General features: G+C 42.1%; 3 protein-coding genes across 4 annotated transcripts; 2 read left to right on the forward strand and 1 right to left on the reverse strand.

The window, feature by feature from the left end:
• The first annotated feature begins 30,478 nt into the window (after nucleotides 1–30,478).
• TXNDC5 (thioredoxin domain containing 5) lies at nucleotides 30,479–57,356 on the forward strand. Of its 2 annotated transcripts, XM_037842749.1 has the most exons (10): nucleotides 30,479–30,780; nucleotides 35,603–35,752; nucleotides 39,918–40,023; nucleotides 45,488–45,584; nucleotides 48,609–48,724; nucleotides 50,922–51,008; nucleotides 51,706–51,849; nucleotides 54,742–54,824; nucleotides 55,769–55,898; nucleotides 57,020–57,356. In XM_037842749.1, exons 1-10 carry the CDS (start codon nucleotides 30,536–30,538, stop codon nucleotides 57,140–57,142), a joined length of 1,281 nt encoding a protein of 426 aa, XP_037698677.1. In that variant the 5' UTR covers nucleotides 30,479–30,535; the 3' UTR covers nucleotides 57,143–57,356. The 2 variants fall into 2 exon arrangements, 1 of the variants encoding a protein (XP_037698677.1); XR_005217841.1 differs by lacking the exon at nucleotides 57,020–57,356 and having other exon boundaries at nucleotides 54,742–55,559; nucleotides 55,769–55,901.
• A 1,162-nt stretch (nucleotides 57,357–58,518) lies between these two features.
• Nucleotides 58,519–228,838, reverse strand: BMP6 (bone morphogenetic protein 6). The gene is made up of 7 exons (XM_037842748.1): nucleotides 227,399–228,838; nucleotides 93,208–93,400; nucleotides 77,579–77,727; nucleotides 76,628–76,825; nucleotides 61,119–61,195; nucleotides 60,148–60,258; nucleotides 58,519–60,050 (listed from the first exon to the last, which is right to left on the reverse strand). Exons 1-7 carry the CDS (start codon nucleotides 228,114–228,116, stop codon nucleotides 59,901–59,903), a joined length of 1,596 nt encoding a protein of 531 aa, XP_037698676.1. The 5' UTR covers nucleotides 228,117–228,838; the 3' UTR covers nucleotides 58,519–59,900.
• On the forward strand, nucleotides 204,859–205,296 carry LOC119539316 (NADH dehydrogenase [ubiquinone] 1 beta subcomplex subunit 4-like). Its single transcript, XM_037842750.1, has one exon. The coding sequence runs from the start codon at nucleotides 204,859–204,861 to the stop codon at nucleotides 205,243–205,245; it is 387 nt and encodes a 128-aa protein (XP_037698678.1). The 3' UTR covers nucleotides 205,246–205,296.
• Nucleotides 228,839–288,358: the final 59,520 nt, after the last annotated feature.

The following is a 288,358-nucleotide window of genomic DNA, read 5'->3' on the forward strand; positions in this document are numbered from 1 at the left end:
ATCTCTGCTTTTTGATTGAAGAGTTTAGCCTTTGTAAGTCATATCATTTTTGTCCCTTACTTCCATTAATGCCTACTTTTATATTTATTTGATTTTTTTGTGTTGTACCATATTGAGTGTCTTCTCATTTCTATCTGAGTATATTTTTTATCTGTTTTCCATTTGGTTATTATGGGGTTAAAATTTAACATCCTAGATATATAACAATCATATTTGGTTTGAAACCAATTTAACTTTAATAGCATACATATATACTTCTCCTATATCCCTCTGTCCCTCATCTTTTTTTTTGTACTTGTTACCACTCATATTATTGTGCATTATATGTCCAAAAACATAGATTGATCATTACTTTTTATGCACTTGAATTTAGCATGTGTAAGAAGGAAGAAGTGGAGTTATATAATGAACAATACACTACCATTATTCTGGCATTTATAATTACCCAAATGGTTACCTTAACCATAGGTCTTTATTTCTTTATGCTGCTTTGAATCACAGTCTTGTGTCCTTTACTTTCAGTCTGAAGAACTACCTTTTGCATTTCTTATAGGTCCAGTCTAGTAATGATGAAATCCCTCCACTTTTGTTAATCTGAGAATGTCTTAACCTCTCCCCTCACTTTTTTTAAAATTCAATTTTATTGAGATATATCCACATACCAAACAGTCATCCAAAGTGTACAATCAGTTGTTCACAGTACCAAAAAGGGATATCTATATAATGCATAAGAATAACCTCCTGACTGTCCTCTCAACTCCATTTGAAATCTCTCAGCCACTGAAACTTTATTTTGTTTCATTTCTCTTGCCCCTTTTTGTCAAGAAGGCTTTCTCAATCCCTTGATGCAGGGTCCAGTTTCATCTCCAGGAGTCATGTTCCACATTGCCAGGGAGATTTACACCCCCTGGAGTCATGTCCCATGTAGGAGGGAGGGCAGAGAGTTTACCTGCAGAGTTGGCTTAGAGAGAGAAGCCATATCTGAACAACAAAAGAGGTTCTCTGGTGGTGACTCCTAGGCACAATTATGAGTAGGCTTATCCTCTCCTTTGCAGTAACAAGCTTCATAAGGGCAAGCCCCAAAATCAAGGGCTCAGCCTTCTAAATTGATTGTCCCCAATGCTTGTGAGAATATTAGCAATTCCCGGGTGGGGAAGTTTAATATTTCCACATTTTTCCCCAGTCCCTCAAGGGGGGCTTTGCAAATACATTTTTAGTCTCTGCCCAAATTACTCTGTCTCCCTTCACTTTTGAAACAAAGTCTTGCCAGATAGAAATTTCTTGGTTTGCAGTTGTTTTCTTTCAATGCTTTAAGAATTTCAACCCACTGCCTTCTTGCCTCCACATTTCTGATAAGAAATCAGCACTTATTCTAATTGGGACTCCCTTGTATGTAACATGATTCTTTTTTCTTTTAGCTTTCAGAACTCTCTCCTTGTCCTTTGCATTTGATAATGTGATCATTATATGATGGGGTGTATTTTTCTTTATGTTTATCTTGTTTGGTGTTCTCTGGGCTTCTTGGATGTGCATATTTGAGTCTTTTGCAAGTTTGGGAAGTTCTTTGTCATTATTTCTTTGAATATTCCTTCTGCCCTTTTCTCTCTTCCTTCTCCCTCTGAGTCCCGTAATGCATATATTGACACATTTCGTGGTTACCCAGAGATGTCTTAGGCTATTTTCACTTTTATAATTCCTTTTTCTTTCTGTTCCTCAGCCTGACTTATTTCAAGTATCTTGTCTTTGGTTTATTTACTCTTTCTTCTGCCAGTTCAAATCTACTCTTGAAACCCTCCTGGGTATTTTTTATTTCAGTTATTGTGGTCTTCAACTCCAATAGTTCTGTTTAGTTCCTTTTTCAAAATTCTGTCTCTTTACTAAAACTCATGTTTCTTCATTCATTTTTTTCCCTGATATCCTTTAGTTCTTTCTCTGTATTTTCCTTCATCTTCTTGAGCATTTTTATGATCATTTTTTTTAAAAGGCTTTATTCACTATGTCCACATTCTTGTATTTTTCATTGGTGTTTTCTGGATTTTTATGCTCTTCCTTTGTGTGGGCCATCATTTCCTGTTTCTGCTTTTGTCTTGTACTCTTTTGTTGCACACTCTAGAATTGTTTCTCTGAGATGTCTGTTTCTGGGTTTTATAACCAGCTGGTGATAGGACAGAGATCTTCTTGAGCTTCAGCCCTCATATCAGGAAGGTCTGCCCAAAGTGTGCAGGGTTTTCCCTGTTTTTCTGGGCTTTTGTCTTTTCCTGGCTTTTGCTTGTTGGTTGTTTTGGAGTTCCTATTTATCAGGAGACAGACTTCCCTTTCCCGGCTGTTTGAAGCCCGCAGGCCTTTGCCCCAGACTGCCTGCCTTCATAGTTTTTTATACTCCTTTTGTTGTCTCAAGGTGCTTTTGCCTGGAGCACAAATTTTGGGAGGAAGGGCATGCCTGAGATGACTTTCCCAAGTTAGTCTTTCCCAGCCAAAACAGGGGCAAGGACCAATGAAGGGGGCACAGAACAGCTCCAAAGTGGCCTGGGGAAGGGTTCAGAAAGGGCACCAAGAGCTTCTCTGATGGCTACCCAAAACTGAGTTTTCCTGGCCTGCCCAGCAAATGCAGCCCTTCAATTACCTGTCCCCCGGAACCCTGAAAAGTATAGTATCTTTACGTCACCTTCTCGCTGCTGCCCCTATCTGGTGTGGTTTGAAACAACAGCAGATGTTGCCCTTTTCCATGTGCATTGAAACAGTGGTCACCCTCAGAGCTGGGCCCCCAGTGATCCACAGTTGCTAATCAAACTCCATGATCATTGATTGGCCATGCCCATGCCTGGTCTTGGGGAGGAGGATTTTTTTTTTTTATCTTCATTTTATTGAGATATATTCACATACCATGCAGTCATACAAAACAAATCGTACTTTCGATTGTTCACAGTACCATTACATAGTTGTACATTCATCACCTAAATCAATCCCTGACACCTTCATTAGCACACACACAAAAATAACAAGAATAATAATTGGAGTGAAAAAGAGCAATTGAAGTAAAAAAGAACACTGGGTACCTTTGTCTGTTTGTTTCCTTCCCCTATTTTTCTACTCATCCATCCATAAACTAGACAAAGTGGAGTGTGGTCCTTATGGCTTTCCCAATCCCATTGTCACCCCTCATAAGCTACATTTTTATACAACTGTCTTCGAGATTCATGGGTTCTGGGTTGTAGTTTGATAGTTTCAGGTATCCACCACCAGCTACCCCAATTCTTTAGAACCTAAAAAGGGTTGTCTAAAGTGTGCGTAAGAGTGCCCACCAGAGTGACCTCTCGGCTCCTTTTGGAATCTCTCTGCTACTGAAGCTTATTTCATTTCCTTTCACATCCCCCTTTAGGTCAAGAAGATGTTCTCCGTCCCACGATGCCGGGTCTACATTCCTCCCCGGGAGTCATATTCCACGTTGCCAGGGAGATTCACTCCCCTGGGTGTCTGATCCCATGTAGGGGGGAGGGCAGTGATTTCACCTTTCAAGTTGGCTAAGCCAGAGAGAGAGGGCCACATCTGAGCAACAAAGAGGCATTCGGGAGGAGGCTCTTAGGCACAACCATAGGGAGGCCTAGCCTCTCCTTTGCAGCAACCGTCTGGGGAAGAGGATTTTTATGTCCCTTTCTGTCATCAGCAAGCTAGCCAGGGGCTGGACCCCATGGTGGCCACTGAGAGAGTGGGAGATGGGCATTGGGAGCTGCTGTACAAAGAGAGCTATTTACTGTTCTGTACTCTAATGTAGCAGCCTCTTCCTCCTGCTCCTCCCTGGATGCTGTACAGTGTTCTTCTGGTCTCCAGAGTTTCAAAAAAAATTGTTTCAGACAGTTCCTGCCTGTTTAATTTTTATTTTGGTGGAAGGACTGGGTCCTGGAGCTCCCTATTCCGCCATCTTCCCACAGTTCCCCCTTGATCAGATTTTAGCAAAGTCATGATGCAATGAAATTTGCATTTAATTTAAAGGACTGGAAGTGGGCAAGACTAAATATTGGCAGTGAGCATGCCAGGCAAGAGAGGAGGAAGTTCTTAACCAAGTTAATGGGTAGAGATGGTGGAGAGGAGGGGAAGAGATGAGAACTAATGAGATGGCTGAACGGATGGGCTCCAGCTGATTGGCTGAGGCAGACAGTTCATTGTGCTCTCTGGATGTGAAATAGTAGTGATGCTCTCAGAGTCAGAAAGCCCTGTCCCACCTCCCTAGCTCAAGCCTCACAAACAACTCTCAGCTCCCTCTCAGCCTTTCTCCCTCTCTCCCTTTCCCAAATCCCAGGATAAAGTGAGGTTATTCTTTTTTTTTAAATAGTTCAATTTTATTGAGATATATTCACATACCATACAGTCATGCAAAGCATACAGTCAGTTGTTCACAGTACCACCATATAGTTGTGCGTCCATCACCAAAATCAATTTTTGCACATTTTCATTACCACACACACAAAAGTAATAAGGGTAAAGATTAAAGTGAAAAAGAACAGTTAAGGTAAAAAAAGATCACTGGGTGCTTTCCTCCCCCCCTTTTTTCTACTCATCCATCCATACACTGGACAAAGGGGAGTGTGGTCCACATGGCTTTCCCAATCACATTGTCACCCATCATGAGCTACATTTTTGTACAACCGTCTTCAAGATTCATGGGTTCTGGGTTGTAGTTTGATAGTTTCAGGTATTCACTGCTAGCTATTCCAATTCATTAGAACCTAAAAAGGGTTATCTATATTATGCGTAAGAATGCCCACCAGAGTGACCTCTCAGCTCCTTTTGGAAACTCTCAGCCACTGAAACTTATTTCATTTCCTTTCACATCCCCCTTTTGGTCAAGAAGATGTTCTCCATCCCACAATGCTGGGTCCAGATTCCTCCCCGGGAGTCCTATTCCATGTTGCCAGGGAGATTCACTCCCCTGTGTGTCTGATCCCATGTAGGGGAGAGGGCAGTGATTTCACCTGCCAAGTTGGCTTAGCTGGAGAGAGAGGGCCACATCTGAGCAACAAAGAGGCATTCGGTAGGAGGCTCTTAGGCACAATTATAAGCAGGCCTAGCCTCTCCTTTGCAGCAACAGTCTTCCCAAGGGCAAGTCCCATGACTGAGGGCTCAACCCATCAAACCACCAGTCCCCAATGTCTGTGAGCATATCAGCAACCATTGAAGTGGGGAAGCCAAACACCCCATGCATTCTCCCCAACACTGTGCACGTTAATGATAGCATATAATATTTCTCTTTTTGTGCCTGGCTTATTTCACTTAGCATTATGTCTTCAAGGTTCATCCAAGTTGTCATATATTTCACAACATCATTCCTTCTTACTGCTAAATAGTATTCCATTGTGTGTATATACAGCATTTTATTTATCCACTCATCTGTTGAAGGACATTTGGGTTGTTTCCATCTCTTGGCAATTGTGAATAATGCTGCTGTGAACATTGGGGTACAGATATCTGTTCGTGTTGCTGCTTTCAGATCTTTTGGGTATATATCAAGAAGTGCAATTGCTGGATCAAAGGGTAACTCTATATCTAGTTTTCTCAGGAACTGCCAGACTGTCTTCCAGAGTGGCTCAACCATTATACAGTCCCACCAACAATGAATAAGAGTTCCAATTTCTCCACATCCTCTCTAGCATTTGTAGTTTCCTGTTTGTTTAATGGCAGCCATTCTAATTGGTGTGAGATGGTATCTCATTGTGGTCTTAATTTGCATCTCTCTAATAGCTAGTGAAGCTGAACATTTTTTCATGTGTTTCTTGGCCATTTGTATTTCCCCTTCAGAGAACGTTCTCTTCATATCTTTTGCCCATTTTATAATTGGGCTGTCTGTACTATTGTCACTGAGTTGTAGGATGTCTTTATATATGCAAGATATCAGTCTTTTGTCAGATAAATGGTTTCCAAAAATTTTTTCCCATTCAGATGGCTGCCTCTTCACCTTTTTGACCAATTCCTTTGAGGTACAGAAACTTCTAAGCTTGAGGAGTTCCCATTTATCTATTTTTTCCTTTCTTGCTTGTGCTTTGGGTGTAAGGTCTAGGAAGTGACCTCCTAATACAAGGTCTTGAAGATGTTTCCCTACATTATCTTCTAGGAGTTTTATGGTACTGTTTTTTATATTGAGGTCTTTGATCCACTTCGAGTTAATTTTTGTGTAGGGTGTGAGGTAGGGGTCCTCTTTCATTCCTTTGGATATGGATATCCAACACTGCCAACCCCATTTGTTGAAAAGACTGTGATGTTCCAGTTCAGTGGCTTTGGGGGCTTATCAAAGATCAGTTGGCCATAAATCTGGGGATCTATCTCCTGAATTCTCAATTTGTTCCATTGATCGATATAGTTATCTTGTGCCAGTACCATGCTTGTTTTGACTACTGTGGCTTATAGTAAGCTTCAAAGTCAGGGAGTGTAAGCCCTCCCACTTCGTTTTTCTTTTTTTCGAGTGTTTTAGCAATTCAAGGCATCTTCCCTTCCAAATAAATTTGATAACTAGCTTTTCCAAGTCTGCAAAGTAGGTTGTTGGAATTTGATTGGGATTGTGGTTGAATCTGTAGATGGCAGTTGGGTAGAATTGACATCTTAACGACATTTAGCCTTCCTATCCATGAACATGGAATATTTTTCCACCTTTTAAAGTCCCAAGGTTATTCTTTTAGAGTGGCTTCCAATCTAGAAAATTCAGAATCCCATTTTAACTCCCTCCTCTCCTGGTCACCAAATGTTACGGAGGCTACTAGCAATTTTCCCCAATCTCGCTCCTTTCTCTCAAACCGCTGCTTACTCCTATGACTCAAAACTTCATTTATCTTTTCATACCTCCCTTATTCCTATGCCTGCCATTTAATCCTTATTAGCTGTGATTGGCCACTTGGAGTGATTAGAGATGGAAGAAAGTAAAAACTCTTTTCCTTCTGGCCAAATTTCAGTTCTTTTGAAGACTTGATTTAAGCAATAACCTAAAGAACTTTGGGAAAGAATTTGTTAAATAACATTTAATTTACATTTTTCTTTAGAAGAGCTGATCAAGGAGCAGAATTATAACTTTTTCCAGAACACACTGAATAAACATGTCTTCCCATATGTATAACAATGTAGCTTACGAGGGGTGACAGTGTGACTGTGAAAGCCTTGTGGATCACAGTCCCCTTTATCCAGCATATGGATGGATGAGTAGAAAAATGGGGATAAAAAACTAAAGGAAAAATAGAGTAGGGGTGGGGGGACAATGTTGGTGTTCTTTTTTTTACTCTTATTTTTTCCTATTCTTATCTTCACTTTTTCAGGGTACAAGGAAAATGTTCAAAAAAATAGATGGGGGTGATGAATGAACAACTATATGATGGTACTGTGAACAGTTGATTGTACACTTTGGATGATTGTATGTTACATGAATATATCTCAATAAAATTAAATTTAAAAAAAACAACAGCAGTGTCTTCCTCTAAAATTACCAATGAAAAAGCTACCTACTGCCTCACCCCCCTCTCAGAAAAAGTTATAAGAATTCAATGAGGAACAAAAGACGGTTTGAAAATCACTCTTGATCATAATTCAAATACTCTACACCATTTCATTATTCTAAAACACAGATGATTAAAATGAGAAAATTTGCCAAGAAGACTATGGCTAATCCTACTCTTCCATTGTCTGTGTAAGTAGGACAAGTTCCTTGGCTTTGGCTCTTGCCAAATTACGTGGTCTATTTAGGGCAGCCACTGCTACCAAATTCAGTTAATAAGCTCTAATCTCTTTTTTACAGGCTATATTTGATATCGGATTAATAATGTAAGTGCTTGTCTTTCCTGCTAACCCTTTCTTCCTGAGAACATTCTTTACTTGCCTCAAGGATGTTATGTTTGAAGATTTTTATGCTTAAGAATCTCTCTAGAAAACTTCTCCCTTGAATGGGAAAGGTTTTCTCTACTGCTAAACAGAGTGGAAAGCACAGATTCTAAGTTCCCACCCAAAAAAGAAGAATAAGGGTGCCTATCCTTTCTCATAGAGTTCAGCTTAAAGAAAAAAAAAAAGGAAAATAAGTGAAGTTATTTGCACTCTTTGTTGAACATCATAATAGTAACATAACAATGGGAAAAGTGATTTGTGATTTTAGAGAACCAAAATCAGTCAATTGCACAAATTTGTAGACATACAACGGTAATTTTAGAGCAAATAAAATGGTCCATTACAGAGTGTTTTTAGGATAGGATAGAATGTTATAGAAACCTGGCAGATCTTTGGGGAAGTGTCTCTGAACTCCCAGGAGTTCACGAGGCTCCCAGGCTAAACCAGGGCAACTTGACCTTCTTGGATCCAAGGAGATTTCATTTTAGATGCAGCACGTCTCTGCACTAATGACCCCTGGCCTTAGGTGTGGTGTCGAGAATCTGCAGGATGGTGGAATCTGTGATGACAGAAAACACAAGGAATGTTGGGAGTCAGAACCTTTGGGTTCAAGTCCCATCTTTTCCATTTCTTGGCTTTATATCATACACAAGCAAGACTCTTAATGACCATGACTCTGATTTCTCATTTCTCGACATTAGGGATAACACCATTTTCTCATGTACCTCTCAGGATGTTGTAAGGAAGGGTCAGAGAAGAAGGTGGTCCTGAAGGTGCCCTGTGAGAGGACTTCCTAAATCTAAAGCATAGCTCTGCGTTTTGGTAGGTGCCCATGGAGCATCAAAAAGCTTACGGGTTCCTCTGAAAGGAAAACTGAAGTGAGAAAGGGGGTTGTCTCGAGGGACTTTTGCTTTATCTTTATTATTGGAATTTTAAATAATGACAGTGAATAAGTATATCCCTTGTAAAAATGTAAAAACTGAATGAGTACAGAAATAAAATTATGGTATTTTTAGAAGAATATTTTATTAGTTACGGAATTGTAATATAAAAGAAGCAGCCCATTTGTTTTTCTTTTTGAATGTAAGTCCACAATCCTTCATTATTTTGAAATCCTAAAAGCTCTGAAAACAAAACTTTTCCCCCTAAGTTTGCAGTAAACTTATTTGATGGTAAAACATAACCTGAACCAATGTAAGGTTATCTATAGCCCTTATTTATTCCTTTATTTATACTTAAAAAAAAATCTGGACACAGATGACATGTTATATAATACAAAGGCTATGCTAATTTTTGAAAATTTGAAAGATTCTGATTTCCAAACAGATCTTGACCCCAGGGGGTTCATATAAGGAATGAGGTACCCAAGTATGTATATGAAATTCATGAATACACCCACAAAATACTCCAGTGGCTCTTTGTAGAGACTGTGTGAGTAAATCCAAGAATCTCAGATTTAGTGGCCTTTTTGAGGGTATAATTCAATATAATAAACATTTACTGACTAGGTACTTTGTACGATTGATAGAGGGAATATAAAATTTAACAGGACTTGATTGCTGCCCCCAAGGAGTTCTCAGTAATGAGGAATACACTTCCACCTAAATTTAATAAAATGACACTGAGATCGGTGCTGAAAAGGGACTATAATTAGGGAACAAAAATGGGTGATAGGAGGAGGGGGAAAGAGAAGACTATTTAAAGTCCTGATATTTTAGATTCTTTTTCTTTCTAAGAAATACATTGTGTTATTGACACCTTTTTCTGTGAGAACCAAGAGGACTATGGAATCAGGGTTCCAAAAACATTTCCCAGGGTTATTCAGAATTACCCGGTATTCAGAATCATGAGGGACTAGTCACCGAGGTTCTTTCCTACCAGAGGGGGTGCTGTGGGAGAGGGATTATCCCACCCAGAGTTGGGTTGGGAAATTATGGTTATCCCTGAAAGGGTAATGTGAAAGCCCCACCTTTTTGGTGGTTGATATTAAAACACATTGGTTGTAAAGCCACCAAAAGAATCGTGGGCACTGAAGAAAGAAGCTGATAATTAAAACATACTTAAAACCAGGTTTTCCACTAAATCATGTGGGCTAGACCAAGCCCTGAAATTGGGTAAAGAGAGCACATAGGGATTTTTTGTTGTTGTTTCCCAAAGCTTCACTTGTGTCCAGGGTGCCTTATGATTTTGGTGCTATTTGTTCCTTTCCAAAATTGCCCCTTTTTCTGTAATTTCCACATTTATGGTTACTAGCAAACTAGCTCCATAATATGCATATAAAAACATATCCAGAATGAGGGTAATTCTAGAGCCATAGGTGGGAGCAGCTCCGGGCCACGTAAAGAAGGTGTATGCCCTTTAATGGAAGAGAATTTGATCAGAGAAAAATATGTCTAGCATTCCAGCAAACACAGGACGGCAGCCACAAAATCAGCAGGCAGGAAACACTCTCTTTATCATACATAACAACCTCAATATGTATGTGGTACGTATGAGCTCTCATGGCCTAACTGAAAAGCCCAAGTGATTAGTATTTGTGGCAGATTGAATTCTGAACCCCAGTTTAGACATGGTCTTAATCCAATCTGCATTCCTGTGGGTGTGAACCTGTTGTAAATAGGCTCTCTTTAAGCTCCTTATTTTGGTTAAGGTATGGCCCAACTGAAAGAGCTTGGGTCTTACTCTGGATTCCTGGAGGCCTTTATGAGCAGAAGAAATTCAGACAGAGAGAGAAAGCCATGGAACCCAAGGATCCATGGCCAGCCAGAATGCTACTGATCCCGGGAGAAAGCAGACTTTTTAGCCTCTAAAACCATGAGCCAATAAATTCCTGTTGTTTAGGACAACCCATTGTGTGGTTTTTAACATAGCAACCAGGAATCCAAGCACAGGAAATTGCAGAAGGACTAACATCACAATAGCATTTGTCCTCTATTAATATTAATCTCAGCCTCCAGAGCTCCCAAGTTGTGAAAGCGCTCCCGAGAAAGGGCTCTAAAACTTCTGTAATTCACACAGAGGGAGCTTTTGCTCAAGGCTCTGGAAGTTAATGGCTCATTTTCATGATCATAATTTCATTGGAGTGGCAACTGCCAAACCAAAACAGAAAATGGAGAAAAGAATAACTTTCATGAAAATATTTCCTCCCAAGCACACGAAAACTGCCAGCTTAGGTGGAGTTGTAGTCCTTCGTGTGTATGCCATCCTCTGGGCTGTCAAACCCATAACATTTGTGGGTGGCAAGATGATGTCATTTGTAATCAGCAGCTTGTAGTAATTTCCACTCCCAGCCCTGCTCAGAAGGTTGAAGTTATTGCAGTAAGTGGGACCTAAGCTTAGAGATGAAAGCATCACTTTTCTTTTCCATTGAGAACCCAATACTCTTCTCTTTAGCAGGATGACAATTGTGCTGTCACCAGCATTACATCATGCTATCTCCCTTGAAATGGCATCATTTGAGTGTGTAAGCACAGCTGTGAAAACAACATATTTTACTGTGAGCCCTGCAGAGCCTCACAGCACATACTAATAAGTTTGCCTTTTTTAAGTAATATCAAAAATGTGATGTAAGAGGTGTCACCACTACTAGTGAGTCAGGAGCAAGATTCAGGAGCTCAAGAAGGACTAAGAGGTCAGGCCTGGGTTGGAGGAATCAACCCAAAGCCTCTACCCACTGGTGGCTGGGCATGGCCCTGGGGGTGACTGTCATGGGTCTTTCTTCTGCCTGGAATCACGGATCCCACCACAAGTTTGGGTGTGAGTATGAGTATAAGCTTTCCTGAATTAGCCACACTAATTCACCCTTGGTCCAGAAGATTGGGGGCTACTTATCATAGCTGATAACCAGAAAGGGGATCAAATGATTATTTTATATTCTGGAGACCACACTTACCATCACTGCTATCAAGATCTGAAAGGTCGAGTACCTTTTACAATTTGTGATCCCAAATCTAGACAGGCATCAAGAAATATAGCAAACATACAGATACTGTCAGGTAGTGGTGGAAACTAGAAAAGATTCCTGATGTAGGATAGAAGATTCACCCGATAGTGTTTACTAAGCTTTTAGGTACAAGATGTCGTATTATGCACAGGAGATTAGAAAGGACTTGAAACTGAAACATAAACCAAAGGAAGGTTTGCTTCCTTTATTCTACAAATGGCAAAAACCGTGTAACTAACAGAAAAGGCCTACTTTGTGCTTGCCAGAAATGACTTCACCTGTAATTTCTGTAAAGAGTGCCCCTGTGGCCCAACCCCTGCCCAGTCCCAGACAGCGTGGGCTCTGAACTGCGTAGGGGCTTCCGGGAGCCCCTCTTCTCAAACAGCCAGAACAGCTGCCAAAGCCCTTGTCGCCACTGGGTTTGCTCTCTTGCTCGCTGTCTCATCATCTTCTGCTGTCTTTGGTGCAGAGGGGCAAAATAAGAAAAGGAAGTGCACCATGATTTCAGAGATGTGCCACTTCACGGAGCTGGGTTTCAATAGGCAGGAGTCATATTGTCATCAGTCACTGGATCCTGGGATCCACACTGCCTTCCGAAATGGAAGGACGTCCCGTGACTCAGTGTGATGGTTCATTTTATGTGTCAATTTGGCGAGCTTTTGGCTTCCAGTCGTTTGGTCAAACACCAGCCTGGTTGTTACTATGGAGGTATTTCGTAGATGGGATTAGCATCTACAACTGCTGACCTTAAATAAACTGGACAACCCTCCATCATGTGGGTGGGCCTTATCTCATCAGTCGGAGGTCTTAGCAGCAAGAACTGAGGGGGGCAGAGGTCAGAACAACTTCTGCCCCATCATCGACTTTTACCAGAATTTCCAGCCTGCCAGTTTCCCCTAAGGAATTGGAACCAAGACTTCAGTATCACTTTTTTTGGAGTTTCCAACCTGTTGGCCTGCCCCTATGAAATTTGAACTTGCCAACCCCCACAACTGCATGAGCCAATTGCTTCTAAAAAATCTCTTCATGTATATATATATATATATATATATGGTGTAACTGTGAAGGAAAACAAGAATCTCAAGTATGGTACCATTTGCATTTGGCTTTAGATCTCCAATGTAAACTTTTATCACTAGCCTTTTTGCATTTACAAAAATGGCTCTTATTGTATAAACATAAGGTACAAAGTTTGGAACTGCTTCAAAAACATTTTTGCTTTACGCAAATAGCATGAAACCTGTATGCTGTACATCATTTCAAACTAATACAGGCCAAACTCCTGTTTAGAAAAACCCCAGGTTACCCAGGGATGGTGACCGTGTTACTTAGAAGATAATGTTTCACATATATTTCTATTTTTATTTAGACATCATTAACAAATTTCTGTAACAAAAATTCAATAACCTTTGGGCAAAATATTATTAACACTGTTTTATTTTACCTAAGGAAAATGTTTAAAAGAATAATGCAAAAAATATTCAGTGGAATGTTTTTCCTTCCCTTAGGACAGCAGAATCCTTAAAGAATAAGAGCTCACAATAGCTCTTGAAGATGAATTAGAGTAATAGTAGAATGTTTCTATGAACCCTGAGGAATTTGACTTTGCCATCGCCATCCACCAGTCTCATCTTGTGATCCGCTCCTGGAAGGACATAATTCTTCAGAGAATCATCCAGAAAGGGCTGTGAGGGGAACGGAGGGGCCACTTTGCTCCAGTTCTCCAATACCTTCCAGATACAAGGGAAGAGAGGATTTCTTCCTTTGCTTCTTCCAGAAGTTTCCAGGGTGTAGGGCATTTCTCAAACTCCATATGAGGACCTCATTATTGTGTCTGTTTTGCAGACAAAAAAACCTTTGCCAGCAAGTCTTTGGCAGTGACAGCCCTGCACTCAGAAATTCCAGATTTCTCAAGCCTCGGTGACAGAGATGTAAGCAACTACCACTGCTGACACACAGCTCTCCCTGGGGGGGATCCCCAACAGCTGCTTGACAGCTACATAGCAACACAACACATGCCAGTCGGCCAGGGCTCCCCTCCTTTGATACGAAAGGGAAGATGCTGCTGGGGTGTGGGGATTTGGCTGGGATATCGGGAATAACACAACTTGTTTATGAAAAAGGCAAAGAGATTTTTAATTGAGCAGAGAAGTTACAGTTACATCACTGAGGTTTGTCCATCGTTAAATGCAGTTGGTTTGTTTTATACAATGTCTTGCCAGTGTGTGTGAGGCTGTCGATTCTCCCACATCTAGTAAAACTCTGAGCAAGGAGGCACAACTGACTAAGGACTTGATGTTCAGGACCAAATAATGTTGGTCAAAAGGTACATGCCTTCACAGTTCTCACATTATATGAAGACAATAAGACCCAATTTTGCTATCTTTGTGTAATCAGTTCTTTTTTTTATTTGCATTTTTTTAATATTCATTTTATTGAGATGTATTCACATACCACGCAGTCATACAAAACAAATCGTACATTCGATTGTTCACAGTACCATTACATAGTTGTACATTCATCACCAAAATCAATCCCTGACACCTTCATTACCACACACACAAAAATAACAAGAATAATAATTAAGGTGAAAAAGAGCAATTAAAGTAAAAAAGAATACTGGGTGCCTTTGTCTGTTTGTTTGTTTGTTTGTTTGTTTCCTTCCCCTATTTTTCTACTTGTCCATCCACAAACTAGACAAAGGGGAGTGTGGTCCTTATGGCTTTCCCAATCCCATTGTCACCCCTCATAAGCTACATTTTTATACAATTGTCTTCAAGATTCATGGATTCTGGGTTGTAGTTTGATAGTTTCAGGTATCCACCACCAGCTACCCCAATTCATTAGAACCTAAAAAGGGTTGTCTAAATTGTGCGTAAGCGTGCCCACCAGAGTGACCTCTCGGCTCCTTTTGGAATGTCTCTGCCACTGAAGTTTATTTCATTTCCATTCACATCCCCCTTTTGGTCAAGAAGATGTTCTCCATCCCACGATGCCAGGTCTACATTCCTCCCTGGGAGTCATATTCCACGTTGCCAGGGAGATTCACTCCCCTGGGTGTCTGACCCCACGTAGGGGGGAGGGCAGTGATATGTAATCAGTTCTTATAGTGTCTTAACCTTTAGCCATCTTTTCATATATGGGGGGAAAAAAGAAGACAAAGAGAAATTAATGACACCCCCAGAGGAGATTAAATTTGGACCAAAATTCTTTAAAGCAGATTTTTATTTCTATGGTAATATATTCTGACTAAAAGTTTAAAAAGAGAAGTAGACATAATGTACTTTTCAGACTTTACACAAGGGCCTCCATGTAGAATGACTTTAAAATTTACTCCATTGCCTTAGGTGCCAGAAAGTTTGAATAAAACAAAAGTTATTTGGATATGCTCATTAAATGAAACAGTTACATTGAATGAGGCATTGTTCTTTGGAAGTGAAGAGGAATAAAGTGATTCTTTTTCAGAATGTACTGGCATTGAGAAGGTTTCTCTTCAGAGTCAATAATTGATTCTGAATTGGTATACATATTAATAAGTGTTACAATATTTCTAAATTGGCTGTTTATAAAGTAAAATACAATATAGGCTGAGGAGTCCTTCATTGGATAGTGAGGGCAGTAGCTTTCACTCAAACTTCTCAATTCAAAGCAAGCAAATTTGCAAGCAGATTCTCTTTCATCACAAGGTCAATGTCTAATCTACAGTCCATTTAACCTACAATACAAAATGAATGAAAGTTCTAATTTTTCACGTATAGAATGGCCTATTTAGGAAGCACCATTTTATCTAAAAGAAAAGGAAGGATAAAAACCTGCTTAATACCTAAGAAAAGCATGCTCTCATTTAAAATATATATATATATATATCCTGGGACTTCCAGGTAAAGAAAGTTGGTTTTTTTGGATGCACATTGATTTCTAAATACCCATTCCCCACTAATTCTTAAATAACCTAAGAAGTATGAAATTAGGAAAAGCATCCATTTACACAGAAAGTGAAGGAAACAAACCATCACAATGGCAGAGGTAAACACACACACATGCACACACACCCCTGAAAGCACGGTGTGGCCTCCTGGAAAGGAAATGGGGAAAATTCTGCTCCCCCCCACAGATTCTCCTGGGCTTGGAGGACTGCTTCTGGAGAAAAGGGTGGGCTGCGAGGCTCACACAGAAAGCTCCTTGTGAAGTCTGGGTGTGTGCCTTGTTAACAGGGTCAGTGCAGGACCCAGAGAGTCACACGCTGCGAGGAGTGCAGATGTGTGGTTGCCGTAGCCACGGAGAGAAGTTTCCCAGAGTGGAATGGGGATCCTGGTTGTGGCCACAAGGAATCTGGAGAAACTGGACTGGAGACCAGGGGGAGCAGGGACCACTTCACTGGACATCAGGCTGCTGGTGGCAGAAGTAGCATCCCTGGAAGGAGGTTTCACAAGAATGAGCCATGTAGAAAAACTGGTCTGAAGAGGCAGGTACGTGTGTGCCAGGTGGGAAGGCTGGCCACAGTAAGTCTGATGCCAGGCAGAGCAGCTTTGCTATCAGCAGAAGAGACAAGTTCCCTGTGGTTCAAACTCTCCCTTTGCTACCCTCGAACTGTTGGGTTACTGGATTAGCAGCAATCGGTAAACAAGGATAAAACTAATATGGGGCCCATAAAAAGATTCTTTATCATAAAATCCCATGTTTAGGGCAAAAAAAATGAACTTCAGTGACATATTTTTTTCTCAATAACATTCAAGAAAATATGATCTCCATAAAATTAGGTGGACTATAAGTTACTCAGCAAAAGAGGGGAATATATGAGGTATTGGAGAGATATTTTAGAACTAAACAGAAGACATCAGAGTTTCAAAATGTATTAGATGTATTAGAAGCAGTAAAGAGCAAAACCAACCCTCCCCAAAATTATTTCAGTAATACAGAAGACTAAAAAAATACATAAGATAATGTTTAACAAAAAGAAGAGGCAAAAAGAAGATAGGAGATTTCATTATTTTACCAAAAAAAAAAATTCTATATATGGATAACGTATTCCTGAAGAAGGAGCCAGAAAAAAATGAGTAAAAAATATTCAAATACATGGAAAACTTCCTAAACACTTAAATCTCCCAAATAAAGTAGTCCACTAGACACTAGGCAAAATGAACAAATTCCAACATTTAGCATATCTTGGTGCATGTTCAGAAATTCATAGAAAAATGAAGTACTCTATATGTTCTGAAAGATGTTTACAGGAAAAAAAAAAAAGCAATGTCTGTAGTTTCGAGGGAGAAATTTTATGATCCCCAATACCTTATGCTGCCAAGTGTCTTTCACTTGTGAAGAACAGAAAAACATTTTCAGAGATTCAAGGGCTCATAAATATGTGATCCATTTACTCTTCCTGGGGAGTCAAGAGAAGTAGCCTCTGGTTACTTAAAGTGTGGCTCACAGACCAGCTGTATCACATCACCTGGGATCTTGTTAGAAATGCAGAACCCCAGGCCCCTTCTCAGACCTCCTGAATCAGAATCTGCATTTTAATGAGACCGCCATGTGGTTTATGTGCACATCACAATTTGGGAAGGACTGCTCTAGTAAACCAAGAAATTAATCAAAATGTAAAATTCTCCAAATGGTGAAGTTACAGTTGAGGACTGCAGTGAACTTTTAAATTATAAAAACATAAATGTATATTGAAAGTCTACGTAGACATTTATCTAATATAAAAATAATAATTTGAAAATAAATGATGTCTAAAATCTAACATAAATAGAGGGGAAGAAGGATTTGGTGGCAGGAAATAAAATGAGCTCATTTCATCATTTTTTTCAGAGACATTCAGTAGAAGTCTTAATTTTGGTATGTTTTATTTTTTGGAATTGGTAGACAAATATATATATATTCAAATATGTTCTTGAAAATTTTAAAGACAAATGAAACCCAAATTATAAATTAGCAATATAGCTAACTATGGAGACCCAAGGCCCGGGCTCCCCCTCCATAATGTAGAATGAAGCCCCACAGCATGTAGCAGCCTGTGTGTCCCGGACAGAAGTTGAAGGTCATCAGATCTCAAGGAAGAAAGTATGTACAGAAGGCATCATAAACAGAGCATTGAAATTCCCCTCCCCTTATCACTCTGGGTAACAAATCTCCAGACCCCTGTGACATGAGACCCTGCTAAAACTCTGCTCTCATACCCTATGGAATGTCTTTGTCCTAAGCCCTTATAAGCTGTTCCTTCTCACCCCCACCCTTGCAGAACACTAATTCCATTTTCCTTGGACAGCTACCACCAAGGACCCTCCTGTTTGTAAGTCCTAATAAACCCATGTCTCAGTCTTTGCTTAGTGTGTTCTTTGGTCTTAGGCCCTCCAAGAGCTGGGTTGGAACACTAACAAACACTTTGAGACAGGAAGAAGTTCCAAAATGAAAAGAGGAAAAAGAAATCTATATAGGAGGAAGAATGAATCAGAACTCATTGAAATTAAATGTAAATGGGATAAACTCCTCCATTCAAAGAAGTAGGCAGATTTTTTTTTTAAATGAAAATAGCTTTATTGATTGTCTTCAAAGAAGAAAGTACAAAGCAGAAACAAAAACTCTCCTAAGGTTCCATTATATAGAAATAATCATAATAAATGTTCTGATGATCATCTTTCCAATCAAATCATTTCAGTTTTTATAAATGGGACCATACTATACAAGCAGTTTTAAAACCTAACCAATTGACTATGATATACCTAGATGTGGAATTTTTGTTGTTGTTTGTTTACTATTTTCCTCTTTAGGGCTCTCTGAACTTCTCGAATCTGTGGTTTAATGTATTTCATTAATTTTGAAAAATTCACTTTAAATATTTCTCCTTCCTAGTTCTCTCTCTCTTCTCCTTCTGGGATTCTAATTACCCACTGTAGGCGTTTGAAATTATCCCACAGCTCTTGCATGCTCTGTTTGTTTGTTTTGTTTGCTTTCATCCTTTTTTCTCCTTATGTTTCAGTTTGGGTAATTTCTGTCAACCTGTTTTCAGGTTCATTTATTCTTTTCTCAGCTCTGTCAAGTCTACTGAAGATCTTTTTGAAGGCATTATTCATCTAAGTTGCCATGGTGTTTTTTTCCTCCCTGATATTTGTTTGTATTTTTCTTATAGTTTTCCTCTATCTGCTGAAATTTCCCATGCCTTGTCCACCTTTTCCCTAGAATATCTACTATATTACTCATAGTTATTTTAAATTCCTTATCTGATCATTCCAATATCTGGGTCATCCCTGAGCCTTGTTGTGTTGATTGCTTTTTCTGTTAACCTTGGTTGTTTTTAATCTTGTTTGTGTGTGTTTGTGTGTATGTCTTGTAATTTTTAATTTAACATTTGACATCATATATAGAACAGTAGACACTGGGGTAAATAGCATTTATTCCTGTAAATGGGCATGTTTTTTCTGCTAGGCTGAGTAAGTCTAGTCAGGGGTTGAGCTGCGTTCATGTCTTGTTGCTATCGGTACCTTCCATGCACCACCAGCATTGAACTCCTCTAGCATTACCCTGTACTTAGGATTCCTGGGGGTCCCTGAGGGTTTTTCAATGTTCCTACTCCACCCTTAACTGCCAGTCTTCCAAGTGTGCCTGAGCCGAAGAGGGTCAGATCTGTCCCCATGCTCTTGCCTCTTCCCCAGCAGCAGACTGTGCTTGTTTGTTATTTGGTGCTTGCTAACCTAGTGACAGGGAAAGGGAAGGGGAGTATCTTTGTTTCCCCAGCTGCTCAACAGCCCATCCAATGGGTTGACTTAACAACAGGATTTATTGGCTCATGATTTCAAAAGCTAGGAGATTTGCTTCCTCCTGGGGTCAGTATCTTCTGGCTGGTCAACAATCTCTGGGGTTCCTTGGTTTTTCCATCACATGGCAATGGGCAGGGTGGCATCTTCTCCTTCCTCCTCTAGGTTCTGTTGACTTCCAGCCTCTGGCTGCTCCCCATGGCTTCTCTCTCTGTGGCCAATTTCCTTTGTTTGTAAGGACTTCAGCCACATTGTATTCAGGTCCAAGCTCATCCAGTTTGGGCACCTTAACTACTAACATCTTCAAAGGTCCTATTTACAAATGAGGTTCACACCCACAGGACCAGGGTTTGGGACCTGACATGCCTTTCATGGGGGGCATGAGTCAGTCCTCAGTGGGTAGGTTCTCTTTGTCCTGGACCAGCTTTAGACTTCAGCCCCGTCTGCCTGGTCTTGGGTGGGATTTTCTCAGAGATCCTGCTCCTCTTCCCCATGACAGCCAAACTGTCCTGTATCTGTGATGGGTCTAGAGTGGGTAGCTCCCTGCTCCTCCCCTGCCACCCCAGCAGTAGGAGTTCATATTGGTATATGATCCTGGGCCCAAAACATTTTCCTGCCCATTCTTCAGGGGTAGAGCGTGGTGTTTGCTTGTTCATTTCTTTTACCCTTCCCCCAACTGCAATGGATCTTCACTAGTGCCCTGAAGCTTAAGGCTTTTTCATCTAGAAGAGGCAGGTCCGGAAGGGTTTTGTGCCTTTCCCACAACAGCAACCACTCCCCTCTCCCAGGCCCACACCATGCGAGGAGGTTCTCTGTGATCTCCTGCTCTTCTCCCAGTCTTTCTCAGGAGCACGCAGTGGGGATCATGTAGAAGAGCCTGTATGTGGGTGTGAACTCCTGTATCTGCAGCTCTCAGAGTTTCTATGTGCTCACACTAGCCCATACTTGAATTTTGGAATTTGTTATAAAATGTTGCTGGATTCTTCTTACCCAGCATCTCTTCCTCCAGTGCTCTGCCACAGATGAGTCAGTGCTCATGACCCATCTTTCCTTGGAGAGGTCAGACTTTCCTTGGATTTAAGGATACTTAGTTGCCACTTGGCCTCAGAAATCTGATGAGTTCATGAAAATTTATGACGTCCTTTATCTGGCATTTTTCTATTATTAGAGTGGAAGAATGCTTCCCCCTGCTTTCTACATCCTAGATGGAACCGAGAATGTTTTTAAACTATTTATATGTAATAACTCATCTCTTCCTTACAACAAATCTATGAGATAGATACTAATATGATCCCCATTTAACTGATGAAGAAACCAAAGAGGATTTTATAGCTAGAAGGGATAGAGCTGGGATTCAAATTTAAGTAGGCTGACTGCAGAGGTTGCACCATAAACCACTGAAATACATTGGCATGCACTGCATGCATGGCCTGAATATACCAGTTTTTATTTACCCTGTCCACTCCAAAGGGATTTTGGGATGCTTCCAATGGTTTGCTATTATAAACAATGCTTCAATGAACTTAGGAAGCTGTCTCCCAAAGATAAGGTTCTGCACCTATTGCTGGACCAAAGGGGATACTTATTTAAATTTAAAATACCTAATGCCAAATTGCAACTAGGAAACCTTCTTTGAAATTACACAGGTGATGTGAAGACATACTTATTGCAAAAGATTCTGGTGGCAAACGGTAGCTATAGATGTGTGTTTGTGTGTGTGTATGTGTGTGTGTGTGTGTGTATGTTTGTGTGTACATTTGTATATTTAAATGAAAATTACTCTATCCATGGCCTACTCCAATCCCAGTCCTCAACTTGTAACAACAACTATTGCAGTTTACTCGGTTTAGCAGGTAGAATCTTGAAAAACAAGGAGATTCCAAGCAGATAGCATAGCATGAGTGAGAGAGGAAAGTTGAAAATGAAGACATCATCTGGCAGGGGCAATAAGGAAATCAGCAGGTCTGTGAGAGACAAGTTTGTATAAGTAGAAGGGGCCATGAAAGGCAGGCAGAAGATGTGATGACATGAAGATATAGAGCTATTCTCTATTTTTGGTATAACTCACTTGACTGTACCACACAGCTGAACACACCAGGAGAAAATCCAGGTATGTTACATCGACTGGTCTTACTTTAAATTATTAATTGCTAATGTCAAGAGGCCCCTCCAGACCACGAGGCAATAACAACAAACTGCCCTGGTCCATTCATTCTCCCATTCTTTCCTAGACCTCAATTTCATCTTCCTTCCCCAAACCTCCAATACCTCTTCCCCATCTGCAGTCTTATTTGCTGATATAGTTTCCCATTAGGGGAAAAAATTTGAAGCAACCAGGAGAGAACTGGAGCAAGCTCCCAGCAGCAGCCACATCTGCCCAGCTCCTTGGATCTGTGCTTATCTGTTGTACCCGCTGTCCTGTCCTTCCAGACAGTGGTCTGAGCTCCCAGGGGAGGCCAAACTCCTCCAACTCAGCAGGTGGAAGTGCCTTCTACTCACTCCAGGATGTCATTCCAGCCATTCTCCTTCTCTCTCCTCCAGCCCCAGTATTTCCCTCTTTTTCTGGATCATCCGAATCAGCCTAGAGGTGTGCTGATTTTTTTCTTTTATGTTAAAGACAAGAAAAGGGGAAAAAAATTCCTTGGCCCCACTCTCCCCTCTAGTTTCTATTCCATTCCTTTCCTTTCCTTTACAAGGGAAGCTCCTGAAAAGAAGCTCGTTGTCTCCAATTCCTCTCTTTCCATCCCTTCTTGAAGCCTGGCCAATGATATTTTTGCTGCCATCTCTACTGCCACCACTATTATCAAGGTCACCAGTGACCTACACATTGTTAAATCCAGAAGTAAATGTTTAGCCCTCATCCTACTTGACATATCAGTAGGATGTGACCAAATCAAGACACATTTAAGAGTGAATGGGTGCTAGTAATGATTAAACCAAGCTGTGGTATGGAGCTAAGTACCCCAGTAAAAACATGTTATTAAACTTAATCCATTCCCGGGGGTACAAACTCTTGTAAATAGGACTTTTTGATGAGGTTTCTTCAGATAAGGTGTAGCCCATGATGAGACTTAGTCCTATTACTGAAGGCCTTATAAGGGAAGACGACAGAGAGAGCAGCTCATATCTGCTCAGTCGGCAAATCCTGTTGGTATTTACATCAAAATACATCCAGAGTAGGACTACTCTCATCAACCTATGAATACGGAACAAAAGTGGGGTTCTCTGACCAATGCACACAGCAGCCAATCCATGACACCAGGGTTTCAAAGAGAGAAAGAGTTTATTTCTAAGCATGAAGCAGGAGATCTGATGGCCTAAAAATCTGTCTCCTTGAGTCTAAGGAGTTCAGGGGTTTTATGGATTCAAACAAGGGGAGATGGAGTTTTTACCATTACAATATCAAGTGTAAACAAGACTGAGACTAGTTTCAGTAATCTAAGGTATTAACTTTCAGCTATTCTACAATATACTAGAAGGAAGATAAAGAAAATCCATATAATGATTCAGTAATCGTAATCATTTGTTAATTCTTAATTTCTCAGTTACACTACTGCCTCCACCCTGGTGTGAGTCTCCATCATCTCTTGCTGTGATTATTATGTATCACATATTATGTTACATTTTATTATACTAATGTTATATATTGTCCATCATTATATTATGTAACTTCCTACATTGTCTCCTGACTTCTGCCTTTATTTCCTTTCACATTCCTTAATGGAGCTCTGAGTGATGCCGTTGAACTAGAAGTCAGTTGGTGGTGTATCTCTGCTGAAAACCCTCCAATGTCTTCCCTTCTCATTCGAGTTAAAGCCAGAGTTCTCACTCTGAACTGCCTCCTTCTGTGCCCACTGCCCCTGCCCTCCTCTCCTGACTGTCCTCCCCTCACTCACTCCTTTCCAGCCACTCTGACCTTCTGGCTCTTCCTCAAATATGCCAAGCACACACCCACTCTGAGTACTTTGCAGTTCTATCCCCTCTGCTGGGATGCTTGTCCTCCAAATATCCACATGTGCTGCTCCCTCAATTCTTTTCAAGTTTTGCCCAAACGTTCTTCCCAGTGAACCCTTCTCTGGATACTCTAGCTGAAGATTCAGTCCCATCAAAACCCTGATGCTTCATATCTGCCTTCAGCTTTGCTTTCTCCTTAGCACTTAGCACTAACATAGCATATATTTTACTTATCTTTTTTAATATTTTTAATTGTAGAATATAACATATGTACATAGGAGTGGTAACTTTCCAAGTGCAACTTAACAAGTAGTTAGTAAATTTCAAAGAATGTTATGGGTTACAGTTCCACAGTTTCACTTATTTCCTTACTGTGGAATATAACATATATACAAAAAGGTAATATCTTTCAAAGTATGATTTAACAAGTAGTTATATAGGAAATTTCCAAAACCGTTATGAGTTGTAGTAGCATAGTTTCAGTTATTTCCTTATTGTGAAATATAACAGATATACAAAAAGGAGATGACTTTCATATTACCATTTAACAAGTAGCTATAGAACCAATTTCAAAAGATGCTATGGGTTACAGTTCCACCATTTCAATTCTTTTCTTCTAGCTATTGTAATACCCTAGCAACTAAGAAGAAAATTGTATAGAGATTCAGTATTTATAATCCTTTGTTAAATTCCATCTTGTCTGTTGCTACCCCTTCCTCTAGTTTAATCATTTTCCAAATCTTCAGGGATGTCTAGGTAGTGACCACCCTAACTTGTTCATGTTGATAAGGGGTGTCAACTTTATGGGAAAAGGGGACATATCTGGTTGATGTTCTTAAAGAGGATATTGCCTCTGGGGTTTGGGTCTAAGCTGGCATAGAAGTACTCTGGAGGATTTAAGTTTCTGAAAAATAAACTTAGTGAATGAACCTTTTATAGAATCTCAGATAGGGATATATTTTACTTATCTTGTTTACTTATTTATCTTATTTATCTGTCCCCCCAACTAGAATTGAAGTTCCATCAGAGCAGGGATTTTTGTCCGTTTGCCCTAGAGCAGTGCTTGACACAAACTAGACATCATCAATATTTTGTTGAGTGAATTAACTTGCAACTCAGAACCGGAAATGGAGGAGGAGATGTTGTAGCAATAGCAAGTAAATGAGAGCAGACATTTCTTCTTCCGTGGGAAATAGTATCCAACTTTAATACAGCATTTCCCGAAGTGTTCTTCAGAGCAGTGGTGGTATAAGATTCACCATGAAAGAGAAAGGAGCCTATGATCAAATAAGTTTGGAAAACACCACATTCAATACTTCTAGAGATTCAAGGTCCAATTCACAGATTAGAAACTCTAAGTCCTTTGGTATTTATTAAACTTGTGTCTTTTTCTTTCTTCCCCCTCCAGCCTTCATGTGGATGATTTCTATGTATTCTTTGAGACTCTATGTGCAAACATTTGACTCTTTTTCACTGTCCAGCTTCTTTGAACACCTTCCCTGTGTTTGTGGAGTTTCCCACTGTTCTGGTTTGAAGCTGATTGTACTCCAGAAAATGCCATGTTTTTTCAATCCATTCCAGTGGGTGCAGATTTATAGTGGGTGGGACATTTTGATTAGGTTCATTCAATTGAGATGTGACCCAATTCAAGGTGAGTCTTAATCCTTTACGAGGATAAAAGACAGAAAAATCCCAGAGAGCTCAGAGAGAAACGCCCAGGGAGAGCTGAGAGAGAAAAACCCTGGAGATGCTAAAAGAGGACCCACAGAAGCTCAGAGAGGAAGGCACTGGAACCAGGAGCCGAAAGCAACGAAATCCGGGAGTGAAGGACCAGCAGACACCGATCACATGCCTTGCTGTCTGACATGGAACACCAGATGGCAGCAACTTTTCTTCAGAGAAAGTATCGTCCCGTTGATGGCTTAATTGGGACATTTTCATGGCCTTAGAACTGTAAATTTGTAAACTAATAACTCCCCATTGAAAAAGCCAACCCAATTCTGGTATATTGCATTCTGGCAGCTTTAGCAAACTGAAACACCCACCAACCATCCCAGCGTTAGAGTGGGAGTGTAGATGCTTCAGACCAAATGCAGTAATGCAATGGGGTTCCATTTGGAAGCTAGTTTGGGGAAGAAGCAGGTGTCGTGCTGGATCCATTCCTGCAATGTTTGTGGCAGTGGTGGGGGTTCCAGTGGCCATGTTCTGTTTCCTGCACCTGAAGCAGGACCTGCTGAGTTTGCACCCAGTGGCTCATTCCAGGAAGTATTTGCAGTATAATTTGGGCATTGTTCCTGGTTGTTCTGAGTCTGTTTAAAATCCAGTGTTCCTCAAACATACTCAAGTGCAAACCCTTTTCTTAAGAACACATCTGTTAACTTCTGCCACACCCCAGCATTTCTTTGGTGGTCTGCTCCCCATTTGTGCTTTCAGGACCATGCTCTAGCCCTCTCCAGGAGCATCAGGGGCACAGACCCTGGCTGTGAACCCTCAAATCCAGGTGCTGCTCAAGCTATGCAGTTGGGCCAGGCATCAAGACCCAGGTGATTTCTACATGCAGCCAGGGTTGGGAACCACTGGGTTAGGTAAACCCTTTTCCTGGATTCTGGATTTGGAATAGTGTTCTGGGATTTCTGTGGCCATTAGGAGCTTACTCCTAGCCACCACAAGAAGAGTGTGACGGTTCCCATGGGAAACATGGCAGATCCACAGCCAAGACCATGAATGCTGTTAGTGAGGTCAAGAGAAGAGTAGGATTGCTTAGTGAGCTGCCTTCACCCTTGGTGGGAAGATGGTTCTCTGGTTCCAAAACCTGGTGCTGATGGCAGCTTCTACATAAGGCTGTGGCCCCTGCACCCAGGGGGGGTCAGTAGGAAAAAGGCAGAAGAGGTACCAGAGTAATATCCAGCAAAGGAAGAGATAGGCAGAATAACAGGGGCTGAGAGGGACAGAAAGAGACAGCATCTGACACGGAGTAAAGGAGCCACAGTGGAGAGCCAGAGCAGGATTTCGGTTCTTTAAGCCTGGAGACCCAACCCATTCAATGAGGAACTCTTTTTATATTTTCCCTTGCATGGATCCCACATGGATTTTGGAAGACTTTGTCTCCCAAACATTATTAAGTTATAATGTGTTTTCTTGTGCTTATTAATCATTGAGGAGGAGGTAAGCAGTGATGCCCCAAGAAGTTTAGGTGGGTAGTGGGTAAATATCAAATTACCTACCATATACCATTTTGAAACACTGATGCTAGCCATACTTCCCTGGGTGGCTCCAGGCTGGGAAGATTGCATTGGTCTTTTTCTTTAGACTTTCTCTGATGAGAGCAACCCTCCAACTTTGCCCCCTTTTCTCAACAATTGCATTTAGACAGCTCATCAAGAAAAACATAGTTTCTCATCTTCTTTAGATGCACCTTCCAGAATATTCTGACCAAGCAGTTAGAACAACAGGATGCAAATGCTTTTGGTACCTGCCTAAAAGTAGCATTTTCAGCCCAAGAATAACTCAGGATGCACCTGTGAAAGTGGTCCAAATGGTGGCATTTCAGTTTCTGTATTAAGAAAATGTTCTGTGGTGTCTCTCTCCATAGTGACAACATATTGGGTGTTCATTTCACCCTCAGGAAGTGGGAAGCTAAGACTGCAGCTTTCCCAGTTGTGAGCAGTTACTCCCACTTCAGTTCTCATTGTGCTCACCGGGATGAGATCAGCTTTATGACGACCAAGGCTTGCTGTGAAGGGAAACTAAGGAATTGGTCAGTATCTGGGAGGATGTGAAATCAAAGGATTTTTGGGAGATATGGAAGCATGTTTGTTCACTGATGGAAATGATCCAGCAGAGAGGTAGTGATTAGTATATAGAAGAGAAAGAAAGGGTAAGTGAAAAGCACAATCCTCAAGAAGGTGAGCTGGGAGGATGTATTAGTTTCCTATGGCTGCTGTAAAAAAACTACCACAAACTTGATAGCTTATAGCAACCAACATTTATTCTCTTACAGTTCTGGGGGCCAGAGTCCAAAATCTGTTCCACTGGACTAAAGTCAAGGGGTTGGCAGAGTCACACTCCCTCCAGAGGTTCTAGGGGAGAATCCTTTTCCTTGTCTTTTCCAGCTTCTAGAACTGCATTCCTTGCATTCTTTGGCTCATCTCCACCTCCAAAGCCAGCAACATGGCATCTTCAAATCCCTCTCTGGTCTGTCGCATTGCCTACTCCTCCATGGTCAAAACTCCCCCTTCCTTATAAGGACATGGTGATGGCATTTAGGATCCACCCAAGTAATCCAGGATAAGCCCCCATCTCAAGATCCTCAACTTAATAACACCTGCAAAGTCTCTTTTGCCATAAAAGCCAACATTCACAAGTTCTATGGACAAGGCCTATCTTTTGGGGCCATTATTCAGCCTATTGCATGTGGGCTCTAGGGCACCTGGAAAGTGTCTCCCTTGTAGCCAGAGGGAAGACGGTGAAGGGTACTGTGCAGATGTGTGTAGATCTGGTGGTGGGAAGATGAGGGAGTTCATGCTTTGGGCTTCAGTTCTGTGAGAGAAGTGTGAGGTGAAGTGCACAGCTGAGAGGGAGGGCGACTCAAGGGGGGGCAGGCGGGAGGGTTGGAGCAGGGCTGTCAGTGGAAGTATGGAAACTATCTCAGAGAGTGGGAAATCAAACTATGAAGGGAAATGTCAGCAGTTTCAGGGCAGGGTTGAAGACTGATCTAAGGTCTATCTTTATGAGTTTAAAGCAAAACCACTACTTGAATGAGTGATTTTTCTCCAGCAGTTTGGCTACATGGATAAAGGCAGAGGGAGAGCAGAGAGAGGGAGCTGACCAGAGCTGAGGATTTGCTAGCATCACTGGGGGTGGGGGGGTGGGGGGAGTGGCAAGGCAGTAAGTGCAAGGATGGAAATCCGTGGAGTCGACTTTGATCGAGAAAGCAAGGGAAGGCAGTAGCAGTCTGGTGGATGGGGTGGAGATTGTGTGGAGACAGTGCGATCAAAAGCTAGGAGCGTCTGCTGTGGTGCAAGCATTGCAGGAGTGGGTTTCTTGAGCAAGTGTAAGATGCCTTTAATTCCCATTTTGCAGATGGTGCCATTTGTGCTGATGACAAATTCTAGAGTTTCCCTTTGGGAGGGAGTCACTGAGGGAGAGACAGCTGGATCATCCACGTAGAAGCTGAAGAGACCAGGAATGAAGACAGGAGAGAAGTGGCAGGGGATACCGTGAGCGGGAACCAAGGTCTTCCTTATTGAGGGGAGTGACTGGGAAGAAGTGAGATGATGGAAGTGGGCAGGTGACAAGAACTGGGTGGGTAGAGGGTGCCATAACCCAATGACATCATCTCAACCAGAGCTGGGGCGGGGGGGGGGGCAGTTGGCAGGAGGAAGGAGGAGAAATGGTTTGGAAGGAGGACTGGGAAAGGGAGGCAATTACCTTACTTCCTGGCTCTAAGAATAAAGAGCTAACACTTGAGAAGGATCCTGAGCTGTGTTTCTGTGAAGCTAAGATTGTGTGCTACTGCTTTGTTGGAATTTACTGATGGCCCAAGGGAAGGGTTTGGGAGGCATGAGGTGTTGGGGAGCATGACTGTTGGAGAGGATCCCTGGACTGCTAATGGTGAGTGACTTCTACAAGGACACAAAGCATGAAGGCACCGTACCATGGAGGGCCTTGAATGGCAGACGAAGGAAATATTAGTCTTGCCCTACACCCAAAGGTTGTGGTAGTAGTCCAAGTTTGAGTTTCCAGCCATGTGAACGAAGGAGGCCCCTGAAAAGCTACCACAATCATTCAGGCTTCAGGTCAGGGTGTGCATGAACTCTGAGCCTGGTGAAAAGAAATGAAGGCTGCAAGACAGATGGTGGAGGCAGGACCAGTGAAAATATGCTGGGTTGAAATTAAGGGAGATAAGGGAAACGAGGGTGCTGGAGATGCTGCCCGTGTTTGAAGCTGAAGTGGCTGGGAGAAGAGGTTTGGGAAGGAAATTGATGGGTTTGATGTTTGGCAAAACTGGGAGGAAAGTTCAAAAGTGGCTGAACCTGGTGTGGGGCACTGCTTCTGTTGCCAGGCAAGACTGAGGATAATCAAGCATTAAGCAGGATCTGCTGTAGCAACCCAGTCCTCCCTAATTTAACCAGGGCCCGAGCCTTCAATTATCATGGGTGTGTGTGCAGGTGTGACTTGTGAGGTGCCCTGCCCAAGCCCAGGGGGTGCCTTTCAGCCATCCCACAAGATGCTGAGCACAGCCAGAGTAAGGGTGTTGTCATTCACCCTTGTAACCCGAAAGCACAGGACAAAGCCAGGACACCAGCTAGCCAGCAAGGGGAGCCTTCCTGGGCAGATCCAGAAGAACCCGCTTTGAACTTTTCCCCTCTTCACCCCCAGGCAAAGGCAGGACAGCGAAACCCGGTCAGGGTTTCACGTGGAACGCGAGTTTCAACACACCTGTAAGCTCGGGCCCACAGCCTGACTCATTCAGGTGCAAACCGTACTCCCTTTTACCCAGTTTCCCACATTCTGCTGACTGCAGCTCTTTCCTCCCTTTTGCCTGAAATCCTGTGGTCCTTATGTGCGCTGAGATGAACCCAGGCCGACGTCTCCCCGGGGGGCTTCCCTGCCGGACTCGGTTCCCGGGGTTCATTTCACAACTGTTCATCGCCCTGGCTGGGGGCCGGGGTTTAGAGGGGCGCAGCGCCTTGCAGGATCAATCTGAACAGTCCCAGGAAGTGGGGGAGCCCTGCCAAGTGGGATCTGCCCGGGCCAGCGCCGGCCTCGTCCTCTCCTTCCCCCGGGGCCGGGCGCCCCGAAGGGCCAGGACCCGGATCCTTGGGGAGAGGGGTTTGGGGGACGGCTCTGGAGCGCTCCCCGCCAGGCCGGGGATAGGGTGCGGGAGGGGGAAGGGTGCCGGGGCGGGGCGGGCGGAGGAAGTGGCGCGGCCTCTCCGGGGCGGGGCGCGGGGCGCGGGGCGGGCGGCCGAGCGGCGCCGGCGAGGGGACCGGCGGAGCCCGGCGAGAGCGCGCCCAGCCCCGCCGCGATGCCCGCGCGCCCAGGTCGCCTCCTGCCCCGGCGCCTGCCCCTGGCCGCGCTGCTGCTGCTGCTCGGCGGCGGTGGCGGGCGCTGGGGCCTGCGCTGCGGGGCCCGGGCCCAGGAGCCCGGGGAGGCGGACGAGCCCCCCGCGGCCCCCGAGCAGGACCCGCACGCCAAGCACCTGTACACGGCCGACATGTTCGAGCACGGCGTCCGGAGCGCCGCGCACTTCGTCATGTTCTTCGCGCCCTGGTAACGGCCCCCGCCCGCCTCCCGCACAGCCCCCGCGCCCCGGGATCGGTCCCCGCCCCGCGGGCCCCCCATCTGGGGAGAGTGTGTGTGGGAGGGGTGGGGGGCGGCGGCGGCGATCCGTGGCCCGGACGCCGACCCCGGGGACCCCGCCACGCGGCCACCCCTGCGGGACCGCGGGGGGCGCGGGCGCGGCGCTCGGGCGCTCCAGGCTGACGTGGCGGGGGGCGGCCCGGGCGGCGCGAGGGGAGGAGGCGGGGGCGGATCCGCGCCCCGAGGAGAGCGCCGCGAAGGGCCGTTCACTCCCGGGTCCAGCGAGGGGGACCGGAGGCCTTTTAGGACTGGGCAGCCCAGGCGTCACCCCGCCTGTCCCCGGACTCCCTTCCCCCGGTTATGCGGGGACCCTCGGCCAGGGCTCGGCGGGCCGGACTCGCTGGCCACCGGGGGTCCGCACCGACGGGAGGGTTTAATCGAAGGAAACGCACCGGGGAGTGGTTTCCCACTTTGTGTGTGTGTTGTCGGGTGGGAAGGGGGGGTTCCCAGGCCAGCCTGGGAGGCCGAGGGCAGGTAGCCTTTGAAGACAGAGAACAGCCCGAGTTTGGGCACTTGGGATAGAGCAAATTTCTTTTTCATTGTATGGGGTTTATAGAAGTTGTTGGAGCGGATATGAGTTTTGTGTTTGGTGACAGGAGCCCATTGGCCTTCAACTCAGCGCTGTCCCCTGGCATCCTCTCTATTCTCTTGGGGTCAGGTCATTTGGAAAGTGTCGGATGGGAAAAATCACCCGGACTTGGTAGCTCCTGCCTTCACGTTTGGGTGGGGGCTTTGGTGGGGGTCCTTGCTGCTAATCTGAGTGACCCCTGACCTAGGGATTGTCTTGCTAAAGGTCTGTCTGTCATAGGCTTAAGCCCTGCCTTGTTCCAGGGCCTAGACTCAGCACGTGCTTCTGGGCAGAGCAGAGGGCCACGGTTTTAAGGTGTACAAGCCCCTGAGATGTCAGGTTGGCTGGGTATGCTTATTGCAGAATTTGGCTTTCTTACCTGGAGCTGGGGAGGCTCTTTGAGAAGTGGGAAAGGGAGGTAGGGAGCAATAAGGAGGCATTAGGGAGGTAACAGAAGGTATCTGAGGAAAACTGCCCATTGGAAAATTGTGCCAACTCCATGCCCTTGAAAGTGGAGGGAAACTTTTTTCTCTCAACCTTGTATCCATCCAGCAGAAGGTCTTGCTCCTGGGGCTCAGCCCAGAATTCAGGCTGTCACTATATTCTAGCAATGTTGGAGTTAAATCAACTTTAGAGGGCCTGTCTGGGACATAGCCATCATTTATTAACAATTTATCAGAAAATATGTTTCAAGTTCCCAAGAACCAACTGACATGAATTTTTAGAACTGTCAGTGGTATAGAAAATACTGTGTAGTATAAAATAATCAGTCATATTTAATGGTTTCTCTGAGCAGGAGTAATTTCCCAGTAACTATTGCAATTAAGCAGACCACTTAATTGGAGCCCATTATGGTGGAAAAAAAACTATCTATGGGTTTTCTTTTTCTTCTTCAGGAAAAATTGACATGTGGACACAGCTAAGGCCTTGCAGTGCCCAGGGTGTTTAATTTTGGGGTGTCTGCCATAATTGTCAACTAGCCTTGGGTGCTTGGTATTAAGTGGCTTCCTTTTTTATTGTACGTGGCATATAGAAGTGGATGGTTGCTCCCCAGACACTTACCTTTTAAGCTTTTGTGTGTTTGCTTTTTTATCGCCTACTGCTTTTTTATCACCTACTGCACATTTCCTAGGATGGCATTTAAAAGCTATGCAGGAGAGAGCAGGTTGGGACTCGGGGTGAGCTGTGGGCTGCCTCCGTCTTCCCTTCAGTGATAACTCTCCAGCTGCAGTTGCTGTGGCATGTTGGAAGACCAGGTGTGATTTGGGATTCAGGGCATAATGTCATGAAGACACCGATCTGTGGGTTTTGGGGTTTGAACTTGGCAGATTTAAGGGTGTCCTTCTGCTGTATGTTTTGTGCCAACGTCATATTGTAGCTTCCCTCGGGCCAGTTTGGCGGCCACACTGAACTGGGTTCCAATGAGGTCAAGGTCAGGGCTGCCTCCTGGGGAGGAGCAGGAGACCTTGCTCTATTACATGGCCACAAACTGCCTTCTGGATGCAGCTGGCTGTCTCAGAGCAGCGAGATGGAGCCACAGGGTCCCGTACTTGGAAGTGCCACTTGGATGGTACTTGGGGTGGGGGGCGGGAGGGGCACACAGGCTTGGTGATGAGCCAGGGTAGTCAGTTCCATTTTAGTGCACCGTAAACCCACTGTTTATTCTCATTCTTAATCTGGCGTTGTGTTGACTTTTTAACAATGCATTGGAACAGTGCAAACAGTGCATAGCTTCCTGGATTTAGTGCTTTAGACAGCTAAAGAGTGTCTTTAGAAAGCATCACACTCAACGTGGTAAGATGCTTGCACCAGCTGCAGGAGCCTGCTGGCGGCCATCCCAGCTGAGGAGCAAGTGCTCAGCTCCACTCCATGGTGCTGTGGAACTTGGCATTTTTTTTTTTTTTCTCTTGTAATCTTTTTGCCCCTTGCCAGTCTCACTTTGTTGCATCTCAAGAAGTTAAGTCCACATCTGGTGCAGTTTCACTGTGCTTTTTCTCATTCATTCATCTCATAAATTGCCAGGCACTTAGTACACCTCAAGCACAGGCGAAGTGTTAGAATACAGTAGTGAGAAGGACACAGTGCTTGCCTTCTTGGAACTTGTATCATATACACTTAAAATATAACACTGAGTTTGCTCTAAAAATTATCCTCCAGAAGAGAGGGAATCCTATTGTATTTGAGTCTCTTGTAAAACAGGGAATCTTCTAGCTTTGCCCAGAAAAGGGCTGCTTAGGGGAGACATAGTAGCTGGGACCAGACTTAATTGATTCAAGTTTAGATGCTTATTATTGAGGTCACCTGTCAGAAAAGAGGCAAAGAGATTTAACACAGGTTTTTTTTGGAAATTATTTGGAGAAAGAACACATAGTTATAATTATTGGATGTCCTGGTAAGCAACCCTTTTAAAGATCACTTTGCAAACAATACAATAAGTAGTTACATTGTAGACAGCATGAAAACACACTTACTAGATGAGTGAAAAAAGCCAGTTGCCCTAAGGCTGCTTGAATATGTACTTGAGGCTTGGGATAAAGTTTCCAGTGTTGGCTCAGACACAGTTCAAATGTGGCTTGCACACAGCAGAGACAGTTAAAGGAGATGATCAAAGAAAGAATGTAACTCAGAAAAGTAGCTCTAGTGATGGGAAAGATGCTGATGCTTTCGTGAAATGTGGCGAGTGGAAAAAAGCAAGGATTCTAAATTATTCTAAGTGGTAGGGAATTTAAAAATATTTATGTATAACTAATTTTTTTTTTTAAATTCAGTTTTATTGAGATATATTCACATACCATATGGTCATCCATGGTGTACAATCAACTGTTTACAGTACCATCGCATGGTTGTGCATTCATCACCTCAATCCATCTTTGAACATTTTCCCTACACCAGAAAGAATCAGAATAAGAATAAAAAATAAAAGTAAAAAGAACACCCAAATCATACCCCCCATCCCACCCTATTTTTCATTTAGTTTTTGTCCCTATTTTTCTACTCATCCATCTATACACTGGATAAGGGGAATGTGATCCACAAGGTTTTCACAGTCACACTGTCATCCCTTGTAATCTACATTGTTATGCAATTGTCTTCAAGAGTCAAGGCTACTGGATTGGAGTTTGGTAGTTTCAGGTATTTACTTCTAGCTCTTCCAGTACATTAAAACCTAAAAAGTGTTATCTATATAGTGAGTAAGAATGTCCACCACAGTGACCTCTCGACTCCATTTGAAATCTCTCAGCCACTGAAGCTTTATTTTGTTTCATTTTGTATCCCCGTTTTGGTCATCAAGATGTTCTCAGTCCCATGATGCTGGGTCCAGATTCATTCCCAGCAGTCATATCCTGCGTTGCCAGGGAGATTTACACCCCTGGGAGTCAGGTCCCATATACGGGGGAGGGCAGTGATTTCACCTGCCGAGGTGGCTTAGCTAGAGAGAGAAAGGGCCACATCTGAGCAACAAAGAGGCACTCGGGGAGACTCTTAGGCACAATGTACAACTAAATTTTGACAATAAAATAATATAAATTGACATTGGATTATATCAGCCTTAGAAGTTGGGGTGGCCATAAACTTTTTTTTAAGGACCTTCTCATTGGAGAGAATACAGAATTGATCTTAAGTTTGAGGTGGCCTTGCATTTGGGGATATTTGGTTAATTAGTAGAGGAGACCTGACTAAATAAAGGAGCAATCACAGTGAGAAGTGCTAAGCTGCTGTAGCAGAGGAGGAGCAAGAGAGCCTTCCAGAAGAGGAGGAGAAGGGGACAGATACCAAACTTAGCCTGGGGAGTCAGGGCAGACTTCCTGGAGGAAGCGACACCCACGCTGAACCTGTGCTACAAATCAGAATTGGCCAGGGGGAGGCTAAGGAGAAAGAGTGTGTACAGAGGCCAGATATGGCCTTTTGAGAAACTTGTAAATACTGCAATATGGCCCAGGGCGGACTGCAGAGAGGAGAAGCGTGGGCTCCTGGGTGAAGTAGGAGGTCTGCAGTGCCCAGATCGAGGTGGCTCTGGAACAGTATTTTGCTGAGTTTGACTTTCAAGCTGAGAAGGGTACAGGACTCGCTGGCGAGTTGAAGTGGGGGAGGGGTGGGTCCTGTAGCCATCCTCTGTAAATCGACTCTGCACTCAGCATGCTTGTCATGCACCTCTTGTTTCAGGTGTGGCCACTGCCAACGGCTGCAGCCCACGTGGAATGTCCTGGGGGACAAGTACAACAGCATGGAGGATGCCAGAGTCTACGTGGCGAAGGTGGACTGCACAGCCGACTCGGAGGTGTGCTCTGCCCAGGGGGTTCGAGGATACCCCACGTAAGTGGGGAGGGGGGCACGCTTCCCACCCTTTACAGATTTTTCCACTTCTATTTGCCAGCTACACTGGGCCAACAAAAAAAGTCCAAGTGAAACTTTTTGGTAACTTCCTTTGTAGCTCTGAGGAGTTAGGAGATGCTAAATTTAAGCAGGCAGTCTGTGTTTCAAAGGAAAGGTTATATTTAACACCATCTCTATTTTCGATGCCTTTTTGTGCTCTGTGTGGGAAAGACCTTTGATTAATCCATGTTGTCTGAAACACCTTTTCCTGTTTATAGAGTGTGTGTTTACCAGACAAAAGTGGTGGTCACATTTCTCCTTCACAAATAACCTTTTCAGCAGTGAACCCAGATGTTGAAATCAATTTCGGTTTGAATTTTCAGTGACTTTTTTTCTTAAACATCCCTCCTAGAGTAATTCCCTGTGTGTCTGTCAGAGAGACAAATCAGTGCAGCAGTTCTGACAAGCACTGCTAGCCACTCCCTTGACAGGGAGTAGTTCTTTGATTGTCAGACATGGCGATTGAGACTGGCTCATTAAAGAAAAGGGGAGATTAATGAGAAGCCTGCTGGGGAAGCATGGAAACTCGGACCCAGGACTTTGGGGACCTGTGCTGCCCATGAGGTGCCCTCACAGCTTGTAGGCTCTGTGTCCCTCAGTTCCTGGAAAAGCACTTGGGCCCCCACTGATGGGTCCAGCTTGGGGGGGGGGGTTCCTTCTAGAACATTCTGTGTGCCCAGGGAGGCAGGGTCTTGTAGGAAAGCATCAGATCACATGGCAAGCCCTGGAGGGGAGCGTTCTCTACAAAAGGGAAGGTGCTGTTTGCAGAAGGGGGAGGCTTTGTTCCTGAAAATCCCTCAGTGTCTGTGCAGGTTGACGAAGCCAATTCTACATCATTCATTATGTGATTGAGTGACACAGAGAACCACCAGTTATATATAAAACCAGAGCTTACCTTCCACCCTGAGAGGCAGTACTGGAAAATGGGAAGGGCTGTGGGCCTGAACCTAATTTGAACCCTGGCCCTACCACTAATTCCCCACCATTGAACCCTAGCTCTACCATTAATTCGCCACGTGGCTCTGGCCGCATTCTTTAACCTCTGAGTCCAAACTAGGGATGGTGAGAACCCCCAGAGAACATTGTTATGAGCGTTAAATGAGGTAAGGTGTTTGCAAACAGTGGTCTAAGCACACCCATTAATTGTCAGGGTTTCCCCCAGCCTCCTCCTTTCAAACTTGGCATTTCCATGAAAGCTCTGGAACTCTTGGTCTTTGCTTGGCCACTAACACAAGTGCCATACTGTCAAGTTTGCATCAAGTCAGATCGATAGGGATCAAATTCCCTGCTCTGTGTACTTCCTAAAGGCATCGAGTTTTCTGTGCCTCATAGCATTGCATTAAATAAACTCTGCTTGGATCAAGGGTGTCCTAAATAAGTCATGGGGGCCAGGATGATGGGATAAATGGTGACATCACGAACCTGTCATTTTCAAGGCAAAGGCAGCAGAGGTGGGCTGGCCGTGGTGTTCCCTCTCGAGCAGCCGACCATCTGGGGCTGTGTGACTGTGTACACCTCAGACCTTACTGCAGGGAAGAGGAAACAGGAGCTGCTGTAGGACTAAGAAGGGCAAACGTTAAGGAAGTTCAGAGAGAGAGAGTGTTCCCCTTGGACCTGGTTGTAGGGTTGTGTGGCTGCAACATCAGCTACTGCAGATCCATGTTGGATTACGTGCCCTGAGTTTTATTTAGGAGATCTGCTTTCCCCACGTAAACCATGTGCTGACTTCAAGTTGCTAGAAGGAACTAAAACGAGCTCACGCTATACAGACACGGTTTGGGAAGGAACTGCCATGTCCGCACAGAAGTGCTGTGGACAGCTTCTTTTTTGCAGAGTGCACGAGACAGGGCATGCTGCGTAAACGTAGCCAGCACACATGGGTTTACCTGTGTGAGCTTTTACTTCCTCTAAACAAAGACCCATCTCATAGAGTTATCGTGAGGCCTGAATCAGATGATGCACGTAAGTGTCTAAGCTCAGGATCTGTGACGGTATAGCAGCTTTCGTATGGTATTCTCCCCACCAGCACTTTTGTCAGAAGGATTGGAGAGGCAGGGAGTTTGGGTTCCCAGAGCCCTGTGAGATGGCTGGCTGTGCTCAGGAAACCGTTGTGAGGTCTTCCTGTTGAGCCTGTAAAGAATCATTACGTCTAGGGCATCAGGGGAGCAGGCCTGAAGGACTTCCCAGCCATCTATTTCGTGTGTTTTGTTTTTTTTTTTCCAACATCTGCAACATATGTAGGAATTTTGTCCCCTGCAGTCCCCTTGAAAGAGAGAAACAAATCACTAAGGGGGAAAAATGCTCGTGCAGAGGTGGGGTCATAGCAGAAAAGTTTGGAGCTTGTACCCGATGGCCCAGTCTCCACCACCACCGTCATCTCTGACTGTAGTGAGAATTGAGGTCAGAGGGCTGGACAGGTGGAAGCCCTCAGCCATTGCAGGCGGAGCTCCAGCTCTGTCCCTGGGCTCTGGACTTCTTAGGGAAGACTCTTGGTCTTGGGCAGGTTAGAAAGATTTTCACTCCAACACCAAGAAGAGATATCTATTTAATTGTTTATTTTTGTTTTGCTCAGTAGAAACTCATGGGTTAGGTTCTACAGTATTTTAACCTTAGCAAAGAAATGGGGAATTCATCTTACCATCCCCGATCCTTTCTGATATTTTCACCATCCACCTGTTTGCCACTCTGAAGCCCTTTGGTGGGGGAGTGAGACTTGAGAGAGCTAGAAGGGAGGTGGAGAAGGGCAGTGGCATCTTCTAATTCCCGAAGGGGAGAACACACATTTCAAGAGCTTCAGGACGTCCCTGGGATGGGTGAGGGAGGTCCTAATGGTTACATCTTACTTTGAGGTTCCTTAAAATGTTAAGAAACATTGATGCAGTATGGGGTATTGATTAGACTTTGGGTTTTTGTTGTGGTTATAAGGTATAAGCTACTGAGGAAACGAGGTATGTTTTCTTTCTTGGAGACACATTAGGGATGTTATTTGAGCCCCATCATACCACTTCATGTTCTGTGTAAGGCCAGGAACACCCATTTCTGTTTAAATGCCCACTGTAGCCAGTGTCTTGGTGTTCTCGTGTAGCTATGAGACTTCATTTTGAAGCCACTGGGGAGTTAGCTGTTCAAACCTGAAGTTCTGATTTCTGCATATCTTGGCTTTTCACAGTTCTGATACTGTGCATTTGGCATCTACCAGCAAAATCCACATGAGTGCCGTTAAAGTGTTAGGAGTTTTAGATGAGTAAACTTGCCAAGAAATGCTAGTTTGTATTTTTTTTTTTTTCCGTCAAGAGCCACATTCTGCACCGGCCAACTCCCACCCCCCCACAATCCTTGACACCTCTATTAGGTTTTATTTTGTGCATATTTTTTGCATTCCCAGTGGAATGATCCAGAAAGTGGCAGTATTAATTTTGTCCCCTGGAGATGTCTTTTGCTCACCACTAAAGGAAATGCTCCTGTCTCCTATTTGCATTTTCCTTCAGAGGCCAATACATCTAGAGAAAATCAGGTTCCCTCTCTGTGAGGAAGTAAATGAACCACATCACCAGTGTCAGAAATTTCTTATAGTTGGAAACTTGAATTCTCTCAGTAACTGGATATTCATACACTGGTAGGGTCTGCTACCCGAGAGGTAGCCTGAAGTTAAATTTATTGCAAAAGGATGGTGTATCTACTACAGTTTAAATTATTAAAAACAAAAGTATTGACATCTGAGAAGGATAACAAATATCTGGCGGTGGGGAAAGCTTGTAAGTTCTGCATATATGAGAAATGAATACTTGCAGCTTGGGATTTAATTCACAGCATCAGTTTTGAAGTTTTCACCTCAGTTTTATTTTTCTTGAATAAAATCAGAAACCTATAAAGGTTCAGGATTAAATGGATCTATTCTCTCCCTAGACCACGATGTTGGTTTCCTCTTCGAGTTTTATCAGAGAGTGGCAGATCTTGTGTGTAGCTACCGCCCATTCATAACTCGTTCCCAATCATTGCTTCAGTAAACACTGTGTTTGCTCCCTGAGAGGATAATGCTGTCAGCTCAAAGTGGTTTGAAGTGCTTTAAAAGTTGGCTCTGCCTAATCCTTTGTTACCCTTTCAGCTTAAAGTTTTTCAAACCTGGCCAAGAAGCTGTGAAGTACCAGGGTCCCCGGGACTTTGAGACCCTGGAAAAGTGGATGCTTCAGATGCTGAACGAGGAACCCGCTGTAAGTACACAGAAAACCTGCTTCCTGTCCGCCTGCCCTCCTGCACGTTTGGGGTAAGAACGTAACTAGACAGAGACGAGTCTAAGTGCGTAATGAAGGCTGCCATTTCCAAAGCAACTCTTTACTAATTTAGAACTCATTGCTCCTCTACATGCAAATTAATAACTGTTTAACTTTTTATTATGGAAAGATCTGAACGTGCAAGGAAGATGAGAGGAAGAGTTTAATGAATCCTCATAGACCTATCACGTGGCTTCAGCAGACGTCACTATCTCCCCAAGCTTGTTTGGCCCACCCCTCCCACATGCCACATCCCACATCCCCTCAGTACTGGTGGCTTGTCATCATGAACATTTCAGTACATGTCTCACTGAGAAGCACATTTTATTTTTTTAACATCACATCTGTGCCACTGTCACATGGAATCCAGTGGACTCTAGTTCCATAGCATCAGAGTTTGACTCTTGGGCTCAGAGTGACCTGTCCAGGCTCATTTTGGCTCTTCCTGCCCACAATTCCCGAGGGAGGACAGGGGCCCTCCACCCCCTGGCCCCCATGGCCACCAAACACAGACTTTCCCACCAGCTCTGCCCAGGTTTTGAGTCTACCCATTTCTTCTCAATCCTCAGTCCTCAAAGCCCTAAGTGGTTTTGCTGGAAGCCTAATTTAATACCCTTAACTAAGTCTTAGTGTCTGAATGCCCCTCCCTGTACTAAGGATAAGTGATTTTTCCCACCCCATCCCCCAATTAATGTTGGGAGTCTTACATTTTGTCACAAATCATTATCATCATAAGCAGTTCATTAAGTTCCTTTGTGTGTGCTCCTTTTTGATTAATGCTCAGAGTTGGAAAAAGCCCGTGGAGCCTCAGTGGCCTGTGGATGTTCTGTAGGGGGGTATTGGAGAGGGACTGGGAAGATGGCCAGCTTTGCCAGGCCATATGTTCTCCTGAAACATAGCATTTGAGGACTTTGAATGCAATTCCAGTTGAAGCAGTGAGTGAAGACTCATATGGCGTCAAGTGGGGTGCATAGAAAGGAATACTATCTGGGGTTGGGCACAATGGCAGCTGTAAATGGGTACTGACAGGGGTTGTTTTCTGGGGTACAAGCAGCTCTTCCCCTCTATTCCGGTTTGCTAATGCTGCCCTCATGCAAAACACCAGAAATGGGTTGGCTTTTATAAAGGGGGTTTATTTGGTTACACAGTTACAGTCTTAAGGCCATAAAGTGTCCAAGGTAACACATCAACAATTGGGTACCTTCACTGGAGGATGGCCAGTGGCATCTGGAAAACCTCTGTTAGCTGGGAATGCATGTGGTTGACGTCTGCTCCAGAGTTCTGGCTTCAAAATGGTTTTCTCCCAGAATGTTCCTCTCTCAGCTCCTGCGCATTCTTCAAAGTGTCCCTCTTGGCTGTAGCAAGCTCACTCCTTCTGTCTGAACTTACATAGTGCTCCAGTAAACTAATCAAGGCCCATGCTGAATGGGCAGGGCCACACCTCCATGGAAATTATCCAATCAGAGTTATCACCCATAGTTGGGTGGGTCACATCTCCATGGAAACACTCAATTAAAGAATTACAATCTAATCAACACTAATATGTCTGCCCACACAAGATTGCATCAAAGATAATGGCATTTTGGGGGATGTAATACATTCAAACTGACACACCCTCCCTCTAGCGTTTTCTGTAGACGCCACAGCCAGTCAGAAACCCAGTGCTGCATACGTGCCTCAGTACCTTATATTTTAAAAACGATAGCTGCCATATGGAGAAGGTTGCTGTGACCAGAGACAGATCCAATTTTAGGTAACAGGGAAAACCACGAACCTCTCAGAGAGTAAATTTGCATCTCGGTCATGGCCAGAAAGCTGGATGAGCAGGTGTAACTTTCACGTCGAGTCAACCTTCAGCTCATTTCCTTTGTGAAAACTAGTCTCTCTTTTTTTGTGAGGAGAGGGTTTGGATTTTAAACCAACTTTAAAGAGGAAGCAGTGGCCTCAAATAAACCTTTTAAATGAACTTTTCATATTTGTCATAGATGAATTCATCAAAAAAAAAAAAAAAACAACACACACACACACACACAAGAAACTTGTCTCCTACATTAACTCTATATTCAGGAATCCAGCAGCCTGTGTCAGGATGGCAGAAAGAGTTTGTCTCAGGGGCACCTTCCATTCAGGGATGTCAGACAATTGCCGGAAACAATGACTATAAAAATCAGAAGCACAGTTGGTGCTTTCCATTGCAAGTCTTCTTTTTTAGCTGAAGTAATATGCCTTACTGTGGAGGAAATTCAAATTATGCACCCTTTATATTGCATACTGAAAATTCTCTGTGGGTTGAACCTAGCTTTTTATTTTAAGCAACAGCTATATTGGAAGTTCTTCATCTGTTTTTGTACCATAATAGCTAATATTAGGCTGTTAAGTAGCTTAATATATCCATTTTTATATTTAGGCAGGATAAATTTAGATCTCATTCGCCTAGTGTTAATAGCAACATTGAAGAACTTAATGAAAAGAAAACCTGCTGTTTTCTTTCCTTCTACCCCAATTTTTATATTTCCATGTTTGAATCTGTATTTTGTTTTCCTTAAACACTTACAATCATTAAACACATTCCATTCATGATTTTCTTTATTAGTGTATAGTCTTTCTACTGATCATATTTTATATTCATCATATGGGTTTGCCATAATTCAGCTATTCAGTCAATGGATATTTAGGTCATGTATAATTTTTCAGACATCTTTTTTCCTTCTTTTGAATGATTTCTTCAGAATCTATCCCTAGACATAAAATTGCAAGGCGAAAGAGCAAGACCATTTTTATGGCTCTTGATGAATCTCGCCAGGTTGCTTTCCTGAGAACCGTAGCAGTGGACCCTGCCTTCAGCAGGATGTGATGTCCCTGTTTCTGCAATGCACTGAGCTGTGGTCTCCCTAGGACGGAGGGGCGTGCTCTTGTAGCCACCCAGCAGCACAGGAACGGACAGTACCCCAAGAGGTTCCGTAAATGAACATTTTAGTACTTAAAGCCCTGTGCGCATCTTTGAGAGCTAAATAGAGCATCCTGTTTCACCTTACTTGGACTCACTGACTCTTCACTTAGTCATCATTCTCCTGGGCATTCTTTACTGTGGATCATCAGCCTTTTTCTTTTGTTTGTTACTTTTATTCATTCAATTATTGAGTGTCGACTACGTGTCAGAAACTTAACTACCAAACAAATATGGAGCAGAAAATATGCATGGTGGCATGTGATACCTTTATTTTTTTAGTTGTGCATTCATCACCCCAATCTGTTTTTGAACATTTTCCCTACATCAGAAAGAATCAGAATGAGAATAAAAAATAAAAGCAAAAAAGAACACCCAAATCATCCCCCCCTCCATCCCACCCTACTTTTCATTTAGTTTTTGTCCGCATTTTTCTACTCATCCATTCATACACTGGATAAAGGGAGTGTGATCCATAGGGTTTTCACAATCACACTGTCACCCCTCGTAAGCTACATTGTTACACAGTCTTCTTCAAGAGTCCAGACTACTGGGTTGGAGTTTGGTAGTTTCAGGTATTTACTTCTAGCTAATCCAATACATTAAAACCTAAGAGGTGTTATCTATATAGTGGATCATCAGCATTTTGAAAGTTGTGACAAGCCAGCAGCAGAAAGGAAAATTTCGTGGTGCTCTGTGATTACAACTTCGCGTGGCTTTGAGCCCTCAGCACTTTTGAAGCTTTTCCAGACTCGACTAGGATTTTGAACCAACAGATGAAAACTGAGTAGTAAATACCTGTGGGTCTGCAACAAAATGGCAGTTCAGTTCCCGTTTCTTTTCTGGTTACTTCAGTTGGAGGCCACAGCGGTACTGGATGCAAAAATTGAGAAATCTGAAGGCAGGCAGATTAGCCTAAGGCTAAGAGTGGGAGTTAGAACACCGGGAGGGGCAGAGGTAATTGAGCATTGAAAGAGCAAATGTGTGAAACAAATGTGGTCAGGTGTGGAAACAGTCTTGAGAGATTGGGAGCTGTGACAGGATTAGATACCTTCTAAAGCAGAGTGCCTTGAGTTCACAATCAAAGAAATAATTTGATATAAATGGAAGGTCTACAGTGTGTCCTTGCTTTGCAGAATTATCCAAACGCAACTCTCTTGTCAGTGTCAGAACTTAATTCTGCAACCTGTTCCCCTACAGGTCCAGAATTGTAAGCTCTGAATGCAGAGCGTGTAGTTTACTGGTCATCTTCCACTTAACTTGTGAAAGCGGTTTGAGGACAAATCATTACAAGCTCAGACAAGTATAATCGACTTGAGAAATACATGGGATTTTGAAAGCACCAGCACCTTCACGTGGTCATCGAAACCTAATGCGATGGCTAGATGTGTGATAAAGCAAATATAACAAAACGTCAACTGTAGAACCCCTGTGGTAGGAATATGGGTGTTTAGCATAGAATTCTTTCACATTTTCTGTCTGAAAAATTTCATAATAAAATGTTGGGAAGTAAAAGCAAAAACAAAGGGAGAGTAGTGTTTAAAAGATCCTGTTGTTGACTAGGAACTTTACCCAGATGGCACTGGAGCCACCATAGGTAGATCAGATGGCCCGGACAAATAGCCCCATAGATTTCCTTTGCTGGAACCCTGCAAAGCTGTGGTTCAAACAGAGGAACATGTTTTTAATCATGCAATGATAACATCATCATCTTCATCATATATATGTGTATATATATATAAATATATGTTTTGTTTAAGGTAAAAAAAAAAAAAATTTAGACTTGGATAGAGGTGATCCTATAGCTGCCCACACATTGATTCGTCATGCTCAGGGAGTGGCAAAAGCATTTTAAAAAGCCACTTGCCCCTGCATTGCATGTTCCTATGCCAAATATGGTCATGCAAATTACATTCTGTCTTGAAAGTACTGGTTATACTTGCCCTGTGGGTTCTCATTGTCACCCTCCACTCACCTGAATTTTCTTCCTCTCCTACTTTTCTCTTGGATCATGCTTCTCTTATCTTTCCCTGTTTCCTGTTCCCTGATGGTTTTGCATTCTGTTCTGTCCATTTTGTTGCCTCCGTGTCTTTACGTTCTAATCCCTTCTGAGTGAGTGTACCAGGAATTTTATTCTGTATTCTATGGGAGATGGCAAATAACGTTCCAAAGAAGGGGACAGAGTCCTCACTTGGGATGGGACTGTCCTTTGGTTTGTTAGCTTTGCTTGGCTTGGGGTCAGCAAGCGGGAGGTTGGGGTGGGGAGGGCGGTCACCCCATAGCGCCTGGACTTCACTAAATTGACTCCTGGCCCAGCCTCCTTCCAGAGTGCAGCATCGCACAGAGAGGGGGGGAGTCCTCACGCGTCTTTAGGCAGACAAGAGTCATCTCCTCAGTGGACTTCCCTGTCTGCAGAGACGCACTTGGTGACTGTTTTGTTTGGTTTCTTCCTATAAGACGCCAGCGCCAGAAGCGGAGCCTCCCCAAGCCCCTGAGCCCAAGCAGGGGCTCTATGAGCTCTCAGCCGGCAACTTCGAGCTGCACATAGCACAAGGTAGGGGGCAATTCTCGTGGGCATGCCCGCTGGGACGCACATTCTAGAACCACCAACTACCACTCCTTGACCTCTCACTTTGCTTTCTTGCCACTTAGGGGCTCATCCCAGTTGCAAGGTTTCTCTCTTCAGAATGATTCCCCCTTTTACCTTCTGCCCTCATGGAAACACCTGTTTTAATGCCAAACCAAAGCCTGAGGTGTGGAAATTCAGAGCTCACAAATCAGCAATTTGTGACTTAATTCATACACTAGATGGACAGGGCAGCCTCGAGAATGTTGCTCGTTTATAGTAATGACAATCGTATGCTTTTTCAGCCTGAGGCAAAAAACAAAAGCTTCTGATACTTTGTTTTAAAAAAATTTAGGGCACCATTATATGTGTCAAATTAGAGAGTCTTTACACCTGAAATAGTGTCTGATAAATAGCAGAACAATTCAGTTGCCATTTCTGACATCAGTAACATATGTCTTCCTCCCTTCTCACATAGATCTGTTTCAGAGAAGTTGGCTCAGCAACAAATGGCTTGAAAGCACATTGAGCCAGCTTGCTGACTTCCATTATCAAATGCTACCATGGAGAGAAATCCTTCTTTAAGACCAGGTTGAAAATGTTGTGAGAAAGTGCTTAAAATTGTATCTGGCTTTGAAACCTAAGCCTGCTGGGGTTGAAGCCCTTTCCCCACCACATTTAACATCTGAAATAACAGGCGATGTCCTCAGCCTTTTCCCTTTTTTTGGAAGGTTATTATTTAATCTGTAACGGTGGTGGCAGCGGAACCTCGGGGTGCTTTCCCATGGGGGTGTTGGGTCTGCTGTAAGTTGGGAGTGGCTTGGGTTCTGTGCAGGCTGTGCTACCCAGATCACCTTGTTCAGGGACCATCTAAGCCAAGTCCTAAACAAAGGGCAGGGCTCTACAGGTGCTATTTTGTACAGCTCTCAGAGGGTCTGAGGTCACATCTTTCTTCAGAAAGCTACAGTCGCTTCCTGCCCTCAGTGGTGTTCCCCCATGGATGCGCTGACAGATTTCTACCTCCCAGCACAAGGTGATATAAACCATCTGCAGAGGCACGTTTTCAGCCTCACAGATAAAGTCACTAATTCTTTTGTGTAAGTCTTTTCACCATTTCTCTCCAGCTCACTATTGCCGGATTGGAGAGGCTCAGATGTAGCAAAATCATTCTGCTTCGAGGCTGTCACGTTTAAACCCCCATTAATTCTGCATTTTGCTCTCAGCCTGATTTCATTTGAAGTCTCAGCCTGTAGAACAGCCTAGATAAAAATCTTCAGTGTCCAAATAATGATTTGGGGAAGTTCCCTCCCCCCGACCCCAGCCAACGGGGTGATATTCAATTGTTTAGATTGTCTATATTATTATAAAATATAACACAGAGATATATGTGTTAGATATATGTGTAGAAAACAAATGTAAAGCAATTACCCTTGTAATCATGCCTGATTTAAGAAGTAAACCTCCTCCTCTGCCCCATCCAACTCACAGACCGCTTTCCCCAAGGAAGCAGTATCCGAACTTCCATGGAAACCACTTCTTCGCCTTTCTGGTTTCATCACCCAGATGTTCATTCCAGAGCACTAGAGTTGTTGAATTTGACTGCTTTTTAAAAATATCTCTTACGTTTCTCTCTTTTTTTTTTTTGGAATAAGTTAGAAAAAACTGAGTAAATTGCTGATGATAACAAGCCAGTAAGTGGCAGAGCTGGAATTTAAATCCATGAATCTTGATTTATATCACACTTTAATTTAAAAAAAAAATTTTTTTAAATATATGGTTAGAGCAGTTGTAGGTTTACAGAAAAGTCATGCAGAAAGAGTTCTCATATTTTCCTTTATACACACTCAGTTTTCTTTCTTATTAACATTTTGCATTAGTGTGGTTCCTTTGTTACAACTGATTAACCAATATTATTTATCTGATTAACATTAGGGTTCACTGTGTTGTACAGTTCTGTTTTTTGTTCATTTTTAAAATTTCTTTTCTGATAACATATCAAACATTTTCCATTTTCACCACTTTCACATATTCAATTCAGAGGTGGTAATGACACCACAATTTTGTGCTACCATCCGTACCACCCAGGTTCCCCCAAACCTCTTTTTCTCTGTTGCATTTTATTTGTTGAGGATCCAGGTGACTTGACCTTTCAAGTTCCCGCCACACAGTCCTGACTCTGCTGATTATGTCCCTGTGACACAGTTTAACACGTTTCCCTGATCTCTCTATTTCCTGTAAATTGGTAGCTGGATCTAGGGATGTGATCAGTTTTGGTTTGATCTTCTGGGCAGTGGGGGCAAGACTCATAGCTGGTGCTGGCACAAAGCTGACGTCTTTGTGACGTCAGCAGCCATTGACTGTCACTGCCTATCCTCATTCATTCATTTGAGCTGCAAAGTGCTGATGTTCTGATTCAGGTGTTCCTGTTTCATTTTTTTAGCAAAGGAAACTTGCCACCATCTATCACTTGGCTATTCTGTGGAATATTCACCTATGACTGGCAGGAGAAATGCCTGATTCTTTTCCCCCATTGACAGTTTTCAAAATGATGCATTGGTTCCTCATTGTTCGCCAAAGATGACACATTAGTCTCTTTTTCTTTTTCTTTTTTTTTACTTCTTTATTTAGCATATTGTCTCAATCAGAGAAAAAAATAAACATAGGTTGTTTTAACATATTGTAGCAATGGTTTCTTGGTAGGTGATTTGATCAGTGGAGTTATGAATACAAAATGGGAAAGGGGCTACCAGAAATCAGACATTATTTGTAACAGAGCTTCAGGAAAATTTACAAATTAGACTTTGTTGTTGTGTTTTAAGTATCATTGCAAACTCATCGATATAAACTTATCATTTGCATCGAGTCACTCTATCAGTTAAAGGATTCATACAGAACTGACACTTGCTAGACAAGAGGATAGAGGGTCTACTTCTTCGATTAAGTCTCTAGTTAGGTCCGACGTAAATTAACAGTGTCTCTCACCCCCGCTTCCCCCATGGCTCTCCATTAAAGGCAACCACTTTATCAAGTTCTTCGCTCCATGGTGTGGCCACTGCAAAGCCCTGGCTCCAGCCTGGGAGCAGCTGGCTCTGGGCCTCGAACATTCCGAAGCCGTCAAGATTGGCAAGGTAAGTGAAAGCTCTTATTAGACTGGAAATAGACCTCCTTCGGCTGGAGTAATTAGCAGAAGAGCCCATTATTCATTCTGTGTGCAAAATCGCAAACTTGATTTATTAATTCCATTTAGCATGCCACTTGATAATTCATTTCCCCTTCGCAGATGGCAGCCCGGTTTTGGGTTTGCTGGCGTTTCCACGGCATAGAGATAAATTACAGCCTCGGCCACTTTGTTTATTTTGAAGAGACGGCCAATTCTGAATTGGCAGCCCCGGAGCCCTTTCTGCAAAGATACGGGGCAGGGCCTTAGAGACTGTTCGCTTGAGGTTCTTAGAGATCTTCCACCTCTGAGCTCCTCCACTAGTGCTTTCCTGCCATAGGCGCCTCAGCTTTGTTCTCTCTGATGGGGAGCCCCGATTTGCACTGCTGCCTGGAACTCTTTCCAACTTTCCAGCTTTACGTCATGAAGCCAGAAGTGATACCTAGCCACTTCTGTGTAACTGGATATTCTGGAATTCTCTCAGGCAGGCTACAGAGCAGCTCTGGGGGTCTTCAAGCATTCTTGATCTCATCCATCCTCTGGACTCACCAGGCGCCCCATTGTGGATTTTCTTTTATGAAAATCTCTGTGTTCTACTCTGCCACCTGGCTGATTTGTACAGAGGTGATGATGTGGCAATGTGGCATGCCCAGGAACTGTAGTTAATAAGATGCTACCCAGTACAGGAGATGGTTAAAACCATATGGTGGGGAAAAAAGCAAAAAAAAAAAAAAAAAGAGTTTTTTAAATAGAAAAAGAAAAAAGCATATGGTGGTGGAGGTTGGAAAGACCCAGCCAGGTTCAAGCCCTCACTGTGCCCGTGCTGGCTGGCCATTGGGCAACCTCTCCACGCCTCCTGCTGATGTCTACTTGGTAGTGGTATTAAGAATGAAAGAAGTAAAGGCTGAGAACAGTGCTTGGCACAGAGCAAACACTTAGTAAATTGCAATGGTTATTACTGCTGATAGTTAGATGGGTTTTCACTGTTGCCTGTTAAATGCTTTCAATCACGGGTTGTAATTATATGTTATAACTATGACTTTTTATTTATTGAACAGTTCATGTGTGTAACTATAAAATAATCTTCCTGTCTTGCATCTTCCCCATTCCTGCATCCTTACCCTAGATTATTTTATGAACTTTTATAGGAGATTGTTTGAGTTTATACCAACAGAGGCTGTAAGCAGAACCAGGCCTGAGCAAACAGAAGCCTAACTATGTTTAGGTGGCTGGACAAAAGTGGACCCTTAAAAATGCTTGTCACCCTCCGCTCCTTGGGTTAAAGCTTCCTGTGCTTCTGTTTAATGCCCTAACCATTTTCTGGTTACTTATCTGCTAAAATAGCGTTTTTATCCTACTTTGTTGATGTAGGAAAAAAACAACTCAGTCCTGCTTAGCTGATTTTGCTATCACTAGAAACTCAAAAAGAAAGAAGCTGCTTAGAATAAAACGTCTCATGAGAATGTTGGACAAGCAGAATCTTTATAAAATTTAATTTTTAAATAAAAAATTTGAAGGGCTGTGATAGTTAAGTTTATAGATTATAGATTGAACAAGTTATAATCTTAATTAAGTTTTAATTTTATAGATTGAACAAGTTATAATCTTAATTTGACATCTTTTCAGGGTTATCTTAATTTGACATCTTTTCAGGGCTTTTTTTTTCCCCCTTATATGCCACAAGTAAAATTTTTTTCCCTTTATTATACGCCTCATAGTTAAAATTGACTACTTGTTCCTCCTTGACTTTAAAACTCTATTGTGTTCAAATTTATGGAAAGCTTCCAAGCTAGTAGCATCCTGAGCTGATGGAGGGCAACCTCTGTAGCCAGGCCAGCCCCTCACTCCCCTCAAATGTCAGGCCAGGGCTCACGTCTTCCTAACCCGCTCAGGTTAAAATGTTTACCCCCTAAAAATTGGCATTTTCAGCAGAGCTAAAATAAATCATGTCCCCAGATTAAATCCCATCCTCCTGCTCCTTGGCTTAGGTGTATTTAGACTTAGCCTTTAGGGAACATCTCTCTGCAAACCACATTGTGCCGGCAGAGATGCTACAGAATCTGGATTTTTTACAAATGCCCACTCATAAGTATCAAATGTCTAGGAGTCCATTTTGCATGAAAGCTCCTGAGGTCACCGACCGCGAGCCTCGTCTTCCTCTGTGTTAGGTTGATTGCACGCAGCACCACGAACTGTGCTCGGGACACCAGGTGCGCGGCTATCCCACCCTCCTCTGGTTCAGAGACGGTAAAAAGGTAAGTCTTCCATTCTTAGTATTGAGACAGAAATTGCTCTTCACCAAAGTGAGGTGAGCAGTTGTCTGGTTTACCAGCTGCAGCATCTGCTGGGACTGTTGGTTTGGGCTCTGGTTTGGAGGAATAACGTCTACGAGACAAAAATGTCTTTCTTTTAATTGATAAATGTCTTTTTGTTGAGAGGTCAAACCTGTCAGTTGTTGTACCATCTTAAAACGTTTCGGGTGGCTCAGGTTATCGCTGGAATAACTAAAATCTTGCAGACATGGGGTAACCGTGCTCTGATAACCAACGCAGATCTCCGGACCTTTGAGTAGGATTAACTCCTGGTCTGGGTTAGGGGCCCTTTCTCTCCCTCCTATGAGGTTTCCTCTGTCCCTGGCTGACATTCCATTCTTCAGAACAGTCTGGTCAGCAAGAAGGCTCTCTGGCAGGCTCTCACCCTACACTTTTAGGACTCCAAGTCTGCAGGAGGGGAAAGCAGTAACATTCTCTCACCAAAGCCAGATTTATAATTTATAAACATGAGATTTATAATTTATACTCTCCTGTTTAAACGTGAGCATGCACAGCACAGCGAGGACAAATGACGGGGAGTCTCGGATGGGTGAGAGCAGGTGGGGGGGGAGGCTGGAGGGGTTCAGAGCTCCGAGACGCACTAACTCACGGCCTGCTTGTCGGCTTGTACCTCTGACAGATCGATCAGTACAAGGGGAAGAGGGACTTGGAGGCGCTGAGAGAGTACGTGGGATCGCAGCTGCAGAGTAGAGACGGGGGGACCCCAGAGACCGTCGAGCCCTCAGAGGCCCCCGCGCAGGCTGCTGAGCCTGCTGCTGACCAGGTGGGTGCCAGTGACGTCCGCGGGCTGCCCGCCCACCCGCTTCTCAAGTGCTTTGGACAGAAAGACCATTTGGGGACATAAAGAGTGATTCTGACATACAGAGCTGGCTATATTGGCATTTCAATATGAAACCCTTTCTTCTTTGACTTTTTCACATGCTGGTTAGGGGTAAGCGTAAACAAAAGCTTCCCTTGGAAAGATCTGAAACAGACACGAGATAAATCTCCGAGACAGTATTTGGTGTCAGGCTCTCTAGAGAATTCTTCCTTTTTGACCCAGTAACTTTGGGGGATGACTATATTTGCCAATGTGTGCTGTGACATCTTGGCTGCCACCTCTTGTTCTCCTTCTGTGTGTTGCCATGACTTCCTTTGATCATTCTTTCACGCTGTGGCAAGGCCCCCTGAAAGACTTGGAGCAGAAAGGTTTTCTGCAGTGAAATTGAGAGGCACAGAATTGTGGGATATTTAGTTTGCTTCGGCTCTCTCTGACATGTTAGAGGTTTTAGACTTACTCATTCAGCTCTTGTGAAGGTTTTAGATTCACTTGTTCTGCACTTATCAAGCCCTTAGGTTCCATTTTGGGCACTGGGCTAGGCTGTCAGGAAACAAAAGCAAACAAGACCATGCTTCTGCCCGAGGAGTGTGCCCGTGCTGGCAGGCAGACGGATGTGAACACATACCGGTGATGTTCTGGGGCTAGGAGCAAAGCGTGTGCAGGGCTAAGCATGGTGGTTTTGAGAGAGATGGGGGACAAATATGGCACAAGTGACCCTACAGAGGTGGAAGATGAGTCAGTGTTGCAGATGGAAGGGCCAGGGCAGCTGGGCACGCTCAGGCAGTGCCAGCAGTCGAGGCTGGGGGGCTGGGGTGCAAGGAGGACAGGGAAGAGGGGGTGCAGGGCAGGCTGCCAGAGGAGTGGGAGGTGGAAGCTGAACTGTAGAGGATTTTGTCAGGCAGCCAAGGATTCGGAACCTTACCCTATATTTATAGGGAGTCAATGATGGGTGTCGAGCAGATTTGAATTTTAGAGAGATGACTGGTGACAGGTGTAGGAAAGAGACGTAAAACCGCTCTATTAGGCCATGAAAGATGGCGAGACCCCAAACTAAGGCTGTGGCTGTGGTGAGGGGAGAAAGGAAAGGGGTCTGAGGCCATGAGCAGATGCCAGTCATGTCTGGGAGATGGTGCTGCTGGGCACCAGGGCAGGTGCGTTCAGTCTTCAGATGTTGGTTCTGAGGGCTGTGAGGTGGGGGACACTGAGGTGGAGAAGCCCTGTGGGTGATTAGCCAGCCAAGGCTGCAGGGCAGGCAGGTGTCTGCAAGTTCATGGGCCATCACCTACAGACAGACGCTGACCCTGAAGCCACAGCTGAAAACGAGACTGCTCAAGGGGAGTCCAAGTGTGTCTTCCTGGGGAAACAATGCCCAGATTTTCCAGCTGATAACCCACAGGGCCTGTGTCGACACCTTTCCAGAGCAGAATGCTTGCACTGCTGTGTCACTCCACACAGCTGCACTTCACAGCACGGCCGGTTCGTACTTGGGACGCTGGGGACATTTGGGGCCGAGGGAGGAGTGGTGAGGGGCAGGGAGCCAGGTGTGCATGAAAGCTCGTTCCTGGGCCCCAGTTTATTTAGAATCAGAAAAACCGACTGAGCCACCTACCCAGTTCCCCCAGGCCAACCCCCCCCCCCACCATGGCCCAGTCCCAGGTGGACACTCGTAGGTTGGGAACTGCCCAGGTGTCAACAGTTGACGTTTTGGTTGAAGAAGCAAACAGCTGAGTCTGTCGTCGTCACCACCACGTACGTTCGAGGAGCCGACGTGTCCCGGTGGTTATAAAGGTCATCCCAAATGGAGCATAATTATATACTAGGAATGTTTTCATGCAACACAGAACCATGTCTATTTATAATAAAAGTTTTCCACCGTTAAGTGGGTCTTTCAGCGAGGGCAGCGTAACTTTCCTGGATGTAAAGAAAAGAAAGGTGGTAGTGTTCCACAATGGCCCCGCCTGGCAGGGCCTCGTCTCGGAATCAGTGGCTGACATCACTCGATGCCAAACCCAAGTGGGTATCTCCAGCCACACAATAAATCACCCAGGGGCTTGCTCCCATGAGAGAACCACCCATCCGTTTTGGAGACACGCATAGACGTAATTCTGCAAATAACTGTTGCAATAGAATCTTGAAGCAGCTTTCCCCTTGACTCTCCAGCCAGAGCTTTGGATAATCTGCATTCAAGAAGAAACTTTCCATGGGGGATTGAGCAGGGAGTAAGGCTTCTCTCTCATGCAAAGGCCTGTGTGTGTTCTCATGTCAGTTCTTAGATTCGCATTTTCTACCTTTATTTTGGGAACTTGAAAAGAATTCTGCTACACGTGAATTAGCGTTGCCCATGCTTTTGTGACTTGGTTCTTTTTACCTAGAAAAAGTAAAATTTTTTGACAAAATATGGGCGTGGTACACTCGGGGAGAAGAGCAGCAGACAGACAGACTTCAGGGGGAGCCAGCAAGTTGGTGATACTGACTGTTCTGTTGGTGCTCCCACACCAAAAAGGGCAGACACAGGCCTGGGTGGCGTCCCCAGCCCCTGACCCCATCCCGGCTGGGAGATCCACCCTGGACTTACCAGCCTGTCATATCCCTTTATGACAGCACCTGGTGTCCTGCCACTCCTCCTGTCCTGAGTTCAGGCCCCTCTGCCCCCACCCCCTTTGTGTAGCTTGTGACAGACAAGTTGTATGGGGATTTTTGTGTGGCCTTGCAGCACTGATTACAGCAATTTTTAAAGATGATTGATGCAGATTTCTGCTCCCCCTCCCCATCATAGCACAGCCCTGTTCTACTTTATGGTGTGTGTTTGAACTGTGGCTTTTCCCTCCCCTGCAGAGCACAGTATTGGCACTGACCGAAAGCAACTTCGATGACACTGTGGCAGAAGGAATAACCTTCATCAAGTTTTTTGCTCCCTGGTGAGTGGCCGTTTCGTTCGAAATGGTTTTGTCCTCATGCACTTAAGTCACAGGATGTTTTTCATCAGCTCATTAATCAACCCGCCAGACTCCGTGTTGGGCAGATAAGTGCATTTACACGTCAGTGGGAACGGTGCAGGCTCATGGGCTGAGGTCATGTTGCTAGAAATCAGGAAATGCTATCATGAGGCTCACATACTCAGATTGAGTGCCAAACCTTCTCAAATTTGATCACCAGCATCTCAGAATTTCAAAACAACTTCAAAGCTTCCTTTTATGCAGCAGCAAGTTGGTGGAGCTCTGAGGCCACTGTTTGGTTTCGTTCACACCCTCCCTTCTCCCGTTACTTTATTCCCTTTTCTTTTCTGACCCTCCCCCCACTATATGAACCTCCCACCTTCAGTTAAAGGGGGCCTTTGTACATCATACTTGATCTATATAGCTTTAGGGTTTTGTTTTTTTTTTAATAGAAGATACTCGTTTTAAAGACACTAATCTTTATTCCTTAAGCAAAATTGCACAGCTCTTATGAGTTATGGGCCGATTAATTTTTTGTCTTTGCTATTATCTCATGAATACTTGGAGAGCAACAGATTGAAGAGCAAAGTGGTGTGTGTTTCCTGCTCCTTTTCTTTTGTTCATGATGTGTTCGTCAACCAGTTAGCTTAGTTGACCATATCACGGCAGTAGTCTGCAAAATCTAAACGTGCTTTCAGATCAGCTTACTTCCAGCAGGTAAGCTCAGTCTGCTTTGGTTTGCCTTTGGAGTCCTTATTTGGGAGGAGGGGAGAAGTGAGGGTGCAACCATCAGGAGCATTTGATGTGTTATACATTTCTAGGCAAAGGCTGACTGCCTTGTACAGAGGAAGACAAGGCTTGGTGGGAAAATGCAGGTGCGTGAGCTGACCCAAGACTTCACCAGAGCTCTTGTCGTTCTGTCCCAGGTGTGGCCATTGTAAGAACCTGGCTCCGACTTGGGAGGAACTCGCAAAAAAGGAATTCCCTGGTTTGGCAGAGGTCAAGATAGCTGAAGTAGACTGTACAGCTGAACGCGCTATTTGCAGCAAATACTCAGTAGGTATACGCCGTGGTTTCAAGGGAACTCCGGATGTTGGCAGCAGCCAATCCCAAGCAGAATGTCATTTGGTATCGTGGCATCAACCAAGTCAAGTCACTCTGTCCTCATCCTTTCTACAAAGCATGTTTTGCATCCTTTTGAGATTGGTTTTTATGGAAAGGCTAACAGAGATGCTCTCGGAGGGAAAGGCTTTTCTGAGCTACGTCCCCTTTCCAGTGGGGGGGTTTAGGCCTTGTCCGGGTAGAAGACTGGACAGGATCTGAGATGCCAGTTATTGAAAATGTGCAGACACCTCCGTGGCCAGCACTGGGTGAGCGATACTCTGCTGGCTTATAGCCTTCGTTGTAGGTATCTGAGTAAAGGTTTGTTTTTTTCAGACATAAGCTGGCATTCTTAAGTACATTGGCCAAATAAAGGCAACATCAGAATGTATGCTTCCTAGAGACAAGCCAGCAAGCCATTCTTGTGCAGGGACTATCAGTTTAACTGCTGCCTCCTTTTGGGGTTGGTTAGCGCCAACTGACAGCATACAGGCTCGTCTGGAAGAACTGCAATGTCCACTTTTCTTTTTGCAGTGTTTTCTGAACATGTTTGAGGCCTCTGAAGCTATTGCCTCATTAGATTGAGAATAGATGTGGCACAGATACAGTTTACTCACTCTTAATAGATGCCAGTAGAAAAGTTACCCAACGTCAAAGACGTAGGATGCAGCAGAAAACACGTATCCTTTGGGATCTTACAAAGTGCTATCCTCATAGCAGCTTGCGTGTCACCTGGGAGCTTGTCAGAAATGCCCCCCACCCCCAGACCCACAGTTTAACAAGCTCCACCAGGAGACTGAGCAGCTTTCCACTCCAGATGGAGAAGCTCTACTTTCATTCCTTTGATGCTAATCTCAAACGGAGCCTTGGATTCAAAGTGAATAAACAGCATCCAAGGCTTGGCCTTTTAAATATCTGGTGCTTTTTAAATGGTTTATAACCTCTTTAAAACTTAAGCCTAGAATCTCTTCAGCCCCAACTGTAGGAGGTTATCTGGTTTTATTTAAGAAGCGCTCAGTGTCTGTATCAGACCACTGACATTCAAACATTTCAATTTTTTTTTCTTTTTTTTAAAGGTACGAGGCTATCCCACGTTGCTGCTTTTCCGGGCAGGAAAAAAAGTCAGCGAGCACAGTGGCAGCAGAGACCTGGAGTCCTTACACCACTTTGTTTTGCGTCAGGCAAAAGATGAACTGTAAAATCCGGTGGGAGCCCCCTCTCCTGCCTGGCCGCCTGTATCCACCGAGAGGAAGGAATCGCATCTCAGTGATGTTCCCAAGTTTCGAGTGGTGGTTGCGCAGAAAGCCAGATGTACTAAATTTGCAGTATTGCCAACACGCGATACAGATTCTCTGACTCTAAGTTAATGTGTAACTCACGGTCACTCTGCAAACTAAATGTTTTCAATGGCAATATGTTCCCCGTAACTTTTTCTTGATGAAATTTAAATGATTTCCTTTGAGACTGAAATAGAAGGGAGGAAAATCAAATTGCTGGGCTATTTCTGGCTTCCAAGTGATTTTGATGAAAGCCTCATTATCAAAGCAGAGTTTTATGAATTGCCCACGAGTCCTGGAACGGTGGCTTGGGGTAGTATTGATACCTTTCTGATCTGAAAGTCACAACTGACTTATTACTAGAGCGGTTGGTCGGTAGCTTGGAGTACATTGAAAAACAAAAACCTGCCCCTCTGGAAGATATCCTCAGGGCCACCACGGGGTTTTCTGTTTCTTCCTTTCCTCAGCATGAGAGGTTAGCCATAATGAAAGCAGTGGTATGTTGGTCGTGTGCCCGACTAAGATAGTGCTGATGCCATAATTTTATGTGTCGACATTTGTCAAATCAGTTGTTCAAGGATCCTTTCGTTTGTCTCTCATGGGTTGAAAGATGGCACCAATTCGTGATGTTCACATGAAGCCACAGTCCACATAAACTTTAAAATCCAATGTCTCTTGTAGAAAATGTGGACACAGAAACTTCCACAAGGCTCATCTTGACTCCTCTGTTAACTCCTAAGAAAGTTTCTGGTTGTAGTTGTCCCTGGGATTCAGGGAGGCCCTGCTGTAAGGGTACAACTGGAAGCAGTTCCAGATTCTGTTCCTTGAGAAAGACGCAGTCCTTTTAGAGACTTTGCTGGAGGGTGACTTTGTAGTACCTCAAGAGTGGGAGTTCATTTGACTTCAAGACCAAAGAAAGACCAAACTGCCTGGGCTGATTTCTGGCAATGCATGGGGTCTCCCCCGTCTATACAGGGTCTCGCCAGCGTGCATGGGCACAGATCTTGGCTGCCCACATTTGCGTCCTAAATCATGCCATGCTAGTCAATCAATATTTTTAGTATCATTCTTGGAAATAAGCAGCTTAGAAACTGAAATCCCTTTAGACCTGTATGTCCCTCACTCTCTGAATTACGTCTCAAAGTAACCACTTTGTGTTTAAAACCCTTTATCCCACACCCCAACCCAACCCCACTCACAGAGGTGCCCACATTTGGCACCAAGTACAACCAGTGGCAGGAATCTCAGAAACAAGACCACGTGTTGTATCTGAGGCAGAAGATAAAACAGCATCTCTATTGGCCTCTAAGTAAAAGAAATCTTTATTAATCATATATGGTTCACAGATGTTAAAAACCCAACTTTCTGGAAAAAGCACAATCTTCACGAGTGGCTTCAGCTTTGCATCATGAGTCTTGTTTAAAAGAAAATCAAAGTGGTACAATTTGTTTACACTATGATACTTTCTAAATAAACTCTTTTTTAAAAAAAAAAAGTCTAGTCTTTCCTTAAATGTTCCAGCACAACAGGTATAAAATAGACAATAAATTATAGTTTATATTTACAAGAAAGCTGTAAGTGCAAACAGTTATAGATTATAAATGTATTATTAAGTTTAGTATGAAATTGGTTTCCTAGTAAATGACTGAAAAAGACCTTTTAAAAATACTCTAATATTTCATCTGTCTTTCTACAAGAGATAAGTGTGATCTTGGTTCACAAACGGCACACTCACCCAAATCCATTCTTACCAATAGGCGCCCCTTCCTCATTTTATTTCCTTTGTTGGTTCTAACCCTGGGATATGGTTTGCCATATAGTAAAAGGCAAAGAACTATTTCACTGAAATAGATGGGATATTAGAGCCAGCATCCAGAAGTTAGTGTGCTTTGTAGAGAGCCATTCAATAAAAAAAAGAAGGGGTGCAGAGTTGCTTTCACATGTTATATGGTTAAAATGATGGCTGTTAGAAATGCTTCTCATCCCTTACGGCCTCATCTCAAAGTATGGTTGGTCTACTTTTGGTACTTCAAATTCAGCAGTGGACAGAGCAAATGGGAGGGCCAAGGTGTGGAAATGATATGGTTGGCTTTGACGAGCAACATGCATATTCTCATACCAACAAAACTCCAGCACAAACACACAACAGCCAACGACTCAGACCAAAGGCACTTCCAAATGGTCCCAGTTACAGCGTGGTCTGTTGATCCTATCTGAAACTGGCTTTCCTGAGAATGAAAGCTATGAAGAGATGAATTTTCCCCCAATTTCCATTATCTGTAAAATCTGTGTTTGATAGACAATTGAACTGGCACTTAAGCCAAGGATACTTTTATTCCTTCAAGATTACTTTCCCATCCACCCTAATAGCTTGGTCTAAAGCTAAAACTAATTTTGGTGGGCTTTTCTTGGGAAAGCCCAATTTATCTTTCTGCAGTTAACAGACTTCATACTACAGACATTCAGACAGAACTTCCTACAAGACAGTCACCACTCACGTTATTTACCAAGTGAACATGTTATTAACAAACTCCTTTCTGAGCTTCCTTGCGCAGTAAGGCACCAGGTGTGATGCGATGGCTTCACCGTCTTACCCTTCCATTTTCACCGGACTTCCATAAGGCAGGTGTGAAATAGCCATCCAAGGCGGGATGGCGTGTCCCCAGCAACGAGCGTCAAGTCAGTGGCATCCGCAAGCTCTTACAACCATGTTCCTGTACTTTTTCAAGATGACGTTGGAGTTGTCGTCAAAGTAAAGGACCGAGATGGCGTTCAGTTTAGTTGGCGCACAGCATGGTTTGGGGACATATTCAGGATTCATAAGGTGAACCTGTTCCAACCGAAACAGAAGGTGGGAATAACCCCATTATAAACCACATCTGGTCTTAGCTTCCCCCTGGCTCAAAGTGAAAAGCCTGCGTGCTCACCAGCGTCTGCACGATCGCGTGATTTGTGGCGTTCATGTGTGCGTTCAGGGGGAAGGTGCATTCTCCATCACAGTAATTGGCAGCGTAGCCCTTGGGTGCAATTATCCAGTCCTGCATTTAAAGCAAAAGGAAGCAAACAACAACAAAAATTGATTTACACACATGCCTCCCATCCTCTCGATTCCTGCCAATAACCCAGTGAGAAGGTATTATCCGCGATGGACTGGGAAGGAAATGGGAGGACTAGGTATCTGTCCAAGGTCACGTTCAAGTGGCCGAGCTGGGATTTGAGCCTGGTCTGCCTGGCTCCAGAGCCCTCACGCCATCAGAGGCCTGCTGGTAAGGCCTGAAAGCACATGGGGGGTCTCCTTTATGCCCTGGGACCCAATGGAGCCTACCCAGGAGGCCACAGGACATCCTCATTGCAATGCCATCTGCATGTGGACATCTGCATCTTCTATTGCTCATCACCTCTAATTCAATTTGCTTCTTTCCTTACAAACTAGTGGTATCACTCAGGCATGGAGCAAAGCATCTGTGCTCTTCTGGATAGTTTGGGTGAGCAGATTCACAGCCCCAGAAGAATTTAATCATTGGATCAGTTTTTCCAACTGTGTTTCAAAACACAATTAAAATGTGCTTAAATGCACCAATAAATATGCTCCTGTGGGCTTTTAAAGAATGGGGAAAGAGTTGTCAACTCTGGCTATTGCTTCTGGGGGCTGCCAGGGTGTGGGATCCCCTGACCTGGCTTGGCCAAGCTCCCTGGAAAGATGTCAGGTGGGGTCATTGCACAGGTAGCCAGGCCAGCCTGTGTTTTACTCCAGGAATCTGAGCATTTGTCAGGGCTCATAAGAACTGTCGCATAAGGAGCCAGTTCAGCCCTGGGGCTCTCAATCTTTGAGGACAGCTGTTTCCATTATGATGAGAAGAGGTCCTTCTTGGTTCTCCTTGCTGTCCAGAGAACTTACCTGCCACCCCAGGTCTTGGAAGCTCACATAAAGCTCGTGCTTTTTGCAGGCTGCTTTTAGTTCACTGTTGTTGTAATCTGTTGGGGGAGAGCAAAAGATGCATCTATTCATTCACTCATTCCTTCACTTCAAGGTTTACAAGGAACATGTGCATGTGCTGGGCCCCGTACCAGGCTCTGTACCCTGCTAGACACAAATTGGGTCCCTAGGCAGCACAGCCTGATTCCCGATCACTTGGGTGTGTTGTGCACCCCACGCTGTCCACTCCGGTGTCAGCACTGGGCACACTGGTGCACAATGAGTAGTTGACTTGGACAGATTCCTTTAAGCAACATGTGTATAGCAAGTCCCGGTTGTGTGCCAGACAGCGACCTGGGCTCATGGAAGGGAAGTGCCAAGACACTCAACTCCCCTAACCCCTAGGCCAGGCCGCCTGCCTTGGAAGATGCCATGTTCACTTGAAACAGGCAGGGGTACCAGACAGGACTGGTCTTGAAGCTGCACAGGTGCTTTGAAGATGGCTACTGGGCCAAGAGAGTGCCCTGAAGGCAGGTAATGAAAGTGGGAGCCACCCAGGAGAGCCAGGGACAGAGGAGAGACAAGGCACAGCAGGCAGGAACCACAGTCTCCTGCACTTTTCTTTTCACAGCCTCACTGCCAGCATGGAGTCTTTTTTCCCTGCAATGACTTCTAAACCAGGAGCTCCCTTGGAGAGTCTACTGAAGCTTTACTGGTGCAATACAGGATCCAGTAACCTGGCTAACCTAATCTCTGTGGCAGGAAATGGAGTGCACTGATTTATTTACACCAATCAGAGCAGCTATTGCATTCCAAGCCCTATGCCATCACCTTGGGAAATGGGACAAGGAATTAGACATGGCTCTCATCCTCCAAAAGCTTAAGGAATCACAGGGGTGGTGTATACAAATGACTCACATACCAATAGAGCCTAAATGCCACGGATGAGGCCATAGGTAAAGGCGACTGGATATCAGTAAAGTGATGGTTCAGGGTGGGAGCTGGAGGGAAGGGAGTAGTTCTGTTGGAAAAGATTTAACAGAATGGATTTAAGGTTATGTAAAGAGAAGTCAGGTGAGAGAAAGGTGGAGAAATGAATGGTGTAGAATGCCAACCAAAACGGTGTGGACTTCCTACCAGAGGTACCAGGTCAGGAGGCCTTGGATGGTTTTTGAGCTGGGGAGTGATACGTTCAGAGCAGTGATGCTAACGGATTAATCTGGTGGTGATGTTTGAGAGTTCTGGAAAGAGGAGAGAGACAAAAGATGAGGGGATCCCTTTGGAGAAAGGTTTTTAATCTACAAAGGACACAGCGGAGGCAAGAACCCTGACACCACGTACACGTGACCTCCACACTTTTCAATTACATGAGCCGATAAATGGCCTAATTGTTTAGCGCCTGTTTGATTTGGCCTTTCTGTTACTGGCAATCCTGAATCTCCTGGCCCTGAAGCCTCAGGAGAGAGCATGGCAGATTTCAAGATTCTGTAAAGGAAAGTGACAAATCGTACTGATTCAGCCCAGTGGGAAGAGATTATACTGGGAGGAGATAACTGGCCAGATTTCTGGGGCAATTTGCTAATTCTAAAGTTATTCATTATTTCCACCTGTTGTCCTCCCCTCACAGAACCACCCTTGCTGTAACTTCAAGGATCCTAGAAGCAGCACATGATAAACTATACTGTAGGGAAATTTTTAGAGCCCTAAGTCCTTTTAGTAAAAACAAACATGCTGCCCCACACCACAAAACAAGTCAAAAATCTCCTACCTCACAACAAAAAAAGAAACAGCAACACAAATAAGCTGTCCTGAGCAGAGAGTTGAGTTGCAATAGACTAGAGACAGGACCCCAGGGACTAGGTAAGAATAGTCTCTGAATGAGGCTGTGAAATAAGAGTATCTAGAATAATGGAAGAGATAAAAGAAGGAAAAGAAACTGTAAAAGAAGAGGATTACAGAAAAGTAACATGAAAAAAAAGAACAGGTAGATCAGAAAGAGAACCAAATGGGCTTTATTAAAAACTATCATCATTGAAAATCAAAGTTAAATGGATGAGTTAAACATCAGATTAGACCTCACTGAGGAGAGAATTAAAGAACCAAATAGCATATTTGAAGAAACCTCCCACAATATAGCATAGTCAAGTGGCTAGAAAATGTTCTCTCTTTGAAGACATATGGAAGATAGAATGAAAAAAAATCCAACATATTTCTAATGGGAATTTCAGAAGAGTGATGGGGGGAGAAGTAATATTTGAAGACATAGTAGCTGGGAATGTTCTAGAACTGAAGAAAGGCAAACATCTTTACAATGGAAATGCACAATGAGTGCTAAGCAGAATAAATAAATTCACACGTAGACACGTGGTGAAGCCATGGTATATCAAACACATAGAGAAATTGTTAAAATTAAAAATGATTAAAAGAAAATGACCTACAGAGGAACACAACGTACATTGGAAGCAAAGTTCTCAGTAATAAAAATATACAACATAAAAAAAGTAGATGATATCACAAAAGAGATGCTATCAACCTAAAATTCCATACCCAGCTGTAATGGACATTTACTGCTGTGGCCACACAGCATCCAGGATAGCTTCTCATTTGGGGGAATTCCCACATAGGTTCTATTCCCCATGACAGATAGTTTTCCCCCTTTGTCTCCCAGCAGCTAGAGTGCAGACACATGACTTAAGTCAATCAAATGCTCCCACTCTAGAATGTCTAACTTGAGGGAGTGATCCAAAAGGGAAATCAAGAATAGGTACCAAAGCAGCAAGAATCTAGGGTGACAGCAGCCAAAGCAGATCCTAGCTGGGCCCTGATTCCCTGAGCTGGGTTCTCCAGCCTTCTTGTTTATTCTGTGAGCAACCTGATACCCTCAGAATGGATTATTTTCCTCCTTAGTGTCTGTGTCTACATTATGTAATCAAGAACCCTGACTGGCTTATTTATTATTCCAGAATTATGTCACTATTTCTTCGGGGTTGACGAGCCTGTCTGTTTAGATGTCATTAAGTAAATACCTGAAGAAAATTTGGGAGTGGGACATGAGGCAAACTGGGGGAGGAATACACCTTACAGCAGCAATGACAAAGACCCCAGGAAGCAGCCTGCTTGGCATACACAAGGAAAGACCACCATGTGCTTATTAAAATTTATTTCCTATCTACCTCCTGGGCACCCAGCCGGCCAACACTTTCCACTGCAGTTAGGTGTGGCCCACGTGCCTGAGTGTTTCCCACAGAAGGACCCACCCTCAAAAATTCTCCTCCACCCTCCACACAATCTCCTTTCTCTTTTGTTAGCTGGGCACTGAGGATACAAGAAAAGATTCCAGGATCCTGGACTCTCTTGAAGTTGTCCTGGGTGGGATGATCAATTATATGATCACCCTACTTCTAGTCTCAGAATTTTCCCTGCTTGATATCATGCTACCAGTATTTTCCCCAAGAATAAGCTTCCTCCAAAATACCTTTTCTGTGCTGGAGATCAAATCCTTCCAAAGTCAAGCTTGGAAACACTGGCCACCTGAGAGGCAACGATTCCTATAAACGACCCTCCCTCCAAGGCCAGGTGGACACAAGCAGCAGGGACCATCCACTAAGGCCTGGATTTCCAGTTTCTCTTTCTGCTGGATGCCACCAAGATGACGTAGTCTCTGGGACTGCTTCTATCTTCACCAACAGTTCTATTTATGAACTTGCTGCGAATTTGACTCTCATTGCTCAACAAAGAGAACCTTCTCTGTAAGAACAGCTATTTCTTTTAGAGCTCGACACTAGCATTTTTGTCGTTAAGGATTGGGGCGAGAGAGAGAAAGGGAGGAATTTAACTCTCCTGTTTTTCTTCCTACAGATACTCTCAGGCCATGCTTAAGTTTCCTTGTAACTCTGTGTTAAGTGCTGGCAAAGAATATATAAATATTTGTGGAGGTCAGTGCTTCTAAGAATACTTGTGTCTGCCTCTCAGGTGTCACTCTTCATGCTCTGCAAGATTATTGCACTGCCACACTTTTTTTCTTTGAGGGATTGACAGATTTCAGAAAAATATCCCGTCCCGTCCCCCACCTTTGTATTTATTTAGGGGAATGGTCTGGAGAGGGTCAGTAAAAATGGAAGGAGTTAATTATTTAACAGGAACATACCCACTCCCGTGGTTCAAAAGAAGATAACATAGCTTTGCCCAAATGGGTTCACCGGTCAGGGGCAGGCAGAGAGAATAAGTCAGAGTTACAGAGAGTGAGGGGATGGGAGGGATACAACAAACCAGATCTAAAGCTGATGAAATAATCCCAAGAGCAGCAATCTGCAGTCTGGCCTGTGGAGTGCTTGGCCCAAACCAGGAGAATCATCAAAGTGCTTATCGAAAGCACAGTGTCCTGGGTCCATCGGAGACCTGCCCCATTGGAAACCAGGGGACCAGGTCTCCTGCTGCTCCAGCTGAGTCTGAACACTACAATTTGAGACACTGTCCTCTCTACTAGAGGCTCACGCATTCAGACATGAAGTCTGTCTTCAGGCGCCAGGACTCCCTGAGCATCCCCAGGATGTAGCTGCAGTCAAGGCCCAGTCTTGATCCTAAGAGAAATTTGAGGGATGCAGCTTCTGCCAATTTGAACATGGAAAGTGAAATCTGGTCCTCCAGTCATTCCAGGTGATTCTTTGGCATAAGTGTGGAGAGCAGGGCAAGCACCCAGCAACCCAAGCAGGGTCTGGTATAACAAGACAAGGCCCTCGTTGCTTTTCCAGGGTGATGTGGACAAGCAGGGCCCAGCCACAGGCAGGTTTGAGCAAGAAAAAAGAAAAAAAAACTATTAGGTAATCAGGTGGCAAAATCTAAAACTCATAAAAGCCCCCAGGACTAATTTCTTCTATAACCAGAAGACCGTAATTTCCTAATTTACTGATAAACAGGAGAGAAACTCCCCTCACCATGGATTTTTGAGCTTAGAATAGATCAGAAAGATATGGATTGCCTTCAGCTGCATTGCTTTCTATCTTCTGGTGGAGGAACCTTCAGATACAATTGGTTTTAAAAACCCCAAATCCATCGTTCCTTCTCTAAAGGAACATGACAAACACTTGAATGTGGGTTTTCAATGGAAATTTAAATTGATTTCATCTCAGGGCTGGGGACATACAGGGAGCTCCAGGCAGGAAGTTTCAGAGGCGCTGTGCTAGGAGCAAGAACTTTCAAGATCCAGGACAGACTGGCTGTTTCCCTCTATGTGATGATCCTTCAGCCAGAGCCTCCACGCTCTGTAGTGGGAGGAGGTAAAGCAATCAACAAGCAGAGACAGGCACAAGTCCCTCTCAGGAAGACGAGGGAGCAGAGAGGTCCAGGCTGCATTTTTTTCTTATATTCATTTTATTGAGATATATTCACATACCACGCAGTCATACAAAACAAATCATACATTCGATTGTTCACAGTACCGTTACATAGTCGTACATTCATCACCTAAATCAATCCCTGACACCTTCATTACCACACACACAAAAATAACAAGAATAATAATTAAAGTGAAAAAGAGCAATTAAAGTAAAAAAGAACACTGGGTGCCTTTGTTTGTCTGTTTGTTTGTTTCCTTCCCCCATTTTTCTACTCATCCATCCATAAACTAGACAAAGGGGAGTATGGTCCTTATGCCTTTCCCAATCCCACTGTCACCCCTCATAAGCTACATTTTTATACAATTGTCTTCAAGATTCATGGGTTCTGGGTTGTAGTTTGATAGTTTCAGGTATCTACCGCCAGCTACCCCAATTCATTAGGACCTAAAAAGTGTTGTCTATATTGTGCGTAAGAGTGCCCACCAGAGTGACCTCTCGGCTCCTTTTGGAATCTCTCTGCCACTGAAGCTTATTTCATTTCCTTTCATTTCCCCCTTTTGGTCAAGAAGATGTTCTCCATCCCATGATGCCGGGTCTACATTCCTCCCCGGAAGTCATATTCCACTTTGCCAGGGAGATTCACTCCCCTGGGTGTCTGCTCCCACGTAGGGGGGAGGGCAGTCATTTCACCTTTCAAGTTGGCTTAGCCAGAGAGACAGGGCCGCATCTGAGCAACAAAGAGGCATTCGGGAGGAGGCTCTTAGGCACAATTATAGGGAGGCCTAGCCTCTCCTTTGAAGCAACAGTCTTCCCAAGGGCAAGTTCCAGGCTGCATTTTATAGTTGATTATTTCTGGTGGCTGTGCAGCATTGGTGGTGTCCAAAGCGTGTTCTTTAAACCTTTATTCTGGTATTCAGGCCTTCTAGAAGACTAAACCAGAGGTGCAGAAATATCCAGGAGTATCCTGTCCATTTCCAAAGGCCACTGATGAGCAGCACCTTCCACCATGGCTAGGGACAAGAGAGGTCACGGGAATTCCAATAAATAATTCATCTTGGAAAATGCCTCAGCTCCCTCTGTGGCCCTGGGAACACTCTGCCAAGACTCCAGTGTGTCTTTGATTGTGTGTCGTCCTTCTGGATTATTGGGGAGCCAGGTACACTTGGGAAGTGCTGGGAGACCAAAGTTAGATGAGCTATATGGGAGATAGGTTGGCCAAGTGGGGTAGGTTAAATTATGGAAGCCCAGAGAAGATGTATCCTACCCATTCCTGTGGGTGTGAACCCATTGTAGACAAGACCTTTTGGAGGTGTTATTTTTGATAAGCTGTGGCCCAAATGAATGAGGTTGGCCTTTAATCCTACACTGCAGGTTATAGGAAGACAAAGACAGACAGAGAAGACACTGGAGGTCAAGGGAACCTGAACACAAAGAAGACGCCACCATGATGGAAGAGCCAAGGACCAAGGATCACTGGCAGCCAGTCATAGAATCCTATGCTCTTCTAGGAGAAAGCATCATCTTGCTGATGCCTCAATTTGGGACTTCTCCTGGCGTCAAAACCACAAGTCAATAAATTTCCGTTGTTTAAGCCAACATATGGCATGGTATTTCTGATTGCAGCCTGGAAACTAAGACACCAGCTAGGAGATGGTGATCAAGCACCTGATCTTTGCACTATGGACATGCAGCCCAACTTTTATACCTGAGAATTCTGCTTGGAAGGAGTGGGGGTGGGCCTACAAGGGGCATGAGGGTCGGGCTGTGATCCCACTGGCCACACCTCTCCTGACTCCCCTATTTCATCCTCGGTCCCATCTTTGTCCCTGCTCCCCTGCCTTCCTGCCTGTTCTGGTTTGCTAATGCTGCCGGAATGCAAAACACCAGAAATGGATTGGCTTTTATAAAGGGGGTTTATTTGGTTACACAGTTACAGTCTTAAGGCCATAAGTGTCCAAGGTAACACATCAACAATCGAGTACCTTCACTGGAGGATGGCCAAGGGTGTCCAGAAAACCTCTGTTAGCTAGGAAGGCACGTGGCTGGTGTCTGCTCCAGAGTTCTGGTTTCAAAATGGCTTTCTCCTGGGACATTCCTCTCTAGGCTTCAGCTCCTCTTCAAAATGTCACTCTCAGTTGCTCTTGGGGCATTTGTCCACTCTTATCTTCTCCAGAGCAAGAGTCTGCTTTCAAAGGCTGTCTCCAAAATGTCTCTGTAAGCTGAAGCTCCTCTCTCAGTTCCAGTGCATTCTTCACAGTGTCCCTCTTGCTGTAGCTCCTCTTCAAAATGTCACTCTCAGCTATAATAAGTTCCTTCTGTTTGTCAGCTCATTTATACGGCTCCACTGATCAAGGCCCACCATGAATGGGTGAGGCCACACCTCCATGGAAATTATCTCATCAGAGTTATCACCTACAGTTAGGTGGAGCACATTTCCATGCCAACAACCTAATCCACACATTCCAACTTAATCCCCACTAATATGTCTGCCCCACAAGATTGCATCAAAGAATATGGCTTTCTCTGGGGGACATAATACATTCAAACCAGCACACTGCCCCTTCCCATCGCCCTCTTCTCTTTGGCCTATTTCATGTCGTCTCTGTGCCTGGTCATGGGCTCAACTCTGCAGTTTGCACGGCACTGGCTGGGAGCTCCTTTCTCTTGTTCCCGGGCTTGGCCCAACACTCCTCTTTGTGGGTGACAGCCTCTATTTCCTAACATGACATCCTGCTCTTCCTCTGTGATGACAGAGGAGCGTCCATCCTTAGAAGAGCACAAATGGGAGGCAGGCTGCACTGATTTGACAGAGGGAGACCCCTGCAGCACAACTCCCCACAGGCGAACTGGAGAGCACAGGAGAGCAAGACAGGACAGGGCAATGGGGCCGGAGCTGCCACCTCTTACTCTGTCTTCATCCAAGGTGGCTGTGACACGCTTTGCACACTTGCGGTAGCCTGAACGTGGGGTCGGACTCCCACACCCTCCAGTCCAGCATTCTTTGTGTCCGGTCCTCCTGAGAAGCTGCACACCCAGTCAAGGGCCCAGGAACCATCTGATAGGAGAGCTTTGGCCCCACTGTTAATTGCAGAAACCAAATGGCCGCTGGAGTGAAAGCCACCAGCAGGCAGGCTGCCCTTGCACAGAGGCTGTGGGAGTCTTGGGGTAAGGAGCCCTGGGAGAAAACGGAAGGGCAGAGAACTAATCTTGGGTGGCCAGTTTGAGGGACCCCATGCTCCTTGAGGTTGCAAGCCTGACCCGAACTGAGCAACACAGCCAGACTCCAAGCCTCGGGTGCAGGCAGGATGGGGGATGGCAGCCAAGTTCCAGTCCAGGTCCCGGGGCTCCAGGACACCTGCCCACCGTCCTTTCCAACACCAAGAAAGGAAAATGAGAGGGAAACAAAGGGAAAGAAATTGCAATAGGGAGAGAGGCAAAAAAGAGACCAAGTCAGAAGAAACAATAAGCAACTAGGAGACAGGGAAGGAAAGTCAGAAGAGTGGGGCAGCTGGCCCCTTCCACAGCCAGGGCTCCCCTCCTGACAGCCTCTAGCACGCACAGCTAGGAAAACACCAGAGCAGCAGGGGCTCAGGGGCTCGGGGGCAAACTGTTCCTAGCTTTTCCATGCTCAGGCTATAGATGCTTCCCAAAGAACACTTTTTTTTTTTTTTTTAAAGAGGGAACAATTAATTACTCTTATTTCCCTTCTCTCCTAGAATGACAAGGGCAAGGGCCAAATAGTGGCTGCTAAAATGGCATCTCTGTCTTCAGTTGGCCCAGCCCTTCAGCCTGTATCCCTGGGCCTTATCAGCCCAATCTTATCCCAGACAAGTCTCTGCTTCCCATTTGCTCCACAGAATCAATACGGCAATTGAGGAGCAGACTGGGTGGGCACCCCAGCTCCTTGTGGCGCTGAGGCAAGGGAACTAAGCTGTGATTTTGATTTTGGGTATCCACAATCTTATAAAGTGTTAGGGGAAGGATGGCTTGATTTTCAGAGTCTGGATTCTGTTTACAACCTGGACGGTTTAGCAGGAGAGTTAAGAGTGAGGGGCTAGTCTTTCGCTCTTTCAGGATTTGTAGATCTCACAGGCTCCCTTTAAAATGGGTGGGACTTCGGTCTCTTCTCAGCCTTTTTCAATACAAAAGATTATGAGCTAATTATTTTAAAATAGACACAGGCTGCCTTTGCAGACTGAGCTCAGACTTCCCGTGCTCTGAACACCCTCTATTTCCCCTCCATTTCCTAGACTGAGCCTCACAGTGCCCATGCCCTCCTGGGAGCTGGTAATGGGTGAGTTATTCAAGCATGTTGTATTACACCCCTTATTACTGCCTCAAAGCTCTGCTGGCCTTTAGCACGTTCACAAGGCATGAACCTGGGAACAGAGCAGAAGGCAACTCTCTAGGATGCTTTCCCCAGTGGTAACTATCATCCTGAAGGGGCTTCATGGTGAGTAAGAGTCAAGGATTATGAAAACAGGGTTTGAAAGGATTCTAACTTTTGGAATCACCAATGCCATTCCTGTCCTCCAAAGCTGTGGGGAAATAAGATGTTATTTCATTTAGAAAGCCCTGAAACAAGCTTCAACTTCTTAATAACTGAGACATCGAAAACCAAGCTGCAGGCCCTAACATTTTAATTTAAGATCAAAATTATAAGCTCCTTTGAAGAATTCTAAACTGGTAGTTGACAGTCCTTATCCATGTCTATTCTTCCCAAGTTTTGGCTGTCTCGGCGGTCAACCCAGACAGCATTAGCCCAGCCCACGGAAGTGAATGAAGAGCTAGCATGAACACTGGCCAGGAACTAAAAGGCCAAACAAACACTGATCAACAATAGTGAGATCCCCTATTCTATAAACTGGAGCTCCTTGAAAACTTTAGCAAATGATTTCATAGTCATAATAAAGTACCCAAATGGTTGTTTTGCACAAGATGAATTCTAGTTACTTTTCTTATGCTGTATGCATAGCGAATGGTCCCAAATGAGAAGTTCTAAGGATAGAAGGTAGGAACTTTCAATGAGAAGGTCAATAATATATCTAAATGCACCAGAACCACATTTTTCCTGAGACCTTAAAGATGCAAGCTTTGATGGGTTGGCAAGAGATGAGAGGAGTACTTAATTCTAAGAAATGCTAACAATAGCGTTTGAAGCCATGATGAACTTATCCCAAAGTACAGACAGGGTCTTGAAGGGTTGCTGCTTCCTAAAAGGTTGGTGGAGCTGCATGGGGGCAACACGATATCAAGGCTGAAAGAAACCTTAAAGGCCATCGAATCAAATTTTACATAAATTGTTAAAAGTGGCAGAAAATGTTTCCAAACTATCAACTGCCAAAACAAAGAACAATTCTAAATCAGTGTGGGCAGCCGTCAGTTGACATGGCAGAAAGCCCTGGGCTCACCAGCCAACTGGAAATCACGCTTACAGCCCCCTCCTCAAAGACGCCTTGGGAAGATCCTGGAAAATTAGCCACATAGATCAGTATCTAGAATCACTGCCAGGAAACCATCCTTCAAGGCCTTTTGTTTATGGTCCTCTTAATGGAGAGTCCCACAGAAGACAAAAAAAAAAAAAAAATGAACCCTAAGAGAAAGAGATATGAAGAAGATAAATGTGTGGTAGTTTGAAGCTGTATGCACCCCATAAAAGATCATGTTCATTTAAACCATTCCTGTGGGTGTAGACCTATTGCACATGGGACCTTTTGATTATTTCAATTGAGATGTGACCCACTTCATTCAAGGTAGGTCTTAATCCTTTTAATAGAGTCCTTTTTAAGAGGGTAAAAGACAGAAGAAGCCCAGAGAAGGTTGGAGAAAAAGCCACCCCCACCCCACCCCCAGGAGCTGAGAGAGGTCTCACAGAGAACAAAGAGGAAGCCACTGCAGCCAGAAGGTGCAATCAATGAAAGCCAGAAGCAAAGGACCAGCAGAGGCTTGGCCATGTGCCTTCCCATGTGACAGAGGTATCCCGGATGCTGGCAGCCTGTCTGCAGGAAAGGGATCGTTCTGTTGATGCCCCGAGTTGGACATTTTCACAGCCTAAGAAATGTAAATTGTAAGTTAATAAATCCCCACTGTGAAAGCCAACCCATTTCTGGTATATTACATTCTGGCAGCTTTAGCAAACCAAAATAAATGGCAACTAGCAGGATGAGACGACCAGGTCAGAGTTAAAGAACTCAGGGCAGGTGGTCAAGATCAACAGGCGGTGAGAAGTGGAGGCTAAAAAAGAATGACCAGGCCCACTCAAATCCCTGAGGAGCTACACAGACTGGCTTGGGCCAGGTCTAGCGAAATGTGTAAAAATGATAAAGGAAAGTGTTCGGATCCTCTCCACGCCCTCTGGAGAAGTGCAACCCAGCCAACATCAACCGTTCATCTGGAACCGACAGCTGCAGAGGAGCAACAAGCAAAAACCATCCAAGGAAACTCTGATCCAAGCCCACTGTCCATTGCATTTGTTTTGGAAAGTCCACTTAAAAGCAAAGTCCAGATGTGAGAGCAAACTTTGGTGGGAAGTAGGGAGGAGGTGGATGGGGAGCTCTTGGCCTTTCCCCCTCCTTGTGGACTCGGCCTAAACAGCTAATTCCAAAAATAGCTACATAATTCTCTGCCCTGTTTCACCCTGAAGACAGGCAATTTGATGAATTATGTTCACTTCTTTACCCAGATGTGGTACAATCTCCGGTGGGCTTCTTTGGGTGGTGGTTGTTTCAGTGGAGAACTATTAAGTCCTTGGGAGCACACTGTGAAAGAGCGGGGCAGCAGGGGAAAATTATCTCTTCCTTTCACCTTCCCAAAGATTTACAAGGGGAAAGTCCTGCCTGGAGCCACACCAGAAGCCATGACTTCTCTGTCCCCACAAGTCTACCTGGTTTCCTAAGGTTCAGCAATATCTGATCCTCACCCCCAAAAGGCCAGGAGAGAGAACATCAACCAGTTGGCCCATTTTTAGGGTAGCAGTCCAGCCTTCTGGATATCCCTTCTTGGGTCCTCTAAGGTCCACTCTCACTAACAGCAACAATAAATAAGGAAGAAAGGGCCGGATATTTAAAAATAGCTCTTCAGTGAGCAACTGTTCAGACCAGCTTGATAGGGTCTTTGGAGATAACTGAGAAGAAGAGGAGGATCCTTTGTAATAATTGCTTAGCGGTCTGGGCCTTTAAATATGTAAGGCCAGAGGTTTTCATTATGAACCCTTTTGCTGAGGACTGCTGAGAGGAACAAAGTAAATTTGGAAGTACTGGGTTAGGAGGTGGATCGGGAATGGCTAGAGCAAGAAAAAAAGATACAGTTGCATCTTATCAAAAATTAGATCAACTTACTCACATTTCATTTAAACTCATCAAATTGCAAAAAATAGTTGAAAGGAACTTGGAAAAGAATGATTGGGTGACACTATTAAAACCAAATACTGGAGCAATTTGTTTTCTCAATTAAAAAATTGGTTCAGGGACAGGGTGAGTGGAGTCTTGTGGAACAAACCAAGAGAAATTTTAATTTTAAAAGGCAATCAGCATTTTAAAAGATGCTTCTATGTCTGAGGTTCCAGTACCAAACTGATCACAGCTTATTAACAAATTGAAGCCTATAACTGGCTCACGCCATCATCGTACCCTAAAGGAAAGCACTGGGTTTATTAACTCTATTCAGCAGACTTTCTCTGAAGTAAATAAAGGTGGGCAGACATCTCTCCTCCTTTTAAAAAAGAAACAACTCCAGTCCTGACTGTTTCTCATGGAAAACACCAGAACACCCATGCTGAGCAAGGCTTCCAGGAAACACCAAAGATGACAAAAAGCAAGATGTCACATCACACTGGGTGGTGGATCCTCAAGTTCCCCATCCAAATTATTGGTAAAAGAAGTGGTTGCTTAAGTCAGACCCTAAACTGAAGACACTTTTCCCCAAACAGAGATGAGGTACTTTGGAAAGTTGCATTAAGTCTTTTTGGCCACTTGAAGATGAAATACATATAAACAGTCACCCGGAAGAATTAATGCATTTTCTGGAAGTACTGCACTTGCTTTCCAGGGATCCTGACTTACGTCCTGAGAACCTGCTTCCTCCAACTGGATGCAACTAATCTCTGAGTGCTATTATGAGTGCTACTGAATGTTTTTCATTTAATCCCAACCAATCCATAAGGTATTATCTCCCCTTTACAGATGAATAAGATGAGACTGAAACAGATTAGGTGATTTGTCCAAGATCATGCAGCTAATGACAGGGGAAGCATGTTCTCTGGCTGCAAATCCCACTCCCTTCAACTTCATGCTTGATTCCCGGGCGAGTTAAACAAGCAAAGGGAACCCAGGACTTTCAAGCACTGGCTTTCAAGTAAGCCAGATCTGGGTTTGAGTCCAATACGTAACTAATAACAAGCTGGCCATGAGAAGGAAACACTTTCCCCCACCCCCACCACCACTTCATGTTTCCATGAGTGGACTTCACCGCTACCTCCGAACAGGGAACAGACTTGGAGAGGACGTTTCTGAAGGACGCTGAACTGCCTGCCACTCAGCAGTGGGACCCACTTCTCTTTTGCCCTTTTGAGCCTGCCTGTTTCCAGGTCTGGGATCCCTTGACCCATCCTTCATTCCATAAGCAGACCATGCTGGGGTGGAGCCTGGAGTCTGCTCCTTTGCATCCTGTGACTGGTTGAGTAAGTCAGGACTCAGGCTTCCCAAAATCCAAGCCAGTGCTTCTCTACCCACTCCCAGGTTCTTCTTCAGACCAACAGAAGCAGAAGTGCAGGGCTGGGGTGAGAACTGAAGGCACTGGAGGGGAAGGAAGGAGGGAGAAGGGAGGCCCCTCAGCATTTCCCAAACCACCTTTACCAGTAACAAAGCTGACCCTGTATTTTGATTTTATTTGCCTCTGAGAGTCTACTTGCAATTGATTAAGAACCTGGAGAGGACAAGAGGTGATTGACTATATCATTCCAAACCTCCCCCATGGGTAAATTACCTAACCCCTCTGAACCTCAATTTTTTCATCTATCAAAAGGTGATATTTAGATTGTAAGAGTGATGGAATTAGATACCTGATATAGAGCTCAATTACACTCAAGTGGTAAATATTAAAAATAAACACCAGCTCTCCAAAACAGCCCCCACTGAACATCAGAACATATTCCCATAAGATCTCTGACTCAAAACAAATTATAAGATAAGCCACACACACTCCTCAAGAAAAAAATTTACTGTGACTGCATGCTGAAAATAAGCAAATCGGCATGTGCCTAAAGATAAAGGGTACAGATAATACAGGCCTTTTATAATACTAATTTCTTTCATGGACATATTTTGTTTTGTCTTGCCTTGAACATCTCTCCTCTTCCTTTGGTAACAGAATATCTACTTCCCCTTGAGGAACCTCCCGCCATCCCCCAAGCCTATTTAGGTAGCAGGGGCTAACCCCATTCTCTAGCTACAGGGTTGAGCACATGACTTAGGACTGGCCAATCAGAGTGTTCCACATCCAGTCACATGCTTCAGATTGGGCACATGACCCAAGGCAAGCCAATGAGAATCAGGCTCTGGGTTTTGCTGAAGCTACTGTGAAAGAGGCACTCTCTTTCTGAGGCTGACATTGCTACGGGTGATAAAATCCTGGAACTCTTCACAGACTTCCTTACCACCATCTGGAGGTAATCTTTCTGTGATTGCAACCAACAAAGGAACACAGAAGGAGAGAAAGAGATTCTTGATATCATCTGAGCACATGCATCCAACCATGCCTAAAGCTAGAAGTCTGGCACTTCCAGGAGAGTGAGCCCATAAAATCGATTATAGGAGGTTGTTTGAGTGGACTTCCCATGGCTTCTCCCAAGAACACGTGACAAACACAAGCCCGTCTTAGCAATGGACATAGCTGGCTTTTGTACATCACAACCTCCCAGGCACAATGCAGGTAGAAAAAACTCTAGGTGCCCTCAGTATCTTTACCTGAACAAATGGAGGGTTGGAGAAACATAACCAAACGGAAAGACACTTTACTGCACCAACAGATACCCAGGCCGTTTTATTTGCTGTGCAGAAGCAGTTCATTGGGTGGAGTCACCAGCATGTCATCTGTCCTCGGGGAAGCCAGGAAGCCAGCCAGGCCCCTTGGAAGAATGGGCCCCACCCAGACACCTACCTGAAGCGCTGGAGACCCGGGACACTTCCTGGGCTGGAGGGGAGCGGTTGCGGCTCTGCTGCCGGCGCCGGCTGGGGACTGACCTGGCCGCCCGGACGTGCACCTCGCTCACTTTGAAGAAGGCCACCATGAACGGCTGCTTGTCGTACGGGCCATCTCTGCCCACCAGGCCTGCGGCTCGTGGGTTGATGCTGAGCCCTTGAACGCAAACCAAATCAGGCCTCTGTTTATTCCACTGAACTTTATCCTGGAAGTCACACAGCTGGGCGATACTTCCTAGCCTCCCAGGTGCTAATAAAAAAGGAGAATTTAAGAGATTCTGCATATCAGATCTCAAGAAGGCTTCCTTTGGATGGACATCAAAATGTGACTTAAGAAGTTACAGGAGTCCAAGCCAGGAGTGGTCTGAAGTTACATGAATACCCCATTTCTGATATTCTCATTCATCTGTATTCCCTCTTTCAGATACATGTTTTTCCTAACAAGTGAGGCTGCTCCACAAGCAGAGTTTGCAGGGTCTGAGGGCCCCTGTTGGGCAATGACTGGCAGAAGGAACTCTAGCTGCAAAGCTCTGATGCCCCAAGAGGGAGAAGCATCCTGGAAGGTTCCTTGAGACAAACTCAAGAGCCAGAATTTACACCTGTGTCCCTGTCTTTTGTCTTGACATCCTTCCACCTGCTTCTGCCTAGGAAAGTTATAATTCCTTGCTACTGATGGAACCTCAACCAACCTCAGTGGTGGACATGACCCAACCCTGACCTCAGGACCTTCCTAAGAGACCTTGGGGAAAAGATTCTGGTTTGCAATAAAGTCATAAGGGAATAATGACTTAGGTCATCTTGGATCTAAGGGAATGGCCATAAGCCATGGCTCCACCACAGACTACTATAAGCAAAATGAATGAAAACAACGCTGTGTCAGACGTTGGTAAGCTTCAGGGTCATCACTTACCATCCCTTGTTACCACGCTCAGCTGGAGCCCCAAGTTGTGCTGGGGGGTCACAACCCACAGATTGCTAGTGGCTGTGATGTCGAACTCTAGCCAGCCTTCCTCTGAGGCCCACACCATGCGGGTGTCCAGCAGAAACAAGTCTGAGTCTCTGGAAGGAAAAAAGGGGACATGGTGAAGAACATACCATCACTCAGAACCCTTCCCATCGCCTCCTAGAGGGGAAAAAGCTCCCAAATGCCAATATCATGTCACATTCACCCATGAAGCATCATGCAGAGACCCCCACCTCCACCCCAGGGCTCTGAGCAGACACTAGTATGAGACCATATAGGACCCATGGGAAAGGCAATTGGGAGAGTAATGAGCACTCAAAAATTCTCTGTAGAAACCCACTTTATCCTGAACTTGAAAGGAGTCCTCACCTTGCCCCAAGACCTTGCTTTTGTTGCTCTGTGGATTCTTTTTGGGAAGTAGGGCAAATTACAGATGAATAAATAATACCTTCCTGTTGCTTGCTTTAGACTAATTAAAATCCGGATCAATGGGAGCATTTAGCAAAGTTATGCTTTGCTCCTTTTTTCTTCTTTTTCCTTTTAGGATCTGAAGGTATTCCCTCTTTAGTCCTTCAGAAATAAGGAGAAACAAGGTGCCATATCACAATGCTGAGTAATCACTCGTTCTCTTAAGGAAGGCCTTTGAATGGTCTATGGCGACTTTTGAGTCTGGGGATGTATGTTGGGTGATTTTAAAGTTTATCCCAGTACAGCTGTGAATCACGGGTAGGGTTTTCTGAGGCAAACTCATGGAGGCCATTCTTTCCATTGGGAATATTTTTACATTTTGTTCACGGTTTTCCACAAACACAACCCTAGGGGGTGTGGAAAGATGGTGTGAAGATTCCTTTCTGCTCACCCACATGCTATGTTAGACCAGCGATAGGAGATGGCTGCCTTCTGTGTGTTTCAAAGCCTCTGGGAATCTGAGCTTATATTTCTGGGGCCACTAGCACGAAGTGGCCTGAGATTCCCACAACAGGGAGGGGGGACTTTCTCATCCTGTAAAGATTCAAATCCCCTGGTGCTGGAAGGATTTTGCTGGAATATCTCAAAGGAACAAACCACTGGAAATGCTCACTCAATTTAAAACAGGGATCACAATACCAAGAGTGCACATTTAAATAAGATATGAAGCATTTTCACATACTTTGCTGAAAGAATCTAAAAATTTTGTAACAATTCTTGAAACTAAGTAGAAGCACCATTATTCCCCATTTTACAGGCATGTGACCAAGATCAAAAGCTAATAAGTGAAGCAGGACGTGATTTGGGACTCAAAGCATTTTCCATTATGACACACTGCCTTTTAAGAGTATTATGAAAGACAACCTGTGAAAAATGAGTAAAGAATAAAATGCATCTCTAGTCCATCAAATATTTGTGAGGTCAGTGAAATATACCGGTTAAACATTTCAGACTCTTCAGAGAGAAGCCAAACTGTTTTTCCTGTTTACATGGCTGCTTAAAATTAGAAAGGAACTCTACTGACATCTTTTCCGAGCTTAAAACACTAGGTACAGCTAAAAGTCGTTTACTCAGCTGCTTAGCAGAGGCTGCAGGGGGGCTGCCATCTCTGAGGCTCCCCCCACATGTATGTATCACACCCCCCATTGGCAAACGACCCCCCAGGACTGAGGTAACTGTGGACGGGGAGATGGGGGTGGGGGTGGGGGGTGGGGTTTCATGGAAAACAGCAAGAGGGGATTGCACGTCCAAAGCTTTGAAGTTAAGATGTAACGAGACACAAATTCTGTTCTGGAAGGTGGTAGACAACCCTCATCCAGAAATAACACAGACGTTACGGACAGCACCGTGGGAAAAGTAGCCCAGGTCCCGAAGCAGCAGAAGACGTATTCACTTGCCAGGGATGGAGAATCAGGACACCGTGAGAATTTCAGGGTGCTAAGAGCTGTCCCTGAGGTGAAGAGGAGTCTTCGAAGGAGCTTTTGCCGATTGTCAACTGTTCTAAAGGACTTTCAAGATGCTACTGGAAGTCAAGAATAACTGGAGGTTATTCTTACGCATTATATAGATATTCCTTTTTAGTTTCTAGTGTGTTAGAATAGATAGAAGGAAATACTTGAATCTGTTGAACTGTAATCCAGTAGACTTGATTCTTGATGATTGTATAACTATATAGCTTTTATCGTGTGACTGTGTGATTGTGAAAACCTTGTGTCTGACAGTCCCTTTATCCCTGTTTAGGCAGATAAGTAATAAAATAAAGAAAAAAAAAATATATATATATATAAATAATAGGGGGTAGTGTATGGGGTATGGGATGTTTGGGGTGTTTTTTATTTTTTTCTTTATTTTGGAGTAATAAAATGTTCTAAATTGTAGTGATGAATACACAACTATATGATGACACTGTGAGCCACTGATTGTATACTTGGGATGGATTATATGGGGTGTGACTATATCTCAATAAAATTGCATTAAAAAAAAGATGCCACTGGCACATAATAACCAGATCCATATTTTTAAGGGCACGTGACATGGAGTCAGATAAACACAGCCCAAAATCTGAGAGAGCTACAGCCAGTAGAAAGACCTAAAATGAACTTTTAGTTTTTTTAAAAATGGAGTTTATAAAAAAGGAAAAGGAGCTTATCACAAAGGAGGTGGGAGTGGGACAAAGGCCACCATCCAAAAATGGAAGGACAAAACGGAAAGCACAGAAAAGGAGAAAAGAGGAGAAGGCCGTGAATTCAATAGGGAGAATGTGAATCAAAAATTCAACTCTGGGCAAAGATGAAAGCACAGTGATAAGAAGGATTAATAACCATGAAATGGAAGAATAAATTAAATTTATGGGGCTGTAGATACACCTACAGGGTTAGTGGGGGTTGGTGGGCACGGGCAACCCCTGGTTTCCATCCCGACTCTGCTCCTGAATCACTTTGAGCCCTAAGTAACGCAAGTTGTTTCTCTGCTGCACTTTTCTGACTGTGCACTGAGGAAAATGCCAGTGCTCACTGCTTGAGAGACCTGTGAGAAAAATAAATGTGGTCCAACAGTGGAGCCTTGAGGAATGAAAAACTCTCGGTGGTCGGATGCAGTAGGCGATCTTGCATTTAGATGTGTTGAGCAGGGATGCTCGGGTTTTTCGGAAGGAAAGAGAGATATAGTACAGACTGCAAGTGACTTAAGGATAAGGGTCTGCTTTGTGCTTTCAGTCCCTCAGGCTGATGCCATGTGCCTCTCCCTGACCTCTCAAGACGGTCCTAAGAGGTGGGGGTCCTCTTAGGATACCTCTTCTACAGCTGAGGAAATGGAGCGCCAGAGAGGTTAAGCAAGTATCGCAAGGTCACACAGGTGACCAGCACTTAAAATCAGAGCCCAAGCTCTTAGCACATCTAAAAGGCAGAGTCCAGAAGAGCAGAAGAGAGCATCGTTGACACATGGAGCGAGAATAAGGGAAGGGACCCAAATCTGCTGCATATAAATGCCAGAGTTGGCTGGGTACAGAAAATCTATTAAGAGGATCCAGGGCAGATATGAAATTAGGCTACGAAGGGGTGAAAGAGGCGAGCTGGAAGGGACCTGGATCTTCAATGTATGCTCAGTATCGTATTATTGCGGACCTCCGGGGAACTTCCCAATCTCGTCATCCTGTTTCTCCCAGGAAGAAGGCGATCTGTGTCCACGATGAGGACACAATTAACATGTGTTGGCACAGCCAGGGTGAGGGTGAGGGCCTTTTAAAGAAGAATTACAGCCACAAGTAGCAATTTTTTTTTTTCTGACTCACCCTCAAAGCTCCCAATAGCTCAGGTATTTAATAGACACTATTTATGGCAAGTCACTAAAACAGTTTTGGTCTGACCCACATCTATTTACTTTTCTTCAATGACACATGGCCTTAAGAGTCCTTGGACACTGTAAAACCAAAGCCTCAAGAAGATGCATCTGATTTTGCCATGTAAAAGGGGGTGCCTTCTAAATCTCACTTTCAAATGTGTCTTAGCCTGATCAAGAATACTAGGGCCTGGACAAAATTAAGACCACCACTGGATATTCAGACTTTCGTATTTGAGATGACATGCATGTAAGTGAGCAGATTATGAAAGAAAATCTTGAAACAAGAGAAATACGATTTTGAAGGTACTCGTGGCCCACTTTGTCCTCAACTAACTCAGAGGCCCCGTGTTTCATGACAAACATTCGTTTCATCTTCAAGGGCGTGGCGATGCTATTCTCAACATCGCCCCAACTCGAAAGCATGATGTTCCTCATGGTGTGATCATCCCAGGAAAATGAAGTCATTAACAATCAATACATCTAACGAGAGATTTCTAGAAATTTCCAAAACGTCACCCTGGCGTCAGAGTTGACTGACCAGCAAGCCACTCAAAAAGACTTGTGGAATTGGTGTTTGTGGGTAAGATTGCCCCTGTGTGCTACCTGCCATCTCACAGCTTTTAAGGCACCTGTCCAGGTAGGTAATATTCTCTCATGGCCCGTGAGGCAGAAAGCACTACTGATGAAACATGGTGGGGTCTCCTTCTGTTTGGAGATGGCCTGGAGGCATCCTCAGTCCCTAGTGGTCAGACTCTGACCCTTCCTTACAAACTGCACCCATTGACATCACTACCAATCTTTTTTTTTAGAAAAAAATGTCTTGGTAAGGGGAAATTTATAAGATTTATGAAAAATTTGATAAGGTGGCTCTGTGATCTCATTTCCTTATTTCTTCATAACACATTCCTTTGGCCATTTATGTGTTGGGACTTAATGGTAAATGAAGATGCAAAATCACATTCGTGCCCGGATGAACTGATTTTGTGCAATAAGGAAAATTCAATTTTCAAGGGGAACACAAGAGAGACATCGGTCGTTTTAGAACACCAGATGGCAAAGCAAGGATTTGTATGTTTTTCTTATGTAATTATATGGTATAAAGTAGGTAATATCTAAACTTTACCACTATAAAGATATAAAAGGAACGGGATATTTGAAACGAGAGCATAAAAACCCAGGGCAAACTGCTATGGATATTTATGTTAGCATGGATTTTAGTAACAAGAATGAAGGAACATTATTATAGTTTAAACGGCTAAGCTTGTATAAATTTTATACCACTTAAAACTACCCAATTTTCACCTCAGTGACTATCTTGGGTATAAAAAGTCATCTTAACTCTGTAGGATATGTAATCTTTAACCAACGGCTCCAAATTGCTTTGCTTTCAATATATTAACATAGCAAACACTTATGTAGTATTTCTACATGACTATTCTAAGTGTTTTTACATATTTTAATTCCTCACAACCACCATAAGAGCCAAGTACTATGGATATCACGACAGGTTTACAGATGGGGAAACTGAGGCACAAGGAGGTTAAGTAGCTTGCTGATGGTCACAGAGCAGAGCTGGGATTTGCACCTGGAGATTTGGCTCTAGTTGCACATACAGAACCATAACAGTGGTTCTCAAACCTTAGCTTGCATCAGAGTCCCCTGGTGGGCTTGTTAATGCACAGATGGCTGAGCCAGCCCCCCCCCCCCCCCACCCAGAGCTTCTGATTCAGCAGGGCTGGGTGGCTCCTGAGAATGTACATGTCTCATGAGTTCCTGGTGATACTGATCTTTCTGGTGTGGGGACCTCACTTTGAGAGCCAGCATGCTACAACATACTCTCTCCCTTAAATATGAGTGGTGATACCCTCACTTAAGTGTCAAAGCGATTTGCTCTCAAGATTTCTTGCTCAGTCCCTAAAAAAGTGCAAACTAAAGGTGGGCTGCACAACCAGTGAATTGCTTGACTGTCACTGGGACGCACTTAACCTTCAGGGAGTTATCGAGTTAGGCAAATAATAAGAACCCCAGGAAAGATCAAGTCCAAAGTAGCAGTATTATTAGAAGGCTTGCTTTTGTGTGTCCAAAGACATGGCGAGAGAGGGAAGGGGGACGATTATTTGTACAGATTCAGGGCTACCTGATCCGTCCCTCTCTTGCCACAGAAACCAAATAATGTTCCCAAATGCCGGAGTATAATTCAACCTACCCCAGTGATAGAGCACTAATGAAATGAAGAGTTCTGCCACCTTCTAAATGTGTTATATGCAAATCTTATGTTTCAGTTCCCCCTCTTAGATTTCCACATCCTTGTACAATGTGGAGAAAGTTCTATTAATTTCCAACTTAAAAAGGAAAAGATGTTTCATAAAATAATCTTATTGCCACCATGGCCCACCTGCCAAAAAGCTGGACATGCTGGTAAAGAGATGTACATAACCTCAAAGCAATCCATTTCTGGGAATAATTTATATATTACATCAGGCATTATTTCCAGAAGTAAAAATCCTATTTTCTTTTCTCTTCAATGTTTCCCAAGTGGGTGAGCAGATCCCAAAGAAGGGTACCCCTTACCACCACCCCTTGATATTTCCCCAGGGAAAATTTAGCATTTTTTGAGTGCATGTGATTCTTTATAACTTTCATCCCTCTCTTCACATTCTCTTGTACATGGTGCCTTACAAAGAACAGAACACAGATAAGCTGAGGAACAAGGCTTGGTAGCATCCCAAGTGTCTGTCTGTCTGTCTCTTTAATTTCAGGTAGATCATTCTAGGTATAAAGCATATGCACTTGACTGGGAAGCTGAAACCAGTTACATAACCTGAGCTGTTGTATTCTCTTTTCAGGGGCAAAGGAACAAATACTGAAATGTTCAGTGCTTGCCAGAGGCCCAAATCGAGTGAGCCAGAGATTATCAGGCCACAGTCAGATTTCAGGAGTCCCTGAGGATCCTACCTGTGAAAGCCAGACAGAAAAAGAGAACAGGTGTGGCTGGACACAGCAATAAAAGTCTTTGATTTTCCTCAGCCCCAACCAATCCTGGCTTTCTCAAATTTGCCTCTCTCTTCGCAAAAGAGATCAGTCTCAGGTATCTACAAAGGTTGAACTCTCTATCATCACTTCAATGGGGAGCAATGAAAATCCAACAGAATTCGCAGAGCAGTCAGTCCATAAATTCTGCTTTTCTAAAGAAACCACTCTCCTAGATGCTGGCACTGGATCTAGGTCTTCTTTTCACAACTATACCATTTCTTGATTGTGTCAAATATCAACATTTGTGGGGGCTCATTATGAAGCTTATCAAATAAAAATATTTAAAATTCTACACTTTGGACTTATACTTCTGGCCATGATGTATCTAACTAACACTCCAACCAACTTCAAGTTTAGAACTAAAAAAACTGGATAACAAAAAATAAGGTTCAAAGTCATCTTAGAGCAACCAAGGCAGATAGGACTTGATGTGTCAAGATCTACAAGAGAAGGGAAATGCACTGAGATGCACCCTGTGTTTGCTCCTGCCTTTTAAACTCAAAGCATCTGTCAATTCCTAGCAGGGAGCATAAATACCAAATAGAAAGCAGCATCTTGGAGCTTGGTGCAACATAATTGGTGGAGGATGAAAATTGGAGTTTACAGCAGCTAGGGAAGGGAGGGCTGAAGTCCCAGAGGAAAGGGGCTGCGTAGAAGTGAGCTCATAAAAGTGATCTCAGAGATGTTTGGGTTCGTGTCTGTGCCCTTTCACTCCTTTCCTCTATGACCTTGACTCCTCAAGTCCTGGCTGCCTTGAACTCCGGTATTTCCATTTGAGGTATTTGCCAAATATTAAGCTGTGTGTACATGGGGTGAGAAGCTGAGAAAACAAGTGGAAAGAAACTGCTTAGAGGCTAAAAGGCAAAGCAGAGTTTTTGGCAGTCTCACAATGCTGGGGAATTACAGATTAGAGTTCAGGGCCCACCAAGGAAGAGGAGCCCTGGTAAACACCCTAGACTTTCAGCTGAGAATCTGGAAAGGCTCAACTCTAGGAGAAAGGGAAAACCAAACAGATAAGCCTTAATAAATCCCCAAACCCAGCCTCAACTGGGAAAAAAAAGAACGAGACGATCTGCCCAAATTTTGTCTGCCTTCCAGAAGAAAATTAAATCCAGTCAGGAAGGGGATAATAGTATCTATAACTGTTTTTAATAAATAATGCCCAGAATTTAATAATTTAAAAAAAGACATGCCAGGAAATAAAACCAAATGAAGAAAAATCAAAGGAACAAATAGATGACAGAAACAGACCCTTGGGGCAATCCAGATAGAAGAGTGATCAGACATGGCCTTTGAATCCAGCCTTCTGTAAAAAGGATACTAAATCACAAATTGGGCTTATTCCAGAAATGTGAGGTTTGCTTAACATTTGAAAATCATTTGATGTAGTATATACAAAGGAGAAAAACCACATGTTCATCCCAGCAGATTCAGAAAAAGCATTTGATAAATTCCACACCAATTATTAACTAAAAAAAAAAACAACAACAAATCTCAGCAAACTAGAAATAGAGAATTTCCTTAATCTGACAATGAATATCTATAAGAAAATTTATATCAAACATCATCGTTAATGGTGAAATATTGAAATCTTCTCCGAGATTAGAAATCTGAGAGGGATTGGAACTGAATTCAACATTTTACTGTATGTGCTAGGCAGTACAATAAAACGAGAAAAAGGGAGACAAAAAGTATAAGAATTGGAAAGGAAGAAATAAGACTGAAATTATGTGTAGATAACATGATTAGACTGATAGAAAATCCAAAGTAATCTACCGGTAAATTATTAGAATAATATGTGAATTTACAAGACTGCTAGATACAAGATCAATGTACAAAAATCCATTGTATTTCTATATGTGAGCAAACAATTGGACACTGACAACTTTTAAAAACTAATAATACCATTTAAACAGCATCAAAAGACTTCACTGCCTAGAAATAAAACTAGTAACAATGTTCAAGATACAAAACCCCATGTGCTGGTTTGAATCTATTATGTACCCCACAAAAGCCATGTTCCTTTAATCCAATCTTGTAAGGGCAGACCTATTGTGGGCGGAACCTTTTGATTAGGTTGTTTCCATGGAGATGTGACCCACCCACGCCTTTTGATTATTTCCATGGAGATTAGACCCGCCCACTCAAGGTGGGTCTCAATTAGTTTACTGACATCCTCTATGAGAAGACAAAGAGCAGAGACATTTTGAAGATAGCTCAGTGACACTTAGAGAGGAAACACCCAGAGACATTTTACAGACAGCCATTGAAACCAGAACCAGGAGAGAAGCCAAGAGACAAAGCCCAGAGTTTGCCCTGGAGGAGCTAAGAGAGGACCCTTGGATGCTTAGAGAGAAACGCCCTGGGAGAAACAAGCAAGGATGCACAGGAACTGAGAGAGAGAAGCTAAGACAGAAGCCCTGAGACATTTTGGAGAATAACAGAAACAGAAGCTAACACCGGGAGAGGCCCAGCTGACTCTGGCCATGTGCCTTCCCATGTGACAGAGGGAACCCCAGATGCCAGTCTTTCTTCAGAGAAAGTATTGTCCTATTGATGCCTAAATTGGGACACTTTCATGGCCTTAGAACGGTAAACTTGTAACTTAATAACCCCCCTTTGTAAAAGCCAATCCATTTCTGGCATTTTGCATTCTGGCAGCTTTAGCAAACCAGAACACCCCACAAAATATTATTGTAAAGAAACTAAACAAATCAAGGTATATACCATGCTCATGGATTGGAACCCTCAATAGATGAGATATCAATTCTTCCCAAATTGATATCCAGATTTAATGCAACTCCAGTCAGGAGCCCAGCAAGTTTCTTTTGTGGAAATTGAAAGCCAATTTTACAATTTATATGAGAATGCAAAGGGCTATGAAACAGCTGAGAGAATCCTGAAGAACAAATTTGGAGAACTTAAACACCAACATCAGTCCTCATTATTAAAGTAAAGTAATTACAACGGAGTCGTTTGGTGCAAGAATAGAAAAAGCAAACAATGGAACAGAATAAAGAGGCCAGAAACAGACCCACATATATATTGATTTTTTACAAAGGTGCCACTGAAGTGAATGGAAAAAGGATATTTTCAATAAATGGAATTGGGATCAATCAGGTTTTTCTTTTCTTATAACCTCTGGGCCATCTAATCTACTTAAGTGGCTTTCCTCATGGTTCAAAAATCTCCTGCTGTAGTCTAGCTCATCTGCTGAGCTCACACTTCTCCATCTCACTGCCTCTTGGGTATTCCTATTATGACTCAAACATGCCCAAACCTGGGCTCATCCCCATAGCTCCTTCCCCAAATTATTCCTATGTTTCCTAACTCTGTGAATTGTGCAGAGTATCAAACTAAAAATTCTGGGAAAGCGTATTCTGCCCTTCAATGGTTATTGTCTTTCCCAGAAGTGTTATAGGCTATCTGTAAAATAGGTCGTAATTTGTGAATTCTGTCAAAAGTTTGCCTTAAGCAATATTTCGGTCTGGGATTGTTCCTGGAGACTCCACCTGCATGATTTTTGCATTGCTTTGAGGAAATCTTCCTGGATTTTGAAAACCAACTCTAAAGCAGCATTGCCCTGTTTCTTTGATTTTAGATGCATTTCTTCATATTCTAAGTATTCTGAAGTTAGGATGAAAGATATGAACCAAATTTATAAAGCAAACAAGCAAAAAACCTTACCCTGTTTCCAGAAAGAAGAGGACTGAATTTTTAATGTGGTAATTAATTCTTCCTTTAAGCATCTTCCAAAAAGACTGTACCAGGTTAGAACACTGAAAATAAACATTACCTCTTACACAAAAGATGGGCCATCACTGCTGGGCAAGGCAATTGCCTAAACATTTAGAGTAGAACATGGAATTTCAAAACTAGCACAGGCAGGTGCAGCCAATTCATGCACCAAACAAGGCCATCACTCAGATACACAACATGCCTGTCTGTCTGTCTGTTAACATTCCTGGCTGGCTTTCAAGAAATGCTCTTTAACTGCCAGGTATATGAAATTCAATTAAGAACAGCAAAAGTATGTCTTTTACCAAATAAGAAATGTAGATGAAATTGATATTCTTTAAAAACTTCAAAAGTGTACTATTAATTGTACTATTAATCTAAAGGTGCTTTATAGAAGTAAAGATCCTGAATACATGGCATGAAAAGACATGTGCCTTCACGATACTACTAGCCATTAATATGAATGGCCAAAGATTATTCAAAGCCGTCTTTACACCCCAAATACGGAGATGGCTTAGTGTGTATGTGATATTGTAAGCGGAAGCACGTATGCTACTATGAAAATAAAACAACTTTTACCTAAATTTATCCTAATCTTTCTCCCCTTCCACTCCCCTCCTCTGGAAAAGCTACTAACAGATCAATGATGTACCTTATAATTGATTTTAGAATTATGGACAGATAGTATTTCTTGTCATTGAATAGATAAGCGTTGAAACAGGCGAAACCTTTTAGCCTTTCTTTACATCACAGGAGATTTAAAACAGGATTTTCTTCTACGACCAAAAAGCTTTGGAGGTCTTGTCCTTCCAATGAGTCACCGGGATTATGGAATGTCCCAAGTGTTCCTGGGGCTGTGGGAGGGTGGGGGTAGGGGCCCTGCCTTTGAGTGGACGCCCAACACGGTGGGGATGTCCTTCTGCTTTAGCACAGGCTCGCATCTCTTTTCCCTTCTCCTCCAGTTTGCTCACATCAGAGATCTGGGCCCGCACCAGTACAGTGAGGCTGGGAACCAATCTGACTTGGGGGGTTCTTCTTTCTGGGCTCAACACTCCCCCAGGCCCAGGGTTAGAGTCACCCCTGTTCTAGAACTCAGAGTGGGGGTGAGGGGGTGGGGCACATTTATCCTCTCCAGAGAAGTCTCAGAAGGAAATGGGTTCCCTGAGACATCTCTGGTGGGGTCACAGAACAGAGTAGAATGTGGGATCTCACCTCTGGTTCAAGTCCTGCCTGATGACGACACTGAGATAAAGGTAAACAAGCCGAAAGATTCTGGAGAAGCCACTGAACCACTTAAATTTCAGCTGTAAAAAACAGAGTGATGATAGTTCCATCTACTCTCTTGGGTTCTGCTGACCGGGCCATATAAATGTTATTTTTCTCTCTCTTAATTCTGAAAGAAATCCCAAACTAAATTACTCTCTGGGATTAGAAGAGCAGGCTACAGTGATATTTATACTTTATGTTTTCATTGTATTTTATTAATTAAAAAGCCCCTTGGTATATGTGATTTATTTGATCCTTATAAAAACCCATAAGGCAGACAGGATGGGCATTGTGACTCTCAATTTACAGATGAGAAACAAATTCCCTTGTGCGGCATACAGATCAGTAGCAAACCCATTTATCTAGTACATCTGGTTAAAAAGGCACTAGGTGTCGCTACTACTGGTTTAAAAACGTTAGTGCTCCACTAAGAGAAAGCATTTCTGCAATAGCCAATGTGATTTTCTTCATTCCTATTCTAATGTTTAGAGGGCTCAAAGGTATGTGCAAAGGTTTTCCGCAGACAGGCTTGAAAGCCAAAGTATCAGGGCCTGTATTCTAAAAGACACTTATTTTCACCACCACCAGAACTGTCGCATTTCCTTCCAAACAGAAGCAATCTTTAGATGTTGGCATCACAGCCAAGGGGACAAGCCCATGGGAGGCTTCTTATCTCTTCCAGAACTTCACCTTTACCCGTAGACCGTCCCCGTGGCATTGAGCTGACTTTGGGGAAGCACAGCAGACTACACTTGAGGCATTATCTAGACTGGGCAAAAATTCATACGTGCCACGTTTCATCCTCTAAAACGTAACCTCTATCTGCCCTGTCGATCTGATGGGGTCATGGTTGAATCCTAAAGAGACAGAATATACGCGAAGATATTGTCCAAACTGTAAGTGCTTTACACATGTAAATTTTTACCAGTGTCATCATAAAGACATCATGATTTGTAGCACCAAACATTTTAAAATATAAAAGCCACACAATACCATAAAGAATAGATTTTAAAAGTTAAATGCAAAGGGCATTCCACGCTACTACGCCTTGACTGCCAACTCCTGGCAGTCCTTCAACCTACAGGTTGTTTCACATCTTTTTATGACTTAGATTTGTTTTAACGGCTTGTGCTTGAGAGCCGAATAAATATCGAATTCTTCCCCCTTCCTAACGAAGCACCATCTACTCAAGTAGCAGCTTCTTTTGAGCTTATCTTCTCCAGTGCTTTCTTATCATTCAAAGTAGTATGTGTCTGCTGTGTTCACGGTGCAGCCCTAACCTTCCAGAACCTTCTCTGACCCTCCCTGTTCAGGCTTCCTAGCTGGAGGCTCAATACATAACTCCTGCCTCAGCTGAGCATATGACTCAGCATTTAATAACCTGACTTTTTATTTTTCTTTCTCAAGGCTGCCAACTCTTTTGCAATACAAACATTTGTTAAATTAAGTGAATCCATCAAACACTACAAATTCTACTTAAACACAGATTGGACAAATAAAATTCTTTAGGCTTGCGAAGAAAGGTTTGCAGGCAAGACGTCCAAAGACGGTACAGATGGGGAAATCCAACTCTTGCCCCAGAGGGAGCCATGCAGTTCAATCTGGAGGCCTTTTGGGAGAACATTAGTTGACGGCAGGAGGCCCAGGCTCCTGGCCTGCAGATAAGAAAAGAAAATCTCCTCCCTGACGATCTGGAACCTTTCAAAAGCATGAAAATCTCCCCGCTCTCCCAGTATTTCCCCTCTCCCATGCACAAAATTTAAACACCTCCAGTCGCCAAATATTCTCATCCTAGAAGGCAGAGAAACTACAACTGTCTGCTTTGACCGAGTCATCAAAGGCTGGGACACTTTGGGATTTTGTTTTCCAAACTCACTTCTGGCCTCAAGAAGTATGACACCACCATCTTAGGCACGAGACAGCTGTTTCTTTTTGGCTGGAATTCAGTATAAACCTTACAAATGTTCTGCTCGTTTCTTATTAAACTCCAGTCACAAAACTCCCAACCTAGTATTTTTGCTATAAGGATTTTCCTACAGGCTTGAGGAAACCATGTATTTCAAAGAAATTTCTGAGGGAAAAAAAAGTCACCAGTGGGTTATTTCTGCCAGAGAAATATAATGGAATAAATAATTCAGCAGACTGAAAATCAATGGCTAAGGCATTTCCAGAGAATTATTGAATACCCATTCTCTCTGAAGTATCGTATTGAAAGAAGAAAATCTAGGAATGAATAATTTTGTTGGGGTTTTGAGAGATGTTTTCAACTGTCAAGCCATTAAATATACTTTTATTTAGGAGTGAAAATCAGACATCAGAAGACTTCCATTTCAAAATTTAATCTATCATAAAGATTCCACAATGGCTAGATTCTACTTATTAACTTCCCAGCTAAAAATTTGCAGACAACCCTCAGTGTGTATGTAAAACACCACAACATAGTGGGGGGTGGGAGGAAACATAGTAGATAAAAAACATACATCATATAAGATAAAGGAAACATTAAAAAAAAAAATACCATAACGTGTCTCCAAAGCCTAACACTGTCCTTCCTTCTTCTGTTTGCCCCATTACAGACTTGAATATACACAAGGGCTGAATGCTGACAATTCTCTCAAACTGAAACAAATCTTTCATTGGGCAATGGTGTTCATTATTGTTTTAGTGTGCTTATTTGTGAAAGACCCATACATAGGTCCATTAAGTTCAGGAGAAACCAAAGTCATTGCTAAACCATTGGAAATTGTTGGAAGTCAGACTTTCAAGACCAGAAGCAAGAATCCTGACTTTGGTTTATAAAACCAAAGCTAGCAAATCCCTTGTCAAGTATGCAAATATGGGGTCCCTGCCCCCTCTGTATTTTGTTCCTTTGATTTTTATCCTCATACCTACCATAAATTTTTATACCATCATATCACATGCTGAATTTCTACCTTGTGCATATCCAGAACGATACAGCAATGCTAATCTACGCTGCATCTTTTTTTTTGATTCTTGTGAACTACTAAACTGACCCCCAAATACTAAGGAAAATTCAAGATCATTTGGCTTATTTTTTGTGTACTACAGGTTTGAACTAACTGCTGCAATACTTCAGCTCTCAGGCTCTCATATCCTCCATGGATATCAGTCCATGGATACTTTCCTTTTTGCTAGGCAGCCTGTCTATATACCTCATTTCAGCTCTTTTGTAAAAAGGACTGGCCTCATTTCAGGAAACAATAATAATATAAGTATATAGAAAAAAATTGATTGTTCCCTTGTATCTAAATGATAAAAAAAAAGTTTGAGACATCTGTTATATGCACACACTCAAAGATAAATGTGTGTTATATGTACAAATACACAGCATTGCATTTGCTTGCATAATTAACATCCGTAAGCATCCTTATACACTCTTCAGATGTGTATTTATTTTGGCCAGCCTCCCCCGTCATTTGAATGTGGGGACTCAACGATAGAGGGAAACTTATTGCCAGTACGTTACACGGTTCTCTGATCACAAAGGATGCTCAGTAAATACCGTTCACTGGCTTGCTAAGGAAAAGAAAAGTATTTGGAAAATCTGCAACTTCATAGCAAAAAAGTCTTCTTGCCAGCTAAACACTCCCATTCGGAACCAACACCCCATCATCTTTACAGGCTGCCCGACCTCCAAATCACCTTCCACCGACATGCTTGATTTTATGTGACGACAGGTGAGCGATGGGGACTTCCATGAGCCCACCTACCTGTGCTTGTGCTCCTGTATGACTTGATAAATGCTGATGAGAAACGTTTGGTTTTTAAAGCTCCCCACAACGCAGTCCTTGTAGATTCGGAACTCTGCAGCCGTCACCGCCTCGCCCTCAGGAATCTGGGACAAGTTGAACTTGAACTCCTTGTGGTGTCGCTGGTGAGGGGAGAACTCCTTGTCGTGCTCCACTACAAGATTAAATGGAGAAAGAGTGACAACTATTGTTACTTGACTAGGTGCCAAGGGCTCACCTCCTGAAAGTTTCCCGGTTTTACTCTGCAAGTGGATTACCGGTTTCCAAGGCTTATTAGAGGGTTTAGGGACAGCAAAAAGGACACCGGCTCTGCTGTCAGGCAGGCTTAGGGGAAAATCCTTATTTGATCCAAGGATTAAAGAAAATCAAGAGATTTTAGTTAGTTTAAATACTTTAGTTTAAATGCATAGAGGCCACTTAGATAAAACCCTTGGCTTCAGGGTTCTGTGTCTGCAAAAACAGGAATAAGATGACTTCCCAGGGATGCTGTATGAATTAATGAAAGAATGAACATGAATGCATCTGACAACCCTGGTCCCGATGATTCCCTGGCAGTCATCCCTGTGGCTTTTCCTTTCTTCTGGTCCATCTCTCACCATCAACAGTTGACGGGACCAGGGGTTGCCCTGAGTGGATGTTTATTTGGTAGGAGCCTGTAGTGGTGGCAGAGAGCATTTCGCCTGGTCTGAAGCTTGAAGGGTCTCAAATTTTGACTGCTGTGTAGTGGAAATTTTTGCTGAGGGGTTAAGACCAAAGCATCAGAAAAGGTGTCATTTTGATGGAAGTCCACTGCCCCCCCTCTATTAGCGGAATCCCAGGGTTGAAAAGAATCTGAGGGAAGATACCTCAGTTCTTGAATCTTTTTGAACCTCCCTTTAATCTAATTGTACAACCCAAGGACAAGAAAAGAGATCTGGAAGTTAATCACCAATGGCACAATTATGCCATTTTGTATTAGTTTAAATTGGAGGAAAAAAGAGAAAAGGATTGAGTCTAATTTTTTTTTATAAAGTTCTCTTCCTGCACAAAGATAAGTTATGGGAAACTGCAATTATTAATGATCATTTTTCAGAGGCAAATTTGAGGTGTCTCCATAAAGTCCTTTGTGAGAGAAATGATATCAAACCTCACATGCTTAACTCATAATCTCTGTAAAAGAAAAACAGGAATGCTCTCTTTCCCACCAGAAATCCTTGATTGTTTTCCCCGAGTTAGGAAATATTTCCGCCCCGTTGCTGCTGCTAGTTTTTTCCTGATGGCAACCACAATGAAATCTCACGAACAAATTAATCCTTTATGGCGGAAGCTTCCCAGGGTTTGTGGATAGAGAAAATACCAAATTATGTGCCACCTCCAACTTCCCAGTTTCTCCCACATGGATTGTTTCCCATAATCACCAGAGAAAAGTGTCAGAGATTTCAGCTTCACTAAAAAAAAAAAAAAAAAAAAAAAAAAAAGAGCCAGTAACTTTTTAGAAGAATCTAAGTCCTCAATGACATTTGCAGAAACTAAGGAAAATTAAGTCATCTTCAGATATGAGGTTTTACACATAAGAAATTTCTGAAACTGCCTCATGACTCTGTAACCAATCTTTTAGATTGACGTGATCTCTCTTTGTATTTGGGGGATTAAAAAAAACAAACAAGCTTTGGCTTGAATATAAAATGAGGTCCAACTAGAAAGTAAATCATGGTTCAGTCCCAACAAGGGAGCAGGTTTTCTAATTAATGGCTAAGCCTGAAAAGCAATATTGTTGGGGAGTTCACGCAAGGACACCCACACACGACGGTATCACTTTCCCCTAAAACTGATCTGCCTTTTGAGTTTGATATGTTATCATTCTTGGTTAAAAAGTGAATCAAATCTGATTTCCCAAAGAGCCTTTCTAAAAAGTAGTCGCACAGCCTTTCCAGTGGGTCCTTTGGGAGCTTAATTTTAATTTGGCTAAATGAAAAGGAATTCTTAAGATTCACTTGAGATTCACTCTCTATCTATTAATATAAACAACAGTCAGAAAGAAAAAAAACATGGACATGAAGCAAGATGTAAGACAGTAACTTGAAGATATTTCTGTCATAGTCATAGAGTAAAGGACAGAAATGTTAATAAGTGAAATGTATGGTAACTAGAATTTAAAGAGGATCCCCCAGCCACAGTAAGCCCTTGGGGAGCCCTTCACCCAGTCGGCTCTGGGCTGACTCAGTGACTTAACAGAGACCAACAGAATGTAGAAGTTATAGTGCGTCACTTCTGAGGCTAGGTGAGAAGCAGCTTGGGACTTCCTTCTGCTTTTGGTATCTTGGAATAGTTGTCTGGGGAAAGAAAATCACCAAGTGAGAAGTCTGACTCCTGGAAACCTCCATGCTGGGAGGAAGCTCAAGCTGGCCAGAGGAGCTGCCTGGAGAGAGAGCTGATGCACCAGGCATGCTTTAAAGAAGCTGTCTTAGATGTGGAACCCAACGAAGGCTTTGGGTGATGCCACCTGCAGCTACCATTGGACTGCAACTGCACAAGAGACGGGGAGCAAGAAGCCCTCAGCTGAGCCTGGTCAACTCACTTTATGCCACCGTGTTCTGGGAGATTTGTTACACGGTAACACAACTAACACGAGAAAAGAGAGGACAGATGGGGAAAGGAAAGGAGAGAATAAGAGAGATAAGTGAAAAGCTTGACCATGCTAGGATGGGGAGAAATTACATTCAATAAGGATTGTGCAGTGCTGGGAGGTAATAGGTGGTAAGACAGAGATGTGACAGGAGAAAGAATCCAGAAATGATCAAATTGAAGCACAGTTTAAAGGATTCATTTTATCACAATGTACATTAGAAATCATTGTCTTTTTTTAAAAAAGTTTTATTGAGATATATTCACACACCCAGTCACCCACAGTGCACAATCAATTGTTCACAGCACCATCATACATTTGTGCATTCATCACCAGAATCAATTTTTGAACTTTTCCTTACTCCAAAATAAAAATAAAAGCAAGAAAGAACACCTAAGTCTTTCCATCCCCTCCATCCCACCCTATTCTTCATCTGAAGAAATTGCCCTCCAAGTACATTTTCCTATTTCTCCTCTACCAAGACATCATCTTGAGGGACTCTGAACTTTCTTCTGCTTTTCTTTTATCTTCCTCCAAGAAAATTAATGGTTACCTTAGCCCCAAGAGTCTCTGGCTGCTCCTCACCACCTTTTATACTCTTTCACTCAACTCTTTTACTTTCTAGTCATCTGAGCCTCTCCCTCTGCCTCTTAGCTCAAAGCTGTACCACCATCCTCACTCTCTCCATGAAACTTTAGTCATGGATCATTAAAGACTGCCTGAAACTCCTTTCTTCCACACTCATTAGCCTACAGTTGAAGTTACACAGTATATTTGGTAACTTCTCACAAAAGGGTATAGGAGATAAATTAAGTCATTGTCTACATTTGCATTTGAAGACCACTACGACAAAATAGTAATGATTCCAATGAGCTCAGCAATTCCCTCTTCAATTCTAACTGAATTTGATTCTGGAATCCCTAATATCAGACAGTTCAGAGAATATGAGAGGGAGGGAAAGAGCAAAGATGTGTACAATTAAGTAGCAGCCAAGAATACTAATGAAGTGTCAAACTGTGGAACTGGTTTTGAATTCCAGTCCATCTTTCTGTTACCTGTGTGACGCAGAGCAAGATATTAGTCAGTGTTCAATAATAATTAAATGGGAATAACATTTCTGATGATTAAGTAAGGCAATCTATGCAAAATACTGAATGGTAGTAAGAGCTCACTAAATGTTAGTTATGATCATTGTTAGCTATTATTTGAGAATCTAGCTCCTCTGAGTTTAGAGTATATCTTCACTGAGTAGCTCAGATTTTCTCTTGAGTCTATCTATAGGGCTGATTAATGCTTCCTCTAAATTGCTTTTTTTTTTTTTTTTGGTTCTCTCTAGGTGATTTTTAATATTTTCATGTATGTTTGTCTGCATTTTCTGTATTTTCTAAAAATGAACTGATATTACCTTTGTAAAAGAGCAGAGTGTAGGGGGATTTTTTTTTTATCTTCATTTTATTGAGATGTATTCACATACCACGCAGTCATACAAAACAAATCGTACATTCGATTGTTCACAGTACCATTACATAGTTGTACATTCATCACCTAACTAAATTGCTTTTTTAAATTAGAGAAGTGCATTCTATGAAAAGGGCAGTTAGTAAAATCATCGTACTAATTATAAGCTTTGGTGTTTGGCTATTAAACACAGTGCTGTGTTGTCTGAGGCAATGAGTCCTAGAACTTTTTCTATTTCAAGGACCAGTGAAACATTTTTAAAAATGATTACTTATAAGAGATCAACTACTTTTTCTACTTGCCATTTTTTAGGACAATAAAACAAACAAAACAGTGTTCTTTTAATTGATTTTGTTTCTAAAGTCCCTTTTGACACACACGCACACACAAAAAAAACAATAGGAAGGACATAATTGAAGAATAGAATACAATCCTTTAAATAAATTTAGCTTTATTTTTAAAACTTACTCTTCTCTCATTTTGCCACAGATTGTACCAACTGAAATTTCAGACCAGGACCAAATCATTGCCCAACATTTTTTGAATCACAGTTCCAAAGAACAAAAGTTACTGGTTTAAGATTAACATTTTAAAATTATATAATACTGATAGATGCAAAAAAAATAGGTGTAACTTACTTAAGTCATGGAGAATAAAGCACTGAGGAAACCATCACCCCACCTAAGAACTAGAACATGAAAAATACCTTTGAATGACCTGCGTACTCCTTCCTGATCCCACCCCCACTTCTGCCCAAGAGGTCCCCAGCCTTATGATTAATGTATTTATCATTTCCTTGCCTTTTAAAAGCATACAGCTTTACTGCATATGTGTTTATCACTAAACTGTGCAGTGTTTAGTTTTTCTTTTTTCCCTTCAAGTCTTTCCTTTCAGAACATATGGAAATCTTACAGGTACCTGTGGAAAATATAGGCATGGTCACAGTTAAGAGTGAAGGTAACCTAAACAACTGGTCACGTTGTCTGTCAGCTGGGGAATAAGTTCAAGTTCTGTGGGTGTGACCTGGGACAGCCCTGCAGGGAATGGTTGACCAGATCTCCGCTCCTCCTTCACCTCGATTCTAGATGGATCCCTTAAAAATACAGACATTTTCTCACATGATCACAGTGCATGATCACACCTAATTAAATAAAAATAATCCTGTGTATCTTCTGATATCTTGCCCATAATCAAATTTCCTCAGTTATCTCCATCTGTCTTTCTATATCAGGTGTATTGGAATCAGCGGCCAAACAAGGTCAACTCTTTACACTTGGTCGTTCTCTCTCTTACGTCTCACTATTGTTATTTTAAAATCCTCCATTGTCATAGTGTATACAACTCAAAATTTTCCATTTTAACCCATTTCAAGTATATAATTCAGTGGTATCAGTCACAATCACAATATTATGCTACCATTACCAACATCCATTACCCCAACTTTTTCATCACCTCAAACAAAAACTCTGCACACATCATTCCCCTCACCCCCTGGCAATCTGTAATCTATTATCTGTCTATGAATTTGCTTATTGTATGAATTTGCTTATTGTATATTATTCATATAAGCGAGACCATACAATGTTTCTTTTTTGGATCTGACATTTCACTCAACCTGATGTCTTGTAGGCTCATCCGTATTGTAGCTTGTGTCAGAACTTTATTACTTTTTATGGCTGAATAATATTCCACTGTATATATAAACTACATTTTGTTTACCCACTCATCTGTTGAGTGCCTTAAGTCTCTCTTTTTCTTTTAATCATCATTTTATTGAGATATATTCACATACCACGCAGTCATACAAAACAAATCGTACTTTCGATTGTTTACAGTACCATTACATAGTTGTACATTCATCACCTAAATCAATCCCTGACACCTTCATTAGCACACACACAAAAATAACAAGAATAATAATTAGAGTGAAAAAGAGCAATTGAAGTAAAAAAGAACACTGGGTACCTTTGTCTGTTTGTTGCCTTCCCCTATTTTTCTACACATCCATCCATAAACTAGACAAAGTGGAGTGTGGTCCTTATGGCTTTCCCAATCCCATTGTCACCCCTCATAAGCTACATTTTTATACAACTGTCTTCGAGATTCATGGGTTCTGGGTTGTAGTTTGATAGTTTCAGGTATCCACCACCAGCTACCCCAATTCATTAGAACCTAAAAAGGGTTGTCTAAAGTGTGCGTAAGAGTGCCCACCAGAGTGACCTCTCGGCTCCTTTTGGAATCTCTCTGCCACTGAAGCTTATTTCATTTCCTTTCACATCCCCCTTTTGGTCAAGAAGATGTTCTCCATCACACGATGCCGGGTCTACATTCCTCCCCGGGAGTCATATTCCACGTTGCCAGGGAGATTCACTCCCCTGGGTGTCTGATCCCACGTAGGGGGGAGGGCAGTGATTTCACCTTTCAAGTTGGCTTAGCCAGAGAGAGAGGGCCACATCTGAGCAACAAAGAGGCATTCAGGAGGAGACCCTTAGGCACAAATATAGGGAGGCCTAGCCTCTCCTTTGCAGCAACTGTCTTCCCAAGGGTAAAACTTATGGTAGAGGGCTCAACCCATCAAACCACCAGTCCCCTATGTCTGTGGTCATGTTAGCCACCATGGAGGTGGGGTAGGCGAATACCCCTGCAATCTCCACAGGCTCCGCAAGGGGGCACCACATCTTTTTTTTTTTCCTTGTTTTTCTTTTTTTTATTTTTTTAACTTTCCCTTCTTTTTTAAATCAACTGTATGAAAAAAAAAGTTAAAAAGAAAACAAACATACAATAAAAGAACATTTCAAAGAGACCATAACCAGGGAGTAAGAAAAAGACAACTAACCTAAGATAACTGCTTAACTTCCAACATGTTCCTACTTTACCCCAAGAAAGTTACATAGTATAGCAACATTTCTGTGAACTTGTTCCTACTATATCCATCAGAAATTAACAGACCGTAGTCATTTCTGGGCATCCCCAGAACGTTAAATAGCTTATCTGTTCTTCTTGGATTATTGTTCCCCCTTCCTTAATTGCTCTCTACTGCTAGTTCCCCTACATTCTACTTTATAAACCTTTTGTTTTACATTTTTCAAAGTTCACATTAGTGGTAGCATATAATATTTCTCTTTTTGTGCCTGGCTTATTTCGCTCAGCATTATGTCTTCAAGGTTCATCCATGTTGTCATATGTTTCACGAGATCATTCCTTCTTACTGCCGCGTAGTATTCCATCGTGTGTATATATCACATTTTATTTATCCACTCATCTGTTGAAGGACATTTGGGTTGTTTCCATCTCTCGGCAATTGTGAATAATGCTGCTATGAACATTGGCGTGCAGATATCTGTTCGTGTCACTGCTTTCTGATCTTCCGGGTATATACCGAGAAGTGCAATCGCTGGATCAAATGGTAGCTCTATATCTAGTTTTCTAAGGAACTGCCAGACTGACTTCCAGAGTGGCTGAACCATTATACAGTCCCACCAACAATGAATAAGAGTTCCAATTTCTCCACATCCCCTCCAGCATTTGTAGTTTCCTGTTTGTTTAATGGCAGCCATTCTAACCGGTGTTAGATGGTATCTCATTGTGGTCTTAATTTGCATCTCTCTAATAGCTAGTGAAGCTGAACATTTTTTCATGTGTTTCTTGGCCATTTGTATTTCCTCTTCAGAGAACTGTCTTTTCATATCTTTTGCCCATTTTATAATTGGGCTGTCTGTACTATTGTCATTGAGTTGTAGGATTTCTTTGTATATGCAAGATATCAGTCTTTTGTCAGATACATGGTTTCCAAAAATTTTTTCCCATTGAGTTGGCTGCCTCTTTACCTTTTTGAGAAATTCCTTTGAGGTGCAGAAACTTCTAAGCTTGAGGAGTTCCCATTTATCTATTTTCTCTTTTGTTGCTTGTGCTTTGGGTGTAAAGTCTAGGAAGTGGCCGCCTAATACAAGGTCTTGAAGATGTTTTCCTACATTATCTTTTAGGAGTTTTATGGTACTTTCTTTTATATTGCGATCTTTGGTCCATTTGGAGTTAATTTTTGTGTAGGGGGTGAGGTAGGGGTCCTCTTTCATTCTTTTGGATATGGATATCCAACTCTCCCAGCCCCATTTGTTGAAAAGACCATTATGGCTCAGTTCAGTGACTTTGGGGGCCTTATCAAAGATCAGTCGGCCATAGATCTGAGTGTCTATCTCTGAATTCTCAATACGATCCCATTGATCTATATGTCTATCTTTGTGCCAGTACCATGCTGTTTTGGCAACTGTGGCTTTATAATAAGCTTCAAAGTCAGGGAGTGTAAGTCCTCCCACTTCGTTTTTCTTTTTTAGAGTGTCTTTAGCAATTCGAGGCATCTTCCCTTTCCAAATAAATTTGATAACTAGCTTTTCCAAGTCTGCAAAGTAGGTTGTTGGAATTTTGATTGGGATTGCATTGAATCTGTAGATGAGTTTGGGTAGAATTGACATCTTAATGACATTTAGCCTTCCTATCCATGAACATGGAATATTTTTCCATCTTTTAAGGTCCCCTTCTATTTCTTTTAGTAGAGTTTTGTAGTTTTCTTTGTATAGGTCTTTTACATCTTTGGTTAAGTTTATTCCTAGGTACTTGATTTTTTTAGTTGCTATTGAAAATGGTATCTTTTTCTTGAGTGTCTCTTCAGTTTGTTCATTTCTAGCATATAGAAACATTACTGACTTATGTGCATTAATCTTGTATCCCGCTACTTTGCTAAATTTGTTTATTAGCTCTAGTAGCTGTATCGTCGATTTCTCAGGGTTTTCTAGATATAAGATCATATCATCTGCAAACAATGACAGTTTTACTTCTTCTTTTCCAATTTGGATGCCTTTTATTTCTTTGTCTTGCCGGATTGCCCTGGCTAGCACTTCCAGCACAATGTTGAATAACAGTGGTGACAGCGGGCATCCTTGTCTTGTTCCTGATCTTAGAGGGAAGGCTTTCAGTCTCTTACCATTGAGTACTATGCTGGCTGTGGGTTTTTCATATATGCTCTTTATCATGTTGAGGAAGTTTCCTTCAATTCCTACCTTTTGAAGTGTTTTTATCAAAAAGGGATGTTGGATTTTGTCAAATGCTTTTTCAGCATCTATTGAGATGATCAATTGATTTTTCCCTTTCGAGTTTTTAATGTGTTGTAATACATTGATTGTTTTTCTTATGTTGAACCATCCTTGCATGCCTGGAATGAACCCCACTTGGTCATGGTGTATGATTTTTTTAATGTGTCTTTGGATTCGATTTGCAAGTATTTTGTTGAGGATTTTTGCATCTATATTCATTAGGGAGATTGGCCGGTAGTTTTCCTTTTTTGTAGCATCTTTGCCTGGTTTTGGTATTAGATTGATGTTAGCTTCATAAAATGAGTTAGGTAGTGTTCCATTTTTTTCAATGTTTTGAAAGAGTTTGAGTAAGATTGGTGTCAGTTCTTTCTGGAAAGTTTGGTAGAATTCCCCTGTGAAGCCATCTGGCCCTGGGCATTTATTTCTGGGAAGATTTTTGATGACTGATTGGATCTCTTTGCTTGTGATGGGTTGGTTGAGGTCTTCTGTTTCTTATCTGGTCAGTCTAGGTTGTTCATATGTTTCCAGGAAATTGTCCATTTCTTCTACATTATCCAGTTTGTTGCCATACAGTTGTTCATAATATCCTCTTATAATTTTTTTAATTTCTTCAGGATCTGCAGTTATGTCACCTTTTTCATTCATTATTTTGTTTATATGGGTCTTCTCTCTTTTTGATTTTGTCAGTCTAGCTAGGGTCTTGTCAATCTTGTTGATCTTCTCAAAGAACCAACTTTTGGTGATATTTATCCTCTCTATTGTTTTTTTGTTCTCTATGTCATTTATTTCTGCTTTAATCCTTGTTATTTCTTTTCTTCTACTTGGTTTAGGATTGGTTTGCTGTTCATTTTCTAGCTTCTTCAGTTGATCCATTAGTTCTTTGATTTTGGCTCTTTCTTCCTTTTTAATATATGCGTTTAGTGCTATAAATTTCCCCCTTAGCACTGCTTTTGCTGCATCCCATAGGTTTTGGTATGTTGTGTTCTCATTTTCATTCGTCTCTATATATTTAGCAATTTCTCTTGCTATTTCTTCTTTAACCCACTGATTGTTTAGGAGTGTGTTGTTTAACCTCCAGGTATTTGTGAATTTTCTAAGTCTCTGATGGTTATTGACTTCTAATTGTATTCCATTGTGGTCAGAGAATGTGCTTTGACTAATTTCAATCTTTTTAAATTTATTGAGGCTTGTTTTATGTCCCAGCATATGATCTCTTCTGGAGAAAGTTCCGTGAGCACTAGAAAAGTATGTGTATCCTGGTGATTTGGGATGTAATGTCCTGTATATGTCTGTTAAATCTAATTCATTTATCAGATTGTTTAGGTTTTCAATTTCCTTATTGGTCTTCTGTCTGGTTGATCTATCTATAGGAGAGAGTGATGTGTTGAAGTCTCCCACAATTATTGTGGAAACATCAATTGCTTCCTTTAGTTTTGCCAGTGTTTCTCTCATGTATTTTGTGGCACCTTGACTGGGTGCATAGACATTTACGATTGTTATTTCTTCTTGCTGAATTGCCCCTTTTATTAGTATGTAGTGGCCGTCTTTGTCTCTCAAAACATCCCTGCATTTGAAGTCTATTTTATCTGAGATTAATATTGCTACACCTGGTTTCTTTTGGCTGTAGCTTGCATGAAATATTTTTTTCCATCCTTTCACTTTCAGTTTCTTTGTGTCCCTGTGTCTAAGATGAGTCTCTTGTATGCAACATATTGATGGTTCATTTTTTTTGATCCATTCTGCGAATCTGTATCTTTTAATTGGGGAGTTTAATCCATTTACATTCAACGTTATAACCGTGAAGGCATTTCTTGAATCGGCCATCTTATCCTTTGGTTTATGTTTGCCATATTTTTCCCTCTCTCTCTTAATATCCTTTATTGTACCCATACCGAATCTCTTTAGTACTGAACCTTTCTCCAAGTCTCTCTGTCCTGTCTTTGTTTCTCTGTCTGTAGGGCTCCCTTTAGTATCTCCAGTAGGCCAGGTCTCTTGTTAGCAAATTCTTTCAGCATGTGTTTGTCTGTGAAAAATTTAAGCTCTCCCTCAAATTTGAAGGAGAGCTTTGCTGGATAAAGTATTCTTGGCTGGAAATTTTTCTCACTCAGAATTTTAAATATATCGTGCCACTGCCTTCTCGCCTCCATGGTGGCTGCTGAGTAGTCACTATTTAGTCTTATGCTGTTTCCTTTGTATGTGGTGAATTGCTTTTCTCTTGCTGCTTTCAGAACTTGCTCCTTCTCTTCTGTGTTTGACAGTGTGATCAGTATATGTCTCGGAGTGGGTTTATTTGGATTTATTCTATTTGGAGTTCGCTGAGCATTTATGATTTGTGTATTTATGTTGTTTAGAAGATTTGGGAAGTTTTCCCCAACAATTTCTTTTATACTCTTCCTAGACCTTTACCCTTTTCTTCCCCTTCTGGGACACCAATGAGTCTTATATTTGGACGTTTCATATTATATATCATATCCCTGAGGTCCATTTCGATTTTTTCAACTTTTTTCCCCATTCTTTCTTTTATGCTTTCATTTTCCATTCTGTCATCTTCCAGGTCACTGATTCGTTGTTCAACTTCCTCTAGTCTTGTACTATGAGTGTCCAGAATCTTTTTAATTTGGTCAACAGTTTCTTTAATTTCCATAAGATCATCCATTTTTTTATTTAGTCTTGCAATGTCTTCTTTATGCTCTTCTAGAGTCTTCTTGATTTCCTTTATATCCCGTACTATGGTCTCATTGTTCATCTTTAGTTCTTTGAGTAGCTGCTCTAGGTGCTGTGTCTCTTCTGGTCTTTTGATTTGGGTGCTTGGGCTTGGGTTATCCATATCGTCCGGTTTTTTCATATGCTTTATAATTTTCTGTTGTTTTTGGCCTCGTGGCATTTGCTGAACTTGATAGGGTTCTTTTAGGGTTTGTAGACCTATTGAAGTCCTTATCTCTAATTTATCAGATCTACAGCTTCGTGGAGTACACTTTCTCTAACTAACCAGCAGGTGGCGTCCACGAGCCACCTGTTCTCCACAAGCCAGTTCTCCCCTGCTTAGCCTTTTTGGTGAGTGGGGGAGTGAGTCTTGTGGGGTCCAATTGGTGTACCAAGCTTGCGTGTGTAGTTGGTGTTGCCTGCCGTGTATGTGGGGCGTGTTTCTGGGCAGTCGGGGAGGGGGGTGGCCCTAACAATCAAATCTCCCTGATGATCCTAGAGTTTTAAAGCTGCTGCATTAGTCTAATCCTTCAGTTCAGTCCTGCCACAGTTTGTCTCTGCCACTGACCCACAAGTCCTTGGTATTGGCATATGGCTCCTGAGACTTGCAAGTGGGCCCCTCTTCCAGGCCGTGCACCCCGGGTCCTCTGTTGAGGGATGACTGTGCTATGTCACAGGTGAGTGCCTTCCCCCCAGGGCAGTTCTGGGCTGCTGGGCTGTGTAGGGAGGCTCCCAGTCTGCTCAAATGATGGCTGAGTGGGGCTTTGTTAATTCACACTGCTCCACCTTCCCAACTCTGGGACAATCAGCTGAGATTGCAGGGAAGGCTAATGTCCACGCCCAGTTTTGTGGTGTGTGCCTGTTATTTGAAGCACTTCCGTCACACTGGGTTGTCTGGGGCAGCTCTGGGCTATGGGGCTGGCGATGGGCAGGAGTGTTTCCTGTCCACCAGGATGGTGGCTGTGAGCGGACACCCCCCTTTTCTTGGGAAGTTGTGGTGTTTAGTGAATTTTCTCAGCCACTGGATTATTGCCTTTTGTCTCAGAGCTCTCTTAGTTCTGCTCTTGGCTTGATGTGCCCAAATTGCAATTCTTTGAAGCTTTCTGTATTGGGCTTCTTAGAGTAATTGTTTTAGAAAAAGAAAAAAGGATTAAAAAAAAAAAAAAAAAAAAGGGCCCTCCTCAGAGGTCTAATGGGTTATTGAAATGCTAATAGACAAAGCAACCAGGGCCATTAAGGAAAGGTCCACAGGGCAGAGAAATCAGCTTTTCTTCGGGATTTGCATATGCGCCTCAAGGCCTGAGCTCCACCCTTCCCCTTTCTGTGTTCACCAGAACTCCAAAAATCCTCTGCTTTTATTTTGGGGTTTTTCGTGTTTTTTTTTTTTTTCTATGCCTGTCTCCTCTCTGCTGGGCTGGTAGCTCTCAGATTCTCTGGTGTCTGGTCTCAGTCTATCTATGGTTGGAGTATGGATCAGTAGAATGAGTTTCCGATAAGGGCTGCCACTGCAGTTCTCCCTTCTCCTTCCCGGAGCTGGCAGCCCCTCCTCCCACGGGACTGAGCCTGGCAGGGAGGGGCGCGGGTCCCCTGGCCGCAAAAACTTACAGATTTCGCTGATCTCAGCAGTTCGACATTTTCATGAGTGTTGTATGAAGTATGCCCAAAGACAGATTGCTCTGTGTTGTCCAGTCCACGCAGTTCCTGGCTTTTTACCTACTTTCCTGGAGGAGTAACTAAAACTTACAGCTCACCAGTCTGCCATCTTGCCCCGCCTCCCCCTTAAGTCTCTTTTAAACTAGAAAACTAAAAATTAGGGAGAAGGCAAGGATGTTCACTTTCAGTCTTGTACTGGAGTCCAGTTCAACACTTCTATGATTAAATCATGGGGAAGAAAGAAACACATTTGAAACTATTGGACTGAATAAGAAACTTTGGCAGGGTTGCTTCTTCAGGTGTTATTTTACTTATTCTGCTATCTTTCATATTTATTGTTGAAAGTTTTTGCATCTGTGTTCATAAGTAAGTTGGGTGCTGTTCTCATTTCATACAACCTTGTCTGATTTCAAGGTATACTTATTCTTTGAAAAGGTTGGGAACAGTTCCCTTTCTTCCTTTTCAAGGAATGATTTCTTCCTTGAGAATTTTGGCAGAAAGTATCTGTAAAATTATCTGGGCCTGGTGTTTTATTTTGGGGAAGATTCTTAATTACTCACTCATTTTCCTTTAAGCATACAGGAATATTCAGGTTTCTGTATTTCTTTATAACTCAGTATGTATAAATCGTATTTTTCTAGGAGTGTGTCAGATTGGTTTAATTTTTCAAATTTATTGCCATAAAGTTTTCATAGTATTCTCTTACTATTTAATCTCAGTCCTATCTATGGTTATTTCTCCCTTTTCATCCCAATATTGTTTATTTGGACCTTCTCTTTCTCTTGATTCAGCTTCCTAGGGGTAACTTTCTTTTTTTTTTTTCCCCGCACTACTGCTTAATTTGATCATAATAAAGATATTTTAATATAGGTATTTCTAAATAGCATCCCACTAAATCTGAATTACTCCAATTAAAGTTGTCTAGAGAAAAATTAAGACAGCACCTATTTCAACTGCAAGACAAGGGAGAAAAGAGAGGAAAAGGGAGGGAAAGTGAATGAACAATCTTTCTATTTAATATATTTATTTTAAGAGTGCTCATATTCATTATTCTCTAACCAACTGACTCACTCTCTGGTTAATTCAATCTAGCGCAGTTAGGGAAATTATACTCATTGTACAATAAGTCTTACATTTTTCAAATGCTTCATGCTTCTACTTACAGTAGCATGCCATATTTGAAGCTCTTCCTTGAAAAAAAATGCCCTTTCCATCAACAAATATACAGGTTTTCATGCTTGGAACAAGATTACTTAACTTTTCGGCAAAAAGGACCTTTCTGGCTATTCTTCTAAGGGTTGTAACAGCAGCCTATTGATTTTTTTTTCCTTTAAACTTCTTATTTTGAGATAATTTCAAACTTAGAGTTCAGTTGCAAAAATAACACAAAACCCATACAGAGAACTCCAATATAACACCTCCACCCAGATACACAGATCCACTAATTTTAACATTTTCCACATTTGCTGTATCAATCTATCCGTCCATCTAATGAAGCCTTTTGACTTTTATGTTGCATGCAGACACTAAATTGAACCCTCTAACTTTTGCTTTAAACACAGTGAGATGACTTTTACCCAAGGGGATCACTGTATATTTAATTATATTCACATGAATGTTCTGTAAGAATTTACAAATATCAGTAAAGTTCTATTTTCCTGACTGCCATAACCGAAATGACTTTTTTAAAACTTTAAATAATTAGAGACTCAAAATTAGTTGCAAGAAATAGTAGAGAGGTCCCATGTATGTACCCTTTGCCCAGCTTCCTTCCTTGGTAATTCTTACATAACTGATATTGACACAATACAATTGATGAGATGGACTCTACTCTAATTTCACCGGTTTTTTGCATGCATTTGATTGTTTCTATTTTTTTTTTTTTTTTTGGTATGTGTGTACATAACTCTATGACATTTTATCTCATGTAATCACCACCACAATGCAGATACTGAACTCTTCTATCACCCCGGAGGAACGCCCTTGGGCTACCCTTTTATTCCAAATGACTTTAAGATGAGACCCAGGATATAGATTACAAAGAGCTTTAGGACCAACTTTACGTGCAAATATACCATCATTAGTAGTAAGGGTTAAAAGCAAATCATTTTAAAGGTTTGAAAAATCACTTTAGAACCATTTCCATACCCAAATATAGGTATTCATTTCACTTTCGGCTGGGAAGAAGCTCAGTAGCTACAGTTATGCACATCTTACCATGGCAAGAAAGAAGTAGTAGATCTCAGCTAACTGAGCAAATAGTCTCAGGCACTTAAATCAATAAACATATGTCAAGAGAAAAGAATTAAAATGAGTAACGGCAGTCTTGATAGAGTCCCATTAATATCAAATAGCCGTATTTCCCATTTACAAGGACTGCTATATAGAAGGGCCAAATTAGTAAAAATCAATATACACAACATGCCTTTTTTCACAATTAAGTTTAACATTTTCCATTGACACACATAAACGGACAGTCTAAAGGGAAAAATAAAGACTAAAAGCTCACCCATACCTCCTACTTCAACTGTAACACGGTAATATGCAGAATGCCCCCCGTTGTGACTAAGAAATTTCAGTCTGTTCTCATTATGTCAGATTGTAAGAGTGCCAAGGACTGTCAAGTGTTTTAAATTACTTATGTAAGTAAACAAAGGATTTTCTCAAAAGATTAGTGACTGAGAGGAGCAAGACAAATAAAAATCAAACTTCAAACTAGTTTGAAGTAATAAGATTCTACTGCTTTTCTTATATTTTCTTGCTATGTTCTTTATGTTAAGTTGCCTTTTAAAACCATAAAGAATCTTTTATAGAAGTGCCTCAGTCTGATAATACAGTATTCCATGTTTTCAATGTAGAGATCTGAAATAAATCAAAATGAATATTAAGAGGTATTTTTTACAAAAGGATCAGCTACTACTCATATTAAAGTCCTGGAATATTGACACAAAACTAAAGCTGCTGCACAGAGGGCAATCATAATTTTTTATTATTAAGTCACGTACAGAATACGTTTTCTTATGCTCCATCAGGGGTATGGGAAAGAAGAGATACCAGCTTTCATCCAGGTTTCTCCATTTTCTCAGCCAAAGATGAACACTTTTTCTGAATCAGGCAGGCAAATCAGTTTGGCTTTCAAAAAGTTGTAAGGAAGAATCTGAAGCTAGAAAATGCTGCTGCATGCTTCCAAAAAATTCTCTTGGACCCTGCTAATTGAGACTCCTAAAAGAATTCTCCTAGAATAAGTTTATGAAAATTCAAACAGAAAGTTTAAATACCAAGAGACCAATGCGTTTTGGTGCATCCCCTTAAAAACCGAAACTGCAAAATGAGTACCATAACTGTATACCATCTGAAATTTTGATTTAAAATCACATTAAAGTTATTCTGATTAATCTAGCAGTAGAAAAGCAACTACCCCAAATGCCATTATTCTTCCCACTGTCACTGAGGGCCTGACACTGCTCTCCCCCTGTCCCATTATTTCCTAATCCTGCTTTTCCCTCATTGCATCTTCCTTTTCCTCACTGTCAGATTTCTGCTGAGTTTTGACCTCAGATTCCTCTTTCCTGTTTAAATCTGTTTTGGATGTGTTGTGTTCATGTACGTAAAGGGTCAGTGAAGCCCAAATGTCCAATGTGGTGGGGACCAGAAGCAAAGCTCCCCTCCAGTTGCGGGCAGAGGGATTGTGGGCTGGAGGGCACCAAACAGCAGCAAGGGGGGGAACACCTGTCCACAGGGAGCTAGCTGACACCTGTCTTCATCCCTGCTCGCCATAGAGGGAGGGAACCTACGACTATCCCTGCAAACAATGAATTAATCCCCAGGCACATGTTTTCAAGTATCTAGGGCCAGGGCCCATGGTGATACCTCATTTCCATCCAGAAAAACTCAATCTCATTTAGAATTGTTGGATTTTTCTGGTGGCTTGAAGCAGGACCATTATTTGGCTCTCTCCATACCCAAGAATGCCTTTTTTTTTTTTTTCAGTTTTATTGAGATATATTCACATACTATACAGTCAATCCATGGTGTACAATCAACTGTTCACGGCACCATCATATAGTTGTGCATTCATTATCCCAATCTATTTTTGAACATTTTCCTTACACCAGAAAGAATAAATATAGGAATAAAAAATAAAAGTAAAAAAGAACACCCAAATCATCCCCCCATTCCAATCTTTTTTCATTTAGATTTTGTCCCCATTTATCTACTCATCCATCCATACACTGGCCAAAGGGAGTGCAATCCACAAGGTTTTCACAGTCACACTGTCACCCCTTGTAATCTACATTGTTATACAGTTGTCTTCAAGAGTCAAGACTACTAGGTTGGAGTTTGATAGTTTCAGGTATTTACTTCTAGCTATTCCAATACATTAAAACCTAAAGAGGGTTATCTATATAGTGTGTAAGAATGCCCACCAGAGTGACCTCTCGACTCCATTTGCAATCGCTGAGCCACTGAAGCTTTATTTCATTTCATTTCACATCCCCACTTGGTCAAGAAGATGTTCTCAATCCCACGTTGCCAGGTCCACGTTCATCCCCGGTAGTCATATCCTGCGTTGCCAGGGAGATTTACACCCCTGGGAGTCAGGTCCCACATAGTGGGGAGGGCAGTGAGTTCACTTGCCAAGGTGGCTTAGCGACAGAGAGAGGGCCACATCTGAGCAACAAAGAGACACTCAGGAGGAGACTCTCAGGCACAAGTATAAGCAGGTTTAGCCTCTCCTTTGCAGTAACAAGCTTCATAAGGGCCAGCCCCAAGACAAAGGGCTCAGCATGTCAAGCTGCAGTCCCCAACATTTGTGAGAACATCAGCAACAATCCAGGTGAGGAAGTCCAACACCTCTGCATCTTCCCCCAGCTCCTCAGGGGGGGCCAAAATATATTTTTTTATTCTCTGCCCAAATTAATTTGGGATACGTTGCTACTTCACTCTAACCTATACAAACCTACTATATCTCAATTCCTAGGAATGCCTTTTTTTCCCCCTTCAGGATTTACTTTTGTATTTATGAATACAGAACAGATGCCAGTTTAGAGAATGCAGCTGATAGCATTACAAACAAACCAAACAGCATCATTAACTGTATTCTCTGAAAAATAGTAATATATGACAATTCTCCGAAACCAACATAGCTCCAAGTTCAACAGTGAAAGGAGAAAAAAGTCACCAGCAGTTGCTATTTTAGAGCTCAAGATACTGTTTTCAACTGAATTTCACGGCTACAGTTTGGTTCTCTGTTTCAGAGCATGAATTACTTTTCAGATGAAAAACCTGGGGTGGAGGGGGTTGGGGAGCAGAACACCCAGGGCAGAAAAACATCAGAGTGTAGCAAGAGATGCATTTCTCTGGTCAGACAACCAAGTGAGGAGGTCATTATTCTGAGAACTTCTCAAATAAGGAATATTGTACTGATCTACTGAGGGTTGGGGACAGAGCAGGAGCTGCTCTGAGTCTCCTCCAGGGAAGACAGGACCAGGAGTCAGGATAGCCTGAAAGTGGCTCTTTCTCACCACACATGGCCACCCATACAACCTTGAGTCCTATCATCCCCGCTGTTGTGTATAAAAACATCTTTGACACCCTGTCTGGTCTTGGCTGAGGTTTCAATGAATGAAATCCCGTAACTCTTGGCCAGTTCATGGGCTTGTTTTGTGCCAACTGCCCTTGTTGGCAAATCACACTTGTTTCCTATCAGCACCATAGGTACATCATCTGAATCTCTAACTCAATCTGCTCCCTGTTGAAGCTAATATTTGCAAATGACTTGCTGTTATTGATGGCCAACATACACAGGAAGGCTTTGCCTGTCCTTGTGTATTGGTCTCTCATGGCACTGTACTCCTCTTGTCTGACTGTATCCAGTATGCCCAACAGACGGGTTTCACCATCTACAACCACCTGTTTTTGGTAAGAACCCTCCAGCAGGATCATACTCATCTACAGTGGTTCTAGATTAGCTGGATTGTCAGTTCACCTTTCCCAACACCACCTGCTCCAACTGCCCCCAGTTTGTATTCAGTCATTTCACAGCAGCAAGAATCTCGAGCTTTGCTGCCTCCACTGTAGACGGATTCAGGACTACAACTGGGAAAAATGCTGGACACCCTGGGACCATCCTGAACAGCCCCCACCAGGAGGCGGCACTTCCAGCCCAAGAATGCTTTTTGGTCTTAAAGTTTATTTTGTTTGGTATTAATATAGTTACCCTAACTTCTGTTTGGTCAATATGGGCTTGTTATATATTTTTGCATTTGTTTACTTTCAAGATTTGTGGATCCTTATGTTGCAGGTTTGCCTCATGTAAACAGCATCTAGAAGGTTCATTTTTAATCCAATCTGATGATCTTTTTAAAATCAATTTTATTTATGCAACATAATGCATAAACTTAAAACATATATTTCAATGAGCTTCTACAAATGTATATACCACAATCAAGGAGCTGAATATTTTCAGCACCCAAAAGTTTCCTTGGTCCCTTCCCAGTAAGGCTCTACCCCTTCTCACCCCCAGGTAATCAATGATCGGCTTTCTGTCTCTATAGATTAGTTTTTCCTCAAGTGTGCTAAAAATGGAATCAAAGGATGCACTCTTTGTGTTAGACTTCTTTCACTCAACATAATGTTCGAGATTCATCCATGTAAATCAGTTTGGTCCTTTTTATTACTGAGTAGTATTCTAGAATACAGGTATATCATAATTATTTATCTATTCTCTCATCAATGAGTATCTGTGTCATTTCAAGCCCTTGGCTATTACGCCTTAAGCTACTATTGAACACTTACATATAAGTCTTTGGGTAGATACACATTTTCAATTTTCTTAGGTAAATACATAGGAGTGGAACTGCTGGATCATATGCTAAGTGTTCCTTAACTTTAAAGGGACTGTCAAGTTGTTTTCCAAAGTGGTTGTACATGTTATATCCCCACCATCAATGCATGTGAGTTCCAGTTAATTACTAGTTAATCCATTCTAACTAGTAACTCGGTACTCATTTACCATTATGTGAAATCCTTGGGTAACTTCATTGAATTGCATTCCCCTCTCCCTACTGACTTTCATTTTGGTGGTTTGCTTCCCTGAATGTTTGGAGGTTTTTTAAATTTATTTTTAGATAGTTTTTTTATTAAAACTCATTTTGAATATTTAAATCGGTGTTGTTTTCCTCCTAAAAATGTGTATTTGTTTTTGGAGGAACCAGGGGACACTACCAACCTGGAACCACTTTACCTCCCTTCGGGGGTCCTAGTGGGACGTGGGGACCTTGGGGACTAGCCCTTCAGCATTGCCCTGGACGCCAAACGGTCCTCGTGATCAGCAGAATTGCTGTTTGCACAGAGAAACCCCAGCTTTTATGTTTGTTTGTTCACTCAGAATAACACTCAGGGGGGTAGTCAAAGATGTCCTGAGCTCCCAACATTCATGCTTTAAAGACATATTTGCTTTTGTTTATCATGGATCTAGATGTATTGTTTTGTTTTGCTTTTCTTTAAGCAGAGGGCCCTACAGATTCCCTTGTCTGCAATACTTCTAGCCTTCATTTTATCTGTTATGTTTAGAGAATAACATTTGGGACATATACCTCTCAACTCCTAAAAACATTGTAAAATATGCCTAATGTTTGAACAGTTTACAAAGCATTTCCACACTCAGCTTCTCATCTGATTCTCAGCATAATCCCAGAAGTTAGAGCAAATAATATCATCACCATCATATTAAGGAGGGACTCAAGGTCAAAGGTAGCTAAGTAGCTTTCCATACCCAACTCGCTTTTATGATTTCAACTATTATTTCTATGCCGATCTTCCCAAATTTCTCTCTCTGGTCCTGCGTTCTCTCAAGGGACTTGCTTCAAGTATTTGTCCGTCAACTTGAAGCCAAACAGGACAAAATGAAACTCGTCATCACCACTCCCAACCTGATCCTGCAACTCCACCTCTGCCCTCCCCAAACAAACCAACTAATTACCAACTTCTGTTGATTTTACCTTTCAGGACTGTGACAGCCAATATGGTAGCCACTAGCTCCATGTGGCTATCTAAACCTAAATTAATTAAAATCTCAGTTCCCCAGTCAAACAAGCCACATGAAAAGGGTTCAATAAATATATGCTGCTGGTGGAAACTGTATTGGAAAGTGCATTCTTGGATGCTCTCATTGCAGAAAGTGCTATTGCACAGAGCTGTTCTAGAAGTTTCTCAAACTCACCTGTCTAGACAATGCTATTCTAGAAGTTTCTCCCTTATGGAGAGCCTCGTCCTCTTCTTAGTCTTGCTGTGTCTAGTTGTGCTAGCTTCTCATCCACTCTCCACCCTGCAGCTAGCATCCCAAACACAATCCAGTGTGACTTGATATTTATAGCTCTTCAATCTCTACCCGATTACCTTCTAACCTTGTCCCTCACCTTTTCCTGCTTTAATTCCACTCTTGGGAAACATCAACAGCTTTCTTTTTCTGAGCATAATCTCCAGGCCCCTCATACTTCTGTCTGTACTATACAATCCCCTTTGTCCTAAAAGACCTTTCCCTCCCTTACCTCCGGAATTAAGACTCTCACAGGTCTCAAATTTTGAAAATGCTTTGATACCCTCATGTAATTATAAGTAAAAATAATTTAGAAAAGCCGTAACAGATGGGTTGTATTCTAGTTTCCTAGGCTGCTCAAAGCAAATATCATGAAATGGATCAGGGTAAACAACTGGAAATTATTTGCTCAGAGTTTTAAGGCCTGAAAAATGTCCAGATCAAGCTGGGGTACGTAATAGCTTCAAACACCACAATCTACTCTCTGGACCCCAGAAAATCATTCTTAAATCTAATCTATTACTGAGTGTGTGAACCCACTGTAAGTAGGATCTTTTGATGATATTTCAGTTAGGGTATGACCCACCTCAGTCAAAATGGGTCTTGATCCTAATATTGGAGTCCTTTATAAGAGAATGAAATTTGGACAGAGAAAGAAAACCACAGAATCAAGAATCTCAAATCAATGAAACCCACAAGAGAAGGGGATACCCGCAGATACTGTCATGTGCCTTGCCATTAGGCAGAGGAGCCAAGGATTATCAGCAGCTGGACTTTGGGAAGAAAGCATCACCCTGATGATGCCTTAACTTGGACATTTTCCCGGCCTCAAAACCATGAGGGAATAAATTCCCATTGTTTAACCTGACCCATTACATGATATTTGCTTTGAGAAACCCAGTTCTTATTTTTCCCCATAACTATTACTTTAATGCTTTTGTGAAAAATACCAAACTGTTTTTAAAACACATATTTTCACTCATTTTAAGTGTTCCTATTTTGCTGATACTCTAAGCAAGAACTTGTAATACTTATTGGGTAATGCAGCAATATTTTTAATCTTGTGATTTGAATCACGTCCCCCACAGTTTCAGTTTGCTAAAGCTGCTGGAATGCAACATACCAAATGGGTTGGCTTTTACAATGGGGATTTATTAGTTTACAAATATACAGTTCTAAGGCCATGAAAACGTCCCAGTTAAGGTATCAACAGGACAATACCTTCTCTGAAGAAAGGCCGCCGGCATTTGGGGTTCCTCTGTCTGACAGCAAGGTACATGGCTGGTGTCTGCCGGTCCTTCTCTCCTGGGTTTTGTTGCTTTTAGTTCCTGGCTTCAGTGACTCTCTCAGCTCATCTGCAGCTTTCCTCTAAGCTTCCTTGGGTGTTTCTCTCTCTGAGCTCTCTGGCCTTTTTTCCTGTCTTTTATCCTCATGAAGGACTCTAGCAAAGGATTAAGACCCATCTTGAATGGGCTGGGTCACATCTCAGTTGAAATAAACTAATCAAAAGGTCCCACCCACAACAGGTCTGTACCCACGGGAATGTATTAAAGGAACATGGCCTTTTCTGGGGTACATAACAGCTTCAAACCAGCACACCCACAAAGACATGTTCAAGTACTAACCACTGGTCCTGTGGGAGTTCATTTGTAGATAGGATCTTTGAAGATCCTATTAGGAGGAGCCAAACTGAAGCAGGGAGGGCCTTAATCTAATCTGACTGGAATCCTTATAAGCAGAAGAAATTTGGACATGGAATTAGAAGCTACAGGAGGAGACCAGAGAGATAGACAGCCATGTGACAGAGGCAGAGGTTGAATTATGGGATGCCAACAAGTCACCACCAGAATGCTCCAGACTTTGGAGAAGGCATGGTCTCCTGATACTTCGATGTCAGACTTCTGGCATTCAGAACCGTGAGACAATAAATTCCTGTTATTTAAGCCAATCAGTCTGTGGGGTATTTTGATTTAGCAGCCTTGGGCAAACTAAGACACCTTTAAGATTTAATTCCAGGTGGACTTCCTTAACTGCCTTCTTCTACCCCTGCCCACCACCAGTTGGTTTTCTACCTTCGACTCTATGTTCCCATCACGTCTTGTAGAGATCTTCAGGACTGTGCTCCCACCTCATACTGTAATGATCAGCAGGGTTCAGGCCATGTTTTGCCTTCAGACCCCCTTCCCCCACCCCCAAGGAGAGCCCTGATATATGGTGCTGAAGAATCTTTGTTGAATGAATGCCTGATCCAGGACTGAGCCTCCTCCATGATCTTTTCTGGGTCCCTTCGCATCGCCAAAGGGCATAAGGAGCCTGAACGGAACTCAGGCTGCTAACTCTAATCCCAGGGATCTTCTCTTAAGATCCAGGGGCAGTTCTCCAGAACACAAAGAGCTAAACTGGGGGACCTACTCAACACATCTGCCTGGGTTTTATTGTTGTTTTTCTTAAGCAGCAGTGCTATCAGTCCAGAATGCCAATCCATCTATTGCTTTGCTTTCTGAGTTCAGGATGCTAACTCCCAGCATGTTAAATTTTAAAAAGCAAAGCAAGGAAATTAATCCGTTCAAATTGCTTCAATTATACTCAAGCCGTGACACAAGGTCATCATGCACAAGAAATCTGGAACGGATCTTTCAACCAATCTATTTAATCGTATCCTGAATTCAGAGAAACAGACCTCTGCTATGTTCTCTGCCTCTTTTTCTTTCCTTCTCTTCTGCTCTTCCCCTCTGTCTTTCCTCTCAGCCACTGATTCCCCAAAATTACACTGGTGGAGCTGATGATTATCAATGAGAGAGTTTAGACATGAGAGCAATTAGCTAAGCTGCACATTACCCCTGTGCAGGAAAGGATTGGAGACTCAGCTCCATCCAGTATCTGGCACACAGTGGGCTCACAACAACATCTGCTGAGTCTGAATAGAAACAAGGTCAATCCAGGGGAGTTGCAAAACAGAGCAAGAGAATGAGAAGTTGGCAGATGCCGTAGACTGATAGTAAAGAGAGAAAAACGAACCCCTCAGAGGTCGATGTGGTGGGAGAGACTGAAAAATGAGCACCCTTGAGACAGAAAGCTTCTTGCCAGAAGAAATCCTGGGAAAGTTGAAAAGGAAGGCATTCTTATCAAATGGCTATCATTCTCTTCTTTTAAAGTCAGGATCTAGTACGCAGGAGAGAACAAGGGACCTAAGGGCTGAAGGTGGGAGACAGATGCAGCAACGTCTCTTTTCAGCTGCACCGAGTTGTTCAACGTTTTTTTAGTCTCTTGTGGCATCAACAGAGTGGCCATGAAGTCTGGAAACAAAGGTATTATTTTATCAGGTATCAAAATGGACCAGCAATAAACCACTCACAGATGTGCCTGGGCTGCAGATTTGGTGGCCCCTGCACACGTGGCATCGGTTAACATCTACCCCAAGGTGGTGTGAGCAGCAAATGAAGTCACGGGGACCGAAATGCTCTGAAAACGTCTGACAATGTGGGAGCACACTAGGCAGTGCATTCTTTTTGTGGCGAGCCCTACTGGTCACAGTCACCAGGATCAGGGTTTCCCTCAGCACACACCCTTACCTGGCCAACAAATTCTACTGCTGCACATGGAAACCTCTGCAGAGAGTGGGGGAGCAGGGGGCAGGGCGAGAGGGGGGGGCAAGCCAAATGAGAGGGGCAGGGAGAGAGATAGGGGACAGAGATGGGGGGGTCAGAGGGAGACAGACAGGCAGGCAGACCTCCGACAGACAGCAACCAAGCACGACAAATCCACAAGATGGAAAGTCAGCCCTTGAATAATTGAGATTTGAACTGTTGGGCAACGGCTTCTCTCATTGGGTGGCAGCTTGAACAAACACTAAATCCTGCCTTTCTCCACAGTGGACTTGTGACCATGACAATGAAACTATTTGCTTTAACTACATGCTCAAGTTTTGAAAGTCACAAGTAACTGACAGGCCAAGTCCTCGCCGCAGTTTCCAGAGCACCCGGGCCTCGTACCGCTATCCAATTACCCTGCAGCAGGTGACCTGTTCTAACTCGGGGCCCAGAACCCAGTGCTCCCAGGACACGAGGCCTTTCTCAGGGTCTCCTCCAACCTCTCCGCAGTGGGATGGGCTCGCAGGGGCCTGACCCCTGGGCACGGAGCCTGTGCGGTCGTCTAACCCGAGGCATCCACAGAGGGTCTCCATCACCACAAAAACGCTCAGACCGGTGGCCACATAGAAAGGAGAAACCAGCCCGTGTCTGCAGAGGCTTAGCATTCCCTTTGAACATAAGCCCCGCAAGGGCAGGGATCTCTGCTTTGACCCCTTATTATCCTGAGTGCCTAAAACAGCATCTGGCACATAACAGGTGAACAATGAATGTTTGTTAAATGACTAAACGACTCACCCAGAGCCGGCAGAGCCGCCCCTCTTGAGCCCCAGGCTGCCTGGCCTGGGATGAAGCTTGGGGACAGGCGCTCGAATGACTCTTGGTCAGACAAAGACCCATAGTCAAAAACTGAGACATGACAAAGGATGCAGAGTTCTGTGCTGGCTGCATGTTTATGCTTCGGGGTTCTAAACAAGAGAATGGAAAAATACCACCATGGGGCTCCTTTGCTGGGCCATGTGACCTGAACACACAAACACAAGACAGGGCCATTCCTTTCCTTTAATAGACAAAACTTGGATCCCCACCCCCCCTTGCGAAAACACAACGAAGCACTTCTCCCAGGACTGTCCTCAGAGCATATCTTTCCTTTTCTGGGGCAACAAACCCCCTTGTAATCTTCTGAGCTACAACTGGGCCGATGTGTTTGATTTGAAGTCTTTAATTAGGTGATGCTTGGACATGACGCATTCAAATGACAGGATTGAGCATTTGAATGTATCATATGGAAAAAAAAGGAACCACCTGTAAGAGGCTTAAGATGGGGGAAAACACACAGCCCTATCACTCCCATCTTATTGTTCTTAAAAATAAAAAAGTAACTTCTGAGTTAACTGAATAATCCTTTCCTGAACAATGTACTTTCTTAGGCAGTTTTAGTCTTAAGATCAAAACTGACTACAGTCTATGAAGGTGCTTTGGGGTGTGTTTACTCCTCGTCGCTGATGACAATGGTCAGTATAAAGTTTAGAAAGGCAGAAATGAGCTGGGAAACACCCAAGTGTGACACCTCCGTGGTGTGCACTTATTTTTCATTTGGTTTTAATTTACTAATTAACAAATAGGGCAAGAAAACTGTATCCAGGCTGAGTTGGAGGCTTATGTTCTCACAGCTCGCCTCTACTTCCTGGAGCCCTCAGTGAAATCATCATCTTGGATTTGTTGCTCTGCAATAATTTCCATGTCTAACACAGTCTCGTAGTTTTGTTGCAGGATCGAGTTTAGGAAAAACCGGGCTGGAGAAGAAAATTCTTATCCAAGCATATATCTGAGGGAAAGGAAGGGGGGAGGCGAGGAGCACAACAAAGCAACTGGCCAAAGGTTTCTCAGGTTCTCTCTCCCCCTTCTAATTCAAAACATTATGCTTTATTATTGGTGTAGCACCAGAGAGCACATTCTTTGCCCCCGTGATTCATTTCATTTTCCTGAGAACACAATGGAGAGAGTAGCCCAGTGTAAAGTTACCGATTTGCCTCCAGATTAAGTTAGAGCTAAACTGCTCACTTAACATTGTTTTCCACGCTGCACAGCAGGTCCACGTGGTGGAGCGGTGGGTGGTGACCCTGCCCCAAGTCCCAAAACGTTGGTTCTTTTAGGATCACAGACGAGACCAGCAAAGGAGTTTTTTTTTAAGGATTTAGGGAAAGAAGTGAGGAAAGCTATCAACACTGATGAGAAGTCATCTAGGATGCGTGCCTTTGGTTTGCAGATAGCCACAAGGCTGTGATTTACTGGGACCAACACTCCAGCCTCATTAGGGCACAGCAATGATAAAAAGTCATGGTTCATAAGGCAAGAGTTGGGTGAGAGGGCATGGATGGCAACAGGGCTATTTGGGGATGCTAAGGAACACCCCACTTAAGTCAGAACAGACCAGCACAAAGGATCTACTGTATTGGTAACTGCCCTAATTCCCCGTATGCTCTCAATACAGCTGCCTGGGAGGCTGGTGCCTCTTTGGAATGACACCTGCTATCACTTCCAGGGAAGGAGCCACACAGCATGGAGGACAACTACCATGTTTTGCAGGTGTGGCTGTTGCCAGCAAAAGCATGACTTACACAGGCACTGACGGAACAATGTTTATTCACACAGAGAAGGGACCAAGCCAGGTCAGCTTCACTGGGGAGCATCAGTCCCCCATTTCCAGGGGGTCTCAATACACAGCTGGCACAGGAAGATATTACGCAGGCACCCCTTTTCTTGTATTGGAATCCACTAGCATTTGCCATGAAGGTCCTGTGCCTTCCACTAGCATTTTCTTGGTGGGAGAAACACCTCCACAGGATCCACTAGCCCCACCCTGGTTAAGTGCCCCATGGGACACTCAAAATCTTGCAAACAATCTGGTAGCATATCTTGGGAATGCCCCAAGGCCTGTGCTAGCACCTGCTAAAGGTGCCCTGTGCAAGCAGAGGGAAGCCAGCTCCTTGGTCTGCCCATCGGCCCCGGGAATCTACATCACCCTCTGACAGCTGGGCTGACGAGCCCCTGCACCTGCACTACGTCACGGCATACTTCATTGGTGACCTGACACCTGCAAACTACAGAGTGGGTCGGGAGCCTACGATTGCTGTTTCTGGCAGCAGGTACTGGTGTGCTTTGCTATCCTCCATGTGGTGGGACTCCTCCCTGGTAAGTGTAGCAGCTGTCTCTTCCCCAACATGCAATGATCATGTGCTGCATTTTGATCCACCCACACTAGAAGCTTTTCCTTTGTTTTTTCCTGTCTGCCTCAAACAAAGTTAACCAGAGAATACAAATGAGATTAAGTCACAGTTAACTATTCAAACTACCTTTGGTCATTTGTGTTTTCCCCATGAACTTTCCACTGAAGCAATTAGCAATCACTGCAGTTGAGGGTTAGATTTCCAATTTTTCTCTTTTCCTAAACTTCTCCCCCTTAGGGGGACATGTTAAGGGACGACTGAATGCCCAGAAATTGGCAATAAGGAGCCCAGAGCAAAATAAGCCAAAAATGAAATGACAAGTCCTTGGATAATTCAAACTCAGGCTGGCAAAGCCATTTCCATAAGCACACCAGCCCTCTGAACTCTGCTTTATCCCAGGGAGAAAACCACCTGGAAGGTAAATATGTAAAAGTTTTCAGAGCAAAGTCAACACAGGAGAGCGAGAAGAACAAGACAAAGTGAATGTGAAACCTACAACATGGAAGATTCCAGTGGCCTTAAGACTTAGAAAAGGGAAACTTGTTCTCTTAGACCCTTTGAACCCCAGAGGAACTCCACCCAACTGGGCTTCACCCAGCTGGGCTTGGAAATGGAGGAAGATGCATAATCCCCTGGGCATTGCTCGGTGGTCCTGGGGGGTCAGCCTCAACTGCACTGCAGTCTCAGCTCACAGGAGTCCAGAGTCCAGTTAGTCTTTGGGGAATCTCCTTATCCTGCTTCTGGCTGGAGAACCCCCTTCCATGTGCAACTTGGCAGGGTCAAAGTGGGAAAGGGGAATATGGGTCCATCCCATGGGGGGGGGGGGCGGGGATACGAGAGAATCTGGCATGACTTTTATTTTTGACAGCCCTGCCTCAAACAAAATGCTGATGGGGAAAGAGAAGAGGAGTGGAGAATCTTCTTCTCAGATAAGCTGTCATCTGATTCCAGTGGATTCTCTGATCTACCTATGGTTGGATGAAGCAGTGAGGACTTTAAGTTACACCTTGGAAAAACACTGTCTCTCTGAAAAAAAAAAAAACAACTAAATTTAAGAATTTAAGAATTACCAGGTCTGGCTAAATTTTATTGTGATATAACAATGTCAATGAAGGGTAGCCGAAAAGAAAAACTGAAGGTGAGCCTGGGTTAAGTTCTGCACAACTTTTGATGGTGCAATAAGGACGGGAATTCCTATGGTAAATACCCAGGATTCAGGCAGAGGATTCTCTTGTCTGTTCCTTGCTCAGTGATGAGCTAATTGTGTCATCTTGGTGACAAAATTTTCCATTTTCCTCCTTTTCCCATCTCAGTCTCCTCATCAGCAAAGTACTAGAAACACAGACACTAATTTTGCCTAAAAGTGAGGAGTGACTCTAACTACCAATACTTGAGAAAAGAATTGAATTGTATATTGCGGTAGGTTGAATTATATAACCCAATGAAAGACATGTTCTTAATCTTAATCCAGATTCCTGTGGGTGTGAATTCATTTGTAAATAGGACCTTTTGAAAATGTTAGTTTTACTTAAGTTGTGGCCAACTGAATCAGGGTGGGTCTTAATCCATGTTTCTGGAGGCCATATAAAGAGAAGAAATCTGGAAGCCAGATGTTAGAGAACATCACAGTGAGAAGTCAGAAGTCAGTGGAAACTGGAAGAGCAGACATGGGAGATGGGACAGAAAGAGAGAGAGAAGTCAACTCGTGATGGGAGTCAGAGCTGCAAGCCAAGGAACCCCAAGGACTGTGGCAAGCCCACAAGAGGATGCCACAGACTCTGAGAGAAAGTATGGCCTTTGACACCTTGATTTAGGACTTCTAACTTCCAGAAGCAAAAGACAATAAATTCCAGTTGCTTAAGTCAACCAGGGTGTAGTATTTGTCATAGCAGCTCAGGCAAACTAAGACACATGTTTCAGAAAAACGCCAACACTCAACAGTCAACTGAAAATCACTGTGATGGTTAGGTTCATGTGTCAGCTTGGCCAGGTGATGGTACCCAGCTGTCTGGTCAAGCAAGCACTGGCCTAACCATTGCTGTGAGGACGTTTGTGGCCAGCTAATAAACCAACAGGCTGGTTTATTAAATTATCAGTCAATTGACTGCAGCTGTGACTGATGACCCAACAAAGGGCGTGTCTTCCACAATGAGAGAATGCAATTGGCTGGATTTAATCCAATCAATCAGTTGAAGACTTTTAAGCAAGACAGAGGACCTTCACTTCTTCTTCCGCTGCCCAGCAAAGTGTTTCCTGTGGAGCTTGAAGTTGCCAGTTCGTTTCCTGAGGAGTTCATCAAACACGTTCATCGAAGATCCCAGTTCATTTCCTGAGGAGTTTGTCAAAGTTTCCAGTTCGTTTCCTGAGGAGTTCATCGAATAGCTTCATTGGAGTTGCCAGTTTGCTGACTGCCCTACAGAATTTGGACTCGTTCATACCCACAGTTGTGTGAGTCACTTTTATAAGTTTTACATTCATAGATATCTCTCATTGATTCTGTTTCCCTAGAGAACCCTAACTAATACAATCACCAAATCCAACAAATATCTGCTGAGCATCTATCATATCCCAGGCATGCTACACACCTTTGGATTATTAGATCAGTCTCTCTATAGTTCAGGTTTTCACATGAAATTATCTTAAAGGCCATTTATGGGCTTTTAAAGATACTACGAATAGATTGATATCTTGCTATTTACTTGGATATTCTATTAATCTTAATCCATGTTCCTCTGGGTATGAATTCATCTGTGGGCCTTCCATGCCCACCTGACACAGCGTCAGTGCTAGAAGTCCCCATAATTTTTAATTATCTCCTCAGCATTTGTTGCTACCTGGCACTATAATGAAATGATCAATTAATTGCTTGTCTCCTTCATAAAAAAGCATGTTCAATGAGCACAAGAAGTTTGAGTTGTTCCTCTTTGTATCCTCCCTTGGAAATGCCCTTGAAATAAATTAAAAGATTACATACAATAATTTACCAACCTCCTCTCTCTATTGTCCACCAGTCTGAATGGATCAATAAATGTCTGAGGTTAAGAGTGGGTTTGCAGTAGCCTTGATTCTTGAAGACGACTGTATAACTACGTAGCTTACACAGTGTGACAGTGTGACTCTGTGATTGTGAAAAACTTGTGGCTCACACTCCCTTTTTCTAGTGTATGGACAGATGAGTAGAAAAATGGGAACAAAAATTAAATGAATAATAGGGGGGATGGGATTTTTGGGTGTCTGTCTTTACTTGTATTTTTATTCTTACTTTTTGGAGTAATGAAAATGTTCAAATATTGAATTTGGTGATGAATGCACAACTATTTGATGGTGTACTGTGGATGATTGTATGGTATGTGAATATATCTCAATAAAATTGAACTGGGAAAAAAGAAGAGTGGGTTTGACAGGAAAAATTGGAGTGTTTTAGCAGCTGTATCACTTCTTCTTAGAAGGCCCACAGTGGCCACAGAGAAAAGGCACCGGGCAGGCAAAGACCTACTCACTGATCCTGGCCCAGGGCTCTGGAAAAAACACTGGAGGATCTGGGCCAATCAGGAAGTCCGGACCTGCCTTTAGCCAACTAAGTGGCAACTATGACAATGTCATTGTTACAGCCCTTCTTGAAGAATTCTTCTGGGATTAGAATCCTCTGTGACTTCTTTTTCTCTCCCATCCCCATCTAAGGCATCACCAAATCTTGCCTCCTATTCCTTCAAAAGCTACACTCCACTGCTTCCATCATGGACTAAACCATCACCATCTGTTATCTGAACTTCTGCAGCAGCTATGTGGGCATGTCTTTCTAACTCTACACAGCAGATGGAATGATTCTTTGAGAATAGCAATCAGATGATTGAACATAATCTGCAAATGCCTGTTACTCAAAGCAAATCCCTTTCCTGAAGATGGTTCATAATCCATAGGGTGATGTACAAAGTCCAAAATGATTTAGCCTCCCCGCTCATCACTGAAATGTTCCAATAGGGCAATCTCTTGGTATACCGAGCATTCTCCTGCCGTGGGACCACTGCATCCGCTACTTTCTCACCACTCTACTCTGATCCCAGAGAATCAGGCTGCTCACACCCTTGCTTTCCACATCTCTCTGCTCGTATGTCACCTCCCTGGAGAGCCCACCTAACACAGCATCAGTGCCAGAAGTCCCCATAATTATTAATTATCGCCACAGCATTTATTCCTACCTGGCACTATAATGAAATGATCAATTAATTGTCTGTCTCCTTCAGGAAAAAGCATGTTTCATAAGCACAAGAAGTTTGAGCTGTTCTTTTTCATATTGATGGCCAATAAGATTTTTTAATAAATGAGTAACCCCTTGGGCTGTGTTTTCTTTCCTCGGTCGATGGAAGTAATAACAACTCAGCTGCCTCCTAGAGCTGTTGAATGCTTAAATGAGATAATATACATGAAAGCATTTTGGAAAGCATAAAAATATCATATCAGCAAAAGGAATGATTAGTTTCTTTTTGCCCACCTGCTATGTAACAACACATCACATTCTACCAGGGCGCTGCACAGATATTCAGGAAAACATAGCGTGAGACATGTAGTGCTGGCAATTGCAATCTCTCAACTTAAAACATTTTCCATGGAAAAAGAAAATCAGGGATCAGAGAGAATCTAAGACAGAAAATACAGGGTCCTGGATGTTGAGTGGGTCTGTGGTATCTCTAAACACCATATTCAATAACTTTAAGATGAATCCATGCCAGAAAAGAGAAGGAAGTGTATATTCACTGGAAATGACACGCACGGTACTGAGTGCATCATAGCTCTGAGATGTCTGTGGTTTCCAAAACTAAGTCGGCTCAAGGAACTAGTTGCTATGGCTTAAGATGCCATAAATCGAAAACCATCTGAATCCTGGTGCTGATAACTTATGGGATTCGGGCTTTTGAAATGCATAGCGCTCTTTTGGTAATCTGCACTGCTTTGCGTCATTTTGTGCCACTGCTCCCAGAGGACTGATAACAATTAGGAGGGGGTATTTAAAAAGTAATGAGGCAAAGGCGACATCAAGGGTTTAGATAGTGTGTGAGCCCTATAACAAGAGGGGGGAGTAGGCAACTAAAAGCTTGAGAACTGGGGTGGGTCTGGAGAAGTTCCAAGGTGTCTACACACACACTCACAGGGTGAAAGTAACCCCTCCTAGATATAGGGCATTGAAGCTGCAACACTTCAGGCTATGCAAGATGTTGTGGGGTCATAGGGGAAAGACGGGCCACTTCGGTGACCTTATCCAAGATGCAAAGTAAACCCGGCACAAAGCAGACAGGGGAAGAAAGCATCACACACTTCTGCAGGCTGCCTCTCATTTTAGATGCCAGGGATCTTTTAGAAAGTACTTTTCCATAGTCCAGAACAATATACAGTCAAATCCTTAGTTTTGCAAGGTGGAGGGGGTGTGGATAGATGGAATTCATAACCTTAAACTCTCTTTTAGATTAAATCTCATTCCTAGCCACTTTCCCCCTCAAGATTCCAAACAGCCAACGCCCCATCGTATGTGCAACTTGAACATGCCTAGCATCCCATAATTCTCAGAAAGCAGAGAAATTCTGGTGTTGGAAAGAATATATTCCATGCTTACTACATGCCGGATAGTTTGCAAGGTGATCTACGTGCGTTGTCTTTCCTAACCTTCATAATAACCACAAGTAGTAGTTATGGTTATTATAGTCAATGAACATTTGGAGAAACCAACTTCAAGACAGAAGTAACTTATTCAAGGTCATGGGACCGGTAAGGGCAGAACTGGGACTCGGACCCAAAGTCCATGCATGTAATCATTATGCTATTGCGCCCACAGGTAGGTGCAGGAGTCAATGTGAGAGCACAGGTGACAGATGGATTGATGCAAGGCTTGGCATCCTCAACGTGTACCATGCAAGAACCCTTAGAACAAACTTCAGTTCTCCCATGCTCAATGAGATGAAACCACCCCTCAGGTAGCAGCAGGGGTTGAAGTGTGTCCGCCCAAAAAGACATGTTCAAGTCCTAACACCCAGTCCCAAGACTGTGACCTTATTTGGAAATAGGGCCATTTCAGATGGAATTAGTTAAATAGAATGAGGGCATACTGGAGCGGGGCAGGCCTTAACCAGTATGACTGGTGTTTTTATAAGAAGGGGAGACAGACAGACAGACACCAGGGAGAAGGACCCGTGAAGGCAGAGGCAGAGCCTCGAGTGCTGCATCTACAAGCCAAGGGCAACAAGGGTGGCTGGCCAATGCTAGAAGCCAAAAGCAGCAAAGATTCTCCGCTGCAGGTTTCAGGGAAGCCTGGCCCTGCCGACACCTGATTTCAGACTAGAAATTCTCCAGAATTATGAGACAACTTTCTGTTGTTTTAAGCCACCCCATTTACGATATTTTGTTATGGCAACCGTAGGAAATTAAGACAGCTTTGGACTTCAAAAAAAAAAAAAAAAAAGAGTCGGAGCACAGGGCCCTGAACCTCACAGTTCTTGGCTCAGCCAGATGCAAGGGTAAGCAAGAGTCCCTATAGGGCCAAAGTCATATTTGGTTCAAGAAGGCGCTCACCCTAAACAGTGGAAGAAACAGCCTGTAACAGGCAGAATTAGGTTCAATGGGACAAACAGGTCCATGGAAAAGCAAAAGATGAAGAATGGGTAATTTGATGACCAGGGTGATGGGTTTCAACCATCTCCCTAGGAAGAGGGGACCTGCCTGTGGGAATGGGCAGATAGGTTAGGCTCTGGTGTACTGGTCCCCCAGATGCTTCCCTTTGGGGATGTAGATCCTAAGGATGCGTAGGATCACCAGGCCACAGAGGAGAAAGGGAGCTGGGGAAGCTCTTTGCTGCAGGATCTCTGGGAAGGGGGCAGAGGAAGTGAAAAGAGTCAAAATGTGCAGGATGCGTAGGATCACCAGGCCACAGAGGAGAAAGGGAGCTGGGGAAGCTCTTTGCTGCAGGATCTCTGGGAAGGGGCCAGAGGAAGCGAAAAGAGTCAAAATGTGCAGTCATCGGCAAGTTCCTGAGACTCAGAATAAACACTTTGAGAGTGTTAGTGTAGTCAGAATTCTGTTACATCACAGCAAACAGCTTCCCAACCCATGTCAACCCCAGCCTGGGTTTGAATTTGCAATCTAGAGAGAAGCAGTCTTTAGTACTGCATGGCAAACATTGCAAGACCCAAAGCATTCTTTAAAAAAACAACACAAACAACAAATATAAACCAAATACATAAAAAGTATCTATTTTCAAAAAGTGTATAGTATGACACCATTTATACTCAACACGCATTAAAATGCACATACATTTTTTAATAGCTTAAAAGGATATAAAAGGGGAAGGAAACAAACAGACAAAGGTACCCAGTGTTCTTTTTCACTTCAATTGCTCTTTTTCACTCCAATTATTATTCTTGTTATTTTTGTGTGTGTGCTAATGAAGGTGTCAGGGATTGATTTAGGTGATGAATGTACAACTATGTAATGGTACTATAAACAATCGAAAGTACGATTTGTTTTGTATGACTGCGTGGTATGTGAATATATCTCAATAAAATGAAGATAAAAAAAGATTAAAAAAAAAAATCCAGTTTGTGCCTATGACATAATATTTAAATTTGCATTGTTTCTCCATGAATGGCTTAGAAGCCATTCTAATAAAGGAAGAACTTAAATGAAAAAAAAAAAAAAAAAAGAAAATCATTGGATGGCCCAGTGTATGGTCCATCTTGGTAAGTGTGCTGTGTGCCCTTGTGTTGTTTGGAAGAATGTTCTATAAAAGTCAATAAGTTAAATTTGGTTGATGGTTGTTAATACCTTCTTTGTTGTTATTTATTGTCTGTCTACTTATTGTCATTATTAAGATATATTAAAGTATCTGACTATAAAAAAAAAGGATATAAAATACAGTTTTAATTAACTGTGATGACAGAAGAATTATGGGTAATTTCTATTTTCTCTTTTTCATTACCTCTATTTTCTAAATTGGTCACAATAAGCAAATTCTATTTATAATAAAATACATTAAATTAAATATTTCGAAGTACATTACTTAAATGGACCACTGATGCCCCAATTTCACCAAATTTATTTCTTGAAGTTGTTAAATATCTCAGATGACTAGAAACGTCATTGGAGTGCCTCTTTCCATCTGATAAAAAGATTACTCACTGTAGTCCAATTTATGGTAATTCTGCTACAAATGAAAAAAAAAAAACAGATGCAGCTTCTGTTTCTGGTTGAAAATTACCTCAACTGCAGCTGGAAGATGGAAAATTAACATTTAGGATTGAAAGACCATTCTCATTTTCAGGCTGAGTTTTGGAAGAAATTGTAATTGGGAAAAAAAAAAATCAGCTACAACTAAAACGAGATTTCTAGAAGAGATTCTGGGTTCTCACAGCTGGGCTCATTTTGGTCCCATAATATAACTAAGACCCTCTCATTGGGGTTTTGGGAACTTCCTCCACCGTATTCTCCCTTTTCCACTTCTCTCCTTCCCTATTTGTTTATCTCAGTTTGCCAAATTCGAATTTAAACAACCGCTTTCTGGATAAGATAGTAAAAAAAAAATACTCTGGCCATGCATGTAATCCCTAAAACACAAGATGAACTCCAGCCAGCTAACTGGGAGTGACGAGACAGACAATGAAATAAATACGCAAGTATACGCTGCTCATGCAGGTTTGACTTGCTTCTGGATCATTTTCACCAGCTGGATCTTAAGGCTGAATCTAGAAACTATATAGCTTATATGGTGTGATCATGAGATTGTGAAAACCTTGTGGCTCCCACTCCCTTTTTATCCAGTGTATGGACAGATGAGTGGAAAAATGGAGGCAAAAAGTAAATGAATAATAGGGGCAGACAGAGGTATGGGATGTTTTGGGTATTCTTTTTTACTTTTATTTTTATTTATTTATTTTTTTTTGGAGTAATGAAAGTGTTCAAAAATCGACTGCAGTGATGAATGCATAATTATATGATGACACTGTGAACAACTGATTGAACACTGTATGATTGTATGGTATGTGAATATATCTCAATAAAATTGCATAAAAAATAATAATACAGCTTCCTCCAAACTGGGGAGATACCCAGATCAGCAATCACACGTATCAATACACACATGCATACCTGGTGGGTTTGTGGGTTTCTCACCTCCCAGCTAGTCTTTTTTGGGGGGAGGTGGGGCTCATTTTCTTCTGCCAATTCTCACATTCAAGGTGATGAATAATGTTTTCCCCTATGACCACTTAGGTCCACTATCTTGCCCTGGCTCGGCATGGACTATCCCTTCCTAGATCTGAGAACTTCTTGCCTCTGTTGTCTTTATCATCTCATTAAGACGATCTCCTCTTCTCAGCTCTTGATGGCCATTTCCTTTGACCAGTATGATCAAGTCTAAAACTGATGCACCCCTGCCCAAGATGACAATTGTTATGTAACGTGCTTCTGAAGGTCATCCACAGCTTTGTCTCCTACTTGCTTTGGAGAGGCATTGAATTCTGCCATACAAGCCCCGATGAGCTTTCCTCGTTCAAGGAGAAGAGAATCAGTAAATGCGCCTCTTTTGCAGCAAAGATAGGGAGAAACACTTCCCTTTGGGGGCTGGGTTGTGACTAAGTTCTGTCTATTATAAAGGAAACCTCTAAAAGAACTGGCCACAATAAAGAACTTCCTCAATTGTGTAAGTCGACAATGTGCAACTTATATAAAAATGTCAGCTGCTGCCTCCAGCTGCTAGCAAGTTTGGAAAAACTTCCCAAATCAGAATTAGAAGTGCTGAAATGTTCCATGAGTGGTGGTAGTGAGTTTAATATGTTTCTACAGGGAATATTAAAGATTCCAAAACCTCTTTTTTTTTTCCCCAAAGACAAGAGCAAGCTCCCTTCTGCAGAATAGATTATAAAATGTCCCCAGAGTAAAAATAAACACGGTGCTGCCATTCATGTCTTATACTTTTTTTAAAAAAAAGATATTTAGGAATGACTTTTTAGATTTCTATGGCACAGAGATTACAAAGTCTGAAAAACTTCCCTGGCCCTAATTTTTATTTGCTTATTTTTGATCAACTGCAAATCACTGCAGTTTGTGAATTCTGAGAAAAGTCAGCAGAACAAAACCGTTTAAGCCATGGATTAGGTCTATTTTATGCTTTTTAAAATTTTTCAAGGAAATAGTCCAATTATAAATTTGTTAGAAAAATAATGTGTGGGCACGGAGACATGATCTAAATTTACTCATCCGCTGAAAAGTAAAGTCTTGATTACCCATACCCAGAGGGGAGCCAGCTAGTTGAGTAAGCTTGGGAAAAGAGCTTGGCATTTCTGAATCTCTGCTTCTTCCTTTTGTAATGGAATGTGGTTGCACAAGCTGATTCCCAAAGTCCCTTCCAATACTACATTTCTACAGTTACAGGACATGTTCTGGATAATCTAATATTTTGGTCAGCGGAAGGTTAAGTTTAAAAACACACACATACTTTTAATTCAACTTAATAAATATCTAATGACTTTTTTTTTTTTTTAATATTTAAGAGTCTAACTGAACCTCAACATCAGCTTCCACTGAAAAAGGAAGGTAAGAAATAAACAATGTTATCTAGGTCAGAAGATCTGGGAATAACAGAATATACTTTAGCTCCCTCACAAAAATATTTTGGAATCAAATGAGCTAATTAACACACGTGAAAGAACTCTGCAAATTGTGATGTGCAAAGGCAAGGCGTATATTTTTAAACTGGGCTGAATAAGAGCTTGGCCAAGGACCAATCTTAAATATTGGCTTCTTAGAGTAAAATGGTGATGGAGAGATGGGGAACCTATATCTTTGTTTGACTTTGTTTTTTGAGCATATTTGTCTCTTTCTTCTAAAGTAGAGTTCAGAATAAGACAGTCCTGGCTAAGTATCTGATTTTAGTAAGATACAGTTAATTGATGTATTACCATGATAAAAAGATCAATCAGATGATACTAGTAATTCAAAGCAAAAGAATAATAATATTTGCTTAATATAGCACTCTACAGTATTTTTCAATCAATGTCATAGTGTTTTCTTTTTTGTAACCTAATATACAACACCTCCAGGGAAATCTGATTTTAAGAGAAAAAAATAAAAAAGCAACAAAACACAAAAACAAAAATAACCACCTCTGAAAAAAACAAAACAAAACACCAACTTTAATTTGATATGCTAATGCACATTCATCAAGTTCAACTAGTCTTCACAGTTCAGTTGGTCAATAAACAAACCAATAGTCTAAAATACATGTCAGCATGGACAGAAAATATAATTATGGATGGAACTTAAACTAAGAGGCAGTAACTGGGAGGCAACCTCATCTCCCCAACCCAACACACCACGGCTGAACATAGTGACACTGCTTTCTGTGTAAGAATTTTTCTCTGAGCCAGATCAAAAGCCATACCAGTGGAAAAACACATGAATTTTGTGGTCAAACTGACTTGAGTTTAAATCATCAATGTGTGACCTTTCCTAGTTCTTTGACCTCTGAACTGTTATTTATCTATCAAACGGGGAGAACATTTACTCTATGGGCTGTTAAGATGACTCACAATAAAAGGACCTACACATTAGACACATGTAAACACCATTCCCTCCACCCACATCCCATCTCTTCTTTTCTACTTATTTCTCTCTTTCCACTCTTTCCTCCTGCTTTCTTACTATGTCAAGTTTGTCAGGAACTGCGTGCTCAGTTCATGTTGATTCATGGTGTGAATGTGCATACAAGCCTCTCTAGCAATTTTCCATGCTACTAATCGATGGCTTATGCAACCTAGCGGGTGGAGCTTCCTTAAGTCCTTTCCTGTGCAAAATACTCTACTATAAAAGCACAACTCCATTTGGAACCGTCATAAAGTCATATTGTAACAATTTTGACAGCAAGTACAACTTAAGCCGTATCAATAAACAAATGACTAGCAACATGCCACTGCCAACCATTTGGTTTCCAGCCAGAACTACTATTTCTATGATGCTACTATGTTCTATTTCCTCTTGTACTATTCTTGGATAAGTGGGTTGTATTAGGAAGTCTAGCAAATGGTGACAAAGGAAAATGTTACTGAGAGCATCTTTGCTGATAAACACTCATTGTTAATTATAATGGGAATGAGTTATGCCATTTTCTTCCATTTTAAAGGCCTTCTATATTGTGTGTTCTCTATTTTTAAAATTTTTAGCATTAATTTATGATTCGGCTATGTGTTCCTTCTATGGTCATTTTTACCTTCAATTTCTTTTCATTATAGTGTAATTTTAACCAAGATTATGATATTGTTATTGACACAATTACTTCTTAGCAGTACAAAGTAATAATAGCTACTATTAGTTGAACACTTATTATGTGCCAAGTACAGTGATAAGCTCTTTACAAACACCTAATTCATTTCTTCCAACTCCCATTATTGTCCTAATTGACAGATGAGAAAATTGCCCCAAATCGCAAAGCTTATCAGTGGCAGAGCCAGGGTTCAAACACATACATTTTTTATTCCAAAGTAGTCTCTTTTCTGCTCTGCTATTCTGCATAAAAGTAGCTGCCACTTATCCAGAAATATTCTGAGTTCATCAGTTCATCAATTGTTAGGTACTGGCAGTACTTTTTAGAGGGGTCTGGAGTTTGCAACTTCCGGGACTTATTTTTGAGTAATGGCTCCAATGACTTGGTGAGAGGAAACAAGATGAATCCCTTGAACAGATTCAGTTCTAGGAGCTCTCAGGCTTATCAGGAGAAAAGTGAACCCCAGAAAGGGAAGAATAATCTTGCAATAGATGACTTAGGAGTTTGGCATCATATGATTAGAATATTTTAAAAACATTTAAATGAGCCCATTTTATACCCCAAATGGGTTGCCTGAGACATCTGTTACTACTTGTACCGGTTTGAATGTATTATGTCCCCCCAAACGCCATTATCTTTGATGCAGTCTTGTGTGGGCAGACATTATTGATGTTGATTAGATTGGAATTCTTGGATTGAGTGTTTCCATGGAGATGTGACCCACCCAACTGTGGGTGATGACTCTGATTAGATTATGTCCATGGAGGTGTGGCCCCGCCCATTCAGTGCAGGCCTTGATTAGTTCCCTGGAGACCTATAAAATCTCAGACAGAAAGGAGCTTATGGCTAGCTGCAGCTGAGAGACACATTTTGAAGATGGCTGTTGAAAGCTGACACTGACATTTTGGAGAATGCCATTTTGAAACACAACCTGGGAGCAAGCAGATGCCAACCACCTGCCTTCCCAGCTGACAAGAGGTTTTCGGATGCCATCAGCCATCCTTCAGTGAAGGTACCCCGTGTTGATGCCTTACCTTGGATACTTTATGGCCGTAAGACTGTAACCTGGTAACCAAATAACCCCCCTTTATAAAAGCCAATCCATTTCTGGTGTTTTGCATTCCAGCAGCATTAGCAAACCAGGACACTACCAGTTGGGGAAAACCAACGCATCAAGAGAGCAAGCTCCACAGGTGCTACAGGGACAAAACTGGGTCTTCTAACATTGAAACCACTGCATTTCTCCTCCCAACTGAACTGGAGAAAAATGAGATATAGTGAGAAGAAAAGAAAGATGGAGAGAGAGATTTCCTGTGGTTGCTGGTGAAGGACTGAGAGAAGGTGAGGAAAGATTAGATTACAGAGGATTTTTAAGAACCTCATTTTTAATCTGTTATAAAAGTTTACAACTTGATTTGTTCAAAAAAGTCAAACTGTTTTATGTAAAATAATTTTACATGATTTTACCTAAAATAATTTTTAAATCCTGATATAAAACTCATGAGCAACAGGAATCAGTGAACAACAGAAAGGCAGAAATGCAGAACATGATAAATACAATCTTAAGAAGAAAAGAGCTTTTGGAGTCTGGCTGGGGGAGGCAATATTCTAAAATGCATCCCCCCAATAGTTTTTGTCTTCATCCCTGGCACTATGACTATGGCATGAGATCTGCCTTGTTTTTTCATCTCAAAAAAGTTTATTGCATGAGGAAAGACATTTTCTTGAATAGTGACAGAAAGAATTTCTGAACATGGAAGAACATCAGTGGCAATACCTTATAATCAATATTTAGAACTAAACAGATAGTCTTCATTGTATTAAAAACCATTGACTGGTTCCATGTGAAGTCATGACTATTGCTTTGTCTGGGAATGAGTCCCTACTGCAATTAAGAATAAAAGATATCTTGTTTTCTTAGGGGTTGTTAATTTTCTTGGGGTATGGTAGGAACATGTTGGAAGCAATGGAGTTATTTTAGATTATTTGTTTTTCTTACTCCTCTGTTTGGACATGGTTTATTAATTTTCTTGGGGTATGGTAGGAACATATTGGAAGCAAAGTAGTTATTTTAGGTTATTTGTTTTCCTTAATCCATTGCTTTGTCTGAAATGTTGTGGGGTTTTTTTGGTTGTTGTTTGCCTGTTTGTTTTTAATTTTTTGACAAACAAAATTAAAAAATTGAAAAAAAATCAGTAGAAAAATGGGAGTAAAAACTAAATGACAAATAGGGTGGGATGAGGGGATGGTTTGGGTATTCTCTTTTCACTTTTATTTTTTATTCTTATTCTGATTCTCTCTGATGTAAGGAAAATGTTCAGAAATAGATTGTGGTGATGAACGCATAACTATATGATCATACTGTGAACAGTTGATTGTATACCATGGATGACTGTATGGCTTGTGAATATATGTCAATAAAACTGAATTTAAAAAAAAAAAAAAAGAATAAAAGATATCTTCCATCCTAATTAGAGTATGATCTGCATTACTGAGTAAAGAGTTGATAAAAGTCCACAAAGAGTTGGGTTTTTGTTTTTAAATTCTTTTTACATACTACAAAAAAAAATCCATATTTTGACTTTTTAAATTCCTAGATGATATTTGGCATAGCAGTCCTCAAAGGACCCCCCCTTTAATAATCACAAACACAGACCTTCTTCTGGAGGATGCATTCTTGGGGTGAACTCCATTTACTTATACTGGCTTCAGAACAAAGACCACGTCATCTGGAATGCAGTAATCATCTGTGTCACCCACACAGATACGACAATCTGGTGAAAGCCTTGATAACAAAACAAGCTTTTCTGAAAACTTTAACCTGATTAGGTTATGTTACACCTGCTAAAAGGATTTTGCAGATTGAATTAAGGTTGCTAATCCATTGACTCTGAGTAAACCAAAAGGTATGCTTTCCAGATAGACCTAATAAAGTCGCAGGAGCCCTTTAAAAGCAACAAGTGTTCTCTGGCTGGTAGCAGAAGAGGAAGTTGGAGAGGTTCCAAGGAGGGGACGCCATTGTCAGCTTTGCAGGTGGAAGGGGCCACACGGTGAGGAAAATGGGTGGCCTCTAGAATTTGAGAGTGGTCTGGCCGACAGCCAGCAAAGAACTGGGGACTTCAGTCCTACAACCACTAGGAACTGAAGGTAGTCAACCACCTGGCTGAGCTTGGAGGTGGATTCTTCCCCCAGAGCTTTCACATAAGAGACCAGCCTGGCTGACATCTTGATTCTAGCCTTGTGGAGAACCCCAGCAGAAAACCCAGCCAAGCCCATCCAGATTTCTGACCTACCCAACTGTGGGCTCAGAAATGGGCATTGTATTATGCCGCTAAATTTGTGATAATTTGTTACGCAGCAGTACAAAACACACACTGACTGACTTATATTCAAGTCTTAGCTGGGTTGCTTAGTTCTTTGTGATCATGGGGAAGTTATTTAACCTGTTTATACTCTAGTTTCCTCATCTGCAAGCTCAGAGAGTCTGGTGTGAGGACAAGAGTAGCTGCACTGGTCCTGGCATCTAGAAGTTAGCAACTGTTCCCCAGGAAGGATTTGAATAGCTACATTCTCTCAAACTGGCCACCAGGTGGTGCTACTATCCAAGAACAGCTCGGTTTTCATTCTGCATCACTGGGTGGACTAGAGAAAAGCGAGCTGCAGCCTTGGGGGCAAATAGGCTATTTATTTACGGGACTGTTTAAAACTATGTTTAAGAATCGAGGGAATTCCAAGGATAAATGAGTGATGCTATGGAATATTTGTATTTTACGTCATGATTTACTTAAAACCTATGTCATTCCAAAAGCAAATAAAGTAATACATGAAGATAAGAAATAAGTGAGGAAGCAGGGCAAGAGGAAAAAAAATGAAGCTGGCGACATGCTAACTACATGCCAATAAGATCCTATATGCTCGCTAAGGGCAGTTGTTGATCCTCCCGGCGATCACTGAAAACGGGGACAGGGCAGGTTACATAATCCACGGAGGAAAGTTGCTCAGGAAAAGCCTGGACCTGGAGAAAGTTCTGGTGCAGGTTCCTTACAAGCAGGACATCACATCATATGGAGAATCAGGTCCTCACAGTGCTTTAACAAACAGTGAGTTTTGGTAGAGTTGCTGAAATGCACCATAGACTTTCACATTTCTTTTCTGAATTGTGTTTTCATGTCTCTTGCATATTTTCTACTTAGATTTACCAGGTTTCTTCTTTGTTTGCATGGGTTCTTCATATGACAAGAATAACTTTGTCATATCTGTCATCTATCATTCTTGCAACCAATATAAAAAAGGTTAATAATGTGAATGTGTTTGCTTTTAATTTTATTCATATTTTGACATAAGTGAGTTCTAAAATTTTATGTAGTCTGTATATAGGTATATGTTTCCATGTATATGTATATGTATATGTACACAGTCTCCTATTACTTTCTCCCAATCACCTTTACTTTCTTCTGGCTTTAATGGTTTAATTTTGTAAATTTCTCTGTTGCCTAAAGCCTACTGAATTTCAAAAATGCATCTATTCTTATGCACTGTATAGATAACACCTCTTAGGCTTTAATGTATTGGAATAGCTAGAGGTAAATACCTGAAACTACCAAACTCAACCCAGCAGTCTGGACTCCTGAAGACAATTATATAATAATGTAGATTACAAGGGGTGACAGTGTGATTGTGAAGACCTTGTGGATCACACCCTCTTTATCTAGTGTACAGATGAGTGGAGGAATGGGGATAAAAACTAAAGGACAAATGGGGTGGGATGGGGGGATGATTTGGGTGTTCTTTTTTCACTTTTATTTTTTATTCTTGTTCTGGTTCTTTCTGATGTAAGGAAAATGTTCAGAGACAGATTGTGGTGATGAACGCATAACTATGTTATCATACTGTGGACAGTGGATTGTATATCATGGATGACTGTATGGTGTGTGAATGTATTTCAATAAAACTGAATTTAATAAAAAAAAATGCATCTGAGTTTCAGGTCTGGGTTATAAGACCTATAACGGAGTGCATTCTTTCAGCAAAACAAAAGAAACCCTTTTCCAGTTCTGAAAGGTTAACTTATTGTCTGGAATTAATTCAACATCTGTCCTGGGAGCAAGCAGACAGATCCACTTATTATCCCCTCTCCTCCCTAAAGTCCTTCCATTTGCTCAATTTGACTATAATACAACTCTGGCAAGTAAATAAACTATATCAAGCCTAGATCTAACACTACCCTAACTCAAAACAACTAAATCAATGATGAGTTTGGAAACTTTGGTCTTCAGTTTGCTACCCATCCTGTTTTCTACATTTTAACACCTGCCTGTTTTGATACAAAGCTGGACAAAGGTACTAACCAATTATCTTATACCATTTGCCTAGCAGTTATTTTCATATACACATTTCTTAATTCCTTTAATTAAGAATCCCAAAAAGGGAAATCACTTACTTCATCACCAGGTTTGTTTTTTTTTTTTTTTTTTTTTTTACTACCCTAAGAGAAAATTAGGTATCTCCATGACAGACCTTATCTGTAGAAAGAGTTCTCACCTACATAAGAGTATTACTGCAAAAGTTTAACCAAGGGAAAAGGGAACCAATGTGAATTTAATAACGGGGGGAGATGTTAGAGGCACAATAACAAGGCCTGGAATCAATTAGGTCCAATTATACTCTGAGCTACATGTGCAAACTCCTGTTACAGTCAACTGAAATAACAGAAAATAATACTGCCCCGAACTTTGACCCTATTTCAGAATGCAGGGTGCTTTATAAACAATGTTTCCTTAATCAAGTTGTTTCAGTTACAGGGTGGGTCAGAAACTGCCAGCTGAAAAAGTTTCCCTCTAGGGAATATACATTTGCCCTAACAGGGGGCAAGTCACCATGGCAACTAGTGGAAAGGCTGACAGAGCAACAAGTTACCATGCCAACAACACATCCCTTCGTATTAGACCTTCTTCCCAAGTTTTCTTTTCCCATTTCCTCTTCCACCATTGATTTTTAACTCCTGTCATCACATCCCCCAAGCAAGTTTCTCCCATTCCATTTCCTGTCAAAAACCCAGAAATCTTTGCCCCACGCTAAGCCTCCATACCCACCCATCTACTTGCTCCTAATACCCTGCCCTCCGTATCCCCAGTTTTTGTCCTCAATTGGAGCTGGGAATACCCTGCAACCAGAGGTGGTGTCCTGGGTTTCTGGGGATAAGGGTGAGTGACAGGGGTATGGGGGTAGAGCCGATTTTAGCAATGATTCTTAGGAATCATTGCTACAGTAACTGAGGATAGTTACATGGGAAGCTTTCAGCAAGCTGAAAGATACAATGACTAGTGGTCACCTGCTCAAGAAGAGTTAGTCTCTTTCACGTACTGATTTTTGACAGCATTTAGCATGAGCTTAGTCATTTACTAAATGTCACAATTTAGTCCCAAGTGTGAGGTGTACTGAGGTAATGGCATACTTATCCAGTCCCCAACATGGCATTTTCCAATTGGGGTGAAAAATGATACATCAGCGGGCTCGGTTTCAGACCCAAGGTTTTAAAGTATGGTTGATACAGGTTTAGAATTTCTGCCCCAGCAGTCTGATTCCATACTGTTTTCATCTCTGTGGGAACACACATTTTAAGAAAGTTTCATTTTAAACCAGCCATCACTAAGAACCAGCATTGGCCTAGGTGGGAGAGGAGCAAGGCAAGACTTTCGTTTCAAATACTTTGCGATTTCCCTTCTCTCCAGGATAACTGGATTTTAACTCTTCATAAAAGCTTTCAGTTAAAATATAGAGAGGCGGGGCAAGATGGCAGAGTGGTGAGGAGCAGAGTTTCATTTCTCCCCTAGAACAGCTGGCAATTACCCAAGAACTATATGAAACAGTGTTTTCGGGGTCTCCAGTAACCAGTCACTCATTGGACACAAGTTTGGAATTGGAGGAAAAGCTGAGATCGCAGCGAACATTGTAAGTTCCCCGGACCAGGGGTCTGGCGCCCCTCCCCACCCAGACCTCACAGACTCTCTTGCTGCCGGCTCCCTGAAAGGGGGGGAAAAAAAAAAACCAAAAAACAGCAATCTGCTGAGGGCAAGAAGGGAGGCTCAACCCAGCCTCAACTGCAGAATTAATTAACAAATTAATTAACTAACTTTGGGAGCTTGGGTGCTAAAGAAGGGCTGGGCTCCAAGAAGTGGGGGCACGTAAAAGCGGGCACCCATTCCCAGACTCCAAAAAAGCCATTTTTTTTTTCCCCTACATTTTGTCCCTTCTGGCTTCTCACTGATCCCTTATCTTTTTGCATTTCACTAGCCCCCAGCAGGGGTGGAACTGAAGCGGTTGGAGAGTAATTATCAGACAATAGCCCAAAGCATATCTTTAAATGCTGTATTCTGACACTGACAAAACTTCCAGGCTGGGGAAAGACTTTTAAAAGAGACTTTTTTTTTTTTTTTTTTCCTTTTTCTTGATTTCTTTTCTATTTTTTTTTTTTTTTTTTTTTTTAAATCCAAAAGTAATATATGTGGTTATTTTCTATCGGAAATCCCAGGTTGAGGGACTAGGCTGGGCTTGGGGGAGACAGAGTACCCACAGTGTCTTTGAATTCCATATTCACTACTGAAGGCCTCCACCCCCGTCTTTAATTGGCAGTTCAGGCTGACCAAGGAATCTACCTGGAGAGGCCCCAAAGAGGAGAGGGGAGAAGGGAATAGTGCCCCTGAGAGACAACTGGAGTTCTGAGGATTGGGAGAGTGGAGGGAGGTCCAGCTCAACTGGCAGTCCTCCTTCTGGGAACTCAGACCCCAGGGGCTGGAATTCAGATTCCAGCTTCAGTCAGCCACGCCCCTGACAGGATCAGAGTCACCAGGAGAACTAAAGGCTCCATACCTCCTTACACTGGTGGGGGAGCTGTGGGCTGGCCAGCGCCACCTGCTGGACAGGAGAGGAAAAGCACCAATTCTAAAGGCCTCATAGGAGGGTCTCATTCTCAGGAAAATTCCATACCCTCCCAATGAGACCTGGGCCTCACTAAACTGGGAAAATCTGACTAGGGTCGACCATATCTGAGGAGACCCACTCACAAAAAGGTTACATAGAGGCAGAGCAAGAAACAGAAAAAAACAAGAGGGGAAAAATTCTGATCAACTAAATAGAACCTAAGTTAGAGGTCTAGAATAAGTTGAGCTGAATAACAGAGGCCAGAGAACAAAGCCAACCAACAAGAAAACCACTAGGTAAAAGACAGAAAACAAGCTCCAAAATAAACTAATCAAGAGAATCAGATGCCTAGACAACTTAAGATAACAAGCCATACCAGGAAACACGAAAACATGGACCAGCCAAAGGAACAAACTAATAGCTTAGCTGAGACACAGGAGTGGAGGCAACTAATGCTAAATAAATTTGATGAAATAAAGGAAGATATAGCAAAAGAGCTGAAGGATATAAAGAAGACACTGGCTGACCATAAAGAAGAATTCATAAACTTAAAAAAAATAAATGGCAGAACTCATGGGAATGAAGGCCACAATGGAGGAGATGAAAAACACAATGGAAGGACACAACAATAGATTTGAACAGGCAGAAGAAAGGATCAGTGAACTGGAAGACAGATCATTCGAATTCATACACACAAAAGAACAGATGGTGAAAAAAATGGAAAAATATGAGCAGGGTCTTAGGGAGCTGAGTGACAACATGAAACGCACAAATATACGTGTTATGGGTATCCCAGAAGGAGAAAAGAGGGGAAAAGGGGCAGAAAGAGTAATAAAAGACATATTCACTGAAAATTTCCCAACTCTTATGAAAGACAGAAAATTAGAGATTCAAGAAGTACAACATACCCCAAATAGAATAGATCCCAATAGACCTACTCCAAGACACTTACTGGTCAGATTGTCCAATGTCAAAGACAAAGAGAGGATTCTGAAAGCAGCAAGAGAAAAGCAATCCATCACATACAAGGGAAAGTCAATAAGACTATGTACAGATTTCTCTGCAGAAACCATGGAGGCAAGAAGACAGTGGCATGATACATTTAAGATACTGAAAAACTGCCAACCAAGAATTCTATATCCAGCAAAACTTTCCTTCAAAAATGAGGGAGAGATTAAAACATTTTCAGACAAACAGACACTGAGAGAGTTTGTGAATAAGAGACCGGCACTACAAGAAATACTAAAGGGAGTGCTACAGGCTGATAGGAAAAGACAGGAGAGAGTTGGAGAAGAGTGCAGAAATGAAGATTATCAGGAAAGGTAAAAGGAGAGGAAAAAATAAGATATGACATATAAATTCCAAAAAACAAAATGGTAGTAGAAAGTACTGCCCTTACAGTAATAACACTAAATGTAAATGGATTAAACTCCCCAATAAAAAGACACAGACTGGCAGAATGGATTAAAAAACAGGACCCATCTATATGCTGTGTACAAGAAACTCACTTTAGACACAAGGACAAACATAGACTGAAAGTGATAGATTGGAAAAAGATATTTCATGCAAACAACAACCAGAAAAAAGCGGGAGTAGCTATATTAATATCAGACAAGTTAGACTTCAAAAGCAAAACAATTAAAAGAGACAAAGAAGGACACTATATATTAATAAAAGGGTCAATTCACCAAGAAAACATAACAGTCATAAAATATTTATGCACCAAACCAGAATGCCCCAAAATTCATGAGGCAAACACTGCGATCACTGAAAGGAGAAATAGATACCTCTACAATAATAGTTGGAGACTTCAATACACCACTTTCATCAATGGATAGAACATCTAGACAGAGGATCACTAAAGAAACAGATGTTGAATTGTATGATAAATGAACTAGACTTGACAGACATTTATAGAACACTACATCCAACAACAGCAGGATACACTTTTTTCTCAAGTGCTCATGGAACATTCTCTAGGATAGACCACACGTTGGGACACAAAGCAAGTCTCAACAAATTTAAAAATATTGATATTATACAAAACACTTTCTCAGACCACAATGGAATGAAGTTGGAAATAAATAAAAGGCAGAAGGTCATAAAATTCACAAACATATGAGGCTAAACAACACCCTCTTAGAAAACCAGTAGGTAAAGGAAGAGATTACAAGAGAAATTAGTAAATACCTCGAGGCAAATGACAATGAAAGACAACTTATCAAAACTTATGGGATGCAGCAAAGGCGGTGCTGAGAGGGAAATTTATTGCCCTAAATGCCTATATTAAAAGAGAAGAGAGAGCAAAAATTGAAGAGTTAACTGCTCACCTGGAGGAATTAGAGAAAGAACAGCAAACTAACCCCCAAGCAAGCAGAAGGGAAGAAATAACAAAGATTAGAGCAGAAATAAATGCAATTGAGATCAGTTAAAATATAATGAATGCAATAATTAAGCACTAATGAGTCCTTCAAAAAAATAATCGTCCTACCAGGTCCTCTTTCGTTAATTTTCATACTCAGTAAGTTTTCGGTTTGTCACATTTAGGAAGGAAAGATCTAAGACAGATATAAATACCGTGAGCTGCTCAAGGGCTGAGACTTTCATTTTTTTTTAATTGGTTTTAATTACCAAATCTAACACAGTGATTAAAGTCGAGCCTCAATAAGAGTTGGTAAGCATAGAATATATACCCAGAGGGAAGCAAGGGCAAGAAGGAAAACATGCTTGGCCATTTTACCAGTTGCCTGCGTCGCCTTGGCAAAGTCACTTAAGCTAAGCTTGCTGGGTGTCGGTGTGCTCATTTGTAAATTTAGGATATTGAACTAGATGATTTCTATTACCCCCTGAAGCCTAAGGAATTCTCATGATGCTATGTGGCATTTCTCCTAAAACTTTGGGAGTTTGCCCAACTTGAGTGGCACCGTTTTGCTATTTATGGGTGAGATGAACTCACTATGGAAAAAAGGTTTAATTCTTATTCTTCAATGAACCAAATAAATATATTTGAGTGTAATGACATTTTCATTTTTCTCATAAAATAGACAGTTAACCAAGAAAGTTAGATCCATATTTGTAGAGAAGGATACATAAATATACACATATATGTTTAAATGGCTTGAAAACCTTGGGCTTTCTTATGGTCACAAAACTTTCTAGCTTTGAATAGAGTAGGTAACCAACAGACATTCGTTCAGTAAACAAAGGTCTGAATAAGCAGTCTCTGTGCAAGAGATTGTGGAGACATAACTTGGTATATTTTCATGACCAGATTCAGTTTCCTTTAATTTTGCTGCCTCTGCTAAAGTTTATTTTTTTTTATTGAGATATATTCACATACCATGCATCGTACAAAGAGTACAATTGTTCACAGTACCATTATATGGTTGTACGTTCATCACCAAAATTAATTTTTGAACATTTTCATTACCACACACACACAAAAGTAATAATAAAAATTAAAGTGAAAAAGAACAATTAAAGTAAAAAAGAACACTGGGTGCCCCCCTTTTTTTTGCCCCCATTTTTCTACTCATCCATCTGTACACTGGACAAAGGGGAGTTTTATCCACATGGCTTTCCCAATCACATTGTCACCCCTCATAGCTACATTGTTATACAATCATCTTCAAAATTCAAGGGTCCTGGGTTGTAGTTTGATAGTTTCAGGTATTTACTGCTAGCTATTCCAATTCATCAGAACCTAAAAAGGGTTGTCCATATGGTATGTAGGAGTGCCCAGAGTGACCTCTGGGCTCCTTTTGGAATCTCTCAGCCACTGAAACTTATTTCATTTCATTTCACATCCCCCTTTTGGTCAAGAAGATGTTTTCCATCCCATGATGCTGGGTCCAGATTCTTCCCTGGGAGTCATATTCCACGTTGCCAGGTGGATTTACACCCCTGGGTGTCAGATCCCATGTAAGGGGGAGGGCAGTGATTTCACCTTTCAAGTTGGCTTAGCTAGAGAGAGAGGGCCACATCTGAGCAACAAAGAGGCATTCGGGAGGAGGCTCTTAGGCACAATTATAGGGAGGCCTAGCCTCTCCTTTGCAGCAACAGTCTTCCCAAGGGCAAGTCCCGTGGTAGAGGGCTCAGCCCATCAAACCACCAGTCCCCTATGTCTGTGAGCACTTCAGCAACCATCGAGTTGGGGAAGCCCAACACCCCTGCATTCTCCGCCAGCTCTGCTAATGTTTTATTAGCCAATTAGGCTACTTTGTACATAGAAAATCATTTTCTTCAAACTGAGTAGAGAATAAATTCAAACATAATCACACTGTTCAACCACTGGGCTGGAAACCCTAAAAAACAAGAGGAAACATTTGCAGTGAGGATCCTGGGGATTTCTACTGAATGGTGGTGGGTGGAATGTGGTCAATGGTAGAGACTATCTCTTGGATTAAATGCTTTCTGGCATCTCTCAGGAGGAGAGCAGTTAGTCTGCATTTAATTTTTAAACCACATTTCATCCTTTTCCGCCTCTACATAGCCACACATGGGGAAAAAAATCCTGTTGCTCATGCTACGCATTCTTTTTCCAATTCTTCTGGGCTGTTCTTCCATTTCTGTTTAGAACAGCTAATCTTCCACAAACCTGGACTGAGTACAAGAGCCACGTCCCCCACATCCCTAGTCACACAAACATAAACAGGGCTCGGACACCATTAACCCCTTGAACAGCAGTGTTTCCCTGGGCACAGACACAAGGAAGGTTCCAGAAACATATGATATTGATTTCCCTCTACTCCACTGAGTTTATTACAAGTTCCAAGAAGCTACCAGAAAGTTCCATTTAAATAAGCTAAAACAAAGGTTTAAAAACAAAGGTTTTTAAAGGGTTAATGTTTAAGCTATCGGCTTTTAATCTTTATCAACAAAGACATTAAAAGGGGGTTTATGTCTATACTATTTATCCCTCAGAAGAAATGAGGCCCTTGCAAAAGCCCTGCATTTTAAAAATCAGCTCTAAGTTTTCCTTATGTTCACAAGCTTTCAGGAGCCTGAAGGCCCAGAAGTGCTAACGGCAAGTGGATGCTTCTGATAACAGTAGTTGAACATTTGTCTGGGTTGCACTCTCAACGTAATTAAAATCTGACAAGTTCGGTGCTTGTTGCAGAGGAAATGGAAAGAGATTTGAGGGAACATCCAAATTGTCAGATCTCCCACATCCTTAGGATAAATGCAAAGTTGAAAAGGGACAATTTGGAACTTGCATCTTGAGAAGTGAATGCAGCACAAAAATTCCAGGCAACTGGTTTTGCTAAGTTTGCAATGGTTCCCCCAAGAGGCACTGAGACATTTCCGGTGAATTAAATGAGCCTGGTAAATAGGTCTATATCCGAAATGCTTCTCCATCCGTCAGGAAAGGTTCAGCTTTTACAGAAGTGTGTCCTCTACTAACAAGAGGCATGAGCCAACTTAATAGCTGAAGGTACCATCTCTTTATGTGAACATTTATTTTCTTATATTTTAATATTTAAAGGCCTTAGGTAGGTGTGCTGGTTTGAATGTATTATGTTCCCCAGAAAAAGCCATATTCTTTGATGCAGTCTTGTGGGGCAGACATTTTGGTGCTGATTAGATTTGCATGGAAATGCGCCCCACCCAACTGTAGGTGATAACTCTGGTGAGATATTTCCATGGAGGCGTGGCCCCACCCATTTAGGGTGGGCCTTGATCAGTGGAGCCATATAAATGAGCTGACGGGCAGAGGGAACTCAGTGCAGTTGAAAGTGACATTTTGAAGAGGAGCCACAGCCAAGAGGGACACTTTGAAGAAAGCACAGGAGCTGCATATGAGAGACATTTTGAAGATGGTCACTGAAAGCAGACTTTTGCTCTGGAGAAGCTGGGAGAGCACAAATATCCCAAGTGCAACTAAGAGTGACATTTTTGAGGAACTGCAGCCTAGAGAGGAACGTCCTGGGAGAAAGCCATTTTGAAACCAGAACTTTGAAGCAGACGCCAGCCACGTGCCTTCCCAGCTAACAGAGGTTTTCCGGACACCATTGGCCATCCTCCAGTGAAGGTACCCGATTGCTGATGTGTTACCTTGGACACTTTATGGCCTTAAGACTGTAATTGTGTAACGAAATAAACCCCCTTTTATAAAAGCCAATCCATCTCTGGTGTTTTGCATTCCACCAGCATTAGCAAACTAGAACAGTAGGTAACACAAAAGAGAGCTAGGATCATCCACCAGCCTGGGAAAGAGTAAGGCTGCGTTCCATGGTTGCCTTTGAGTTACACTGGAAGTGAGAGGGAAAGAGAGAGCAGGCTCTTCTTCTAAGCACGTGCTTTCTTCTGTGCAAGTGCCTCTCCTCAACATCCTATATAGCAAAGATTCTCAAACATCTATAGGCATCAGAATCACCTGAAAGGCCAGTTAAAATATATATTGCTGGCCCCTCCCCAGAGATTCTGATGAAGGAGGTCTCCAGCGGGGCCAAATTTGCACGTCCAACAAGATCCTAGGAGATGACAATCCAGCTGCTATGAGGACCACACTTGGAGAACCACTGCTGTATGTGCGTCCAAAGGATGGACAAGGGACAAGAGGTATAAGATTCCTCTGGCACCATTATCTTCTCCATTACTTAAGAGGATGACCCACTCACTGTTTTCCATTTCTGAGAATTGACACACTGAATCAAGAGATACTTAAATGAGATGTTTTGAGAGTTGTTAAATACTGAAATGGGATGGCAGAGAGGCTGTGGAATCTTCTTATCAGGAGGTTAAGACTAGGGACAATTTTTATTTCGTTTCATGTGGCCTGAAGGTGGAAAGCATCAGCCCATCCACTCCTGTCCCAGGATACATGGAGTTTTCCTTTCCTACCTGTCTAGTTACACTAGATTAATAAGTGGTGTAGCTTGATAAAGTTTGAAACCTTCATTCTAAACTACATTTCTCTTTTTAAAATTATTTAGCTGTAAAGGAGAGGCTAGGCCTCCCTATAATCGTGCCTAAGAGCCTCCTCCTGAATGCCTCTTTGTTGCTCAGATGTGGCCCTCTCTCTCTAGCTAAGCCAACTTGGCAGGTGAAATCACTGATCTCCCCCCTACATGGGATCTGACACCCAGGGGAGTGAATCTCCCTGGCAACGTGGAATATGACTCCCGGGGAGGAATGCAGACCTGGCATTGTGGGATGGAGAACATCTTCTTGACCAAAAGGGCGATGTGAAAGGAAATGAAATAAGCTTCAGTGGCAGAGAGATTCCAAAAGGAGCCGAGAGGTCACTCTGGTGGGCACTCTTACGCACACTTTAGACAACCCTTTTTAGGTTCTAAAGAATTGGGGTAGCTGGTGGTGGATACCTGAAACTATCAAACTACAACCCAGAACCCATGAATCTCGAAGACAGTTGTATAAAAATGTAGCTTATGAGGGGTGACAATGGGATTGGGAAAGCCATAAGGACCACACTCCACTTTGTCTATTTTATGGATGGATGAGTAGAAAAATAGGGGAAGGAAACAAACAAACAGACAAAGGTACCCAGTGTTCTTTTTTACTTCAATTGCTCTTTTTCACTTTAATTATTATTCTTGTTATTTTTGTGTATGTGCTAATGAAGGTGTCAGGGATTGATTTAGGTGATGAATGTACAACTATGTAATGGTACTGTGAATAACAGAATGTACGATTTGTTTTGTATGACTGCATGGTATGTGAATATATCTCAATAAAATGAAGATAAAAAAATTATTTAGCAAATCCAATCACAGTTTAAGAAGACCAACTATTTTAAATTCAAGTGGAAAATATTAATTTCTTTAGGACAGAAAATATTTAAAGTTGTCCAACCCAAGGGAAGAAAAAAATAATTAAGGAAAGGCTATGCTAAAATTCTCTATAGACTACTTTGATGCATTCCCTTTGTTGAGATCACTCTGTCTTCCAGTTGTCAGGACCAATCGAAATGTGTTCTTTAGGAGCAGAGAAAAATATCAAGAGCCAACATAATGCATTTGCACAACCATGAAAGCCATACATTGGCAAGTCAGAAAAATGAGGTAGGGTAAGGAAAGAAGTTACAATTTATACATGGGCAAAATCACATTTTCTTCATAGTAAATGCAAAGGAATATAAAGATGTTATACACAGGGATGTTTTATTGAGCTGGTTTAAAAAAAAAATCCTAGAAATAGGATATAGGGAATTTTATTTATAGGTTGCTATACAGGCTAAGAAGAGACCCCTAATAACAGAAATCAGTATCGCCAGATTGGGCTGGATAACAATGTATGTGATGACCGTGCCCAGCAAAAAGCCCACAACTAAAGCTCCTTTTCCCCCATGTGTGACAGGGAGGGGAAGTATTCTCAGGGAGTTGGAAATCTGGAAAGCGGTCATTGCTCCACGTTCCCTCTGGGACCAAGGGGTTAAGTTTGTGTGTCCAGCCAGCTTTGTAGAAAATGTGCTCACTGTTAATCTCCTAAAAAGCACCCGGCCATACTGCTGACCCCACAGCTCAGAATGCCCCGATTTTCATGTGCGAAAACACTGCATTCTTTTCAAGTTGACACTTCACACTTCAGCAGTAATGAGGCTAAATTTGAATGTAGTCATGTGTCATTCCAATCAGAGATAAACAGATTGAAATTTGCCTTCCACGATGACCTTGCTTAGTGTGGGAAGCCTCTACTGGGACATTTTTCACATAGTAGCATATTTAAGATTTTAATGGCCTTGTGACTTCTGGGCTAGAATATCTTAGGATTTCTCCTAACTCTCAAAATGCGCTTTGTGGGGTTTTATTTTGCCTTACATGGGCCTGTAAATGCTTTCCTAAGACTGAAGTCTTAGGAAACCAAATATTGACACTGTTTGCTTTCTCCAGTCACAATGAAATAGCTGCTAATTGATTCACATTCATTCCTGTTACTTGAAACCATTATAAAACTCGAACGGGGAAAGATCTTGTTTCCTTCCAGAGTATGTGACATATCTATACAATTAAAATTCCATCCATCTTAAACTCTTAAAATAAGGCAGCAGGACAGACTTGGTTCTTTAAAAGAACCTAAAAGAGAACAACGAAGGATGGTAACATCTCAGTGTCTTGAATTAAACAGACATTAATCTCATTCTACTTTAAAAAATAACTACAACCAAGATAATAATCTTGTGTATGCTGAACAGATACAGTCCATGACACATACCTGTATGTCAGTGTGTGGCTGCATAATCCAAAAGATAACATTGATAGACGCCACTTTGTATAAGGAATTGACAAGGAGCTCAGCCATTAGTCTGGCTTTGTGGATAGGAGAACAGATGAGACTATACACAAAGCTCATTTATACAGGTAAGAACTCAGATGGGATTGTCACTTCCTGTCACTCTTCAATCTAATAGCATCTCTAAACTAGGGACGAAAAATTGAAACAGTCAAAGGAAGATGGATGACATCAGTTCAATGATAGGATTACATAAACAGGATAAAATTCTGAATAAGAGCGACCAAAATTGAATAACTTCTTTTCTATAAAAGATTCTATCACTCTGGCATGACCTGGAAGTGAGTTTACAAGTATCAGGTTGGTGAGGGGAGGTGGGGGAGGTATCTCTGGGTAATATCTGTTTTTTTTTTAAGCAGTAAAAATCAGTCATAGGAAGAGATGGAAAATATTTTTTAAATCATCTAGCCCAGTCATGGAAATCTCCCAACTTAAAACAATCCAATACAGACAGGTTTGTTTTTTACATGTTAACTGATTGTCCTACGTATGTTCTTTCCCTCCCTGACATTATCTAAAAAACCTACTAAATTTTGTGTTTGGACTAGAAACTGCTTAAAGGGAGCATATCTTTGTATTCTCAGAACCCATCACAATGACTGGCACATAGAAAAACACTAGAGGTTTGTTGAATGAATGGATTTTCCAAAAGGAGAGAGAGAGAAGGAGACTTTAGCATTTCCCAAAGGTCTCTGGATTCTAAAATCTTCATGCCCATTGAGGTCTAGGCTGAATGTGGAATCAGCAATTTAAATAACAGATTTTGGTAACTGGTGCCAATAGTCATAGAGATGCCTCAAAACTCTGACCAGACATCCACTGTACAAGACCAGGATCCATGTTGAATAATAAAGAAAAAAAGCAAAGGAGAAAAGAGAATGTTGAAAACCAGTTTACCTGGTCAGGTGGCTACTGGCAAAAGAAGATAGATTGAAAAATATATCTACAAACACTTTTTGGGTTTAATATATTGGAATAGCTAGAAGCAAATACCTGAACCTACCAAACTCCAACCCAGTAGCCTTGACTCTTGAAGACGATTGTATAACAATGTAGATTACAAGTGACAGTGTGATTGTGAAAAGCCTGTGGCTCTCACTCCCTTTATCCAGTGTATGGATAGATGAGTAGAAACATGGGGAAAAATAGGGTGGGACGGGGGGTGATTTGGGTGTTCTTTTTTTATTTTTATTTTTTATTCTGATTCTGATTCTTTCTGGTGTAAGGAAAATGTTCAAAAATAGATTGGGGTGATGAATGCACAAATATATGATGGTACTGTGAGTTGACTGTACACCATGGTTGATTGTATGGTATGTGAATATATCTCAATAAAACTGAATTTTAAAATATACATATATCTACAGTTTTAAGTGGGGAGAAGCATGAAAAAAATAATATCAGAACTTAAAAATAAAAGTTAATGGTAACTCTCCCTTATTTACTTAACTTATGCTTTCATTTCCTACCCTCAATAGCTTTGCCTCTAACTCATTGTCTGGTATATTCCTAAAGAGATCAGAATTCTTAAGCTTAGCTTTGGGGTTCTACTCAACGGCTCAGCCCCTGCATCTAGTCATTTCCATGTCTTATAAATGCTCCGATTTAGTCCCTCAGATATAGCTGGAGCAAACTCCTTACTGTTTCCTGCACTGTTTTCTCTAGTTCATCATTTTGCCTTCAAGGTGGAGCATCAACTCTGCATGTAAAAAAGTGTGTTCGCCTTGGGTGTGATACAGAACAAGTTACCATGTGGGCCCTGAGCTCAGAGCTCTCATTTTAGGAGGAGAGAGTACAATTATACTGATAACTATAGCACGTGGTAGGAATTGGTCACCATATTTCATCCGATCTAAGATGCCAGTGATTATAAGACATACTAATTTATACAGCAGGCAAGAAAGTTAAAAACACGACCAAATAAACTATGATACACCATCGACTGTTAGATGCTACCTGATATCAGAGTTCAATTCCTGATTTAAATGTTGGGGGAGAAAACCAAAAACATGCTTCTTCACTCCGTCTAGAAGAATCCTCTTCCCTGTGATGGTTTGAAAAAATATATCCGCAAGTTATTTGATACTCCTTCGCTTCAAGAGGTGGAGTTTAATTGCCCTCCTTTTGAGTATGGCCTGGACTTAGAGACATGCTCTGAACAAACAGAACATAACAGAAGCGATGGTACGTCACTTCCAAGATTAAGTTATAAGTCAAGGCTGTGGCTTCCATGTTGGTTTGCTCTCCCTCTTGGATCACTTGCTCTGGGGAAAGTTGACTGCCACGTTGTGAGCTGCCCTAGGGAGAGATCCGCATAGCCAGGAACCAAGGCCCTCCAAAGAGACCCTGCAAAGAGCTGTGTGAGTTAACTTGGCAGCAGATTCTACAGCCCCAGATGGGCCTTGAAACGACTCCAGCCCTGGCTGACAGTTCGACCTCATTAGAGACCGCAAGTCAAAACCATCCCGTTATGGCACTCCCAGATTCCTGACCCTCAGATACCGTGTGAGATAAGTGTGTTGTTTTGAAAGAAAAAGAAAAATACATGCATCTTGAAATCAATTAAATATGATAGTATTGATAAGGTACACAGGACCGGTGGAGAAGGGAGATCACATCTGGGCTGGGAAAGCTATTGAAGAAAGGCATCAGGAAGGAAAGGGCATGTGAATTGGGTCACGAAGGGTGGGGAGTTTTCTGTAGGTGCAGATAATGGTGTGGCAAAGGTGCGAAGATGGGAAAGAGCAGGCAGGGGAAGTACACATTTGGTTGGAGCTTAGTTTTCATGAAGGGAAGAAAGGAAAGGTAAGATGAGCTGAATGTCACCGAGTGCTAGCTAGAGGGCGGGGGGGGGGGGGTGCCCTGAAGAGTGCTGAGTAGTATAGTAACACACACCTACTCCTAATCTGGCAATGGGATTTAGGATTATACCATGGTTGTATTCAAATCCTTCAATGGGTTCTAGTTAGACCAAATCCCAGCTCTTGTCCAAGAAAGTCAAAGCCCCAGATGATCTTGCCACTGCTCCTCTCTCACTGTTCTCCAGCTTGATCACTGATCCAGCCACGGCTGAACAAGCCAACGTCTGTCCTGCCTTGGGGCTTTCAAATACACTGCCCCATTTCCTCTACTCTCCACAAAGCCAATGCTTTCCCTTCTTTTAGTTCTCTATTCAGAACTCACCTCCTGAGAGGGAGAGCCCATCCTGGCCAAACCTTCCCCAAGTTTCTGATTTTCCTAGTCCTTTATAAGCTTCTTTCCTAGCACACATCACAGTTTGTAGTGATTCCACTGATGTTCTGTTCCCTTGTTTTTAGTTTCTCTCACACCTTAGAATGAAAGATCCATCAGTGGATGAAAGATCCACCAAGTCTCTCTTACCTTCTGTGTATCCTAACAGGTAGCAGTGTCTAACATGAAGTAGACACCCAATGAGTGTTTGCTGAATAAATAAGTGACGGACAGGCCCACTCCATCTCTACAGAAATGCACTCTAAGCCAGGATGCCAGATGCACCGCAGGTCTACTCAGTCTCACTGTCTGGAAAGAGGCCAGTGCCTAAGAATTTCTCTGGGATTAAGAAGCCATGATGACTCTTCATTGTCAAGTGAGAATCCAAAGGAAAAGGCTCAGTCCACTCGAGGGCTGCCTCCACCCCCCTCTTCAGCATCCTGCTCCGAAGGAGCACACGTGGTGATGGGCATACCGTGCCCTTCTCTGCCGGTCAAGTGTCTGCCCTGTCCTTCCTTCTCCCCCACAAGAGGACTAACTCGAGCTCACCAAATAGTGCTCTTCTAACTCAGTCATTCCACAAATCCAGTGTCACGCCCAACATCGCATCTGTTCAATTCATTCTGAGTGCCTTATGAAAAGTTCTTTACTTGGGATCATCACAACTCCTAGAACATAGGGTTCAAGAAAGAGTCAAAAGAGAGAAAGGAGAAGATGTTGCCATGTGCATTACCATGTAAGGGAAAAGCCAAGGAACCCCAAAGATTGCCAGCCAGCCAGAAGATACCAACCCTGGGAGAAAGCAAGCCTGCTAGCCTCTGAAACTGTGAGCCAATAAATTCCTGTTGCTAAGCAAAAAAAAAAAAAAAAAAAAAAAAAGAATCTCAAGGATATCCTTAGTCTCTGAATGACATGCCATCATATGAACCTGCAGGTTACAGAAGGACAGGACATATCTCTTTGTTTGTTTCATGATTGCGTAGCCAGTGCTGAGAATGCAGAGGTACCCAATTAATACGTATTGATGGAATGAATGAAAACGTCTATTAAGACTATTCCCACTGCGTTCAAATCAATAGAAATTTTCTTTTACATCTGAAATACCTGTACCAGTAGAGCTTTTTTTTCCTTTGATAGCTGATGCAAAGTGATATACTGAATTAGGAAGCAAATTAACAGGCTCACGCAAGTTTCTCATTCAAGCTGCAGATCTTATGGGCATTGCACCAAATGCCATCCAAATGGCCTGTTGGCAAGTCCTCTGTGTTTAGGAAGCCGATTTGGAATTTACCCTTTGGGTCTCTGTCTGGCTAAGGGCATTCCATAGCTCTCCGAAAGAAAGGGCCTTCTACAGATGTTTTGGGCCATACATATGTCTTCCTGACTGAGATCATTCTGAGCTGATTCATCAATTCTATGAACCATCTGCACCCCATCTTGCTAGACATCCCTCAGGCTGTTGCTTCTGCCAATCAGGACAACATGTGCTACGGCTGCCATGGCTCAGGAGCCCACTAAATCACGGGAGACAGCCCCAAGTCCAAGTCCTCCATAAACACATGGAGATACAGAAGGCATCTGTATTCACACTGCATTCTGCAAGCCACTGGATCTTCCCACCAGCCCCAGTTTGGCGCACGTTTCCCAAACTGGGAGGGGAAAGTGGAGAGAAAAACTTTCCTAGGACACTACTCTATTATCTGGGCAGGCATCTTCAGTCCATGCAACCACCTGAGATGGTGGGCGATGCCAAGTCTGTGGGTGAAGCGTGACTTGGCAGCATCCGATTATCCTAGGCCTTAGCATTCGATCACCGTGGATCTCCAAGCAGAATGTTGACTAGAAGGAAATGATTTCCTGTTCACCTGGATTTGCTCTTAAGGATTTATTCAGACCCAGCCTGGCAGAGGCCAGCCCGAGCGTCAATCCCTGCAGGTGCTTGTCTATCGAGTTTCTCAGTGCGTCACTGCTCAACGATGAGGCGCTGGACACAGATCCAGTCGGATCAGGCAACGCCAAAAAGAGGACTGGGTCTTCAGGAAAACAAGGAACAAAGCAGTTTGGAAATTTTGCAAGAAAGTTTTTCAGAGGCTATGGTTCGAGTTAATAAATGCACTATTTTTTTTTTTTTTTTTTTTTTCAAAAACGAAGGAAAGAGATTTGTTTATTCACAGATAGATAAAAGCTGAGAGAATTTGTTGCCAGGGGGCTTGATTTATAAGAAATACTAAAGAAAGTTCTTTGGGCTGAGGTTGACACCAGATAATAATTCAAATGTGCATGAAAATACAAAGAGCCCCTGTAAAGTTGATTATGTAGAGGCATGGTAAAAGACAGACAGAAAGTATAATTACATATTTCTTTTTCTTTCTTCTCTTAAAGTAATAAATGCACTATTAATAAATGCTAAGCAACCAAATTAAAGCAATATTCCTTTGCACAGGAGAGATCAATTTAGAAATATTTTGCTTCATCATCTTTGCCTTCATCACTACATTCCAGAACTGAGACACATTTCTTCCTCTGAATTAAGTGGCCAGATAAGTCCCAACTCCCAAAAGCTTGTGCACGTCAATCTTTCCCTGACACTTAAGTATACGTGGTTGGTACTATCAAGCTCAACTGACTAACGGGAATACAATACTGGGGTCAAGGTCAAGGATTTGTGGCTCACTTTTGTTTTGCTTTATTTTATGACCACAAACCTGAACTCCTAGCACTGACTAAGTCTGGTAAAGGATCAGAGGCGTGAGAAAATGTTGGTTGAATGAAATTTAAATCAATGAAGTTTCATCGAATCTATTTGGTCAGTTGGTTTGTAAAATAAAGTAACTCCAGTAAACACTTCTATCATGCTCCTGAACATGGAAATAAAGTGGAACAATAAAAGGCCCCCCAGAAAAATTACACAGAGTAAATATATAAGCCCACCCGCAATCCCTGCAGAAAAAGAAAACAGCTTTAATTAGTGGGGGGTGAGTTATCTTTAAATCTCCCAGAGCTTAATAAGAACAGAACCAAGAGATCCCGGAAAAGATTTTGACACAGCTTCCCAGACACTGTGGGATAAAGGTCAGAGGCAAATCTTTCTCAGGATATCAATGTCAACAGAGGTTTTGTGAGACATTTGGGTTATGGAAGCAAAAGTCGACATGTAGGGAAATGTGAAATTAAACATGTAATATTTTATGGATATTATGGCTTATGTACAAAGTCTTCCATTGGCATTATTTTACTCTAAGGCACTTTTTCTAATCCCTACATGTTTAAGAGCTCTCTCCTTCAAAGTTCAAAGAATGCTCATCTTTATTTTCTCATTTGTCTCCATTACTTACTATAGTGAAGGATTATCCCCTTTTACAGTCTAGGCATGGAATATAAAAGGATAGCAGTAAATCTGAAATGTTTGGAGGTGGACATGGGAAGGAGGGAGGCGGTTTTAAGCCATTATGGATACTTTATATAAAACACACGTTCATTAATACATGCAAACACACACCTACACACAGCTTCATTTATTTTAATAAAACTCACCTTATTTGGAGAAGAGATACCAATAAAGAGAATATAAAGCATCAGAAAAACTAAGGAAGCATCACGCACTAGAAATGCATCATCAATTCAGGACTTCATTAATTTAGAGTGTATGGCCATTTGATGACACCTCAACCCTTTCCTATTTGCACTTATCAATAAACAATAGGTTCTTTGAACAAGTGGCAATGACATCCATGTAAGGAGGTAGACACCACTGTTAATGAGGGTGGGGACTAAAATCAAAGATCCTCTCAAATTTTAAAGATTCTACAATTATATGCTTTTAAGGATGGTAAGTGTTATTGTATTTACTCATTTTTTATAAGCATAACTACTATAAGTCAAAGAAAAGAGATTTTGGCTGGGGCTTTTATTTATTCATTGTAAATCATGACTATGTATTAAAGTAAGCTGACTAGTGGAATTACTTGACTAGCTTGTTACCAGTTACTGTAGGTATTTTAAAGTACTAGCCCTAGGCATATAGAATATCGGCACTGAAAGGGACCTTAAATTTCATCTCAGTCTAACCTCCTTATTTACAGGTAAAAACTGAGACCTAAAGAAGTAACTTGCACAATAATTTTCAACCAGAATCAAAGTGCATTTCTTTGAAAAAATTGTAAGTTTAATCTCTTCAATAACTTCAACAGGCCTGCCCTCAATTATTCAAGTTACTGGTAGTTTTCTGAATTCTATTTTATACCGGATTACTGACTTAGCACCTGACCTTGACCCCTAGTTTTGGCAGGCTAAGACTTGGTGACCATTGATAATCCACAGTGTAAAATATCCTTGAAATGGATAATTGAGAACGGAGTATAGTGATTTTAACAAATTAGCCTGGTGCTCAGGTCTTCAAATGAGGTTTTTCTGTTTGAATAAGCTGCTCTCTCCTCTCTGCCTCCTTTGGAAACCTTTCCAGATTTTGCCATCCAAAACCTGGGAATCCGCAGTAGCTGAAGTTTGTGTGCTCTGTGTTGGAAAGTTCGAGTAAGTCTGTTACTCTTAGGCTACTGACCAATTAGCATTGGTACATGATGTGGTGAGAGAAAGTGAGGTCAAGAGGTAATAATTAAAAATGAGGTAATGAGATGATCCAATCTCCCCTTGGCCTGCCAGAGGCCCACCGGTGACCACGTAAGATTCAAGAGAAACGTTGTTAGTTTCCCCAGCATTCTGGATCACCTTGGCATCTAGCCACGGGATCTGTGAAATAAAGTCACTCCAATCCAAGCAGGGAAGTTGGTTATTATAAAGTCTGAATCTAAGGGAACTACTTTATAGATGATCATCTTCCCTGAGCTACATGCAGTGTGGGGGGGTTCAAGGACTAGTTTTGAATATTTCATAGTAACAGGGATCCTACTTATCTGTGACCCCCTCCCTTAGCACGGTGCATGGTGCAGAGGGGGCCTTAGTGCTTGACTGTTTAAGGAATATGTGAGTCCCTACTCCCAAGATGCACGGGACAAATGTCACTGACTCTTAGGAGCAGTAAGACAGACTGTTGGGGGAAGTAGAACATGAAGCCTAAATTGGTGTGTATTTTTGTTTGCTTCCAACAATGAGATGGGATAACTGCTGAGACATCCATGCACACTGTACCAGGAAGGTTGGTGATCCAGGAACAGCTTTAAGAAGCTCCATGACTGGGAACAAGCATGTATCTCTTTGGGCCTCAACTGTTCTTTATAAAATGAGGGAAGTAGGGTAGATGGCCTGTGGTTCACTCTGAGCCAGAACCCTACAGCTCACTGGTCTTGTACCAAATTCTAACTCATGACCAATGACAAGGGCTTGGCTGACTTCAGGTAAGACGACTAATCAGACTCTGCACAGATGGGTGTACTCTGAAAAGGACATATGTAATATAAGGCGATTTTTGTCATTATTCAACCCAAGAGTTGTTCTCTGCAATACTTCACTCAACCAAATGCGTCAACTATTTAACAGACAAGATTAGAGTACAAGCTTCTTGAGGCATAATTAGCTGAAGAGAAAGAATGATAGAGAAGCAGAAAATCCACAATACCATGGCAAGCAAAGGAAGTCCTTCTATCCCAGGGGAAAGATGGACCAACTTATATGTCTGATCTTTTCTAGTGCTTGTTTCTGATATTTCTCAAAGCATCTGGATGGAAGTTATCACAAAAGGTCCTTTTGTAAAATAGAAATACACATAAAAGAAAAAAGGAATCTAAACTACATTAAAAAAACACACACACACACACACACAAAACTTTGGGGTTCCCTAAAGCTTACACTGATCCACTTTTTGTTCCTATTATTAACAAAGTTGAAGTCTAAGAGATGAACCAAACAATCTCCTGGCACATGGAACTTACTACTCACGCAATTTGTACTCCAAGAAAGAGATTTACAAACCCAGTGAGAAAAATAAATCAAAGGTACGCTTATGAATAAAGTCCAGTAAGAACAGTGCTGTGATGAAATGTCTCCATTTGCAGTTTGATGGTTTATTACTCCTTCTCAACACCCACTCTTGCTTCTCACCTAAAACACAATTTCACATTAATATGTTTTACAAGCATCAATTTGCCAAGGTCTATTGCTAAACTTAAACTTTTCACTCAATGAATTCTTAGGTGCTTATTAGGATTAAAATACATCACCTCTTAGAATATTAGTTCCTTAGCTTTTTATGCCAGGAGAAAGCTGAAGCCGCCATACACTTCATCTCTGGGGTTTTGTAACAGCCAGTGTTTTGTATCGAACATGAAAGGGGGATGCCACCTGTGCTAAATTTATTTTTGAGACTGAGAACTTAGGGACACATTAAATAGAGCATACGTTCAAAAATAAGCACCACTGAAATTTCCAGTGTGTCATCTCTACAAAGCGTATGATGATGTATATTTGTTGTAGTTACTGCAAAGTTTCCTATTGCTTTACCAAATACTTCTCATGATGGGATTTGTTAGCCTACACTGAAACAGATCATGAATATGTAGTTCTTAATAAAATATTCCTTAAAGGAGACGCTTAGGTCCAGGATTTTATCATTTAAATTGACAATAAAAATAAACCCAACTCACACCATTAAAAAAAAAAAAAAAATACTTGGACTCCTACTTATAAGCTTAAGACTGTGCTGTTATCTAGAAAACAGAAGCAATTATCCCAAAAGACTTGGACAGCTATACATTGAGAAGAAGATTATTTCACTTGAATTACATCATTAATTAAAAAAAATAAGATTAAATTCCTAGCCACCTTTTGTTTTTTTTAAAAAAGAGGGGGTGGTCTGCTATTAATTTGCTGATAAAATAAATATTGTATAAAATGAAATTAAAACTTTTTTATTGATTACGGTAAGAGTAAAGCAACAAAAAGAGGAAACATTATTTTGTAAGTTTATTTATCGTGAGGTGTCAACTAATGTGTTACCCCTTCCGCATGTCCCTTCACATTCTTTCTACCTTATGACACTTTCATATTTAGGATACTGAACATAAGCCAACCCATGATTCCAAACAGAGTGTGTTACAGTAGAATAAGAGAACAAAACAGCCAAACATTTCGGCTTTAAGTTTCAAAAGTCAAGATCCTTCCATAAACAATAGACCTGGTAGAATATGTGGTGAACCAGATGTACCTCTCCCCACTTTTCCCCAGACACCTGAAAAGAAAGAAAAAAAAAAAATCTCTGTAAAAGGAATGGACTTGGCTGGCTTGTTCCTTTGCTTTTTAAAAAAGCTGTACTTTTTTTTTTTAATGAGATATACATGAAATTGACAGATTTAAGTGAATAACAGAAAGATAAATATATATGCCAGTATATCACCCCAATGAAGTATGGAATGTTTCTCTCTTTCCATGTGCCTTCTTGTCAACCCCCACTTCTCATGGGCACTGTTCTGCTATTTATCACCATAGATTATTAGTTTTGCCTGTTCTTGAATTTCACATAAATGAAATCATTCTATAAGTAGGCTTTTCTGGCCTTTTTATTCAACATTGTTTTTGAGAGTCATCTATGTTGTTGCATATATCAGTAGTTCATTTCTTATTCCTAAGTCATATTACATTATATAAAAATGATAAAGTTCAATTACCCTTTTCTGTCAATGGACAGTTGGGTTGTTCTCAGTTTTTGGCTATTATGAATAAAGTTGTTGTAAACATTCTTAAAAAAAAAAAAAAATCTCTGGATCAAGGGACAATAAAAAGCAAGAGAGAAGAACACAGGGTATGTGTGTGGGCCTCAGAGGATGGGGCCTGACGCTTAGGTAGAGATTAGAGGTGAGAATTGACAAAACTTGCAGGCAGGGCCAGCGATCCTGTTCTCAGCTTCCTGTCTGGATCCCTGGGAGGGAGGGAGGGAGCCTCCTGGAGCTCTCACTACACCATGGGGCAGAGGCAGGGCAACATGAGGTGACAGAGTCACCAAGCATTTCCTGGAGTCCCCAGAGGGTGAGTGTACCAGTTTGTATATATTATGCCTCCCAGAAAAAGCCATGTTCTTTGATGCAATCTTGTGGGTGCAGAGGTATTAGTGTTGACTAGGCTGGAACCTTTGGATTAGGTTGTTTCCATGGAGATGTGACTCACCCAGCTGTAGGTGATAACTCTCATTAGACAATTTCCATGGAGGCACAGCCCCGCGCATTCAGCATGGGACTTCGTTAGCTTACTAGAGTCCTATATAAGAAGCTCAGACAGAAGGCACTCGCTGCTGCAACTTACACAGACATTTTGAAGATGGCTGTTGAAAGCAGAGTTTTGCTGATGCTTTGGAGGTACTAGCCCAGAGCTTGCCCTGAGAAACCTACACAGAGACATATTAGAAAACACCATTTTGAAATGCAACCCAGGAACAAGCAGATGCCAGCCATGTGCCTTCCCCAGCTAACAGAGGTTTTCCGGACACCATTGGCCATTCTCCAGTGAAGGTACCGTATTGTTGATGCCTTACCTTGGTCACTTTATGGCCTTAAGACTGTAACTGTGTAACCAAATAAACCCCCTCTGTAAAAGCCAATCTGTTTCTGGTGTTTTGCATAAAGCTGCATTAGCAAACTGGAACAGGGAGGGGGGATGGCAATATCCCCACACACACACACACACACCAAGCTTGAGGATGGAATTAGTGGTGTAGCTGGTGGCTCTGAGAAAACCTGGCATGGCCCGGAAGGCTGGAGTCCAGATGGAAACAAAGACATAGTAGATATTGAGGTCCCCACTACCTGGGGATAAGATGAGAAGACCTACGTCCCAGTGGATATCCTAGAAAGAAGGCAACCGAGGACAGACACAGTCCCCTCAACACTCTGCAGCCAGGTCAGCTCTCCCCAAATCAGATGCATACTACGATATACCTGGGAAAACTCTGAATGGACTGAGTGTCCTGCATGAACTGGATTTTCTGCCATCAGACATAAATGCGGACAGAGAGAAAAACAAATTTTTAGAATAAAATAAATTTTATTTCTTACAACCCACAAGTATGTGACCTGAAAAATGCATAATTGCTACATGAAAATGAAAAATCATGTAACGATATTTTGAGCACTTGACATATCATAGACAATATGGTTGTTATTGCTACTAGTCTCTTGAGTAGGAAACTATATATTCATATTCATTTACTCACTATACACATACACACAGGCATCAGGGATATGATCGTGAACAAGCCAGTCCTTGCCTAGAGTCCAGTGGGAGGCAGCGATGAGTACACAGCCCATTTCAATATGGTGGAATACAAGTTAGGAGGTGTGTACTTTGGGTATGCACCCAGCAGGAGATCCTGACCTGTTCTTGTTGGGTCAAGGAAATCTTCAGGGGAATTGCCATTTAAATAGGAGGTACAGGGTAGGGGAAGGATAAAAACTTAAGTGGACAGATGTGAAATATGTTGTGATGGTTAATTTTATGTATCAGCTTGGCTAGGTTAGGTTGTCCAGTTGTATGGTCAGACACTGTGAAGGTATTTTGTAGATGGAATTAGCATCTACAATCAGTTGATCTTAAGTAAAGGAGATGACCCTCCATTATGCGGGTGGGCCTCATCCAATAAGTTGGGGCCTTAAGAGCAAGAACTGAGGGTTGCTCTGGACAACCTCAACTGATATGTATATTAAGAAAGTAGAATTGAAATGATTTGGCAATAGAATTGATGGGGGTGGGCAAGCAAAACGAAGGACTCTAAGTTAATGCCCCTGCTGCAAGCTTAGGGAGCTGGAAGGTAGTAGTGCCATTTCCTGAAAAGGGATCACAGGAAGAGTGGCAGCTTGGGGGAGTCAATGATCTAAGTTTCCTACAGGTTGAATGTGAAGGGCCCCTGGATTCCCAGAAGTGATGCTCAGTGAGCAGTTAGAGAAGAGAGCCTGAAGCTCCAGTGAGAGAGAGTTCTGGTTAGAAATCTGACTTAAGAGGTGTTGGGTCAATCCAAACGAGGCCTTGGGAGGAGATAAGCCATGGAGAAAAAGAAGGGAGCAAGGGCAGAACCCTGGGGAAGCTAGCATTCCAAGGACCAGAGGTGGTGTCTATAAAGATGACAGAGTCAGGGTGCCAGGGTGTGGGGGACAGAAAGAGCAGAGGAAAAACCAAAAGTGGGCAGCACAGAAGCCAGGAAAGGAGAGGAGATTCAACAGTTGGGAGTCTGGGGGTGAGCAGAAGCACAGAGAGGGGAAAAGATGTGTCCGCTGGAAATACTTTAGACTTGTCAGAAGTAGCGGGAATCAGCAAACTGTGAACAGTCGTCATTCTGTTTGAGATGGGATAATGTAAAAATCACAAAATTTTAGTAAAGAGAGAAAATAAATCTTTGCCCTCCTCTCATGCAAGCCACCTGCTCCCCACTCCCTGCTCCCCTGTGATGGGGGAGCCTGATAGCAGCAGGTGTTGAAGGCGTGCGAGGAAAAGGACGGGAAGGCAGCAGTGTAGACAAGGTGTGCTTGAATTTTGTCTGGGAAGGGGAGGAGTGAGACAGGGTGTGTGTTTAGTGTGTGCCTGGGGAGGGGAGTGTCAGAGAAGTTTTTTGTGACAGACAAACTTAGCGTGTTTAAATGCTCATCAGAAGGAGTCTGCAGAAAGGGTGACTTTGAACCTGTAAAGGGGAAGGACGACCTGTGGGTCTGAGGTGGTGGGAAGAGCTGGGGCCCAGAGCAAAGGAGCAGGGTTGACCTGAAGGAGCGTGTTCCAGTTTGCTAATGCTGCCGGAAAGCAAAACACCAGAAATGGATCAGTTTTTTTAAAAGGGGGTTTATTTGGTTACACAGTTACAGTCTCAAGGCCATAAAGCGTCCAAGGTAATGCATTGACAATCAGGTACCTTCACTGGAGGATGGCCAATGGTGTCTGGAAAACGTCTGTTAGCTGGGAAGGCCCGCGGCTGGCGTCTGCTTGCTCCCAGGTTGCGTTTCAAAATGGCATTCTCCAAAATGTCAGTGTCAGCTTCCAATGGCCGTCTTCAAAATGTCTCTAAGCTGCAGCTACTCTCTCATCTCCTGTGTATTCTTCAAAGTGTCCCTCTTGGCTGTAGCAAGCATCTGGGCCTGTGTGGCTCTTTTTAAAGCACTCCAGTAATCCAATTAATATCCACCCTGAATGGGCGGGGTAACACCTCCATGGAAATTATCTAATCAAATGTTTCACTCACAGTTGATTGAGTCACATCTCTATGGAAACACTCGAAAGATTCCAGTCTAATCAACACTAAATCCATCTACTCCCACAAGATTGCATCAAATAACATGGCATTTGGAGGGACATAATACATCCAAACTGGCACAGAGTGGTTAGAGCTCTTCCACTGTGACAAGAAGAAAGGACCAAAGATGCTCATTTAGAGACACTTACAATGTGGGAAACACTACAGGAAGAAGTATCGGGAAGCACAGCACATCTCGCTTGGGTGAGAGAGAAATGAGGTCGTTTTTGTTTTATTTTGTTTTGTTTAACTCTGAAGGCTTCGAGGACTATGAGAAATCAAGACAAGTTCTACCTGCTCTGCCAGTCTGCACTCCCTGCCAGATGCTAGAAAATTCTCACAGAGAAGAACAGGCAGGAGGAAGGGGACAGAACGAAGCGAAGAACATACCTGAAGCCAAACTTGAATACACACACGTGCGTTCTCACACTCCTGGGGCACACGTGCACACGTCCACACACACATGCCAGCCAGAACAGCTGTGTGTACATTCCCATGCCAGCATCAAAACAAGTGCTCAGGTTCAGAAACCCGACTGGGGCCATTGGTAAAATACAAGCAGCTTCTGGAGCAGAGCCCCAGGCACGTGGAAAGGCATCGCTCAGAAATGACTCCGAGAAGAGCCTGGGCTGATGCTGACTGATGCTGACTAGCAGAGTCACCCCCAAGAAAGAGCAAGGAATGGGGGCTCCAGATCCCAGACAGTCACAGCCAGCACAGCTGCCCCCACACACCTGCTTCCAGGTACAAGGCTCAAAGAGACAAGCTAGGATCACCAGGCAGTAAAGAACCTTATCAATCTTGAAAAGAAACCAGGGTCATTTTTTGAAGGTCAGCCAGGGAATGTCTTCTAGAAATTCTACAAGCTGGGAAATGTTTACCAACCCACAGCACTTCCAGAAGGATAGGGTCACGATAGTTTGGAACTGGCCACTCAGCACAAGTTACCCACTCTCTACACGATTCATCTTGAACATCTGCCAGTCCCTTTATCTGTCTGTCTATCCCTCTGATTCTGTCTCGCAACATCATCCACACATATGCAAGTCGGGTCCCATCTGAATCACAGTCTTGTGGGTCTCTTTCTACTTTTCTACCTATTTTTTTTTTAAATCATCCCATCTACTCTTCAGTCAATCCAGTTTTGTTTTTCACAGTCATCTGAACATGCTTTTCCTTGTGCTTCTCTACATATACACCTTGGCAAGAGTCATGTACTCAAGGTCTGTCATGTCCCACTTAAGAGTTAACAAACTCCTGGCGTTTACAAAGATTTTCTGGAGCGGATATGCACTAGAAAGTCTTTTTAAAAAATGGATTATATTCTCAGAGCCTTAGCTTCCACAGGAACTCTTTCCTTAAATTGATTTGCCTGAGATTATGCTGGCTTTCCTTTCCCACTCCCTTATTTTACCTTACTTGCTCCCACTTTACCAGAGAAAGACACATCGTTCTTCCACCCTGAATCTTAGAGCCCAGTGGCAAGGGTTTAAGTCCCCTGGGATGCTAAATAAAAGGGGTAATTTGAGAACGTATTCCCTGAGGGAGAGCCCAGGAGAACAAGACACAGAAAGCGTCTCTTTAAAAGAAACAGAGATATAAAGTAATAAAGGGGGGGAGGGGTGCTTATTGCTAACCAGGTGAAAAAGTCACTGTAAAATCCCCTGCCTTATCTAGTATTTTAGAATTTAAATAAATGTAAGATGGTTTTGTGGGTATACTTCTTAACAGGTTTATTATAAATTGAGAAAACAAAGTCACCACTTCTGATTTGCCTGATTTGTTTTACCATGAGGACTGGCTTCATTTGGCCATCAATGGTAGACACTTTCCAAAAATGAGGGAGATAAATCTGTAATTTCAGGGTTTTGATGACAATATTTAAAGCATGTATACAGTGTTACATTTCATAAGCTATTGCATCCTTTACAATGTTTAACTTTATTTAAACACTTTCTTTGTCAGTTTAAAATGTCCTAGAGGGTCCATAGTTTTTAACGTAAACACAGAATACAGTATTGGGAGTGACTAATCATTTTTACCATTCTTGTACCAATATATAACAGTATACTCTTGTGTTTCTTCTTTGAAGTTACTCATAGTAAATATCTACATCTATATCTTTATCTATTGTTCATTTGGGTCTGGCTGCAAAAATTGATGTATAATCCTCAGATCTTTCCATATTGCTTGCATATGGGACTTTTTTGGTTTACATAGTCGCTTTTGGTTATTATAGGTCCTAGCTTGAGGGTTATCTACCTGTGCCTTCAACTAGCTGCTACTAGTTGGCCTCTGCCCAAGAATATTTGGAGGTATAAATTTAATTTCTTGAGCTCCTGGCCAGACGCTGGGAAGGGCCCTACCTTATCCCACTGATTCCATATTCCTGGGTTGCTGAACCATTCTTGAAGCTAAATGTTAATCATCCGTTTCTATTATTTCCAATAGGTCTACATTTATCACATGTGGTTTGAAGCTATACTTGAAGTGGGCGCTCTAGCCTGATAGAATTTATCAAAATGACTTTTGATTTAAAAAAATAAAAAATAAAAAGGTCAATCTACCTCAGTCAGAGATCCAGAAGTATATAAATAAACCATGCCAAATATAAATTTAAGCCCACAGAATGGCAAAAAGTAAGGGAAGTGAAAAGAACAAATGATTTTGTGGGATTTGGGGTAAGAAGCATTGTTATTACTCTAATAAAAGTAATAAGCATTCCATAGGAGTTAAGAAATGTAGATTCCAGAAAAGTTATGCCAGGGTCTAGTGTTTACAAGATTAAGAGTCTTTATTCCACCTAACACCCCAATAGGTTAGAATCGAATGTGAGCTGGATTCCTTTCAGATAAAGACCCCACGGCTGAGGGGAAGTGGCCCGATGGCATGCCACACAAGCGAGCGACCCCTTTGTCAGCTAACAGTGCTGCAAGCAGAGAGACCCCAGCTCTGAGTGAGGAGCCTAACAAAGTCCTCTTAGAGGTTTTTCACAGCCTGCAACAATTCATCTGTCCAAAAAGCGCATGAATGGGAAAAATCCAACACTGGAGCCAAGGACTGTGTTGCAACTGTCTAAGATTTTTGAGAGCTGGCCAAGCCCGCCTTTATGGATTATTTTCACTCTCTTGGCGTCGCGGCACCTCATCTCTAAATACTTGATAACTGTTTTAGAGGTGTAATTCCATTTCAGACACTGGCTAGCTTAGGATCTTCCAGAGAAATCCAGGCACATTTTTTCAGCACAGATGTATTTGCATATGTACAACTGGCAAAAGGACAAATAGACATTTTCCCTTTTACTCCAGAGTCGATCAACACTTCAATATTCAAGAACTGAGTTCCCAAATCCTTTACTTCTGTGCCCTATCTGATGCTGCCCTCCTCCACTAGACTTTTACTTCTTCTCAATATCTCTATCAGAGAATCGACAGAAAGGAAACAAGAGGAGACTGAACCCAGTCTTGTCAATTTAGCTCCATGTGGCAGCTCTAGGATAAAGGATCATGGGAAAAGGATATGAAGACTGTCACCAAGGCTTGAGGATCATCTGTGGATCTTTGTTATTCCTGTTTTTGCTACTTCTAAACATCAAAAATGATTGACAGCTAGCTGCTGCTGAAGTTTGAAGGACAAGCTATCCAATTGGTGCACCCTTACGGAAATCTTCCCTTTGACCCCTGGTTAGCTTTGACCCCTGGTCACCTCCATGAGGCTTTTCCACCTGCTGCTCTGATGCAGCACCTTCTCGATTACAAATCACTGTTGTTCCTTCTTACTTTCTGGGTTGTCTCACAAGGCGTGGGGTAGAGCTTGCTTCTAACAGGAGGCTATCGGTTCTAGGCTGATGGGATCTGCAGAGTTTTGACACAAAATTACTTCTAACTCACAGAGCAGCAACCTGCCGAGTGAGGTTTTGCCCATAGTAACAGGTGCTGGCCGTGAGCCTGTCGTGGCCAGGAGCACGAGGCCTTTGACCAAGCAAGAATATCCAAGGATGTGAGCTGAAAAGTTTCCAGAAGGATTTGATTTAAAAAAAAAAAAAAAAAAAAAAAACACCAGACTAAAGAAGGGGAAAAGCAGCTGTTTGGAAATAAACTGTAAAACATCTGTAGCACACAAGCAAAACTCTAAGTGCGACCACAAAATTTTAAAGGGACCTCATCTTTCAGAAACCACCTTCCAAGTAAGTAGCACATGCTTCATGCAATCAATAGTTTGAAGGTTTCTTAGTAGAACAGGTAAAAGGTGTGCCCAGGTATGCTACCATGGGGGAAGTTTCTGCTTCTTTGAGCACAATTATCAGTCACCACAGCAAGCCACAAAGGAGGAAAAAAATTCAGAGGACAATTAGCAATAAGGCAAAATTTGCTTGTTGTGGATGGCATCTGAGGATCAAATACCCTTGGAACACCTCTCTCTCTTCTGGAAAGGCTGGACTTCTATTTTAGTGGATTTTTAGGACTCTTTGGGGTACACTAGTTAATAAAAGGGCAAAGAAATATTCTACAGAGTTTCTCTGGCTTCTTTTGCATCACTGCAATAGAATTCAGGGATTTCTTTTTTTTTTTTTTAAATCAAAGTTCAAGGGTCTAAGTAGCTCAATTTATTTTTCAGTAACTAAGTTACCAGAAACTTGTAGCGTGGCTGTATTTATTTTCTGAAGGAGTCTCCAAGTTGGCAAAAGGGTCCTTGGAAGGACATATTTCTTCACGTTCTCTTGATCTCAGTGTGTGGAGATTCGCTTAACAGCTGTTTTATGTACAAGAGTTTTTTCAGCCATGTCCTCCCCCACAATAAACAGACTTGAACGCAAAAGTAGTCTGCAAGACACACACACACACACACACACACACAAAACACGAGGCTGCCTCTCACACTCCTGCCAGCAGCGGGCCATGGTAAGAGTAAAGAAGATCATAATGTTGCCTGGCATTCATTCATTCATTCATTCATTAATAGCTTAAAACAACATTGGAGTTGAAAACAAAAGACACTCCCTAGCCTACTAAGTCAGCCAAGGAGACGTTTTCTAGGTTATTGTCACTCAAAAAAAACACTCTTGGTGTAAAAATCACATAAGAAGCACAATCAATTTTACTAAGTGTCTGATAATTCTGGATGTCTAACATGAAAAGAGTCCTTTTCTGATTTACCAAGGAGTCAAAGTTTGGACACATGCAAAGAAATTAAGAGATACAAATTAACCACTCTTCCAGTGATATATATTTATTAACAGCATCAATAATTGCTTACATTTTAAAACATAATTTATTTGACAAGTGCCTATCTCAGTCTTTTATCTTCTTTAGCCCTAGAGTATTATTGAATAGAACAATACTATTCTTCTCTTTTATAAATACAGACAGCAGATCGTTACAAAAAGCTATCTGGTTTACTATCAGACTCCTTTAAGCCTACCCAGTCCCCCTCTCTAGCTGCCCAGAACAGGTGTCTAGGAGGGACATTTGTTTTCTCCAGAATTCATTCAAACATTCTCATCTCCATGCCTGCCCCCTTCTTGGTTTGCCAGCAAAGTGTGGGCCATTCCTTGCTAAGTAGATGGCAAATGGTCTATGGATGTCCCCTTTCTAGTCTGAAGGGTCCACTTCAAACTGTAATAAACCTTCATTTATGCCCTCACACTGAGGAGTTAGGCAGGAGGGAGTGGCTGTGAGGCTGGGAATCTGAAGAGTGGCTGATCTCTTTGGGGACAACTGATCCCCCCCAGCTGCTTATCCTAGAGGCACTCCGTTAGCATCCTACTGAGAGGTAAGCTGACTTAAAACTATGCTCCAAAATCAACTTACTCCACTTCCTTCTCTTTTGTGTTTGCTTTTCCCCCATGCTTCTATCAAATACTATAAAGTTCAAAGAATTTTTGCAAGAAAAATTGTATTTTGCCAAATGTGTTAATTATTAACAACAAAAAAAGTAACTCAGGAAAAAAATGATCTGAATTGAGGCATGAATTTTTAAAAATTGGCACAAACTTTATTTTGCAATAACACTTGTGAAAACACTAAATGCTTTGCTGTCACATGATTCAAGCACACACACTCAGCAGACATACAGCCACATCGACACTTGTAGACTGACGATTCATTTTAAAAGAAACTGGAACTATTGCTAACCTTCACATTTAATAATAAGCAGGAGAAGGTATAAAAAGATAATTCATAAATTTAATATGAAATGCAAAAAAAAAAAAAAAATTCGATCACCAAAGAGAACTGGAAAGAAGGAAAGAACTGTTTTGGTTTCTATGTGAAATGGAAAGAGTAAACAAACTGGAGATAAAGGTATTCTTGAAAGTTTTTATAATATACAAGATGATTTGCTCAAATTCTAAAGCATGCTGACAACCAGTTACTAGATGATAAAAAATATTTTGCCATTTTTTTAAAAGTTTAGAAAGCATGGAAATGGAAAGAAACCATTTTTCTATATATATAGGAAGCAGCAAAGAAGAATCAAAGAGAATTAATTATTGCTTCCAGACCAAAAAGACAGAACATCAGAAAGGATCCAATAAAAATATATGACATCCTAGAGGATGGGAACACAATGGTTCTGGCCCCTTTATATGTTATCTCAGTTAATTTTCATAATTCTAAGAGGAAGAATTTCCATTTTGTATTCTGGATCATCTCTTCTCTCTGCTGAATGGACAACCACTCCCTGTCAACAGGATCTTTCCCAGGGACAATTTAAATGCACTCAAATCTCTCCCGAATTTAAACATGCAATCCCTTCTTTACCCTTCCATCCTACTCCAGATCCTCCTCTTTCTCTCTCCTCCCCTTCACAGCCAAATTTCATGAGGGAGTTGCTAACACTTGATGTTTCCGTTTCCTCACGTTTACTCTTATCCTCACCAATTCCAATTTGACTTTTACTTAGAGCTCTCCACCAAACTGTGTCTCAGTAAGGTAATCAATGATCTCCGTTTTGAAAATTTCAATGGACATTTTTAAGTTCTTCTTGACACAACCTTTTCTCCATGATCCTGGCTTTTCTCCTACCTCCCTGGTTGCTCCCTCTCAGTTTCTTTGGCAGGTTCAATCCTAGGCCCTCTTCTCCCTCATGCTATGCTCCTTCCCATTAGTCCATTGCTGCCCATTGCTTTAATTATCCACATCTCTCCTTGGACTCCAGAGCTGAATAAACCAATGCCTAGTCCTGCTCAGCCATTCCCCCTCGATGCCTCAAAGACACCTCACACTCAATGTAGCATGACAAGGGTTATAACCTACCCCCCACCCTGCCCCCATGAACCTGGTGGGGGCACATCCTGAAATATCTAGATGAATGACTCTGCCATCTATCCATGTCTGCAAGCCTACCTGTGCATCATCCTCTACATCTCCCTCCCTTCCACACCTTTATAGCTTATCCAACATCAGTTCCTGTTGGTTGACTTCTGGGATTGCTCTCAAATTCATCCACTTCCCTCCAGCTCTGCCCTTCAAGCTGCCACTGTTTATTGACAGGGCTACCCAAAGAGCCTCCTAAATGGGCTCACCATGCGCACTCCACCCCCTCCATTCTGTCTGCCCTCCACGCTAAAAATCACAGTGATCTTGCTTCAAAAGCACATTGGCTCAGGTCACCCTATCCACCTGCCCCCACTACAGTCACCTAAAACCCTTTAATAATTTCCTATTGCTCCTGGGCTAAAGGTTAAAATCCCAAATACAAGCCTGCGAGACCGTGCCCTGACCACCTCATCTTTCATTTCTTCACAAGTTCCACATTCCTTCCAGGCACATGCCTTTGACCAAACTCCATTTTTTCCCAGAGCCTTCCCAGGTGTCCCAGGCCTGATCAACACCCTTCACTCTTTCAGAACACTTGCTTCAGTTTGTTAGTATATTCGGGCCTATAATTATTTGACCAATACCTAGCCCCATCTAGGCTCCAGTTTCCGTGAGAGCAAGGCAATGTTTTTTTCTTCATTACATCCCAGTGCATGGGGTCTGGCATTTGGTAGACACTCGATAAACATGTATGAAATGAACAGATGAAATGGAGACCCTGTTTTAACAACACGCTTGCCAGTGAGGGACAGAACTGGGATTCAGAGCCAGGTCATTCTCTTTCTCCTAGATCTCACTGCCTCCTGCTTCAGTGTTCACTGTGTGCTTGTAGGGTGTGAATCTGTGTATACCATCATAGCTGACCAGCTCTCGGTGTCTTAGAATACATCACCAACATGCATGCCTTAGAGCTGGCAGAAAGAGCAATGTGGCAGGTGGCAGGGAGCTGGGGTTTTGCCACTTACTATGTGAACTTCAGCATGTTCTTTAATCTTTCCGTGCCTCAGTCTCCTCATCCATAAATTGGTAATAAGAGTAACAATAATACTTATTCGGTAGAAATTTAGTGAGGATTAAGTACAATGTGAATAACAGAGCCTGGGACATACAAGCATTCAGTAAGGGGGGATAGAAGCAGAAATAGCTTTAATGATAGCTTTTGGGCAAAAAGAAAATGGGAATATAACATATCAAACTATTTGAGTTAGAAAGTTGTTAAAAGGTGCAGGTTAAAAATATAGTCCTCTTATTCATATTTAACAAGTATTTATTGATCCCGTACTACATAGAAGCTGCTGGAGGCATAAACAAAGGATTTAGATAAATTCAAGGAATAAGGAATGCTAAGAGGGTTTGAAAAATCAGTTTTTGAGAAGAACTACAAATTCCATCGTGGTGGGTGGCTGGGTAGTCTGGATCCAGCAATATACACCAGAAGATTTAGAATTAAATCTCCCACAGAAATACATCACAAGGGCTTAAATATCTCAATTCCCTAGACAGAAGCTGTGACAAATGAGTGCTACAGTCGGTGGAAAAAGCACAGAAATAAGTTACCAAGCCCAGCCACTATCTAGATTGTACTCAATTGAGACACACACTCAACCATGTACAGACTATGAAGTAACAGAGAATGAGGTGAACTAGCGCTGAAAATTGGTTTCCCAAAGGTGGCCTGTGGTTTTGGTGGAGACAGACCGTACATACCCAACCACTCATCAGAAACTGCAAAACTACACAGTGAACGCCAAGGAAGTAGCAGGCAAACACTGTTTCTTGTCAATCCCTCCTGGACTGCCGATGGCATCCTTCTACTTTTAGGTGACTCCCCACCCCACCCATCACCACTTTGGGTTTTCTCATCTCTAAAATGGGATGGGTGTACAGTGGCCTCACAAGAGGACAGTGCAGATACAGTGAAGCAGTGCTTGTAAGGACAGCTTGGGAAATGTAAAGCTCCACGTGAAAGTAATGACATTTTTATCCTTCTTCTTAAGACATACAACATTTGCAAATTCAAGTCTCAGAGGTGAAATCCAGCCAAGTAAGGAGTGGAGGCAATAACTTAGCGTCCCACAGAGAGCACGAGGTGACTCGGCGCCACACTCAGGTGAGCCTTGGGTTACCTGGGCACCTGCTGCCTGTCACCTGGCTCGCTTGGGTCCTCTCATTTGGCTCCTGATGGGGACCCAAAGGGATCCAGAGCTGGCCAGGATGACCCCTCCATCGGCTCTGGAGTCAGGAGACGCGCCTCCCCAAGATGCACGGTTGTATGGAGCGCTGATGGGAAATTAAAAGTCACGGATATTTGAATACTTTGTTTAAGGCACTGGACTCCAAGCATGGGGGGAAACAGATGCTGGACAAGGACTGCCCTGGGGAAGTTTATAATCTTGTTGGAGAAATAAAACAAGAATGTAGGAAAAGATGATCTGCAAGGCAAGAAGGTGACTTGATATCAAATGAAAAATAGAGGTAAATGAAACGAGACATAGTCCCTCCCTCGAGTGGACAGGAGTAAGGTTGAATAACCAGAGCAGGGGGCCTACAATCCCAGCCTCAGGTCAGTCTCGGGTCCTGACTTGTCTTGGGATTTTGGGAAAGTCACTTCATAGAACCAGCTGTGGGTGAAAGAGTCAGTAGACAACGAAGACGTAAAACAAGATTATCTCAAAATCTTTTCTAGGTCAGATGGCCTACGATTATAACCTCCATTCCAATTTCTCTTACTTCTTTTGAAGTCTATCCCATCCCTTGTTTTAAGAAACAACTTTATAGCCACAATAATAGGGTCTAGGAAGCAGCTCCAGCATTGCCTTATTTATAGAGGCACAGAATTCTGTAGAGGCCAAAAGAGGGAATTTGGAGTCCAGACACACCTGGACTGGCTTCTTGATTCCGCTTTGCTAGTTGCATTATCTTCAGCAAGTCACAGAACTCCTTAGAAGCTGTTTCTTTATCTCTAAAATGGGGACAACAGAAAGTAACTACTGCAAGAATTGCCCTGAAAATGAAATCAGATAATGCACTGAAACAAAGCAAGAACCCAGTAAGTGTTAGCTGTCAATGCTTTTGTTTTAAAGTCAACACAGGTACATAATTTTCCTATAATGAGCATTTATCCTCTGAACTCCTAAAGGATAAGTCACGTCTTCTATTATACAAATCCACCCCGACAAAGTCCCACCCTGGGGCTCTGAATGTTGGCAGTCAGTAAGACAGACACTTAAAAATTATTTTCAAATGGAATACTTGTCCTCCCCAAGGAGGTGGACTTGTGAATTGGATCCTGTAGCTAGACTTCTGAACTAACAGGTATTATGCCTTATAGAAACGTTATTAGCATTCATTTCAGGGAAGGAGGAAAAACAGGAGTGCAACAGCATCGCTATTTGACTTTCTTTAAGCCAAAGAAAATACTAACATATACAGCTGGGTCCTGAGCCTGGGACGTGGAGAGAGCGTGCAGGCTGAAAAATCAGCTGCCTCCCAACGGGGCAGCCAGCCTCTGCGAAAGGTCACTCCCAACGTAGTTCCAACTCTAAATATAAAGGTATGTTTGGACAGAGTACTAACTTGGTAGTTCTGATGTGTTTATTAGGGTTTTATGCTTTACTTTTGGTGTTTTCTCCCATGTTTAAAAAATATATAATGATCCCAGAAAGATAGAGGGCTTCATTCGGATTTCTTGCTTGGTTTATTTTAATATTGGCTTAAGCCCCTCCTTCTCTTACCCAGCTTCTCTCTCCGGCTTCCCTTCCCAAACCTGAAATATCACAAGTTTAAGAAACAAGGCAATTCCTTTTTACCCATTGGGTCTCAAGGGAGCTCAATATTCTCTGTATCTTCCATTTTCCAGGACATGCACTGAAGCTAAACAGGGGCATTCCATTTCACACAGAAGAATTCTGGGGGAGCTATAGAATGCTGCAACGAAGATGTTCTTATGAAGCCCAAATTCGTGTGCTTTAAATAGATTTTTTTTATTCAAATAAATAAGTAAATGAACAGAAGTGGGAAGCAGCACTTCAACTATTGCAACCTTCCATCACGTGAACTTAATTCTGACTCAGCCTTTCCAGCAGTTGTGAGAATCTTTATAGAGGCATTTCACCCATGGATCTCAAACTCTCACTTCATGACAATAACAAGGAATAAATAGCCTCCTAGGATCCTGGGAATGCACAAAGGATGCATTGCACCCTATATTCTGTGGGGAGCAACATAGGGGAGTTAGGCCAATTTAAACACTTCTTAGCTACAGCTTGAGCTTGAACTCAGTGGGGGTCTTCTCTGTTATCGGAGGGTGGGGGGATTAGAACAATCTCAGCGCAGTTGGTCCTGGGCAAATATCCCAGCTATTGTGAACAATGGATCTGTCCCTCAGCTCACCCAGGAATAAGTCAGACAACCCATGCTACTACTACCACCGAGAACCCTGACATCAACTGCCAGCCTCTCTGAACTTCCTCGCATCACCTGCCACTGAGCAAGGTCCCAGTCTGCAGCCCTTCCCAGGGCCTCCTTCCAGTCTAGTGGTTTGCAACCACGATGAGTCGTAACCAGATGGAATAAAATATTGGAGTCTGCAAATGATTTACATGGAGTTTACAAATGACATATATACATATATACACACATACATATATATATATATATATTTATGTATGATGAACTCAGGTTATCCCTGTATTAACACCACTCTCACTCACCTACTTGCATTTTGATATGCTTTCTTGGGTCGAAGGGAAGGAGTTGGAATGAGGGCTAGCAAGCTCAGAATTCTGCCACAGACCTGAAGAAGTCACCCAAACCCTGGGGTGAATTGTACACTACAAGTATCTCTAACTTTTTCTTTGGGGAATCCCTATCTGAGTCTATAAGGCTCATTTTGCTAATAGGTTCAGGTTCTTCCACTAATAGCATCAACTTTCTCACTTGGTTCAGACTAGTCCTCCCATGGGCCAGTTAGCCTGGAAGGGCATAAGACCCTCTGGAAATCACAGACGTGATGGTCAAGGATATTCAGTATATTTCGTACTTTCCTAAGAAAGGAAGCATTACCAACTGGATAATATACTAATATGCAAAAATCCCACAGTCTCAAGTAAAGGATCTTCCCCAAGGGAGAAACAGAGGAAGAGAATCTGTCCCATTAATTCGAGCCCAAATGTGAAGAGCAAAAGTAGGATAAGGAATGCATGTCAATTCCAAAGATCTACCCAATTGCTTCTGTAGAGGGTACACGCACAAGGGCCATTAGGGTTCAATTAAGCCAGACGGCTTGCATTAGAATTATCTTGTATTTAAAGCCTATGTTTAAAGCCTATGTTTAACTATGGTTCAAGTTTCTCTTTAAAACTTTTGGCTTTATGATGCTTTTTTTGAAAGTCTCCACATACACTTACCAGCTAATGGCAATATAAATACCATGCACATTCTAAATTCACCTCGCATCATTTTGCACCTTCAGGCAGAGCCTGCAATATGGGAAGCCGGGCTACAGCCAAATATGGTGTACCTGTCCTTTCCTGTTCCGGATCTGACCTATAGGACCCCCTCCAGCGAGCTCTGCTTTCACTTTGCTCCCTCCATCCCTGCCCAGCCGCATTTGCTGGGCAAATTCATCGTGATGAAGGAACACTATTAACACCAGATGTTCTGTTTTCCGATTCCTTCCCTGATTCCCTTAGGAATATAAGAACTCATCTGGCTTTGCCTAAACTGCCACAGTCATCAGTAAAACCAGTTATATTGGGCTATATACATGTGTGTAAAGGGAGAGGAAGTGCCAGGGGAGGATGTACAGGGTTTCGCGTGCACCCTTTGGGAGCACGTGTAAGTGGAAACTACAGAAGGGGCAGCAAGACACCAGTTGAGTGGAATTCTATGAGAATAGAGAAACTACTAGGTGCCTCTAGGTCTTTTTCCTTCATCATTTGCCTGACTCTTAACAGTATATAGGGGCTATAGTGAGGAATCCCTTCCAAGAATTTGGAAATAAGAGGAAACTGCCCACTGACAATTAAATTTCCCAATAAACCCATTATGAATCCAACCATACAAACAAAACCCACCCTAAAGAGAGTGGTTCCTGGACCTGCAGAGCATGAGGGTTATGTTCTAGTTTGCTAATGCTGCTGGAATGCAAAACACCAGAGAAGGATTGGCTTTTATAAAAGGGGGTTTATTTGGTTACACAGTTACAGTCTTAAGGCCATAAAGTGTCCAAGGTAACACATCAGCAATCAGGTACCTTCACTGGAGGATGGCCAGTGGTGTCCGGAAAACCTCTGTTATCTGGGAGGGCACATGGCTGGCATCTGCTCCAAAGATCTGGTTTCAAAATGGCTTTCTCCCAGGATGTTCCTCTCTAGGCTGCAGTTCCTCAAAAACATCACTCTTAGTTGCTCTTGGGGTGTTTGTCCTCTCTCAGCTTCTCCGGAGCAAGAGTCTGCTTCAACGGCCATCTTCAAACTGTCTCTCATCTGCAGCTACTCTCTCAGCTTCTGTGCATCCTTCAAAATGTCCCTCTTGGCTGTAACTCCTCTTCAAAACGTCACTCTGAGCTGCACTTCAAAATGTCACTCACAGCTGCACTGAGTTCCTTCTGTTTGTCAGCTCATTTATATGGCTCCAATGATTTAATTTAGACCCACCCTGAATGGTTAGAGTCAATCCGAGTCATCACCCACAGTTGGATGGGGCGCATCTCCATGGAAACACTCAAAGAATTACAATCTAATTAACACTGATTGGTCTGCCCACACAAGATTACATCAAAGATAATGGCATTTGGGGGGACATAATACGTGGCACAGGTTATCAGATGAAATGTTTTCTAAATTATCAAAGAAAGGACATAAGAATGTGCTAATCGACAACAGGGGGAGGGAGGTGGCTCGGGGTAGCAGTTGGTCATTGGACTGGAGATAAAGACCAACAGGTTCTACACAAGTGCTCTACAGAGGCATAGGTGCCCCAGCTCAGGGATTCCGAGCAGAAACCCTGATTTTAGACATCTAACTCCCACATTCTGGCCCCTGGTTTTACCCAAGGGCCTCCTGGCTATAATTTGACACCCTATGGCATTGACCCCCAGGGAGGGAATGTTCTGGCAGGAGGACACGAGAGTGTAGTCCCACTGGCAGTTATCATTCTCACTGTAAATTAAAAAACTAGCTGCAAATTTGGGATTTGGCTCACTACAACCCCCACCTAGAGGGAGACAATGTTCTGGACACTTGACTACCCCTGTCTGACTCCTTCAGTAGTTATAATCTCCTTGTAAATCAATAAAATTGCTACCAACAGATTGGGTTTGTGGACCTCTGAGGCTATGGGATAGGCTGTAAGTTCACTCAGGAAGAGAATACCAGACGGGTATGATTCTGCGTGTGAGACAGTGAGAAAAATGACACATGGGACATGCCTTTGCTGGTTCACAACCTTGAAAAGTTCAGTCAAGCATAAAGAGAGCAAGAACTGGATGAGAACGGAGGGCTTTGCAAGATAAAGGAAGAGGAACGTGCAGTTCACAGGAGTATCCTGAGAGGAAGGGTAGGATTCCATGGCAGGGACAACTTCCTGGGTGATGGGGGAGCTCAAAGGACTTCTAAGAAAAGAACGACTCATGTGCAGTTTTAGGTTTTTGCTGTGCATTTGCTATGCTATCACTCCCTGCAACTCCCCCCAGCTCCACCCAGGCTTCAGTAAAATCCACAGCCAAAAGGCAAGAGAGCACAATCATAAAAAGCATCAGAACACACTCTGGGCCCCGAGTGTCTCTTTGTTGCTCAGATGTGGCCTCTCTATCTCTCTCTAAGCCAACTCAGCAGGTGAACTCACTGCCCTCCCCCCTACATGGGACCTGACTCCCAGGGGTGTAAATCTCCCTGGCAACCCAGGATATGACTCCCAGGGATGAATCTGGACCCAGCATCATGGGATTGAGAAACTCTTCTTGTTCAAAAGAGGGAAGAGAAATGAAACAAAATAAAGTTTCAGTGGCTGAGAGATTTCAAACGGAGTCGAGAGGTCACTCTGGTGGGCACTCTTACACACTATATAGATAACCCTTTGTAGGTTTTAATATACTGGAATAGCTAGAAGTAAATACCTGAAACTAACAAACTGCAACCAGTTGCCTTGACTCTTGAAGATGATTGTATAACAACGTAGCTTACAAGGGGTGACAGTGTGATGGTGAAAGCCTTGTGGATCGCACTCCCTTGATTCAGTGTATGGATGGATGAGTAGAAAAATGGGGACAAAAACTAAATGAAAAATGGGGGGGGGATGATTTGGGTGTTCTTTTTTATTTTTTATTCTTATATTTACTTTTTCTGGTATAAGGAAAATGTTCAAAAAATAGATTGGGGTGACGAATGCACAATATATGATGGTACTATGAATAGTTGATTGTATACCACAGATACTGTATGATATGTGAATATATCTCAATAAAACTGAATTTAAAAGACAACAAAAAAATACAAAAAGCAGACTCTGAGTCTTGGAGGCCTGGTTTCCACATCCAACCCCACCCCTTGGCTGCTGCGTGATCTTGGAAAAAGTTATATGATCACTTTGTACCTTGGTTTCCTTATTTGAAAAGTGGGGATGATAACAGCAACTCCCCAAATGACAGCAATATCAGCCTGGTATTATTACGGATTTTACAAAAGGAGGGCTGATCTCACATCTGGAGCAGCTCTGTGTAGAACGAAACCTCCAGGTAGAGAAAAAGATGCCCCTCAGGGGAGGTCAAGGTAACCACACAAACACCCAATCAGCAGAAATCTCAAGGAGGGCATGGAATGGAGATCGCTTGTGACAAAGTCTAGAGCTCAAGGAGCTGGAAGACCCCAGCTGGCCCGATTGTCACAGCAATAATTAATAATTATTGGACACCTACTCAGTGTCAAGTACACATTTGTTTTCCTGCAAGTTTAACTTGGTTAACCAATAGGATTTTAAGTGGAATTAAACCTGAGAAAGGAGGAAAAGTACAAATGAGGGCAGAATGATGGTTCAACTGCATTCCGCGTATGCAAAGACACAGTCTACAGTCAGACCCAGTCTTGATTTTCAAAGGAGGCAAGGAACCTACAATTATCCCAAGGAATACCACTCAGTTCTCAAGAACACGAAAATCCAATGACTCCTGCATACTGGCAGAACATTTAACAAATACAGTGCCCAGACCTCATCTCCAAAGATGGATTCAATTGGTGACGCGAGGCCCAGACATAAGGAGTTTTAAATGCTCCCCAAGTGAGTTAAATGTGCAGCCCTGTCCCGGCCCGCGGGACGATCAACCGAGGCTCTGACTCCTGCGAGGGAAGAATGGTATGGGACAAGAGACACGAAGAACGACAGCAAGACAGGTTTCTGATCAAGCTGCAAAACTTTATTGAAGAGGCAGGGTATATATACTCTAGGAGAAGGGGAAGTGGCTAGCAAGGGCTCGTGGCGGTCTAGGATTGGTGGCTGCTGTTGCTAGGGCGGATGGCAGATGTAGGGTTAGCATTTTTGGCGCGAACTAGCACTTTTGGCGCGAACTACTTCCGTAAAGAAGGCTGAGGGTAACTTAAGCTATTGTTGTATCAGCCCTGGCGGCCATGTTGCACATCTCCGGCATAGCTGAAGGTGGACTTCATGCATGCTACCTTAATCGCCCTCTACACAGCCCAAGTTGAGAATCACTGCTATACTTGATTTTAATCTACTTCTACATACAGCATGGTTTCCCAAGCTTTCCTGATAATAGGAATCACATGGGGTCATTGTCAAACACACAGATTCCCCAGTGCCCTTCCCTAGAAATTTTGAGTTTGTAAGTCTGGGGTGGGATCTGGGAATCTGCATTTTTGCAAAGCCCCCCAGCTGAGAGAAGTTTCAGAAAACTGAACACTTTCAGCAAAGTGTGTGATTAGCAGCATAAAATCAACAGGGAAGTTAAGTTGAGCACAACCACTCTGAGTGCACATATTTATATCCATTATTCCATAATCTCTGCTTTGGGGGTTTTGTTCCAGTCCCAACCTGGGTCCAGGACTTAGATGACAGAGGAAACCTGAAGAAAGAAAAGAGAAAAAAGAAAAAAGAAGAAAAAAAAAAAAGCTCCCAATTCTGCAGATACTCAATCCTTACTCAGAGGACTCCAGGACCACATGAAGGAGACTCAATTGTTGCACGTGGTTTCCTCTATTCCTTAAGAGAACCACTTATTTTTTCACTATTATTCAAACCAAACCAGCAGGACCTAGTATTTAGCAGTGACGTGAGCTGTGCCCACACTGCCGAATAAGCACTTAGGTATCAATTCACTTGAAAGTATGCTCAACTGCTTAAAAACAAAAGGCGGTTTATTTTCTTATTTTAAATAAATTTTATACTGTTTTTTAAACCGGTCCATGGAGTTTAAATTTTTTTAAAAAAGCTGGAGGCTTCCAAGTTCATTCTAAAAGCTCGCTCTATACGTGGCTATATAATCCTTGACCAAAACTGGACAAGGGTTATAAAAAAATCATGGAAAGAGATAGCAGTTTCCTGTATGATTATATTGGAACATGCTAAAATAGTAGTCTATTAAAATAATTATATATGGGCAAAGGGTTTATTTCAGGATACAAGAATGATGCAATATTAGGGAATCTGTTTACAGAAGTTATTACTTCCAAGGATGCTCCTTGTCACTGTTACACGTTATCGAGTCCTAGACAATGCGAGATGAGAAAAAGACAAAGTCATGGGTATTGGAAGCAAAGATACAAATTTATTTATTTACAGATGATATGATGGTCTGCCTCTAAAATCCAAAGGGAATCATCCACTCAGCAATATATTTTTGTCTTGTTTGATTTTTAAGTAAGTATCTTGGTATAGATTGGATTGTAGCCCCCCCAAAAAAGACAAGTCCGAGTTTCAACTCCCAGACCTGTGACTATGAGCTCATCTGTAAATAGGATCTTGGAAGACATTATCAGTTAAGATAAGACCAGACTGGATCAGGATGGGCCTAATCCAATATGACTAGAGTCCTCATAAGGAGAGGACATTTGGACAGAGAAACAGATGACTGAAGAAGAGACAGACAGCCATGTGACCGAAGCAGAGATTCAGTTATGTCATGGAGAGCCAGCAAGCCACCACCAGGACCCTTCAGACTTCAGAGGAAGCATGGCCCGGCTAACAACTTGATTTTGAACTTCCAGCCTCTGAAACTATGAGATAATAAGTTCCTGTTTAAGCCAACCCATCTGTGGCATTTGTTACAGCAGCACTGGCAAACTAAGACATATGCAATTTTTTTTTAAAGAGTTTTTCTTCAAAAATATTCTCTCTGCAATTTCAAATCTTTTATGGCAGCTACCTTAAGCATTTTCTCATATTTGATTTCTAGGTGGCCATACAAGGTAAGTCTTTCAGGTTTTAAATTCAAAGGCCAGAAAATGCAGGGGGAAAAAAAAAAACAACCCTGCAGAAGTAACTATAATAGGGACATGAAGATCAAATACGCTTGTGCTAAACTTGAGCCCAGCTCAATATATTTGATGCATAAACCAGGGGCTTGGGACTGCTATATACTGAGTTAGGATCACCTGGGGAATCTTTTTAAGCTTCCCACCAAAGGCAGCAGGTAAAGTGAGGATCTCGGTTTGTGGGGTTGTCCCCTCTCCAGGAAACTAACTTGGCCTTTTGGGGGCTTAACAATCCTGGACTCTTTAGCCTCCCTGTACCAGCTCCTTGCCCCCAGACACCTCAATTGAATTGGGATGGGGTGCAACCTGGACCTGAAACCCAGGGTTTTTAAGAGCTCCCCCAGTTGAACCTAATATAGAAAGTTTGGGAACCCCTAAGCTGAAGTGATTCTCACATTGTGCAAAATTTTGGAAAGGATAAGGTGACAAAGAACTGGCACAGCAGTTTTGTGTCTTCCTTCCCAACCACCAGCTCAGTTCCCTTTGCCTTTTCTAATTCGGGAACTGCCTGAGACATTTCAGTACTTTGTTGGGTTTTTTTATCTGCACTATTGAACTAATACATTCAGCACTTACTGAATGTGTTTGGTTGGCAGCGTTGGAAGGTGTATTCCTTTAGAACTGCTTCATCTTGTCGGGACTGCAAATCTATTCCATAATACGCGTTGGCTGCCTAGCGTGTAGGCGCTGTAGGGTTACAGTGATTATAAGACCCAGTCCCTGACCTCCTTGTGTTTATAGTTTACAATGTGGAAGGAAAGGATAAAGATAACTGTAGCACAGGACAGATCTTCATAAGCTTGAGGAGAATGAGAGGCACAGAGCGCTATGGGAATTCAAGGGAGAGCAAAATACCACTGTCCACCTACAGTGGAAACCTCTCCAATCCCCGAGTGGGTTGGAGGGTTGTGACAGGTCATGCCAAACCAGTTGAGGGACTCATTTTTGGAAGAACCAGAACAGACAACATGAACAGGACAACAGATGGAGGGTGGGGAGCTCATACAGCCACAAAGCCCAGGGCAAGGGCTCTTAGAGGCCCAAGACCTCTTCTCAGGGACAGGTGGCAAATGATAGAAGCCAGCCTTGAGAGGCAGGGGCCAAGGGCAGGGGGAGCACAAGCCATAGCAGCAGGCAGTGTGGCCCGGAAAGACCCAAGGACCTATCTCTCCTCAAGGAAGGACACCACATGCAGGTGAAACTTGGAACTTTCCAGAGCCCTGAACTGGCTAACTCCATGCAAGGACATTAGAGTAGACTTGCCTGACCCTGAGGGGCGCCCACCGTTGGGCTGGCCATGTTTGCTTCTGGAGCAGGGGGAGCACTAGATCTAGTCTTCCAGGCCCTCAGGTACACAGGATACTGTTATATAATATAACAAGGTCTATCCCAAACTGTGCAACCACCAGATGCAGAAGATTTGCAGATGTGTACCTGAATAAGAATAGTTTCTGGCTTGAGGGAGCAAACAGTATTGCATGTTCTCAAGATAACAAATGAGAAAAATCACAGCTTTGTATCTAGGAGAAAAACAGACAAGAATCAAAATTTCCTGAGATTCACCTCCACCCCTGACTATTGAATCCAAATCGTCAGGTGTCAACTCAGAAAACCACACTTTAGAAAGCTCCCTCAGGCAATCTGATGATCAGGAAGTTTGGAAACAACTGTTCCATTCCAAAAGAAACTCAGAGAAACCAACCCAGGGACATGCTTTTTAAGTCCCAAAGCAGAAATGCATGCTTAGTTGGAAGTTTCATGCTATCTCTTATTAGATATAATAAGCATAAAAACATCTTCAAAATTTGATGCTACTTCCACATCCTTCTGGTTTTTACCCTACTGGGGCATTTCTAATGGTCTGAAAGAATCTGTCCTCTTTCCACTTTTTTTTTACTCTACTGTTAACATACCTTTTAGTTAATTATTTCTAATAATCCATTTTGTTTAGTTCGCCATTAGAGGTAGATTCCAAAGCTATTGAGAAACTCTGCAGATTATACACAAACTTCAAGTTTCCCACAATATCTTCCTCCCATCGGCTTAAAAGAACAAGCAGAACCACACATCAAAAGCAGAAAGAACCTCCCACTTGAGGATTTTACGTCATCCTCAAGGCACCTGGCTCACTGTGGTAGTCAGAACGATGCCTTCCCACCCCAAAATATATCCACATCCTAGTCTCCAGAATCTACAAATACATATCCTATATGGCAAAGGGGACTTTGAAAAATGTGATTAAATCAAGGATCTTGAGACAGGGATATTATCCTGGATTATCTGCGAGGGCCCAAAGGAATCATGAGGGTCCTTCAAGGAAAGAGGGCTCAGGAGAGTCAAAAAATGATGTAACAAAGGAAGCGGGGGAGACAGATTTGAAGATGCTACGCTGTTAGCTTTGCACGTGGAAGGAGGAGCCACGAGCCAAGGAAAACTGGTGGCCTCCAGAAGATAGAGAAGGTAAGGGAACGGATTCTCCCCTAGAGCCTCCAGAAGGTAGGCAGCCCTGCCGATAGCTTGATTTAGCCTGGTGGGTCCCAGGTCAGACTTCTGACCTCCAGTGCTCTAAAATAAATAAGCCACTGGGTTGGTGGTAATGTTACAGCAGCAACAGGAAACACTCAACCTCTCCCTGCACAAAAGAGGGACAGGCCTATGGGTTAAGGAACAGGATTGGGGTCATCCTTCACCTTGGGAGGTGCTGATGCTGACACAGTGAAGAACATGTTTTGGTGAACGTTTCCCTTTGATGCACTTACACTTTCCTATTAACATTAGGGGGTGGTCATGGAACAGTGTTAACCTAACTCAACCAAGCAAGGAAGGACAAATCCATCACTTTGGGGAGGGCTCCTTGTTCTTTTTTTCTATACCTGTAATAGCGATGGCTGATGTTCCTCTCCTCTCTGCCATCCTGAGGCAGCAGATGAATGAGTTTGGCTTCATTGGTGTGGTGGTTTGAAGCTGTTATGTATCCCAGGAAAGGCCATATTTTTTTAATCCATTCCCGTGGGTGCAGACCTATTGTGGGTGGGACCTTTTGATTAGGTTATTTCAGTTGAGACGTGACCCAACTCATTCACGGTGGGTCTTGATCCTCTTGCTGGAATCCTTTATAAGAGGATAAGTCACATAACAGAAGCTAAGAGAGATGAAGTTAAGAGAAGATCATAGAGAAAAGACCCTGAGAAGCTAAGAGAGGACCCACAGAAGCTCAGAGAGGAGGCCACCTGAACCAGAAGCTGAAAGCAATGAAACCTAGGAAAGAAGGACCATCAGATGGCAGCTACGTGCCTTCCCATGTGACAGAGGAGTCCCGGATGCCAGCAGCCTGTCATCAGGGTCCAGGTATCCTGTTGATGCCTTGAGTTGGACATTTTCATGGCCTAAGAACTGTAAATTGTAAATTAAACCCCCATTGTAGAAGCCAATCCATTTTTGGAATATTGAATTCTAGCAGCTTTAGCAAACCAAAACAGTTGGGCTTTCCCCTCTCTGGGAAACCAACTTGTCCTTTTGGGGAAGAACAACCCTGAGTTCTTTAGTCTTCTTCTTCCTCTTTAGCCAATCAGGAAGGAGATGCATAACCCAACCACTGGGAAACACAAAGCCTACGAGCCTCAAGGACGGTTCATGCCAGGAATACTTCATAAGCCATCATTTGATAGGAGAACGCCATCTTCTAACAAAGGGAATGAGATACAGCAGAGAGGGCACTGAATGTGTATTTTTGGCTGAACTTTCTTCATGATGACGGAGAGTCAGATAAAGAATTGCTCTATTAATCACCAGCCCGCACAAGCAGTTTCCTTTCGAGCAGTCCACTAATCACTGCAATGTGCTTAGGATCCATCACAGCAATGCCAGTTGGGAGGCCCCATACAATCAGTCTTAACTCCAGTGCATAGTTAAGGAATAAGGATAGAAGTGACTCAAGTTATTCAAGTCAGGCACAAATAAAAGCTCAATCTATGCTCCCTCTTTCAATCCAAGAGCAAAGGACAGGGAGTCACTGAAAGTGGCATTGCCAACAGAGAGAGAGAAATAAAGATGACTGGAGATAAGACAAATTCAAATTTATCACAACTCTCCCACTGCTGAGAGACTGGACTAGCAAGTCAGCCAATTACCTGCACATAACTCATTAATAAATGTTTGTTAAATAAACGAACGAGTGAATGGAACACTCAGGCAATTGCCGTGGTGACAAGATCTTAATGCACAAAATAAATTCCCCTCTCAGCTTGACTCTAGTAATTTCCACTGGGCTTCCTATAGCTGTGGCCACTGATGATAGAACTCCAGCATAAAAACGTGGTGATCAACTAGAGGCCATGATGCAGGAAACTGACATCCTTATAAGGTTGTCAGAACAAGCCATTGCCGTGGGCAATTTGTACACTACAGATGGGCCATATACCCAGGTTTGGGCATAGGGAAGAGAGAGAAACAGAAGCGAGGTTCAAGACAGTCTGAGTGATATCCGCTATAAATATAGGCTATGCACCTGTGGATTTCAAATGTTTTTCTCTCAAAGTTGCAGATGCTTTTAAAACACACAAGTCAGCAGAGAAAGATAAAAGTTCCTGTCTGTCACCTCCAGAAAGAGCCAGCCAAGGTCTTGTATGTTGAACAAGGTTTCATTTGAGGAGAGCAGATGAAATTTCAAACTGTCTTTTCCCCCAAAGCCTTCCCACACTAAGCGCACTGAGTATTTTAACTGCCTCCATTGAAGAGACCCGATCGAAGCTTCTCGCACCCGGATGCATCCTGGAATACCCAGATGGTCGACGGCCCCAACCCTGCTGAGGACAGAGGGTCCTCCAAAGGCTGTAACAGACCCAACTTCTCCCAACCCCCACCCCACCCCCCGCTACGATCCCCCTGGCAAGGCATTGCTGTTTCCCCCCCATTTCTGAAGAGGGATGCTGCCTTCAACAGCTGTGTTTGTTTACAGGACTGGAAAGGAACACTGGACACATGCACTTCGTCCAGCTGAGTTTTGCTCTTGGCATTTCCCGCTCCAGACTATACACTATTGGTCCTCGGAGTCCAGTTATAATTTGCCATCGACGTGTGCCAAGAGGGTGAGTAGAGAGAGAGAGGATGACCTTATATTATTTGCCCCAAAGTCTGTAGAGACAGACTTTTCCTTTCAACATGGCAAAGAGGACTCCTACACGTTGGCTGGAACCTGCTACTTCTTTACGATGGAGCAGACGTGTTCCCACTTTTTGGACACATAGTTATGGCCCAGTAAGTCACCCTATGGAGGCCACCAGAGGTTCTGCAAGGACTTGCACAAAGCAAACTTGGCTCCCAACATGTAACTCTCTTAAGACCACAAACCACACTTTTACATCTGGGAAACTGGCCCCTGTAGCAACTAGCCTTTTTCATGAATCTCACTAGCCTCTTTCCTTTTGAGTAGTGTTTTAAGGATTAGGGTAAAGGCTGTGACATTTAAAAAAAAAAAAAAAAACATGGGAAAGGGATGCTTTTTTGAACTCCTCTATGTTTATAGAAATACTTTCTTTGCTTTGTTTTTTTGGGTTTTTTTCCCCTTCCATAGGAGCGCCTCCCCACCACCCCCGCTTTTTAAAATAAAATCATCTAGAAGAGGATCATTGTTCTCTGTAAAAATACAGGATTTTATCATTACATTGTTTTTGAAATGAATACTTACAGTCCTCTTGTTTCAAAGTAAATGGGTGTCTTGTGCTTTCGTTTATTTACTTGAGATCCCTTTTATATTATTCCTCCCCCTGAGATTGGCTGCAGAGAGGGAAGGCTGAAAACATTGGGGAATTTTCTTCCAAGTTCTAAACTCGCTTCTGAGATGCATGCTCTGTACTTCAAAACACGGGTTCCAAGAGCTGACTTACTTATCCAAGACTTACAGAATCCACATGAGTATTTGCAAATCAGGGTATCGGACATAAACACACATGGAAGCTTAGAGGTCAGTTGGAAAACTTGGCCTATAGTACCCTGTCACATTTTATGAGCTGGATCTACATCTCACAGTTGTTAAAGGGCCGCCCCTCTAGACTCCCAGGATACCGTAATTGCAAAACTGACTTCAGCTGGCTGCACATCTGTGTCACCAGGCAGCTTCAACATCAAGCCAACCATCAAGATTCTCTCATCGCATTGCTTGTCTCCTAAAGGAGAAACATGAAAAACGGATGCACAGTGCTTTGATAGAACATATTATGGCCACTGGAAAAACATTTAAAACGTGTGGACACACACACAGACAGACATGCACGCTGAGTTGTATTTTTTTCTTAAATCAGAATATGAGCGTTGTTCTAGATGCAACTGTGTTCAGAGCTACAATGTTCAGTAACCTATGGATCAAGGAAAACTATGGATCAAAGTTTACATTCCTATAGAATTTATCTGTATCACTCAGCTAGCATTGAAATATGAAGCTTTATTTTGTCACCTGTTTGTCTTCTCACCCCTGCAATACTGCAGACTCCAGAATGGAAAAGACTACTGCATAAAGGCTTGAATTCCCACACAGTGCCTTAGTGACAGTGGGTGCCCAGTACTATTGTGAAAAATAATTCAGCATTAAAAGTAAACCTAAACTCTGAATGAAGTGTCGACCCAGGAAGTCACAGGCCCATCCTGGACATCTCCTTTGAAAAATAACACATACCATTTTATTTACACATGGCTCCTTACAAAGGATGTGAGGGCACAACCTCTGTCTTATAACAAGCCCAAGGTGAGTAAGACAGTTCTTGTCCTCAGCGGGGCTACTAAGGGGGATAATGAACCGTTAACAAGAAAATCAAGCAATTAGAAAGTGCCAATGAAATGCTGGGAAGATGCAAGGAAATGAAGTTTGAGTCTACTCTGAAGAGGTCAGCAAAGGCTTAATGAAGGGGTTACAATTTGATTGGACCTTGAAGGTTAATTAAGAGCAAAAAATAAAAGACAGCAGTGACAGTAGGTACCTAAGATGGTGACAGGTGAGAAAGAGACAGACAGATACCCCCAAAGGAGTCCTCTTGGTTCCCCAACTCAGCGGCTGTGTCCTGTACCCATGGTCCTGTCCAAACTTCCATCCCCTCTAGAGCTAATGACCAGCAACCACTGGTGTTTCCCCGCCTTCAGCTATACTGGAACTTTCTATCCTATTAACTGATCACACTGGCGCTATTACAGAATATCATGTGCCCGTCTCAATTTTACAAAAAGAGACATGCACTTGGAAGTCTATGTTAAAACATACTGTGCTCCTTCTGTCTACTACCCAATTATATTATGTTGGAACACTCTACTGGAAAACTTACTATAATGACCAGCCAAGTACTGAAGGGTATAATGTTTTGATTGTCAAACAGGTTGTACATGATGCAAATATATGACTTAACAAGTGATTTCACAAACATTTTGGTAACAGTAATCTGACTCATAAACTCCAACATAGTCTCATAAAACAGCTGTGTGTGTAAGTAATCCAAAGATAGTCCTTAAGAAATGTTACAGAGGAAAGCATAAAATAAGAGAAGAAAGTCTGAATCCTGAAGAGGATACCATTTCACATTGTAACTTTAATGTTTGAATATAAGGCACAGCCTTATATTCAAACAAAAAGAGCTACTGCTGTTCCAATCTGTACTGTTTATACAACGGGAAAGAACAATATATCTAGAGGCTTATATTATTTTTGCAAGAGTATCTGGAGAGATTCCACCCACTAATTACAGTGTGGGGCAAGGAAAATTCACTCGGGAGACCCCGTAAGATGATAACACCTTTTATCACAGAAACCTTTTTGGTTTTTCAAAACTTCCACATCAATTTTTAAATTTTATTCACAAGGCACACACTTCCACATGTCAAAGCACTACGGTCCAGGAGAGCCATGTGACATGCCCAAGGTCACCCAGCAGGAAAAAAAAAAAAAAAAAAAAAAAATCGAGGTGGGAAGGTGGTACTCCTCACTCTACTTAGTTCATTTTTTAATCCCCACTCTGACAAAGATACTCAGGAAAAGGACCACATAAATGACAACTCAGTGTTTCAGTTTCAATTTCACTGGTCTCCATTTATCACATTAGCTCAAAAAATGTGAAACTCTGATTTCTTAAGAATTACAAGAAAATAATCAGCAGACACTTAAGTTTTGCCTCTTTGTTCTATTGCGTCACTCAAGCTTCTTAAGTCCAATTTAATGCCGTATAATGTGTCCATTATTTGAACCTCAAAGCAGGTTCGAAGGCAAGAGTCTAGAGTTAGAAAAGCTTTAAAGATCACGTGTTTTGCTGATGAGGCTACTGAGATCTAGAAAGGGGAATTGACTCCACAGTCACCAGCTAGTTAGTGGCAAAACCAGGACTAGAACTAAAGAGTCCTGGATTTCAGCAGCCTGGCTTGAGACAGGTCCTTAGAAAGAAGTCAGATTCCAATGGCCTACAACACTGATTACAATTTTTCACCCAGGTGATTGACAGGTCCCCTCCACTTAAAGCTACCTGAGGAATCATGTGGCAAAATCCATACCGGGTGGAATTACTTGGTGGCAATGTATGCCCTTCCTAAGGACTCAGGATCCTGGTAAGATTTAAGATGACTAGTGTTGAGGATATTCACGTGGCAACAGGGAATTTAAAGAATATGCAACTTCGGGGCTCCCAAACCAGCACTAAGACAGGTACTTTGAAAAAGGTAAAGCTTCTTTGCACCATTTAGCCATTCCAGAGATAATTCAACGGCTTTTTCATGCCAGGCACTGGCTAGACATTGCAGATACAGCATGAATAAAACAGCTACGGCTCCTAAGGAGCTCTTGGCCTAGCAGGAAATACAGATAACTAAACAGATCATACGATAGTCTTACACGGGATACTCTCTTCTACCTCTGCTACCCGACCTATAAATGCATTCTTGGACAAAGGCACGTACAATGGAGAAGAGGAAATCGGCTGTCCCTCCTGTTGGTGTGTGGAGAGAGGCTGAGGGGGTTTGTAGTTAGGCTGAAGAAAAGACTGGACACCAAAACTGCTAGGCACAGCCTGACCCAAAGGTTCCCCTTTTGTCATCGAAACCAGGTATCGGTTTAGAGTGAGGCCTCTTGGGACTGATCCCTCTAAGTCATCTTAGAGCTTCGCCCAGTAGCCACATCGCCACAGCTATTCTAAAGAAGTCAAAATTAACACAAAAACACCACAAGGTACAGTAGGGAAAAGAGGGGTTTTGTTGCTCTTGTTTTAAATAGGCTCGGTTACAAGCCGTAGTTGTTGGTATGGCCATTTTCCAAAACATAAATCTAGTAAGGTCCCACAAGGACCTAACAGAAACCCAGATGAATTTTTTGGTCTTTAAAAAAAGGCAGACAGAAATAAAGAAAAGCCTGGTGGGGAGTGCGGAGCCAAAATTCACGAAATCTATTCCCGATTCTGTTAGTTATTTCTCAACATGAGTGAGAATCTATGTTTCTTTATCCAGCCCCCTGCCTGGGTAGCGGGGATATCGTTTATCTAAATGTGGCAGCTACTCAACCTGCACTCACATTCTCCATATGAATTCACAAAGGTGCTGGAACCTGCACAGATTGTGATCCATCTTTCCTGGGAAGAAGCTGAGCGAGAACTCTAAGGCAATACGTGGAATGTTTGTGGAAAATGTCGTATCTACATTTATTGGTGTTTTCTCCATTCGTGGGCACTCTTCCCTAACCAGAAAGAATGGTTTGCCAAGATTCTCTTTCTCATCTGCAGAACTTTGATCTAGAAAAGGAACCACTTATTCTGGGGGACTGTGTCACAAAGGAGGCCTCTGAAGATAATTTGAAGCAGGAATCTGAGATATACAATCTTTCAGTGAGTGTGACCACCAGTCATGACTGAGGGCTAAGGAGAGAATGCAGAAATATGCTAGATGAGATTTCCTTCCTGCTCTGAAGTGCAGTGAACCTTCAAATGGGAGAGTGCAGGAATATCCTGGGAACCTACAAGGAAACAGACTTTGCTGATCTATGAAGATGAAGCTTCGGGTGCCTGGGCTAACTAAAAAAGAACACCAATGGATTTCCAGGGAGGATTGAGAGCGATGGGGGAGAGGTCTGTTAAGAAAGCAGGCAGCATATCTGAAATTAGTCTTGTTTCAACATAAAGAACTTTTATATCAAGAGCAATAACCAACGTGAGGATCTATTCTCCAACAGAGACTGAAGGAATGGGAGGCATTTTGTGGTTTCAGGGGTTTAAAGGAACTCTGGGACTCCCAGTCGCCAAACTATATATTCTGCAGGTGAAATGATATTTACAATCGATATGGTTTTTATGCTGTGCAATAGGACTTCCATTTCTGCTCGTGAAGGATTAACTTCTATAGAACTGCCATCCCACCATAAACAATTAGAAAACTGGATAAATATTATAGAAGAACAATTTTCAGACATTGCACGAGAAGCAGCACAGCCCAGTGATCCCTGAGAGAAGGGAAACAAGCCAAGCGAGCCCTACGATTGCCCGAGATTACTGCCGAAAGAGAGTTTCAGGTAAAGTCAAGAGAGGGGACCAAATAGAGCCTAACAGTCTCATTGTATTCAAGAGACAGAGTTGAGAGAGGCCAAGACAGCTCAATTCCACAGAACAGAGTGCCAGAGAAAAGGGAGCTATGGAGGGAGAGAGCTCCAGAGACCTGCAAAGGGGTCTTCTCAAGCCTTTAGCTGAATTTGGAACCATTCTTGTATGAGGCAAGAAGCTCAAGGCAGTGAAGGAACCATGGGTAAGCAGCAGGCCAAAAACTTACCAGAGCTCCCACAAGGCTGGGAATAGTTTGTTGCCAAGAACCACAGTGAAAGGACCTCATAATATTTGGGGCACTGGAGAGAGTCCTCAGAAAGGAAGTGCCTTGGTAATGGGGAAAAATTAATCTTAGAATAAAGGCTGATCTAAATCCACTGTAACAAGCTAAAAAGAACAGTTCAGGTGTTCTGTTAGCTAAACACCAGATATAATCCAACTTTCTTTAAACGAATAACAAAATCTAGAATACAAGCATGTAAAATTCTCAAAGGGCAGCATCTAATAAAAAATGAGCAGCCAAAGACAAAGGAAAATATAACTTATAACCAACCAAAGGAAAAAGAAAATAGAAACACACTCAGAAATGACAGAGATACTAGAATTAGTATGCAAGACCATAAAACAGCTATTATAAACCTTATAAATATGCTCAAGATGCAAAGAAAAACATGAGCATGAAGAGGAAATAAATGGAAGATATAAAAATATGCAAATCAAACTTCTAGAAATCTAATGGAAAAATACACTGGATGGATTGACAGTTTAGATAATGAAGAAGAAAATATTAGTAAACTTGAAGTGATAGCAATAGAAACTATCTGAAATGAAGCACAGAAGAAAAAAATACTGAAAATAAGTCAACAAGGTTTAGTGAACTGTGGGATAATGTAAAACACTCTGGCATATGTGGAATTTAAGTCCCAGGAAGAGGGGAATAAAGGGAAAAGAAAAGCCAATTTTTTTTTAATTTATAGATCCAAGAAACTCAAAGAACCCCAAGCAGAAGAAACATAAAACACCAGGGCCTATGATAATTAAATTGCTGATTGCCAGTGATAAAGAGAAAATCTTTAACATCAGCCAGAGAAAGTAAGACATTATGTACAGAGGAACAAAGATAAAAATGACATCAAACTTCTCATTAGGCTTTGCAGGGTTGAAGTCAATGGAACAATATCTTTAAAATGCCGAAAGGAAAAAACAAACAAAAAAACATTGTCAACCTAGAATTATATAATGAAAATCTTTCAAAAATGAAAGTAAAGATAGTTTCAGACAAATAAGAGCAGGGAGAACTTATCACCAATAGAGCTAATGATATGAAATATAAAACAAATAGCAAGACGGTAGTTTCAAACCCAACCATATCAATAATTATAATCACATTAGGGGTATATGGTCTAGACCCTCCAATTTAAAGGCAACGATTGTCAGATTGTTGAAAAAAATAAAACAAGCTCTCACTGTAAGCTCTCTATAAGAAACCCACTTTATAGATAAAGGCCAAAGACACAAATTAATTAAAAGAACAAGGTTGGAAAATTGTGCCATGCACACAGTAATCAAAGAAAGATGAGGTAATCATACTAATGTCAGAGAAGAATGACTTCAGAATATGAAGACTATTACCAGAAATAAAGAGGAACATTTCCTAATGTCAAAAGGTCTAATTCAAAGACATAAAAATCATAAGTGCATAGTTCCTAATAAAAGAGCTTCAAAATTCTATGGAAAAAAAAAAAAGAGAGCTAGAAGGAAAAAATAGACAAATCTATAGTTAGGGTTGGAGATATCAATATTCCCTTCAGTAAGTGACAGAACATGTAGACAGTAAATAAGTATAAAGATATGGAAAACTTGAATGACACTATCAACCAACGTGACCTAATTGTCATTTATTGACCACTCTAACAACAGCTAAATACACAGTCTTTTTAGAGGCACAGGGAACATTCGTCACGATGGGCCATATTCTGGTTCACAAAACAAAACTGAAATTTTAAAGGATTGAAATCATGCAGAATATGTCCTCTGAATACAGTGGAATTAAACTAGAAATCAGTCAATCCCCAAATATTTCAAAATTAAACACATTAAATTAAAACAAAAAGTAAATGTTTTTGACCAAAAAGTAAGTCAAAGAAGAAATCACAAGGACATTTTTAGACTACTTTGAACTGAATGAAAATGAAAACACAACATATGTTTTGTGTTGGCTACAGGGATATTTTTGCCATTTAATGCCTTTTTATATACACATTTATCTATTTTCCCTATTCTGAATCCAGTCTGATCAAAATATAGAGTACTTTTTCAATTGATGATGGGATGGAAAGGACATATATATTTCATTCAGATAGAAAAACAATTAGTGAAGCAAGATTAAGAGAAAAAAATAAAATATAAATAAGTACTGTGAAAAGGTGAGCCTGGAAGTCATTTAACCTGGAAACATTATGAAAAGTCCAAATAGCATAGTAAAGAGAATATTTTCTTATCTTCTTGGCACTCCCTGAATTTATTTTGTAGATTTCTGGGCAAAGTCTCAATGCCCATAGAAGCAGGACTTCTCTCCCCCACATCATCTCCCAAAAAGTAACTAGAGCTTTTAGTGATGCAAACATTTCTGAAACAAGGTAGGCCCTGCTATGTCACTCTCTGTGAAGAAAGGAGTATGTGCATTAGATCACTGCTTTCTCAGACTTGAATGTACCTATGAATCACCTAAAGGATCTGGCTAAAATGCAGATTCTGAACCAAAAGGTACAGGGTTGGGCCAGAGCCACTGCACTTTAACATAGAACAACTTCTCCTACCAAACCTTATCTTTCACTTCCTCTTGCGTCCTCTCCCCCCTCAGGAAAAAAGTGCAAAAACATAAAAGGTCAATGGGTGATTCGGCCAAAGTTATCAAATAGAGAAGAGATGGGGCTTGCCAACGTCTATTAGAGCAATTAAGTAGCAGGTGCTTGAGGTCAGGCCTGGCTTTAATTAAAGACTTCTGAAACCATTTATTAATGTCTCAAGTTAGTTTGGAACCAAACCAGTAACTTTTACATCAGCATGATGTAAAACTCTTAAAAATGAGGCTAGTTCACCACTTAATCTTACCTCCTCCTACAATACAATAGAGTCTGACATCTGGCTGACCCAGTTCCTGGATCCCCCGAGCTAGTACAGGTGTTTATTGTGCCCAGCAGATAGAATTCTGGCTCCACCAGGGCCCTATAGAAGGAGCTAATCGGTAAAGCGGAAAACAAGTAAGCAATGATTTGTGTAGCTATTCTGCGCATAAGTCTAAATTATTATCCATTGCTCTGAAATGCTGGCTGTATTTATAACCATAAGAATATTCTGCACTTTGGAGGCAAAAGTTTGTCTTCACCTGCACCTTCCTCATCTCCAAGTTGCCAACAACCAGTCTAGAACTCCCAATGATGAAACATTAAAAGCACTTTCTTGAAGTTATTGCTTCCTTGCATAAAAAAATTACGTATCATTAAAAAAAAAAAAAACTGCTGAGTTCCATAATAATGTCATGCATGTTTAGAACAGCAGATAATTTCCATTAAAAATTCATTTCTATTAGGATCTGAAAACTCTTATAAGATTAGTTGAACCGCATTAGATAGACTTTTCTAATTAATTCATTAAATACTATGGGTGGAGAATAAAGGCTCCTACATGGATCAGGGAACCAGCCTGGAATTAAACGTTTGCAGAATTCATATTCATAGCCTGGATTACACAGCTCTCGAAAGGGAGTCAGAAAACTATGCCCTACAGGCCAGCCACTAGCTTTGTAAATAAAGTTTTACTGGAATACAGTCATTTCCATTTGTTTAAGTATTGTGTCTGCACTACAACAGCAGACTTGATTAGTTGTCATAGAGATCAGGCCTGCAAAGCCTAAAATATTTACTATCTGGCCCTATGAGAAAGTTTTTCCAACCTGTGCTCTAGAAGGATAAGCTAGGACCAGTAAGTTTTAAGGAGGTGGGAAATGCTTTATGATACTGAGCAGAAAGCTATCAACTATCACAGTTCAAAATTTAAATGCAATGCCTTTATAAAGCAGCGAGTTTCCCGAAACTGGGTGTGTTCAAGTAGCTCTTAAATGACTACCATGTTAGAGCTGAGATGTAGACACCAAAGAGCTGCTTAAATTGCTTCCATCTCTGAGATTCTACATCACCCTAAAGCTATCCATTCCACAGAGGTGCAGATTAGACTTCTCGAAAAATAGTCTCACTTGATTAAGGAAGAAAAACGTCTTCCATTATGGCGAAGAAAAGTCTAAAGAAAACATGCATCTTGAGAAGAAGAGCCATAGGTATCTTGTGGTGGCTGATTAGTCTGCAATTGGCCCAGTGAGGTGACCCGGCTGGACAGAAGCCATGTCCAATTCTGTGGCCATTACAGCACTTAGCTGGCTGTGATTGCTCCAAAGAGATCTGTAAACATAATTTAATGATGTCTCCGTGTAACTCAGATTGCCAAATCCTTCTGCAATCTCAGTCTTCGACAGAGTATATGTGTCAACCCAGTTATACACTTTGAAGTGTCTTCTGCAGTTAGGATCCTTCAGATCAAAAGTATTGTTTTCTAGAAATCTAGGTGGGTGAACCAATGAAGGAGGGAAGAGAGGTTTAAAAAAGTTGTTAAAGATTCATTATTTTTCATTTCTTAACCAAATTGCTTCTAGATATTAAGATTTTGGTGGGGATTTTTGGGGGGTGGGAGAGGTGTGGTTCCGGAAGTTTCCAGTTACAGTTGTGTGCCATGTCTACTACATTTTAGTTAGGGAGCCCATGGGATCGATCTGGGACCCACTGCTCTGCCAGAAAGAACACACTTCTACACTTCTCAAGCCAATTCTTTCTTTGATGAAGTTGGCAGTATGACTGGCTGGATTTGCAGGTAGGAGAGTAAGCATTCTCAGTAAAACGTTCATTTTTATGGTGTTGGCTTTCACCTTAAGATCAGCAGGAGGCAATACCACTTGGTCAAGTCTGCCTTCGAGATACATCAAAGGCACTGAGCTTAATGTGACCGAGTCAAGAGTAATCCGAAAACATTCGAAGCTTTGGGTTATAGTCAAGGAGAAGTACATTGAGAATTTTAGCTCTTGTTTTAGATTAGAGTAACTTACCAGCATCCTGATATGAATTCATCCACCACCCACGCTAATACAGTTCAAGAAGAGATGCTAGTGTTAGAGGTCAGACAACTCAAAATTGGGGCAGAAGGGGAGGTGATAAAGGAGGTTACTGGAATTTTGTCTCAACGTGTTTGATGACTATGGAACCAGACTTGAGATAAATAATGACCATGTTACTAAAAATCTTGTCATTTATTAAGTCTCTTTCAAATAAAGAACATTCACTTTGTTTTTAGAGTCCATACTAAGGAATAAGATAGCAAAGATACTTTCTGTTTCTTAAAAAAAAAAAAAAAAAATTCTGAGTTCCAGAACCAGCTGGAAAAAAATCTCAAGAGATATCTAGTTAATTAAACAGCAAAGTCAGGCAACACACAAACAAACCATCCAATAAATTTTCTAAATTTATTGTTATTGCAAGAGTCACCACAGGGCCTCAGCATAAGTCACTGTACAATTTCAGAAACTCAAAGGAAAGCAAAAACCTGCTTAACTTTCAGTTTTACATCTCTGCTTCCTCATCCTGCCCCTATAATCTAATAGATCTGTCCCAAATATTTGTTATCACAGCACCTGCTCTACTCCAACAGCCTCTGAGAATCTACACAACAGCCCCTCCCTTCTAAATGAGAAGCTCCTAGAAGAATCATCTTTTGATAGTATCCTCAGCCTCTGGCCAAGCACAGTACCTATGCAGGCATGCAAATGTTCCTGTGCATGGACAGACGGATGCAAATGTTCCTGTGCATGGACAGACGGATGCAAATGTTCCTGTGCATGGACAGACGGATGCAAATGTTCCTGTGCATGGACAGACGGATGCAAATGTTCCTGTGCATGGACAGACGGATGCAAATGTTCCTGTGCATGGACAGACGGATGCAAATGTTCCTGTGCATGGACAGACGGATGCAAATGTTCCTGTGCATGGACAGACAGATGCATTAACAGTGGTCAAGGTCCTCCAACCTTCACAATATCCACCCTTCAGCATCCTTGTCTGTTACCCATTCTTGCCCATTCTCATAACCTGTGCCTTTGCTTTTGCTAATTCTCTTGTCTGGAATGCACTACCTTCTGCCTCTCTAAATCCAACCCACCCTTTTAAGCAGCATTTTTCAAAGTCTAGTCCATGAACCCATTTGATATTTAAAAAAAAAAAAAAAAAAAAAAAACTAAGATGCTTCTTAAAATGCAGATTCCTTGGCTCCATATCAGATGTACTGAATCAAAATCTCCAGGAGGGGAATCCAGAATGTGTGTTTTTAACAAGCTCCATAAATGATTCTGATGCCCGGCGTCCATGACCAACACTTAAGAAACATTAATGATTCTTCTATCCTTGAGACAAACCTGGTAGCCATGCCTTAACAATTACTCAACCAGGTGATGTCCCATTGTCCCATCTGCAGGCAGGACTGTGTATGACCTGTAAGCACTTAGCCAAAGACACACCGAGACATCACACATCCTTAGGGGAGCATCCCAAAGGCACAGCCTCAGAGGCAGGTGTGCAACATATCAGCTCCCGCAACAACCGGCAATGGTTTCTCTGACGATTTATTATTGATCTCAAGCAGTAATTTGTTTTTCCCCTGCCCCTTTCTGAATGTAGATCTGAGACAATTTACAGAAATATAATTTTACAGAATAAATATTAAACATGTAAAAACAGGAAGGAAAAGAAAATGGGGCAAGAAAATAAGGTTAATATAGGAAAATAACTATCATATCATAAATAGAGGTAGCTCAGAGTTGCCTTGTGACAATGGGTATAGTAACACAATCTATTGAGAGTCTCAATATTCATAAGATAAAACAGAAGTTGGTCAGGAAAAAAAGTCCTGAATTTTTTTGGTACTAGCAATCTGAGCTAAATACAACTTCATAGTCTGAAAAGATTCTCAATATTCATAAAACAATAGAAGTTGGTTAGGAAAAAAGAATCTCAATCTGAGCTAAACAACGTCATAGTCTGAAAAGATTCTCAATAATCATAGGATAAAACAATAGAAGTTGGTTAGGAAAAAAAAAGTCCTGAATTTTCCTGATACTAGCAATCTGAGCTAAACACAACTTCAAAGTCTGAAAAACATATCCAACAATGTGGAATCCCCACCCACCTCCCCAGCCCCCCACCCCCATGGGGTTGCTTAGTGGTTCTCCTTTGCAGCTGAAGCAGAGAGTAGAAAACAGGTACCTACAAGAAAGGTCTAAGCTCTTGTATAGAAGGACAGAACACCAGATGCACTGACATAAGAGTTAAAAATGGTGGTATGGGGGATTTTGGACCTTACATTTTTCCTCTTTTACTAGGACCCCTGATTTGGGTAAATCATGTAAGGATTGCCAGATTTTCCCAACAGGTTCATCCTCTTGATATCTGGATTAGGCTATCATCATAAAATAGCAATACCTGCGATCCTAGAAAGTCGGGGCATCATGAGACAAGAAAGGACAATGGAAATGATGGGACTATGGAATTCAAAGATTATAGGATCCTGGAACTGGAATGTTTCTCATTAGGGATGATCCTCTGCACAGCAACACTGAATCTGCTATCGTTCAGCTTGTTTCATAATGGCAGCCTGTGAAAGAGGCTTAGCTCAGAAGCTGACTGTGGGTACTGGACCTAATCACAGCACGTGTGTGGTCCCCTCAAGAGATCACATCATTTTACCTTATACCGGCACACTGCTTCAGCTTTATACATTTCTCTCATAAGCATCATCTGCTCAAGCTCCCAAATGTAAGTAACAGGTGTTTTCCAGAAGCCCTTAAAAATAAATATGTACCACCTAACGCTTTCCAGCTTTCTTTCTGATGATATCCTACCCTCAGCATAAGGTGATGTGTTAAATACTATGACAGTCAAGGAATGTGAAGATTAAAAAGAGAAGCCCCTTATTGCAAACAAATCTATTAATAATTTATAACTATCGACCACCTAATAAACCAGGCATTGAGCTAACCAACTTAGAGCACCCTAAAAACAAAACACAACTATCATTCCCATTTTGCAAGCGATAGAGCTGGAACACAGAGAGATGGTAACTCACCCAAAGTCACACAACTTATAAAGGGTAATTATAGCCCATGTTCAAACGCAGGCAGCCAGACTCCAAAACCCATGGGCTTCATCCCTGTCCCCCCCAGACTGCCCCTACCTCAGACCACTCTAATTTGAGGCATGCCAAGGGAACAAGGCCAAGTAACAAGTAACAAATCCCTGTATGAGAAAAACCGTATTGGTCTTTCATCGTCGCTTTAACAAGTTACCACAAACGTAGAGGCTTAAAGCAACACAAACTGGTTACCTCACAGTTCTGCAAGTCAGAAGTCCAACGTGCGTCTTGCTGGAATAAAATCGAGGCACCAGCCTGCTGTGGTCCTTTCTGTGGGCTCGAGGGGAGAAGGCACTTCCTCGCTCACCCAGGTTGTGGGGAGAACTCCATTTCCTCGCTAGCTGCCAGCTGAGGGCCACCCCTAACTTCTCGAGGCCCTTTTTCCTCCATCTTCAAGGACAGGAACGGTGGCTTAAGTCCTTCTCACGCTTCCAAGCTCTCCTGCAGCTTCTACTGCACCTATCTGACTCTTCTACCTTCCTCTTCTGCTTTCAAGAACCCAGGTAAATATATTGAGCCCACCTGGATGAGCCAGGAGACGCTCCCTATTTTAAGGTCAGCCAGTTAGCAACTTCAATTCCCTTATTCCTTGGAAGATAACACTTCACAGGCATAATAACGTCAGGGTTCCAAATCTGCATACACGAATGCTACCTGTGAATTCTCCAAACCAGCTCTCACTCAGATGACTGCCCTGGGTTTATGTCCTGGGGTCACTAAGTTCTGTGGCTTTTGCTCTGTAAACAAAACTCTCTCAGGAGTAGGTCCTTATGCAATTAATTTGGGAGGTAGAAAAAAGAGGGTGTCGCCCTGCCTGAGTTGGCACTGGCTCGTTCCCAGACCCAGATTCTAGATAGCGTGTGCTCTACTTGGAACAGGTGTGGGTCTGCCGACAGCAGGAGATAAACCAGGTGGAAAGTAGAACTGAATTGCAATCTGATCAGTTCAGCCGGGTTGAGCAGCCAGTAAATGAAGCCTATAGATCACTGATTACATCGCCTCCTGGACCACTCCAAGAGGGGAAAATTCCCTGTTCTTTGACCGCAGGTGACGCTCCTAATTCTAACAGGCAGCTCACCAATGGGTGTTTTTGAATGTAAGGAGTTCCAGAAAGATCAGGGTTGGTCTATTTAAATGCCTATTTCAATCACAACCTTTCAGATTTTAGTTACTGAAACGAGTCCTTTTCCCACAGGTTATAAACTCAAGTGAGGGTCACAAATTTGCCACTTGATTTCCTCTCTTTATTCAACATTCTACACTTAAATGAAGGAAGTGAAAAATATGCAAAATATTTTTGAATTTCAAAATGTTTAAGGCCCTGAAATGCTGCAAATACAGATTAAATGGATCATTTACCTGCATAACTGCAAAAATGTCCTAGCTGGGTGCTCCGGGTCGCCAAGATGTCTTTCCCCAAATACAAGTCGTCGCGGTTTGCCACCCTGCCCACTACTCTCGATCCAGCCGAATACCACATATCTCCGGAAACCCGGCAGGCCCAAGCTGAACGGTTGGCCATAAGATCACGGCTTAAACAGGAGTATCTGCTTCAGTACAACGACCCCAACCGCCAAGGGCTCGAAGACCCTGCCTTGATTCGTTGGCCCTATGCGAGATCAGCAAATGTCTATCCCACTTTCAGGCCCACTCCCAAGACCTCACTTTTAGGAGCTGTGTTTGGGATTGGGCCCCTTTTCTTCTGGTATTATGTTTTCAAAACTGACAGGGATAGGAAAGAAAAACTCATCCGGGAAGGAAAATTGGATCGAAGTATGAACATCTCATATTAAGTCTGGCAATGATGACTATATGTGTTCTTGCTTAAATAAATCTTCTAATAACCATTAAATAGTTTTCCTTTCTTATTAAAAAAAAAAAAAAAATGTCCTAGCTGGCTTCCCCAGAAGTCTCCTCTTTTCCTGACTGTTGTTGCTACCAGAGATATCGTCCTAAAACACACATCAGTCATGCTCCAGTTGCTTTCTGCCTATACAAGATAAAGTCCAGACTTCTTAGAACTGCTTCAATATCCCTCACAATATCCTTCAATATCTTGGTCTCTGCCTATCTTTTCCAACCTCTTCCCGGGATGCATTCCAGCCGCCAGCACCAGCTCCTCCAGTTTGGGCCCCTGAGCCCTCCAACCACTCCCAAAGCACAGCTGCCACCTCCCCCTGCTTTCTTCATCCAAGAGTGCCTTCGCCTTCCACACTCACAGGTGGAAATCCAACTTTTGTTTCAATGCTCACCTTAACGGCAAGTCCTCTGCAAATGAATCATGTCCTCTTTGGTGGTCCCATAAAACATATATGCATACATGTTGGGTATATTTGCTTTTTTTGTGTGTAGTGCCATATATAACATAAAGTTTGCCATTTTAGCCATTTCAAGTGTACAATTCAGTGGCATTGATTATCTTCACAATATTGAGCTACCGTCACCGCCATCCATTACCCAAACTTTTTCATAGCCCCAAAGAGAAACTCTGTGTCTCTTAAGCAATAACTCCCCGTTCCCCATAACTCTAACCCCAGCCCCTGGGAACTTCTAATCTACTTTCTGTCCCTATGAATCTGCCCATTCTAGATATTTCACATAAGCGGAATCATATTAATATTTGTCCTTTTGAGCCTGGCTTCCTTCACTCAGCGTAATGTTTTTGAGGCTCATCCGAGCTGTAGCCTGTATCAGAACTTCATTCCTTTTTAGGGCTGGACAGTATTTGCTCTCAAAATATTTTGTTTTTACCTCAGTTATAGACGTCATCATGCTCTGCTCTGTGTCAGGCTTGGGGTTCAGGGATCTATCTCTCTCTCTCATGTCAGCAACGATATATCCCCCCCTTGACCTCCTAATCCCCTCCCCTCCCCACGGTAGCCAGTACTTAGCTCCGTTTCTTGAAAGGACTCAATACACATTAGACAACCAGATTAAAGCTGTCATTTCTAATTCTGAAGACACTCCCTGAGTTTGAGAACTTTTTTTTCCCCAGGATGTATTAACTGGTGCCTCAAATTCCATTTGTCATTGAATCTTCCAGAACATAAAATGATGCTACAGCAGGACCCATCTGCTTTGTTTCTTCATATACTATTTGAAACCCTTTTATAAATATACCTTTTGTACATCCCTTTGCAGGCACACACACAAACACACACACACACATACAAACACACACAAAAGTTAAAATAATTAACAGGGTTCCATTTTTGCTAACCGTCAAGGAAAAGCCTACAAGACTGATCCTCCCACAGGTAAAAATTATAAACTCTGGTGAGAACAGCTACGTGAAGGACCCAAAGAGTGACCAAAAGTAGACTATTCTGGAGGGGTGTGGACCCTGAGAAATCGGGAACAGCATGGAATGGGTTTCCCAAGTTCAAGACTTCTAGCTCACAGGCAGGCCCAGTTTGCACCCTGCCCCCTGGCTGTCACTCCAACAGAAAACCCACAGTCTTGCTGCCCTGAAGAACCAGAAGACAGAGTGTGGGTATCTCAGGAAAGAGAGGGACTTCTGATAGGAGAGATCCAGCAGGGGTAGTCCCAAATTCTGGGCGACCCCTGAACCACTCATGCCCAGGGCAGACTACAAGCAGCATTAGGAAATGTTCTGGAACTTTCTAGGGTGATGGTTATGTTCTATATCTTGATAGGAGTTTAGGTTACACAAGTGTATGCATTTGTCAAAACATCCAGCGGTACACTTAAGATTTGTGTGTTTCATTGTGTGGAAAGTCTACCCCAAAACAATTATAAACAAATAGTGAATTTTAACAACAAGCAAGCAGAAGTATTTAGAGGGAAGTTTACTGATGTCTGCAACTTTAAATGCATCTAAAAGACATTGGCTTGATGGGCAGATAAAGGGATGGATAAATAAAAAAGATGTGATAAAGCAGGTATAGTAGACTGTTAATGGTTGAATCTAAATGGAAGGTATACAAATATTCACTGTAAAAATGCTATTTTTCTCTATGCCTGAAATTTTTCATAATAAAATGTTTGAAAAAAATAAAAGATGAATTGCAACTTGGAGTTTGCTTCCTCAAAAAGGTGTAGAAGTGAATCATAATATCTACAGGAAACAACAGTGAGGAAGGCAGGAATTCATTGTAGAACTGTAAATAAAAACCACTTAGGTAAGAGTTTGGTAAAACATCTTTGCTGCCCAGTAGGAAAAACCATGTACTGTGGTTGACCTTAGAGAATCATGGAAATAAATTCCTCATCTCGGTGAAATGTTCTGGTGACATGTTTTATTTTTGTAGTGTTAACGGGCTATCCCAGTACTCTCTGTGGTTAGGGATGCTGGGTGACACTTCCAGAGAAGTTTTGACTCTGAGTTCAGCTTCCTGTTAGCCAGGCCCCAAGCACTAGGAGGGCCACAAAAATAGAATGTTCCAGGAGAGAGACAGAGAGAGCATATGTGCCTGAGAACGAGCAAGCAATTATACTGACCTCAAAAAGAAGTCAAATGAATGCCCAATCCATTCATCTCATGTCACCCAGCAGTGAAAGAGACAAGAAGTGCAGTGGTTAGATTACACTCTAGAGAGCCAAGATAAATAATGATTCTAACAAGAAGAGGTGGCAAAAATGGAAAAAAAAAAAAAAAAGTAGTGGGGGGACGGGTATAGAGGAACAGATATTACAATAGCCAAGATACATTAACCACATACAACAGCACCAACTATTACTTGCTCCTAAATAGAGCCTCCCCTCCCCAAAAAAATAAATAAATAAAGCAATAAACTACTCATTTCAGTGGGGAGAGGGGGCAAAAAGTATAAACACTATGTAATAGACCTCCCTCTATGTCTACATATAGATATGTATAAAACTCTTAAAAAGTATAAAATATAGCAGATTATCACTTTATGGGACTTACAAATACAAGTCATTTTCATATTGCACTTGGCTACTCTTGAAGTTGATCAAATAACATGGGAAAGAGATCTGTAGTTGCTTGTTTTCCTAACATCTGTGTCAACTCTGTCTCTCTCCCTTCTTTTCTCCATCCGAACGCTAATACATATCCTGGAAAAGAAACATGTTTACATCTTGCATACTCTGGTAGGGAGAGCAAAATGTTAGTAGGACAAGGGGGAAAAAAAAGTTCTCTTTTCCAAGACCTACCTGTCTCATGATACATAATTTAAGTACCGAAGAGTTGTTTAATTTTAAATGACTTTTATGACAGCCTATAAAAAGAGAAACATCGCAACTTGTGTGTGCTTTCCCTGATTTGACATTTTTTCCAACCTACTTGGACGCGCTCATGCCCACTTAGGCAGTCTCCCTGGATTGGCTGCTCGGAATTTAATTCTGCCTGATTCAGCTCACCAATGGTCTGGAAAGTGGAGGGAGTCAAGGTCTGGAAACGTGGCGATGCAATAATGCACGTCTGTTTCGGGCAGGCAACCAAGAGACCACCCTCCCCCTGGCAACGCCTTCCTGCTCCTGGATGGTGGATTCTCAACCTTGGCTGTGGCTTTGATCTGTGTTCAGTTTTTAAATGTTCCCTGTTGCCTAGTGGGGAGCTCGGTGACTTTGCTTCAATAGACATGATGTCACCCCCCACCCCCAGCCCTTACGTAAACAGAATGTCTAACACCTTTACCATGCAAGCCAAGTGAGGGAGTCCAAAGTAGAAGCTGACAAGATAAGTAGTTTGCATCCACACCTGCACACATGGGGAATCGTGCCTCCTCACACACAACCTGTCTGTGTTGCACAACCAGGAAATTTAAATTTAGACTCAGTAGCAGTTCTCTTTAATGCCTATTAATACTTTTTAGAGTCATAATGACATCAGGTAGAAGGAAAATAGTATTTTTTCTTCCTGAGGACTTTTTTTTTATTATTTTTTTTTAACCATCTAGAAAGTCATGGAACATAAACCCTGAAAGGGGAAGACAACTTCTCTTTTATAACCGGTGCCGTGAATAGGAATTAGTAAGCCTTGCTCACATTTGCAGAGAGCTTCACTCATTCAAATGTCCAATGTTATTAGTAATGGGGGGGAGAAAAGGACGGCTTACACCAATTTTACCTTAGAGAAAATGACCATTGATCCAATGAACATTTATCAAGTGTGCCGGTTTGGATGTATTATGTTCCCCAGAACGCCATATTCTTTAATGCAATCTTGTGGGGGTAGATGTGTTAGTGTTGATTAGGTTGGAATTTTTGGATTAGGTTGTTTCCATGGAGATTGACCCACCCAACGGTGGGCAATACTTTTGATTAGATTACTTCTGTGGAGGTGTGGCCCCGCACATTCAGCATGGGTCTTAATTAAATCACTGCAGCCCTATAAGAAGCTCAGACAGAAGGAGCTCAGTGCTGCAGGTTAGAGAGACATTTTGAAGACAGCCATTGAAAGCTGATGCTGACATTTTGGAGAGCGCCATTTTGAAATGCAACCTGGGAGCAAGCAGATGCCAGCCACGTGCCTTGCCAGCTAACAGGTTTTCCGGATGCCAACTGCCTTTCTCCAGCGAAGGTATACTCATGTCTATGCCTTGGTTTGGACACTTTTATGGCCTTAATACTGTAACTTTCTAAACAAATAATCCCCTTTATAAAAGCCAATTCATTTCTGGTATTTTGCATAACAGCAGCATTAACAAACTGGAACTTCAAGTATCGACCAAGATAAGGCACTACATTAGGGACTTTGGGAGTGGGGGACGGAGTCAATGATAAACACAACATTATATGATGCAAATCAGAGAAATCAGTATGGAAGGGACCTTACAGATCACATAGTTTAACCACTGTATTTTATAGGCAAGAGGCTATGATTTTCCCCAATTCATGCAGCTGGTGAGTGGCTGTAGTGCACTGAATTACGTCCCCCAAAAAATACACCTTCAAGTCCTAATCCCTGCTACGCGTGAATGTGATCTTATTTGGAAACAGGGTTTTGCACATATAATCATGCTGGGATCTTAAGAAAAGCTCATACTGCACTTACAAGTGGGCCCTAAACCCAGTGACTACTGTCCTTGTAAGAGAAGGGACAGGGACCTGTGAGACACAGAGGCACACGGGGGAGAAGGCTGTGTGAAGCTGAAGGAAGACATTGGGGTGACGCATATGGTGGCAGAGCCAATCTGGAACTCAGGAGTCCTGACCGACCTACAAACCACAGGAGGCCCATCTGCACATGTGCCCCTGAAATGAGATTGAAGCTCGGTGGCTTTCTGCATGGAGAAAGCCTCTTATTGTGATCCAGGTGTCCTTCCCAAGAGTCAGGTCACATGGGCAGCAAATTCAAGAGTCTTCCTTGAGGAGGTAGCATCTGAGCTGGGTTTAATGAATATAGAATTGAGAACATGGAAATGGGCAGGTGAGCCATGTAAATGGAAGAAGTCATGAGAAAAGGCCAGAAGAAGGAAATCACGGAGCCTCCTCATTTGACTTAATAATAATATATGTGAAGATGAGTAGAGAGGATAAAACTGGAAATGGACTGAATTCCGAATGGCATTTTGGCTTTATTCAGTAGAACATGAGGATCCAATGAAGGTGTTGGAAGAGAGAGAACATGATCACGTCTGTGCTACAGAAAACCTGGGATGGATTATAGCGTGGCTGACTAGTAGAGAAGTCAAGCCCCCTAATCTCAGGGATTTGAAAGAGAACGGGAAAAAAAAAAAAAAAAAAAAAAGATGGGTGAACCCTAAGCTAAACCATGGACTATAGTTACCAGTCCAATTACAAACATGTGCTTTCAGCAAGTTTAACAAATATTCCACACCAGTGGAAGGTGTTAATAATAGAAGGGTAAATGGGACTCCTGTATTTCACGCATGATTGTTCTACAATCCCCAACTTCTCTAAGAAAAAGAGTAGTGGGGAAGAATAAGGCAATGTACACAAGAAAGCACTTAGAAAACTAACGAACATAATAAAATGTTTTTCTTATCCTGCCTTTGGAAAAGGGTGGAAAAAGGATTCTCCAATCTGAATCACCTAATGCCATCTCTTGTAAATGCTTAAACTCTGGAATGTGTTTCTAAGTTTGTCTGTAAACTAGAGCTACTCTTTCTACCTAGTTGTCATGAAAAATTGAGAACTGGCAGCATATGGATTCCTTAATAAATACCCATCTTTGGCCAAACTGAGGTGCCCAAATTTTAATAATATTAATGATATTACTCTTTTTTTCCATCATAAAAGCAGTTACCACATTACCAAAATTGAAAAGTAGTCAAATTAAAACAAATCACCCATAACTCCACTACCTCAACTGCTAAGATTTTGATATATTCTTTTTCAGTGTTTTCTCCCAAGTCTGATGTGTGTTTTTAAAATGTGGTAATTCTAGAGTACAAACAAGTTGAATCATCATTTTTCGTTGATTTTAATAACCCGAGCATTTTCCGTGTTATCACATAACCATGAGTTTCAGTGAGCTGACCATGCAGTCCTCTAAGTAATAAAGTAGAAGAATATTCTCTAAAAGGAGTACATTTACTCCTCAACTGAGGCCTCTCAACTGACTAGAAAGGAAGGCAAGGAAGTCGGGAGCTCAGGGGCTGTCACTGGAAACCAACTCCAGCCAGCCCTTTCCTTGGTCCTTGTTTTGTTAGAATCACTACTAACCGGGGTAGGGTAGCTAAAAGCTGCATTCTTCTGTTAAAAAAAAAAAAAATGGTGGGAACACGGAGTGAGAGATTTTAGGAGTAGAACCAGTTATTCTGGCACATTATCGGATGAGCAGTGAGGGCAGAATTTGAGTTGGAACTTATAAAACTCACAGTGGTTCTCAAACCTTAGTCACCATTCAAATCGCCAAGTGAGTCTCTGAAAATGCAGATTCCCATACCCAAATCCCCAGAGTTTTGCTTTTGTAGGTCTGGGGTCCAAGAATCTGTATGCCAGTCAATACTCCAGATCTAGACTGATCCACAAATTCTTTGTCTGCAGTGTTGCAACAAGTACAGAAATTGAGAGTGTTTAGATGGTTCGATAGCAATTTGATGGATAATTTCACGGCTATTGAATCTACTAATGAAAAATTGACAATCGTGTATGAATTGGTGTTCATTTTTTTCATTTCTCTTTTCTAGTAATTCATTTTTATTGAGTATTACAAAAGTATGGGTCCACAAGAGATTAAAAATTTTAAAAGACCAGGGCAAATAAACTGGTATTCCCCAAAGGAAGTTGGAGAAGTGTGCTACCAGATGACTCTGGTGTAGACCATACTTGGACCACACTTTGGAGAAACAGGTTCGCAGCTGACAGCTTCTCTGCAGCGGACATCTGGCTTTCTGAACACACTGGCTGCTGGATTTCCCACACTGTGACCCACTCCAACCACCAGACCACCGAGCGGTGGTCTCTGGAAAGCCTGATATCTGCCTGTCATCATGCCCTACAGCTACATATTTTCCCCAAATTCCCTCAACTCCACCCATGGGCTATCTCTCAGCCCCTGGAGTTGGTCTAGTGTCACATGCCAACCTTTCAAAATCCTTTGCATTTTTCAGGAAATGTCCCAAAATACAGCAGCAGTGTGAGGGACAGGAAAGAAGCCAAAAGTGAGCAAACAGTATTATAAAAGTCAAGGAAAGAATGTTCTAGAAGGGCTGTTTGGCAGGGAGAAAGATGTTTCCAAAGGATAAAAGCAAAAAAAATGCAATTTCTAGTTAAGTTTATAGAATATTTGGAGAGGATGAGCATGGGGGAAAAGTTGGGGGTAAACTGGAATCTACTTTCCTAAAGTTCATGGACCTCTGCCCTACTTAAATTGCCATAATTTTAAACAAAAACACAGAGTAGCATCTTTGCAATGTCTTTCAGAAGGGTCATATTTTTTCAACTTGAATATTTCAAAACAAGATGCTAATAGTGTCTGTATGCTTGATCTTACAATAAGAGATCTATTTTTATTGTTGTTGTCTAAAATAAATATGAAAGGTAAGATATAGGGTAAAGGCCAATTACAACTTCAAAGACCTGACCCCATGAAGACGTGACCCCATGATTCTCTGACCCATGAAAACCATCCACAAACATCTTCAGCAAATTACTTTCCTAAGGATGCCCAAAGCATGCCATATAACGGCACTGATGGGAATTTTCACTGCCTTTCCTGTGTGTTAGGATTGATTATTCATACCCAGGTGTTTTAACGAATAGCTCAGAATATGTATCTTGTTGCAGTGATGGTTTCACAGGTATACAAAGATGTCAAAACTTAAGTTGTATATTCTAAATATGTGCAGCTTTCGTATATCCTTTAGACCTTGTATTAGTTAGGGTTCTCTAGGGAAAAAGAATCAATAAGAGGTATCTATGAATATAAGATTTATAAAAGTGACTCACGCAACTGTGGGTATGCATGAGTCCAAATTCTGTAGGGCAGTCAGTAAACCGTCAACTCCAAGGAAGATGTCCAATGAACTCCTCAGGAAAAGAACCGGCAACTTCGACGAAATCCTCAGGAAATGAACTGGGATCTTCAACGAACATGTTCGATGAACTCCTCAGGAAATGAACCAGCAACTTCGACGAACTCCTCAGGAAATGCTTCGCTGGGCAGCCGAAGAAGTGAAGGTCCTCTATCTGTCTTGCTTATAAGTCTTCAGCTGATTAACTGGATTAAATCCAGCCAACTGTATTCTCTCATTGTGGAAGACATGTCCTTGGTGAGTCATCAGTCACAGATGCAGCCAATTGACTGATAATTTAATAAACCAGCCTGTTTGTTTATCAACCAGCCACAAATGTCCTCGCAGCAATTGTTAGGCCAGTGCTTGCTTGACCAGACAGCTGGGTACTATCACATGGCCAAGTTGACATATGAACCTAACCATCACAGTCCACCCCTTGTCAACTTGGCAGTTATACACATCACCTAAAACCATACTTTATCTCTAAGTAGATAACAATAACAGACATATATCTTACATAACAATACTCCACTGTGCAGCATACAAGTGGAAATGCACTAAATCTCTCCAGAATAGGGTGCAAGTCCTTGGGTGACATTAGCTCTTAAGATTGATTTCCTTTAGCTTAAATACAGCAAAATGAACAGTACAGCTTATGCCATATGAAAAGGGGATAAGACAGAGAAGAAAGCAAAGATATTGGCTTTACAGATGAATACAAACATACTCATAACAAAACAAGGAGGAAATATTCATGCCATCATAGTCCTCATTTCTCTAACTGGTCACGTGGCCATAGTTCATACTTATGACTACCTTCTTCCACTACCCATTCCATGTTCCCTTTACCCTCAGCAAGCACTTCAGCTGGCCATGGTTCTTTGCCTGGTGGGGTGACCCAAACCTTCATTCCTGAAGTTTCTTGGCCATTGGTAGTCCTGCCTGGATTGGGTTGTTGCAGTTTTCCATTGACTTGAATCACGGGGCATGGTAGTACTAAGAGACACCCTAGGGGATCTCCTGTATGCCAGGAAAACTCTTCTTTACTTCCATTGTATAGTTGCAGTGCTATTTCCCCTGGATAGTCAGGATCAATCAGCCCAGCCAGTGCAGTAATCCCCTTCCTTGCCTGTTGATTCAGAGGCATAAGAAGCCCTAAGTGGCCAGGTGGCTGTCTTAACTTCCAGTTCAATGGGATTATTGTTGTGTTTCCTTGTGGAAGCATCCTCCTTTTGGAACAAAGACTTGTAGACCAGCAGAGCTTAAGCCTGCAGGGACAGGAAGCAAAAATTTTCCTAGTGGATCACTAAGAGTGATAGTGGTGCCACTCCTGTTTACACCCCTTGATTCCTGGACCCATGAATCCTGGCTATGGGAGAAACAGCACCAGAGAGTGGATGCTGATTCAGAGCATACACAGCCTCCTGGAGAACACTGCCCCAGCCCTGCAAGGTATTGCCACCTAGTTGGCGCTGTAATTGAGTCTTCAACAAGCCATTCCACCGTTCTATCAACCCAGCTGCCTCTGGGTGATGGGGAACATAGTAAGACCAGAGAATTCCCTGAGCATGTGCCCATCGCCTCAATTCATTTGCTGTGAAGTGGGTTCCTTGGTCAGAAGCAATGCTGTGTGGAATACCATGACAGTGGATGAGGCATTCTATAAGTCCATGGATGGTAGTTTTGGCAGAAGCATGTTGTGCAGGAAAGGCAAACCCATGTCTGGAGTATGTGTCTATTCCAGTAAGAGCAAACTCCTGCCCCTTCCATGCTGGAAGTGGTCCAATGTAATCAACCTGCCACCAGGTAGCAGGCTGATCACCCCGAGGAATGGTGCCATTATCGGGGACTGAGTGTGGGTTTCTGCTGCTGGCAGATTGGACACTCAGCAGTGGCTGTGGCCAGGTCAGCCTTGGTGAGTGGAAGTCCATGTTGCTGAGCCCATGCATAACCTCCATCCCTACCACCATGACCACTTTGTTCATGAGCCCATTGGGCAATGACAGGAGTTGCTTGAGAAAGAGGCTGATTGGTATCCACCAAACGGGTCATTTTATCCACTTCGTTATTAAAGTCTTCTGCTGAAGTCACCTTCTGGTGAGCATTCACATGGGACACAAATATCTTCATGTTTTTTGCCCACGCAGAAAGGTCTATCCACATACCCCTTCCCCAGACTTCTTTGCCACCAATCTTCCAATCATGTTCCTTCCAAGTCCCTGACCATCCAGCCAAACCATTAGCAACAGCCCATGAGTCAGTATACAAATGCACCTCTGGCCAGTGCTTGCTTGACCAGACAGCTGGGTACTATCACCTGGCCAAGTTGACACATGAACCTAACCATCACAGACCTCAATAAAGCTGTCTATAAACAAATAATAAGGATTGGCTCATAGAAGCACAAAAAGGAAGATTTCTAGAATTGAGTTCAGAGCATCACCTAGTCCAGAGCTTCTCAACTGTTTTCCAGAGAATTAAGAGGCCATCGCAATCAGGTTCCAACCAGGGAAACAGAAACCCCTTCAAGTGTTTATGACATTGGGCATGTAATGCAGGGAACTGGGACAGAAAGGAAGGGCTAAAAAGCCAAGCAGGTCTTGGTGAGGTGACCCTGGGTTAGCCACAGCAGGAAGCCACTTCCACTCTCAGGAAGGACAGATGAGAATACAGAGGTCGCCAGGGCAAGGTGAAACAAGGCAGCCGGTCCAGAGAGAGCTCGAACCTCAGGAAAGCAATGCAGAGAGGAGACAGAAAAATATCCCAACTTCCTCCTTCTTGCCCGTTTCAAGCTCCTTTCAGTGTTTCCCATCAGCAGAACCCAACTGGCCCAGGAGTCTGGAAATGTAGCCTCCAAGGGTCCCTACCCCACTATCCAGAGAAAAGCAGGGAAACCAGGAGAGGATTTGGGGAGAGACAGGTAACACCCAGGTCTGGCATGATGGTGTTACAGGAAAAAAGGAATTAAAGAGCAAAAGTAAGCTCAAGGAAAGCTCTACTAAAACAAGTTAGGAGGCCTCTTACTGCAGGACTAGCCAGAGCTCTGATATGCTAATAGACTTGTAAATCTCAAAGAGAGGAATATAATATCAAGTGCTTCCCAACTTGAGGGATTTTTTTTTTTGCAGAATATTTTGCAAGTAAAGTATTCCATGAAACATAATTTGGAAAAGGCTGATCTAGCCCCAGAATCACATTTTACAGACAAGGAAAGAGACCCAGAAACTTGGCTGGGTAGCTGAAGAAGATATTGTAAAGAGAGGTAATAATAAGACAAGAGGCTAAATTCAAGCCTCCCGAAGCTCAGTTAAGTGCTCTTTCATCTGCTGTATGTTGACTAGACCTTAAGGACTTTCTAGCACAATCCTGAAAACCAGCTATTTAACGGCTCTAGTGGGCAATGAGTTACACACATGGAGATGTGTGTAACCTGCTCCACCAGGTATGTGGGAAAGGCACAAAAACTAGAGGAAGAACATAGATAATAACAGAGAAGAGGAATGCAATGGAGTTGCAACAGGGTGCAATTCACTCACTCCAATGAAAGAGTGCAATGAGTGAAGTTCATTCTTTCCAATTCATTCATTCCAATGAATCCAAAGGAGTATTAATGGGAGGAAAATAAGAGAAGGAGGAAAGGAAAGCAACAGAGAGTGACAATACGTTGGATTCACCATCTTATTTCCTAAAGTCTTCTGACTTCCTGAAGCAGAGGTTGACAACAGGATATAGGAGAGCCTTGTTTGGATACAGACTAGCAGATAGAGACTCGAGGCTCTGCAGCTGCTGAAGGTCTCCGCACAGATGAGGGGAGGCTTTCACACAGGTCACCGAACACTCATGATTCACAGCCTACTGCACGTTACCGAAAAGAAGCCACAGGTCCCAAAATGATGACACATATTTACATATATAACAATGGGGTCAAACAAGCACATTAAGGCAGATGAAATGAAGTGCCAGATCTGTGGGAGGAGTTTCCAAAACTGGGGTTAGGGGCTCTGCCCTAGACCAATCTCATTAAAATGCAAAGGCTGGCTGGGATTCAATTGTGTGCCCCAGTGTAGTCACATTCTAAATCGTTATCCACGTCCCTGTGGGTATGACCCCAGTGTAAATAGGACCTTGTGAAGATGTTATTTGAGTTAAGGGGGGGCCCAGCTGAATGTGGGTGGGTCTTAATCCAGATTGCTGGAGGCCTTATAAAGAGTACCCAGAAGTCACAGAAGCAAGAAAAGGAGTGGACATCGCTGTGCAATGGGAAAGCCAAGGAACCCTAAGGATTGCCAGTAAACAGCATCAGAAGGTGGGAAGGAAGGAAGCCTTCTAGTCTCCAAAAGGTGAGCCAATACATTCCTGTAGTTTAAGCCACCCCATGTGTGGCATTTGTGATAGCAGCTCAGGCCAAATATGACACTTGCCCATGGCCTTCTGGGAGAATTGCAAGCGCCCAAATCTCTTCAGCTGAAGGTCCTTTTCACTAGCACCTCCTGTGAAGGGTTGAACTGTATGCCCCCAGAGGATGTGTTCCAGTACTAAAGCCCAGTCCTGGGAAAGTGACCCTATTGGGAAATAAGATCTTTGAAGATGTGATTAGCTAAGATGAACCTGTTCAAGTCCCAACACCCAGTCCTGAGAATGTGACTCTACTGGGAAATAGGATCTTTGAAGACGTGATTAGCTAAGATGGACCTGTTCAATTCCTAACACCCAGTCCTGGAAACGTGACTCTATTGGGAAATAGGATCTTTGAAGACATGATTAGCTAAGATGAGGCCCACCATAACCCAATATGACTAGGGTCGATAAGACAGGGAGAACCAGGGGGAAAAGGCTGTGAGAAGATGGAAACAGAGTTTGAAGTCCTGCAACTGAAAGCCAAGGATTATCAAGGATTTACCAAGGCAAATCACCAGAAGCCAGGAGAAAGGCGTGGGACAGATTCTTCCCTAGAAACATCAGAGATCTGATTACAGACTTCTGGCCCAGATTTGTCAGACAATAAATTTCTGTTCTGTCTTTTAAGCCACCCAGTTTGCGGCACTTTGTTCTGGTAGCCTGGGAAACTAACATGCCCCCATAAGCTCGAGCCCTACCCTTCCTTATCATTTCTCTTTAGGCTGAATTAAACTTCTATCCTACCAGGCAGAGAGATAGTTCAACCACAGTACATACTAAGTCCGGTGTTAAGGAACAAAGCTGAATTTCTCAAATCCACTGATCCTGTCACAGCCCTAAGCTCTTCCCTGTTTTTGAGAGTTTTCATCTGTAGGTTGTGAAGGGGCTGGGGGTGGAGATACGGGGTGCAATTTAGCTAAAAGCAAGTGAGGAAATACCACAAAGACGCCACCGCAATGGACAGTTGACATGAGGAGAAGTGGTGAGAATTAATGAAATGTCTCACTTGGTGCAATGTTTTTAAAGAAATGCCAACAAATTTCCCAAATTATCTCAAATGAATTACTATATGTACAGTATCACTCTTGGGAGTTAGCACGTTCCTGATTTACATTTATTTTCCATTAAACATGAAAACAGTTCAGAAACAAATGAACCTAATCTATATATCACTTACAAAGACCTCTGGGTGGATAGCATCTCTTTGCACTTAGATGTAGATATTCTCTTCTGCAGAAGCCTTTAATGTCCCCCTGCTCCTGCCTCTAGGGCCAGGAAGTTATTTCTCTGAGTCTCACAATCCTAAAGTCACACTAAGATTTGAAACTAATTTTCAGAAAGAAAGGAAAAATAATTAACCCTTCCCCTAACTATCTCACCCCCAAATTTCAATAATTTAACCAAGCACAGAATTCCAAAAATTCTTGTTCATTCTTCAATCTTCTTTTTTATTTCACTCCCTCCAAATCCTGCTGAGCACAGATCAAACAGGGCACAAGCCAGGGAGAAATTTAATCGTTCATCTCTCTGCCCGAGGTATTGTCTAGGTACTATGGTGACAGACACCTCTGTGAAAGTATGTGCACGAAAAAAGATTTTTAAACTCCTAGACTTAAAAAAAAAAAAGATTTCTGATGGATTTGGTGCCAACACATAGAAACCCAAAAATAAGGCCCACAAATTTACAGAAAATCGAAATCACTTACTTACTTATCCACCAAGGAGGTAAAAGCCCCCCAGGAACAAAATATTAATTCAACAAAAGTATTTTACTCCTCCTCCTCCAAACACTGCATATTTTGAATTTTAATATTTTCATCAAGTTGTTTTCTGGTTGGAGGTAGAGATCCTCTGTTAACTAATTCTAACAGGAGAAGTGTGTTCAAATGACATCCGGAAAAAGCAAAGGCAAGTCAAATATTTCAATCCTTCATTCTGGAGTTGACAAAATTCAGTCTTTAGACTACTTAAGTGTAATGCATATATTCAAAGAGCAAAAGAGAGCGAATAAGTGGTCTCAGCAATTAAACAAGGCCAATTACAAAACCTCCTGTTCTACTCAGTACATAAAACAGCTCGCATCAATAACAAATCAGGAGGTTTTTGTTTCCCCTCAGCCCCTGTTCATGAACAGGAAACCAACACAGGAACAACAATCAACAAACGCAGATGTTTAAGGCTAGAAGTCACATTCTGGGCAAGGTGAAAAGGGTACCTGGCAGGAGAATCATAATAATGAACAGAGCGGATATCGAAGTTCACTTTTTTCTGCCTGCTGTGAATCCACACCACAACTTCCCACCCCGGACAGCGCTGGTTGATAATGAGAAAACAATCTGAGGGTAAAAATCAGCATTATGGGACAAGAATCTTCCCAGCCTCGGACAATCTCAACCTAATCAAGGGCATTTGCCGAGCAGCCTGAAAATCAGGAAGGCTTTCCCACTCTAACCAGAACCTCATTCTGCAAAAATGTTTGAAGGAGATTCTTCTACCCAGGCATCTGGGACTGTGTTTTAGATAACAAGACCGTGGGGACACATCAAGGAATTCCCTGATGTAATTTAGATATCATCTCTATTATGGACCAAATCTTTTGCATAATGGCATTGGGCAGGGCAGGAAGAGCCTGTGGGATATCAGTGAAACAATGCCTCTCAGAGCAAAGGAGTTTTCAATTCACTTTGGGAGCAGAAAACAATTCTGCAGGGTCAACGGCCCTTCCACATACCAAACAAGAGGATATTTCTAGAAATACAGAGGTTTTCCTCTTCTAAACTCAGAGTTCTCAGAGAAAGCCCACAAAATTGTAAACGATTTGGGCTTCCCCACCTCTTGCCCGAGATTATGCTCTTGAAGGCTTTGGTAATTTCTCCTTAATTATTCACCCATTCCTGACCAACTTCCCTACTTCTCTGACACATCAGGATTGCTTTGCAGCTCTGTGAATTGTCCCTCTGTCCCTCCGTCTTACCGTGTAACAGGAGTAAAGAGAAAATGGTGCTACAAATTGAACTGCAAATACAAGACATTCAACGATATACAGGAACCATTAGTGCTCTAAATTCTATGATCTATAAATCACATAAATGTACCAATCATCCTGAAGTTCTTATTGATGATAGAGAAAGCCCAGCTTAAAAATGGGTTGTCTGTTCTTGGGAATATATTTATTTTCTCAGAAGAACAATATTAGTTGTTGGGTTTCCCACGCCAGGCCCCGGAGTCTACTTTATCTACAAGGTTGCTGAAATACTGCCTTTATAGAGAGAACAACATTTTCAAAATGCTAGTAATTAAACAAAAAATCCAACCAATTTCACTGAACTACAATATGGTATTTATTTCTAATGCTCCTGACAGAAGAGAAGCAGGTGTAATAGAAAGTGAAGGGAGACTGGCTCTGAGAGAATGTCCAGCACTCTCAAAACAGCCCTGATTCTTCAGTACTCTTAAAGTTTCTTTAAAATGTTAATGGTTTTCCTTCTCCTTGACACAACTGTCACCACTTTCATATATTTTAGGTGACATTGGGGCCCGCTGTCTGGCTCACAAGTTTCCAGAGGGCAAGACTTGGAAGAGGTAAGAGTGAGGGTTTTGAAAAGAATGTGGGGAGAAAATGTGTCTGAATAAAATGAACTTGGATGTCATGATGACAACAGAGAATTAAGGACAACAGAACGCACCAATTCTTTGTAGGGAGAACAAAAGAAGAAGAGGCCAGTCACCTCCCACCCCAGCTCCTGGGTGGGACCCCGTGTCCAGGGCAACCACGCTGCACAGCCTGATGGCTGTGTCAGGCAACGGCCTCAGGAAGGAGGGGACAGAAGGTTAATGTGTAACATACCTGGGGACTCTGTAAATTGTTCATATCTTAGGGAGTTTTTGTTCTGTTTTCTACTCCTTTTATTCAGATATCTAAGAAAGCTACTAATCAGGACCACTTACCATCCTTCCCCCTACTGGGAATTTCAAAGACAGCAAAATGGCTAAAAGTCAGACAATGCCAGGGAGGGGACTAGAATAAAGGTCAAAATGGAAAAATTAAGAGAAAACTGTAATGACTCGAGAGTAAGTTTAAAAAGCATTCCATGAAATAATTCCTGAGTGGGAGGCAGAAGGTAAGAGGATTGACTTGTGAAAAAGTTACAGAGAGCTGGTTAATCATCCAAGAAATTTTACCCTCCTTTATCTTTCTTTTCTAACTCGGCTTCTTAAACAGATAGATGATGAACAAAGACAGCAGAGCTGTAATCTTCCAGAGTATGCTATGTTGCCTTTGATAGCTGGCGTTCACCTTCCATTCTATATTCAAGTCAAACAATAATCTGAAACCCAACATTTAAAGTAGCTAAACTCTGAAGACATGGTGATCAAAATTGATTATTGCATGCTGAATAAGGTGCTGAACATTTGGTGTTTTTATCTACTTACACAAATTGTTCCAACTCCGGGAAGCCTTGCTTCATACTAATCTGAGTTAGGCTCTTAAGGAGGGGCACTAACCATGACTCAGCACATTTTCAAAGGATTTGTACCCATTCTGAGTAGTACTGACACCCAGACAAAACGTGACAACAGTGATATCTGCTTGCCCTTTGATCTTAGTTTAAGAACACTTTGTACAACTCTTTTGGTGAAATAACACTGAATTTCACATTTACCATTTGAAAGCTATTTGGGAGAACACCTCCCTGCTTTTCTGAACCACTCTTGCAAACAAATTCTCCCAACTCTGTTTGCTGTGAGTAGCTAGCAGGCATGGATTTATTTTCCACTAACAAAAATCTTTTAAGTGCAGGCAGCTTAGATGAAAGATAGTATTACTGATCCTATGTTTATGAGAAAAAAGACAGTACAGTGTATTTGGTTATAAATACAAGGAGGGAGGATTCCATTTTTCTTCTAATTTATGTTCCCCAAGAGTAATTTTGCTCAGAAGATTGCCAGTATTTTTAGTACAATAAGTTTCTTGTTACTTGTACTAATACCAAACACATACTGATTCCCTTTTCTGAGCATAATTCTGGTATTTTGTTACATTTTATCCTTGCATCTGGAGATCAATGCCTCATTAATTCAAAATAAGTTAGTGAAGTCTGAAATGCAGTGATTTAAAGAACCCTTTTTACTTCTCTCAAATACAATGCATATTACAAATGTACATACATATGAGTAACTAATGAAAAAAAGAGGCAGGTATATTAATGCGACATGATGAAATACCTCAAATACACTGTGAACTTCAGTGTCTTAAATGCCTTCCTTTATTTCAAACATTTTATGGAATAAAAATCAGATGCAGCATTTCTAAGTGATCAGAACTTCCCAATGAGTGACATGAATTTAAAATTTGGGACTTGTCTACACTCTCATTAATTCACTCTCTAATCAGCACAGCTCAGCATTTTGTTAGGTACTCAGGCTGGTGATAGGTAAGCATAGGTTCTGCCTTTCTGAGGCTGACATCCTAGAAGAGGAGACAAACACATGAGTAAGCAAATTTAAAAAAAAAGAAAGAAAAAAGAAAAATTTGCAATAGGTGCAGTCAAGGAAACAAACAGGGCCTGATGGCAAAGAATTCGATGGGGGCTGTGTGGGAGAGTGAGATGGCAGCACCAATTTATAAACAGTGGCAGAGAAGGGCTCTCTCAGGAGGTGAATTTTAAGCTAAGACCTGAAGGATATTTTGGGATACTCTCCAAGGTCACCAAATTGGCAGGCTTGCTTATGAGGCTGCCAAGAGATTTTTAGCATTCGAAAACCAATGGAAAATGGCATCTTGGCACTGACTGAAGGCAGGTCCATGTGCTCTGGCATGCTGGGGTCCCCTCTGCACACCAGCCGCGGGGGCAACAGACAGCTGGAGTGTGGGCAGAGCTTGGAAGGATACACAGCCCCAGCCTGTGCGGCCGGCAGGTTTAAACAGTCAACATCAACAACAATGAGCTGGTCGAATGACCCGCAGTTGGGATATGAGAGAGCAATTTATCCTGTTGATTCATACTTCCTGACAGTCACTCTGGCTGACAAGGCTCAGGGTGTTTTAAACATATTTCATGAGCAAATTATTCCCCCAGTCCCAGAGAAGACGGATGTTTACAACTATGGAACACTTTCCCTTAAACTTTCAGTTATGATTTGCTTAACCCAGTGGGATATAAGCATGCTTTAGAGCACAGTGCTCTAACTTTGATCTTTCCGTAGGTTCTCTAATAGATGAGTCACGGAATGCAGCTGCTAGCCTGCTATTGACACAGATTAGGAAGCCTGTGGAATTCTCCCAACACCCTCATTTTGAAAATCCATGTTGGGAAGCAATTGCTTTCTTCAAGTGAGTTGTCATTTGCATGCTCAGAGCCACGATAATCTGATTTTATCACATCTTAACCTAGTGTTATGAAAATCCCCCCTCTTCTACTGCTAAATGGATTAAGATTAAGCAGAAGTGCTTAGTTGGCAGGTGGCCTGGTTTGTGACTCCTATCTGCAAAAGGTTTTCTCCTCTAAATGCCCATATGGAGTCCTAGGTCGGCCCTACAAGAAGAAATAACTTGGGAATCAGAAAGACCAATAGCGTGATGTGGGGGGCTTGGGGCAGAATTCCATACCCATAAATCTCTTCTTTCAATTCCATGTCAGCTGTCCTAATGGCCGGAATTGCACTGTTGGTGAATTGTCTTGAACTTTTTAAGGGGTATTTTTTAGATCTTTGAAAATCCTTTAAGAAAAATTAAAATATCTCTAGGGAGCTATGATGCTAAACTATCATCTTAGCAGGATGATTTGACAAGAACAGCTTCAAACGCTGTGACTCAGAAAAGGTACTGTAGATCCCAAAAGAGAAGAGAGGCAAGCAACAAGCAGACTTGGGAGGTCACCGCACACAGTAGCCCTCACCTCATCACAAACTCACCTCAAGCCAGCGCTAACAATTTCAGACACCATCTAAAGCAGTGGTTCCCAAGCACTGGAATCACCTGGGAACCTTAAAAATGTAGATCCCTGTCTCCCTCTCCCCCCCACCCCCACATACATATTTAATTTGTATGAGATGCGACCCAGGCATCTGGATTTTTTAAAGTTCCCTGGGTGATTCCAATATACAGCCACGTTTGGGAGCCACTGATACAAGCAAAGATTGCTGTTGATCTCTTACTGGGATGATGTATTGATTTCCTTTAGGAAAGTGTTTCAGTTCTAACGTCAGGATACCTTGTGCCACTGGTTCTTGAACATGTTAGCCCATCAGGAAAACCTAAAGCGCTTTAAAAAAAAAAAAGTCACCAAGCTGCGCACTCAAAGATTCTCATGTAATTGGTCTGGGGTGCAGCACCAGCAGCTCTTATTTTTAAGAGACCCAAGTGATGCTAAAGGGGCAGCCAAGGTTCAGAACCTGGTCCAAGGCCCAGAACTGTTTTCCCAGAGACTGTAATATGATTCCCCAAGAAGGGGCCGGGAATGTCAGTCCCCCTTCACTGTGTCCAGATTGGAACCACCCCCAAAGGGCATAAAGCATTTCCCCAAGGAAGTCAGGCTTGGGGAGGCAGTGAGTTAGAGAGTAAGGGGTGGTCTTTATTAAGCCAGAAGAAGCAGAGAAATTAGAACAAGGAGGAGCACTGGTCCTCTGCCCCCTGGAAACCTCACAGACTGGCACGGGTATTTGTTCCAGCCTGCTTCATGGAGGTGGCTCAGTTCTGGCTCTGGGTCCAATAAATTGTGCAAAACTCCCGTCCAATCCGAAGCCCTGGCAGTGCGAGCAGCGAGATTGGCAGGCTCCGGAGCCTCCACTCCCTGTGAGATTCTGCTTCACGAATTTCCCAGGAGGATTTCTATACCAATCCTCCGGCCTCCACACCCTCATCCTCCCACTCTGGTCCCCACTCCCGCTCAGCGGAGCTGAGAATCGCCTCTCATACGATCGTAAAGAAATCGCTGAGGTATTTTCCTTGGGAAGCATTCAAGTAAATAATGCCCTTAAATGACGGGCGTTTTTGACGTGGCTTTGAAACGTGTGCGCTCCTCTGGCAAGTCTTTGCTAACCCACGCTGGGGCCCGGGCAGAGCCGTGCGCCTCACCCAGGAAGGGATCCCCGCGGAGAGACACATACACACACACCCACACCCATTCCCCAGCGCTGCTCCAACCGCTCCGGGCGTGGCTGCTGCCCCCCCATTTCTCCCCGCCGAGAACGCGCCCTGTCGGGTCCACTAGGCTGAGCCAGCCCAGGAATGGATTCCAGCACCAGCCAGAAGCCCTGATTCCGAAAAAAGACTTCCTTACTTACGTCGTTCCCATTTACAGATGAGAAAACTTTGGGGTAAGCAAGCGAGGTGACTCGGTCCCAGTTCGCCACAGTACATTTGTGGCAGCGCCCGATTTAGCCTCCCCTGAATTTTCATTCTGTTGCCCGGCAACCAGCTGCGAGCAGCTCCGGGCCCAAGCCCGGCCCCTGCCCGGCACCCTTTCTCGGCCCGTGCGCCTTGCGGGGCATCGATCAACCTTCCAGCCTTTTAGGGCGCTGTCAAAGGCACGGGTGGGAGAAAACTGGCAGGATTACTCCAATTCGGCTCGGGATCCCTGCGCCTTCCGCGGTCCTCCGGTACCTTCCTCTCCCACCAATCCCGTGGGTACACCCGAACCAGAGCTCGTAAAGTTCCCAAAGTTCTCGGCTGCTGTTGGATAGCTATCCTAACTTCTCGTTGGGAAAACTGGCAATAAGAGCGTTAAGGGGACAAAAGGAAACAATTAGGAATGGAAAGACTGTGGGAGAGGCTTCTCCTTCCAGGCTGGCTACACGCGGGGTGGGACTTTCAGCCATAGCCGAGCGGGCAGAGGGGGTGAAAGCGCCGAGCGTGCTCGGGACAGCCGAGTAGACACGCTCGCCCCGGAGCTGCGCGCTCCCCCGCCGCCCCCCGCGGACCCCGCGGCCGCAGAGCACGACTGGCCTCCAGCGGGGAGCGCACGGGCTGCCCAGGGCCGCGCAGGTGGCAGGGCGCACTCCGACCGGCGTCCAGATCCCCCCGCCACCGCCCGGCCCGGTGCGCCCGGGCTCCTCCGCGCCCCTCCCCGCTCAGGCCCCTGACACCGGGCAAAGAGGGAACATGCCCGCCGTACTGTTCAATCCCAGTCCTTACCCAGGTTCACAAAGCTCATGACCATGTCAGCGTCATTGAGGAAGGCGCTGTCCTGGGCGCTGGGCAGGGAGGACGCACCGCCGCCGGGTTCCGGGGCTAGGAGGCTCTTGCGGTGCAGCGTGTGCTGGGAAGCGGGGGCCGCGCGGTGAGCGTCCCGCAGGGACAACAGCTGGGGCAGGGATGAGCTGTCCCCTCCGTGGGGCCGAGGCTGTGGCATCGCGTCTTCCGACGCCACTTCGTTGTCGTCAGCAGCGGCCAGGGCGTTGTACAGATCCAGCATGAAGAGGGGCGCGGACTTGAGCCGCCCAGGAGGGGGCTCTCCGCGAGGCTGCTCCAGCTGCTGCTGCGGGAGCGCCGGAGACTGCGGCGGCTGGAGGCCATGCAAGGGCCGGGGCCGGTGCGGGAGCCCCAGCACCGACAGGATCTCCTTCTGCATTTCGCGCTTCTCATGCGTCTTGAGCCGCCGGTAGAGGAAGCCAGAGGAGGAGGAGGAGGAGGAAGAGGAGGAGGTGGAAGAGGAGGTGGAGGAGGAGGTCGGCGCCGGGGGTGGTTGCTCCGGGCGGCCCGGGCTCCCGCCGCCGCCGTGCCCCAGCAGCGCGCCCCCGGCGGCGGCGGCGGCGGCGGGCAGGAGGGGTGGCAGCGGTGGGGGCCCACAGCAGCTGCACAGCAGCCCCCACCACCAGCACAGCCACTGCGCCCTCCGCCCCAGCCCCGGCATCCCCCGCCTGGCCCGGCTGGCCGGTGAGTCGTGGAGCGGCGGCGCGAGGCTGCAGCGCGCGGCCAGCCCTGTCGGCGGGTTCGCTTCCCTTCCTGCTGGCCCCAGTCAGTCTTTATCTCGCATGGTCGTCGGGGCGCCGCAGCTGCCGGGGTTGGAGGGCCGAGGAGGGGAGGTCCCCTGGGAGGACGCCCCCAGAGGAGGTCTCTAGAGGTATCAGTTCCAGGTGAGGCGTGTCGGGGTCAGGGCTGCGGTCACTGTCACCCCGCTGCCCCGCGCACGTGCGCTCGCCGCGCGCCCTCCTGGCAGCCTGCGGGGCCCGGCGTAGCGGGGCGGCTTACTGGCTGGGGGTGACGCCGGGCATCCCGGACGCACGCCCCTCCCGGACTTGGAACGCCCTCGGGACGTGGACCGGCAATCTGGTCCTGGCCGTGGCGGGGAGAAGACGTCCCAAAATGGCAATTTTCTCCAAAAGGCTTCAGTTCCTTTACTGTCAATAACTGTGCTCCCGCCGCCCTCGGGCACGGTCGCTCCCTACTCAAAATCTCCGCGCGCCGCTCCACTTCCGAGGCAGCTAGGGTCCCGCTTTCCAAAGTTCAGTTCGCGCCCCACTGCCCCGCACACCCGGCACGCAAAGGGGACGGGAGCGCAGGCGGCCGAGGCCAGTGCGGTGCGCCGGGGTTAGCAGTATCCCGCTGGTCGGCGCCGCGATCCCGACCGCGGCCAACATGGGCCCTCTTGAGCGAGTGGCGCTCAGGTACCGCACTTCAGCCCCCAGGACGCCCCGCCTTCCGCGGTCACCGACAGAGCTGGCAACCAACGGAGAGACTCATCTCGCCTGGTATTTCAATAGTCCCGCCTCCTTCTTTCACCCTCCCTCCCCCCGAGAGGCGGTTTCCCCGCTGCGCGTAGGTTTTGGGCACAGAGGATTCTTGGAAGCACCCGAGGCACCGTGAGATACCAAAGGCAAAGAAGTGATAGCTGGACTGATCTCTCCCTTGTAAGAATGATCTGATCCCCACTCCAATATGAACCTTTTTCTTTTACTATCATTTAAAAGGCCTGAGTAGATACTTTTACAAAACAAAAGCAAATACAGTTTTAAATCAATACCGTCTGAATCATCGAGGAAGAAAAGAAAAAGGATAGTCTGTGATTCCTTCCTTAGTGTCTCGTTCTGATGTTTAGGCGTTTAGCGGACACGTGGCTTTCAAAGGCAGCTGCTGGAAGTTGGAACACACCCTCCAAGGGAGAGCTGCGCGGAGACTGGCCGCAGAGAGGGCCAGATGTAAACCAGACCCGGCGTCCTGGAGATTTCGGGCGAGTATTTTGACTTCGCTCTTCATTTGGGCTTTGGGTTGGCTGCTTGAGCTAGCACCCAAAAGAAAGAGGGTGTAGGCAGATCAGTGTACTAAAAAAGCCACATTGTAGTTCTTTCCACCCTCTACTTCCTTGGAAATGTGTAAATGCTTGTCTGTTGACGTTACACTTTAAAGTATTTAAATGCAATACAGTTTACATGGTGCAAGAAAAATCTTGAGGAAAGATGGTAAAGATAATTCCAGTAAGAGGGGGATCGGCATATTCTCATTTGGGATAATAGATCCCCTGAAGCCCCCTGAAATCTGGGCTGCTGTGGCAGTAGGTAAGATAAAGCATAAAGCACATGTTATACTTTCAAAGAAGGCACATTTTTCATTCAGATACCCCCACCCAAACAACAGCAGCACCACCATTTGCCAATAAGGATGCAGATTCATCTGCCTGTGCACTCTCCAAGAATATCCAGTCATCTATGGCTCCGAGAAGCAAATTCACTTAAAATAATAGGATCCTTTACCTGGTAAAAAGTGCATATTGATTAGGAAAAAAATAATCATGCACTGTGCTAACCTGGCAGCCTTCATCCACACTGCAAGGCATTTGGGGGCAAGAAACCAGATAGGTATGTCTATTATGGGATTTATACTTAGGAGGTCATGAGGTTTCTGCTGCTCCATATCTTACAAGCGTTCCTATCTTATCTCAAAGAATGTTTCACATAGGTAAGGGTCTCTCCATCCCTTGGTTCCTGGACCTCTCTTTCTAGTTCTGTCTCGGCCCACACACAGTGATCATTTAGAACAGTCTTTAATTCTGCCAATGTCCAATAAACCTTGATTTCAGGCAGCACAACTTCAGCAACATAGAAGGCCAATCTTTATCTGCAGGGATTCTTTTCTTCCAAAAAGATAATACATCGCTAACTGGTCTGAGATGCCAAGACTCTTGGGATTCTAGAACCTCCATCACTTCTTACTTCTCTAAGGAATTGTTAGAAGTAACATCACTGATGTGCTGCCCACAACAGCCAGGAGCTCTGGTGGGAAGATCAAAAAGTCTATATAACCTTCCTGCCAATGACCTCCTTTCTCTAACCCAGACATACCTTCTTCATACAGTTTCTGGTGAGACATAAGCAGAATAAAAGAAGCTCCAACCTAGTAAGGTGGTGGCGAAAGCCCTGGAAAATGGTAAAAACCTTGAACTCAGACAAGGGCACCTAGATAGATTTTATAGCACAAAATTGGGTTGTGACCCACCTATTGTATTGCACCTATGAGGGTAGATCTAATGGAGAACACAGAATACACATGCACACGTGTACACACACACACACACACACACACACACACACACACACACCATCTTCCCCTTTTCTTAGATATATGGAATTCGGGTTGGAGGTAGATGGACCTATATAGCATGAGTATAAAATGGCACTTAGTGATTCATTATGAGTTAAACGTCTGAGCAGCAACCCTGGCTCAGGTCTCTTAGGATTTCCTACTCCCACTAGATGACCCATCAATTCCTGTTGTTTAGTGCTAGATTCAGAGGGCTGCCTCCAGAGGATGGACATGGGACAACACATCTCCCTTAAGAGCCAGAGGAAGCTCAAAAGAGATGTGAAGTTAGATATGAGAATGATCATAAGGACAGTGACATTCAACAGAGGGCCACAAAAGAGGATGCCCCCACTTACCCAACATGTGCCGGTGTTCTCAGGAAAACACAAAGGCAAGCACTTGTATCCACTGGGAGCAAAGGGGAATAGATAAAGCACTGTCATTACGAGATTTTTAATAACCTCCAAATTGGGACCACTGCTTCTTCAAACATTTCTGAGCCTATTGGAGTTCTGCTTCTCTGACCCATCCCCATTAGACACCCTAACCCTCCCCAGAAGTCTCAGGACAGGGAGCTAGACAAAGTCCCATGCAGCATGTGATTCCAGAGGACAAGTAAAGTCTGGGTTGGAGGGGCAGGTCAGGCTTTGGAGTTAGCTGGAGTGTGTGAGCAGATCAGAGAAAATCAGAGGTAACTTCGCCCCCTAGAGGACAATGAAATATTACCAACCCTTCCTCTCTGTGCCCTAGACAAGCTTCACTAAGCCCTCTGTACCAGCGTCCAAAACATCTGGGTGGAAGGAGGAGGAATTTGGTCAAAAAGCCAGATAGGGCAGCCAATCTATATCAAACATCTGGTGGCTTGGCTGCAAGTTTTCTGGAAATAGGTTGCCTGTCCCACCCCCAGCCCCACTAAGAGGAGAAATCACGGACTCTCGCCATCATTTTATCCCACGCATCCGATCATACTGGGGGTGGGTGGGAATCCTGTACCCAAATGCTTATTAATGCACAGTGTATACACACAAGCTTCAGTCCTGGGAAACAGCAGTTATCCTGTTCTTTATATGTTCTGGAGGTTTCTGTTATAACATTTATAAGACACGGGACCAAGTCATTTCTACTTTTGAAAGAGACTACTTATTAATTTGATGTGTTAAATATCCTCTACCCTATTTATATTTTCCTTCAAATTAGATTATTAGCAATAATTTCTGATTTTATACTAAATCATATCTTGGCCCATTTCCTGACTTCCTTGAAGAGCTAAATAGCTCCTTTTATAATTAACATAATATTATAAACTGTGTTGCTGTTTTGTTTTAAAGTGGGTCTTCTTGAATTCTTGGGAATCTCCACTTAAAATACTTAATTTTTCTCTTTTAATTTTAACATAAGGATTCGAGTATTCCTAAGTTATTATTTCTAAATAAAACCATTCGCTCAAATTTAAGAAATTGATTTGGAGTTGAGGTGAAAAGGAAATATGTTAAGTAAATGTTTTCTGAGTCCGAGAAATAAAAATTTGAGAGTTAAATAAATATTGCTTCTGAAAGCTACACCTGTAAGGCAGCCTGCAAAATACATGTCTCATCCAAAAGTCTGTGGCAATAGGCACATTCACTCACACTTTCCTTTCACTGTCAACTATTCAAAAATGCTGGGCATTCACACTTCAAAATATCATTCAAGCCATCATATTTTCCTACTCGTGAAGGACATCTGGTGGCAAAGCGAAAAACTAATACATAAATCTGTTTCCAGAGATTTTTTTTCCACATGGTAACCCAAATTGCAAATTTGTCATTTGTGTGTGTTTCAGATCTTTATGATCCCAGGATTTAGGCAATGGAGTATTTAGAAACTTCCAGATGATTAAACATTTTTTTTAATTTTCATTGGATAATTGACGTGTGCAGACCAGGCCTTAATTTTTTTTTTTTTTTTTGTGACTGAGCAAAATAATGTTTAAAACTTTTCCATGACTAGCTCCGTCATCTCTAAAGAGTTTCGATACAAGAAATACTAGGACATTTAGCTCAGCTGTGTAGTGCCTTGTCCCCTAACCTGCCCCAGCCACTGAGCATCACTCCCTTCTGGACATTCTGGATCTGTCTCTTGTGTCACCTAGGGGATTACATGAAAATATGGCATAATATCATGCTGCCCATCTCTCTATCCCTTTTTTTAGCAGTGCTGTAAGCCTGAACAGTCCGGGAGAAACCACACTATCTGATAAAGTCAGATTAAAATGAAGGTCAAGGCCAGTGTTTAAACAGGAAGAGAAAGCCTGAAGAAATGTGTACCAACAGGGAGGCCGACGTTGATATTAATTACCCAGATTCCATCCATTCATTGATTCATTCAATCATTTACCAAATATTTGAATGCCTGCTACGAGCCAAGCAGTGTTCTAGGTTCTAAACTATGAAACCATTATAGGTCTCTGCTCTCAGATTCTGGACGTGGGGATAGACAATAAGCAAGATAAGTAGGAAAATATATTGTTGTAAGCAGGATTTTGCCCCCCCCACCCCAACTTCCGTGATTTCTGTCCCCAGGTGTTACACCTGTGAACATATTATCTTCCAAGGCAAAGGGGACTTTGCAGGTGGAATTCAGGTTGCTAATTAGCTGACCATAAAATAGGGAGATTATCCTGGATTATCCGCAGAGCCCCAAAGTCACTAGGGTCCTTAAAAGCAGAAGAGGAAGGCAGAAATGGTGCCGTAATGTGAGAGGGTCCGGCCTGCCTTTGCTGGCTTTGGAGGTGAAGGGGCTGTGAGCCCGGGAATGTAGGCGGTCTCTTGAAGCTGAGAACAACCCACAACCAACAGCCAACAAGGAAACAGGACCCAGTCCCACAAACACATGGAAGTGAGTTCTGACAACAACCTGAATGAGCTGGGGAGCAGGTTCTCCCTGTAGAACCTGCAGATAAAAACCCAGACTGGCCAACACCTTGATTTTGGCCGGGTGGGACACAGAGTGGAGAAACCAGCCGAGGCTACCAGACTTCTGACCTACAGAATTGTGAACTAATAAATTTGTGTTGTTTTAAGACATTTGTGGTCATTTGTTTTAGCAGCAAGAGAAAACTAATACATATATAGCATGGGGTAAGTGTTATAAGTGGAGAAAAGTCAAACAGAAGGAGGCTAGGGATATGTAGATGGTTGGAAAAGTCTCCACCAATAAGGCAACACTAGAGTAAAGACCTGACAGAGACAAAAAAAAAAGGGAACCAGCCACCAGGATTTCTGAGGAAAGAGCTTTCTAGGCCATGGAAACAGTCAGTGCAAAGGCCCTGAGGCAGGGGCATTCTTGGAAAGATTGAGAAAGAGCAAGTAGGTGAATAAGGCCACTGCAGAAGGAATGCTAGGTGATAATAGTAAGAAACGATATCAGAGAACTAAGGAGGAGGGAATTGGGGTTCAGGTGGTATGGGGCCTTGGAGACTCTTGTAAAGACTTCAGCTTTCAGTAAGCATGGGAAGGTTTTGAGCAGAGAATTGACAGGAGCTGCCTTACATTTTACAGAATCACTCAGGCCACTGAGTTGAGAAGAGACTGTTGAGTTGCCAGGCAGATTCAGGGAGAACAGTTAGGAAGCTTTTGTTCAGTGGGAGATGGTGGTGGCTCATGGGGTGCGGGACACTGTTATCGAGTTCCAACTTGGCGGGCCTGGGCCAGGGGAACTGATCAGCCCCTAGGAAAGGTAGTGGGGCACGGGTGGTAGCGCCCTCCACGGCCCCCCGGGCCTGAGAAAGTGGAGCCGAATGCAGGCCCCATTTCCTCACCCCAAAGTAAAACCGTCAGGGGAAGCTTGCCGGAAAAAACCGCCCCCTTTACCTTGCCCGCCCACTCCCCGTTACCGGAGCAACTCCCGCCCCTTTTCAAACAACCTCCGCGCCCTCTCAGAACCAATCCAAGCCTTTAACCTCTACAGCTACCCCGCCCTCTAAACCGCCCGATATAAGCTTGTACTCTCCCCTAATAAACTCTCTTGGCTTCTTTACCCTAAAAGAAACGTGTCCCGCCTGTTCCTTTTTCGCCGCCCTCCATACTTTGCACGCCACCGCCGGGGACCTGGCCAAGTCCCCCGCCTCGCCCTCGCCTCCGGGAAAGAGCCCCCGCCGCCGGTACCCTCCGAGCAGTCCTGAGAGCCTAGGATTTAGCAACCGGCCGCCACCCCCCCCCCAGACGAATCAACTACGACCGCAATGGGGGACCTCCCAAGGAAGCACTGAAGGTAAAGTGACTGGTTTCTGGACCTATTTTAATGGCAGACCCCAGTGGCAAGATGGATATGCTAACAGCATGTACAGACAAGTCATGTCAACAACTTCTCTCCTTGAGTAGGTCCACCAAAGCATGGTTTCCCCATTGCACGGGGCCTGGGATTGTAGTTTAATTGGCTGTGTGGACTGAGGAAAACTTCTCAGTTTTCATGCTCTAGTGATTATGGGTTACTACCCTGGAGGTGCCAAGGGGTGGCCTTGGCAGGTGGAAGGCTTTAGCCAACCCCTAATCTCCATCAGCTCCCATACTCCAAAAGCCATTCAAAGTAAAGTGACAGATAGCCTACTATATAAGAACAGCTTTCAGACAAGTCCTCTAGTCACCTTCCACAAGATTACTCCCTTAAACTCCGCCTATAGAGTAATATAATAGTTGCATCTCTGAATATAAAATCCCTTCCAAGATATGAACTTTGGCCATTAAGAATTATCTTTAAAAGCACTCCTGTAAGTAATGAAAATGCTCTAAAATTGATTGTGGTGATGAATGCACAACTATGCAATGATACTGCGAGCCACTGATTGTTTACTTTGGATGGATTGTAGTATGTGACAACATCTCAATAAAACTGCGTAAAAAAAGTCAGTCCTCTAAATGTGGTACCCCAGATGGGATACTGGAACAGGAAAAGGACATTGGGGAAAATCTAATGAAATCCAAATAAAGCATGGGATTTAGTAGTAACTAAATAATTATAATTAAATAATATATTAAATAATGTATCAAGATCAGTTCATTAGTTCTGACAAATGTACCATAGTAATATAAGACTTTAACAGGGGAAATGGTAGGGATATACTGGAACTTCTATCCTCTCTCTACAGCTTTTCTGTAAATATGGAACTATGCTAAAATAAAAACTTATTTTTAAAAAGTATTTCTATAATTTTAATCTGAGGATATAACAATTAAAGCTCTGCTACCCTCTTCACTGTAGAAAGTAATATGTGCCTTTATTCCAATTAGATTAGGAATAGGCTAAATTGTATCACTAAATTTTTACTCAGTATCTCCTTTATTAATCTATACTAAATTAAGTATTATTAATCCAAAACCAGGCCTTTTGAATTTTAATCTATTCCTCCTTACATACCGTATCAATCCACCCAGTTTTGAGGTTTTTTGTTGGTTGTTTAACCTTTTATTTTGAAACAATTTCAAACTTACAAGATAGTTGTAAAAATAATACAGAAACAATACATAAACTCCAATGTAACCCCCACCCAGATTTACCAACTGTTAGTATAACTGTTATAACATTGTATCTATCCATCTGCCTGTTTTGACATCAAGCTGATCCGTTGTCATTCTCCAAAACCATCCTTTGGACCTTTGTGGAAACTGGGATATTTTCCGGCCCCCTTTCTTTTGTCCCTAGTTTCTCTGGTTTCCCAGAAGTCTTCCAAAATAGCAGTCTCCATCTTATCATGCCTGGGCCTGGGCACTGTAACTTGCTTAGAGCACCAGGCAACTTGTCCTCTGTTCTCCCACAGCTGCGTGTCCACCCTTCCAAGTGAGATCCTAGTAGGAGTCAAGCAGAGTTGCTTGGCTTCTGTCTTCTGCTAACATGACATCTACTGGCCCTACAGGAACCTATTCTTCTTGTATTAGGGGGTATCACCCTCCACTCCTTCCCCTGCCACCCTCAGTGTTGAGTTTTCACATAACTCAGTTTCAACTCTAAATTATGAGTTTACTTAGAATGCCAAGGTTAGAGTCAACTTTGCTTGCCTTCCTGTGATTTATTTGAACATTTTTAAGGATTTCATATTGATTTATTTATAGCATTTTTTAGTTATCTCTTTGTATAATTTCTGTAGTGGTTGCTCTGAGTATTACAATATTCATATGTGACTTATCACAGTCTGCTGGTCTCAACATTTTATCACTGCTAGGGAAGTATGAAAACCTCACTTCCATTTAGGCCCCTTTACCTTCCTTGCTTGTGTTTCTGTTTTCAATGGTTTCAGATGAGAAATCTGCTGTCATTTGAATTGCTATTCTCCTATAGGAAATGCATGTTTCTCTCTGGCTGCTCGCAAGATCTTTTTTTTCATCTTTTGTTTTCAGAAGTTTAATTATGATGCAACTTGGTGTATGTTTCTTTGAGTTTATCCTGACAGGAATTCACGTACCTTCTTGAATCAATAGGTTTGTGTCTTTAACCAAATTTGGGGGGGTTTTCGGCCACTATTCCTTAGAATATTCTTGCAGCCCCACTCTCTTTCTCCTCTCCTTCTGGGACTCTGATGATATGAATGTTGGATATTTTATTATAATCCCACAGGTCCCTGAAGCTTTGTTCATTTTTTGTTTCAGTCAGTTTTCTCTTTGTTGTTCAAATTGGGTGAACTGTGCTGTTGATCTGTACTCAAATTCACTGGTTCTATACTCTATCACTTCTACTCTACAACTGAGAATCTCTGGTGAGATTATTTTATTTCTTTAATTGTATTTTTCATTTCTGTAATTAAATTGGTTCTTTTTTTATATCTTCTATTTCTTTGCTGAAGTTTGCTATTTTTTTCATTGATTTCAAGAGAATTTATAATTGTTTATAATTGTTGAAACATTGTTATTCAGCGGCTTTAAAATCTTTGTCATATAATTCCAACATCAGTTTCATCTCAGTGCTGAGGTCATGTAATTGTCTTTTCTCATTCAAATTGTGATTTTATTTATTCACTCATTAGTACTTTGAGTGATTTTCTGTTGTACCCTGGATATTTTGTCTATTATATTAGGAGTCACTGAGTCCTATTTAAATCTATTTTATTTTAGCAAACAGTTGCCCTGTTTAGGCTTAGCACCTGGGTCTTGGCATACTTTTGTGGGTTGTGGTTTCAACAGCAGTTTAATTTTCAGGGCCTTTGCAGTGCTGTTTGGTCAGCTTGGCTTATCTAGTGCCATTGCACTTCCAATGGTCCTTGCTGGTTCTGCGTAAGGGGACAGAAGGAATTTCCCCAGGACAGCCTCCCACCCTAGCTCAGCAGGGAAAGAGTGCACTTCATCTGGCTGCTTATTGCTGGCACAGCTCCCCATTGATTCCCCCTTGCCAGTGGTGCAGAGGCCTGGTGTCATCAGCGGGGGCTCCTGTTCAATCCAGGGGAGGAATGAGCTACCTCGGCTATTGGGAATGCTGGCTTTGGGTCATCAGCTTCTGTTGGGTGGGGGGTATAAGATAGCCTGTGTCATTCTTCTAGTCCTGGAGCCCAAACCAGATGACCTTCTTCTTACCACTTTTCAGAGTTCTAATGTGGTTGCCTCTTGTGCTATTTACAGGATTAATGGTTCTACACCATCTTGTGTGGACAGAAGTCTAGAGTCAACCATTTAATACCCACATATTGATTTTCTACTGTAAAATTTTAATTCCAGGATGTTTTCCTCTAATGACTGCATAATGAGTGTGATCATTCCTCTCCCCTGTTGGTGAGTATGTGCTAATTTTTTCTTTTTACATGAATAACACATACTAAATAAGCCAAATCTGTTTCAAGAAGAATCATATACTATACTCCAGAAATAAGTAGAAACTTCACCTTGGGCTTCTGTATGGCCTTTACTATATAAAAAAAGAAAGAAAAAAACTGGGGTTGAGGGATGGTACAGGTAACAAATAGCTCACTTTTAGCTCACTCTTCAGTTATCCAATCTGAGTTGTGCAGGTGAGAACCCACCCCATCTCACTCAGCCAAAATCTAGACTGTACACTCTGTTGTATCCCTGAACTTAACCCAGTGCCTGGCACATAGTAAGGTGCTCAATAAATATTTGTTTAGTGATGGAACTTTATTGATTGAGGCATTGGGTGGAGAATGAGAACATGGAGGAGACCTTCTTCAGTGTATACTTTCTCTACCATAAAAAGTCTTCAAAACATAGAAAAGTATGTGCATTTATAATAGTTAAGCTAAATTGTAGCCAATGATAATAGATATTAACTTATTCAAGTTATGATAAATAAACATAACAAAAATATCAGGGTTTTAAGACCATATTATTCTCTTCCTATTCAGACATTAGCCGGGGATAACACAAACTAATTTTAGCAGTCACCTCTACTGCTTAAATGTGTATAAAACACACTCATAAAGTGAGACTTTCATACAGAAATAAAACTAAAATTTGCCAATACACCTCAGAGTAAAATGTTATTTAAGGATTAGTAAAACGTTTATTTTCCTAGCATGTGAATAGGACACTTGTTCTCATAATTTTCCTTCACGTCCCTTTCCAGAACTGAATCTTCTGGCATCTGGCATAGATTCTTTCAAATGTACACATACACCTGCTTCAAATTCAGACTCTCCAGCATATGTAAAAGAAAGTACTTCCAGCCGTTGTCAGTAGTATGGGTTTCTGTCACCATATACACTCTGCTTAAGAAAGAAAGGAATCTGCCCCTGTCATTAGAAGTGAGCTGAAGGCAATAAAAATGCTGCTTGTGTTAAGTTAATTAGATGATTTTATGATTTCACTTAAAAGTTTAGGGAAGTGTGTGTTTCACGGTAAGTATTTTGCCACAATTACCTTTGCCCCATGTCATTTTCTCTTGCCTTTTAGCAGCGGAACTCAAGAATCATTCTTTTTAAGATTGCTGCATTCTTTCTTACTCCAAATATGTTTCACTCAGCAAAACGTCAGGGCCTCAAAGGGAAAGTTCCCGGAGAAGCTCAGAGTTGGCAGCACTGTGGATTCAAGGGGGAGGTGGCTGGCAGAGCACTCAGGAGCCTGGGGTTTGTCCTGGGCCAGGAAAGAACTTCCTTCCCCTTACCCACAGGCAGAGGAGAGCTTTGGGAAAAATGTGCCAAGTACCTACTGGGTGCACCCTAGGTACCAGAAAGAGGGTTTGGAGTTTTAGGGATGAAAAGACAAGGTTCCTGCCCTCAAGGAGCTTATAGTTTATTGGGAAGGTGGATGTGCAATGTATTTTCAACATGTCATGGTAATTATTACATTGGAGATATATAAACAGTGTCCATGATATTTAGAAGGAATTCCAGAGTCTGGGAAGGCTTCATAGGCTGGGAAGGCTGGGAAGGCTGGGAAGGAGGAAGTTCTTGAGTTCGGACTTGGAGTATGTCTATGAGATTGTTTACTCAAATATTTACTGAGTACCTTCTAAGTGCTTGGTGCTGGGGATACAACTGAGAACAAAGCAGACATGGGTCCTATCCTCTTGGGGCTTATAGTCTATTGGCTTAGATAATAAATAAACATATGAATAAATCTATAATTACTAGTTTTGATAAGTGCATGAGCCAGCCATGGGAAAAATGAGGGAAAGCATTTAAAGCTGAAAGAACATCTTATGCAAAGGCCTGGAAACAATAAAGAACTTGGAGTACTTAAGAAATGAAGGAGGCCAATGTAGTGGAAATGCATTAATGAAGGGTGAATGGAATGATCTGAGATTGAAAAGATAAAAGATATATCATGCAGGATTTTCAAAGGATAAAGGTAAGTCACCAAAAGGTTTTAATCAACAGAAACAGTCTGGCATATTCTTTTAAAATGTTTCATTGGCCATTTTGCAGCAAATAGAAGCAAGAAGACCAGTGAGCAATTACTGGCTGGCTATTGTAACAAGCCAGGTGACAGATGATGGTGGCTTAAATTAGGGTGGACGTAGTGTTGGAGCAGTGGACAGATTAGACATATATTTAGAAGGTAGAAAGGTTATAGGACTTGGTTTTAAAATGGAATGGGGGATTGAGGGAGAGGAGGAGTCAAGTATGATATTGAACAAACAAAGTAGCTGATGCCTCCATTTACTGAGGCAGAGAACTCTGGAAGAGAAATGAGTTATGTAGAGGGGAGTTCGAAAACAGAAGTTCCATTTTTTAAGTTTGGGGTACCTTGGAGGTATCCAAATGGAGTTATCAAGTAAACAGAGAAACCATACTACAGTTCAGAGGAAGCTATGGGCTGAATAATTTCAGAGTCACCCTCATATAAGTGGTATTCAAAACCCTGGGAATGGAAAAACCCACATCTAACAGCATATTCAATGATGAAAAACTGAAAGTTTCCCCCTAAGATGAGGCACAAGACAAAGATGTCCATTGACACCACTGTTATTCAACATTGTGCTGGAAGTTCTAGCCAGAGCAATTAGGGAAGCAAAAGAAATAAAGGGCATTCAAATTGAAAAAGAAGAAGTAAAACTTTCCCTATTTAGAGATGACATGATCCTGAAAAATATCTGCAACAAAGCTACTAGAGCTAATAAACAAATTCAGCAAAGTGGTAAGGTACAAGATCAATATGCAAAAATCAGTAGCGATTCTATACACTAATGTTGAACAATCTGAGGATGAAATCAATAAAAAAATTCTATTTACAATAACTAAAATAATCAAATATCTAGGAATACAAATAAATTTAGCCAAGGATGTAAAGGACTTGTGCACAGAAAACTACAGAACAATACTAAAAGAAATTAAAGAAGACCTAAATAAGTGGAAGGACATTCCATGGTCACAGATTGGAAGACCAAATATTGTAAATGTATCAATTCTACCCAAAGCAATTTACAGATTCAACACAATCCCAATCAAAATTCCAACAGCCTTCTGTGCAGAAATGGAAAAGCCAGTCAAATTTGTATGGAAGGGTAAGGGGCCCTGAATAGCCAAAACCGTCTTGAAAAAGAAGAATGAAGTTGGAGGATTCACACTCCCTGATTTTAAAACTCACTACAAAGCTACAGTAACAAAAACAGCATGGTGCTGTTACAAGGACAACATATAGACCAATGGAAACAAATTGAGAGCTCAGAAATACACCCTCATGTCTATGACCAACTGATTTTTGACAAAGGTGCCAAGACTACTCAATGTGGAACAAAGCATTTCGTAAACAAATGATGCTGGGAAAAAGGAATAGCCGTATGCAAAAGAATGAAGGTGGACCCCTACCTCACGCAACTTATAAAAATTAACTCAAAATGGATCAAAGACCTAAATATAAGAACAAAAACTATAAAACATAGGGAAGCATCTTCAGGACCTTGAGTTTCTTAGACTTTATACCAAAAACATGAGAAACAAAAGAAAAATAGATAAAAGGATCCCATCAAAATTTAAAACTTTTGTACGTCAAAGGACTTCATTATAAAAGTAAAATGAAAAAACAAAACAAAACAAAGTAAAATGACAACCTATAGGATGGGAGAAAATACTTTGAAACCACATATCTGATATGGGTTTAATATCCAGAATTTATAAAGAAATTCCACAACTCAGCAACAGAAAAGCAACCAAATTTAAAAATGAGCAAGAGACTTGAATAGACATTTCTCCAAAGAAGATATACAAATAGCCAATAAGCACATGAAAAGATGCTCAACATCATTAGTCCTTAGGGAAATGCAATTCAAAACCACAATGATATACCATTTCCCACCCATTAGAATAGCTACTATAAAAAAATAAGAAATTTACAAGTGTTGGAGAGGATATGGAGAAATAAAAACATTCATTCATTGCTGATGGAAATATATAATGGTACAGTCACTGTGGAAGACAGTGGCAGTTCCTCAGAAAGTTAAGTATGGAATTACCATATGTCCTGACAATCCCACTTCAACATGTATATCCAAAAGGATTAAAAGTAGAGACTCAAACAGATATTTACACATCAATGTTCATGGCAGTAGTATTCGCAATTTCCAAAAGATGGAAGCAACACAAGAATCCATCCACAGATGAATGGATAAACAAAATGTGGTATATAAAAACAATGGAATATTAATCACCCATGAAAAGGAATGAAATTCTGATATGTATGACAATATGGATGAAGCTTGAAGACATCATGTTGAATGAAATAAGTCAAACACAAAAGACAAGAAGATTTAATAACTTGCCACCCACATTCAGTTTAAAAGTCCATACACTCCAATCTCCTCATTAAAATGTCTAAAATTTTAAAGGAGCCCCTCTGACACATTTTTTTGGTCCTCAGCTTGGGTAACAAGTGCCTTACTTACAACAAAAAGATTCTCAAAGGGTATACCACAGAAACTACAGCTCCTCAGCATATTCTTCAGAATCTGCCAAAACAAAACAAAAAGCATATTGCTATTGTTATTTTTCTAGAACTCATTTAAAATGTAACCATAAGAAAAATATTTAAATGCATTTATAAAGTTGTGTGTTTCTTAACTCTTGAGGATTTGCCTTTGAAAAATATTGTGCCCAATCGGAATATGTGTGATTGCTTCATGCATGAATACATGGCTTTCAATCTGCTTAAGAATGGACATGAATGTTTCTTAATTTATTATTGCCTTGATGTATGTCTCAACTTGATAATCATTACTTTGTTAAAATTTCAACTTTTTTTGATATTTTGCTCTTTTTCCTTTAACTTCTTGTTTCGGTTTGCTAAAGCTGTTGGAATGCAATATACCAGAAATGGGTTGGCTTTTCAAATGGAGATTTATTAGGTTACAATTTTGCAGTTATAAAGCCATGAAAATGTTCAAATTAAGGGATCAAAAGGAAGATACCTTTCCTGAGGAAAGGCCAGTGTCACTTGGGAAGGCACATGGGAACATCTACTGGTCCTTTTCTCCTGGGTTCCTGTTTCAGTGGCTGCCTCCAAAATGTTTCTGAGTGTTTCCTTCTGAGCACCTGGGGATCCTCTCTTAGCTTCTCTGGGGCAAACTCTGGATTTCATCTGTTAGCTTCTTTGAGCTTTCGGAGTTTCAACTGTCTTTTATCCTCTCATAAAGGACTCCAGCAAGGGATTTAAGACCCACCTTGAATGGGCTGGTCACATCTCCATGGAAACAACCTAATCAAAAGGTCCCACCCACAATAGGTCTGCAAGAATGGATTAAAAGAACATTACATGGAACTTTGAATAGGGAGTGAGATCTGGTTGGTTTGTACAAGTTAGTATGAAGCCCCGATACAACCCAAAGTAATATGAGCAGGAAATAAAAATGTATTTGCAAATCCCCTTTGAGGGACTGGGGGAAAATGTGGAAATATTAAACTTCCCCACCTGGAGATTACTGATAGTCTCACAAGCATTGGGGACTACCAATTTAGAAGGCCAAGCCCTCGATCTTGGGACTTGCCCTTATGAAGCTTATTACTGTGAAGAAGAGGCTAACCTACTTAAAATTGTGCCTGAGAGTCACCCCCAGAGAACTTCTTTTGTTGCTCAGATGTGGCCTCTCTCTCTAAGCCAATTCAGCAGATAAACTCACTGGCTTCCCCCCTATGTGGGATATGACTCCGAGGGGTGTAAATCTCCCTGGCAATGTGGGACATGACTCCCAGGGATGAGCCTGGACCCAGCATCGTGGGATTGAGAAAACCTTCTTGACCAAAAAGTGGAAGAGAAATGAAAAAAAAAAAAGTTTCAGTGACTGAGAGATTTCAAATGGAGCTGAGAGGTCATTCTAGAGGTTCTTCTTATGTATTATATACACATCCCTTTTTGGTTTTTAGTGTATTGGAATAGCTAGAATGAAATACCTGAAACTGTTGAACTGTAACCCAGTAGCCTTGATTCTTGAAGATGATCGCATAATTATATAGCTTACACAGTGTGACTGTGTGATTGTGAAAACCTTGTGACTGATACTCCTTTTATCCAGTGTATGGATAAATAAGTAGAAAAATGGGGACAAAAATTAAATGAATAATAGGGGAGAATGGGAGTGATGGGATGTTTGGTGTGTTCTTTTCTACTTTCATTTTTCTTCTTTTTTTTTGGAGTAATGAAAATGTTCAAAAATTTATTGTGGTAATGAATGCACAGCTATAGATGGTACTATGAACAATTGATTTTACACTGCAGATGATCACATGGTATGTGAATATAGCTCAATAAAACTGAATTAAAAAAAAAAAAAGGACATGGTCTTTTCTGGGGTACATAACAACTCCAAACCAGCACACTTCATTAATGTTTAAATAGATATGAATCCATTTGGAATAATTTATGGGAGAAATTAATTCACCAATGTTATCATCTTTCACTGTCTACATTAATCCAAGTTTGCAAACTATCTCACATGCTCCTGCTAGTGTTGTATCAACTTTATAATGTAAGAGTGTTCTGTAATAAGAAAGCCTGGGATATGCTAACCTATAGACTCTCTGAAGCACGAGAATTATTTTACTTTTGTTTTCCAAATACATTTTCTTGAATACTAAACCTGTGTGTCGGCATGTGTCTGTATGTGTGTGTGCACTTATGTGTGCACAATTTAAAGCTCTTCTACTCCCCAACACCCTCCCATGCCAGCACCTTGAATTGGATAGAAGGGTGTGATCTGGTTCTGGGGTGATACCTCTTCTCTGCCCTCTCCTGGATCTAGGGATGGGGATTGGGAGAAGCAAACATGAAAGCAGAGGTTATCCTAAGCAAATGGTGCCCCACTGGTGGGTGATGGCGAGACAGCTCTGACTCACTCTGGTTCAGTGAGATCCTGGTGCCTCTGCTGACAGGGTGGTTTCCACATATATGGTATTTGTGGTTTTGGGGGACTAGAGTTTAGGTTCACCCCTGCCTTCATCACTTGGGATCCCTTGAGCCATGTGTCTCTTTGGCCCCAACAATGGTCCATGCCCTCAACCATTTCTTCATTTTGACAGAAACCATACACCTCTCTAAAAGCATACCTAATGGCAAATTTTTAATCATCTGAATCAACCAAAGATTCAACCAACTGAATCTTCCAATATTCTCCCAAACCTAGATGAACCTCAAACACCACGCAGCTAAATATTGCTAGAGAAAAACACCCAGTAGGGAGATTTGCAATAAAATTGTATGCACTAGTTTTTTGCCTTAAGTGTGGAGACTTGTAACAAAATCATATGCACCAGTTTTTTGCCTTAAACTTTTTATTTTGAAGTTATTTCAAACTTACAGGACAGTTGCAAGAGTAATACAAAACCTGTATGGAGAACTCCAGCATACCTCCCCCAGATACCCAGATCCACAAGTTTTAACATTTTGCCACATTTGCTGTCATTCTATCTAGCTAGCTAGCTATTTAGCTAGCTAGCTAGCTATCATCGCTATCCGTCTATTTGTATACAATTTTTTTTTCAAATTTGTATCAATTTCCTAAACATTTAAGAGTAGGTTGTATACTTCATGCTCCTTGAACACACATACTTCCTGAACATTTCTAAGAACAAGGATATTCTCTATGTAACCACCTTAAGTACTTTATCAGTTTTTAAGGGCACTGCCTAGTAAGCTTCCACTCTGTCTCCAGGTAATGCCTATTTCATACCTTCTCCATCTGCTCCAACTCCAATGCCCCTATTTCCCCTAAGACCTTACTTCATGCCATGTAAAGGAAAAAATCTATTGCAAAGAATGTCATCATCTCACACCAAATTTATAAGCCCAACCCTCTCCACCTCCCCTCCTGTCACAATGGAGGTGTCCCTTCTTCTATCCCAGGAGGGGTGTAAAAGAGTATCAAACACTCCCCATGTGCTCTGAACCCCATCCCCTCATGACTTCCCAGGGACTTTGCTCCTTGATTAGCCAACAGTGTATGTGTCTTTATAGTATTCTCTCTCACACTCACCACCACCATCATCAATGTCTCCCTCAATCCTCAATGATATGTTCCACTTCAATTCCGTTCAGTCCCTGTCCCCCCACACATAACCTCCTGCTTCTCCCCCATCTCTCCCTCCTCTTGACACCTAAGTCCCTTGGGTGTCGGTGTGAACATGTGTTCTATGCCTGCTGCCTCCTCTTCAACCCACTCCAGTCTGATTTCCTCCCCCGCCACGCCAGGCCACTGGTGGCCTCCATGTTGTCAAATCCAAGAGATACTTATGAAACTTCTCATAGCAATGAACACACTTGACCTCTACCTCATTCTTAAGATACTTCCATTTCCTGGCTTTTATGAAACCCTACTCACCTGGATTTTTCCTATCCCTTCTTCCAATCCATTGCTCCTACTCCTTCCAGTCCATTCTCCTCCTTAGCAGCAATCATGGTGGTCTTCTTAAAATGTAAATTGTATCCCTGCTCAGACTCTTCCAATGGCCTTTAAAAATCCTGCCAACCACTCCAGCCTTAAGGGCACGTCATTCTCTTATCACTCCCATCACACCTGGCCTCCTTCCATTTTCCAGAAGGTACTAATCTCCCCTGCCTCTCTCTCCTGACTTTGCACATTCTGTTCCTTTTAGCTGCAGCACTCTTTACAGTTTAAATGTCACTTCCTCAAAGGACTTCTCAGTCTAAGTTAGGTTCCCTATAATAATCTCTCCAGATTTTCTTTGTAGCACTTAATAGCTTTAACTATTCATAACATGTCTTGTTAATACCTCTATAACCTCCAAGATGGCAGAGAACCATGCCTCTTTTCCTCCCAAGACTGAGAATCATTCATGACTTCCAGGAGATGCTCAACAAATGTCTGTTGAATAAAATGAACTATTAACTTGAAATAACTTTGTCTAATTTGAAAATATAATATTCTCAGTATATCAATTATATCGTATGATATGCAATTTATTTTTTCAGAAAAATTTGAGGAAAAAATATCTTCCCCTTTCTGGTCACAAGACAATGTGGTGTTGTAGAAGGTAGAAAGGCTATAACCCAGCAGAGGACACAGGGGACAGCACTGGCCCCACCCTTAGTCAGAGTTTTCTCATTTGTAAAATAGGTGTGACAATCAGACCTAACTATTATTAATAGAATTACAGTGAGGATTGAGTAGGGAAAAATAGGAAAAGTGTATTGTATACTATCAAGTGTCAGAAACCAAAATTATTATTAATATGAGGTATAATGCTAGCTTTAATTCATTACAGAAAGAATCTTATTTCCTCATTTGTTTTCTTGATAAAGATATGTGCCATTTAATTGCTTACGTACTGCATCTGGTTCTAATTCACATCTATTATTTCAATTCACTAAGAAATATATTCAATTGAAGAGAAATTGTGGAAGGTCTCTGTAAAAAAGAGGAACATTTTTTTGATGTAATAACTGGGTTAGCTTATTGAGACCATTATGTTGGAATGTAAATTCACATACAGATTAAGTTACATTGGTAAAAGCAAGAAACATGGGCACTGTTTGTGAGAATTAAATTAAGTTTAGCTTTCACACAGGGTGGGGACAGCCCAGGGGAATGACAGAGGCTCAAGAAGCCAAGCTGTAATCGGTAGCCGGTCCTCCTGTTTATCTGCCCACTATCCTTGCAAGATGGAGTCTCCAGGGTAGAGGTTCCTGAAATGGCTTCAAAAATTGTCACCAAACTAGCTCAGACTGGCTCTGCAGTTAAAGAACAAAGGAAAGAGGGGTGGAGACTTTTTTCAAATGTTTCCAATTTGGGCAGGCTGCATGTTTCAAATTTGCCCGAGCTAGTTAGGCTTGTCAAATAGAATGTAACCTCTGGAGTATCCAGCCACTGGAGAAATGGGAGGAACTTGCAAGTTAGGTGTAGGGAATAAATAGTGCTGGGTCTATTGTTCTGGGCACCAAACTCCCACATTTTGGTTGGGCGCCCATTCTTGCAAGACTGTGAATAAATTCTTTTCTTCTCCACAATCGGGTAAGCGTTTATTCCTTTTTAGGTCCAGTCCTTGTTTCTCACACTGTTGAATTAGCGAAGATCTTAAAGGGATTCCTCTGTCATGGCGGAACTAAAAGAATATCCAGCTCCAAAGTGCGGTGAATTTAGGAAAAGACATAAGGCTTATCTCCTTGCTGGAGTCTTTTAAAATTGTACACTTGTTAAATTCTAAGATAGCTACATAAATACATATCTGCCTCTCTTGGAGAAGAGCTTATGTGTCAAACTTGTAAAAACTCTAACTAAATGATATTTTTAGTTCAGCCACTCATAATCCAAGAAAGTTTCACTTGAGGGAGTAATCTGCATCATTTACCATGAGCCTTGCTTCCTTCCCCTAAAATGCCTCATGGGATATTCTTGCTTCCACCACAGAGGAGAACATTTCATTCAGCCTGTGATTTCTCTTTTCACATAAACTTTAAAGAGCATCAACTCTCTCTCAAAAATTAAGTTCTACCTACAGGAACATGCCTAATATTATATTCCTTCTAAAAAGGGTATTTATTTAGATGTGGTTTTCTGAAACTAATTTACTAATTTGGAAAGATTATCGTTCAACTTTATATCTTTAGACAATTATACCAAGAGTGCTTTCTCTCAGCTGACAAAGTATTTCAATTGACCAGCATACCGGTTTATTTCCACTCGGTGTTTTTTCAGTTTTGTAAGACCACGGGCATAAGTCTGATTCAATGTCTCCATGTATCATTCTGACGTCTATGAGAAAAACATGCTTTGTGACTGTCAAATATGTGATAAAGCTGTCAAAAGTCTATGGAGGCAGCTGTATATATTTTGAAATCAAAGTTCTATTTATTCTGTAATAGTGTAAAAGTTGCATATTTTACATGATTATGGAAAGTAAAACCCCCACATCATCTTTTTTTTTTTAATTCACACTCTAGGAATTTGGTCCAAGAGTTAAACATCTGTTAACCTATTCTGTTCCTAAGATGAATGCTGTACAACTTGTTAAACTTTTTGTTGAAGTATTGTACACATTCAAAAAAGTGCATTGTTATGTACAACTCGATGTATTTTCACAAACTGAGTACAATTATTTAACCAGCAACCAGATCAAAAAACAATATCACCAGTATATACCTGAAACTATCAAACTACAATCCAGAACCCATGAATCTTGAAGACGATTGCATAAAAATGTAGCTTATGAGGGTTGACAGTGTGATTGGGAAAGCCATATGGACCACACTCCCTTTTGTCCAGTTTATGGATGGATGGGTAGAAAAATGGGGGAGGGAAAAAAACAAAGGCACCCAGTGTTCTTTTTTACTTTAATTGCTCTTTTTCACTTTAATTATTATTCTTGTTATTTTTGTGTGTGTGGTAATGAAGGTGTCAAGGATTGATTTTGGTGATGAATGCACAACTATGTAATGGTACAGTGAACAATCGAATGTACAATTTGTTTTGTATGACTGCACGGTATGTGAATATTTCTCAATAAAATGAATATTAAAAAAAAAACAATATCGCCAGCACCTCAGACTCCCTTCCAGCAACTTCCCTTCCCAAGAATAACCACCATCCTGACTTTCAACAGCCCAGAATGGTTTTTCCTGTTTTGTTTTTTTTTGTACTTCATATAAATGGAATCATACAGCATGCTAATTTGTGCCTGCCTTCTTTTGCTCAATTTTATGTTTTACCTACTTATTTCATGTGTCTATAGTCAAATAATAACCTCTACAGGGCTGTCATTTTTAGTCAATCATTCAACGAATATTTGTTTGGCTTCTAATGTATGCCAGGAGCAAATGAATCTTCATTTCTGTAGATAACATCTCAGTGTTCATTTGTTTATAGATAATCAGTAAATAAAACTTTAGTTTAAGAACATGTCTTTCAAAGTTAGTTGCTTTGCCAAACTGAATTTCAACAATTTTAGAAATAATCTAAAAATCATTATATAGACAAGGATGCAGGCAATATTTTATTTTTCTTTAAATAGGCACAACATCCATTTATGTTAATGGTCTCAATTTTTTTGTTAATATCCTCATCATGTTCTCAACATCCTCAATGTTTTCATTTGTGACACTGTGTGATATAAATAATTGGTTTTAAAATTTATGAATCAGGAATCTTTGGAGCCGTCAGTTCTTTGGACCGATTTGTTCCCTAAGGCAGGTGGTGTAGTTCAAAGGACATATTGAACCTGGATATGAATTGCAGTTATGCCACAAATTAGCTGTGTTTCTGCAGGCAAGTTCCTTAACCTCTGTGTGCTAGTTATTACATCTAAAAAATAAGATGGTAAACCTTCATGAATTCTGCAATCTCCCCTAGTTCAAAAATTCTATGAATACCTGTTAAAAATAAAAAGAACTGTTTACTAAATCATTCTAATTTTCCTAGTTTTCAAGTTTGTGTAAGAACTTGCTAAAAACAAGGGAACCAGAATAAAGGGATCAGAAGTTCCATCAGTTTAAATTAAAGGAGAGTAGTTGCTACTGTGTCCTGAACCAATTCCTGGACAGGTCCAAGATGAGGTGCTCACTCAGTACAGAATCTTCCATGTTACTTGTACAGTAAAGGTTTGAAGATAGTTCCTGAGGGTTTTATATACTTACCTAAAGGAGGTAGCTCCCTACCAGGTCAAAGCGGTATTATAGAAATAGGTTAACACTCTTGTTATTGGAAGGAAAGCCCCAAAATTGTTTTTTCACATTTTTAACATGTTGAAGGTCTGAATCTGCTCTCAGTGGCAGCATTTGTCATGGTCAGCATTTTTGAAATGGCAAGCCTACGTAACAAGCAGCACTGTGGAACACGCAACCAGGACCTGGTTGCCCAAAGTGACAATCATTTGCACATGTTGCCCTTTTGCTTTTTTCTCTAAAACATCTGATTAATGATCTAACTTAGCAAATAACAAAAACAACAAAACACCATAATACTTTAGTCCTTAGAATTTCCAAGTCTAACTGCAAAGCTTAAAAAATAGTACTTAACAGGTAAGAGGCAACATTCATCATTTCTTCTGAATTCTCCTTACCCATGTACCCTAAAATGGAAGAACTGGGATGGTCTTCACGTTTAAGAAAGTAGTTCACAAAATGAAGCCAAAAGTCTAAAGGATTTTGATAAATAGACTAATATACTGCCTACTAAAGTAAATGTATATTTCCCAGTTTGTGAGGTCTAAGCTCATGGCTTTGTTTTATTAACATAGATTGGGGAAAAGCAAAAATAAAAACAGAACCAAGTGATATGGGCTTTCTGTCATCTTCAAATGGGGAACTGCAAACTTTTAAATAAAACCAATCCTATTTTTGGTTTATTTGAGGGAGAAATAGATCAACACAGATTTTTACCTCTGAAAAGTCAGTCACTACTTACGTAAAACAAACACCCCAGAAAGGAAAGCTTCATCATCATTAGCCTGCAGTGGGATTTTGGGAACCATGCTGACGCAACCCAGGATTTCATTTGCCAAACAACAACTGAGCTCATCTGTAAAGAGTTGGTAAATTTGAAAAGGTAAACTACAAGAAATGTTGCGTAATGACACCAGAAGAAAAAAAAAAGTCATTTCTGAGTTAGCTGTTCTTTAAACTCTTTGAATTCTTGCTTCAGTGGCTCTGTTGAGTCACAGCTGTGATCCATGTCGGCCTGAACCAAAAATAACATGACTAACTGCAAAGGTTACAGGGTTTTTGCCAGCTTTTTAAGGCCACACAGCAGCACCTTTCTGTTGAGTGGAAATGTAACATTTAACTTGTAAAGGAAATCTTTCTAAAGCAGGTTCTTATTCAGAGTTGTCGGAGGCCGGCCCAAAAGCTTTGTTTCTGTGCTTCTGAATGCCGGAGTGAGCAGATTACTAAGTGTTGAAGATACAGAATCAAAAGCACACCTTTATCTTCAAGGGACTTTCTCTGAACATCCTCAGCTGAACAAGGCCACTAATGGAGAAAATGAAGCACATTACTTGAGTAATATAAAGTCAAGTACTACATCTGCCTTCCATTAGAAAACATAAACCCTTTTCAGCCTCTTTTCCCTTTCTCCCCCTCCTTCCCCCAAAATGGCACTGCAGACTGTTTCACTTTTTCCAACCATACAGTGATATTTGGAAAGTTCCGTTTGCTTCCATTAAGAAAAAATACAGAGAAGGAAAAAAATACATAATAGCCATCTATCATTTTGTATGTGAGGCTTAGTTATGGGGTTCTCAAAAAAAAAAAAAAAAAAGAAAAAGAAAAAGAAACTTTGCTATATGTGTAACTTAGGTATCATAGGGATCATAGCAATATGCATAATCTGTTCTCAAGAACTGATTTGTGTATTCAAGTGATGTTTTGTCATCTCTCAACCAGGGTTTATTCTGCCCCAATCTTCTTTGCAATCAGTTTTGTCATTTATTAAACAACTATTAAAGACCTATCCTGCATCAGGCTCTACGTTAGGCATTCGTGATACAGTAGTGAGTGACATTAGACAGGTCCCTATCCTTGTTATGGGGATTTTAGTAGGAAAGAGTGATATGAATTCAAAGAATCACCAGGTCAGTTTGACAGAACAATCGTGAAAAGGGATCCAAAGGAGAAGAACATGACATTTTAATAGAGAACATTTCAAGAAGGTGAAACCTAATCAGGAAGATCAGGAAAGGCAACTCGAAGTAAATCTACACAGAGATCTAAAGGGTTAATTGGGGATCGAAGAGGGAACAAAGAACGATCTAGGTGGAGGATTCTGTTTCTGATGGAAAGACTCTGTGCAGGAGAGCTCCGTGCATTTGAAGAACCAAAAGCAAGTCTGGTAGCCAAAGGGCAGAGCACAGTCCTAGGATGAGAGAGGGGGATTTGAGGCTGGAGAGCTGGGTAAGGCAGACACCGTGCAGGAAGCTGTAGCCACTAATAAACATTTTAGTCTCTTTCCTACAACCAGCAGGAAGCCATTAAGATGTTTTAAGTAGTGGATGACTTAATCTGAGTTGCGTTTTATATTTGTCACACAAGCCAATGGTTGAGTCAAAAAAGAAACACACAACAACAAACAAACTCCAGGGGACCCAAAAATGAATTACTGATGTAACACCAGACTATCCCTAGCAACACACATTAAGAATAAACTCAGCACATGCCAATTTCCTGGCAAGGACAGATGATGATTCTTCTCTTCGTGGTCATAGAAAGTTGACCCAAACCCTGTAACCTTTGCCATTAGTCATGTCAATTTGGGTCAGTCCCAACCCACCTGTTTCCAAAATACTGTGTAGGCTGTCTGGAAAGGCTGGTCCAGTGCTCTCAATAGGCTAATGAACCCAAGTAGCCTAGATCTTTGCACAGCTCTAGAGAGAACTCCTGTAGGAAAATGCAAAGGCCAGGGCAGATCCCAAGACCAAGGGAGGTGACTGCGTATGGGAATGCTAGAATGTTAGCTGGAGTCATCCTTCCAGAAGGATGCTTTCGTTTTGCTTTGCTTTATGTAAAAGAGCCTTTCGCCTGTCTAAAGCCAGTCAGAGAGCAATCCATCTACAGTGTCACTCTATGTTCCATACTTCCCATTTAATCTCCCTCCGGAGCCCCCCAATCAGTTGCATGTCACATGATCCAGATAAATCTTTACCTTAGAAGTCTTGCACAGTGTGCCTTTGTCACTTTTCCTGGCCTGACTCTTACTAGCTAAAGTCAACCCAGATTCATACCCACAAAACATCCTGCCATCGAGAGGGTGGAAAAAAAATGTAAGGAAAGCTTTTACAAGGGAAAAAGTGCTTTTTAAGATTTAAAAGAATACTTTCAAGAATTGAAAGGATAGAATGATAATGTGTAAGCAAACCCATCACCCAAAAGTCATATATATACTTTTGTCATACATATACTACAATGCAGCTGTGACCAATTACATAACCACACAAAATCTGACAAGCTCTCAATAGATAATGAATATAAAGTTCTTAGCACAGTGCTGGGCACTTGGTGTGGGAGCAACTATCATTATTATAATTATCTTATTAGAAATAGCTCTTCCTGCAGGCTGCCTTTGGGTGACCCACAGGTAAAGTTCATGGCTTGACCTGGAAGTTGAATTTAAAGACCACATAGCACACATCTACAACTTAAGTGGAACCTGGCCCAAGACCCAGGAGGTGGCTGTACTCTGTAGCTTTCCAAAGTATCCCTTGCCTTACAAGAGATTATTATAATCAAGGATGCACTGTGAATTTCATATGTCTTAGGCATTTTTGCCTGCTTCCATATATACATATATTTAAAATTGTATTTTACAACCACATTGGCATAAAGACAAATATAAGAATATCATATACTAAAACACATTTTTGGTCCTAAAAGTTCTTGCTTTTTCTTCTAATTTTAAAAGAAATCAGAGCATTTTCATGGGTCCCTAAAAGTAGTGTGGGTCCTCTGTGCTGTACCTGCTATGTCCAGTGGCTAATTTGGCCTCATGGAGATAATTTCCTACACCCTGATGACTCCGGTTTTCCATGTGACACCCCACGCACACACCTCTGCCACGACACCCGGTGGTGTGACCATCATTGCCTCACTTCCCCTTTAGGCCAAGCACTCTTTGAGAACAGAAACGTGTCATTCACATTTTTCTTCTTATTGCTTAGCAAAATGCCTACCAGGTGATAGGAGCTCCGTAAATGTTCCTAAATCCCTAAATAAGCTGGGTTCACGGTTCGGCCGAGGAGGCAGATAACAGCTACACTTACCGTGGTGGGAAGATTAGTAAACCCAGATTCAAGGGCCAGTAACGATTCTCCGGAGGGTGTTTGGAAGGCAGGTGGTCTCTGGAGACAGACTGCCTGTGTGTGAGCTCAGGCTTCCTAGCTGCGTGCATCTTCAGACCTCAGTTTAACCATCTTGAAGATGGAGGCTCACAGGATGGTGATAAGAATCACAGGTGATAATACCTATGAGGAATTTAGCACAGAGCCTGACGCCAGGTGAGGACCCAGTGAACTGTAAACGTTATCATCATTTAGCCTGAGCTTCATCTGCAGAGTAGAAATGAACACATCTGCGTTGTAGTGTCCCTGTGAAAATAAAGTGAGATGATCAAGGCTGAGGTGCTTTCTTAATTACAATGCAGGATACACCTGTGAGAGATTATTTTTAAGCCCATGTAATGCATCGGAAGATCTCACTCTGTATCCCAGCCCCCAAACTTGCTAGATAGGAGGCTTTAAGCAAAGGACCTACCTTGTTGAACCTCACTTTATTCATCCACAAAATGGAGATGATGCCTACCTCAGGGGGTTGCTTTGGGGGGATGGGGGTGAAATGATATCATAAATGGGGAAAAAAGAGCTTTATGAAGTCCAAGGTGCTATTAAAAAAAAACTTAGTGCTCAGCTGTTGCTGTTTAGTAACAAGTATCCAAACCAATATATTCACAGGTTAGGTCAACAAATGGAAGCCACTGGTGTCATCTTCTTTCCCATAATTCTTCAGGTCTCTCATCTTTTTCCTCCTCTGCTATCAAACTGCTTTGGGCTTTGGCATTGCTTCTTTAATGAGCTCCACCTTGGAGTTTATTCATATTCTTAACCCCTTAAACTTTGGCTAACCCTTTCCCCTTTATTAAGCTGAGGTCCCTCAAAACGATCTTGTTTCTGTGGGAAGTTTGAATTCGCTTGGTGTGAGACGCCCTCAAAATTTCCCACCTCTCTAATTGAACAACCCTGCTCCAAATCAAATGAGATGAGGTAAAAGGCACCCACCCCTCGACTCCTTCCCCGTCCCTGCAACACACCCATGTGCAGCTTTCCTGCCCATTCATAATGCAGGCAATTTAGGAGGAAGGTGCCAAAGAGTGAAACAGAAAAAGGTTCTCTGACAGGTTTATCCTCAGAGCTCAAGTTGAAATTGACCCCTCACTGCAATCGCAGTTTCAAGCCCCCAAAAGAGTCATCTCTGACTTTGCTCTCAGACCTCAGAAGTCGCCACCCCAATGCAATGACTCACCCTCCCAGAGACAAGGGTGGGGCTGCCAAAAGTAAACAGAGAGGGGACATCTAAGCTGAGAACCTCAGGGAATGCAATATCCCGGGGAGGAAGCTTCCCAGGCTCCAGTAGACATCATCCGAAGGGAGTTTTGGGCTTGAAAGAGATCATTATGGCCTGGCTCTCACGAACATGACAGTTTTTAGCTTCAAAGGCTAGAAAAGTTAACCTGCGATTCAGCAAATATCTCCATTTCATTTTATGGTTGGAAAGTAGAATTTCCTCAAATTTCAGTTGAAGTCATTTAGAGGTAAGAATTCTCCCTTCATGCACATACCCTCTATGACTTTCTCTCCCAGCAACTTTTCCTCATCCTCTCTGTACTCCGGACTTGCGAAGTTTGGAAGAATGAATCTGACTCAACTGGGAAAACATGTCTTCCTTAACCCCTGCCCCCCATTGACTCTTCCCCAGTACCAGGGAGCCCCTGAGAGGAGAGCCATTTTCCAGAGCTAAAAATCTCTCTTGTGCTGGCCCCTTAAGGGGGTATCATCTCAGCCTCGCTTCTTTAGGAACCGCTGGCCTGGCCAGGACCCGCTTTGCCCTAGACCACCACCTCCCAGGTGGGTCCTAGCAGCCTGATTGTTTCAGTGTGACACTGGACCCGAGATTGACCAAGGAGGTTCTCCCAGGAATTAGGAATTGGAAATCAGATACTGTCGATGGTCAGTCTCCATATATGTGGCTGGAAGTGGGGAAACATGAATATTCAGGAGATGAGAGATTGCCACCTTCTGCCATCTGCGTTGAGAAACAAGACATGATGGGCTGTAGACAGATAAAAAAGACATGAAGAGAGAAACCAGAGAGACAGAGAGGGGGTAGAGGAGGGGAGGGAGGGAGGAGAGGGGAGTAGTTTATAATTACAACTGTGAGTTGTGCCATGTTCTCAAACTCAGAATCTAACAAAGACAACATATACAAAGCTTTTAAATTTGCATTAAAACTCTCCATGAGCTTCAGTGGCTGAGAGATTTCAAATGGAGTTGAGAGGTCACTCTGGTGGACATTCTCATGCACTATATAGATAACACTTTTTAGGTTTTAATGTCTTGGAATAGCTAGAAGTAAATACCTGAAACTACCAAACTCCAGCCCAGTAGCCTTGACTCTTGAAGACGATTGATTGTATAACAATGTAGATTACAAGAGGTGACAGTGTGATTGTGAAAACCTTGTGGATCACACTCCCTTTATCCAGTGTATGGATGGATGAGTAGAAAAATGGGGACAAAAACTAAATGAAAAATAGAGTGGGAGAGGGGGATGATTTGGGTGTTCTTTTTTACTTTTATTTTTTATTCTTATTCTAATTCTTTCTGGTGTAAGGAAAATGTTCAAAAATAGATTGGGGTGATGAATGCATAACTATATGATGGTAATGTGAACAGCTGATTGTACACCATGGATGATTGTAGGGTATGTAACTATATCTCAATAAAACTTAATTTAATTAAAACAAAACAAAACAAAAAAAACTCTCCATGAATCAAGAAGCAGAAATTGGGATTCTGACAATGAGAGGTGGCGAGGCAAAGAAAGAGAAAGTGAGGACCTTGGTTTCTGAAAGCTCCCTGGGTCCCGACTCCCACCCCCTGATGCCCTGCTACTTCCCTGACCTCCAGTTCCATGAAGATTCCAGTCCCTGGGTAATCTATCCCCACCCTTCCCTAAGCTCAGGTTGATTTCTGATATTTGCACCTATAGTAGACATTGTGTTGCCTCCTCACGCCCATTGCCCATTTCCCCTTTCCTGGCACTTCTGCACCAAACACATGCTTTAGGGGAATATGATTTCTAGCCTGACTTTCAGAACAATACACATGACTCAGACTTAAGTTAACCAGCACAACCTGATCCCCCGACTGCAGCTGAAGGTTCAGGGATGGGCCCATAAGCCATGGAGGCCAGTTAGACATGAGGAGAGGTTTGATGGGGGTCATTCTGGAGTTCCCATCCACTTCTTGGATGCTGATGAAGACACATGCAGACCAGGGAGCTTTTGACGGCTGTATTGTAACCACAAAGAGGTGACACAATGGGTAGAAAGATGGAAAAGAAACTTTGTCTTGGAAGACCTCAGTGAGCTGCCAAATCAAACCATTCCTAAAGTCCACCCAACAAACCCCTTAACTGAGACCCCTGAGACACTACTCTAATGTGCATGCTTACAGCGGAACTAACTGCATCCTACCTCTCAGTATGTTGTGGGGGACTGAAAAATAAAATGGAAAAAGAGTACTTGACTGGAAAATTGGAGGCTTCCAAGATAGCTCTCCTCTGCCACTAATTACCCATCTAACTTGGGCAGGTCATGTACCTTCCTTGAGTCCAATCACTCTTCTGCAAAATGAAAAGGAGTCAACTTGCAACACTAACATTTTTGTGATTTTATTTGTAGATGCTTAGCTCCAACTTTTATTGAGCCACATGGAGGTAGTTCATGAAGGAAGACAAATAGGAATTGAGTTTGCAGATTACAAACAACATTTCTGGAAATTTTGCAGCAGCAAGGAATTGTCTGTAAAAATGGAAGCATTTTCAAGTTTCTAAGAATTACAAATGATTTTTATAGACAAAAAGTAAGTTAGCTTGACTCCTATTGATTAGACAGGAGTTTGTCCATCTTGTAACAGTGGGTATATGAACTAGGTCAAACGTAATGAACTAGGGGCTTGACAGGTTATCTGGGTCAGCTACCTTGGTGGGGATTTCAAAAGATGTCAAAAGGAAACCCAAGAGGGAATTCAAAGAGGAAGTACGGCACGTGTTTTTTTTGCTCTGAGGGTCCCCAGGACTTTCTCTATATAATTTCATCATTTATAATTACATACGTGGATTGTGCCATGTTCTCAACTCAGAATCTAACATCAAGAACAAAACAACCACAAAAACTTTTTTATTTCCTTTAAAATTCTCACTGTGAGACAAGAAGCATAGGGTTGGAATCCTAACAATGAGAGGTGGAGAGAGGAAATGAGGGAATACAATTGAAGAGCCTCCTGGTTGAGCTCCATTCAAAAGGCCAGTCATTCCAGCATTCTTGAGCATTCTAGGGTTATAATAACGAAGGAAGCCGTGGTTTGGTGGCCCTCCCAGTCACACCCAGCTAGGGGACATCCTTCACTTGAACTGTGTGGTTGTAGTTGACTCCAACAATGAAAAGAACAGCTGGTCCATCAGCCTTTGAAAAAAAGGATCTAAGGGTGTAATATTTAATTTAGGCTTTGAATTAGTTGGAGAACATGCTGATCCCTTAAAAGTTAGTATTTGTGGTTGATATTATTCAAGACATTTTTTTAGCTGTCAGAAATTGTTTTGTTTTTACTTTATGTGTGGCTTGGTTACTGCTAAGAAAATAAAACCTGCCCATACCCAGAAATTCAGAAGTGATACTCCAGATTCCATCACTGGAAAGAATAACAAAAACAGAAACCAGTATAATTGAGTTCCACCACAAAGGGCACAGATGTGTGCACACATGCACACACACTCACACACATTCACACAAATTCATAAAGGATCTTGAACCTCATGATACAGGAATCAAGCTGGGACCAGACCTGCCATAAGGATTTATTCTTACAGAAGGTTTCCAAATATTCAAGTTTAGAGCAGACTTCAGAACCCTATTTTTCAAGAAGTCTTTTATAGCCACAGCATTAAATATAGCTAAGCAAAAATCAGGCCTGATCTCAAAAGAACAAAGCAGGGAAAGTTCATAGATCATCACTTGGTGAAGGACCAAGGATGTATTATATGACAGCATCAGGATATCAGGCCAAGTTTAAGGCTGATGTCTACCCCTACTGGAGGGAAAAAAAACTGGAGAAAAAGATAATTCTGGATACTGTAGAGAAACAGTATGGTATGCATTTACCAAATGCCTTTAGATTAGCTAAAAAAATTAAATACAAATTTAAAAGATGGGTAGTTTGGTTGGTCAAAAATGTATTTCAAACAAATAATAGAGTGGTATATGGGGAAAATGCAGCTACTGCAAACTACGGACTATAGTTAACAGTAATATCTTAATAGTCTGTCATCAACAGTAACAAATGTACCAAACCAATAAAGGTATGGGATTATTGGGTTTTCTCTTTTTTTCTTTTTCTTTTTTATTTCCTGGAGTAATGAAAGTGTTCTAAAATTCATTGTGGTGGTGAATGCACAACTATGTGATGATACTGTGAGCCTCTGATTGTATACTTTGGATGGATTGTATGGTGTGTGAATGTATATGAATAAAAATGGCATTTAAAAAGAAAAAAATGTATTTCAAACAAAAAGTATTTGTGCTAGTTTGGATATATTATGTCCCCAAGAAAAAGCAATGTTCTTTAATGCAATCTCATGGGGGCAGACATATTAGTGTTGATTAGGTTGAAACCTTTTGATTGTTTCCATGGAGATGTGACTCACCCAATTATAGGTGACAACTCTGATTGAATCATATCCATGGAGGTATGGCCCCGCTCATTCAGCGTGGGTCTTGATTAGTTTACTGGAGTCCTTTAAAAAGAGCTACACGAGCCCAGACATTGCTGACACTGATGCTTAGACATGCTTGGAGATGCAGACAGAGGGACATTTAACCAAGAAATGAAGCCCAGAGTTTGCCCTGGGATATGCTAAGACAGGACACCCAGGCACTTAGAGAGAAATGTCCTGGGAGAAAGAACCAAGAATGCACAGGAGCCGAGAGAGGAGCTGGAACACAACCCAGGATCAGCAGCTGCCAGCAACGTGGCTTCCAAGCTAACAAAGATTTTCTGGATGCCAATGGCCATCCTTTGGGGAAGGTATCATCTTATTGATGCCTTAATTTGGACATTTTCATGGCCTTTGGACTGTAAATTTGTAACCTAATAACCCCCCCTTAAAAAAAACCAATCCATTTCTGGTATTTTGCATAATGGCAGCATTAGCAAACTGGAACAGTATTTCACAATGTTCTCAACTCCCAGACTCCAAATTTAGACCTAGAAGAAATCCTAGAAATTGTCCAGTCTCCTCACTGTTACTTGGCACAGCTTTACTTAGTCCTATAGAAAGTTAATTTGAAATATAACTAAACCTATTAAGAGTACCATACTCAAGTTCTGTTTTTTATTTACGTTATTTCATTGCTTTATTTTCATTATGTTCAAAAACAGGCAAAACTAATCTATGGGGAATATTGGGTCCCTCTGGGAAGGGAGAGGAGTAAGTGATTGGGAGGGGGCCTCTATAGTGCTCTATCTCTTGAACTCTGGTGGTTACTTAAGTGCATGAGAATTGTGTTAGTTTAGCAAGTGGTAGATTTATGATGCATACACTTTCATATGTATTTCCTACATCTGTGTAGAAAAAGGTTAATTCAATTTAAAAAGAGGATAGATAATCAACTCTGTCAACAAAGAAATCAGATGGCATTTTGTTTTCTATTCAATACAAAATTTAATTTAGAAACGCTTTAGCATTTGGTATTTGCTTTTTAAATTTACATACAGCAAATTTCACTCTTTTTCGTGTCCAGTTCTATGAATTGGACAAAATCACCCAGTCATGTAACCACTGCCATAATCAAGATGCAGAACAGTCCGTCACCCCCCAAAATTTCCTTCTGTTGTTCCATGGTAATCAACCCCCCCCCACCTCAGGCAACCACCAATCTGTTTCTATAATTTTGCATTTTCCAGAATGTCATATAAATGGAATCATACAAAATGTAGCCTTTTGAGTATGGCTTCTTTCACTTAGCATAGTGCATCTAAGATCCTTCTGTGGTATTGCATGAATCTGTGACTTGTTCCTTTTCATTGCTGAATAGTATTCCATTGTTTGGATCTACCATGGTTTACCCACCACCAGTTGAGGGACATTTGGGTTGTTTCCAGTTTTGGGTGCTTATGAATAAGGGTTGTATAAACATTCATGTACATGCTTTTATGTGAACATAAACTTTTGCTTCTCTTGGTAAATATCTAGGAATGGGATTGCTGGGTAGGAGGTAAGTGGTTTGTTTAACTGTATAAGCCACCAACGTATCTCCTAAAGCGGCTTTATAATTTTGTGTCCCCATCAACAATGTATGAGAAAATTCCAGTTTCTCTGTGTCCTTGTCCACACTTAACATTGTCATTTTTAAAATTTTAGCCTTTCTAATAGATGAATGTGTCATTTTCACACAAAACATTTGTCTAAGATTCTGTTGAAGATGTACATGTTAAGTTTAAAATTGGGCAAGAGCAAATATACATTGCTATAATCTGCAGGCCAATTGAATGTATTCTGCTTCCTTAAACATAAGGCACTGTCCTTCCAAAGTGAAGCTTTCGATTTGGATTTCTTTAACAATTGATACTGAGTATCTTATGTTTATTGGCCATTTGTATTCTTTCTATGTGAATTCCCTTTTTGAACCCTCTGCCCATTTTCCTGTTAGTATTTTTTAAACTAATTTTTAAGTGCTCTTTTTATATTATGGAGAGTAATCAGACACTGACTTTTTGTTGCAAATAAGTTCAGTTTGACTTTGTTTATGAAGATTTCAGTTAGAAAGAGATCTTTTTTAAGGGTATGTAGTCAAATTTATGATTATTTTCCTGCCTCCTTAGTTTAGTATTATGATTAGAAAGGCCTATCCCACTCAAAGATTATAAAATATTCTCACCAATGTTTCCTAGTATTTTTATGACATTACTTTCTTCTGTGTAAACGCTGATCTATCTAGAATTAATGTGGGGATGACAAGGTAAGGATCTCAGCCTATTTAAAATTAAGGAGGAGAAAATAAAATCTGCAGGTAGAAGCTGAAAAAAAATTCCTTAAGATTGATAAATTTTTTCCAAAAGCAATATTTTAAATTTAGATTTCTTTAATCACTTTCATTTGATGCCACACTCCAGCTCTGTAATCTTTTGAGATTTTTACCTTTTTTCAGCTTCAATTAAAACTGAATATAATAGAGACATCTTAGAAAATGTGGTATTAAGGTTTAGTCTTAACTTAAATTTCTGGAACGTAAATGTAAATTCAAATGGCATAGTGTTATCCCAAGTAGATAAGAATATTCCTATCACCATTTGTAAGGTAATTTACATCCTCTTCCTCTCCACACCACTCCCCACCACTGATTTGAAATGCCACCTTTATCACAAAATTTCTCATTTGTTCTTGGGTTTATTTCTAGATTTTCCATGCTTTTTCGTTAATCAGTTTATGGAATAGACACTTTTATATTTCCAACCTACTATACTTTTAAAAATGAAAGAAACTAAAAAAACAGAAAAAAATAAGATAAAAATAACAAAGAAAGAAGAAAACCATGAAAAAAAAATAAAAGGAAGAAACTGATGTAGACTGAATTGTGTACCCCAGTTTGGACAATAAGAGCTCTTCAAGATGTTACTTCAGTTAAGGTGATGGCCCCATTGGGCTTTAATCCAAATTAATGGGGTCGTTTATAAGCACAGCAAAAATCTGACAAAGAGAAAAGCCATGGGGAGCAGAACCCGGAAGAGAAAAGGGAAGACATTGCCTGTGCATTGCTATGTGACGGAAAAGCCAAGGAACCCCAAAGATTGCCGTCCATCCAGAAGACACCGACCCCAGAAGGAAGCAAGTCTTCTAACCTCTGAAAATGTGAACCAACAAATTCCTGTTGTTAAGCCAATCCATTACATGGTATTTGTTTTAGCATCTGGGAAATTAAAAGAGAGACTAACCTTAATTGTTTACATTATATTGTGAAATTAACATACATACAGAGAAGTGCATGAAACTATAAGAATATTTAAACAAATAGTTATAAAGCGAATCCCTGAATAAACACCACCCAGGCCAAGATGTAGAACAAACATTTGTTCTTTAAAGTCATCTCCCATGAACTTCTTATTTAAAATAGGAGTTATCAACTAAGTTCTGATAGTTAAGCAATCACACTTTGAGTCATTTAGTAAAAATTTGGAGGTAAATTAACAGTGGAACGACCAAAACTACAGCAAATATAAAGTACTAAATACTACTATTTGGTTAATTGTGGTATTTTTGTAAATAAATAGGGTTTAAACTTCCTTTATATTAGTTACACAAAAATATTTTCCTAAATAAATCAATTGTGTAAAGAACGTTAAAAGTTGAGAAGAAATTCTTTTTGGGTATCTCAAAAGCACTTATTTATTTATAAATGGTTTAGCCTTGAGCTGTCTAATACAGCAGCTACTAGACACATGTAGCTACTTAAATTAAAATGTGTTAATTAAAACTAAATAAACTTTAAATTGCACTTCCTCAGTTGCACTAGCCACATTTCAAATGCTTGCAGACATTTGGCAAGTTGCTGTCGTATTGGATGGCACAGATAGAGAACATTTCTATCACACAGAAAGTTCTATTGGACAAAACCGGATTAGATCCTCCCTGACTTCCACAAATGACCTGGGGTATCATAAAACACACAAATTTGAGATGTCTTTAAAAAAACACAAAATAAAGAGTTAAAATAAATTTAGGAAAGAGAAATCAGAAAATCACAGAGAGAGAAAAAAGGGAATGTACTAAGAACTGGTGATGTTATACAATCGAGCACTAAATCTAGTTCTAACCTTCTGGCAGTCAAAGCTAAACAAGAAAACAAAACATTCAGTGGGTCATTCTCTTTAGGCAGAAGGAAGCACACACTTTCATTTGGCAAGACATGCCACTTGCTGGCAATAATATTTGGCAAGAAAATAATATGGGGAATTTTATATCAGTGTAACCAGTGGATGGCTCGATATTTTTAGGTGGCCTCTTCTCACCCCACACACACCTTGACGTTGGCTCATCATTTCATCACATCAAAAAAACCAGCAAATTCATTGGCAGGTGATGTTGATTTTCCTGAAGGTTTGTGAGATGACGTGAATAATTACCCCATATAGTCGTGACTGAACCTCATCTAACTTCCTTCCACATTAGAATTTCTGTCTGTGTTCATTCCAAGGTCTTTTCTTCAGCCACCCTTCAGCTAGGTTTTCTTTCCTCCTCTTCCGCATTTCCCCACTCCTCATCCAGCTTCTAAAAATCCTCTTTAATTGGTCCAAGCAAGTCACCTCTTGCCCTCTCTTGAATACCTCACTCAGTAAAAGAAAGCTCTGGTGTGTCAAATGGCAACCAACAACTTCTCCACCTACTTCCTAGGAGGCTTTGTTTATCTTGCCTACAAAGAAATATTGAACAAAAGACAACTTGAAAAAAAAGAAAAAGCTGAGGTTATGACATGAAATTACAATTTGGTCAAAGCAATTCTTTGGAGGATTAAGCTAATTTGGCCAAGGCATTTTGCTTTCTGGTAAACTTTCTAGCAGGCAAAGCAAAATGAAGAACAAATATACATACGACGGATGTATACTTCTTCAGCAAAGGGAAAATTACAAGTTCTTATGGGAAGACATTCTCTTTTCTGGATCCACTGTCTGGTGACATCTGGCACTCAGGGGAAAGGACTTGCCGCAATCATGAAGATCATCAATTACCAGATGTGAGATTCTAGTACGCATCTGTCTAATACAATTCCATCTCACCATTCAGCTCCCTTGCTAAGTGCAAGCACAGGAAAGAGGTAAGGAAACAAGAGCTCATCTTGGTAGCTTCCGAGCCTTGATCCTTCTTAGAATCCAGTTAGCCCCATCATGGTCGCCATAGTGAATTCCCCCCCAAAATGCAACCCTCTGTTGACACTACCCATTTCAGAGAAAGAAGCATAAAAGATATCGTCCCCATATTTCCCACCCTTCTCTGAAGAAGGAACTGAATTAAATGTCTCTCTAGACACTGAAATTCTATGGTCATAGAACTGGAAAAGACCCCCCATGTGTGTCCTGTAACAACTCTATGTTATAGATGAGGCCTCTGGGACCCAGAAAAGTTAGGTGCTTTGCAGAATCTCACCATCAAGTTAGGGACAGGACCAGAAGAATGACCCAAGGCTGCAGAGATCTCCAATTCTGAGGCATAATTAAATAATTATTAGCTCTAATTATTTAAATCAGAAGCCACAAACTGTTGGCTCATGCTGTGTTTTTTTTTGTTTGAGTTTTTTTAAATTCAGTTTTATTGAGATATATTCACATACCATCCATGATTCACAATCAGTTGTTCACAGTACCATCATATAGTTGTGCATTCATCGCCACAATCAACCTTTGAACATTTTCATCACTCCAAAAAGAATGAAAATAAGAATAAAAAGTAAAAGTAAAAAAGAACACCCAAATCATTCCACCACCCCCCATCCCACACTATTTTTCATTTAGTTTTTGTCCCCATTTTTCTACTCATCCATCCATACCCTGGATAAAGGGATTGTGAGTCACAAGGTTTTCACAATCACACTGTCACACTGTGTAAGCTACATAGTTATACGATCATCTTCAAGAATCAAGGCTACTGGTTGTAGTTTGACAGTTCCAGGTATTTCCTTCTAGCTATTCCAATACACTAAAACCTAAAAAGGGTTATCTATATAGCACATAAGAATGTCCTCCAGAGTGACCTCTCGACTCCATTTGAGATCTCTCCACCACTGAAACTTTATTTTGTTTCATTTCTCTTCCCCCTTTTGGTCAAGAAGATTTTCTCAATCCCATGGTGCCAGGTCCAGGCTCATCCCAGGGAGTCACATCCTGCATTGCCAGTGAGATTTCATGCTGTGTTTTTAATTTTTAAAAAATTAAAAACAGACATTTCACCCTTCAAAGTCTGCATTTCTGGCTTTTCTTAAAAAAAAAAAATCACATTTGCTAAAACTGAGTAATGGTTGCTTCCTTCAGATGAGCCATGAACTCTCCAGTTCACCCCAGTCACCAAATATTCCCTATTTATTCTACCTGGTGGCTTCATCATTTACATGACCAGCCTGGACCCTGCAGCCCCATGAGTGTACAAGCTGTGGTTGAGATCACTGGTGTACATCTGCCCCTCCCAGTCAGCTTTCCCAAGCTCTGGAAACATGTCTCATCTATTTACATAACTTCAGCCTCTAACAGTGTCTATCTGTCATACAGTTGGCAGTTGATGCACTTTCATTTCTGAATGAGCGTCAAATGGATGGTGAATTGATATTTAGTCCTAGCGAAGAGCAAAAAGAGGCATGGTCTTCTTTGGCTCTCAGTTCTGCTCTTGATCCTGAGTTGCCAGCTTGCTGGGTGACCTCATGTTTTGGTTTGCTAATGCTGCCATTATGCAAAACACCAGAAATGGATTGGCTTTTATAAAGGGGGTTTATTTGGTTACAAAGTTACAGTCTTAAGGCCATAAATTGTCCAAGGTAAGGCATCAACAATAGGGTACCTTCACTGGAGAAAGACCATTGGCATCAGAAACCTCTGTTAGCTGAGAAGGCATGTGGCTGGTGTCTGCTTGCTCCCAGGTTGTGTTTCAAAATGGCGTTCTCCAAAATATCAGCTTTCAACAGCCGTCTTCAACATGTCTCTCAGCTGCAGCAAGCAGTGAGCTCCTTCTGTCTGAGCTTATATAGTGCTCTGGTAAATTAATCAAGGCCCATGCTGAATAAGCAGGGGCACACCTCCATGGAAACAATCCAGTTAGAGTCATCACCCACAGTTGGGTGGGTCATATCTCATGGAAACATCCAATCAAAAGGTCACATCCTAATCAAAAAGATTAATCAACCTGCCCCCACAAGATTGCATCAAAGAACATGGCTTTTTTCTGGGGGACATAATATATTCAAACCAATACACCTCGGCATTCATGTAGACCACCTTGTAGCCTACCCACCCACTTCATTGACCCTGATGACTTTTACCTCCTCTCTTCATTCCACCACCCATGCCAAGTCACATGCTGGAATTGTCTGAAGGATCAAATGACCAACCTCTCCTCTCTCTGACCAAAACTCTCACCCTATCAGCTCTGCCATCCCTTGCTTCTACCACACCTGGTCTTTTTTTTTTTTTTTTTTTTTTTTTAGGCTAGAGATTTTTTTTTATTGTGACATAAATTTACATTTACATTCATAGATAACATAAAATTGCCATTTTAACCATTTTTTAAGTGTATAATTCAGTGGCAACAATTACATTTACAATCTTCTGCTACCATCACCACCATCATTACCAAAACTTTTTCAGTACCCGAAACAGAAGTTCTGTGCCCCTTAAACACTAACTCCCCATTTCCCTTCTTCCCAGCCCCTGATAACCTTTAATCCACTTTCTATCTCTATGAATTTGCTTTTTCTAGATATTTCATAAAAGTGGAATCATATAGTATTTGTCCTTTTGTGTCTGGCTTATTTCACTTAGCATAATGTCTTTAAGGTTCATCCATGTGATAGTATGTAGTTCCTTTCCTTTTTTTTTTTTTTTATCTTCATTTTATTGAGATATATTCACATACCATGCAGTCATACAAAACAAATCGTACTTTCGATTGTTTACAGTACCATTACATAGTTGTACATTCATCACCTAAATCAATCCCTGACACCTTCATTAGCACACACACAAAAATAACAAGAATAATAATTAGAGTGAAAAAGAGCAATTGAAGTAAAAAAGAACACTGGGTACCTTTGTCTGTTTGTTTCCTTCCCCTATTTTTCTGCTCATCCATCCATAAACTAGACAAAGTGGAGTGTGGTCCTTATGGCTTTCCCAATCCCATTGTCACCCCTCATAAGCTACATTTTTATACAACTGTCTTCGAGATTCATGGGTTCTGGGTTCACACCTGGTCTTTACATGTGAACAACTGACCTTCATTTCTCTCTCACTCTCTTGTCTCCCCACCTACCAGCTGCTCTTGAGGGCACGTCCTTCTTAGGCCAGCACAGTCACATTCTTGACGTGGTCCAGCATTTCACAGAATCACAAAATGTATTTCAGGTTCAAAAGGAGTATTGTGGCCTAATAATTTCAGAGGACTTTTCACAAAAATGTTTGGGTCCAAAATGTGTCATTTAACAACTTTAAACAAATATCCTCCTTGAGGAGGTTTTTGCTCTGCCTGTTATCTTTGTTTTTATTCTTGTGCACCTTATTTTTTTCCTTCATTGAGCATAAGGTTTGCATTGCAGGGTGTGTGTTGGTGTATTTGTGTATCTGTCTGTCTGTTGTTACCCACCAGATAAAGCAATATGTTAACAGCACTGAAAACTTTGGTTATGTCATTTCTGGGGCAACTGTTTAGAAAAATACAACTACCATAAACTGAGATTTCCTGTCCACTGTAGAAGCATTAGGTTCAAGCATGCTAAAAACTTAGGAAGTCAGCTTTAGAGTCAAAGATGTTGACCACAAGGGGATAACGTATAATATTAGTATGCAGTGAATATTTTATTTCCAAATAGGTAAAATGCCACAAGAGGGAAAGAGTGAGAGCCTAAAAAAATCCCAATTTCATTAAAATCACAGCTGCAAACAAAGCTAAATTAATATTGACAGTTATACTTGCCTGAAAACATCTGTTCTTACATGTGTGTCAAGATATCTAAACATCGAAAACTGAAGCATGAATGATCCATTGTTTAATCTGTGAAAGAGCAGGGTCATTTAAATGAAAATACAATAGGGAAAAAGAAGAGCAGGAAGGAAAGATTCAAATAGAAACCTTCTAATAAAAAGTCAAACACATACTCAGAGACTTTACCAAACATAGATAAGGAAACAAAAATCCTGAGGAAGAAAGCAGGAAATGAAAAAAAGGCTATTCAGTGGGTCAATTGCCCTGGAAAAAAAATAATAAAAAAGAACAATTTGTCTCCACTAAAGAAACTCCTCTCATGTCCTTCCTCAGAAATGTTTAGGGCCAATTAATGAATGTGCTCTGCATGCAAAGTCTTCTCCAAATTGCCTAGCCTGACCCTTTCCATCTTCCCTTCACTGTTCCTCTATACATACCTTGTAATTCCGCTCAAGAGGAAAGCTCCATTTCCCAAACACACACTACGATTCCCTGTTTCCCTCCTCGATGAATTTTTTTCCTCCATCCCCTCTGAGAATTCACTATCCTTGGAGCTCCCATTCTACTCTCATTCTTTCAGCATGTAGCAACGCTCATTGGGCCCTGTCTTAGTTTGTTGGAGCTGCTATGACAAATACCACCCAATGGGTTGGCTTTTCAACAGAATTCATTGGCTCATGCTTTGGAAGGCTAGAAGTCCAAAAGCAAGTCATCAGCAAGGCTGTGCTTTCTCCCCCAAACCTGTAGCATTTTGGTGCTGCCTTGTTGCAATCCTTGGTTCCTTGACTTGCATCTCTGCCTCTGTCACATGGCAATGTCCTTGTTCTCCTCCAGTGGCTTTCTGACTAACTATGTCTGAATTTCCTCTTCATAAGGCCTCAGGTAATACAGATCCTGGCTGTGGTAGTTTGAAGCTGAATGGACCCCAGAAGATCATGTTCTGAAACCTATTGTGGGTGGGACCTTTTGATTAGGTTATTTCACTCGAGGCCTGCCCAGGTGGGTCTTAATCCTCTTACTGGGGCCCTTTATAAATGGGATGACTACCGAGAAAGAGAGACAGAGAGAAAGACAAGAAGCTGGGAAAGAAAGCCACAGAAGCAGAGAGAAAGCCATGGAAGCCAAAAGCTGAAAGCAATGAAACCCAGAAGAGAAGGGAAAGGCCAGCAGATGCCATCCTGTACCTTGCCATCTGACGGAGGAGTCCAGGATTGCCAGCAGCCTGTCTTCAGGAAGAAGGCATCATGTTGCTGATGCCTTGATTTGGACATTTTCACGGCCTCAGAACTGTATGTTCGTAAATTAACATATTCCCATTTTTAGAAGCCAGCCCGTTTCTGATATATTGTGTTTCAGCAGCCTAGCAGACTAAAACACTGGCCCACCCTGATGCAGTTTGGCCACACCTTAAATAATAATAACAGCTTCAAAGTGTCCTATTTACAAAGGGGGTCTTACCCCAGGAATGCAGATTAAGATCAAGAGCATATCTTTTGTTGGGGCATGTAATTCAATCTACCCCAGGCCCCTCCCCCAGTTATAAGACCTTCCCAGTCCCAATATGAAGGGCAGAGCACTGCTCTCAAGGAGTTCTGGAACTTCAGACCTCTCTGCTGTGGTACTTGTTTCATGCCTTCCACCTCTTCTGATGTCATGTCCCTTGAGGAGAAGGACAGGCACTGACTCATTCATACGGCCCTTACTTCAGATAGCTGATACACATACTAGGAGCTTAATAAATGTTTGCTGAATATTTATTGTTGAACTGGATTGAGTTGATAAATAGGTTTATGTGGTTTAAGCTTTGCATATCCTGTAGCTAGTTTCATAGAATCATAGAATTCTAAAGCCAGAAGAGAATTTACAGATCATCGAGTCGACCCTCCTCGATTTACAGATGAGAAAACTGAGGCCTGGGGAGATAACTGACTTGCCCAAGGAAACACAATCAGAAACAGCAAGCCCAAAACAGGAAACAAATTCCCCTACTCTCAGTTCACCAGACCCATCACTTCATTTTGATAATTCCACTCAATGCTTAGGCAAAATAATGGCATTTTATGTTACAATCTCTATTGAGAAAATTGTCTGATTTCTCAATGATATATGGGGTGCGGAGAGAGTCTAGTATGTGTTAGGCACTGCGTTAAATCTTCAGGGGCAGAGGCCACCAGCAGCCCCTTAATATCTTCTGCATACAAGTATGCAAGTTAAAATATGTATTATTTGCTTTAGAAAAGCAGAAAGTAGGCTGTGGTCCAATCAAGACTGCACACAGCAAAGCTATATGGAACCAGAGATCCTTATTCCCTAATTCAGTGTTACTAAGTGTTTCTAACTAGTCATATTTCCTCTGTGCATGCAAATTTCATTCTTGTTCCCCCATTTCTTCTGATTTGTCTTCTGAAATGAAAGTCTTAGTTTCAACTCATTTTTATTTTAAAGTTCTCTAATATTGACCTAGCTACAGCTGTATATGCTGCAATTTTTGTGCCCTTTGGTGTCTTTCATGTGGATGCTATATGGGACTCAAATTTCTAACAGTATGAGGTTTACAACACACACTTCTTCCCCAGCTTCCAAAATAAAAAGGAAAGAGAAAAGAGTACATAAGAATGATTTTACCTCCTAACCTGGCCCTTTTTCCCACCCCCATCCCTCCACTTCCTTTTTAATCTTTTCAAAGTTGCTGTTCTAACATGATGAAGGAAAGAATGGGATGCTTCTTAAACTATATACCTGCCATCCTATAAATTAACCTATGCTTTATGGAATTCCCCATTGCTTCTTACTTTTGTTTTATTTTAACTTCTTCAATAGACACAGATGCTTTTTGACACACTAGAAAGGCTACAAAAGCAGCATAACTTCTTCACAGATATATTTCCCTCTGTGTACATTATTTAGGAGGTACCACCTTGAGCAATACAAATCACCTTCATAAAGCTGACATTTTATTCTTTGTGTGACCCTATTCTGTTCAAATAAACCATATTTCAATTAGGGAACATCACACAACACGTCAGAGACCCAGCCAAGTCTGGGTGGAGAGGGATGGGTCAGAGACAGGCTCAGTCATAATTTAAATTTTCATTTCTTCCATTGCCTCGTGTCCTAAATGCTATTTACTATTAGTTGGTGCCAAGTTCCTTTGTTTCTGGAAATGTATCTAATGTGTACCTAACATGGATTTAATTTCTTAGCAGAGAATAAAAAAGAGTTTGGAGGAAGTGTGAACCATCCTCTCCAATGACTCAGCAGCAAATAATCTTGGATTTATCACTGGATTATGGGTTCTGCTATGTCAGAGTACACAGTGGCAGGTATTTGGGCTGCTTTGGCCCCAAGCACAGAATGCAGAAGTGGGGAAACAGCACAAAAGATTTATAGAAAAATAGGAGAAGCCAGAAGAAGGCCAAAGATGAAGAAATAGGAAACATGAAATCCCTTAACCAACCCGATCCATATCTCTCAAAGCACAATTTTTAGGTGTAAAACTCCAAATATTTTTAGCCACGAAGGAGCAAATATGGTCTGTCTTTCTTTGCTGAGAATCTATGTCATATGTTCAACCTGAGGTTCTTTAAGACCTTATGATATGGCAACTTTACAAATTGAAGCTCTTGGACATTGGAAAGAATAGACCCTTTTTCAAAAGTTTCTTTCAAGTCCTTTGCAACTTTCACTGTTGCAACAGTTATGTGATAAATGGTTAGATTCTGGCCCGCTCACAAAACCTACGTTATCCATCGTGTACCTGAAAAGTGTACAACTCACAGTTCTCTCTCAGGTGCATCTAACAACCACATGCAGTACTATGTCTACAGGGAAATACATTCTAAACTGTAAATCAAAGCAACCTCCCCATAAATTAGCGATGACTGTGGGGACTCAGAATGAGCAGAAATGGAGAGATGATATTCTTTGGCCACCAGTAACTTGTTTGCACCCTACATTTGCACAGTAGAAGGCCATCACTCCAGCCTTTTTATGAGATGATATTCTCTAACTCAAACAATACCTGGACCCCAGGTGGACACCAGGAGCAAAGGAAAATGGTTCTGGAGAGAGACCCTCCCACTATTCTTGTTTCCATATAAAGGTCATCTATTAAGCTAGGGCCAGCCTGTCTAGATAAAAGTAGAGGAATAATTTTAAACGTGATAATAAAAACATTCGGTTGTGATGTGAAAATCACAGTATTTTTCCTTTTAATACATAAAAGCCTGGAAACAAGAATAAAAAATCTAAACCATGCAATAGAGAAGGAAGTCTACAAATCCAAAACTATGTGCTAGCACACTCATTCTGTCACTAGAGTTGAGCCGTAAATAAAACTCCGAGCTGATAAGGACTACGGACACAATGCTGTGTATTTACCAAATCCTACTTTATTTTCCTTTGCCTGGCCTCTCTTTCCATGCTTCTTAGCAGTTAGGGATGGGTGGCTGGGCATTATTCAAGGGGTGTGGTCAGAAGTGCTATAAACCACTTTTGACCTGGCCAATGACCCACCCCACCCCAACCCACAGGACTGACCAGTCTCAGACACCACACATTTCAGATTGCATTGTCACAAGGTCAGAGGACCCAGGAGCCCCAAGATAGCTACTTGATAACAAGCCAAGAGGAGAGCCATCCAACCAGCACACCATGGGCAAGAAAACCTTTGTTGTGTTAAACCACTGAAATCTATGGTCTATTTATTAGAAGGCATAATCTAGCCTACTCTAATAGAATATATTACCTAATTATTGTTACCTGGACATGGAAAATCAACAGTTCTTAAAGAGAGCCTATAGTCTAAAGAGGATAAACACCAAATAGCATAATGGATTATATAAACTGTTTATAGCAGATTTACTCCCACGGAGAGAAAGCTTCCTTCATTCAGAAGTTTCTGGGATTGGCCAAACTTCTAGTGTGGCATTCAATTCCCTCCAAGGTCTGGCCATTTTTTTTCCTCCCTATCCTCACCTTCCTCTCCCTGCTTCTATTTTATTTTTAGAAATACCAAAGCACCTATGGTTCCCTGCATATACCCCTCTGTTTCCTGACTTTGCTCATTCTGTTCCTCCTGCCTGGACCACTTTTTCTCAGACATCTTTCACTAGTCAATTCAACACGGTCCAGTCAGAGAAGCAGAACCACTAGACATGCTATAGAACGAGGGAGCCTTTGCAGGTACTTGACCCAACGCAATCGCGGGTGTGGGTTAAAGGGTTTATGGATGGCTGTTGTTTCCACATCTGGTGCCAGGCCTGAAGTTAGCAAAGCAGGCAGTTGGAATGTATGTGAATTGAGGGAGAGCAAGGACACACTAGAAGCCACATGGAGGGGCTGGGAGCCCATGAGAATGAAATGGAACCCGCATTGGCCTCTCACCAGTTCTGAGTTCAGGGAAGTAGAAGTTGGTGACCTCCATCATGGACAAAAACACACACCTGGCCCAGGAGTCAGAGACACTGAAGGAGATGAAGGAGCTGTGGGCCTGGCAGCTGCCTCACTCCAACAAGGCCAGTCAATGGATCTGCAACAAGAAGCATGAGCTACGACGACACCGGCCCAACCTTGGCGTTCTGAGCATAAACATGGCTGCTGCTTCCCTTCCACCTTCCAGACCTCATACAAATTTTCCTTGTGGCCAGTCCTAGCCTAGAACCATACAGCAAAGGGAATTCTGGGAAATGTAGTTCCAGCTTAGCTAGGTGGACTTGGTACAAGTCCTCACATTGGCTAACCTCCACTCATCTTTTAAGACTTGACCAAGGCAACACCTTTCTCAGAAAGCTTTTCTTCAACTCCCAGGTTATAGTCTCTCCTCCGTGCTCTCTTAGCATTCTGTGCATACCATTGCCATAGCATTTAAGACAATATTTAAATTGCTTATTTATGGGTCCATGCCTTCACCTAGAATGCAAGGTCCCTGATGGCAGGAATCATATTTTATTCATTTTTCTATTCCAATGACCATGTCTACCACACAGTAGGCCTTTAGTCAATGTACAACAGAACTGTCGACGTGCATACCTTCAATGATTTATTACCACTCCTCCTTAAACTAGGGCCATGTTTAGAAAGACAAGAGAAGAAGGGCAGAAAAAGTTCCCATTATCCTCTCTAGTGCTCAAATCTGAACTAAGGTGTACCCCACCTAGAGCTGACCCAAGAGGGTCACCAAGTGGAAGGATCACCCTAACTGAGGGGTGGAGGATGGGCAAGTTTGGAGCAGGAACAAACCATCATTGGATGTTTCTTAGGTACCAGGTGTTATTCTAAATACTTTGCATGCCTGGACTCATCTTGATTTGCACAAGAATGTGATCAGGTGGATATTATCACCCTCAAAGGGGACACAGAGCTGCTAAATCATCTGCCCAAGGTCCCATAGCTGGTCCCAAATCACAGCTGGACTCCAAAACTCATGCTGCTTCTGCTGCACTGGGTGTCCTCCCCAGCCCCAGTTTGGGGAACAGCAGGTGGCAGGAACGGAGTCCTGACTCAGAGTGGCAATCGACTACCAGAGAAGGAAGCCAGGCCATCAGCTAGTGCCTTAAAAAGGGCTGAGTTGCTCATAAACAATTCTACCTCAAATGATCCCACCCTCCTCCCACAGCCGCTGGGTTTGCAAGGGTGGGACTGGGGGGCTGCTGTCCCCAACACCCCCTCCCCACCACACCCTGGGCTTCACCGGCCCCTGTTGGTCATCCCCTCCCCTGTAGCATCTTCCTTACTTCCGCAACTTTTCCTAAAGCTTGTATTCCCGGTGCTTCCACTGCTGAAGGCAGCCCTGGATAGTCATGTTTTAAATAGAGCTCTCCAGGGAAATAAGGGAGTGGCAGTGCTTTGCCCACAATTCCGGACACCCCTTGGTTTGAGTGATTTTATTTCCAGGCTCTTCCACTGTGACTGCATGGTGCGTCAAAGTGAGTGGTTTTATGAAAGAAGCATGATCCTTTGGGGAAGATTAGGGAAGGCAGCACGGTGAGGTAGTCTTTAGACTCAGACAAGCCTGGGTGCAAATCTTTCTTACGAAATGATCTCAAAGGTACAAGTCTCCAGGTTCTCCTGTCCCCAAATCAAAGACAATGCCTGCTCCTTGGGTGGTTTCTGAGATAGCCTGGTGACGGCTGCTAATAGCATCACCGTCCCGGGAGACATGAACAAAATGGCTGGACACTGAGCAAGTCTGCAAGTTTATAATTCTTGTCATACTCAATTGCTCAGCACCTTGGGGTATCCGAATGATACAGCTAGAATAAAACCACTCCCATTTCTCCGTTGGACCAAACAAACACTGCTTCTCTCCTCGATTACATCTGTTTTATTCATTCACTCGAACACCTACTATGTGCCAGCCTTTGTGCCCATTCCTGGAGGTGGGGAGATATCCAAAGCTATTGAAGACATATACGTCTTGGTTTCAGGGAGCTTTGTATCTAAGCTTTCCTTAAAGGAAGCCATTTGGATCATGTAAATAAGGGGTTAACAGCAAATCTTTCTGTCTTAATGCAGTTCCTGCCTGACAGCAGTAAATTCTCATCTGAACTACCACTGACCCTATGCACACAATCATGTTATTCATATTCTTATAAACAGAGGGTACAGTATGTATAATTTCCTAGATTTCTGGGAGGAGATGCATCATAACTAAACTCCAACTTTTCCTGTGGAGAAACAGTTCCATTTGTTTCTGGTTAGCTTCAAAGCAAAAAACTAATTTTTTCCCCTTATGTGTCAGTAACTTGAGTGAAATTTGTCACTTGTTTTTATGAAAGATTCTTTGCCATTGCTTTCATTACTTGAAATTTCAAAAAAAAAAAAAAAAAAAAACAACCCACCCACAATAACTCACACTTCCTACGTGGTACAAGACTCACGAAATACAGTGACAGGAGGGTGGCTTGATTTCTAGTCATGGAAACTGACGAGAGTTCCACAGAATGGCCTGAAATCTGTCTGTGCTCTGAGTAACTATTTTCAAGTGCCCACTATAGGAGAAAGATTGCTGGTGACATCTTGTTCCAATTTAAGCAAGGTTGAACTGAGGGCCAGCTCCTTCAAATCATAACCAGCACCGAAATTACCTCCTACCAAAAAACCACAAGAGTTAGTCTCTGTGAGAATGAGTCCCAGGGAAGTTGGAACTCTTGAATCCCAGCATATTTCTGAAGCAATTCAGTCAAGAACAGCGTTTTCATTTTCTCTGGTTGGGGGATTTCTCGCTTGTCCTCAGATGAAGTTTGTGGGGTGCGGTGGGGGGGGTTGTGAATGGTGAAGGGCAGCTTTATTTTGCCTTAAAAAGAACTAACAACTCCTTCACCACTTCGCTTGGAGCCAGAGCTATTTAGAAAACGCTCAACCTATTTTTTACCTTTCTATATACATATTTAGTAGCGATACCACTTCATTAGCAAATTACCAAAAAATATGAGCTGACACAACCTTTCAGAAATGACTCATAGTAAACAGGATGGCTCTCTCGTAGTGCAGTTCTCCAACGGGGCAGCTTCCTCTGGGCTCCTTTTTCTAACCCTGGGCATGCCTTCATTCACGTAAAGGACCTTGAAAATTGGGAACACTTTAGGGAGGTTCCCTGTCTGCTTCTTAAACCCCAAACATGATTATAGGCATTGAGGCTTTGAAGTCCTGAGTCTGTTTGACTTCTTTAAGTTCAAGTGACCAAACAGCAAGGAAAAGAAACAGGAGTGGCCCTGAAATGATTCCAGTATGTTGGGAACACACAGGATCGAGGAGGAGCAGTCAATACACAGTTGGGATCTGGGAGTGTAATGTGCATGTTGCTGTGGGGATGACGTGAGGGACAGAGGAGGGGGGTGCTGAGGCCGCAGTCAGAGTGGGCCACCTTTCTCAAGGCCACCTGCCACAGCTCTCGCAGAGGATACAGGGAGTATTAGTTGCTAGGGAACCTCTACAACCCATATGAGATGCTCACCAGCTACTAGAACTTGCCAAGCCGAATTATTCCAAACATTGCTGCTGAACTTCAGATATTTTCAAAATGTCCCCGTATAAAGCAACTTGAGAAAAGCCTTTCTTAGAGATTTTAAAATAAGAAATTAAGCATTGATTTGAGAAGCTTTTCTATTCTATTTTTTCTCACTCCTTTCGTTGTCGAACGCTTGTCTTCCCAACCTCTATTTCCTCTCTCCCTATGCCCTTTTCTTTTTCTTAATTTTTATTGTCATAATATATATATACAACTCAAAATTTCCCATCTTAACCAATTTCGAGTGTACAATTCAGTGCTATTAATTACATTTAAAATATTGTGCTACCATGGCTACCATCCATTTCCCCCACTTTTTCATCACTTCAAACAGAAACTCTGTACTCATTAAGCAATAACTTCCCCTTCTCCTCCCAATGCCCCCAGGTTCCTAGTAACCTGTAATCTACCGTCTCTACAATATTATAGTCTAGATCTTTCATATAAGTGAGCTCAGACAATATTTGTTTTTTTGTGCATGGCTTATTTCGCTCAACATGATGTCTTCAAGGCTCATCCATGTTGTAGCATGTATCAGAACCTCGTTCCTTTTTATGGCTGAGTAATAATATTCCATTGTACGCCTATACCATATTTTGCTTATGCATTCATGCGTTACTGGACACTTGGGTTGCTTCCACCTTTTGGCAATTGTGAATAATGCTGCTATGAACATTCGTGTAAGGACCCTGCTTTCAATTCTTTGGGGATATACCTACAAGTGGGACTGTCAGGTCATAAGGTAATTCTATGTCTGACTTTCCAAGAAACTGCCAAACTGATTTCTACAGCAGCTGAGTCCCCTATCGTCTGGTTTCACTCTTCCCACCACACAGTTGAACAAACTCAATGAGTTGCCAACAACATCTCAAAGACACTTTAAATGCTTTTCCACTGACCTTCTTGCTCTCTATAGCATTTGATACTAGTCATCACTTTTGACTTTTTCCCCTAATTTTTTTAACAGAGGAAATACTTGCTTTCTGTGAAAATTTTAGATATTAAAAAAGCCCCTATTCCCATGCCTCCACTCTCCTTAAAAGAGTTGTTCTCAACCCGGGGCAATCGTGCCCCCCAGGGGACATCTGGCAATGTCTGGAAACACAGTTGGTTTTTAAACCGGAGTGAGGGGTTGGGGGTGTGGGGAGTGCTACTGGCAACTACTGGATAGAGGACACAGTGCATGAACAGCCCCCCGCAACAAAAGACCACCCAGCACCAAATTCTAATATTGCCAAGGGTGAGAGAAACTGCCATAGAGTTAGCATAAAAATGTGCCCTTCACTTTCCTTTCATGATATTGCTCTGGTGTTTTCCTTCTGTGTTTCCTGCTGCTGACGCTATATTCATTAAAAAAGTATTTACTGAGCATCTAGTATGGACCAGGTGCTGTGCTAGGTATTGAAAACCAGACATGATTCCTGTCCTTATGGAGCTTCTAGTTCAATGGAGGAGACTGGCATTAAACAAGGACATACTAAAATAAATAGGGAAGGAAGTATTACATTAAAAAAAAAAGAAGAAGAAGGAAAAGACAAGCATTTTGTGAGAGAATAACCAAAGGGACCTAATTTGGGTTGGGAGAGTCAGGGTGGGCTCCTCTGAGGCGGCAACATCTGAGCTGCAACTTGAAGGATAAGCAGGAGCTTGAGACAGATGCAGAGTGAGGGAAAAGCATCCTGCACATGTGGAGGCCCCAGGGCAGGAATTTGAAGAATTGAAAAAGACCCCTGTGGATGGAGCCCAAGAGGAGGGGGCCAAAGCACCATGGAATGAGGCAAGACAATGCAGCGATAGGCTAAAGACTGGATTTTAACCTAAGTGTGAGAGACACCTGTGCTACTGTTAAATGGATGAGTAAGACTTGCAGGATGCAATCATAAAGCTTTTGTTTTTCCTACTGCTAACCATTCTGTGGGGCTGGCTCTTCCCTGGGATGAAATCTAGGGCAGCTCCAGGCATTTGCTGATCACTCTCAGGGAGTAAAATTTCATCTGATCGCTGCAAATCACAAACGAACTCATTTTAGTAATTAAAATGCCTAGTACTATATAAAACCCCAAACTTCATTAAAGTTAAAACTGCTCCCCTCCCCAGCCCTGGGAAAGGAAAATGGGGTGAGTCAGTTTCTTATTTACCCAACTAGCATTTTGTATTGGTCAGGGTTCTCAAGGGAAAGAGAATCAACAGGAGATTATATGTATATGTAAATAGTCAGAGACTTATTATAGGAATTGGCTCACATAACCATGGGGATTGGCAAGTTAGAATTTCGTAGGGCAGGCTGCAAAAAGTTGGGAACTTGATGGTGACGCTGAATTCCCCAGGAGAAGCCGCAAGTTGCCAACTCCGATGAAGTTGACCATGAGTTCTCCAGGAGAAGCTACGGGCTGAAGTAGAGAGAGAAAGTCTTCTTTGTGACTGCTTAAATCATTCATTCTCCCTTTAAAGACTTCAACTGATTGAATGAGGAGACGCCCCTCATTGCTGAGGGCAATCATCTTTGTTTATTGTCGATGTAATTACCCATAGATGCAATCAACTGACTAATGATTTAAATCCATGAAATAACCCTCACAGAAACAATCAGGCCAGTGCTTGCTTGACTACAACAACTGGACACCATAGCCTAGACAAGCTGACACATGAAATTAACCATCACAGCCTTCTACTTTGCCTCCCCTACTCTTTTGGCTTCCTTGAGGAATGAAGCAGGGGAGAAAGAGAATGTAGGGCCAGGAACAGTCTTACTTGATTAGTCCTTCTGGGAGCTGGCACTGAACCTATCTGGGCTTGGCCATTATTAAAGCTCACTCTTTCTTTCATAGGATGCTCTTGTAAGTTCTCCAGAGAGCCCCATCCCTACATACTTCTGGAACTTCCCCTCCTGTGCCTTCTTTGACACATGCATGCTCTCCTGTAAATGTGTCCTCCCCACCCCTAAGATATCTGGGGTGTACTCCCAACTCCTTCTGCCACATCTCCTCATCCCTCCAGGCAGACACATCTGGTCCATGGAAACTCTTGGCCCTTGAGAGTGGCCATCCCCAGCCACATCTTACACCCTTTAAATTTTTTAGGCATGGCTCAAACATCACTCAACTGTGTCCCTTAAGCTCCACCTTTGAGTGGCGCCATTAAAGCCCCTTTCCTGGGGCTGGAAGTGAGGGATAGCACTCCCATCACTTCCCCATGAGGTGAGGGAAATTCACAGAATACTAACCACTCCCTCCAAAAATCTTTCACAACCTTTAGCCCCCTGAATGCTTTAGCTTCAATACTTTCACACTCTTTGATGGGTGAGTGGCCAAAGTTGCAAAACTGATTTTTGGATATCTTTTTTTCAAGTCCTACATAAGCAATCTCACTGTGGCATGTGGGGGTAGTTGGCATCTGTGTTCTTGCTGCCTGTGCTGGATCTGAAACAAGCAGTTCTACTTTAACAACCTGTTATACTTGTAGTGGTTAGGATGTCCTCAGCAGCAAGTGATAGAAAACCCTAACTCACTTGGAAATAAATGGTAAGGGACTTTTCACATATAAAGTGCCCAGGGAGGGAGCTCTAGGCTCATCCAGGCTTCAGCTCCCTTCTCTGTGATTCTTTGACTCTGTCTTCCTCCACACGTTGGCGTCATCCTCAAACTGCTAGCAAGATGGACTAGTCCAAGCATGGGCACCACATTTAGAAAAGCAAGACCTAGGCATTTTTTTTACAGAACACTCTCAGGAGACATCTTCTCAAGTCCCATTGACCTGAATTACTATACATGTCCTCCCTTACACCAGTCACCAGAAAGGGGCATGTGAGAACCATGATTATCTGGTCTTATCAGTATTTCTACCTCCTGTACCTCTGGAGTGAGTCCAGCGAGGAGGGGCCATCAGTTCTGCTTGCCCCCACCATCACCCAAATCCAAAGCCAGGGAGAGTCTATGGCAGCTCACAACAGGACTGTCAAATAAGACTGTTCCTGTCCTTACATTCTCTCCTGCCCCCTGCTTCAACCCCTGGGGGAGCCAAGTGATGAAGGGAGGAGAAGGTTCATCAGCCAGTATTATTTGTATGACATACTGACTTACATTCATTTAGAGGAGAGTCTGGTAACCAAAGAGAATTGATGCTGAGATAGGACTTCGGAGCAGAATCATCCACTGCTCAGCTGCTAACCTGGACATATCTTTGGAGGCAGAAGGAGCACAGATTGCCCCAGGTACAAGCTAGCAACTGAATTACTGAAACTTTCATCAGAGGTGAACTCGGGTGGTATACTAGTGAAAGGGAATGCATTCACTGATGAGATTTATCAGGTTTGCACAACTCAAAGTGTGTACATTTTGAGCAGATAATTTTTCTTAGAAACTATACATTGCCAAACCAACCACAGAAAAGAGAAAAAAAAGTGATAGAATAATTACTGTAAGAGGATTTAAGACATTTCTCAAATAGCTAACCACCCCAAACACATACAGTCACACACACACACACACATGCACAAACCAAAAAAGGTCAGATGGATTCACAGATAAATCCTAACAAATCTCTAAGGACTAAATAACCCCAGATTTATTTAAACTTTTTTAAAGCATGGAAAAATAAGAAAATGTCCCAATTTTTTTTTGTGAAGTTCCATGGAGTCATATAAAAATCTACCAAAGATAATATCATAGAAGAAAACTATAGATCAATCACACTTAGGGACATCAATGCAAGGAAAGATAATCAGAAAATCTATTAAGTCACACATTATACAATAACTCTCTAGGAAACACAAGCAAATCAGTGGAAATTATTACAAACAACAAGAAAATTCAGTATAAACATATTAACAGTTTACCAGTCAAAGATGATGAAAGAAAATTCTATTTATAACAATAAAAAGAAATACATAGATAAAGCTGAATCAGAAATTCAGAATATCTATATATTTTCTGAAGTTTATAAAGCAAGAAGCTGAACAGATGAGCAAACACGCTGTATTTGAATGGGACGTCTCAATTTTATTAAATATCAATTCTCCCTAAATGAATTTATAAATTTGCTATGAGTTCAATAAAAATGCCATTTTTTTTTCAAAAAACAGGAAAAAGTGCATTCCTGTATGACGCTTAATTGGTTGCAATGTATTCTCTTTAATGTGTTGCTGATTTCCCTTTGCTAATATTTTAGAATATTTGCACAGTTATTGCTTGAGAAATATGGAGGAAATATATAAGAACAATGAAATATGATGTTTATTGCCAAACTCAATTGAGCTCTGGAGAAAAGATAATAAAAAACTGATCATGACTCAATTGAAAGCTTAATGTGACCAAGATAATAAAATGGGGAAAGAACAGTGTTTTCAACAAATGGTTCTGGGACCACTGAAAATCTACCTCCAAAGAATGAAGCTGAACCCCTACCTCACATCATACACAAAGTTAATTCAAAATAGATCACAGAACTAATTTAAGAACTAAAACTGTAAAATTCTTAGAAGAAAACAAAAACCTTTGTGAACCTGGGCTAGACAATGGTGTCTTAAATATGGCACCAAAAGCACAAACCACAAAAATTAAAAACAGTTCAATCAGACTACATTGAGAGTGAGCATGACAGGAGAGCATATGAAAGCTGTATGAGCAGGTGGCCCACAGCCCCATGTCACCCATCACAACTGCAACATCCCTTTTCCCCTCAATCACATCTGAGGCTATCCAGGGGGTTCCTTATGACCAACTGACAGAGGAGTGGAAGCACCCAAGCTGGGTCATGGATGGGCCAGCTCAGAATATGGGTGCAAGCCCAAAATGGATGGCAGCTGTGCCAGAGCCCCAGTTAGGGGGACCGTGAAAGACAGTAGTGAAGAGAAATCCTCCCAATGGGCAGACCTTCAGGTGGTTCATGTGGTCATCCACTTAATGTGGAAAGAGAAATGACCTAAGGTTAGAATATACATGGTCTCATGAGTCATGGCAAATGGCTTAGCCAAGTACCTAGAAGGAAAGAGATGGGAAGATCAGAGACAAGGTGGGCTGGGAAAGAAGCATGTGGATAGATATATACGAATGAGCACAGGTATGAAGATCTTTGTATCACATGTCAGTGCTCACCAGACAGCATCTACCATGAAAGAGGCACTAAACAACCAAGTAGAAAATGGTCCGGCCAATTAGCTAAGCCATCATCTATCACTAGCCATCCAGCAAAATGGGCACATGAACAGAGGACTCAAAATAGATGAGATGGAGGGTGGGGCAAGATGGCAGACTGGTGAGCTGTATGTTTTAGTTACTCCTCTAGGGAAGTAGGTAGAAAGCCAGGAACTGCGTGGACTGGACACCACAGAGCAATCTGACTTTGGGCATACTTCATACAACACTCATGAAAATGTGGAACTGCTGAGATCAGCGAAATCTGTAAGTTTTTGCGGCCAGGGGACCCGCGCCCCTCCCTGCCAGGCTCAGTCCCGTGGGAGGAGGGGCTGTCAGCTCCGGGAAGGAGAAGGGAGAACTGCAGTGGCAGCCCTTATTGGAAACTCATTCTGCTGATCCAAACTCCAACCATAGATAGACAGAGACCAGACACCAGAGAATCTGAGAGCAGCCAGCCCAGCAGGGAGGAGACAGGCATAGAAACAAAACAACACGAAAAACTCCAAAATAAAAGCGGAGGATTTTTGGAGTTCTGGTGAACATAGAAAGGGGAAGGGCAGAGCTCAGGCCAGAGCTCAGGCCCTGAGGCACATATGCAAATCCCGAAGAAAAGCTGATCTCTCTGCCCTGTGGACCTTTCCTTAGTGGCCCTGGTTGCTTTGTCTCTTAGCATTTCAATAACCCATTAGATCTCTGAGGAGGGCCCTTTTTTTTTTTTTTTTTTAATCCTTTTTTCTTTTTCTAAAACAATTACTCTAAGAAGCCCAATACAGAAAGCTTCAAAGACTTGCAATTTGGGCAGGTCAAGTCAAGAGCAGAACTAGGAGAGCTCTGAGACAAAAGGCAATAATCCAGTGGCTGAGAAAATTCACTAAACACCACAACTTCCCAAGAAAAGGGGGGTGTCCGCTCACAGCCATCATCCTGGTGGACAGGAAACACTCCTGCCCATCGCCAGCCCCATAGCCCAGAACTGCCCCAGACAACCCAGTGTGACGGAAGTGCTTCAAATAACAGGCACACACCACAAAACTGGGCATGGACATTAGCCTTCCCTGCAACCTCAGCTGATTGTCCCAGAGTTGGGAAGGTAGAGCAGTGTGAATTAACAAAGCCCCATTCAGCCATCATTTCAGCAGACTGGGAGCCTCCCTACACAGCCCAGCAGCCCAGAACTGCCCTGGGGGGACGGCACTCACCTGTGACATAGCACAGTCATCCCTCAACAGAGGACCCGGGGTGCACGGCCTGGAAGAGGGGCCCACTTGCAAGTCTCAGGAGCCATACGCCAATACCAAGGACTAGTGGGTCAGTGGCAGAGACAAACTGTGGCAGGACTAAACTGAAGGATTAGACTATTGGAGCAGCTTTAAAACTCTAGGATTACCATGGAGATTTGATTGTTAGAGCCACCCCCCCTCCCTGACTGCCCAGAAACACGCCCCATATACAGGGCAGGCAACACCAACTACACACGCAAGCTTGGTACACCAATTGGACCCCACAAGACTCACTCCCCCACTCACCAAAAAGGCTAAGCAGGGGAGAACTGGCTTATGGAGAACAGGTGGCTCGTGGACGCCACCTGCTGGTTAGTTAGAGAAAGTGTACTCCACGAAGCTGTAGATCTGATAAATTAGAGATAAGGACTTCAATTGGTCTACAAATCCTAAAAGAACCCTATCAAGTTCAGCAAATGCCACGAGGCCAAAAACAACAGAAAATTATAAAGCATATGAAAAAACCAGACGATATGGATAACCCAAGCCCAAGCACCCAAATCAAAACACCAGAAGAGATACAGCACCTAGAGCAGCTACTCAAAGAACTAAAGATGAACAATGAGACCATAGTACGGGATATGAAGGAAATCAAGAAGACCCTAGAAGAGCATAAAGAAGACATTGCAAGACTAAATAAAAAAATGGATGATCTTATGGAAATTAAAGAAACTGTTGACCAAATTAAAAAGGTTCTGGACACTCATAGTACAAGACTAGAGGAAGTTGAACAACGAATCAGTGACCTCGAAGATGACACAATGGAAAATGAAAGCATAAAAGAAAGAATGGGGAAAAAAATTGAAAAAATCGAAATGGACCTCAGGGATATGATAGATAATATGAAACGTCCAAATATAAGACTCATTGGTGTCCCAGAAGGGGAAGAAAAGGGTAAAGGTCTAGGAAGAGTATTCAAAGAATTGTTGGGGAAAACTTCCCAAATCTTCTAAACAACATAAATACACAAATCATAAATGCTCAGCGAACCCCAAATAGAATAAATCCAAATAAACCCACTCCGAGACATATACTGATCACACTGTCAAACACAGAAGAGAAGGAGCAAGTTCTGAAAGCAGCAAGAGAAAAGCAATTCACCACATACAAAGGAAACAGCATAAGACTAAGTAGTGACTACTCAGCAGCCACCATGGAGGCAAGAAGGCAGTGCCACAATATATTTAAAATTCTGAGTGAGAAAAATTTCCAGCCAAGAATACTTTATCCAGCAAAGCTCTCCTTCAAATTTGAGGGAGAGCTTAAATTTTTCACAGACAAACAAATGCTGAGAGAATTTGCTAACAAGAGACCTGCCCTACTGGAGATACTAAAGGGAGCCCTACAGACAGAGAAACAAAGAAAGGACAGAGAGACTTGGAGAAAGGTTCAGTACTAAAGAGATTCGGTATGGGTACAATAAAGGATATTAATAGAAAGAGGGGAAAAATATGACAAACATAAACCAAAGGATAAGATGGCTGATTCAAGAAATGCCTTCACGGTTATAACGTTTAATGTAAATGGATTAAACTCCCCAATTAAAAGAAATAGATTTGCAGAATGGATCAAAAAAAATGAACCATCAATATGTTGCATACAAGAGACTCATCTTAGACACAGGGACACAAAGAAACTGAAAGTGAAAGGATGGAAAAAAAATTTCATGCAAGCTACAGCCAAAAGAAACCAGGTGTAGCAATATTAATCTCAGATAAAATAGACTTCAAATGCAGGGATGTTTTGAGAGACAAAGACGGCCACTACATAATAATAAAAGGGGCAATTCAGCAAGAAGAAAT

Source organism: Choloepus didactylus, chromosome 7 (genome assembly GCF_015220235.1).
Source record: "Choloepus didactylus isolate mChoDid1 chromosome 7, mChoDid1.pri, whole genome shotgun sequence".
Classification (NCBI taxonomy): Eukaryota; Metazoa; Chordata; class Mammalia; order Pilosa; family Megalonychidae; genus Choloepus; species Choloepus didactylus.

Excerpts from the sequence above, each read along its gene's own strand:
- TXNDC5 (XM_037842749.1), top strand. The coding sequence starts at position 30,536 with ATGCCCGCGCGCCCAGGTCGCCTCCTGCCCCGGCGCCTGCCCCTGGCC. Across the intron at positions 35,753-39,917 it reads GGGGTTCGAGGATACCCCAC|CTTAAAGTTTTTCAAACCTG; the intron begins GTAAGTGGGGAG and ends TTACCCTTTCAG. Across the intron at positions 45,585-48,608 it reads CGAGCTGCACATAGCACAAG|GCAACCACTTTATCAAGTTC; the intron begins GTAGGGGGCAAT and ends TCTCCATTAAAG.
- LOC119539316 (XM_037842750.1), top strand. The coding sequence starts at position 204,859 with ATGTCTTTCCCCAAATACAAGTCGTCGCGGTTTGCCACCCTGCCCACT.
- BMP6 (XM_037842748.1), bottom strand. The coding sequence starts at position 228,116 with ATGCCGGGGCTGGGGCGGAGGGCGCAGTGGCTGTGCTGGTGGTGGGGG. Across the intron at positions 77,728-93,207 it reads ATACAGGAGCACAAGCACAG|AGACTCAGACTTGTTTCTGC; the intron begins GTAGGTGGGCTC and ends TTTTCCTTCCAG. Across the intron at positions 61,196-76,627 it reads CCGGGTCTCCAGCGCTTCAG|ATTACAACAACAGTGAACTA; the intron begins GTAGGTGTCTGG and ends CTCCCCCAACAG.